At 34.9% G+C, this 288,358-nt stretch overlaps 2 pseudogenes; both read right to left on the reverse strand.

Annotated features, from left to right (window-relative positions):
• Window positions 1-21,448: 21,448 nt before the first annotated feature.
• LOC118606362 lies at window positions 21,449-21,567 on the reverse strand (annotated as a pseudogene).
• A 181,847-nt stretch (window positions 21,568-203,414) lies between these two features.
• Window positions 203,415-203,533, reverse strand: LOC118605773 (annotated as a pseudogene).
• Window positions 203,534-288,358: the final 84,825 nt, after the last annotated feature.

A 288,358-nucleotide genomic window follows, 5' to 3' on the forward strand; every position in this document is an offset into this window, starting at 1 on the left:
CCTGGAGAATAAAGTAAATATCCTAAGACGTAAGGCTCATCAACCAGTCTTAGTATGGGCTGTTCCTGTGTCTTATTGACTTCTGAATTTCTATAGGATTACTATGTTCCCAGATTTTCTTGTTTGCGACATTCAGCTTTATGGGTTCTCTTGAATTATGGTTATTGTGCCTTCTCTAATGCGCTATTACTTCTTTGGGGGCAAGACCTGTTTTATCTTACACTTTCTTATAATGCCCTTCATCATGCCTAGCACCAAGTGCTAGGTGCTCCATCAACATAAGGTAATTATTTACTTAGAGGCTTTATTCGTTACCACAGATTAAACATTCATTATACAAAAGCTTAGTAGAGATGATTCCAATCACAAATCTAAATTCTCATGATAATACAATTATGAGATTCTTCTTTATAATACTACAACATTAGAAAACAACTGAAAGAGGACTTCCTAGTGGCAACACGTTTTTACTGTGTTTGAGTTCATGTCCATCACGTTTTTCCCCTTAATTTGAAAGTCTAAGCTCCCATAACTTTTTATGAACAAGTTGATTTTCATGTTTCTGAGTCACTTTTGGAATGCATTTTATCTTAATAAGAATAACCCATCAAGCAAGAAAGCCAGCAGGCTCCTCATTAACATGCTCTGTATATAGGAGTTTATCTTTTGGCTGCCAAACTTGAATTTCACTTTAGAAAGTAGATTGTTTTTAATGGGTAAGTTTGAGTGACAAAGGCAGAGAGCAAGCCAGTGGCTTGTCCTCTCAGTTGATAGGATTAGATCTGAATGAATAAAGACATGCGACAGGCCGCAGGCTTTAGGGGAATGTCTGCAGTGCACATCGGCACTTCTGAGAAGCATTAACATTCTCTGTCTGCTGTACTAACTCTTTAAAATGCCATTTGCATTGACGAGGGTGTAATTGACATTGCTCCCAGAGGAGCTCACAGGATTGTGGGGAGATGAAACCAAAGAAAATTCATCTCTTCTAAGGTTCTCCTGTAGCTACAAAATGCAGAGGGACAAGGACTCTTGTTACTACTGGATGATGTCATACTACTAATAATTTTTTTTTTAAAAGCACAAAAACAAATTAATCATCACAATTTTCCCAGTAACCTTTTAATCTCTCTGTATGTTATCTTTCTAATTGGCATTCATAAGCATTTGTCTGGATTCTTGAGGTTATTGGGTTTTTTTTGGTAATAAATATCTGTTAAGAATCTTTATGATTTATTTTTTCCCATTGATCTCTCTTTTTGAAAAAGTTAATTGTTCTAGTTTTAGCAATAGCTTAATGCCCTCACTCATGAACCTGTAGCAGGAAGAAGGCTTGTGCAAGGGACTTAGTATTCAGTCTCTGCTGTAACTGAACAAGTTTGAAATCACTATGAATGAGCATGACCTTTAAAGGTCAAAGAAGAACTATAGTATGTTGAAACCCTAATATTAGAAAGAAACAATCACAGGTATGAATAAGGATTTAAATGAAAGTCAGGTTTTCAGCAAGGTCAGTTATGATGTATTTAATCCCTTCATTTGTGCTGGATCAGTATATGTTAGCAAAATTTTGATAAGTGTTTGTGAACAATGGGTTAAGTAGAGGAAATAAGTGATTTCTAATTAGCATTTTATAATCCTGATATCAGAAATAACTTATAGCATATTCTCCATTAAATTAGGCAGAAGGCCACAGATAATCAAAGTGCAACACAGTCTATGTTGCTAATAACCCATTCTTAGTCAGCGAAGGATTTTTTTTTAAATGTCAGTAAAATCTGTTTTTCTCCTTCTAATATTTATGTCAAATGGAACATATCTTATAGCGATATTTGGTGTGAGAAAGCATCGGATTATTCTGAAGGGCCTTCTAAGCCTTCCAGGAATGATCAAAGTATGTTTGGTGATATTTTGAGATTGTTCACTTAGTTATATTATAATTTTTAAACTTTTAGGCTGTTGTATTATATGGGTCTTAGAATATGTTTGGTTGCAGAGAAAGAGAAACTATTCAGTTTGCTTCAGGTATTTACTGTTGACAATAGAGGGTAATCACAGAGAAGTTAGTTTTATGCAGTACAGCAAGTCCTCAAGGTATGTAAAAGCACAGAAACTCAACTCAGGCCGGCTAAAGGACAAGAAAGATTGTTTCACAATTCCGAAAAGCCTGGATGAATCAGTGGGTTTGTGTCCAGGTGCACAGTGTCAGGAGTTTGTCTTTGTTCCTAAGCTGAGTTTTCCTCTGAGGTGGCTTCATTCTTAGGTAGGCTCCTTCCTCCTGGTAGTATAGTTGCAACTTCACTGTACATCCTCAGATCTTAGCAACCCTAGTGAAAGAGTCATTCTTTTCCTTAATACTTTTTGCAAAAAAAATTGAGTCTGGCTCTCACCGTTTCATATTGGGTCATGAGCTGATACCTAAACCATAATTCCAATCCTATATCTCATGTCAGTTAATCACTGGAGTGGGAGTGAAGGGAGTAAAGTTTACCCCACCAGAAGTTGAAGTAGGAGAGGAGTGGTTCCCTAAAGGAATACTAGGTTCTGTTAACAGAAGAAGGTTCAGTAGCTGCTGCTGGTGCCTCTCCCAGATCCCTTTACCAGGCCGGGGCATTCATCCTGGGCTGCTATGAGTGTTGGCCGCTACCAGCTCAGCACTTCTTTCTCTAGATAATTGCCTTCAGCTAAAGGAAGTAGCTCATCCAGAAAGTTAACCACTCCTTTCTTCAACAGCAGGAACCTAGGAATTGTTTGATTCAAGGAGACAAAGGAATGCCCCTTTTCAAAGCTCCAGGAGAGAGCACACAACCATGATTAACTTTTTTCCTTGCCTCATCTGGCTTCCCTCACTTCCTTTTTTTCCTGAGAGTACGACCTCAATAAATAATCCTTTCTCAGGCTGTGCTTCTAGAGAGCCTAAACTAAGATATTAGGAATGGACGTTGGTCAGGAAAAATAATGTCTATCCCAGGCAAGAACTGAGATCTTTTTTTGCCGTCTCTCAAGTGTTCCTTCAGTTCTTTTCTTTCTCTGAGTGTCTGTTCCATTCTCTCAGAAGAGAGCTCCCTTAACTTGTGCAGCTTCTGGTTCTCATTTTTCTTACCAATTCTCCTGTCTTTCCCTGACCTCTAATGCTGTTCCCAGTCCTCAGTTACATGGTTTCAAATAGCTCTCACCGATAAAGTCCAAAGTTACGTTTCCAACTCCCTCTCAGAGTCCCAGATTCGTGTGTCCAACTGCATCCTTGGCATTTCCACTTAGATGTCTCACAAGTATCTCACACTTAATAGAAATCTTGATCCCACTTTCCAGACCCAATTCTCCCTAAATCTTTCTCATGATGAGTGGAGAAGTTTCTGGCTCAGCAAATATTCAGACTGTTAGAGTGATCCTATCACAGCAGATATTATGGCCAATATGCCTGCCTATCTTCTGTGAGACTCAGATTGCCCATTACAAAATCATGTTGGTACCACACGTACAAACAGGGCTCCTGGTTTTCATGCAGATAAAATTTACCAACCCAGGTGAAGGTGGAAAATTTAAGTAGATCCTAATCGATTTTCTTATTTCATGAGATAAGAAGTGGAAATAAGCAAGAGGAAGGAAGAACATGATACAGGACCATGAAGAAGCAGAGATTTCCATCTAATGTAGCAAGGCACACTATCGATAGTTTTAGCTTGATAATTCTTTGTCATGGGAGGCTGTCTCTGTGGTATAGGGCACATAGCAGCATCCCTAGTCTCTAATAACTAGTTGCAAGTGGTATACTTAACCACTGCCCAAAGTCATGGGAATTAAAACTATCTCCAGACATTGCCAAGCCTCCCCTGGCAGTAAAAATTACCCCTAGTTGAGAACTTCCATACAGGAAAACTAATATATAGATGTCAGATTGCCACCAAACTCCCAAACCATCTGTTGTCCCTTTTCTTGAGGAAAGAGAAGTGTGGAAGCTTTTTTGTCCAGCTCTTTCTAGAGGAAAGTTGAAGTTTTGACCAAAGTTTCCATTTTACAAACAAGATAATACAAGGGAGAAAGAAAGTAAGATGTTTCTATGAGTAGGTTGAGGTTTAGCTTATCCCTATCTGCTCAAATCTGTGTTCAGTTAGGTTCATCTTTCTAAATTGACTTGTTAAAAGATTTAGATTTCAAATGCTATACTATTCATTTAAAGTAAAGTATCAGATAAACATCTATTTATATGACAGTTTATAATGGTTTAGGAAACAAAGACTTTTTTTGCTCACTTAATTCTGCTTTATTTGTGGAAAACATCTCTTTTTGTTAAGAGATGCATGGTAACTGTGGGATTTAGGAGCAGTAACCAGCAATCCTTAGTACTCCATCCTTGTTTTGCTTGATTTACCTTTTAACCTGGTAGGTAGTTACCTTTGGATTGATGGAAAACCCAGCCAAGTCAAACCAAAACCAACATAGCTCCATGCCCAATTTTCACACAGCTGCCAATTCTGTTCTTTAATACTTTGTTGCATTGCATTCTTTTATTCTTTTAATTTAATTTCACTAATTTATTTCAGTCACTTATATTTTCACATCATTATGCTATTGTTTTTCTTCTCAGTCTACTTCACATTTGATTTTCTGCTCTTTAATGAAAGTTACATATTTTGACATTTTATTGAAAAGTGCTATAAAATTAATGTTTTCCCCCTTTGTTTCTATTAGTAAATCACCTTCAGAGTTATGATCTTCTAATTTTTCAGTGTAATATTCTCTTAATGTTCTGCAGATACCATCATTCCTTGAAGATAGTCTGTCTGTCTGTCTACCTACCTACCTACCTACCTACATACCTATCTATCTATCTCCAAAATTAGGAGACATTTATCCAGATTCAGTGTTTACTAGCAGAGGTTTGTGTGCACTTTTCTATGATTCTCTGCTTGTTTAATTCTTGTGTCAAACCAACCATAAGAAGGTAGCTCATCTTCCAATGCTTTACAAATTCAAATACAGAGATTCTTAAACCCTACTGCCTGGAACCTTAACATTTTGAACTGATTCCATGTACATACTGCAGTACATACTTCTTTCAAGCTCTTCCTTTTGTTAATTCTAAGACCACCTTCTTTTCTTGAAGGGACTCTACTTTCTAGGGGAGATATATCTCTGCCATCCCTCTTTCTGTTTCTCTTATTTATATTTTTGAGAATTGTCCTTCCCAAACAACGAACACAATTCTGGCTATTTTAAGTTAAAAGGGATTTAATATTTTGAAAGAAATTAGAAAATCATGTAAGTATTGGGATGCCAGACAGCATCATTGCTGCATTTGGGACTTAAATTTAAATATTTGTCATGCTTTGTGTCACTTGGTCAAACTGTAATATATGGAGTGGAATATACAGTTGGCTGGGATCAGGTCATGTGCTTGGGCAGAAAGTGGGACAATTTGACTCCTTCTCCTGCAGTGCAAGGCAGCAGGGCACTGTCTCACAGAGGAACACACATGTTGGAAGTTGGAGCGTGTCCCCTCCAAAGCTCTGTTGAAGTCCTAACCCCTAGTATCTGTGAAGATAAGCTTGTTTGGAAATAGGGTCTGATATAATCCAGTTAAGCTGAGAAACTTGATTAGAGTGGGCTTTACTCTGATGACTAGTGTTCTTATAAGAGGGAAACATGGATACAGATACACAGGGAGGTGATGATGGAGGAAAAGATTGGAGTGATGTAGCTGCAAGACAAGTAACAGGTCTTGCAGGCAACCACCAGAAGCTAGGAAGAGGCAAGGAAGGATCAACCAACTAGAGCCTTCAGAGAGAACGTGGGCTTGTCCACACCTTGATTTCAGACGTGTAGACTTCAAAACTGTTGCCTAAGGCATCTGATTTGTTTTGATTTGTTATTGCAGTCCTAGGAAACTAATACAATACACAGTGGTGGAATTCTTCTAACATTGTCAAGGAGGCAGATGGAAACCAGACAACCGTAGAAATCCGCAGATGCAGGAAAGAGAGGGTGGAGGAGACAATATTCTTTCTGGTTCCCAGGTACTTGGGCTGTAAGCATCCTTGCTGTAGACATCTTTGCCACAAACATTTTGTCATAAAAATTTTAACCACACAACTAATTGGCCGTAAAAAAACATAAAATTACAAAAATTAAAAGTGGGGTAGTAGAAAGGATTTAACAAAATTAAAAATACTATTGTGAAATACAAAATAGTCGAATAAATTTAAAATATGTGTAGATTCGTGGCAATACTTTATAAATAACTGATTTTATTTTGTAGATTGTGGCTAAGGACTTTGTTGTATGGGAAATGTGAGTCCAACACTGTACCCCTCAAAGTTGGCCCTTGGCCTCACTTTCTCCTCTCAATGTAGTGTGTTTCAAAATAAAAATAAACTCTTAGGGCAAATCATCATCATATGAAGGAAGTGCTAACTACTTTAAGACCATAACCACATCTGCTTGTCACTATGTAGACCATAATGAGGGATAAGATATACATATAATGTAAAAATGAGAGTAACGTTGAGAACTTTGTCAATGGAGAAATGAAACCAAACTGACAACTAGCTTAAATATAGTCTGCTGAAGGGGGTCGATTCGTCAATGGAGAAATTAAACCAAAAACCAAATACACGCACCTCCATTGTCAACCAGTTATTTTATCTTTTTTTTTTTTTACAGCAGTTGATTGACTCATAATGGAGAAATGAAATCAGCCAACAAAACCAAAAACTGCAACTGTCAACTCGTTATTTCATCTGTTTTATGGCAAAATTACTTTACGACCAATTAGTTGTTTAGCAAAACGTTTGTGGTAAAAAGACTCGTGGCAAAGATGCCTGTGGCAAAGACGCTTACAGTGAAAATGATGGACTTTAGTCCATCCACATCCGAGTAGCCCGCTCTCAGTAGATGAGTGCCCACCCAGTTTTCTTATTGGTACAGATCCTGCATTTCTCAGGCCTCTGACTAGAGAGGAAGAGAAGAGAAATGTCTTCCTGTCTGTTCTCGGGGTTGTGCTGTGTGATGAACCAAAGCGTGGGTAAAGGATTTATTTTTCTTTATCCAGTTTCATAAACTGTCGTGTTGTGAGAAATTCCTACTGGATTTTGGCAATAACATATCTGTTTGTCTTTATTCTAAGTTCTATTTTAGTTGTTATTATGTGTGAATGTTCAGGAGAATTTTTCTTTTTCTTTTGAGAAGTTTGGAGGATCTATATCACAGACACCTGTTTAAACTCCCCCATTACTTTTTCTCTTTTAAATTGTAACCCTAAGTGAAGAAGATTAGGGAATAGGGCAAAATTTACACCCAGCAAATATCATGTCATATTATGATATCTAAAATTTTGTCATCTTTTTGTTTCCCTTTTCCTATAATGTGAGGCAATTTGCCTATTTCTAGAGACTTCCAGATTATCTAGAGACATCCTATATAGGTACTTTAGTCTTAATTAACAAATTATAGAACTGAAAATGTTCCCTTCTCGAATATGTTGATTAATCTTTGGATTACATAATATGTAAATAGTATTCAGCCAATTTAAAGAATTTTTAAAACGAATTTAGTAGTAAAAGTGTGCATTTAAATTCTGAGCCAACAGGACCATTTAGGAGTCAAAAAGATGTAGTTACTTTTGAGCAATAATTTGAATAATTTAATGGAGATAAATTCTTAAACAAGTGTAAGATAAAGACAGTATTTTTAAGAGCATTTTGACCAACAATTTGTTAGCTTGAAGTTTATTTAAAACGTCTATTCCATGAATGTAATTGAAGAAAAACCATCCAGTCTACTTTACAACTTTGTCCTCTATTTTAACCTTTGAACAAATTAACAAAAATAGGCATTTTACAGCTTATTTTTGAAAGTTTTTCAAAAATCAGAAATATTCCTCCATTTTACTTATTTTGAAGATAAGTTTTTTGATTAAAAAACAGAGAAAGCAACTCTTCTTAGGAAATTTCAAGGTATCTGTTCTCATACATAGGTATTTACAGATTAAGACTACCCAAGATAATTTAAAAAGTGTGAGACTTGATAAGGGGAAATGGGTATTTTATTTTTGTGCTGTTACCACTGACAATCAATTCTGCAGAGAAAAACAGAGGAGAAACAACAAAAGGGCAAAGTCATGCTCTTCAAATGATCAGAAGGTGCAGGTAGCATCTGTACATTGGTTTGCAAATGAAAGGAATTTTCTTCTTCCTATTCATTTTTTAGACCTCCCTGAACAAGGGAGAGAAAAAAAGTAATTTAGATAGACTATTCAGAGTCAATGAAAATTGGCGTGTGTGGGAGCTTGTAAAATTAATTTTAGTTGCTAGGCCTTTTAATATCAGGGTGTGTCCTATGTCCTGTGCCCTCTTAAATAATCCTTTTATGTTGCTCAGAGCAGATGCATTTTGAAAGTGGCACCTCTATTAACCTTAGCTATGTACTTCTCAAAAAAAAAAAATCTTTGAAGTTACATACCAGTGCTGAACAATTGCCACAGAACATTAATTTGAAATCTAAATGGAGTCTTGACTCTTCTTTGTAAGTAGGAGAGAAACAAGACATGAAGAAAAGCAAAGATGTTTCTCCCCTGAATTTGTATTATGATATAAGAGGATCTAGAGAAAACAATAAATTTTTAAAGGAAGGAATTATCTATTGAAGTCACAACTAGATGACAATAACTAATGTTTATTGAGTGCTTATAGGATGCCAGATTAGCACTAAATGCATCAAATGCTTTAGCTCATATTTCTTTCCAACAACTCTAACGGTAGCATCCTAATATGACCCCCATCTGTTACTGAGACACCAAGAAGTCAAGAAACTTGGCTAAATTCTCACCACTGGTAAATGGTGGTACCGAGATTTGGTCCTGCAGTTTGCCTCCATTGAGATCTTGGTCTTCACTTCTCTGCTTTCCTGCCTCCCTGTCTTGTAATACCTCTTTCGACTCATCCCATTTAGATGTGTACGGGGTGTAAAATTCAGTGAATAAGTACAGGATTATTTATAATTTTTAGATGTGTGATACTGTTTGCAGAAAAATAATAATGGACTATGGTGAGCCTTTATTGATTTTGTCTGCATAGCATCTCCTCTCTCAAGTTGGTATCAGCATCCTGCTTTGCTTAGGGAAAGTATCTTTCCGTCATCATACTTGTTATGGTGCCCTGCTTTCCTTTGGCTAAAAGATAGTAAGAAATGCAATCTAGGGATCCAGGTCCTTTGTCACTAGATTTTGAGTCTTAGGGGGAATGAGAAAATGAGAAAGATCTAAAATAGCTGCAGTTTTTGTTTGTTTGTTTGTTTGTTTGTTTGTTTGTTTTCTGCAGAGGGCTCCTGGAGGAGACTGATCTGAGTTCCGTGAATCATGGTTTCTGAAACCATTCCACCTGGGCCCTCTCAGGAGTGTGGGCCTTAGCTTTTTCTTCATTTCTACGATTTGACCCACGTCCCTCCAATACATTCCTTTCTGCCTTATTATAATGGTTCTGTTTATTTTACTTGCAATCAAAGAATCTTAATGGATCCACTGGCAACTGTTCTTTTTTGATCAGACTGATCCGTGGTACTGTGGGAGGGCCTCCATCAATTCAGATCGGAACACTGCGACTGTGGTTTGCAGCTCGATGGAAAGGTTTAGGGGAGCTGTGGGCTGGCCTGTTGCGTAATTTCTGTCTCAGTTGATGGGAACTTTGTTGTTCCTTGCAAACAGCCATTCGCAATTTTGTGTTAGAAAAGTTAAAACATTCTTGGTAGATAAGAATTTTTGGTAGAAGTGAATTCTAGTTTTACTCAGAAGCTCGTGTTGTCCAGTAGGAAGAATTGTAACCAAAAGACAAGTGAGTTCTGGTATTAACATGCTGTTCTAAAAACTCTATGAAGTCTTATCACATTTAATTTATCTTTTAAATGAGGATAAAATAGTCTTGGTTGACAGATGTGAAATAGCTTAAAAAAAATTAAAATTATGATTGCGTTCTGGGGTAGGGTAGGTAGATCTGTATCAACCCCTGCTTCCTTCTCTCTTCTTGCCTCTTCATAACCAGCACCACTCATTGCCTCACAGTTCCTTGAACTGACCAGATTGTTTCAAGTATCTCCTGTGGTTTCCAGTGCTTGGAATGCCCTTCTCCACTATGTCCATCCAGCAAACACCTAATGATCCTTCAAGACCTAAGTTGAGCATCTTCTCTGTGAAATAGCCTCCCTCTGCTTTCTAAGCTTGGCTAATCACTTTGTCCCATGATGCTAACCTATGTGATTTCACCTTATTAGGGCATACATTACACACTCTTTCAGTTATTTAACCACTTTTGTTTTTAACCATTTAACTATGAATTTTCGTAGGGCAGCCCTTGAATTTTTACATCTCTAGTACATTTTGTGATATTGAAAATGCTTAATAAATATTGAGCATGCCTTGACAAAATTCCCAAGAAAATTTGGAACTTAAAGGAACTCTGTTATTGATGCTTTATACATTTGAAACTTCTTGGAAAGTGCTACTGTCATTCTACAAAAGTTATGATTTATAAATATTTTTTCTTGTTAATGTATTTTTGGATCATGTTACTAAGTGACTTAGTTCAGGCTGTGGTAATAAGAGTACCATAGATTGGGTGGCTTGTAAAAAAACAGAAATTTATTTCTCACAGTTCTAGAGGCTAGAACTCCAAGAAGAGGGTGCCAGCATGGTTGAGTTCTGATGGGGACCCACCCTGGGTGGCAGGCTACCATCTTCTCATCGTATCCTCACCTGCTGGAAAGCAGAGAGAGGAAGCAAGCTCCCTCATGACTGTTATGAAGGCACTCATCCCATTCATGAGGGCTCTTCTCATGATCTGATCTGATTCTGATCACCCTCTGAAGGATTCACACCCTAATATTACAATGAGGGTTCAGCATAAGAGTTTTGTGGGATACAGATATTCAGTCCATAACATCAAGTTTTTAAAAATGTCAACGCAATCATGGGAAAGTAAGAACTCGATGACTATCACTTTTTGTGTAGGTCTTTCTGTATCTACTACCTCTAAATCCCCAGAAATGTCATTAGCCGTGTGTTTGAAATAGACAGTGTCATACCAAGTTAGAGCAGCAAGGGAGAAAAAGAAATTCTGAGCACATTTTGTGCAAAACATGTGAAAAACGGACTAGGAGGTTGCTGGGGGCTATGTATCTATTAAAAGATGAGATTGACAATGGAAACTGTATTATTAAAGCTGTTGGAATTTCTAACTTTATAGCAAACTAACTTTATTTCATTTTGCAGAGGACAGTCATCTATAGTCCTCCTTAAGGTCTAACTTATCTTGATTTTAGGAGACACAGAAATATCTCAAGTTGCAGAATCGAAGGCAGTAATGAGAGTGCTCTATCAGGAAAGCTTTACACTTACATTTGATTAGAGACCTACTAGTATGTATCCGCTCTTGGGAAAGATTTTTTTCCCCTTTATCCACTCCCTGTCTCCTGCTCTGTACAGAAGTGTTTTCCAAAGGGTGTTTGGGGGAATGTTACTTCTCTAAGTATTAACTGGGTTTAAAGTGAGGAGAATAATAAGTTTGGAAGGCACTGGGTTCAACAGGTGGAACCAGTTCCTTCACTGTCACATATGTTGATTGCAGTTGAAAATGCATTCAGCCCAAACCTACTTGACTGTGGAACCATCACAGAGAATGTTCCATGGAGCACACACTGACAAATACTGCTGAGATAAAATGGCCTGATTTTTTTCTGTTAAAAGAATAAATTCAGGGTTATGGTTGTCAAATATTCTGTAGCATTGCCAGTATTTACTCAGTTGTTTTCCACCCCCAGAGAGACCTAGAATTAATTTTTTGTTTTCTATTCTATTGTTATACGTAGGTTTTATTCAATTTCTTGCTTGATTACCTTTTTCTAGGTACTTAGGGTATTCCTCCTTTATGTCTTCTCTGTTTATTTGTTTTTTTTAATGGCTGATACTAATACTAAGGCATTTTTCTCTTCAGAACCAACAAAATAAAACAAAGAAAGAAAATGTAAATACTAATAATTGTTCTTGAATGTCTGCTGGACATTCAAGGAATTAGCCAAATTCCATGGGATAAATTCCATAGTTATAACTCAGACTTGGTGACTTCTGAATCTAGTACTGTTCTAAATGTTCTGACTGAATAGATCTCATTGTCTATAAAATAAACATGAGGCTAATATACCTCATGAACAAGCTCGTTTTTATGAATTCAACAGTTATTCACTGAACATCTTCTATTGATCTTAGGGGCATACTAAATGATGAATGAATATATATATATATATATTTTCATGCATAAGTATTTCTGTTGGTCAGAGTCCAGGAAGTAGACACTGCTGAAAACTTAAGAAATCTGTACTAATTTACACCAACAGTAGTATATGTAACAAAAGGTCCAATTCTGCATACCATCATCCAGGATATTTTCAGTATTTCTAATTTTTGCTGATGTCATAAGTATATAATTATAAACTGTTTAATTTGCAGCTTGATTATACATACATTTATTTCAGTAGTACTTAATTACCTTTCTCATATTCTAGTTCCAAGGGCAAAAAGATCAGCTCTAGTGTATACTACAGAGATGAAGTCACTATGAACTGTTAAAGGATGTCCAAGTCACGATTCTATAAGCAACCACTGTCAAGTCCAAGGGCATCCTCTAAATTAGTGGTGTTTCCAGAAGTTAAGTTATCTATATATTGATGATAGTTCCAAGAGTATTTGAGAACAAATTAGTTGGCAGGTTATGCAAGAAACAAAAACATAGTTTCCTTTTACCGATTCACAACTTGAATACAGAACTAAAACTACACCTAGGTTTCTCAGTTAACTTAATGGAGGAAACTTTCATTGTGATTTAATGTCTTACAGTGAGAAGCACTTTCTATGTGAAGAGACACCAAAATACACATCATGGATTTCTAAGCATAAGCCATATCACTGATAACATGGAAGATCTTCAGTCTTTCTCTCCATCTTTTCTTATTTCAACCCAATGACCTTTACTTACCTGTTGAGTGTCAGGATTTTCAGGTTCTTGCCAGCAACCACTGGCTGCAAAATAAAGGAACATTAAGCAAGAATTTCATAATTCGATAATTTTATTTTCACAAAAATAGGTCATCTGCAAGCCACAAAGTAAAACTTAAGTACACAAACTCACAGAACTTCCAAGAAAGAGTCCTGGATTATATAGACCAGAATGCTCAGAATAATATTTTTTCTTTAAATATAATAGTGGTGGTAATCACCACCACCACCGCCACCACCACCACAACTAACACATGTGTCGCTTCTCTGCCAGGCACTTGAAATGTATTACATTTCATTTTATTCTTATAACCCTCTGAGGTGGGAACTCTTATTATTTATCTCATTTTACACATGAGAAATTGAGGAAACTGAGGCTCAGAGAGTTAAATAACTTGCCCAAAGTCACACAGATAGTAAGCATTAAGCCAAGACTCAAACTCTGACTCCAGAGACCCTGCTCTTATCTACAACACTGTGCAATTTCTGTTTTCAAGGGGCACAGTAAATGAAATAGATGTGACCCTCTCATGGAGGTTCGTATCTGATGGGGTAAAGAGAAAGAAACTACAAGTGGCTAGGCGACAGTGATGAGTTAAGTATTGAGGAAATACACAGAAAGGCCATCTCTTTATCTAGAACATAAGTTAGTCACTAAAAAAGAAACTTGGAGGGGAAGGTTATGCCAGGCATTTGATTTGTGGCCCACTATTCTAGGCACTAGAGAAAACACAGTTCCAGTTTACATGGGGGCATATATAAATAATGGGTGTGTACAGTCAATATTGTAAAATGTTTAAAGAGGTTTAGGAACATTTTCTATGAGAGCACAGAGGGAAAGATTTTGTGGCTAGATATTACGAGGTTGACTGACACATGGTGCCTGAGAATCATTTAGTTGTCAGTCAGATACTAAAAGTGTCCCTAAAATAGGTTGAGATTCATTTACAAGGCAAGAATTCTCCAGGACACAGTTGCTTTCTCAAAATTGCTGTGACATTCACCACCTACAGCTCAGTTCTGTGCAAGAAACCTGTTACTAATGTGTTGTCTCAAAAATGCTGTGCTCCTTTGTTGATTGGCTCATTGAACAATTCAAAGACTTGGGAATGGTTTCTTGTTACACTCCTTCTATGGTTCAAATGTGACTCATTTGCTATTTATTGACCTTCTTTCCCCTGAGCATCTACTTCGGACCCAGTGTCTGTCCCTCGGTCCTCAAATATGTTGAATCTTCCCCACTTGCTGGCCTCTCACCTATTATTTCCTCGTCTTCAGATGTTCTCTGCTCTCTTTGCTGGGATAACTCATCCTGCTCATAGTTTAGGTCTCAACTTGAAGGAGCTTTTCTTAGGATTTTCTCTGACCTACCCCTACCCTAGAATAGGTTAGATCCTTCTGTTCTCTTTCTTCATGCACTTATTACCGCAACATTAACAGCACATATAATTAATTATTCATTTGATATTTTTTTTGACTTGACTGAATGATTGATCGATGAGGGCAGACATCCTGTTTGTATCACCCTGTTGTGCCTTGCTGCGTTTCCAGTGCCTACTACAGAGGCTGCTATCTTAATAGGCATCCAGTAAAATAATTTTTGAATAAATGAATTAATAAGAGTAAGACAGATTTCTTTTTTTTTTTTTTTTTTTTGCTTAGTTCACAGAAGATCAAAATTGACAGACAATATAGTATAGAATGGAATAAAATGTCAAGCTTGAAATTCAGAAAATAATAACTACAACTTTGGAGCAAAAGTGAGGTGCCGATGAGTCAGGTTTTACAAATGTTTGTAAATCTGGATAATAACTCTACAAGAATAAAACTGAAACTCAGCGAGGTGAAACGGCTTGCTAAGAGTCACACAGTCATCTATGGAAATGTCCAGAGACCAGAAAAGTCTGCAGAGGCAGAGCAACATATTGTGTCCCAAATCTACAGAAATGAAATGTGGAGTGTAGGGTGGTTGGGTGAATAAGAAGCAGTGGATTTGGGATCCAAATAGAGGTTTTGTTTAGAGAGCTGCCGAGGCTGGGAATCTCTGGGTCATGATCTCATTCGTTGAGGGGCCAGAAGACAGAGGCATCCACAGAATGTGTGTCCAAGGCTTGTCTGCCTTGCAGACCATCCCCACCCCTGGCTCAGAGTTAGGCCTAAGCTCAGGAGCAAAGCTGTGATTCTACACATCAGTACACATCTGTGTGCTTTGGGTCTGTTTTTCATCTCCCTTCTTTTTTTCCTCTCTTTTTTCAGTGAGCTTGTTGGAAATTCCTAGACTCCTAAGTTGCTTCATTTCTCTTTTACTTTCCGTTTGATATATATGTGTAGTGCTCATTTTTCTTTTCAATATTAAATTGGTTAAATTTCTTCTGCCACAGAAATGTCAAGCTCAGTTTTAAATGTCTCACATTGTTTTAATAAGATATATGAGTACCATGCTTAGTTTTGCTTCTGTTGTACAGAGGCTCTTGAATACTTGCATATAAACACATGTATATGTGAGTATCTTAGAATTCTTTTTAGAATATACATATGTGCAACATGCTAACACCCTGTGCAAAAACGACATATATAAAATTTATCACGTAAATTATATGTTATATAAACAATTTATATTCTGTATATAAATTTGTATATAATATATACAAATTGTATACTTGTACATATTATATTATGTATGAATATTTGATAATATAAGTAAATACATAATGTATATTGTTTTTTACATAGAATGTTAGTTGTTTTAAATTGATCCCATAGAGTTCTTCCAGATGTATAAATTTGACTTAACCATCCATTTATTTTTACATATTCTTATGCTATTTAAAAAAATTGCTTTCCAATAAGATTGTCATTTATCTGAAAATGAAAATCAGTGCTATCTGATTTGCTTGCTTGTTTGTTTTTCTCTCGTGCTCAGATTGATTGCCCTTGGGCTGTCGCCTTCAGATTTGTTTCCTTCCACGGAGTGTTCATAGCACTGCGCCTGCTTTCCCAGACTTTCCTACCCTGTATTGTTCCTAGACTCCTGCCGATCTGCGTTCAGTGAGGGCTTCCTAAATCACTGGCTACACCTCCCAGTTTTCTACATGACTCTCAAAGTGATAATCTAAAATGGGATCTTATTTCAATTTTCTCCCAAAGCAGAGGCATTCTAGGATGATGCTTTATAGTGAAAATCAACCACAAAGTAAGACAAAACAACAATAACAGCAAGCGCTATCCCAAACTAGAAATCATAAAAGTTTAGATATTTTTGCATCTGCAGTGTTCTTGCTGTGCAAGGACAGTTATGTCCTGGTTAAAATTCTTTTCAATTAAAAATGGAAATTGGATGATATTTTAATTTCCCTATCAGTCTTTAGCAGTTTTTTTTAGAGATAAAAAAGCTGCAAGATATAATTTTTTATGTTTGAACAATATTTTATATTTTGGAAGGCCTGTTTATTAATCTTGCAGGTCAGTTCTCCTTCATTAGCTTTTTATTTTTTCTGTACAGAGTGTTTATATGTAGGTATTTTGACCTTAATATTGTCACCATGTTCATTACCATCAGCATCATCTTTATTACCTTTTGTATTTTTAACCAAAGCCAGCCTTAGTTTGTCAAAGATTAACCAGTGCTGGATGTGACAGACCTTTATTTACGAGCATCTTAGGGGAAGCAAGCAGGTTACAGGAGAGAAGGGAGTTAAGGATTTGTCTTAAAACTGTGTTTGCATAGCAAGCACACTAATTTTATTTAGATTTTGTATTTGAATTGGTTTAGGTGAAGAGTGAGAGAAGAAGATGGAGAATATTGGGAAAATTGAAGATTTCCCCAAGCCAACTCTTGGTGTTGCATTGATGATAGGATTGTGGTGTTCTACTATTTTGATAGTTGAATGCCTTACAAGCTAAGAGAGCCACCTTGCAAACTTAAGGAAAAGCAGTTTCTATAGCAACACTCAAACCATTTGAAGGAACACTAGATAATCCTTCTAGAGATGGAAATTTATTAAAGGTGTATTTCATATACTCTAAATAATATATATTCAGGGTAGGTCTTTTCCTACCCTGAACAAGCAAACAAATCAGATAGCACTGATTTTTATCAAATGTCATATCATGGATCTGAATGTCTTAATTAGTTGTTCAAGACATATTTAGACTGTTAGGAGCATTAACATAATGATTAAGGACGTAGTGTGAAGCCCGAATGCCTAGATCTATATTCTGGCTCAGACACTAATTATACTCTCAGTTTTAATTTATTGACCTATCTGCTCCTCAGTTTCTTATCTTTAAAATGGAAGCAAACATGATAACTATTCTCAGGGTTTTTGTAAGCCTTAAAGAAACGGATGTGTGTAGGTACTTAGAACAGTGCCTGATAAATAATAACAGCTTAGTAAATATTAACTATTATAACTAGCACATTTTTTTTTGACGCTAAGCAGCTTTCTCCTTTCACAGATATATTTGGAATTCATAGTACATTTAAATAAATGCAAGTAAATTTAATGAACATTTTTTGGCTACCCACTTTATAGAAGGCATCATACTTGACACTGTGGGTAATGGGAAATGAATATTACACAATTTCTTCCCTTAAGTTTATTGTCTAGTAAGAAAAGAGGAAGGAGACATATAGACCACCATTTATAACCCAGATTCAAGCATCAGAAGGGCTTAATAGAGGGTCAGGGTCTTAGCCTTCCTCCTCCTCTCCAGAAACTCTAGTCTGCTTTTTTGGGTTCTGGAACAGACTAAACTTTTTCATGCCCCAGAACCTTTGCATCTGTTTTCCTTTTCTGGATCATTCTGTCTTAGCTCTTAGCAGGGCTGGTTCCTTTTGGTAAGTCAGATTTCACCTCAGAGAGGCCTTTCCTGAACACCCTTTTAAATGTTGGTTCCTCTTGGCCATTTTCTATCCGTGTCCTGTTTTTTATTTTTTATTTTTTTATCTTTAATTCTCAGCATTTTATCAGTTTACAATCATTGATTTCAATTAACTTATTTAATTGACTGTCTCATTGACTAGCCTGAAGTTTCATGAAAGAACGGATTATTTTTGTTTTACTCTCAGGTTTATCTCCAGTGCCTTTCACAGTGTCTGGTGCCTGGTGAGTATGGAATGAATGAATGAATGAATGAATGAATGAATGAAGAGGTTGGGAACATAGAAGAGGAAATACTAGTTTTGACTGGGAACTCCAGAGAAATTTAAAGAAAAAGGTGGGAAATGTATGATAGGCATTGTAGAGCTCAAGAGCACCATGAGCAAAGAAAGACATGCAAAATGTGATGCTCTTCTCTGCTTTTTATGAAGAATTCATCTTCTGACCTTTAGCTACAAGGTCAGGTTTAAAGTATCTTCAGAAGCTGCTTCTCCCTACCTGGTCCCTGTTAATGTGTAACTTTTCCTTTCTCAGTCTTCTCTTTCCAACCTTGTTACCCATCCACTTAAAGAAAGATACCAGAATAGAGTGCCATCTTGTTGCTCTGAAGCAGGTTTTGCGAAAACATTCACACCCACGCTCAAATTATGCATTCACCAAGGACTGCATAGATAGTGCAATCATGTTTATGCAGCTGAGAGCAAGAAAAGATCAGGTGACTGGTGGAGATCACTTAACTAAGAGCTATGGGCTTCCATTAACTGTGATAACTACAGACTAATTTCACTGCCGAACGAGGGCTGTAAGATAATTAGGAAAAGTGCGTGCCAGAATGTCAGTGCATATTTCTTCTAAATTAATACAGCCTCATCAAATAGGTTATATTAAAAACAGACACTATGTGATACAAGATTATTGATTGGCTTAATTAATAAGAATCAACAGGCAGAGTCAGGGCCTGCATTAACCTTGGCAGCAGTTGGGGATTTGGGAAAGGTAACTGAGCAAGAACTATCTGCCAGAGAATAAATCTGTGCTTACAAAATAGCTTCTAAACTAGAGTCTGGCTGTTCACTGATGCAGCTGCTCTGATCTCCACATGGGTCTTTCTCCCAAAGAATCTCGCCTAGGAGGGCCCACTAGGGTGGCAAGGTAGGGGACCTGTCCACGGAGAGACAGATGTATGTTTCAAAACCACAAGATTCACTAGTGGAGATAATTAACAAAATAAAAAACTTCAAGATTTTCTGGTTCCGCTAGCAGAAAGAACTCCAGACATAAAAACCTAGGAACATAGTGATAATGTACAAAAATGTAGACTTAGAAGTGAGTGACCTTGTCCAAACTGTTAAATGATACAGGGATCTCTTCTATAGCATTCCTGATAATGTGGCTTATCTAGCTCCAGTTTAAATTTCTCTGGTTAGCTGAAAAGTCCTGCATTCCATTGCTGGAGATTTTGGGGACTCTTACTTCCTAGATCAAGAAACATTTGCTCTGGTTGAATGATATTTCAGGAAATGTCCAGTTATTTCAATTGCATTCATTTCTGGGTTGCTAGGTATAGCAAATAAAAATAGGAGATGTCTAGTTAAGTTTGAATTTCAGATCAATATGCAGTCTTTAGGACATACTTATTACTAAAAAAATTGTTTTTTGAAATTCAAATTTAAATGAGTGTCCATTTTTCTAACAACCACTGGTTGTTTTAATTCACTTTATTTTTAAGTAGAATAGTGAGGAAGGAGGCAGAATAAATTTTTTAAAAAATCAAACTACCTGTACCTAGCATCTTTTGAATTACCTATTGAGAATATAAAAATAAATATGATTCATTACCTGCTCTCAAAGGGTTCAATGCATACTCGAAGAGGCGGACCTCAAAGAGTATCGTCCTATAATTATTTAATATGTGCTATATTAGTAGTATATCTGAGATTAAATGAGGTCATAAAGGAAAGAGTGGCATCAAAATAGTTTTACTAAGTATTACTGTCCCAACTAAGATATAATAACATCTCACATAATAATATGTTTCATGCTCTTCTCCTGTCACCGATGTATCCTCACAAAGGTTAGTTCTTAAAAGAATATGGGAAAATGGGTTAGCTTGCTGGAAACCAACAAGGTCATACTAATGACATATTTCCAATGACTTTTTATAGGGCATTCAGAAAGCAACCTTAAGGTTTGTAAAATTGTGTTGTTTGGCAAAACGATTACATAATTGCAGCCGATTAGATAATCGTAGTGCTGATCCAACCGTTGAGGCTGTCTTAATGGGTATGGACCACCAGAGTCCTGACTCAGACAAAATAGGTAGCTCTGACATGAACCAATTTAGACACTAATAAAAGACACTGCACATTATTTAAGAGAAAAAATATGCAAGAAGGTGAATCACCATATTTCCTGTATTCGTTATATTTAAGAATTTGACTCTCCACTCTTAAGGACTTTTTGGAGACTTGACCTTGCCCTGTCAGTGCCGAATTGAGACCAGCTTTTACTGTCCCACTGAAGTCAAAGATATGTATATTTTCAAACTTTGTTATTCAAGATTGACTATTGTTAATAAAATAATAATGTCATAAGGATTAAGCAATAAGGATATATGCAGAATTTTTACAATAGTTAAAAGGACTTGAAAGCATATCCAAAAAAATATTTGCATGCCAATGTTCATAGCAGCATTATTCATGGTGGCCAGGACATGGAAGCAACTGAAATGTCCTTTGATAGGTGATTGGCTAAAGAAGCTGTGGTACATATATACAATGGAATATTACTCAGCTATAAGAAGGGTTGAAATACTGCCATTTATGAACAACAACATGAATGGAGCTTGAGATTATCATGCTAAGTGAAATAAGCCAGGCTGAAAAAGTTGAAAATCACGTGATATCACTTATATGTGGGATATAAACCTAATAGCAGCAAATGAACAGGACGAACAAACAGAAACTCATGGAGATGGACAATGGACTAGGGGGGAGAAGGAAAAATAAATAAAATGTTAAAAAAAAAAAGAGGGAAAAACAATAAACAGTAGTAGGTTACTGAGTAACAAAATTATGGCTACATTATTTAATGAACTATTAACTAGCCATTAAAATTGTTATGCAGATAGGATTTATTAAAATCTACAAACATTCAAAATATATTATTAAAGAAAAAAACGTTTTTTCAGCAGCAGTTTCTCTAGTACCGCATGTAGTATATGTGTGCATTTGTGTGTGTGTGTGTGTGTGTGTGTGTGTGTTTATGTATATGGAAAAAAGCCTAGAAGTCCCTACATTAAATATTAAAATTGATTAATCTCTGGATGACTGGATTCTTGATATTTTTCTTCAGTAATTTTTTTTTCTTTCTGAGTCTCCTATAACACATTCAGGCTTTTGATATTATCCCACAGGTTGGAGGCTGTGTTTGTAATTTTAGGTGAGGCAACCCCTGGTTGACCTTACAAATTGCAAGGATCTCGTCAGTTTACAATCCCTTATTTTTTTAATTTTTTTATTTTTTACGTCTACAGCACCTGGACTTCCTAGGCGGTTTCCCATCCAAGTACTAACCAGGCCTGACCCTGCTTAGCTTCTGAGATCAGACAGTATCTGGCTTGTTCAGGGCGGCATGGCTATAGTGTGTTTGTTTGTTTTTTCAATCTTTTTCTTTCTGTTCTTCAGATGTATGCTGTTAATTGCTCTGTCTTTGGTTTCCTTGGTCTTTCCTTGTTTCATCTCCATTCTGCTATTGAGCCCACCCAGTTAATTTTTTTCTATTTTAAGTTATTATGTTTTTCAGTTCTAAAATTTTTATTTGGTTCTTTTGGTTGGTTTAAAGTTTGCTTCTGTGAACTTTTGTCTGTCCATTAATTTCAATAATGTTCATCTTTTCTTCATGGAGGATTGTTATAATTGCTACTTTAACGTTTTTGTCTGATATTTCAACACCTGAGTCATCTCAGGCTTCTTATCTGTAGATTGTCTATTCTCTTGAACAACAGTTTCCAATCTCTTTGTACCAGGGACCAGTGCTCCTGAGAGAATCTAATGCCTGATGGTCTGAGGTGGAGCTGAGGCAGAGATACTAGCGCTGGGGAACGGCTGCAAATACAGATGAAGCTTCACTTACTCTCCCACGCTAACCTCGTGCTGTGTGGCGCGTTCCTAACAGGCCGCCTGCCGGTACTGGACGATGGCCTGGGGATTAGGGACCTCTGCTCTTGAGTATTGGTCAATTAATTTTGGTTATCTGTATTTTGAATAATTTTGGATTATGTCCTGGGTGATTTTAATACTATGTTGACAGACCATGGGTCTCATTAAATCCTCTGCAAAATGTTATTATATTTTTAAGCAAGTAATTCTAGTTGGGTTCAGACCACAAGTTCTAATTCTCCTGAAGGTGGTGTTTCAATGTCAGTTTGGTTTTCAAACCTTCTCTGTACTTCTTTAGATCCGCCTGGCACATGCATCTCCTGAGGTTAGTCTTTGACATGGGTAGTGGTTTATATGGTAGTTCACTTCTTGAAGACCTTACAGTGTCTTTGGGTCTATAATGTATGTGCCCAGCTTAGAACTAAGCCCAGGATTCATGTCACTTCATAAACAGAATCAGAGGAATTTTCTTCTCCAGCTCTCTCCTCTCTGGGATTTCTTCCGTGTATTTTGGCTCCCAGGGGTCTCTTTCCCAGTACCTCTGAAAGATTTATTTCCTCAGACCTTTAGCTTTTTCTGCTGTTATGAAGTTCTGCATGACTAGAGTCTCCTGCTTTGCAAGCCATCATTTAAAGTTTGATTTTAGTCCTCAATATGCCTGTGATTTTTTTTTCTACTTTGTACAATTCTCACGTAATGCATTCTGCACAGATTTTTTTTTTTAGTTATAATCAGTGGGAGAAGGAACCTATATTGGCTTCTCCATCTTAGTTGGCATCAGGAGTCCTGATATTTTATTTTCCCACAAGTGTGTATTTATTTTCTAAATCTTCTAGCATGAACGAATGCTTTTAGTAAGGGTAAAAGTGTTTTATTTTTAAATTGAAAGGAATAATTATTGTGAGGGATACCATACTTCTTGGTTAAACGTTGTAATGATATAATTGTTTTTCAGTGATCAGATAATTATACATAAAAGTGATGAGTGATAACCTGTTTGGGTGCAGGTATGAAAAAATGGGTGGTCTTCTACTATAACAGTGGCATGCAAACTGGAAGCCTTTTTCATAGTCAATATGGCTATCCTGATAAATTTAAAATGTGTATTTCCTTTAATCTAGAAGTTCAAATTTCAAGAATTCTATGGAAACATAGAAACCCATCACAATGCAGTTCTTTATGGCATTATTGTAGATATAAAAATTGGAAAGAACTTAAACCCTCATCAAGATGACAATAGTTTATTATATTGTAACTCCAAGCAAAAAAATCCTAAGCAGCCTCTAAAAAGAACATGACATTTATATTTATTTACAAAAAAAAAAAAAAAATCTATAATTAATGTTTGAGGAAATAAATGTGTTACAGAAGGTTATACATATAGAAAATCTCATTTATGTTTATATATGTGATAAGAAACAAGGCATTAAATCACTTTACAAGAATACACATGAAACTTGTGAGAATAATTTTTTCTGGAGATTGGCGCAGTGTGGATGGTATTTCATAGTCTCTTTCACTTGAGGTTTTTGGACATTAATAAATATTAATATAGTTTTTTGAAATTGAAAAAATATTTTAGAAATATGCCTGGAAAGGAATTTTAGACTATTTGAAAAGTTTAGATTTTAGTTTTCTCTACAATTGATAATTAAATAATCTCTGCTAAACTTGGCAGGAATATAACTTAGCTTCAGGTTGCTATCCTGGGAATTTGATAGGGCTACACTAGAGAACCAACTAGAAAGAGATTTTATTTGCCAGTAAGAAAAGCTTCATGTGATGTGAAGAAGGTCAGAGGTACACTAACTTTGAGACAATGAACAAATGGATTTGTTCTCAAATGCTTGCCTTATAGTATATTTGAAGATTCAATTACAGAGCAACAAAGGCCAGATGACTTGTGCTGGGTATCTGATAGAAATCAGGAGGTGAGTTTATATGCAACTGATTCCCACTTGGTGGGTTGACAGTATCAGTAGAGTCTTACTAAATACCAGGTCTTTGACTCAAGATCTTTTCAGAGTCATGAAGTGATGGGGATAGTAGATCAAAGTTCAAGGCTAAGGGAAGCCTTTGGGAGAGTACTACTGAATCATAGTATACTGAGTGTCCACACACCTCACAGTGGCACTTAGTGACCTATTTCTCAAATGATTTACAAAATTATTTCATGCATATAAGACTCATTTCTAAACTGTATGTTTCTTGAAGGAGTAACTACTATATTTTATTTTTCTTGAACATTGACACTACTTGATATTATTTCAATGACACTTAAATTTTATTTGGTTTATTATCCCTTTCCTCCACTACAATATCGGCTCTATGATAGACATTGCTTCTCTTGTTCTTTGCTATAGGCCCAGTATTGAAATGGTGCTGCACCCAGACTGGAGACTAAATAAATATTATTGATTAAAGAATGATACATGAGGGCTAGACAAGGGATTTCCATTTTTTCTCTCTCTTTCCTCATATGCTCTTCCCACCTCAATTTCCTCTATTTCAGTGTCTAGCACAGTGTTAGGACTTTGATATCAATCAAATGGAGGATTTGAAAAGTAAGAGAGGAATTTAAAGTTCTCTTTCCATCTATCTTAGAAGCATTCTTTACTGGGCTAAGATTCTCCATTGTTGACAACATGTGTAGAGTGGATTTTGAAACAGGGGTACCACAATGTTCATTTTCCTACTTGAAACTTCACTCATTTGTTCCCCAAACATGGACCACAATTAATACATTTTAACTTGTCCCATTCTAAATTCAATTAATTCCTCATATTACTATTTTCATTGCTTCTCAAGTGAATAGTTTATTTCGTATTTTAACATTCCTGAAATATGAATGTCTCTTACTATCACTGACATCTTAGCAGTCAGTGTGTTATAGTTTAATTTGTAGTGTATAACATCTTATACAAACAATGGGTCTGAGATTTTGTGAAATATGGTATTTGGGTTTCTCACACTTTGAGTTTGCCATTTGAGGGAATTAAATGTAAATTAATGTTGTAGAAAGAGGACTTGAGTAGTAAACAAAAGAACTGAATTTAGTTCTGCTAATTATGTGCGTGACAATGGGCAGGAACTTTGCCCCTCTGGGGAGATCTCTCTGCGTTCTGTAAAATGGCATTGAAAGAGAGTATTAGTCTAATATTTTAGTGAGGGATTCTTGCTTTGTCAGAAACAAACAAACAAAAAACATAACTCAAGGGTGAAAGTGATCATTAAGAATTCTGAGTACTGTGGAAACCAAGGGCAGGAGGTGGAGTTTTATCTCATGAATTTCTAATACCTGGAATAGAAAATGATCAGAACTGAGGAAGCTAGTTTATTTTTTTCTCTTTTCCTATCCCTCTCTTATTCCACATGCATTCTCTTCTTAAATTTTCTTCTTCTTTTTTTTTTTTTCTCCAATACTATAGACTCCGTTCCCTCCTTGGTATGCATAGATCAAAGATGAATTCTTTAGCTTCTAGTTTAAGTCTGGAGGCTAATTAGCATGTTTTCATGCAAGTCTAGTCCGATTCTCCCATCGTGGTTTAGGAATCCAATCCTGTGACCAGGTAGGGAAGAGTCATTTATAACAAACATGGCTGAGCAGTCCACTCCGGTGCTTTGTGGGGGTTAATTCTCAGACAAGAGGGAATAAAAGCTAGGCAGTTTCTATAGCAGCTAGATTCCATAGCCGCTACATAATCTCTATGGTCTCTTTCTAGAAAGAAAGGGAAGGGGAAGAATTGTGTTTTTAAATTAATTTACGAGTTTTCTGCTAAAGAATGGTCTTGGTGAGGGATTTCAAGAGGTAAATAGCTTTTCCTTAATATTGTCTTAGTAACGAAAATCTAGCGCGATTTTTGAAAAGCATGATATAACTCTTTTTTCAGTTGAGTAGTAATTATTTGTCGTTGTGAGATACTGTTCTACCTTCAGAAAGACAGTGGCACTTGAAGTAATCTTTCTGTAGAGTTTGTGTTTATTCTCTGTTTCCATTGATGGTTGTGTTTGCAGGTGTGTGTGTGTGTGTGTGTGTGTGTGTGTGTGTGTGTGTGTGTGTCTGTGTGTGTGTGTGTGCGCGCGCGCGCGCGCACGCGCGTCTGTGTGTTTGACAGGCGGAAGAGAAAAGGCTAGAGCAAAAGAGCTTGCGTATATGTTGCTACTTTTCTACCTACAACGATATTTTCATTAGATACTTGAGGAAAACCACGCTCCAGGCTTATTCTTTTAAAATGGTAAATTTCTCATATTTAGGGAAAGCAGACAAACCAAGGTCGCTCAAAGTTGAGACAGCCTGGGACAACTGTTCACTGCGGGGGGAGCGGGGGCGGGGGGGGGGTGGGGGTGGGGGTGGGGAGGCCTAAGAGAGCCTAGTTTCCTGGGAAAGAAAACCGCTACTTGCCATGTACTTTGTACTAGATTATTTTTATGTAGTAGCTCTAAAACTCATAACAGTTTAACAGACAATTATTATTCCCAATTCTTTGACGAGAAAGCTGAGGTACAGAAAGATGGATAACCTGGCCGAGGTTGCGCAGCTAGCCTGCGACGGAGCCGGGTTTGAACGTGGGCGCGTCTGGGGTCCAGAGCCCGTGCTTTCACCGTGTTTTCCCGCTTACTTTTTCAGCAGGGGCTCTAGTTCTAGCATTTGTAGAAGTGCTCTGAGATCTTAGGCAAGGCCCTCTGCATGTCCGTGCTTCATTTCCATCAGGCTCAATGTCTATCGAATAGAAATTACTAAAAAATTATTCATCTATTTGAATTGGATGTTCATCTATATACAGGGTTGTGAAGGTTGCTATGGATACCATAGAGTAAAGGTATTAAGAGTTGGGGCTGGCTGGTCTACCTGGATGACTCTGGACTTATTTGATTTTGATTTCCTTAACCTTGGTTTTCTCAATGATATAACAAAAGATAATAAGGAAGTTAAATTATCGGATTATTATGAGGATTAGAAAACAATAATTTTTATTTTACTTTATTTTTTTAAGTAAGAATTTCACTTTCTTCTTTCTTTTTTTAAATTAATTTATTTTTATTATGGTGACATTGGTTAATGAAATCCAGTAAGTTTCAGGTATACAATTCAACAGTAAGGCATGTATATATTGCATTGCGTGTTGACCATCCACAGTAGAAAACATTTAAAAATATTAATCAGGAAGCCTGGCACACAGCAATTACTCCAAACATTTCAACTATTCACTATTACAAAGAAAATTTTAGATGGGCAAAGACTTGAAAACTTTGAGTATTGAAAAAATGGAACTTTGGACTTGTTTTCAGTCCTTATTCTGGTGTGCAGTAATCCCATTTCAGGGTCTTTGGGACACACAAAACTCACATTTCTCTGTGGCAACTTCTGATTCCAGGCTTGTAAATAGCCTAAAAGTGAAAAGATAAGAATTTAGGACATCATTCAAAAGCATGTAGAAACTTTCTTGGATATAACACATAAATTTAATTTTCTGGTTTTCCTTACCTATACGCAGTTCTATAACACTGAATGTTGATAACTTCCTTTAACCGAGAATTAAACATCTGAGAATTTGGTTAAGCCAAGAAGAAAACAATAGGGAGAAAATTAGCAACAACTTTATTCTAATGATCAGATTTTGAAAGGTTCGGTGTCTGTCTATGTATGTATTTACTTAGAATCCACATCTACTGATATCTTTTAATGTAGAAGAATGACTGGTTTTCCTCCAGCATGCCACAATTTGTAAAGACGTTGGCACTTTGTCACCTTTAATAGATTTTTCGTAAAACATGTAATAGAAGAGATTAGTCTACTGTGTTATGTAATTATATTCACTGCTTTAGAATTTATCTTAGATTTGGGAGTTTCATTCTGTAGAATTATGGGATGTCTTTTGGTAGTTTTTAATTTTTAATTTTTGTTTTCGTAAACTACTACCCATTGGTCGATACCCAGCGAATGCCACTTCATAGAGTTGAAGTTTACTTCTCTTTGTCCAGATGAAATTTCCCTTTAAAAACTGGCACATTTTTAGTGGGATATTCAAGAACTGCTGATAATTTGTGAAGAGTCCTGCTGGGCAAGAATTAACCTTTTCTTTTATTACAAGTCCAAAAGAATGAAACCATAGGACGATTAGAATGGAAGAGCTTATCAGACTCTGCTGCAGCTATAAAGAAAAAAATGTCTACACATACAGATGTAATACATTTTTGAATCTTGTCTATTTAATATCAGTATAGCACATCGTAAGACTCTTACCTTTCATTTCACCTGTGGACAGTGGACAAATATTCTGGACTGAAATATTTCAAAGTGAAAGGCTGTGTGGTTTTAATATTATGAATAAATCATATTTCCGATCTGCTTTTTGAAGACTCAGGCGAAAGCATTTTTGAAACATTTCTTTTCAGTTTGAGAGCTGAAGGTGGAGCCCTTGTGCCATGTCCCAGAGGCGTCCTCAGTATCAACTCTTCCTAACTTGTTTATGCAGTTTTAGAAAGGGCACAGTCAAGCAACAATATTTTGACTGTTTTTAACTCCTAGATTGCCACCTTGGCTAGTTTGTGGAGAAGGCTGAATTAATGAGATTTCATAGGACATGGAAAAATCAGCCAAAAGCCTTGTGGAGGTTTGGAGTTTGAGGTTTGAGCAGTGACTGTGATTTTGACAATTTCTGGAGATAGAAGGAAACTGTCCTTGTTCATCCACATCTTCACAGGGTGTTCCTCTGGAAGTATTCCTGAAGGGCCTTGGTTTTACCATTTGCAAAATGAATGGCTTCTTTTGCCTGTTTTCTGTGCTCCTTTTCTCTTACAACATTCTGCAGGTTCAAGGTGTTTTTAAAGTATTTCTCATCCAGATCAGTTTACCTTTTAAAGAAATATAACTGCCCTAGTATGAGGGCAAGGAAAGGAGAGAGGTAAAACGATAATAAATACCTGTCAAAGCCCGATGCTGTGCTCAGAACTTCATAAATATTGTCTCATTTTCTTTCTAACAAGAACCCTGTGAAATAGCACTTTTTTACAGATGGAGGTGCACAGTTTCTGTAATAATAAGTCATTTATGAAAGACATACTTAAGTGACAGAACGGATTTTTGGACCTAGCTCTATTCTTCTCCAAATTGGGGCTCATTTTTACTTTAATTGAAACTTTGTAAATACGTGCAACAGAAAATATGGAAAGTAGTCTTTCTTTTTGAAGTGAATACAGAGAGTTTAAATTAAAAATGCATAGCATGAACTTAAATTATGTGGAAATAATATTTTTCACCTACTAGGATGGTAAAAATAATTAGCACATTATTTTGAAAAGATGTTACAGAAGAGACACTCTCATGCGATGGCTAGACTCTTTCTATAATTCACATGTTTGAGAGATATTCAGTCATTATTTATAATATTAGTTGTAAGTATCTTTGCCTGGTTTGTCTTTTATCAAGTTTTCTTTTTAGATATTGTGTCACAGTTAGTCATATCTTCCCTAGTTTGAGGTTCTAAAAGGATTTGCAAATGGTCTCTGTAACACTTTTATGTTTCATAAAATCTTTCATCTATTTTGGATTTTATTTAGGTGTAAGATGGATCTAATTTTCCAAATGGCTATCCATTTGTCTTTATTACACAAAGCCATCTTTTCCTTATGGATTTAAGATGCTTTTTTAACATATACTCATTTTCTGTGTGTGCATTTGAGTCCCTTTTTGCACTTTCTGTTCTAATCTTTTAATTATCTCTTCATGTGCTGCTCCCACTCTACTTTAGTTGGGTTTTATACCATTTTTAAATGCCTCTTTGGGCTAGTCCCTTTTAGAACTCTGATTTTTTTTTTCTTAGATTTTTTTTTTCCTAGCTACTCTTGCTTGTTGATTGTTCCTCCTAAGTTTTAGAGTTAAGATTGCCCTACATTTATAAGTTGATTCAAAGAGAAATGTAACATTTCTATGATGTCTAACCTTTCTTTCTTAAAATATTGTTTGCTTTTATTTGTTTATATTTTTAGATCTTCCAAGAACATTTAAAACTTTTCTTTATTTGGATTTTGTGAATTTCTCATAATATTTATTCTTAGATATTTAATATTTTTATTGCTATGAATTTTACAGTTGTTTACCCCATTATTTTCCCCAAGTGGTTATTTGCAATTATGAAAGCTATTGATTCTTTATATAAATGTTATTCTAGCCTACATCTTTGTATTTTTTGGTAATAGTTTTTTAGTTGAAATGTTGAATTCTTCTGGTATACAATTATATCATCTTTGAATATTAAACAACTTTACATATTATTTACACATTTAGAATAGTGTTCAGTAATTGAATTGAGAGAGAACATCTATTTTTTTTAATATAAATAATTTTTTGAGATTCTACCACCTCTGCATTTCTGAATCCAACCCAATTGGTTATTATTTTAAATTATTTTGCTGTATTGCTGGATTCATTTTGTTAATGATTTTTTATTCTCACAACGAAAGTGATTTATAATTTCCTTTTTTATTATACTCTTATTGGGTTTTATATCAAAATAATTATTGTTTCATAAAGTGAATTGTGAAGTTTTTCATCTTTTTCTGTGGTCTGAAACTTTATAACAAGGGAATTATCTGTTTATCGAAGATTTGGGAAAATCTGTCCCTAACACATGAGGGTTTCATTAATTATTGTTTCCATTTTTTTTTGCCTGATAATTAGTCTATTAAAGTTTCTTCTTGATTCAAGACTCAATTTGCATAATATATGTTCTATTAGAACAGTCTATTTTATTTAGAGCTGTGGATTTACTGGTATGAGGCTATACTGAATATTCTCTAATAACTTTTTTGATAATAGAATATTACCGTTTTTCACTCTTAATGAGTTAACCGATCTAGGCAATGATTATCAATAGCTGGTATATCACAAAAGAGAATCAGATCTTAATGAAAGTACACACTATGACCTAGGAAGTAAATTGTCATCAAATAATGGAACTTGAATGCTGTGAAGCTTCCAGATCTGACTGCCAGCAGATGAAGAGTACAAAGGTACATATTAAATGACACTGCAGGATGTAATCAACAAAGTTTGTGGGCAAACGACAGAACAAAAGACAGTTTCTTCAACAAAAAAATTGCAGGGAAAGAGGTAAAAAGAGAAGAAAAATGTGCATTAAAAGAAACGGAAAAGACATCAGCTAATACCAATGAATGGACCTTATTTGGATTCAGGTTCAAAACAAACTAAAAAAATATATAAGATGACTGGGAAATATAAAAATTGTAATACAAATACTAAAAGTACGATGATGATATAGTAGTTCTCTTTAAAAAGAAATATTACGTTATAGTGATACATAGTAAATATTTATAGATGAAATCATTTGATGTTTGAGATTTGCTTCAAAATCATCTAGTCTGAGGGAAGTGAGTAAGGGATAGAGATGAAACAAAATTAGCTATGAGTTGGTAATTCTGAAGCTGGCTAATGGGTACACTGAGATTCATTATTCTATTTTTTCTTTTTTTTATATATATTGAAATAGAAATTTTCCTAAAACCTCCAAAAATTTGTATTTTTAGTTATATTCCCCTTTTCATAAGTAATATTGGTTATTACTTCAAATAATTTTCATACTTTTTCTTGATAAAACTTTCCAAAAGGTTGTCTATTCTATTAGTCTTTCTGAAGAACAAGCCTTGTGTTTTATTAGTCTATGTCTTTACATTTTATTTTCTAATTATTATTTTTTGATTCATCTTATTCTCCTCCTTTCTTCAGCTTATTCCAGCCGTACCCCAGATGCTGCCTGGGAGGGGAGTGAGGTTCGGATCTTTTTTCTGAAGCACTTCAGTTCATAGCAGTAGACTTACCACTCTCCCCTAAAAGGCTGTGGGGATTAATCTCATCATGCCACACATCTCTGTTTACCTCAGTCCCCTCCAGAAGATAAAATTTTCCTGAACATTCATTATCACCCCCATTTTTGTGCCGCCCTATATGTTGCCACCTCTGTGTTCCAGGACTCCAAAGCCTCCACTGTGTCCTCTGAGACCTACAGTGTTGATCAGTAAACTGCCCTGTCCTCCCCTGTCTGCATCATGTTCTCTTCTTATTGTAAATGCAACGTGGGTGTCTCCTGTGGGTTCAACACTCTTAAAACTGGTGTTTTTCTCTTCTTTCATGCTACGTGTACCTTAAAATCAGATGCTACAGTAGGTATCCTCCTTGTTAGTTGGCCAATTGTTTATCTTCTTTTGTGAAGTTTCTGTTCAGAACTTTCACTCAGTTTCTGATTGGGTTATTTGTATTTTTATTATTAAATTGGAGGTTTTTTTTTAATATAATCTGGATAACACTCTTTTGTCATATGTGTTTTGCAGATAATTCTGCCTTGCCTACTCACTTTCTAAATAGTATCTTTTGATGAACAAAAGTTTAAAATTTGATGAAATTCAATATATCAAACTTTAATGCTTATTAATTTCTGTGACTTTTCCAAGAAATATTTTTCTACCCAAAGTTATGAAGATCTTCTGTGTGTCTCTTAAAAGCTTTATGATTTTAGCTTTTATTTTAGCTATGTGATCCATCTTGAATTAATTCCTGTGTATGGAGTCATGGTTTATTTTTTCTCGTGTGGATAGTCAGTTGTTCCATCACCATTTGTTGAAAAGATTTTCAGTTCTACATCATATTCTCTTAGTGTCTTTGTTAAGTATTAAATAATCATGGAAGTTTTTCTATCACCACCCTAGCTTGGTTATTTCACCTTATAATAAGTAAGTTCTGAAATTAGGTGGCCAAAATCCTCTAGCTTTGCTCTTTTTATTTTAAAATTGATATAGTTATTCTAGGTCCTTGCACTTCCATATAAATTATTTAACTTATCAATTTCTACAAAAAAAATGAAATTTTAACAGGGGTTGCATTAAACCTGTAAATCATGAGCAATCTATCTGTCTGTCTATCTATCCATCCATCCATCAATTATCTATTTATCTAGCTCTCTGTCTCCAATTATTTTCATTTTTAAAAAATTTCTTCAGCAATTCTTTATTATTTTTAGCCTGTAATGTTTTTCTGTTAAATATCAATGTTCTTCCATTAAAATTATTTCTAATTATTTTATAATCTCTAATTCCTAATTTATTTTTGATGTTATTACAAATGGAATTTTGTAAGTGATAGTGAGATTTGGCATTTTTGTCTTATTTAGTGAGAAAGTGCTCAATAATTCACAATTACATATGATGCCAGTTGTTGTTTTTTTGTAGATTCCCCATAATCAGGTAAAGGAAGTTCTCTTCCTGTTTGACAAGGGTTTTAATTGTGAATAGGTATTATTGTGTCAAATGATTTTTCTTCATCTATTGAGATTATGATATGGATTTTCAGTTTTAGTCTGAACATGGTAAATTATATATGTTGATCTTTAAATGTCAAACCAACCTTGCATACCTTGGTAATTCTGTTTGTAAATGATGTGTTATTTCTTTTATGTATTGCTGAAAGCAATTTGACATTTAAAAAATTATTTATATATGTATGTATTTTTCGAGAGATGTCGATTTGGACTTTTTTGTCATATTTTATCAGGTTTTGCTATTAAGATTATGTTGGTCTCATAAAACAAGTTGAAAAATGTTTCCATCTTATTTTATTTTATGATAAAGTTGGTGTGAGATTTCTTTTTCCTTTTTTTCCCCCTTAAATGTGTTCCAGGACCCTTCCCCTGCAGATACTAAAATTCAAGGACGGACTGCATTAGTGAAATTGTGAGCCTAGAGTTTGGGATGATGTTTAATAATTCAGTTATTTAATAGGACTGTTCATATTTTCTGTTTCATCTTACTTTTGTCATAAGTTGTCATTTTTAGGAACTTTATTCTTTTTATGTCAGTTGTTAAATTTGTTGGCATATACTTGTTCATATCATTCTTTTATTATCTTTCAAATTTTAGTTTTAAAAGTTCATTTGTACCCAGAATTTAAAAATAATTCTAAGACAGATTTTTTCTGTGCTTTTTAATTAATTTTTGTTTGAATAAACTTTTAATTTTAATGTACTTTTAGATTTACAGAAAAATTATGAAGATATTACAAAGAGTTTCCATGTACCTTCACCTAGTTTTTCCTATTACAGTTGTCCCTTGGTATGTGTCAGAGATTGGTTCCAGGACCCTTCCTCTGCAGATACTAAAATTCAAGGATGCTCAAGTCTCTTTTATAAAAGGGCATAATATTTTCACATAACCTATGCATATACTCCTGTGTACTTTAAGTCATTTCTAGGTTACTTACAATACCTAATACAGTATAAATGCTATACATATAGTTGTACTGTATTGTTTAGGGAATGACAGGAAGAAAAAGTTTGTATATGCTCAGTATATATGCAACTCTTGTAGGCCTAACTACATAGTACACTTCAGTGACAATGCAATTTTTTTTTCAAATATTTTCAATCTGCAGTTGGTTGAATCTGTGGATGTGGAACTTGTGGATATGGAGGACTGACTATATTTGCATCATACATTATAATGGTACATTTATCACAACTAAAGAAAAAACCTCAGTACATTACTATTAACTAACCTCCATATTTTATTCAAATTTTACTCATTTTTCCATACTATCTTTTTTCAGTTTCATGATCATCCAGGGTACCACATTAGATCTCTCCTCTGGTCTTAATCTCCTCTGATCTTTGACTGGTTTTCAGACTTTCCCTTTTTTAATTAAAAAAAAAATTTTTTTTATGACTTTAACAGTTTGAGATCAACTTTTTTAAATAGAATGTTTCTCAGTTTGGGTTTTTTTTTTTTTTTTCCTCATGATAAGGGTATGATTGTGGAAAGATCACAGAGGCCAAGAGATATTCTCATCACATCAAGATAATATACTATCAACATAACTTACCACTGATGGTGTTGACTTTGATCACCTGGCCAAGGAAATGCTTGTTAGAATCTCTATTGTAAAGTTACTTTTTTCCTTCCTTTCATATTCTTGCTCAGGAAGCAAGTGACTAAGCTCAGCTCACACTCAGTAGTGAGAAGTTAATAAGCCCTACCTACTTGAGGGATCAGTAGCTACACAAATTATTTTGAATTCTTTTGGATGGAATTGCTGTTTCTTTTATGGGAGGTTTTTTTTTTTTTTTTTTCTATACTGTAAAAAATTTTAATTTCTAATTGTGTTATATTTTCATCAAGTAATGTGGTCAAATGGTCTCACTTCCTGCCTCTCTGTCTCTCTTTCTCCAGTGCAATCTAGAAGTTCAGTTATACTGGTGAGCAGATTTTCTCTAATCAGTTTTGTGGGTTGATTTGTGAGAACTTGTTGCCATTTTGTTTCAAGGGTAATTTTTTAGCATGTGTCTATGGAGGGACATCCATACTTCTGAATTCCAATATGAAAGTTATAAGTATTCATAGAAAATAATATCACAATGCTTCTTAATTATAAAATATTCTGAAATAGATATATCGAGTATTCATGATGTTTAAAACATTTATTAAGTTTGCAGATTTTCGTGATCATACAGTTTTTGGTGTGGGTGGAAGCGAGTAATTCTACTTTTGAATCATAGTATAACAATGAAGACTTTTAAAGAGATGGAATAAGAATAGTATGTGCTATTTTGGCTTTGAACAAAAATATCCAGTGAACTCTGTCTGCTGCCTTCACAAAGGCACCTGGTGAAAAACACCTGCTACTCACTTTTTTGTCATTAAAGAACTTCATGTCAGGAAATAAAAACCTTCCAATGACATATTCTGAAAAGAAAGGGTAAGAAATCTCTTATAGTTAGAAAGCTTGTATAGATTTTGAGATGATGGCTTATATCAACCGTGCTTCTCAGGATAATAATGGTGTAGATATTTTTAATGAAATTGGATTTAAAGTATTCTTTCATATGAACTTTTTACCACTCTTCAGAAAGAATAATATTAATATTTTGGTACTCTTTCAAAACATTTTTGATGCCTAAATGCAAGAATATATATACTTTTATAATGTTATAATCATACCAAGCATATTATTTTAGAACATTTAAATATGAACATTTCCTCATGTTATTAAATATTCTTCTGCATATTCATTTTGATTATGTAATATTTTGTGATTTCATATTCTGCAATCACATTTACACATTTTAGACCCCTAATGTTTTCCTTTCCTAGGTAGTACATTGGACTGATTAAGTGTTTAGGTTTTGGAATAGGTTAAGCTAGATCCACATACTATTTCTTACCAGTTTCTAACTAGCTGATCTGGGGCCACTTTAACCCTCAGTTTCTATAACTGTAAAATAATATCTACTGTACCAAGATATTGGGGAAATTAAATGTGTTTTAAGGTTCTTATCAATGTCTGGTACATGAAGGTACTCATTAAATGTTATTTGCCCGCCCCCTCCCCCAACTGAAGAAGAATTTGTTTACTCAGTTCAATTCTGTACCTCTAGGCCATCTATGGAGGCATTTTCGTAGCAAGAATTGTCTTGAAACTTTTTCATTGATATAATAACTCAAGTTGTGATGTTTTAAGGATGTAAATATTATAATGGTGTATTAGACACCATGATAGTTGCTATTTGAGTTATTTAGAATAATATCTCACTGGGTGAATATAGGAAGAAGCTTGATTTTCTATATATTTTACATTTCATTAATTTTAATTTGAGTTTTATACTTGCTAGTTTTTATAATACATTAGTACAATGCTGTGTTGCATGTGATTTGTAAATAAATAAAAATGTGTTGAGAATGCTTCATCAGAACTTCCTTATTGATGGGGTGTGAGGTCAACATCTATTTTGGAGCCTATTCATCTGGAAGGTAGCTTTTTATTGTTTCTGTGATTTAGGATGGGCAAAGGAGGCGTAAATCTCACTGCCTTTCAGAATCCTCACAATTCACTTAGGGTTATTTCAACATCATTGTGCATGAAGTTTCATCATTCTCGTGGTTTTCAGTAATGACAGAGGTATATTTTAATTTTTCCCACCCCAGTCTTTATTTCAAGATTGACTGAAATAGGGAACAAGATGAAGCACTTCCTTATGTCACTGATAGTGATTTGGAAGATTTTATCTCCCTCCATTTTGAAAATGGAAAATAAAATTCAAGTTTCTACTCTCTTTTGAAAAATCTAAACTAGGGATAAGGGGCCAGCAGTATCTAAATTAATGCTTCTCCTTATCTTTTCCTTCAGTTCTCCCTTGAAATAATGGTATCTAGAAGATTAAATAGAAATGTACCATAAGATTGATTTAGATATAAGGGTTCAAAAGTTGTTTAAAGAGAGTGAGGTGTGTGCACGTGTGTGTGTGTGTGTGTGTGTGTGTGTGTGTACATGCACTCATGTTTAAATAAGAGAACCAACATTCACTGAGTTCCTGGCGTCTGATGAGCTCTTTACATTGGACATTTATACCATCCATTTTTACTCCCATAGAGCGAGATAGAGGAGAAAATAATTTCTTGCCTCTTTCATGGTAAAAATTTTTAACAAGAAAAGATAAAGGCAAAAGTTTAGGTCCTATTGTATTCCACATTGTCCCCTCTACCTCTCTATATAACTTAGGTATTTTGTGAGTACTTCCAGAAATTTCTGTGTATACAAGAGAGAAAAGATATATCTACTCTTTTCACAAACGAGAATGATAATGTGCAAATGAGAATTATTGATATTATTATCTAAACGATTTTTCTCACTTTGTAATTTAATTGGGATATTTTCCATATCAGTATAGATTTACCTCATTCTTTCTAGGCATTCCATTGCATGGATTTACTATAATAAGTTGAGCTACTTCCTTATTCAGCATTATAATATCTCTGTATATATCTTTGACCATTTTTCTGGGATGCATTTATAGAAATGGAATTACTGCTTCAGAATGCATGCATGTTTAAAATTTAGGTCCACAAGAGTACATTGATTTATCCTCCCACAAGTGAGAAGTTTTTCTTTAAATTAAAAAAATTCATATTGTTTAAATTTTATGGGCAAAAAAAACCCATTTAGTTCTCCTCTTACATTTTTCTTTTAAATAATGAATGATATTGAGCATCTTAAAGAGGTCATTTTGTAAAGGTTACTGAAGTTACAACTTTTTTCACTCTGTTGCATTCTAAACTGTTTCTATATTTAGGGTCACCAAAGGAGCCGCAGTGGAGACAGCAAGGAGTATGGGTTTGAATGAACTTTGGCTCCTCCATCACATAGGCCGGGTACTGAGGAAACATCAAAAGCTTCACCCAGGTGACTCATCATCCAAATCCAGCAGAGGTAATAGAATAACTCACATTGCACAGCCTTTTGGCTATTCAGTCGGCTGTATGAGATCAATGGTGCCCACTTCTCTGCAGGATTTTGCTTTGGGAAAGAGATTTATTGGCTAGACCTCACATTGCAATGCAGTCAGGGGCTTTGGGACCTGATTCCCTACACTCAGAAGCATAGAGAAAAATTATTTAACATCTTGGCCTCAGGTAACAATATCTACTTCATGGAGTTGGATAAGCCATCCAATTCTGTGGGGATACACTACTGTCCACTGCATTAACTATCTTTCATGTCATTTCATTATTTTCTGAGGCTTTCCTTTGTATTGGATTGTGAAAAGCTTGCGGCAAGAGAGTAACTAAGGTGGAAATTTTAAGAGGCATGTGAAATAAAAACATGACTGCTCGTGCATGTGGATTATTAGATGTCAAATGTATAATATAGCTTTATATATCTAGTATTACTTGGATTGTCTTATGTGGTATAATTACGATTTTAATATGTATTACTTGTTTTTATGAAGTTAAGATAGTCTGACTAGTTTTAGTCTCTAAACAATTCTTGTTTTACTCTTTCATCAGGTTCCACTCTTAAAATTCATAGCATGGTCTCTATAGACAAGGAACAGAGGCTCTGCACTGCTACAGCCTTTTGGTTATATGGGAATCCACATTTCCCCCCATTTTACTCTTAGACTGCCAGTATATTTCATAGTTTCTCACACACTTTTTTTCTCTCAAAGATATTTTCAAGTTTAATAACATACTTTTAAAAAGTCAAGTAATTTTCAGGTAATAAAATTCTGAAATCCAGCAAACTTTAAAAGAAATGCAAAGAATTAAAAAAAAAAAAACCCTCAATACAGAGCCATTTATCATGTCTCTCTGAAAACTACAGCTAGCCATTTGCTAGTTGCATTATTATAGAATTGCTAATATTATCTACTTTTCAAAAGCATAAAATAAACTTGGTTTAAAGTAATTTTATTTACTTAATAAGTAGGGAAGAATAAGGCATATATTGCTCTACGTTGGTTTAAAACTGAAAAATATTTTATGGAAAATGGGACATTTTAAAGATCAATTTTAACAAGGAAGTCTTTTCCTTTATAAGTAACTTCTAACTTCACTCTGTATAATATCAGAGTTTTTCCTGGAAATTTGTGTTTTTGAGAACTATAGATGTTACTTGAAGATCTATTTAAAGAGCTTTCATTATGAGGTTACACAGACCAAAAAAATTATGTGTCTCATATTTCTTTGTAGTATATATAAGTCTGGTCAGATGGAATCATCTACTACAAAAGTTGCTGTGAAAGAAAAATGAAAAAGAACAAATCACATGCAATTGTGGTAAAGAATAAGCTTTCACTGATCAGTTGGAAAATACCTATGACATATTCAGTCTCTGTGCCTATGTAATCAATGGTGGATTAGACATTTTATTTTATATAAGAAAGGATATTTTAAAAATGTATTGAATTGATCTTTACCAGAGGGCATAAGGGCATTGCATAATCTCTAATTCCTGCTGGAGAGAGACTTTATCATGGGCTAGAACCATTTTTATAGTCTATTCATGTATTCAGCCAGCATTTATTAAAGCTATGTTCTTATGTACTCTGCTAAGTTAACAGAGATTGGGGAGGGCCATGATAGTGGTAAAAAAGATTGGCAAAGCACATTGCCTTAAGAATTTACAAGCTTGAGGATGGGAGAATGTAGAGAGGCAATCATGTAAACAAGAAATGATAATACAAAGAAGAATAAGAAGTAGCTATCAAAGGTAAAAACGATATAATGGCGATACTATTAGCATAGTGTTTACTAATTGCTCATCATTAGCTAAGGACTTGACTTCCCATAATTGAGTGTTAGCTTATCTCTCCAACATCCATTCCCCTCTCCTTTCCCATCTCATGTTTAATGTACAGTTTATGTGCCAAGGATATTTTCCAGGGTTTGTAACCCCTTCTCTTATGTTATAGTAATTGGTCCATTTGAGCAGGTCCTAGCCAATTAGGAATTTTTCTGCTCTAGGCAATGGTGTGGGAATAGGCTGGTTAATTATATCTGGACAATGAGACATGAAAGATTTTCCGAGAATGTCTGGGATCATTCTCCTCCACTATTACAGGAGAGCTTTTTTAAAGTGATCGTTTTGTTCACTTCTTTGTTTTGGATGAGGAAGCCTATAACCCAGTGATAGCCTCTCGTAACTATAAGGGAGAACCAATCTTAAAATGAATCTGACACCTTAGAAGGCAGAGCAGAAGGAGAGAGAAAGAAATAGGTCCTTGAACCTGTGACCAAACCACTGAAGCCTGCATTTCCTCTGGACTTGTAGATAAGTGAGCCAATAAAAATACTTTTTTTTCTTTTTTTAATGCGAGTCTGAATTGTTTTTTTTTTCTTACTTTCAACCACTCTGAGTTATACTGAGGAAATTTTCTTTTCCAATCTTCATAACAACCTTATGAGATAGATGATATTATTGTCATCATTTTAACGATGAAGAAAGTAACGCCTAGAAAGGTTGGACCTCTTGCCCTGACACCATAGAGGTAGTAAGTGGTAAAGACAGGATTTTACCTTTGAAGTTTAATCCAGACACCAAATCCCCAAGTGCTACATCCTACTACCTTATGTGCTTTGGGGTTGGAGAGAATGTCCTTTGGGTTCTAGGAAACTTATCACAATGCCAGAAGCATTCTGTCTGGGTCTGCAGGTAAAACCAGTCAATGCGAGATGAGACTGAAGCACCAGCTTTGAAGTATAGGATATAAAGCAGTTGAGGCTGGGGTCTAGTGCGTGTATAGTGTCTCAGAGGGATGAGAAGGGACGGGGCCAGTAGGAAAGCATGAGGATCCCCAAGAGGCTACGAGACAAAGAGCAAGATCGAAAGAGGATGGCATTACTGAAGAGCGGGGAGGTTCCAAGGAGGGAAGAGTCTTTGAAAAGAAATGATGAAACAGTGGAGGAAACAGAAATAATATTGAAATTGAGACTGATCTACCTTGAGTTCCTAAAATGTTGGGACAATGGGACTAGGGATAGGTTAGGGAAAAAAAGGATGACATCACCAGGATCTTTGTACACTTGAGAGTTCAGTATTATCACTATCAGAGAAAAGCCAGGATTCAGTTTAGGAGAGAGGGCAGAGGAAGTGATGCCAGAGGGCTGAGTGAGGATGTGTGTCCAGGAGTTCAAGGGAGCACAGTGAGAGGTATTAGGGGAATTGAGTGGAGATGGAGAAGATGATTGAGCTGGGGAGAACACACATGCGAAAGGGCTAGCAGGCTGGAAGCAGGTGCATTTTGGTCAGTGGAACAAAATGAACAAAGCAGGCAATAGTGGGAAGGGAAGATGCTATTTCCAGATCAAACTCCTTCCCGGGTAGCATTTACATGTATGGGCTTCTTCACAATTCTGACTCCTGGTGCGTCATTTCCTTTTGGAAGAGGGAACTGAGGTGGCTATGGCAACCTGACAAGCCTCACACAATATTAATATTCACCGACATATGGAGGCTTCAATCCTTTAACAGCAATAACATCAACAGTGGTAACAGCAACAACCATAGTAATTTGTAACTGTCCCCTCTGGAGAAGCACGAAGCTGCATTTATTATTTTTTAATAATCAGTCACAAATTAACTAATTGCTACAATCCTTAAACCTGTTTTCCCCTCTAGCTTGTCATTATCTGCAAATGTCAAAACAAGTAAAATAAATGGACTTCAGATGTTTGTTGATAATAATCGTTCCCCTAAAAAATTAAGAATTGTGCGAACCTGACAGCATAAGCTCCTTCTTGGTTGTTAGTTTAATTTTTTTTTTCCTGAATATCTGGTAGAGATTTTTAGACTCTGCCTTTTCTGAATCACCAAATTCAGTGGTCCACTTGAAGAGCTGGTTGAAATTCACTGTGGGGTGCAATTAAAATAGCAAATTTCTTATCCCTACCAAAGGACCAGACTGGGTCCAAGAATCCGCATTTTAAATACTCTCCCTAAATGATTCTGATGCAAGGATACTAGATGAGGCTATAAAGAAGAGCTCAAGTCTTGGTGGCCTGGGGACTAGAGCTCAGGATACGGAAGTGTCCATCTCTGCTCTGAAAGTAGTTTAAATCTTTTTTCTAACTCTCATTTCTTTCCTCTTCATTGCAAACCTTTGTTCCTTTCACTTTGGCTCCCTATTAAGACCAATTAATGAGGAGCTAATCTTAGTCATAAGGTCAAGAAAGGGGAGTACCACTAGACTGACAGCAGAGCAAAGACCAGGAAAAGGGTGAGAGTCTCAGAAACCTCTGATTTTATGCAGGGCGCTAATAGGAAAAGCACACGGGGAGATAAAAGAATGGCGTCTGTCTACATTTGTGTGGCTTGTTGGGAGCACTGAGCTGGAAAAGTGGACACTGTTACCTGTTTCATATCTATTTTTCTTTCTTGAAAGTTGACAGGGTGGGGTTGGGTGGAGACAAAGGTTAGAAAAAGATTTTTTTATTTGTTTGTTAACATTGTCTCTTCCGTATTCTGTGTCCGCCTGTGGACTGTAGACCCAGAGACTTGGTGAAATGATGGAGAGCTAAAGCGTGCTGCAAGGGCTGTGTGTGCTGCCGTGCATTCCATGGAAGCTGTTACGCATTTAGTGTTTTGTCATGATAGGAGTTTCCTGTTTCAGAATTATCATTGAACAGGGATGCATGGGTAGGAGTAAATATTTTAACTCTTTGTTTTGTGTTGGAGGAAGTCATCGAGCGGATGTGGCTGCCAGTTGACCCTCAAGCTGACCGAGGCAGTCAGAGGCTTCTCACCCCTCACCTGTCCTTGGAATGTGCATCTCCCCCAGCATCCCTGTAGCTGGAGCTGTTTCAGGATACTCCTTTCAGAGGACAATGTGTTGTCGAGACCGTCTGGACTGTATATATGACTCAATCAGTTAAGGCCTCTATGTTAACTTTTAAGATTCTGATGAGCAGATACGGAAAATCTATTCATCTTATGGCTTCCAGGACAAGCCTTTTTATAAATTCCCTTCCTTATTCAAATAGCCTGCCAATCTAGAGTAATCTGTTTCTTCCGTTGGTCTCTCTTTGACCATAATGTGCAGTGACCAGTTTTTGAATAAATAGCTTAAATCTGAGATCCTCAAAAGATAATTTTTTGGAAATTCTTAATGTATTTCTTAATGTAACAGTGCCAAAAGGCCTTAATCATTTTGCCATATATTTCAAACTGGCAGTTATGGGTCAAATTTATTCCTTTAAAATTTTTACTTGTCAGTAGCACTATATTAAAAACAAAAAAAGTTGTCATCAATATAAACAAATAATCAAAAACAAACAAAGCATTTCACTTAAAAATCCATATTTCTAGCTTTTCTTGCAAAATCTAAACACATGACAATACTGGCCAAGAAGCAGAGAACAATTGCACCAATTTGTCACAGCCCCTACCCATTTAAAAATTGTACTTTCTGGCTGTAAAAGCAAACTCAGAAATCTCAAAACATGAACTTCTGTTTCCTTTTTCCCTTATCTTTTTTTAAAAATTATAAACTCTATAGTTAAAACTGAATCCTTGAAGCAAATTAGATATTTAAGGTTTAATATTTAAAATCTGGTCTCCTGGTTTCTCTAAACTATTTAGTGTAAAATTCACCCTACTTTTATTATATTCTAGACTGGGATGAACCAAAAGTCAGGAAAAACTTTTTGCTAATTGGTATGGGATGATTTAATAAGCCAGGCCACACCCTTATGGGATAATGTTGAAAACTGTTAAATCTTTTGGGGATATTTACAGGCAAGCTTTAAACTAAAAGAATGGTCATATAACAATAAGAATAATCCCTTTCTATTTTAGGATGATTCAAATTTTCTAGAGTCAGTGGGTTATAATAATCTGTAGATAAAATGGATATTAGATATCATAATAATTGAACATATAACAATTATTAGGTGCTTTCCTATGTATCAGGAAGTATACTTTGCATGACTTAAAAATTCCATTCTCTTAGCCACCCTTACCCTATGTACAATTAGTTCCCCCATTTTGATAAGGAATCTAGAAACTCGAGAGGTTAAGGAAGTTGTTCAAGTTCATATTAAATTGTTTAACATTGTCATCATGGAAGTATGGGTTGATTAGGTTATCTTGCAAGGTCAAGTGTAAGTAGCAATTTATTAGAAATTATTTTTGGCCATTGGATTACAAAGCTAAAAATTCTCTGTTGCATAACCTTGCTGAATAAATTATTAGTTTTCAGACTTTCCACGATTGAATCTGCCTACTGAGAAATCTTTTTTCCTATTGCAAAGGTTTGTAATATGTGCAGATTTCAGAGCCTGGTTTGACTCCCTTGTTAGATGCTTATTTACTGAGCCATAGAAAATTCAGTGTTATTAAAGAAAAAAATAAGTGATGTTTTATGTGAATAATCCTTGTGTGAGTTGCTGAGGTCGGGGCTAATGGTCGTTAGTATTTTTCAGCTTTGTGTATAAGTTATGTCTGTGTCTGATGTAGCAGCAGACAAGTAAAGATATAAAGAGAGAATGTACAGACAGAACAAATAATTTTTCAGACAACTTATTCTAAGCATAAAAAAGGTAATTCATTAAAGTAAATTATATCAAGTGTCCTGCACTTCATAAGAAAACTTCATTAAAGATTATAAGGCTTTGATTAGCTTCCCCTCTAAAGAGAATGTTCTGTAGGCAAAATGCAGGATGCCTCCTGGCTTTAGTTCATATTGCTTTTGGGGCTTGTTGATGGGTACTAATCCATTCTTTTTAATGTAAAAATCCCATAGGCTGTGAGGATTGTGAGGAACAGTATCCACGAATATGCTCAAGTTTCAAAATTTCTGAAACAGCAATAACACAAAAGGGTTTTTGGTAAGAGTAATAATAATAATTAATAGAAGTAATAATAGTTTTCTCTGTTTTGCTTTAGGCTGTTACTGTAACCCTGTAATAACTGCATTGGTTATAAGTCAAGTGGTGATTCTTATTTGACGGGTGAGAAACATAAACATTCGAGAAGTAGCTTGGACAAGTAACTCTGCTGCCGTGTGCAGAGATGGGATTAAACCTCAAGTCCACCTAAATCTCCAGTCCCATTCTCTAAATGATCGTGCTATATCGTGCCTTCTTCTCTACAGTGGCTTAAATAAAGCATAAATGAAATATTTACTTAAATATTTAGCCTTTTAAAACAAATGTTTGTTCTAATTTTCTAAGTCATAATTAAGCTGTCATGTATGTAGGAGATTACAAGTTGGAGAGAAAGTGTAGGCACAAACAAATGCGAATTAAAAATATATATTTTGCATTAATAAGGATCTCAGCAGGAAAGAGGTGGAATATTTATTTGTATAATTTGAAAAGGGTTTAATAAATGAATTGTTATAACAGTGTAGCTTAGTGTCTTTGCCCAGGCTTCCATGACAAATACCATAGACTGACTGGATGGCTTAAACAATAGAATTTAGTTTCTCGCAGTTCTCACGGGCCGGAAGTCTGGAGTTAGGTTGCCAGCATGGTCTGGTTGTGATGAGGGCTCTCTTCCTGGCTTGCAGAGGGCTCTCTTCTTGCTGCGCCCTCGTGTATGACTTTTAAGGGGCCACAATTCACTCTCGAGCAGTTGGGGAAACCACAATGGATAGTGAAGGACCCTGGGGCTAGAAGCGTTGGGGAGTTACCACTCTTAGGCCTGGAAGAACTGGGGTATGGGGAGGGTTTGGCCTGCTCTGGGGAGAGAGCAAACACATGTGGCGTGTTGCAACCATGGCTGGGGAACACAGCCAGCCAGCGGCACCCCATTCCAAAAGGAGTGAGGACTCCACTCTCCTTCTGATTTCGTCCTGTGCTTCTCAGTGGTGGAACCTAACTGGAAGCCAGAGGGAAGGAGTTCTATTGATGGAGTCCATACATGTGCAGGGGAGGAAAAACTTTTTCTTTACTCAGAAGTTTTTAGTAGAGACCTCAGTAATAAAAGACAGATTAACAAGAGGAAAACAAATAAGTTAATTAACACGGATACCTCATGTATACATGGGAGATACCCTGGTTAAAATGAAGAACTTCCCAACGTGGCTTAGAATTCAGACTTAAATATCATCTTAATAGGGAAAGGGGAGGTGGGGTCAAGGCCTCTGAGGGGAGAGTGAATGATTTTTAGACAAATGGGCCCTTAAAAGAATAGTCGGGAAGTATGATAGTTTGTGACAGAGTTTGGCTGGGTGTACTATTGACTTCTGGTCTCTTCTGTGTTAAAAGTCAGTCTTCCCTGGCTGATGAAACTACAGGGAGGGGGTTTATGGAAGTTGAGTTCCCTTTAGAAGATTTGTCTTTAGGCCGATGAGGGAAGTTCAGAGAAAGCTTGTCCTTGTATTTGCTGTTTTTCAAGTACTTATAGCTCAAAATAATCAATATTTTGATATTGATTATCAATAACCAAAGGGGAATATTTTGAGGTAATGTGTTCTGAACTCCAGTAGTCATATTTTGAGGTGATGTATTTTGCTGCTCTTCCCTTATCAACTTTTCAAGGCATAGGGCAGGGCGGAAAAGGAAGGATGATAGATGTAGAAGGGCGAGGGGAAGATATCAAAATGTGTCTGCTGTGTACTTCGTCTTATGACTAACTACCTTACCTGAAATGGACTTTCTTATTCATCTCTCTTTCCTCACAGTAGTCAACCACGTCATTGGTTGTTTCTTCCATATCACTTACTACAGTGGGAACTTACCTCCTTTATATTTGTATATTTTGTATCTGTGTGACTTCTTGTACTAATAAGTTTCTAAGGGCAAGGACTTTCGTTGTTGCTATGATCACTGCTTTAGTGGTCATCTTTTCATTGCCCCTTATGGTTGGGTGGGGCTACGTGGCTTGTTTTAACCAATGAGTTGTGAGAGGAGTGAGAGAGTCTCTTTTAGGCAGAAATAGTTAATTTCTGCTGTAACACATCCTAGAGCTATTTTTACCCATTGTCAGAGTGACCAGCAACATTTGAGATGGTTGCTGCTCTGTCACATGGTACCAGGAATAAGAAGGCCCGTGATGGTAGCCATGTGGTCTGAGGGAGAAATAGACCTTTATTTTTATAAGTCAGCGAGATTTTGGCATTGTTTGTTAGCAGAAAATAGCATAGCCCTATTCTAACAGATCCTTAATTGTGGAAAGAATGAATAATTGTGTCCGTTTTAATTTGAGAAGATTTGTGGAGACGTGATTACCCAAGTAGCTAATTTACATAGTTTTGAAACTTTAGCTTGTCAATATGTCCTTGTCATGACCTTAAAATTCATAATTTTAATATAATCTATCCCACAGTAGAAGGATTTCTAAATATACCTCTCATTAATGCCAGTGTTCTTTTGCATATTGGAATGACATTCTAGCCCTTGAAATCATAAGTTTGAGGGAGAACGACACATGAAAGACAGATTGGAATCAGGCAGGCAGTCTCTCTTGGGAGGACAGGAACTAATTTGAGTTTTGAATTTATCCTTTTGATGTCCTATTATTCCTAACAATAGTAAGTAATTTTAAGATGGAGAATTGAAGCTGCCTGAGCCTGTTCTATTCTCTCATGTCTAGTCCACTCTTGTTATTCAAATGTGACTCTCATTCACTACTTTTTTTTTTTTTGACAAATAGGTCTATAGACATGTGCATTTCTCCATCCTGAATGTTAAGCAGTAAAAGAAAGATTCTTAGCACAGCAAATTTACAGAAAGTGTGAAATTTTTGAAGCCGAATGCATCAAAAGTCAATACCATACTTTAATTGCCTGCTTTACTTCATCTTGCTTTGGGGAAGGATTCACACACACACACACACACACACACACACACACACACATTTATTTTATAGGTTTAAAAATAAACCAAACTAGTAGAAATATTAGCCAACTATAACTGTTAATCATTTATTTTATTTTTATTTTATTTAGGGAGAGGTTATTTTGGAGACTTAATAAAAATATATTTATCTGTCAGTTTCAGTGAAAAACTTATAAGCCCACTGCCTATTCCAGAATAGGGAAAAGTGGGGTCAAACATGCATATGACTGATAATTTCTCTTTTTTTCCCAGTGTGTCCAAAGATCACTACTTAAGTATCCAGCCCAAGAATCATATATGCAGTTAGCGAGAGATTTTCAGAATAAGCTCTGTGATATGTGAAATATAAAAATACTTTTCTAAGTGAAATTATTACTGAAGACTAGTGGATGTATAACTCCAAACAGGATTAAAAATATTCAGAATCATACTGATTCCAGAAATAAGATGATTAAATGAAATTTGGGTAGAAGAGTTGCCAATCATATAGGGAGAAATCTGGGTGCTGCATACAAGATGGACTCAAGTTCTAGTAAAGAGAAAGACTTCATATTTGTTTTGTTTGGTGAAGCTGGGGGAAAGGTGTTTGGAAGAAGGTGGTAGTGTTGGGGGTATCATATATGGGAACTCTAAACAAGTAGAGTCCCGTGAATTAACTCCCGTTATATCTAAACCTGATTAATTGGGCTCCATATATTCTTATTCCTGTACACTTTTCTGCCTCAGTCCCACCCATCCTTGCGGAGTGCTTTGTTAGGGAGATAGAGCCAGGTGTTAGATTAACACAGAAGCCTGCCCCAAGGGGCTAGGAACTGTAACTGAGATGATATGAAGATTATCTGTCGCTTTGCAGATAATTCTGGATTAGAAGTGAGTAGATAGGTAAGGGGTTTAATATAAACTTTTTATATTGAATGGCATCAGTCAAATCTCACTTTTGGAAAATATAAATGCTGAAAAAAGAAAGATAATTTAGGGTTTTTTTAAGGTCAAATTTATTGTATCTTTCAAGACCAAACAACTATTTACAATTACTACCAAAGTCACTTGAATATTCTGTAGCTGGGAGGACCACAGTCAGCATGACTATGCTAATATAAATTATTTCACCTACTTTATGATATAGTAGATATTTATGATGAGTTTTTGTTATTCTAGGGAATAGATAAGTGTTTCTATTGGTGACTCTGTAACCTAATTAGTTGGACTTGTAAATGTTCTTTATTACTATGTAGTACATCCATTTAATGGAGGACTCGAAATGATTTTCCATCTTCTTTTTAGGAGATAAAAAGAACACAGACTTACTCTCTGATATGCACAAAACAGACTAATGTTTACCATCTCATATGCACAGAACAATTATTGACCATCTGTATTTACAGTATAATATTATTATTGCTGATCAAATTCTTCTTAAAGCCTAGTAAGACCCTGAGGCACCAAGAAAGATTAATTTAAATATATGTATTCAACTATATAGCCATAGATACATAGGTAAAGATATAATGTGTCTATTCAGAAATTGTTCAATTAAAAGATCTCTGCTTTACTATTTAGCTAACCAGACAATTCAATCAAGCATAGTTTCTCAATGCTTGGGTTTCCTGTATAATGTAAAATGTGTAGATTAGCTGATAAAATATCCAATTAAAATGCAAAATGACATTCAAGAGCATAGCACAAAAAGTGTTTATCTAAGCAGTTACTTATCATTAAGACTGTGTTTAAAAATAATTGTTAAAATATACTTCTGTGACCAATTTTAAATCCTGTGTAATAAGGCAGTTAATGTAGGCAATTATTTAATATACTAAAAACAGCTTTGAAATATTGACCAAAAAAAGTATATAATTTTGAGTCACTAAGTGTGTTAGTGTTATATAGATTGGATATTTGTGCCTGCCCCGCGCCCCCCCTCTCCCGCTCCAATTCATATGTTGAAGTGCCTCCCAGTGTGATGGTGTTTGGAGGTGGGTCTTTTGATAATTAGATTTAGATGAGGTCATGAGGTGGTGCCCTCAGGAGGGGATTCGTGTCCATAGAAGAAGAGAGGAGACCCAAGCTTTTCCTCTGCCATGTAAAGACAGTACAGGAAGGTGGCTGTCTGCAAACCAAGAAGAGTGTTCTCACCAGATAGACAGACACCTTGACCTTGGATTTCTCAGCCTCCAGAACTGCTAGAAATAAATTTTTGTTGTTTAAACCACCCAGTCTGTGATATTTTGTTTGGCTTTCTTAGCAGACTAATGCAGTTAGTTATCCCATCATTCTGGTCTTAGTCACCCAAACATCAGAGTTCTGAGATGATTCTTTGGAATATAAAGGCAAGTGTTTTTTTTTTTTTTTTTTTTTTTTAATCTATTTTGAAACTCCTTGAAAATAGAGGTCCTATGACATGGGTTTCATAGCATATACTTTGTCAAAGTTTACTTTGGCGATGTAGTTGGAACCTGTGATGGTTGGGTGTGGATGACTTCTTGTGACTTTGTTAGGTACCATGCAGAGAATGTGTGGGATAAGTTCTTAGTGAGTTGTATTTAAAATAGAATTTAGTGTAAAATTAGTTTTAGTCAGGGAAATGATACTGATTATATTTGGTTTTTGAGTAGTTCTTTGCTTTTAGATAAGTCTGTCTCATATAACTGTAGAAGAAAAGAGCTTCCTTATGAGATGACTTGGGTTCAGTGGAAGCAGAAAACAAGTTATGATTCCAAAATATTTATTCCATATGATATTTTGAAAAAATTTCAGATAGGCACTTTTTTTGTCTACACATCAAAAAAATTTTTTCCAATGAATTAAAATTGGACTGAGTAAACCAATTTGATGATATGGGTCCAATGAGTATGAGATGGTGTTGAGCTCATGTTGATAATTTGGAGAAATTAGCACTTGGGAAATAGTTTTGTTTGATGTGAAAACAAATATCAGCCAGATTTTTTGTTTTCTTGGCCTTTTCCCTTCCATTCCTGATAAACTGATGTGTCCACCTAACAACCCAAAGTAAAATAACTGGATTTATAATAATGTCTGTAACTATTTTACACCTGCAAGTAAAGCAAATCTATTCTTTCAGTGTCTTTGGAAAATATACCCAAAATTCCTACTGAAGCATTTGTTCATTATTACCTCTACATTTCCCCAAGAAAGTGAGGCAACAGTGGTACTTTTTAAAATTTAGTTTATGGAACTTGAAGAGTAGAAACAAAATTATTATTCTTTCTCCTTTTCACTTCTTATTTCCTTTTGTGCTGCCTAAATTCTTCACCTGCTTTCCCCTTACTTCTCAGGACTCTCTACCTTTAGCATCAAGACACCCATTCATTCAGCTGTTATTTTGGAAATTGAATTAAGGTTTATAGTACACATGTTTAATTTTTCGCAGTCTGCCTTATGGACAGCTCACAGATGAATGCCTATCAAGGCATTACCTTCAGCAAAGGAGAGTCTTCTTGACGAAGATTATGCCCCATCCTCAGGAACAGTCCACATCTAAAGGATGGCCAATATGGGGCATTGGGCTTGGTCCTCTTGCTTCTACTTAGGAAATTCTAGCTTCAGAGCTCCCCATGGGATCAGCTAAGGCTGATGGCCATTGTGCAGGGAACAGAGCCAGATGATCCAATGGGTATCTTTTAGTACATCCATAATCCCTGATTTTGACCATAAATGTGCAAGTGCGACAACCACAGTCTGATAGATGCATGATGAACAGGGGCATAAACCCTGGAACTTAGACTGGCCTAGGTGCTAGTCAAGGGGGAGGGAAATCTAGAATTGGTAGCAGAGGGAGGAGATGTTGAATATGAGTTGAGGCCCTGAGAACAGCTGCAGTGGTTGAGGGGTTATAGTTTATTCCACTAGCTTTCTACTTGCAAGTTTCTCCAGGAAAATAGACCAACCAGAGTCCTGGAAGAAATGAACTTATTTACCACCAAAGGACCTGGGTAGCACAAGAGATAAACCCATGTATTGTGTTGTCTAGATCACTTGTATCAGTGTCAAGACACTCATTTACCCAGTGTCTGGTAGTGTTCTCTGCTGAGAGAGCACTGCTGAATATCTCCCAGGAACTGCCCTTAGAGGAAGGTCATTGTCTCACCCAAGATTAGATATTGTCTCCTCCCAGGAGCAACCTACATTCAATTACTGGATAATGTGGAGTACAGAGGCCTGGTTCTTTTGCCTCAGTTTGGGATGACTCTGAAGACCATACTAGCTTCAGAGCTCCTTGTGAGATTGACTGAGACCAACTTTTTCAGAGTTTAACTTTCTCCATCCACTGCTTCCTTTACCTGCTTATAGATGTTGAATGTGTGTCCCAGTGAACTTCATGCATGCTCTCTTCATTTCATAGTCAGCTTCCCAGGGAACCTGCTCTGTATCATCTTTCCTTACTCTTACGTACATAGCTTTTTGCCACAAAACAACTCTCAGCCTCTGGTTGACGTAAAATTAAGCTTGGGGTTTAATATAAGACATCAATAGAACTATCATGAATGACTATTGTTTCTGCCATTTAGAATCCATTAAGCTTTCTTCTGGCAACTATATCCTGATTTCCTTGTAGGGATCCACTCTGTTTCACTCTCCATTTTCCTTCTTATTCTGTATGCTTTGTGGGACATTGACTTACCTCCAGTTTAAGGGATTCAGTTGAGGTTTATACCCAACCATTCAAAGTATCACTCTCCCCTGGCCAAAGTTCAGTAATAAGTATGTCACTCACTAAGAGCCAATGAAGCAAAACAAAACTTATGTGAGCTGCTACGGAAAAAGTGTGCGTACTTTTCTCACTGGATCTGAACCTAGAAACCTGTGGTCTGGAATTACTGGTAATTATTTTGACCCCTGAGATTGAAGCCAACTTTAAAGGGAGCAGAACCAGTAGAAGGGTCTGGGCCCTTCTGTCATTATTTGAGCCCCTAGATCAAGACATACCTAAAGCAAACATATCCTTGAAATTTAAATTAATTATGTGATTCGAATACCTTTTCTTTTTAAAATAAACTATTTTGTGTTGAATTTCCTAAAAGTCTCACACTCGACCTAGTATATTATTGAACTAAGTTGTGGACATGTAAAATTAAATCACTAGAAGTGCTTGGGGCGAAGGGAACAGCTGCCTGGAGGGAAAGGTATGAAAAAAGTAAGATGCCATTTTAAGCATTTCTAGAAGTTCCAAGGAAAGTTTAGGTTGATATTTTTCCCTTTTCTTACAATATATTCTGTTCTTGTTACCATGATAATTACTGTAATCATATCAGCATGGTCTAAAAGAGTCTTGCTGTTAATTATGGAGAAAACAGGGACACTTTGTTATATTTTCTCTAATTATTAAATATCATATTTGCAAATCTAGAATCTTCTTCCAGATGAAGAAAAATGCCTCACTTTTTGCAGAATGTTGTCTGGTTAGGGCCAGTCTTTATTATCTCTCTAAACCTCCATTCTCTAATCTGCGTGATGGGAAAAATTCATCTAACACAAAAGTTGTACGGATGAAATGAAATGATGGACCTATAAGTGGTTCATAAATTATAACTGACTGAATAATTGCCTATGGTTATTGTTGGGAATACAGTAATAAATAAATAAACGATGTAACCCTGAATCCCTGAATCTTTTAATCTGTTTATAGTAAGCTAAAATGTAACACTGTGTTGACACGGGTATTTACTTTCCTACTCCTTAAGTAAAATAATGTAATGAAGAGTTATTAAGGTCTCCCTGGATGACTCAGTGCTCCCCCACCCCCTGCCCTTCTCTTTAATCGATCTTGTTTGCAATCAGATGGATAAGAATCTCACATCTCGAAGATCAATTTTTTGGACTCTAGGAGCAGACATTACCCAGAGTTTCTGTCTCGGACTCCTCCTCAGTGTTCTTATAGCCTCTAGATGCTTTGAACACTGAATTTATCTCAGATCGTTGAAATGATCTGCCTATAAATCAAATGCTTCCTCTAAACTGAGAACTCCTTAAGGCCAGGGCCAATACATGTTTAATAATCTCTCAATGCTAAGCAACTCATAGTGACTGACACATTGCTAGTACTAAATGAATGTTAAATTTGAGTCAAGACTTTTTATTTATTTATTTTTGGTTCTTACCTTTCTCCTAACATATTTATTGTTCTTTATTTTTGAAAGTTAGCACTGATTTTTCTGTCCGACTAATTTATATTGATAAGAAGTCTTGATTATTAGATCAAGCTTTTTGATCTGTAGCTGGACTAAATTAGAAAGATACATATCAAATCTGTTAGTAATGATTCAAAATGCTTTTAATCACAGAAGTGATTAATGTATGCTTGGTGGAAATTTTAAATAATTTTAAATTATTTAAAATCATTAGTAAATAGAGTGTAAAAGTTATTAACTTCCCTCTTATTCATCATTTCCTACTCCTATCTCTTTTCCCAGAGAGAACCCCTATCATCTATATGGTATACATCTTTCACGTTTTTTTTTTTTTTTTTTGCATTTGTTAGGTGTGTGTACATCTGTGCACAAATGCACCTATCTGCATGAAGATGTTTTACATAAAGTCATATTATGAAGATTGTTCTGGAATTTTCTCCCCCCTTTTCCTTTAACAGTATATCTAAGACTGCTTTCCAAATCAGCATATAGAATTGTTTCATGATTGAAAACGGCTGTATCGCATCCCCATATAGCATAGTGTAATCATAATTAATGTATGCATTTCCTTGTTGATGAAGTTTTTATGTTTTTAATTGCAAGAAAGAAGGGAGTAATATATTTGAACATGTATCTTTGAACATGTCAGAATTCTATAGCATAGATTTATAGAAAGGGAATTAGTGAGTAAAAAAAATATGCACATAAAATAGATGCCAAATTACTCTCCTGAAAAGGCTGCGTCAATTTCTACTTCTATCAATGTGAGAGTATTTATTGCCACGCTATTGACAACAATGAATATTTATTTTAACTTTTTTTTTTTTTACTAATGAATGTATAAAAAATGATATCTCATTGTTATTTTATCTGCATTTCCCTAATTACCAGTGACATTTTGTTGAAGGATAAAAAACTTCTAACTTTCTCAACAAGCCAAATTCTCTGGCCATTCTATTAAGAACTGAGTCACTATTTTTTAAAAGCTTTGGCTTTATCAAACTGCATTATTTTCTGGTAGAGGATGGTAACTTTATTTGCAGAATAGTTATACTTTGGCCATTTAAATCTTTGAATTATTTGACTCTGTAACTTACTGAAAATCTAAAAGACATTCCCAAACACGTTCTCCATTTTCAAGCCCATTTCTATTTTGTAGACATTGTAGCTACTGGTAGTATTTGCCCATATTGTATGGTACATGTCAAGCAAGGGTTTTTTTTTTTTTTTTGCTAGATGATTTTGTGAATTGAATGTAATAGTAGGAAAAATTATAGCCATTAGCATTTATTGAGCCCCTATTAAATTGTAAGCAATTAGCAAGTGTTATTGCTTTATTTCCCAAAGTCTCACAATTAGTAGATATGTGACTCCAGAAGTATGGGGATTCTGCGGTTTCTTTATAATCTAACATCCTAGTCCTCTTGTCTCTAATTCACACACCATAGGCATTTCTTAATGATCAAGGCTCAGGACAGGGAGTAAGGCATTTATAGGTCTTGTGAAGAAAATGTGACTAAATTATAGTCCCTTGATCTTATGTCTACCAGCTTTCGTCTACTGGGGTTCTATGAGAAAATAAAGGTGTACAGAATATGACTGAGCTACTGTTTCCTCAATTCTCCCAAGGATCATACGGTAGTATCATCCTAGATGCATAGGGGATAAGTTAATTCATTATATATGATGGATGTCTTGGGCCATTAGGGCTTAATGCTCTCATGGAATCCTGGTTGTGAAAGGCTGATAAACTGTCATCTTCCATGAGTCTCTGTCACTTGAGCAATGTTAATTGTTTGAACTTTAAAAACAGACACACATGAAAAATGACTCTCAGTGCCCATGAGATAACATTTCTGTGACTTTGTGGTACCTAGCTGTCACTCAAGTAGCAAGTCTATTTAGGAATAAACTTGTCTTTCTATAAATTACCTGATATTGATAATTTCATTTGGCAAATGTGTTAAGAAAGGTTTCTTTTACTTTTAACTCCCTCATGCCCCCTCTAGTGAGAATGTAGAATTTCTGAGAAAATCTGCTGGACCATAACCAAAAATTCTTCTGGAATTTTTGTCAGAGACTGGGTAGGTAACAGCCAGTTTATCTAGTTTTTTTTCTTTTCCTTCTTTTTTCTGCACATGATTTATTTTCTTAGTCGATTCAATTTGAATAATTAAGCTTGAAGTTATTTACAAACTATATAGATTCTGATATTGGCTTTGCTGCATGTGCCTGTGTAGTGTGACCTAGTATAAGGAGGAATAGGTAAACTTTTTCTGTAAAGGTCTGTATAGTAAATATCTTTGGCTTTTCAGGCCATGCAGCTACTGTCACTCTGCCTTTACAACACAAAAGCACTCATAGGCAATATGTAAATGACTGGGTATGCATGTTATGTTCTAATATGACTTTATTTGCAGAAACAAAGGGTGGATTGGTTATCCTTTGCTGATTCTTGCCCCAGTAGAAGAGACATTAAAAACTGGAAAATTCTCAATGTAATTCAGTTTCTACAGCTTTAATTTTTCCATAACACATAAACAAAACTGCAGGAGACAGACAATCCCTAAGATGAAACACTCAGATTTGATTTTGAAAATGTCCCCTTATTTGTCTTATCGAATATGCCTTTTCAATTGGGCTCTATTATAAATACTTTATATGTGCTGTTTCTTTAAAACATCTCAACCATCCTCTAGATAGGCATTATCATCACTATACTTTAGCAGCTCAGAAATTAAGGAAATTGCTCCAGTGTTCATAGCTGGTTAGTGACAAAGTCTAGACTTCTACTTAAGTGTATTACCTCAAAACTCTTTGCACTTTTTCCTAGGTAGCCAAAAACAGATTAAAGTAAATGTATATTCCCTAGTCTCCTTAACGATGGCTAAGTTGATGACTTGAGAAAACACATACTCTCTAAAGCAATGATAACATCAACATCAATATCTAAAAAATAAATAAATGAAAACCTCAAGCTATAATATGTTATAGTGAAAAAATGAGTAAACCGTTTCTGACTGTTTATAAAAATACAGACTGGATATATCTAGGAGAGAAGAGCACTCAGTGAACGGAGAGGTTTGCACCTCTGGTCGTCAGAGGAGACACTCTCATTGAGAGATATGAGGTCTGTGTGAGAGATGCACCACAGACACACCCGAGCTTCTGGCTGCTTGCAGCATTGATGGTGCAGCTTTGAGCTCTACAGCTCCTTATGCAGAGCTACTTTAAAAGTTAAGTGTGTGCTAACAACCCCATTTCTGTCTTAAACTGAGTGTGACTAAGGATTTCTCTTTTAAAACTTCTCACTGCTTTCTAGTTCATTTAAAAAACAACAACAAAAACACAAAAATAGGAATCAGATTCTAGTGTTAAATATCATTGTAATCCATCAAACTTGTTAATAAGGTCAATTTGTTTTTAATACCATGATACTCTTCCCCCACACCTTATAACTCAGTCTCCATAAGAATCCTGGGTAAACAAAGGCAAAAATGGAGATGAGATTGGCTCCTAGAATATTGGTGGACTTATTTTATACTTGATAGCAACAGGAGATCAGCCCGGTTTTAGGCATAACTCAAAGAAGAACAGTTTTGTAGAGTTTGTAGATGAGCTCGTGTTCATAATGACAATATTTCCTAGTCTCCTTATTTTCCTCATCCTTACTCCAGTTTCCATAACAACCTAACATCCTACATCCCATGAGAACTGGAGTTGCTAATAAGAGAGGCCATTTCCACTCATTCTGATGTTTGCCTTTCAGGGAACTTTTGCTTTTGTTGACACTCTGTTGTCTACAACACTGTCAGTTAAACTTTAGTCATCAGCCATTCCCAGCTCCCCAGTTTCTGGTATAATAATATTTTAAGTTTTTGCAGTTTTAACTCCAGTATCATTAAATATTAATAAATAGAAATATTCTTATTATCTTTGAATTTATGTAGAGTATAGGAGAAACATGCTTTCTTCAGCTTATCCAATGCTTAAAAAGAAGAAAAATTCTTATTTGCTTTCTTGAAGTAAGAAATTATTGCATATATGAGAAAAGGATTTCTGTAATACTTTATCTGAGAAAACAATGATTTCCAAACCCTCACAGTTTACCAGTTTCTCGGTTAGGATGGAGAGAAAAATGTGAAGTGTGAATGTTTGTTTTCTGACTTTTAGAAACCCTTCACTCAGATTCTTTTTGATGTTAACATTAGGACTTGAATTTATGAACATTCATGGTTTCATCCATTTATCATCTTTACATGCTGTTTATATGGAGTGACATGAAATTTAGTACTCAGTGAACTACATGTGATTTCGATCTTTGTATTATATCATGTATTGTGACTAAGTTTTTCAGTTACTCTTTAAAACCTCTTGCCTCACTTGTCTTCTTTATTCAGTTCTGTTCTCAAATCTCCAAATCATGATTTGAATTGACAGAGGACTGTTGAACCATCCCCTACTGTAAAATAGGAGTCCCTAACCCCCAGGCCCTGGACCAGTACCAGTCCATGGCCTATTAGGAACCGGGCCACGTAGCAGGAGGTGGGAGGTGGGCAAGCAAACGAAGCTTCATCTGTATATGTAGCCGCTCCCCAGCGCTAGCATCACTGCCTCAGCTCCACCTCAGATCATCAGGCACTAGATTCTCATAGCAGCACTTGTCCCTGGTACTAAAATGTTGGGGACTGCTGTTTTAGATAGTCTGCTAGTTTTTGCTGGACTCAACCAGAATCATCACCTCATGCCAGCTGTGACGTTGGTTTTCCCCATTCTTTTAACATCAAGATGGCTACTCTTTATGACAGTGTCCAGGAGCTGGCTTTTTCTGACCTTTCTTCCAAATCAAGACAGCCCTCTCAGTAAAAGTACTGTTTTTTGCAGCTTGCCCCACCCTTCCAGGGCTGTGAAGCTGATGGTACTGGCTGAGGGGTTGGAAGCAACTCCAGGTAAAAATGCGGCAACTGTTATTACCCAAGATTTAGGACCTATTTTCATGATTTTATAAATGTTTAAATGCTTATAAATAAACATTGTTTATAAATGTTTATAAACATTTCTCAATTTGTGGTGTGCCTTGTCCACTTCCAACGAAATTGTACCTTTGGCTGATTCCAAAATTCTGAACTTTTGGTTTTTGACAGTTTTCTTCAGTTTTATCATTGCTTTTTGAGGAAAGGATCTGTTGAGCAACCTACTCTAACACTCCAAAAATCCTGCTCAAGTCACTTTTTAGCAGTTGTTTTCAGGGTCATAAAGATGAGTTTACAGAAGCTGTTTATGTAAGTAGTTTTTTTTTTCTTTAAAGTTGTCATTTAACACAATTCGTTTGTTGACTTTCTAGGCATTTGGCATATATGGCCTATTAATAATCATTTTCTCTTTGTTTAGAATTTATTTGTAGTTACTCAAAACAGTTGTATGATGTGATGACATGTTATTTAACATTTTCCTTAACAGCTGATTTTTATAATCTTACATTGGTCACTAAAGTGAACATTTTCATTGAATTCTAGTTTGCCCTCTGCCATACATCTACCAACTTCTTACTTTGTAGATTGTCATGTGATATCTTCATGGCACTTAGAGATTATCAAGTAAAAATTCTCTGAGGCCCTCATTCCCCCTCTTCTATTGTATCTGTCCCTGTGGTTAATGGCTTTCCCCTGTCTCCCATCTCAAGGACACCTTTCAACTATTTTCAGACTTCAGTCTGGGCCATGTGTGTTTAGTCCTTTCTCTTACATCTTTCTTTATTGCTATTTATACTCTTCTCCTCTTTGTAGTTTGGAGAACTGATACTGCTTTACAAATAACTTTTTTTTTTTTTTTTTTACAGATAACTTTTAAACCTTTAAGGGTCTCTTGCTTAAGCAGAATGGTGGAGTAGAATTTCAGACCTAGAAAGTATAGACTTGTTTCTTATTATTCTCATCTATAAAATTAGGAGGTTAGACAAGTTCCATTATAGGATTACCTCTCTGGCTTTATAGCTTTGTGATTCTATAGACTTGAATTCCTATGTTAACTATGAAATATGCTTATTTAATAGATTTGCTCTTACATGTTAAAAGCAAGTTAACATATACATGCAACTAATAAGAAGAATATGTATATATTAATTAATTGCTCCTTTAATAAAATGGTCCTGGGAGATGAGGTGAAATGTAAGGCTTAAAATAAACCTTCTTCCTTTTTCATGCCATGTTCTCAAACACCAGCTATCTTTTGGGAGGAATTAGGGTCCAGCAGCTTCCTCATTCACAGTCGAAGAGAGCATTGAGAAGTTAATGGACTGGCAGGTAAGATCGCAGAGGAGGCTAGTGTGAGAGCCGGAAATGGGATTTCGAACTCTAAATAGCGTTCTCATCCACAAGCTTTTGCCGCTTCCTTCTCTTGCTTCTGTTTATGGAAACACATTTGGCCCATTTTGAATTGTGCTAATTATTCAGTGTGTATTAAATATCAATGTGAATATTAAGACTGGAAAAATTTGTCACATATTTATTGCAACTACACACTCTGAGCACATGCTTGGTGTGTAAATGAGTCACTCTAATGCTTCACCCTATAAGAATACATTGATCCTTGTATTAAATATAATTGCTATTTTGTAAGTTTATGCTAATTTTTACTTGAAATATTTCAAAGCCAATATGGTCATTTATTTCATCCCCGTTAAACTAAACTTTATATTTTTTTCTTTTCAACGCTGCTTCTCTTTGGTTGAGATTTGGAATTAATCTCAGCTTCTTTGCCTCATCCAAACAATAAGAACTACCATTACAGAACGTGCACTATCTGGCAGGCCCCATGTTAGGTGCTTTACAAAGAGGATATCTGATCCGCGAAGTCATCTTGCAAGCTAGGACTTGCTTTGTCGGTGGGGAAAGAGGCTGAGGAAGATGAGTGATTTAGGCACTCGCTATTCGGAAGCGTTTTCAAAGGCAGAACCCCGGTTCCAAAGCTTGCATCCTTTTCATTGCCTCATATATATCCTCCCTGCCTACCACTCCTGTTGGCTCTTTTAAAGGGCATTTGTGGACATTGGCTATTTTATTTATTTTTTGCATCTGTTCTTTTTGGGAATTTTTTTTTTTAACCTTATTCTGCAATCCTGAAAGGATTCTCAATTATTTGGCCCTGAGTTCTCTGCCAAAATCATGGGCATGCAACCCAAATAGAGATGGCACAATCATGAGTCTGGCACAGAAACTCAGGGGTGCTCTCTTTGCTGAATTTGTAGGCTCTGAGTTGCGCATTACCTCTGCCTTTTTATAACGAGGGCTAGCGAGAGATATGACATCGCAACGTCGTTTGAACCCCTCCACCATCTGTCCCTGAGGCCGGTCCACTCCCTTGTAACGTCCAGGTTAAGAATAACAATATATTCCTGTTTTTGCTTAAACTAACTTCTGTTGGGTTTCTGATACTTGCAACCAAAAAATCCTGAGAATTCCTAACACATACTTACTCTTATAGGACTTGAATAGTATTAGGCAGCGTGTCAGTGATAACCCGATCCCATGCAATATTGTTTGGTGGTTACATGGCTGTTGAAGGTGGCGGGCCCAAGTTCCTCACCCTGGAGACTCAGTGAAAGCAACCATTCGCCTTTTCACTCAGATATGTAAAATTTATGCTGACTGGGTAGAGATGCCCAGTCATCTTCCACAGTTGGGAAGAGAAGTCTCTGGGGAAAAGATGCAAATGACTTAAAAATGATAAGCCCTTCTTAAGGTTACCTTTAATTTGATGTGCTGAAGCTTCTGTTCTTGGTGCTGAATATTCATGTTTGGTGAGGAGTCCCAGAGGCTTCACTACAGTGTCACTTTCTACAATTTCAGAGTAAAGAGAAATGTGCTTTTTGCTGATAATGTACCTGAGGGGTGATGAAGGGAAACTGCAGAAAATTTTTTAACCATGTATATTCTGACAAATTATTTTTATAAAAAGTTCACAGTTCAAAGACTATTAAGAGGGCTTTTGTTTAATTCCTGGTAAACTTGTTTCTAAATGAGGATGCATGAAGGGCAAGAAGGCATAAGTAACCCATCTTTTTAATAAACCCTGATTAAACTCAGTGTGAAGTGCATGCATTATTTCAAAGTTATTAACTTCTTGACTCAGTTTAAATCGCCATAAATTATATCTGCATCAATGACTTAGGCACCCTCTCCCCCAGGTAGTGCGAAATGTCGCGGGATGATAACAGGGCTAGAAGTAAAGGAAGCCAGAATGAAATCTTAATTCATGAAGGTTGATAGGATTCCTTATCACTACTCACTGTTAGAATGAAAAGACTTGCTGTCTTTTTACTTGGCAGCCTTTTTAAGTCACACTATAGGGAGATTTCTTAAATACTGTTTCTGGAGAAAGCAGAGTGAGTAACGAGAAAGTGAAATGTGGTTAGAATTAGAAAAATAGAAGCAGACCTTTTACCTAAGATAGTTCAGAACAATGGGTGGTGGGTAAATCGAAAAAGTCATTTATGGAGGGAATCATAAATAAAAAATCACACATACGTCACTTAATTTTATTTTAATGTAAAACATTTCAGTACATATGTGTTTGCCAGTCTCACTAACAAATCTGAGGCCTTTCTACTGATTGGAGTTCTGTATCTTTTTTCTTGGCTAAACTGTCGTGAAGCTGTGTCTCTCATATCCTGTTTCCAGGTTCTATTTCTTTAAAAAGAGTCAGAATTTAAAAACATTTGTGAAGCTATGTACTTCCAGACTCCATCTAGATTTTTATGATTCCCTCATCTTATTCATACCTAGCTCAATAGCAATTTTTTTGAGAGTGATCTTGTTGAGGATGTCTTTTGAAAACATTCATATTGATTTCATAGAAAAACACTTCATTTTTTAAAACCCATTTCAAGTGGTTTACACAATAGTTCATTAAATGCTTTAATTACCATACAAGTTCAGCTGGAATAAGCAGAGTAGGAATAGACAAACACAACTGACTCTTGGTAAAAGTACAGCCCAGCTGGTGGGCCCATAATTGGACAGAGTGCTAAAAAGACTTCTGTAAGTTCATCCCACCATGGATAGTAGTTGGTTTGGTGAGTTTATCAGAGAGAATAGAGCAGGCCTGCTAATCTAGTGACTAGTTTAAATGAAGGGTGATTAGAGACTTTCTACGGTAAAAATGTTCTCAGAGAAGGAACTGGACTGGACCTGGTCTCACAGATTTCCGTCGACTAAACAGAAAGACAATAACGAAAAGAAGCAACAGCGAAGAAGGAATTACTTAAGTACGATAGGAAGGAATGCTCGGCATGCATGACTGAAGGAGGCCTGATTTCCTTCTTTCCTTCTTTCCTTCTTTACTTCTTTAATTCTCTCTCTCTCTCACTCTCTCTCTCGCTCTCTCTGTCTCGCTAAAGTTTGCCCTAATGAGCAAGGAAACAAAACAAAACAAAACTTGTACCATTGAATGCAGACTCTCTCTCTTTCTGTGCATTCCCCCACTACCTGGAGTGAATAAGCCAATTAGATAGATGTGTACTCTGGTTTCCAGTGTAGCCACTGTGAGTAGGATATCAAGGTTACAGGTGGATCCCTGCTTTTGCTGAAACAAATGCAGGTGTAAAAGACTAAAGACTGGGCTGCTGGGGTACACGCTTGTTTAAATTTGGCTTTGAGACCTGACTTGGTCCCAAAGGCAATCTCTAGTGAACTTGTTATCTCACAGATGTCATTCCCTTATTCCCTGTGGCCTTATGGGGAGGAGTATGTTAGTGACAGACTGGAAAGTGCACGCTGCTCTTGACCGTGTGCTGTAAACACGTATCTTGCATTTTTTTCAATGAAAATCCCATGGCACTTGTTTATAATCAGGTTCTGTTCCCATATTCCAGCAAGGGAACCTGAAAAATAACAGGATTGCAATCGTAATTATTTGGTGGATGGGAGTAGGCTATTGCTCTCAATCAGAAGTGCCATTCTTTTCCTACTAAATATGTTGCTATTAACATTTAATTAAAAAATAGCGGATTTTAATGCACTGCTGATTAATGAGGAGACAATACAGTCATGCTTTTTTTTACGAAAAATACGGCCTGGGTATACTTGGGTCTACAGAATTATTGAATATGTCAACAGTTGACTATCTATAGACTGTAACCTTACTGTGTCACAGAGTAGAAAGCAAGAGAAGGAATTATGTTCACATTTTGGTAGATGCTAAGCAGTGTCTTGCTCCTCCCTGTTATGCCATGTGTGGACAATCCGGGTCACTACCATGGACATTACAAGCTGCTGTCAGTATTCATACCACAAATGGAAACTTAAAAGCATTTGCACTTATTCTGTTTTCTGCATATTGCCTTTATAGGAACACAACTCACAAATAATGAAATCCAAGCCATGCAGCCCTCAGAAGCTGTGGAACTGAGCTCTTCCTGGTGGGCGAGTCAGATTCCAGATAACCAGGCCTTGTTCTGATATATGATCAATGCTGAAAATCTTGCACCCTCCACGTACTCATCAAACACAAACAGGACATGAGGGGTGAAGAAAGGAGGTCTGAACCAAGAAGAAATGCTTCTAGAATTAGTCAAAGTCTTTCGACTTATGCTATTAGCTTTGCATTCACAGTATTAAATAACATTATTGAGACAGAGCTGTTTTCTATTAATACGGATAAGAAAATTGGTACTTTTTAAAATAGCTTGTTTCAAAGACTTCCTGACTCATTTCTATCCTTTCTTTTGAATTTTAGCTCTGACTCACCCATGAAATTTCTACTTAGGCAAAAGTGAGAAAAGCTAGATTTGGTCCCATAGGTAGAAAACTATGATTGGAAACATTTACATATGCATATTACTATATTTTACACGCAGAATTATATATTAGCTAATTATATTAGGCATAACTATATTTCTACTTATTTCTGCTGCTTTTCCTTATGACACAAGTATTTAAAAATGCGAAGATATTTTTTCTTTCTTACATCTATGGAGATTAATACAAATAAATTGATTAATGTTAAAAAACCTGCATTGTACATTTGTTTTTTAGCATTGGAATGTGGTTATGGGCACATACATAAAACAAGAGATATTCTTTAGATAAACAGAAGTAGTAGTGTAACCATTAAGAAGGCTATTGTAAATCTTCTCACGATGCTTTCAGTGAAAAATAAATATTGTGTTCTAAATAATTGAATAAATATTAATGATTCATGCAGATTAGATGACTTGAAAAGATCAACTTGTCCTTTAGACAGTCTCTCTCCTGATTGTCAAGTGCTTGCATTTCAGATATTTCCTGTGCTTTTCCAACGACATGTACTTTGTGCAGATTTGCGTGTTTTTTAATGACTCAGCAAGTAATACACGAGAAGGTGACAATAATGCATATTGCATAATGGTATTTCTTTTTAGAGCTACTTATTTTATGTTCTTATGTATCCCTGGTGAAGGTTAGGTAACTATGTGATGGATAAAATTTAGGTTCAGTTTGTAAGAGCTTTTGATATTTGGAAGTTTAACAATTTGATTTTGTAGTGCCAAAAAGAATCAGTCTGCTTTTAGGATGACTCTGGGTCTGCTAATTTGGAAAAAGACAGAAGCAATGTAACACATCAGAAGCAGAAGAATGACTGATTCCCAGCAACTAATGGAAATAAAGTAATTATAGGTTTTGGCTTAGCCATAATTTTTGGATCAAATGTGAAAAGTTCTCTAGGTAAATATCAGATATTCTCAAATAGAGTAAAGATGTTTTTGCATTTAGAGATATTATTCTTAAACTATTGAAATATGGAGAATATACTGCTGTGGTCTATGGACATATCAGCTTGAGGTTTAAGACTGTGTAGTTTCACTGTTTTTTAGTTTTTGTTGGCTCATCAGAATGAGAAATATAAACCTCGGTTGTTCTCTTGGGCTTAATGGCCAGTCTTGTTCAACCTTTCCTATATCATTGGTTTATTTTGGACGTTGATCAAATCTGACCCTGATCCAAGAATTGATGCTTCAGTGTTCCAGGGACTTTGGCCTGAAATGGAGTGGCAGGCAATGCTTTTGGGTTCCATCCAGATGTGCACCATTTCAGTGCATTACATATTTCTACAGGCTTTTAAAATATCATTTCAATATCAAATTTACCATAATCTGGGACTCCTAAGTGAAATTGTAAGGGAAAGTTGAAAGAGGTATGACATCATTGACTAAAGCCACAATCAATTGTCTTATCCTGTAGCTAGAATCAACGGTAGTCAGAAGGAAATGATATTGTTGAGTTATATTATTATTAGTCATACAGCTAACATTAAAAATAATAAGAGTAGTATACTCAAGTGGAAAAAAGCTTTCAAACTTTGCTTCCTCCTTTGTTCATTATTAGGGAGCATTTGAAGGCAAGGTAGTTTTGATTGACTATGTAATTGAATATTTTTTGTACTTTTCCTTTCTAGCTAATTGAGTTAGAACACCTGTGTAAAATTATGTTCATTCAGAGTTTGGTTCCAATTAAAATCCTCTAATAAAGGCGATTGGTGGAAAAACAATAGGCATCTTTGGCAAATGGAAAGTGGATTTTTTTTTTCTTCTTAATAAATGGCAAGTGGATTTTTAGGATTTTCGAGGTCTAGTGTGGGATACCAGACACATTTGTCTCCATTTGTCTTGCTTTTCCTTCTGTTACTATGGAAAACCTGTCTGTTCGACTTCAGACCAACATTTTCTCTGGTCCACTGGATCTCATTTCCCTGTGCTTTTTCAAGAACATCATTCTAGTAATTCTCCTCTCTCCTGTAACCAAGTTTCCCACTATAATTTTTCATCCACATAATAGCTTGATGGAATATTATCCATTAAAATAATCTCTTGTACTTCCTCCTCGAGGTCTGACTGCATTCCTTAGTTCCTCCATGATAAAACTTCTAGAAAAACTGCCACCTGCTACCAATTTCTCTCCCCTCATTCTCTCTTGGTATTTTCTCTCTCATTCCATCATAACTGTGCTTGTCGAAGTCACCACTAACTTTTCTTTTGCTCCTCTAATGACCAGTCCCTACTTCTGATCTTATTTGACCTTTCAGATCATTTGACACAGTGTTCATTCTCTAATTTTCAACTTAGCCGTGGAGATACCATTCTTTTTGATCATTTTTCTATCTCACTGGACACTTTTACTCAGTCAGTCCTTGCTAGTTTCTTCTCATCCCAACTTCTTTGAGATTCTTCAGGGTTACAACATCAGATCATGCGTTTTCTTTACAGTTTCTCACATTGTGGTTTCATCAGTTCTCATAGCTTTTATAACTTCTAACTGTTAACAACTCCAAAATGTCTTTGTCCAACCTTAACTCTACCCCGAGTTCCAAACTCATAGATTCAAATATCTCCTTGATATTCCACTTTGTTGTATTGTAAACTTATCAAACTTAATACTAGATGTCCAAAACTGTACTTTGATTTCTAGCCTCTGCTCCACAACAGCGTTCTTCCAAGAGTCTTTCCTAAATAGAAATTCTTTCCTTCCAGTTATCCAGACCAAACAAACAGAAACAAAGCAAAACAATCAAAAGAATAAAAAATAAAATTCACAACAACCAGAATTGTAGAGTTATTCTTCATTCTTTTATTTTCCCCACTTCTAATATTTTGGGAAATCCTGCTGGCTCTACTGTCAAAATACAGAATTGGTCCATTTCTTAACCACTATCATCATTATCACCTTCATTCCACCGGCCAGAATTTTTGCTTACATGATGACCTTGGTCATCTAATTGGTCTCCGTGCTTTCCACACTTGTTTTTTGTCTACATTCAGCACAGCAGATGCAGTAATTTATTTATTTATTTTATACGAGCAGTAAGATCATACCCTTCTCTTCAAAATCATAAACTGGCCTTCCATTTCACTCAAAAATAAATACCAAAGACATTTTAATGGCCTTTCAAGATCAGCCCCTCCACTGCTTCTCTAACCTCAGTTCTCCGTCTCTCTCTATGGGTCAGCGTCTCAATCTGGTCTCCTTGCTGTTCTTTAAACCTCTCATTTCAGCTTCTGCTCCAGGGCCTTCCCTTATCCCTCTTCCTGTGACACTCTTTCCCAGATCGCTCATGACTCACTCCCTTCTGTTTTCTCTTGATCTTGTTCAAATGCCACCTTATTAGTGGGATTTTCTGGATATAAATAACACTACCTGCCCTAAATTGGTACTACCATGATTTCTCTGTATAGACTTATCATTATTTGTCATATTATGTATTTATTTGTCAATTTGACTTCTTATGGAACATGGAAAATACATATTTCATGAGGGTAGTTTTAATGAAAGTGTGACTAAGTATCCATATAACATAGACTAGTGCTTCTAAAACCTAGAACAAGCTGAACAGGCTATTCATGGTCATCAGAATAGCCTGTTAAAAATTAAAATTTCCAAATGTTTTTTAATTAGTCACTACAGCATCCAAACGGCTGGTAGAACACTGTTTGCTTCATAGAAAATGCTCAATAAATATTTGTTGAATGACAAAGGATCGTATTCGTGAATGTCCATAGCAATTTACTCCCCACTCTTCAAGGGGTAAAATGTGGGATTCTATTTCACTTTTTACAAATATATTTTTTACTATGTGCAACACTTAGTATGAGTCAGCAAGGCCAGTAGAAAAGTAGATTGTCTTTCATTTTTTTTCCAGTTAGTTAAAGCAATCTTCCTCATTTTTCAACCATTCGAGTTCCACCTCTACCTTTTTTGCATATTATCTGTGTCTGAATTAACACTATGTATAATAAACTGAAAGTAAATATAAAAATAAGTTCTGAGGAATTCTTGGTGTCCAAAGGAGCAAAGTGATTCCCATAGAGCTCTTTTCTTCTATTCCATTTTCTATAGATGCTATCTTTCTCTTACAGAGCTGCTTCGATGTGAGATTTTGGGCTATCGCCTTAAGATAAGTATACCACATTCACCTATTTCATATGATGTTCCACCTAAAATAATCTCTACATCTGCCATGGACTTGGACTGTGCTTTGAGTAATTTCACTTCAGAAGAAGACAGAAAATATACCAGAAAACTAACACATATCACATAAGGCTAGTAGAGGAATGTACATTTTTTAGTTTAAATTTGTAAATACAGCTCTCTCTCCCTTTCACCTTTCTTGCCCAGACAAAGTCTTTCTCTGACTCTCAGGAATAAGGTGGAACATTTTTGTAAGTAAAATCGTGAGGACAAGAATTTGATTTTGAGAAATAATTGCTTCGGCATCACTATCTATGTGAATTTTACTGGTCTTTTTTTTTTTCTGTACCTACTTGGGAGTGTTGTAGAGGGAGGGTTTTTAATAATTTATGTAGGATTTTGTTTATGAGTTGTCACTGAAAATATGTGATTATTTTTTTAAAACGAACTTGTAGCTCTTTCACTTGTAATATGCAACGGTTGTACTGGATTGTTGTATTTGGTATGGTGGTAAGGTGTAGAGAGGAGAGGCATTCTATAATTTTCTCATTAAATTTCAGTCTTTGCATGTACCTGTGTCTTGGGACCATGGCCCTCACAATTGTTTTTCTAGGAGTATACCTTTTAGTCTCCCTGTCTCCTACCTTTTTTTTTTTTTTTTTTTGGTTGCAGCATTCCCGATTTATGTCCTTGAAGCCCTGAGCCCTGTTGACTATAATTTTTCACCTTAGGTGAAACAGGAAGGCTTGAAGGCCCTGGAGTGAGAAAAATGACCTCCTCTCAGCTAGGAGAAGGCTCTGGAAAAGTCCTTTTCTTTGAAGAGAAGGTCTCTGTCATAGAGAAGACTCTGGGTGTACTTCACCTTGATTATTATTTCTTTTGTCTGCCAGAGTCAGGAGAGGAGCTTTAGATCTTCTTCCCTGAGAGCACCTGGAGTTCCTGGAGGCAAAGCCCGTGAAAGCGTCTTGTTGCCTTGACTGCAGTTTCAGGAGTTTCTTACTCTCACACTAGACCACACTCAGTCTCTAGCAATTTGTCAGAATCACCATTGACTTCTTCCCCCTCTGCCCCACAAAAAGAGGTGTGTTTAATTCCTTGAGGAGTCCAGATCCTGATGAAAAAACAAAACAAAAACAAACAAACAAAGCTATCTGTGGTTTTTCAGGCCTAAACATAGGCAGTTACAAAGGCTTTACCTGCCAAGTGTCATGGAATGGCTGACTTCCCCACCCCAGACTTGGTGCACAGTCTCTGAAGGAAGCTGCAGTCAAGGACTCAGGCCCTTCTGGCCAACCATCCCTTACGCATATCTGCACCCCTAGCCTAAGCCTTCACCTGCATTCGGAAGCCTTTTTATTACGACTTGTCTCACACATCTGCCCAAACCTCCTCACTTAGGGAAGGTTCGGGCAGATGTGTGAGACACTTTTATCCCACTCTGACTCAGTACTTAGTATTTTTCCATTCCTAGCACTTTCCTACGCCCTCCCTCTAGCCCCCAGGTCCAAAAATCTGCAGGAACTGTTTGCATGTGTGTGTGTGGGGCGGGGCGCCCTCCTCAGTGAGAAAACCCCCTGTGTTCATGCCGATCCATCTGACCCTCTGCAAACACCATTCCCTGGGGAATAATAGAACGGAGTAGGATCAGTGCTTTCTCTGGTTTAGCCTCTTGCTTCTACTATTGCAATAAGTGACTAAAAAATTGAGTGTTATTTTCATCTGGTTTATGAATAAAATAGAAGCCACAACTGTCTGGAGATTGCAGGAGTGGGAAGGAGGGAGCAGTTGGGTGGAGGTTGACCTTCGTCTAGAGTCCAGGCTCATGCCTGGCCCCCACTTCCCCTGCTAGGGTGTCTCTTTTAAATCCCACGTTTTGAGGGTGGAGTCACAATCAATCTTGCATTTTGCTGAACCAGTCTACAGTTGGCACTCTAAAACTTAGCAGCTCAGCTCTCTCTTGCTCACCGCAGGTCTGGCCAGTCCAAACCCCTGTAGTTGTGAATGAAACTGTATTTGGAAATAGGGCCTTTGCAGATGTTAGGATGAGGTTATACTGGATAAGGAGGCACCCAAAATCCAATGACTGGTGTCTTTATAAGAGAAAGAAGAGGGATATTTATGATTATAGTAGCATGTGAGAAGAAAGAGGTAAAATGAGGGGAGAAAATGTTAAGCAAAAGGGAACCAGAACCCCACGATTTTGAAAAGACTCTACCTGTTTATATTGCAGAGGGAGCAGCACCCACAGGGAAGACACCGACACACACAGAGAATTCAGCCATGTGAAAACAGAGGACTCGAAGCCACCCAGTTAGTGGTAGTGTGTTACAGCAGCCCTATCAAGTAATACGCCACTTAAATTTATGGCAGCTTCTGTCCACAAGACAAAGCAGATCTTGGCTTTGTCTCTCCAGATGAACCTCTCTCTTGAAATTTTGAGCCAGCCATTTACCCTGCAAACTCAATTCTCTGTGAAGTCCTAGAAAAGTCATTGATCTTCAGTTTGTACATATGTCCAGCTTCTTATTTTTTTCTTTTTGGTAAGGAAGAGAATGATGATTTCCAGACTCTTTTCATGTCAGAGCTGAACCCAAAATTCTATTAAGTTACTTTTGATCTATGTTCTTCTTTTTCCCTGTTTGGCATTTCTTTCCTTTGACAAATGTTCTATGAAAGACATGAGTTTGTTTACTATAAGGCCTCTATCAGAATACTCTCTTGCCCTTTCACCTTCTGAAAATTTTATACTTCTTCTTCAAGTCCTAGATCAGAATGTTAGGTACTCTATGTAATCTTTGCTTCCCTTCTCTATCTAGTTAGAAGAAAAAACTTTCTCTATACCACCTGTGTTCATGAAGCACTTTGACTATTCCTTGATATAGTGCTCATCAAATTATATTATAGAAATTTTTTATTCCTAAATAAATGTCCTTAGCATCTTTTATGTATTTGATGCTATCTCAATTATAATTGAACAATTGTTTTTAAATTTGTTTAATATTTATTTTCTATTTTAGAATGTCATTCTCTTAAGTGAATGAGATGTTTCTTATTGTTCAATGCTTTATCTCCATTCACTTATTGAACAAATATTTTTGAGCATTTACTAAGTGCTAGGCATTAGACAAAGAACTGGGGATATTAATAACAAAAACATTGTGTTCCCAGCCCTCTTACAGTCTAGCAATGGAAAGAAATACACACACACACACACACACACACACAAACGCACATTCTAAAGGATTATATACATAGTCATAAGTACCAGGAAGAAACTAAATGGGGTATCGAGAATTAAGATTAACTGTATGTGTTAGAAGCTAGTCAGGGTAGCCTCCTCTTTGGAAGTGACATTTAGGCTTAGATCTGAAGGATGAGAAGGAAGGAGACACCAGAGGGTTGTAAAATTGTATCAAGCTTTCTAGACTGAGAAGTCATGTGTGTGACGCTAAGGTAGGAGGGAATTTGAAATTTTTTCACACTGTGAACTCCTGAGTCAATAACTGTTAACTCACATTTTTGTGTTCATAGCATATGGCAACACATAGTAGGATAGGTCAGCTCCAGGGAAAGAAGAGGGGTTTGTTTATGCGTAGGTTGATATTTGTTAATTACCTAGTATGTCTCAAACGATGTATTGGATTCACTTGTTATTTAATTTAATTCCACGGTGGCCTTGAAAAACATTATCTTTTTTTTTTTTTTTTTTTAAATGTACACAAGAAAGTAGAGCCTTTGGCAGAGCTATATTTTTAATCCGAAGCTGTAGAACTAGTAAGTGGGGAAGGAAAATATGAGGCCAGGAGTTTATGATACCACATTTCTTGCCTTATTCATCATACCATGTTGTTTTCTAACAGCAAATGACTATTAATTAAATGAATAAATTAAGGCTGGAACACCTGGTGAATACGGACATTTATATCACCCTTATACTATAGTGCATTTGGAATTTTATCTTAAATATCTTTGATTGGATATTTTAAGTTATCTAAATTTTATATGGATGTATTATTTTGTTTTGGTTTTGCAATACTCTGCTTATTCCTGTGATACCATTTGTAATGAACAAATGTTTATTAAATGTAGAGTGGTCAAAAACTCAAGTTTGCAATCTAGACATTTATGTCTTAGAAGCAGGAGTGAAAATATCAGCCCAAGTACCACCATTAAACAGTGGGGTTTATAACTTAACCCAATATAGGAATGTATAGTTTGCAAATGAACAAAACGAAATACATTTTGGGAAAAGTTTGGAGATATTTTATATTCAGTGGATTCTAAAATGTAAGACCCTTTTCACCTATAGCCTCTGCATTTGATAGCCTTCTGTTCACCAGTATGGATAAATGCGTTTCATTTTAGGTGATGGCAGAAGCATCTGTTTCTGTCATTTCTACTGTACATCAACTTCATTTCACGTATGCAAATGATGTAAGCTCTTTAAAAAAAAAGAGCCCTGTGGTATAATTGATTTTGCATTAAAGGTTGTAAAATTTGTTACTCTCCTTGGCCTTAATTTAACCTGTGGGTAAGCTCTGAGTGCAATTCATGGCCAGTGACCTGTAATGCCTGATCACTTTGGGGAAGGCCAAAGCCGGGTTACAGGTGTGCAGAGAGATGGTTGGTATATTTTTGATGTCAGCAAGGGGAGATGGTTAATTAAGTAGACAGAGCTCTGGACTAGGGTCAGAAAATCTATTTCTATGGTTTAGTCTAACAGTTGAACAGTTCTGTGAACCTGGGCAAACTGCTTTTATTTCTCATAGTCCTAGAATCCAAGACATGCAAAGGGCTTTAACCGTCTCGTGTAGGGCATCCCGTATGTGTGAAAAGTCACTGTCAACATTTGTCATTTTAAATAGTATAATGGCATGGCGTTCAACAATTTCGAATCTCGTAAGTAAAAAACTTTTTTCTTTTTAGTTTTCTCTCAGTTACTTTGATTTCTCAGGAGAAGAAAGTGATTTTGATACTGTTGTGTCCTTATGACCTCTTCAGTATATTACATTCTTTTTTTTTTTTTTTTTAACAGAGGGAGGTCTAAATTCAGAGTCTGACTAGAATAATAGCAAACTGAAATGCAATAATACTTTTATATTTTCAATATATCTGTTTTTTAGATTTATTTTATTTGTGACAAATGTGACTTAATTATTTTCAATTTTTTTTTTCATTTAAAATATAGCTTTTTAAGTAACAAAGATATTCAATTTAAATAAAACAATGTCATTAAAAGCAAAGGTGGTCTATAAGCATGGCAAGTATCAGTAATTCACTCAACAAATATTGATTACTAATGCCAGTCTCTAGATATTGGAGGATATAGTTATGAATAAGATAGATAGGAGATAGATGTGAACCCCTTTAACAACTATACAATGTAGAGGGAAGAGAAATAATAAAACATGAATGAGTATTAAATATATCATGTTGTGATAAATCTTATGAAAACAAATACAGAGGGGTAAGGAGACTGAGAAAGTGTGTCTCTGCATATCCTCTTTCGGATATAGAATACTCAAGGAAGGAATTTTTTTAAAAATAGGATTGGAATACATTAAAGTAGTAACCTATGTAGAGATCTTGGAGAAGGTGATTGTATGTAGGAAGAACAGCAACTATGAAGTCCTGAGGCAGAATAGGCCTGATGTGCTAGAGAAATAGCAAGAAAACCATGTGGCTAGAGGAGAGTGAATATGGTAGATAATGTAGAAAGATGAAATAAAGGAAGAGGAAGGATGATGGACCTTGTTGGCTAGGTAATAAGTCTGCATTGTATTCAGAGTGTGATGGGAAGTCACTGGAGATCTTTAAGTCAGAGTGCGCCAAAATCTTTTTTTGTTAAAGAAAAAATGTGATGTCAAAGAAGACCTCCTTCAAGAGGAGACTGCTGTAATGGGGGTTTTGCAGGAGGTCAGAGGACCGGGCTTGACTCCCCATACAACAAGGACAAGGAGGGACTTAGAGCCAAGGAGTAGGGTAGGGGTTAGTGAAAATTACTAAGAGGAAACATAAGGGGTAAGTGGAATTTTGGCTAAAATGACTTGACAGGGTTATTGCTGAAGGCAGGCCAGAGTAAGATACCAAGGGTGATCAGATATCAGAGGTGCAGATGAAGAATTTGATCAGATCTCATGGGTGAGGGATTCTCACTAAACAGACTCATCAGGATTTTTGCTAGAATCAGAGTTAGCAGGCCAAGGAAAGAGCCCATGGTTGGGGCCTCCTGGATAACAGGCCCCAAAAGGGCTTGACTAGAGTTTGGTCAAAGAGAGAGTCTTTGTCAGCCTTACAATTTAGAAACACTGCTTTGAAAGTTTAATGGAGAACCGAATGTAGTGGAACACCATTTGAAGGGAGGAGGCAGATAGGAAGTGATTGCAGTGCCCTAGGTGAGAGAAAATGGTAGCCTGGACTCAAGGTTACTAAGTACAGTCATGTAGGTTGAAGATCAAGTAGGGGTTGAGATATAGCAAGAATATTGCTTTTCCAGCTTTGCGTCCAGCACAGGGTTGTTTTCACCTAGAGAACAGAGAGCATTTAAAAATCTTTGCATGTGCATACAGGAGCATATTTTTCTAAATCCCACAAATGCCCCATTTCCTCATCCATCTATATGCTTGCCCAAAGTGGATACCTTTAAAAACTTTGCACAATGGCAGTTTCGGTCAGTAAGATCTCTGCTTCTCCTAGTGTTCTGGTGATGGAGGTGGTAAGAAGAGAACGAATTCGGCGTAAGTGTCAAAAGTTTAATCAATAGGATTTGCTAATAGATTAGATGTGTGGGTGCACGAGAAAACAGAAGTCTAGAATGATTCTAGTTATCTTACAGAACAGTGAAGTGTGCAGATTGATTAGAACCAGGACAATGGGTGGGTAGCAACTGAAAAATTAGATAGATAAGATTATCCCAGACTATTATTAAAGGACAATAAGTGCTTCGGAGAAGTTTCAGTCAACTGTGGTAGAATTTCCAAGGGGAGGAGTTGGATAAATTTGTACTAGTTTTATTTGTGGAGGCGATGGGGGAATCCATAAAAACCGAAGTCGGAATAGGCTGTTGAGGTTATACCAACAGGAATTAGTGAAAGAGAAAAAGATTGTAGATGTTCACTTCAGTTTGAATTATAGTCAAATATACAAGAAATGTTCAAGAGATATTCGGAATCACAACTCGGAGCTCACATAAATGGGAGGAATTAAAGACAGAATTTTATTATGAGACCATCACAGAAAATTGAATGTTGAATCTCTGATGACATAATACAAGAGTTCTCTTTGGTAATGGATGAATAGGAGATCAAGACAGATTTATCGAGAATATTCACACCCTAATTTCTTTGAGCTTCCATTTCTCCAACTCTGAACTATGGTTAATATTACCTACACCACATATCATATTCACAGTGGTTGTGAGGCTTTCTTTCATGAAGTGAACATTCTTTGGAAAAATGTGGTGTTATTTCAGATGTGATGTGAGTTTCCAGTGATAAACGACATAAGCATGATCAAATAGGATAGCATTTTAAGTTATCTAAAAAATAATAAGATCGAGAAAACATAAAATTATGTATCAGTGAGAGTGGTTTTAATATATTTAATCACGAATGGCCGTTGAATCCTCCTATACATATAGATTTCCAACTTTCAATTCCCAACTGAAGTTAGAAAATATAAAACAACTGTTAAAGAAGAATATTTTTCTAAATTCAAATTGGGAGAAAGCAAGTTGTGTAGCTGTTGCTTTAAAGAAGCAGCTGGTAACATATGTCAGGACAATTTGCAGCTATTATCACCTCTTTAAGATACTGAGAAAATTGAATTGCTGACTAACATAGTTGGGGGTGAAGGTCACCTCTCAGGAACCCGTGACTGCAGTATGATCCTACTTTAAAAACCCATCTTGCAAACTTGCATTTGGAAAAGAGCTTTCCTCTTACAACAAATTACATTTTATTTTAAGATACATCGAGTTTGACTATGTAAATATATGTGAAGATGTTTTATGTACATATATCTACATAGTACATATTTGTATAACTGGAAGAAAAGCCCATTCTTCTTACCCCTTCTACTTTCCCTTCTGCCTATAAAAACCGGTTGTGGAGACATGGAGGTGGGAGGAATTTGAAAATGGCTAAAAGGAAAAACAAAACAAAAATAAATTAAAATTAAAAAAAAAATTCAAACCCTTTTGTACCCAGGAGTGGTGATATGAAACAGATGTTTATGTTATTTGTACATGTACCTTTATCTGCTGTTTCCATAGGCAAAGATAGAGCCTGGTTTGGTGTGAACAAGAGCATGCAATGGAGGAAATAAAACTTCTTTGCATTAAAATGTAAAATTCTATCTGTACTATGGACAGGAGAGTTTTCAGATAAATTTACATTGGGAAAATATTGTTTTTTTTTTTTTTTTCCATGAGGGTGTGTTTGCAGGTGTGTGTGTGTGTGTGTGTGTGTGTGTGTGTGTGTGTGTGTATGTGTGTATTGTGTTCTGATAGTTGAAACTATGAAGAGGCGTATCATCACCTGCAGTGGTGGTGATCCCTCAAAATGCATAGTGCCTGGCATGTAGTGGGGACACAATAAATATTGTGTGTTTGATGTCTTAGTCAGTTCAGGCTGCTATAACAAATGCCATATACTGGTGGCTTATCAACAGTAATTTATTTTTCACTGTTCTGAAGGCTAACAGTCTGAGTTCAGGTTTCTACCATGGCACATGGCATCCTCACATGGCAGAGACTAGAGAGAGAAAAGGAAGCTCTTTTGTGAATTTTTATAAGGGTACTAATCCTATTCATGAAGCCTCAACCCTCATGATCCAGATACCTTGCAAAGACCACACCTCCTAATGCCATCACATTGGGAGTTAGGCTTTTGACATGTGAATTTTGAAAGAACAGAAACATTTAGTCCATAGCATTTGGAAAAATTAAAAGCCATTGAGATCAATTAGATTTGGAGTGCCAAAACTCTCTCCCACTGTGCAGTATCTTGCTGGAGCCCTCTGTTGCCTTTTTCGAGAATGAATAATCCTCAGAAAATGTGCCGGAGTGTGTAATTGTGTTTCACTGTGAGCCTTGAACAGGGGAAGGCAATGAATCCTTTGACAAGATTGAGCATTTCTTCCAAATGAGGGTGAGGATTTTGACTTTGAAGGTCAGTTGGAAGGACTCATCTTTAAGGATGGAGAGAAGAGAAAGGATATACAGAGAAAACAAAGCTAGAGACTGTGGATCATCATTTAATAGAATCCTTGTAAACAGCTAACTTTTTGTTTCAAATTATTTCCCTCAGACTCTGAGAAGAAAATTATACTGAGTACATTTTTTTTTCTTTACTGTAATTTGTCATGTCTTGAGAAAACTCTGATAAAAACATAAGACTTGCGTTAGAGACGTTGGGCGTGTATATAAGGCAGTGGTAAGGATATAGAGGGAGCCCACAGACCATCTAACATGATTATTAGTTCTACTACCATTTTCTTGGCGTTTACATTTTTGAAATAAAATGTAGTTTGGCAGTTAGGAACAGAAAATCATATACAGAGTCATCCAGTAACACGTCAGACAAATTGACTTTGCCAAAACCTTTTGCATGGTAGAATTTTGGCTTTGTCCTTGATATTTTAGAGATGTAAAGAAATTTAATGTCCAATAAAAATCCAAATCCATGGCACCATTTGACTGATGTGATGGTTAATTTTGTGTGTGAACTCAACTGGGCCGTAGGGTGCCCAGATATTTGGTCAAAGAGTGTTTCTGTGATGGTGTTTTTAGATGAGTAATAGAGAATTCTTCCTGCCTGATGGCCTCTGAATGAGGGATTGACTTCCTTATTCTTAGACCTTTGGGCTTAGACTGTAACTAAACCATCCACCCTCCTGGGTTTCCCGCTTATTGGATCACCTTGCAAATCTTGGGACTTGCCAGCCTCCGTAATCACATGAGCCGGTTTCTTATAGTGAATCAATCTCAATTTCTGTCCCCTTCCCACCTCCCCTCTCTCCTATTAGTACTGTTTCTCTGGAGATCCCTGACTAATCCAGCTGCCATCTTTAGTTGATCTTTTAATATAGTTTCTTTTTTATTAGTGAGTTATCCAAAAACACTACAGTTATTGTTCTCGGATTATTTTCCTATGCCAGGCACCTTGCTAGCTGCTGAACAGTAGGTCGACAACTCTATAGACGTTGTCCCTGCCTGTGTTGAAGCTCACAGACTAGTTAGAGAGAGGTGGATAGTACACAAAACATATACAAAGACACTTATAGGATAGAAAAAGGGGAAGGAAACTAACAGATAAACTTAATCTGGTCCAGGACATGGGATCTTGAGATAGGTAGAAGTTACGCTGTGAAGGTGTTTGAGGATTAGGGTGGAAAAGAATATTTGCAAAGGCCCTGCACTCAGATGAGCTTTTGCGTGTCTGAGGCACTAGTTTGTATGAGGTATATGCAGGGAGAGGAAAGGCGGTAACTGAAAGGATGCAGATTATGCTGGGCTTTTCTTTTCCCTGCCTCAGTACTGCAAACTCATTCTGTCTTCCTCTTTTCTGACCCTCGGTCAGAATAAACATTTCTTCCTTACTCCCGAGGCAGGAGGGGGTAGGTTATCTGACTCTAGTCAACCTCTCTCTACTCTGTAACTGATCACCCACCTTCAATGTTTGCAGAATTTTATCTAGGCCAGGTAAGTCCCTGAGGCACCATCAGAAATAAGTGGGAGGTCCTCAAGGCTTCTAACTAGAAGTAGGTTTGGTTTGCTGATTAATGGTCAGGGAGAGAAATGCACCCCTTTTGGGAACTGCAAATATATGCAGTCTATGAAATATCTATGAACATAACTTTAAAAGTAACTGGGTGCATTCTCCCACCCTAGAAAAGTACATTTTCAAGAGGAAAAGAATTAAGGCTGTTTCTTATCACAATCAGAGTCCTATTTTCAAGATGAAGCCAATTTTAAAATATAAGGATTTTTAGATATAGTAACCCCTAGAAAATTTTTTATTCTAAACTATTCTATTTCTTATCCTTCTGGTTTTGAAGATAACCTTCAGAATGTAAATTGATGCAGCACGTGTTGGAGCTGAGAACCAAAAATTCTGATGCAATATCTCAAAAAAAATGTTGCAGTCTCTTTCTTGTACCTATTGCTAAGAACACTGTCAGTACTTAAAATGAAATAACATTAACTCAGTCCTTGCCTTGGGAGTTTAAGCTCTTCTACCAGTTAAAAAAAAAAAAAGAGAAAGAAAGCAAAACAAAACACTGCATAGCCTGCTTTACCATGAACAGCTGCTTTATTCTGGCATTTGACTGAAGAGCTCAGAGAGCAATATGTCTTCCACACTTCAACTACATGAAACAGAACCAAGAGCTACATAGTTCTGCATCCTAGAATAAATAATAGACTCGTAGGAATTTCTAGGTTCAGTTCTATTTACAAGCAACTGTTTAAGGTCTAAAAGGTATCAAGATCTGAATGAAGTATGAAAATATAAGACAAAATCACTATCCTCATGGGACTCATTGTCCGATGAGGGTGGGTAGGACAGATATGGAAAAAATAAGTACCGCATAATATATAATGTTATAAGCTTAGAAGTAAGAATGACCCTGTAGTTATTTATTTATTAAATAATGATTTTTTTTCTCAACAATGGCTATATATATTTTTTGTGTTGGTACTGACCTAAGCGTTTTAATACACACAACATCTGGTGAGGTAGGTACCCACTATATAGATGAGAAACCTGGCTGAGAGGAGTCAAGTAGTTTGTTCCTGATCTTACAGCCAGTAAGTGGAGGAATTCAACTTCTACTCTGATTAAACTCCTTGTTTTAACTACTTTGCAAGACTGCTTCTCCAGAAAGATGAATGTCAGGGATCTGATAGGTGTAAATTCCTGAAATACAATTCCCAAAATCTCAGGGAACTGGAGATGATGCATTTTCTGGGGAATTCTTAGGAATTCTCTTTTTTTACTTTATGTACTGAGATTTCATAGCAACGGGTTTATTAGGACCCTAAACTCACAAAGTTAATGAAATATTTAAGATTTAATTGAGGTATTATTTCATTGTAGTCTGTTGATGGCTACTACCCCACGTAGGAAAATAAACCTCTATATACATAGTCATAAAATCAAGTAGAAAACATTTGGTACATTTTCTACTGCTGGATGGTTTAAATGTTTTCATATAATGAATTAAATCACTTTTGTTTTCCCTCTCTGAAAGTTACAATTGTAAGCAGCATTTGGCTTTTCTTGGTGGTTGGTTAATTTTATAAATGGAATATTGAAAAGGAACATATACTAGAATCACACTTCTGTGCGCTTGATTCAATTTACTCAGATCTAATGGAAAAATGTGTTCATTTTTATTTTTTAATATTAACAGATTCAGAACAAAAGAAAAACATAGCTAAAGCAATAAAAGAACTATTTTACTGTTAGTGAATCTTTAGAAGCAGAGGCTGTATTATAGTACTGCAGTGCTGTTTTAAAAATAACATTTATTTAAATACATATCTATAATTTTAGTATTAACTCCGACATTAATTTTAGAGATATATAAATATGAATACATTTTAATATCAGAGGTTCTTACATTTGATTGGAGTTAAAATTTCATTATTATCCCTTAAAACTTCAAATTGTACTAATTATAATCATTATTTACCTAATTCATAGGAGAAAACATGTTTAATAACCTTGCTTTAAATGGATAATTGAAATTTCTATTTCATGCATAGACCATCTCATTCTTTACCATTTTCTTTAAGTGGATATTAGGTTTTAGCCCAGTAAATAGAAGAGAGCTCTCATTATTAGAGTCTTATTATCTTATTTATACTTGTGTTACTCTCTTGTAGTTGGAGTAAAATGCAGAATTAAATTTTGTGTCAAATTGCATTAAAGATGTCAATAATTTTTTCTTTGCCTCCACAACCACCTTCAGAGGACCTGCCATGTCCCTAGCTCCAGAATGAGAAGCCCTTTGAGCTATGTAACCTTCATCCTCAATCCCTCCAGCCTTATTCCTATTTCGGACAACTCATCTTGGGGGCCAGGAGTGGCCTGACCTTGGTTTGCCCTTTAGATCTGCACTAGATAACGAAAATTTTTGTAGGCAGCTGAGCTACAATTCCTTGTGCATTCTGTTGTTAACTTTTCTATTTCTGGATGTCCTAGATGAGGCCATATGTAAATCTTGGAATAAATGACTTAAGTGATCTAGAATGAAGGAGACACACAAATGTACAAAGACACATAGAATGTAAAAGACATACCTTCCCTTCTATCCACTCCAGTACTATCACACACATACCTATAGCTGCCTGACAACATCTGGATATTTCAGAGGCCCTGCTATAATTATTACAGTGAGATTGGTTGAGAATGAAATAAAACCAATTTTTGCTTGACTATATTCAGTGGATGTTTATGCCTTGAAGTCACAAGGGCCTCGTCTAGGACAGACACAAAAAGATTTTTTATCTTCAGTCTTGAATGAGAGAGGATGCCATATCAACCAAGGAGAGTTTGCTATGCACTTGAAACTAACAAACCCAGTATAGTGGATCTATGTTGCTTTCTACTGTCCAGTCCCTAGTTTTCTTCTGATAATTGCAGTTCTTTTAATAACCACACTTTGATTTTTCTTTGAGCAAGTACTTCTTCTCAGTTCTTAATTCATATAATTCAAATAGAGATGATCCCTTTGTCCAGACTCATTCAGAGATGAATTATTACTCAAGTTACATGCATGGTGCTTAAATCCAGGCATGTGAAATAATGTATAATTGGGAGAAAGAAGTCAAGAGTATTGTAAGCCTGAAGGTGCTGAGAGCTACCACATGGAAAGACCCCATCAAATGATGAAGCTGTGCAAACTGTGAAAGGATTGACCTTGACATCATTGTCCTGGACCCCTGAATCAAGCTGTGTCAGAGGAAGAAGTATTATTGAACGCTCCAGTTTTTGAAGATAACACTCCCTTTCCTGTTTTTCCTAAGGCATTATGAGTAGTTTCTGTTACAGAAAGCTCATAACATTTACCAAAATACCTTGTGAAAATTAGTTGAGACACAAGAGACCTGCAACCTGTCTGTGAATAATTAGCTATATACAAGGTAAAGAAGACTAGCAGGCATATAATCAATTAGAATACAATATAAAATACATTATTAAATATTAGACTATGAAGTAGTATAAGAAATTGTCTCATGAGATGCAGGTTGTAAAGATAGTTTAGAATCTCTGTTTACTATGTAGAAGAATCCATACTCTATTGAATCTTGAATCACCTGTTTGATATTTAAATGTACTTCTCCATCTTTAACAGATATGAAGACAAGGTGCCTGGAATATGGCAAGTGAGCACTTTGCATCAAACAAAGATTATGAAGAAATGTGATGAAAAATCATAAAAAGAGCATGTACATTTTATGTTAGACAAAGTTAATATGCTAAGAAATCATAAAAAAAGAAAGAAACAAACAAAAAAACCAAAGAGGCAAACACTTCCACCAACAGCAACAAATAAAGCAAAAAGTAAACCAAAGAAACAAAAACTGGAGAAAAAGATGTTACAATTAGTTATGCTAAGGTGTTCCCTTGTTTTTTAGTTGCCACTTCGAATTCTCTCATCTATTTTAGTGTCTACCATTTCTGACCTGGAAACTAAGTAAATGTCATTTCTCACAAACGCCAGCTTATTTTACCCATTTTTATGTATGTGGGCAGGCTGCCGAAGTGGACGTGGAGAACAGCAGAAACAATCTCACTGAACCTGGGGGTTTCTGAGAGGTCCATGGGTGGGCTTCAGAGGCATCTCTCTGATTCTCCAGATTGTCAAATTTGTGTAAATATGAATATTTTCCCCCAAGAAAATTTATAACTTTCATCAGTTTCTCAAAGGGATGTATCACCCAGAGAATATCATAATTTCTTGTCAATTTATAGCCATTTATAAGAAACTTTTGACTTTAGCTACATATTAATATAGGCTATCATATTAAGGTATTATTGGCATTTTGAAGTAAATAAACTACGGACAATACTAAAGTCCTAAATAAGTTTTAGAACTAACCATGTAGACCTCAGCCTGTCAATCAAGTCAATATTTAGCTTACCAATGTATAGTGGTTATCTGTATCAAAATTATATTTCATTCAGTTAATATTTATTAACTATATCCGTTCCTCTGTCAGTGTTAACTTTATTCTGTTTTACTGACTTCCTCCATTTTCAAAGAACAAGTCTTCACATAACTCCTGACCTTTACATTTCTCAGCTTTTCCCTAGTACAAGACCTTTCTCTTTTTAACATTTCCAGTTTGAAAAAATATGAGGGAAAATATTTGTTCTCACATACTCACTCCAGTTTCCCTGTGGCTGAGGGTGTACGACTATGGTTAGCAGGTACTATTAGAACCTATTTGGAAGGAGGAGTGAGGATAAAAGATCAACTTTACTCCCCAAGAGCCTCAGGAGATATGTGTGGTGATGGGAAAATAAAATAGTAAACATTGGCTAGAGACATGCGTTCCAGGAAGTGATGTGAAATGTGGCACGCGTATTTGAAATAGCATGGGACTGCGTGGGCTCAGCTAGAGCAGTAGCATTCACTCTGGAATGTAAGAAGTGTCAATTATAGAAGTCAGCAAGGGCTAGATTAGAAAAACTGTGTGTATTGCAATAGGGATTGAAATTTTATCTCACAGGCCAGTGTGTTGTAAATATGCCCTGGGCATCATACGCTGAAGGAGGATTTGATAAAATGCAGATTCACAAACTATTCTAGACACAAAAAGCCTACATCACTAAGAACCTGAGAAGCCATATTTTAAAAAAGTACCCCAGGTCATGCTTACGCCTGCTAAATACCGAGAGTTCTCGTGTCAAGGACACAACATTAATATTGGTGTGTAGTTAATATTTTTGAATAAATATTTAATACTTTAATTATGACCTAATGTTGTAAAAAACAATGTCTCCCGAGGAAGAGGAGACGAGATTTATCCCGTCCTCCTCCCCAGAAGGACCCAGTGATTTGCACTGACTGCATTCACTTCTCTTTCTTCCTGGTTGAATGACTGAGCATTGCCATTTCATTTAGACATTTTAGTAATTATGTACAGGTCGAGGTTCAAAGAATTCGCAGAAAAACATTTGATCCATCCATCCTTTCGGATTCTTGAATCTCATGCTTATAATGTTTAGATACTTATATATTTTCCCTTGGAAATATATTAATACTCTCACTATCTAAACAATGCATTAAGTATAATATTCCTCTAAGAGTGTCTCCAAGGTAGTCTTTTTTTTCTTTTTTTGAAATATTTGCTTAATTTTGGAGAATAAAGAACAAAGAATGCCATATTGAGGTACTCTTCTATTGGATTTAACTAGCCAGATTACTTATAGAATTTTTGATCAATTCAGTTTATAGATATTTTAACCATGTTTTGAAAAGCTCTTTATTTGGTGGCATTTTAGGAGCTAAATTACTAGGAATAAGATCTTCAGTGTAGTGCCTTTTTGGAAAAGGATAAATCATTGTTTGGGTTACAAGGTTATAATCTCAAATGCCAACATTAGGTATGAGGAATTGGTGCTAATCTGTTTATATTGTGGCCATGCATGACACCTGCTTAATTATGTGACACTCTTAGTCCACTTGGGCTGCTATGACAGAATACCGTAAACTTGGTTGCTTAAACAACAAACATTTATTTTTCATAGTTGTGGAATCTTAAAGTCCAAGATTAGGATGCCAGTATGGTCATGTTTTTGGTGAGGGCCCTGTTTTTTGTTGCTCATCAGATGGCCTTCCTTGGTGTGTGCCTTAAGAGAGAGATCCCTTGTCTCACTCTCTTTTTACAAGGGGATTAATCTTATTATCACAACATAAACATGACCCTAATTACTCCCAAAATACCTCATATCCAAATACAATTACATTGGGGGTTAGGGTCTCAACGTATGAATGTTGGGGACACACAAAAATTTGGTCCATGGCAATGACCTTTGCTTTATTTTATATTTAAGCTGTTCAATAGGCCATTAGAAATTAATTATGTATTAATTGGAAATTATCATGGTGGCCAGGACATGGAAGCAACTAAAGTGTCCTATGATAGATGATTGGCTAAAGAAGCTGTGGTACATATATACATTGGAATATTACTTAGCCATAAGGAGAGATGAAATATTACCATTGCGACAACATGCATGTACCTTGAAATAATCACACTAAGCGGAATAAGCCAGAGAGAAAAAGTAGAAAATCACATGACATCACTTATATGTGGAATATAAATCTAAAAGCAACAAATGAGCAGGACAAATAAACAGAGACTCATGGACATAGACAATAGACTAGTGGTTACCAGAGGGGAGGGGGTAGGTAGACGGGATAAAGGGGGTCAAATATGTGGTAACAGAAAGAAATCTCACTATGAGAGGTGAACACACAATATAAATTATATATATATGCCTTACTGTTAAAATGTACTGATGAAACTTGGATTTCGTTAACCAATGTCACCATAAAAAGTAAATAAATAAATTAAAAAATAAATCAGCATATCCCCAATCAAAATGAGTTTATTCTTCAAATAAAATTTCTGCCAATTGCATGAAAATCATTGCAGTTTTTTTCCTTTTTTCAAAATAAATGAATCTAAAAATTGGATTTATTTATTTCTAAATCAGAAAATTCAGGTTCTTACATAAATCTTCCTGCAGAATAGTTATGTGTTCTTGAGAAACTATGTATTCTTTTTAAGCTTTAACTGTAAACTTGGAATAATGCTATTCTGCTCATCTGCATAAGACAATGAGAGTCAAATAGAATGATATAATGGAAAAACTCTACTGAAATATGTAATCTGCTTTATAAAGGCAACAAATTGTTATTTAAAAGAAAGTGCAGCTGATTATATAAAATTAAGTGTAAAATATATCATTGCCTCCAGGAGTTTAAAATTGAAGGTAGTATTTAGGCAGGAAGATGAGCCCTACTGTAATAACTGTTGTAACTGAAAAATTGTGGAATCTGGACATAGAATATCAAGATCCTGGAAATGTGCCCATTTACAGCACAATTGTTGACATCAAGCAGAATAATGATTTCATTTAAAATTCTGATAACAACTATTACCTGTCTTTTTTTTTTTTTTGGAGGGTATTGTTTTTTGCTCTTTCTGCTCTTTCATACTAGGCAGATAGCAAAATTTGAAATTTGGCGTGTACCTGTGTGAATCCATAAATGAAATGAAGCCTTCAGAAAGACATCCATTCTTTCAAAGCCTTTCGTTTGGTTTTTCTGATGTGACATGATCTTAATGTTTAGAACGTAGTCCCAACAAGCTGTCTTTAGTTTACTGGCCTCTTCAGCGTAGCCCTCATTCTGCTCTTCATTCTTCAGTCAGTTATCATGTTGCTTCGTGCTGCCATTACAGCCATCTTGTTCAGCAGTTTCTTATTCTTGTCCTTGAGTTATTGGCTCCTTTGCATACAAGACTGTCTGGATAGAATTATTGCTACTTTGGTGGAGTTATTTGTCCAACTTTTCCTCAAACCTCAAACACATTTAGTGAAATATTAAAGAGACAAGTAAAGAGGGTCTTGGGTTTAAGAATTTCTTTTCAGAAGATTATCAGTGCCCTCTCATGGATAGCTCAGTTCAGAGAGCTGGCAAAAATGGATAGCTTCCGAGTGTATTTATTGTTGTCTCTTAGAGCAGAATCTTGTACATTTATCTTTGTCAATCGAAAGGACATGTTTAGGTGCCTAATATTTGATATCCTCTAAAATGGCCTAAATATTTGGTGGGGAGGAATGGCCCATGCTCTCATAACTCCCTAGACATATAGGACTGCAATCGGCTTGGTGGTGTGTGCGCGCGCGTGGGTGTGGGTTTATGTAACATTAAAACAGCGCTTTTGAACAGAACTAATAGGAGAGACCCGTGAAATTCTCCTTCCCAATATGCACGCCGATCTTCAGATCCTCCCATATAGCTATGATTGGCAGTTGTCTTTCGGTGGGATTGGTCAGTGCTGGGAAAGTCCCTGTTATTTTGAGTCTTTACTTTCCCTCCGGAGCATAGCTTTGTAATCACACAAGTCTTGGGTTCAGAATCGAGTGCCATTTGTGGCTGGTCATCTTGCATATGCTACTTAACCTCTCTGGGAATTGAGCTTGTTGTAAGGCTTAAATGGATAATATATAAAAAGCCCAAAATAATACCTAACATTTTAAGGCGCTTGGTAAATATTACAGATCTATCCCTTCTTCAATATTTTTTTTTCTGGTTTGTGTCCGTTTATTGTGATGGCTGTTCCTATTTCTCATTGGCTAATATTTTACTTTAGAGGATTTTACAACTTCAATTTCTCATGATGCTTTACATGTTTATGCATCTTAGTGGATCATGAAACAGCTCTAATTAGTAAACTTAATCTTAAAAAAGCTAAATTAAATCAACCAAACGCTTAGTTCTTTTAATAATAATCTCTTTCAATGAGACTTTCTGGGTTATAGTAAGAATTACTTGAAGATAAAAAATGTTTTTAATTCAGTGTACTGCAATGACATACGATGATATTATTAAACTCAACTTTTTCTTTATTTGAGGCACCATCAAGTAATGAGACCACATGCCACAGCAACACACGTTCTGAAGGGATTTGCAAATTTAGTATAAACTTTTATTCAACCTATTGGAGCAATGCTAGGTATTTAATGTACGTTAAAACATGATAAATGAGTGATATTAAGTCCAATGTTTGCTTTAATTTGAATTATTTAAAGACACTCAGCACAATAAAATAATTTCTCTCTGGCTTTCTAGGGATGGGCTCTATGATTTTAAAATTCTCTTACAGAAGTAGAGAAAAAGTGGGATTTGGTAGCAAGAGAGGTGGATTTCAGAGTCCATTTTAATTAAAATTGAAAGTTGTGTAGACAATAGTGAGAGACTTTTAAACTTTTAAAATACTGGCTGGCATTAGTAAAATTTGTTTGGTATCCCTTCTTTCTTTGCTCACAGTATTGAATATGTAACCTATTTTATCTTACCACTATCCTGTTAAAATACTTTTCTTATCTTTTCTTTACTAAGAAGTAAAATACTCACATGCCAGGGTCTGGCAGGAAACAAGAGAATTGGGCTGAGCAGGTGTTCAACTGGATCCCATATGCCTTTATGAAGGTCACTGGACCTCATCTGCACCATTATTGCCACATCTGAGTTTTCAAGAAAAAACAAAATATAGCTTTTTATGTAAAAATCTTCCTGTCATGTCTTCAACTGGAAATTAAAACAAGTCCTTCTAGGGAGAAAATTTGAGATGCATGGGCCTGTGGTTAGTCTGACCCTTTAATCAGGCACTCAAGGCTGAATTCAATCCAGATTTAACTTTTTTTTTTTTTTAAATCTTATCTCTCTCCTTATCCCTACCCCTTACATTCCCTGCTCTTTTATCAGCATGCATGCTCTTTCTCTACCTTCCCCCTTCCACACACCAGCTTGACAAAATTCTCTGTATCCTCCCTCAAGTATCAGCAAGGGACACGTCTTCTCATTTTTCTGTGAGCATCCTATCCCAGGATGGAGGTGAATCACTCACTTAGGAATCTGCATTTCCATAACGTGTTGCATTATAATGGCTCATTTGCATGTCTGTCTCACTATTACTCCTGCATCCCTACACTCAGCTATTGCAGGGAAGAGAAACACAACGGTGTAGACAGAGTGCACATGGTTAGGGGCGGCAACCAGGGAGCCATCCTGACTTATTTATTTTCAGGGCACCATTGCTGCTGTCCTCCTTGGGATGAGGCTGCCTCATGAGGACACGAGCCAGGTTTGCGGGCTGCCCACCTGGACTGCGTGGCAGAGTGGCCGTTTGTAACTTCTGAGTCAGGGTCCACGGACAGAAGACCCATAGCTTTTTGTGTTCTCAGGCTTGTTTCATAATCTTAGTTCAGTTCAAGCCCTAATAATCGTGTCTGCCTTGCTTCGGTCTCCAGCGTTGGTACTCATAGAGAGGCTTCATCAGGGAGGGAGGGAAAGAGGAGACCTTTCCTGATATAACTTTGATAAGGAACCTGAGCAGCAGACCATTTATTTTCTATGATCTCTACAAACAACTCATTCTCAAACCCCATTGCTGCCCAGCATGGTTGCTCCAGAAACCAATTTTTAAAAGTTTCTCATTCCAACCAGCCTGGGAGCTCTTCATGGGGGCAGAAGCTATATCTTATTAACCTTTGTGTCCTCAGTGTCTGAAAAACAGAAGTTCAAATACTTCTTAAATGAATAGTCTGGAGGGAAGAATGACTATAAAGAGGGCATAAGATTTTGTTTTTCATTTATAGCTAACATTTTGTGACTCAGACTGCCAAACTGCAGGCTCCTTGGCCAATCTCATATTTACTAAACAAATAAAGTGTAGGCTAACAAGGCACCCACATTTGCACTTTCTTCACATTTTAGGCAGATAGAGCAAACAGAACTTGCTGTGGTTTTATTTTATTTTCCCTCAGCCCTCGTGGAACTTGGACCTTCCCAGCGCTTGTTCAGCCCAGTCAGGGAGCGCGCCAGGATCAACGGCTGCTCTCACCAGTTTCCTTACCTCATAATTAGAGATTATGAATTTTTAAAAAAAGATTTAATTTTGAGGCCAGAAAGTCATTTTGAGCAAGTATAAAACTGGCTGAATATATTGCACTATTTCTTCTTTTAACTTTGTCTAGAGACACTTTAACAAATAATATATCAAAGTAATAATAAAGTTAATAAAATAGCAATCATTTATTGAACATCAGATGTATGCCTTGGTCTGTACCAAGCACTTAGCAAAAGTGACATAGTCAGTCTGTAACTTCTTTGTGAGTTGTGGATGAGGCTCTGAGAACCAAACGTGGGAAGTAAATCACCCCAGGAGTGTAAGCTATTAAACGTCCATCTGGCTTTAAAGCCTGATCTCTTTCTGTGATACCAAAATCTGAGACTGCAGTTTTACCTCCGTTGTCTTCACTATTCAAAATCCATAGTACATAATTCTTGTAGCTCTGAAGTTCTCTAAATTAGGAGCAGTTTTAGGATTATAGAGCCCTCCGTGATAGAAGAATGAATGGAAGGTCTGCTCCCAGGAAATATGCTCTCTGGAAGTCCTGCATTTTATATTTTAGTGTCAGTCTTGATCTCTGTTCCTTTATGTCTCTATCTTATGGCCAAATGCAAAGTAAACCTTTAGGCAATTGGATCAGTTAATTCTCTTTTGCATTATGCTAAAATCAGCAATCAGGTGATTTTAGTTTACAACCAGCGCCTTACCTGCAGTTGGAATGTAGGATAAGATTGATGTCGGGATGTGTTGGAGAGATTAGTGATGCAGTGTTTAGTTCAACATTGAAGACAGAAAAAGAGGCAGTACAGAGCTTGCTTGAGAATATGATATTTGATAACAAACATATAAAACACCTTCCCAGACATAAGGACTTGGGGTAAATGTGTGAAAAGTAGATGGATAAATATAAAGTGTACCTTCTGGATTGGGTATTTTGCATGGAATTTTCATTTATTTAATTATTTACATTTTTAACCTATACTTTTAATAGTGTAGGAGTATTTACTTAAGGTTTTTTTTTTTTTTTTTTTCCAATTATGGCACATAGCTTTTATTGGTTTCCAGGTGAGTATAACACTCTGCATATTTTGTACATATTTTTGAACGAATGGGTGGAATAAAGTTAGATTGCTTTAGCTTTAATGCTTGAAGTTACTTGTATGTCTAAGTACAGATGAATTTCAGTTTGCTGAATGCTAAACAAAGGAAAAAAGATTAAAACCTTCCTGAGACAGTTAAAATTTAGAGATTATACATTTTTAATTGAATGTGTGGGTTTACTTTGACCTTTATATTATTTCAAATGATTTAAAGAAAATAATCTGCTAACTGGCCAAAAAAAAAAAAAAAAAAAAAAAGGAAAAAGAACATGGGATTTGAAATTTCTGTCAGGAATGTTTACAGGTTGAAGTAGTGAAATACTTGCCTAACAGTGACTTTAGGAAATAGGGATTCTATTTTTTTTTATTTTTTTAAATTTTTTGTGACTATAAATGTGGAGGGAGGTGGATCCTGGAATTAGTGTAGTGGTTCGGTAATGTCAGGGTTGGTATCTCTACAGTTCTCTTAGCCTTTTTGCATGTGGTGACAAGATGATTACCTCAGCTTTGGGCACCAAATCTGCATTCAAGGTAAGAAGAAAGAAGGAGGAATCATGTCAGCTATGAGCATCTCTTTTAATCATAAAAATAAAAGCTTTCCTATAAATCTTCTAAACCAACTTCTGCTCGTATATTATTGGCCAGAATGTTGTCTCATGACCATCTCTTGCTACAAGGAAAGCTAGAAACTGAATATTTCATTTTTCTAGCCACTACAGTGGAAAGTGATATTGGAGAAGGGGATGAGAATTGTCTCTTGGATTTGGCAACTAATAGTATTTGCCATTGAATCCTATGGTTGTTGTAGCATTGACTAGAATATCTGGGAAACACTTAGCAGAGAATAATTTATAGCAAGTAGACATAGTAGTTATTATCATTATCTGTAACAAGAACATATGAAATAGCCATTAACTTGACAGTCCCACATCTCTTCGTTTATATCTTATATGCTTACTGCCCGCTATAAGCTCATTAGAAATAAGTGATCCTACGTTTATTTTAAAATTTTAGAACTTATCATTTTCTTACATTAAATTTGCATATATGCCTTTATTTAGATTGATGAACTTCAGATTAAAAAAAAATCATTTTTGGCATTCATTCATTGTATTTTCTACTCGCACAGAAGTATGGAGGGAAAAAATAGTTTTTTTGAGTTATTGAGGACAGGATATCATATTGCTCAAATCTTTCTCTTGACCAACAATATTATTTGATTTGTGATAAAAAGGAAAAACAAGATTCTAAGAGATCGAACTAAAAGCAAATGACCTTATGTCTTTAATGCCCCAAATTTCTTTTCTATATATATAAAAAAATTGATTTCCAATCCCTCAATGTGAACACATATGATGTGCATATTATAGTAATGTCAATATTGATTGTCCTCAAAAAATAATTGGAAAACCTGACAGAAACTGAAGGGCCCCTTTAAAATGACCTGTGACTAGTGACAACAAAAAATAGACTGATCTCATCATCATACCAATAAAGCTGTGCTTTATTGATATCTTGGAATAGTTTTGATTTTTTAAAATTTGTTTTCCCAAATCTCTTAAAAATATTTTATTTCTCAGATTAAGTTTCATCTCTTTTAGAAGTGTTTCTTCAAGTCTTAATACTACTTTTAGGTAGAAGTCGTCGTGCATAACGTAAAAAATTTGACCTGGAAGTGGTAATTTTAGTATGGTAATTTTAGTTATGTATCTCTATATTATTACTATTATTTTCATTTCAGATCTGCTATGTTTCTGTGTTATTACTATTTTTTTTTCATTTCAGGTCTGATATATCACATCTGAAATGAAAATAATAATAATAACATAAAGATATTTCCATATGTAATGAAGCATTTTATTTTAATTTATTGAAGAGATAAGAGACAAATGGAGAAAATTATCGTGCTAAGCAACTTGACATATTTGGGCAAAATGAATTTATGTTTTCAGAACAATTTTTCAAAAGATAAAAAGGTATATCAATTATCCATTGCCAGTGATAATACTATATAACAAATCATCCCCAAACAAAGAGGTGTAAAACACACACATTTGTTATTTTACATGAGTCTGTGGGTTGTCTGGGTGATTATGTCAATATAGGCCAGGTTGATCTGAGCTAGACTAGCTAATGCATCTGCAGTCAGCCGGCAGGTTAGCAGAGGGCTCTCTTGACTGGGATGGCTTTAGCTTGGACACTTGGCTTTAGTTCATAAGTCTCTCATATACCTTTATTGGACTAGCCCAGGGATGTTCATTTGGCGGTGGAGAGAGTCCAAGAGGGAATCAGTTCAGACACACAGGTGAACAGGCAGAAGCATACATGTCCTTCTCAAGCCTCTGCTTGATGCATGTTGACTGGTATTGCATTAGCTAAAATAAATCAGATGGCCACCTCTGGAGTTACAGTGGAAGAGGACCACAGTTAAGGGAAAAGACAATGATGTAGAACGTGTTCTTTGGGACAATTAATGTCATCTACCACATGAGGCTTGCTTCTGTTTTTGTTAGGAGAGTGTAATAAGCACAAGCTCTATTCTTTGAGTACTAAAGGTGACTGTGGTTGTCTTGTTATTAATTGGCTGCAGAATTATCAAACTAGTTTGTATATAAATTAGTTTTCTTGTCTTTTTTCCCCCCAGATGGTAATTATGATATTCTCAGAACTGCTACCAATTTTCTTTAATTTTTGAGAAGTTTTATGAATTTTGTAATTAATTGACCACATCTTCACAATACAAATTTTTATGTTCCTTCCCAATAGATCAAGGATTCTGTTTTACATATCAGTTACTATCTTTGATTTAAGCAAAACCCTACCTATGAGAGAAGAAACTATTTCAAGTGTTTTAAGAAGTAAATTAGGCTAGACAAAAGGAGAAAATTACCTACCGATTGGGATAAATTCCATATAGGTATAATGTCCCACATCAATTTATGACAGTTGCCAAAGATTTCTAGATTTTGGGTGGTATATATATATATATTTTTTGAATAGAGCCATTGGAAAACATTTCCCTATCAGCACTTCAGAGTTGTGACTTTTTCATAATTGCTTAAATATCTGTTTGCAGATATGAAAAAAATCTCTGTCACTATTGGAAACATTCATGTTATTGCCTTCAATTTTTTCTAAGTTTTTGAAAGAATGTCTTATATAAGCAGATGCTTACCCTGGCAAACACAGAATCTTACATTTTGCAGTTGAAGACATACATGGAGTGCTTTCCTAAGTCACCATGAGTTTTCAAGACATGTGTTGAAAATTACATATATTTCTGACCCACACTTAATTGTTACTAACTTATTCTAATCTTGCCACTATAAAGTGGAAAAGTCCAGAATAAAATTTCCACATAAAATTTTCAACTTAAACACATAAGAGAATAAAAGTGGAGAACCTCAGCAATTATTTTCTAAGATGTAAAGAAAATGCAAATGAGTGCTGTTTGTCAGCTTATGAAATATATATGAAATAGGATAAAGCAGCCATCTGTTAAAATAATTCCAAAGCAAAAATTTGGTTAGTTATTGACTGGTCTTAATAAGCTTGAATGTTGTTAGTTCACATGCAAAGAATTTCAATCTAAAGTCAACTATTCATTATTTTTCAATCAGCATTTTATGATCAGTTTCAGATCACTGTAGCTCATGTGTAGCAGAAGGTGGACCAGATGCTGAACATTAAATTAGCAAAATAACAAGACAGAATTCTCCTTGAAAGCTCTGATTCCCTCCTTGCCTTCCTCCCACACATAAAAATTGAAGACAAGAGAGGGAGGGAAGGAGGCAGAGAGGGGGAGAGAGAGAGAGAGAGAGAGAGAGAGAGACAGACAGACAGACAGACAGACAGAGACAGAGACAGAGACAGAGACAGGCAGACATTGGGACCAATTGCAGTCGTTTGGCTCTGGGTTCTTGCTGATGTATTTAACTTTGTTATGTTTATGTTATAGCATTGTATGTGGCAAATAGCTGGTAATAGATGTCTCTACTATTTCTCTAATGGTTATTTATACTTTCACGAGACTAGATCACTTGACAAATGAGCTCGATTTATAACTTAGAGGCTACTGCTTCTCTTTAAAAGATAATTTTCTGGGTTCTCTCTTTTCTAGTCTATTCTTTTCACAATTTATACGTACATGTCTCTTTTCAAAATGGCTTTTGGCCTAATTGCAGATACAGTCAGGAAAGAAAGTTGTTAGCTTTTATAAATGGCAAGTAGATTATGTGTACAGATATTAGAAGTTAAGTCTTTCACTCCAGTTCAGCCATCCTAACTTTAGAAACTAATCAATCTGATCCTTATGCTAAATGGCAAAGTTCAGATACTTTCTTATTGTAAATAAATATACTCTCTGTCGAATATAGCAAAAAAAGGGGCAGAAATATGCAAGTCACATATCCTAGAGTAGCCATTTAATTGTTTGGCAAAGCAGACCAAGACTCTATTCAGAGCTGACTTGTTGGATTTCTAAATGTCTTTTGGAAGCATTGTCAGATATGTAATGCCTATGAGTTGTCTTCTCTGAATTTACTTTTTAATTGAAATGTGTCCAGAATCTTCTCATCTCTGAACTGCCAAATTATACTGCGGTCTGTTGATCAAGATCGATTCTGAGCATGTGGGCTACATTTTAAAGAAGAAAGAATCTTGTTCGTTGTTCGTAATGTGATGGCTAATGCACGGGACACAGATGGCATAGACATTAAACTTCTGTCCACACATCTATGTTCAACAATCCAAACAGTAAATATTTGCCTTGATGATTGCTTTTGCTGAAGAAGCACAAACTGCCGTGGTTCCATGTTTTGGCATTCTTGTTCTTTTTTTTATCATTATTATTTAAAACAAACAAAAAAACCTTTGACTTGAATATAAGCACTAGCAAATGATATCCCTTTAATACACATTTTGGGAGACTGGTTTGGAGGTATGCTTCTGGAAGAAAAGCTAGAGTATAATCAATCTGCTAATAGAGACAGAAAGTCATTTCTTAAAATGGTCCTGCAGCCACCTTGTTAATGTCGAGGATGATTTGAGCTGACTGATTTGGTTGCTGCTTTTTTCCTACAAGAAGACTCAATGCATGAAATGGCCCACATGTGTGATTTAGGGTTCCATGATTTCCAGCAGCCTAATGATGCACAGAAAGCTGAAATAAAATTACTCCTTTTTTTTCCCCAGGTAGAATGCACACATTCTCACTCTTTAAACATCTGTCTTTTAGAAACAGAAGGGTATTGTGGTTGATGGAAAAATGATAGCTTAATGCTTGTTTGGTGGTTTTGTTTCCTAATAAATTATTTCAGAATTGTTCTGCTAGGGCTCTGAGGACCCATCAATATCATTGTATATAGCTTCAGGGTAGAAATGGAGTAGGGGAGGCAGCTTAGCCTAATATTACGGATAATATTTTATACTATACATTACTATATTATATTATACTATACTATACTTATTATACTATACTATACTTTAAACTTATACTTCCAGACAATCATTTGAGTGATTTATACTTGAATCACAGCTCTGTAATTCAGCAACACTTTATAAAATCCCCTCGTCTCTCAGTATTTCACATACCACAGTGGTGCTCCATCCTCACATTCTCTCCCTTTACTTCCTGTCTCACAAAGCCACAAGCCACGTGTTCATTATTTTATGAAGCATCTTCTCTCCTCCAATTAGATATTACTGTACTTACTCTCCAAATTCAGAATGGTACAATCCTGGGGACTAGCTTTACCTAGAAAATTCTCCCCTGAACGAGAGGAGAGAAGAGGAAGGGGAAAGAAGATGAACAAAAAAGAACAAATTCCTTATAACTGGAGGTGATGTAAAAAGGCTAGGATCATTCAAATGTTGAATTTCTTTTGTCTCCATGAGAATAGTTTTTACCCATGATCAGGTCTATTAATATGTGTGGCTCCATATTGGTCAATCCAGATAAAAACTTCATTTCTGTAACCCATAGGGTGTTCATGAGTGATTCAAAGATATGAAAATAGATACTTGGGAAGGTATAATTTTGACTTCCATGCACAACAACCAGTATATTACAACAGTAATTGATTCTTCAGTAATTATGAAGATAAAATTTATAGTTTACCTTTGGTTTGGACTTTATACTGAAATTATAACTGAGATGATGAAAGTTTCTCTTTCTTCCTTTTGGGAACTCTCTACCCCCCTTTCTAGCATTATCTCCAAGCTTCTGAAGATTTTGAACAAGAAGTTCTCTTTTCCAACTCGATAAGCCGAACTGGATGACTTAGAAGAAACTTCGAAGTTTATTTTTAATTTTCTTTCTAGAGTCTTGACCTAGTTATAGAGAGTTAATGTCCCATTTTTTTTTTTTTTTTTTTTTGCCTCTAACTCCTGCTAAATCATCTTGGTTCTCACTCTATATTTACAGATCCATACTGAGCTCCTAATATGTTTCAAACACGATGCTAGGTTAAGGTTACATTCATGATATACCTCTGCAAGGATTTCGCTTTTAGACTCAGAACTAGTGTGTATTAGTTGCTTTAACTCATACCTACCCTTATAAAACATACTGTCCAAATCTTTATCTTTAAAATTCTCCGAAAAGCAGAGAAAACGGTCATTAAAAGTCTAATTCTCTTTCCTCCACTCTATAGTATCTTCACTTCTGAAAACTTTTCTGTCATGTTCTTTGCTCCCAGGGTAGGTGTTAAATTTCTCCTCTATATTTAGTTTTCTTTTACAAGTGGGCATTACTTTCTTGATTGCATATACAAAATTCCTGTCAAGTCTGTCCTTAATTTGGGGCAAAGAGTGTAAATGGGTGGTAAAAGACAAAATTATAACTTATTTGAAGATTTATGTGAACAGTGAGATCAATTCTCTTTCTGGGAGTCTTAGTTTTTGTCCTCCCAGATGCACTTCCTGAGACAAGACAAGGACTTGAGTGCAAGAAGTTTGCTGACGGCTGTAGGAAACATGAGTAGGGAAATGGTGAAGAGACACAGAGAACGTGAGGTAGCTAGTGTGGAAAGGACTATCAAGGCAGCCACTGCTATTGGTGACTAGATCTGGGAAATTCTGAGAAATGATGTAAAGGACACACCTTGCTTGCGGGGTGAGCTAACTGGGCATTTAGATAGCAGCCACATTCAGTCATTGGTTTAGGTTGCTCCCTGGGGTGGAGGTGTTAGTTCCTTGACAACTTATGCCTGCTGGGTGTAGTCATGGCAGTTTCCAAGTCTTTAGAGATTTTTGGGCAAAGAGATGCAGATACTGGCAGTTGATATTTGTGCAGGAGCAAACTGAAGTAATACGACCTGAGGGCTATGGGCAGGGAACCAGCAGCATCTGCTATAGACTGATAGTCCACAATTTGTTTTCATGATTTCTACTTATTTGGCACATGTAAAACACATATTTCCTGGCCTAATTTAGGTACCCCAAAATTTGCTTTCTTTTTATTCTTTTCAGTCAATAAAATTTCCGCATTACAAAATAGCTTTTAACATGATTAATCTTCATACCTGAAAACATATCATCAGTGACGGGGTTATTTCATAACTGATTTTATTAAGTAATAACTTCAGGGTGTTATGTATTTGATCAAAATCATTTTAGTAAGGTCTATTATAGCCCTGCTATTTGTGATTGAAATTATTTTAATGTTTAGAGTAGACATCTGTTAACCATTCTATAGAATTATAAAATGCTGGAGCTAAAAATAATCATACAGATTATTTGGGCCCCTTGCCGTCTGGCAGCTAGCAGTTGAAGAAACTAAGGTCAGTGAGAAACACTTGTCTTAAAGTTGTGAAAATAGTCTTGTCTTTCTATAATCCTACATAACACTATAGAGATAACTCTGGACCCATGGTTAAATGTTTCTTTTCTCTGGGACTGAAGAATAGATCATAAACTTCTATTCCTAGTATGAAGGCCTCTATACCTAGAGTTATTGTTGGCCATGTCTTGGAAGTTAAACCACTTGTTCCCGGGGTTTCTTTTCTCCTTGAGGGTTTTCTTGTCCTGATGTCTCATACATACTCTTCAGATGATCTGCTTTACTTTCCAACATAGTCTTGACTTTTATCCTTCTCGTACTCAGTCTGCTGGTGCCATTTTACATTCAACACTCTGCTTCAATGCTTGAGTTCTTATTAATCTTACGTCCAGAAACTACCCTGGACTGGCTTGTATTATAAACTTATTAAAACTGAGCAGCATAAAGTATATAAGTAAGTGGGAATAATTTAAAATTCTCCTCAACCTGATTCCTACTAGATATTTAAAATTTAAAATAAAATAACATAAACTAAATACCCTGACATTCAAATTTGAACTTTCTTTTGATTTTACTCATTGTTTCATGCTTCTCAGCATTGAGGCTGCAGAGCCCATGAAAATTTTCTTGGAAATTCTTAAAGACTTATCAGAATTATTAATTTTAAAAAGTTTCCTTAGGTGAGAATGAACTTTTAACTAGCTGTTGACACATAAATATTTTTTTTTGTAAGGATGACTCTAAATTAAAAGGTATAAATTCTCAAACAAGTACAGTAATCCAAAAATCAGAAAATGACCAGAAAGAATCTCAACTACATGGAAATTAAAACTCACTCCTAAATTATTCTCGAATCCAAGAGAAGATACCAGACTGACTCTTTAGAAAGAATGATGTGAGACACATCATACCCAAGCCTATATATTATAGTATAATCTGTCATAGAGTTCTGTCATCAGTAGAGAAGGCAAAAATAAAGGAATTAAGAAGTTAGGAAAAAAAGAAAGTGAGAAGAGAAAAATAGAAAAGATGTTATTTATAAAATAAGAAAGCAAAATTTTAAAAGACACTAGGGAAGATAAATACTAATCTGGTTTTTTGAAAAATTACAGTAAAAGTGGTAAACTCCTTAAAGTCTTTTAAGGAAAATGATAGTAAAAATATTGAAAATAACCAAAATGTAGCATGTATATGATTATCAAATCATGAATTTATAGAAGGGAAGCTGTGTGCTGGGCATTGCACTAAGCACGTTATTTCATTTAATCTTCACAAATACCCTTTTAGATGGACATTACTTTCATCCTCATTTTACATTTGAAGAATCCGAGACTTAGCGAGATTAGAGAGAGTAAGTAATGTGTGCATGATTATGCAGCTGGAGATCAAACTCAGGCATTTCATTCCTAACTTTATCAGTTGGAGATGGTAGTTTATATTTTCTTTGTCAGTTCTGATGGGAAACTCCAGTGTGGGTTCTACAAATCTCCCTTCTAAGAATTCTAGTGTGAAGTTTGAAGTACTTTTTAAAGAAAATCCACCCCCCCCCCAAAAAAAGAAAATTTCCAAGGAAATGACTGAATGGCATCAAACATTTAAAAAGTTTGTTGTTGCAAATGCATGGAACTGTCTTTTGGATAATCACCTACTGCAAATGAGGAAAATTTAGTATCTGATGGGGATGGTGAACTTGAACTATTTTGGTCCCACTGTTCTGTGGTTTCTCTGGTGAACAGGAGGAACTTTGTAGGAGGGAGTACATTCTTTCACCTATAAAGTCTGTCCCTCACTCTGGAGGGACGTTTACACCTGATGGGAATTGCATTAGCATGAATCCTTCAAAACTGAATATCTTTCTTGCTCTCCTGCGCAGTCTTTTTAGTACTGAACAACAGACTAAAATTCAGCGAGAAAAAAAAAAAAATCCCATGGCCATGGATGAAAGTTTAAGCTAGAAAGACTTTTTTTCCTAAAACTACATTATTTTTCTCTTCACACTTAATATGCTCATTGCCTTGAACATGCACAGTTTCTGAATCTGTTCAACCGTCTGCTTTTCTTCTTGTTAATGCAGACATGAATATGATATCTAAATCTAATTTACCACTTTGAACTTCCATTAACACCACAAAAAAAAAAAAAAACTGATAAACTCAGCAGAACATGTAAATCCTTTCAGCTCAAGATACTGTGCTTTAAATTATGTAGGCACGAATTCCTAATATATAAATAAATATTTTTTTTTGGTTCCAACATTTTAGATTGCTCTATGATAAAAGAAAGGGTGTTATATTATAAAAACAAAGTTAAATAATTTTGGAAGGAACATAGAATCTGTTCCTTGGTTGGATGCCAGTGAACATCTGGCCTCAATGAAGGGAAATATCCAAAGGAACAGTGTGGAGGGTGGTAAAACATTTTGAGCGAAATAGTAAAATGCATTTATCAGTTATCAATAGGGTAGTAAATAGCATGGGTGTTAAGTCAAAGATCTGATTAAGTAATTATTGAGTTAACAAAAAATATTTTAGGAATCATTTTAGAGAGGGACCTTCACGGTAATGTAAGTCACTAATCTTTATCTTGATTTTCCTTATGCACTTTAAATGCTTGGCAAGAACTGGGACATCATTGATTCTCAAATACATGCTTAAAGGAAGAAAAGATTATTTACTTATACTAGTGAAATATGTTAATACAGAGAAAACATTTTAGAGCTAAGCAGAGGATTTTCTCCATTCGCTGGTATCTGCTGAGAACTAAATCAAGCATGTAATAAAATCAGTTTTTTGTCCCTTAGAACTCTGAGTGGCTCTCTGGAAAGATACAGATGGAATCTTGGGTTAGATATTTTTGCAACAGTAATGAAGCCAATAAGCTTGAAATATTAAAAGAGATTAACTTTTAAAGAATTACAGTGATCCTTGTTAATTAAATTATATGTTTAATGTATTTAAGTCTAGTGGCAAAAATCTTTTTTTATGAAATTGAATTGTGAAATTCTCATTTAGAACACCATGACATATTAGGTTATGGAAGTATTTCTTGCAGGCTTGGGGGGATTTTAAATCTAGGTTCCTTTCAGTGGAATATATATATATTAAGGGCAAATAAATATTTCTTTTAATTTTCTAGCAGTATGCAAAAATCAAATCACCCATTAATCATTAGAGATTCGTTTCAGTTGTAACCCTAAAGTTATCCCATGGTGAAGGGGGAAACTAAAGTTTTAGAATCGCAAATGTCACATTGCAGATTATTATTAATTCAAAATATTTTTAGCTGAGTTCTCCATAATCAGAGCTCATCAGACTATTGACTGTATTCTAGAGATAAGTAATTACAAAGGAAGTCAACATCACAAGGTAAATTTGCCTAATCTCCGTGGATTATTCTTGCCCATGTTGTTAGCTTTTATGACTTCCTGGGATATAACTTTTAGATCTCAACGGTTATGTACTTGTTGGCTTGCTAGACCTTTTCAAATAAATGTATTGTCTAATAAATCTCAGATATTGTTAAAATCAATTCTGGTGATAGTGTTTGAGTAGTTTGTCCTTGAAAGAAAATCTTAGCCAAAAATGTAACAATTCAACATATAACTTATTTCGACTTAAAAAAAAAAAGCTATTTCAATTAATGATTCAGGTTTTAAACAACAGAAAAACATTATTTCCACACATTTAAAATTTAAAATACAATGGAAAGAAAGATTGGAATAAAGTGCCAGTGGGCAAACTTTTCATTTTCAGTAAACAATACATAAGGTTGCATTATAGATGTTGAGATCTGCAATTTGCTTACAGAGACTAATTTCTTCAGTGGGTCCCATGGAAGTGTCTTAACTTTAACTACAAAGATTGTATGGAAAAAATAACAGAGGAATTGTGGCATTTGGCCCTTTCATGCAAAACCTAAGAATCTTTGCTCTGGCCCATCTACCTATTTAAATAGTTTGCTTTAAAAAAATAGTTTGCTTAAGAAAGGGTTATGCCAGGGATGTTAAGCCCAGTTCAAGCTTGGTGAAAGGAAAATCTTAATGATTGATGTTTAATTAGCTTGAGATCTGTTTCATCTAGTTCAGTTGAAAATCTAGACTCATTTGCTATTTTTTCTTTAATTTATTATTTAAATGTACTTTTTTTAAAACCTAAGAAAGTAGTACATGTTCACTGTTTCCAGTGAAAGGTAAAGCAAAGATGCATGAAGAGACAGGTTATTCTCCCCACCCTATTTCTTCCCCACCTTAATTGACGTTAATGGCATCAAGTGTATCATTTCATGACTTCGTTTTCTCCTACAAAAATATGAGTGAATATCAAAAAAGTGTCTGCTTTGTTGATGTTTGTTTTTATAAAAATGCACCACATTAAACCTATTTCTCTGAAATTTAATTTACTCCTTTAAGAATATGAATAGTCTTCTTAAGACAATGGATATAGTATACTGTGTATCAGGAATATCTGGATGACTTGTTAAGACATAAATTACAGGGCCCCATCTTCAGAGATTCTGATTCCGTAGGCCTGGAGGAGGGGCCGGAGACTATGCATTTGTAGCAAGTTCCTGGGTGATGCTGGGACTTCTGGTCCAAGGGCCACACTTAGAGAACCACTGGTTTAACCCATTCTTTTTTATAGCTATGGACTATTGCATGGAGTAGATGTGCTGTGATTTATCCAACCATTTCCCCTATTGGTTGCCCTTTACTTTTCTCCTTTATCTTGCGACTACGAAACTGAAACTGTTGCAATAGATATCTTTGTTCATATAACACAAGGATTTTCATTTCTATAGTATAGATTCTCACCCAAATTGAGACTAACAGAAGAAAGATGGTAGGCATTTATAATGTTAATAGCCATTGCATATTTACTTCAAAGAAGGAGTCATTGCAATTCACAATTTATATGTTAGAGATTACATATCCCTGTTTTCTCATCAGTGCTGTATTTTCACTGTATTATCTTTTCTATATGAGACAAAGATATCTTACTATTATTTTAACTTGCATTGCCCTAAGGCCTAGACAGGTTAAGAGAATTCTTATGTATTTACTGGCCACTAGGATTTTCTCTTCTCTCTCCTTTTTTGTCCATTTTCACTTTGGTTACTTTTCTTTTTCTTAACTATTTCCGGAGATCTTTTTATGTAAGGAATAATAATAATACTTTATCTGGCATAGTCATTAAAAATTTTTCTGCAATCTCTTATTTATCTTTTAACTGCTTATGATATATTTGTCATGAAAAACTTTTTTTTATGTAATGAAATATTATGTAGAGCCTTATCTTGGCCTTCTATTTTACTTAGGATAATCTTGTATAATGTAAGGTTACACAAATATTCTTCTAGAGTTTTATATAATGGTTTAACTATTTTCTATTTTACATTTATATTATTATTTCATGTGAAATTAATCTTGAAATAGCATGCGAAGTTGAGAGCCCTTTCTCCACTTCAGGGACCGGGGGTCTTTTTCTCCCCTGTGTGATTCCTTCCACACCTTTTGCATCAGTAGGATCACATACAGCCAGTGGACAGGTGCAGTCTTTCTGAAGGAGGAGCCCAGGCATCTATCTGCTTACCAGTGTCTCAGGGAATCAAGAAGAACTCAAACATTAATAAGCCCTCTGCCCTGGGTCTGGCCCCTTGGCTTGGGACAGACACCAAAGAGAATCATTTCTAGCTGATTCTTGATCTCTAAAGACACCTTAGAAGTATCCTGTATCCTGCCCACCATACCATCCAAATATGGTATTACTTAGAAAGGGTATTTGGAATGAATCAGTAGGACTTGATGTGCGAAGGCAGTTCCACTTTCACTTCTTGTTTTTGCCCAATGGAATCTAATAATGATGGTGACGATAATAATAATAGTAATAATAATAATAATAATAAAAGATACTTTGTCTTGTTCATCGCTCTATTGCATAACTAATATAGTGCCTAGACTGAAGAACGTATTTAATATATATATACTTATATTTATACCAATATCTGCATGCAGTTAGAAAACAAACATTAAATAATTAATACATGTTTAGACTCATTGGGGAAAATTAGTAAAGAGAGAGTAGTAAAAAGAAGGCAGAAAGAATTACCCATATTTCAACCACCCAGAGACATCCAATCCTAGACTCTTGGTGTATATGTTTTTAGAGTATAAAAATAAGTAGCAGACAAATAAATCCATGCATTTAAAAATAGTACTTACCATTCTGCTTTTAATCTCTCCTATTTTTAGACATTGCATTTATTGCCAGTTCTTTGCTATCATATATACATCAAGATAAATATCACTTTAATTACATTTTTGTAAATATTATTTCTTTAGTATAAATTTCTAGAATAGCAGTTGCCTGATCAAGGTGTATATTCATATTAAAAATGTTTTTAAGTTGCTATCTAGGAAAATTGTAAATTTTGTGCTCCTACCACGTATGAGAATGTTCGTCAATCCATAACTCTGCAGAAAAAAGTTCATGTGACAGAATGTAAACCCAGTTTCTCTTTAAGAAACACTTATTCCTTCAATGGTAGATATTTATTTTTATTATTTGGCTGCTCTGTATCGATTTTTCCTTTTACGGGTAAAAAGGCATTGTGATTTCCCAGTCTTGCGAGCATGTTTCACACTGAACTACTTCCCGCTGCTGCAGGACTGAACTCATGTGCACACATCAGTATATGTTATATTCTCACTCTCTAAGACTAAGCAAGTAGCCCAAGCCACATTTGTGTCAACTTGGGGATTTTCCTATAATGAGAAAAATTCTCTCAGTCTCTCCCTCTTCCCCACCCTTTCTGCATCTCTGTCTCTGTTGCTGTCTCTAGCTTTCCCTAGGATTTTGAAAGCAACAAAATTGGAGCAGAGGAATGGAGGATGAAAAGGAACGTGGGGGAGACAGAAAGAAGGAAACAGGAGGGGCAAGAGAGACCTAGCTGTGCCTGAAGCAAGAGCGACTGCTGACTTGTTACCGACATGAGCCAGTTGCTTCTGTTGGTGAGTGTACCTTCACTTCGCTGCTTTTAAAGGCGCTCATCCAGCTCTTTGTTTTCTATTTCATAATTATTGTCAGCCATTTGGAACCTACTCTTAAGCTTTACACTAAAATATTTTTTTTGCTAGTCATCACAAATAATTTGTAACAAAGTAAACACTCGTTTGTTATTTTCATAACATTTAGTATTACAAAATGTTTACTATTACAAAGAAGTTCATAGAAGGTAGGTCTTTTGTTTCCTTGATAAAGTAGAGAACAGAGATAAGACTTTTGTTGTCATTCTTTCCCCACCTTTGAGCTTTGGCTATTGTATTAGCCATCTAACCGTGACAAGTGATTTGGGTTCTCTGGTCCCCTCATTAATCACATAAATGATGTCAGACACCGAAAAGAAGGTAGAGAAATATCTTGCCTATTATCTAATGTCTTTCCATTAGGGACCTAGTAAAGGGGTTTTAAAGACATTGACGTTGACAGCTAATAGGCACTTGATATTAATTCCACTGAAAGCAATACTGAAGTAGGCCAGACTCCAAACAAGCTAGCAGTAACCTGGTGGGACCTCAAATGAGAAAGTGCCGGGATTTTAAAAAATTCAACTTACTTTTTGCTCAGATGAAATTACTTTAATGCAGAGATAGTGAGAGTGGGCAGAGGTTGGAGAGGAGATAGACTGGGTTTCAATTATTTATCAATGTTTAATTATTTTCCAGGGAACCTCTCTAGCAGGTTGGATTATTGTTTGAAAAGATAACCATTAACTCAAAGATGATATTTATTTGCACTCGTGACTCCTAGGCTTGATGGGGCTTCCAAATTTATTGGACGTACTATGAGAAAGGGTCAGTCACATCTGTTGTGAATGGCCAGTGATCACATCCTAGGATAGAACTACAGCTTAATGTTGAAAAAAGTTGAAAAGCACGCTGTAACAGAGGCCATTTTCTCTGACGGATTCCAACAGGGAATTTAAACTTTGGGTCAGAGCAGCATTTGGCTAAGTTATAGACTTGGTTTACTTTGATTAGAGATAGATGACTGCAAAAATGCTAAAACATATGCCAGTATAGCATGAAACTAAGTGCTGGGAGCCAGTTGTGAACAAAAGTGTATAACCCCTACTGAAAAATGTAAAAATATACTATCTGTGCCTTTCATTTTATTCGCATGCCACATAGATAGCAGTAACACATTAAGGGCACTGAAGGTATTTTAACCTTTTTTTTCTTTTTTTCATCATAGTAATTAGTATTTGAGTACATTGTGTTTTGTATCCTATTCTAAGAAAGTGTTCCTGATATGTGCCACATGACCATACTGGGTGCATAACAGCACTGAAGAGGCAAAACCTTTCTTTTATTTTCCTTCCTATAGTCTTAATTAATTCATTCCTGAACAAATCTCTTAACAATCTCACAGAAAATAGGAATCTAATAATAAACTTGACATACGAGATTCCTGTGCCTGTGGAGTTTACATCCTTGTAGGGACAAAAAGGCAAATCAGCGAACTAGACTATTTCAAAAAGGAATAAGAACCTTGAAAAACATAAAGAGTTGCTTAGGGTGGAAGATTACTTTAGCTTGGTCAGTTGAGGGCATTTCTCTGGAAAGGTAACTAGTAAGGCATTAACTCTATGAAGACTGGAGGAAGAGCAGTTCGTGTAGAGGAAAGTGTTTGCACTCAGAAGAGATTGAGGTTTTGAGTCAGGCTGTAAGAGCAGAGCCTTAATAGATAAGCAAGTCCAGTTCATGCAGTCTCCTAGAAGACAGTAAGGAGATTATAGCTGAATCTTAGCATAATTTATCTACTTCGTCACAGTCCTCTCCTTTCTTTACACTAGAGATAATGATATTGCTAAATCAAGAGCCTAATATTGTTTCTATGAGGGTTGTGTCGGGTTATATTTTCAGCTGGGAAAATGAGGAGCACCTACACATTCGGTACGTCACTGGTCCAAGTTTTGTGAACGAATCTAATTATATCCTATATCACAGGAGCAATATGTCATTATGATATTGATAACACAACTTAATCACCAATCAAAAGCTATCAGTTGTTTACATTGGTTGACATTGTTTAATTCTTTCGGACTTTTAACCATCTATCCAGAGTCATTTAAGACTTGCAGATGGAGGTTAATTCAAAGGACTTTGGGAGAACTTTTTGCTCCATTAGAAATGTAGGAAAGAAATTTGGGTTCTGGAAATTTCTGGAAAATTCTTCAAAGTAATTTTCATTTTCATACTTCACCTCAGGGTTCTTTCCTAACTTTTCAAGATCGATTGAGAAATAAGAGAGGGAATTGGAGATTCTTTTCCGAGTTTGCAGCAAAGCCACCACAGGCACCCCTTCTGATGCCATATTTCCCACCATCTTGTCCTAGCATAGATCTTGTGCATGTTTAGTATGAGTAATTCACAAAATCTAATATCTTGAACATCTCTTTAAAAGGATAGGTCGACCTGAAAAAAAATTAACCAATCAACATACTTTGTTAATTCATCCTTAGGTTCTTAGTTTTGGGAAGTCAGGATCTCGTTGTGAACATGTTCTTTTAAAGTGAGGACTTCAGTGGTGTGCTGTCAGAGTTTGAATGAGTTTTGTTTCTTTTTGTTCTCTTTCTTTGAAATAATGCAAAAACTAGTTGGCTGATTGCACAGCTTGAACTGCCCACCCCCTAGGAAGAATTCAAATGTTTCTAGTGTTGGATTGGTTGGTAGTGTTTTTAAAATAGGCATTTTTGGTTCTGCCTCTATCTTAGGGATTCACAGCTGGCTTTGAATGAAAAATCTGTTGCTTTTTTGGCTCCTACTGTAATACCACATGGAAACCCTCATTAGTCCCTTTGACAGCGTCTTTCATGCCATTCCGTGTGGTTTGCTGCCCTATTTCCAAGGCCAGAAAGATGACCTGTCCTGCATCTGGGAGCCTAAGATTGCCACACAAGGGTTCCCAAATGCTTCTCAAGTGCTAGGCAGGTAACAGGAGATTAGGGCAGAGCTATGTGAGGAGGACTTAGAGGGAATAGTTGCTGAATATAGACAGTGTCTGTACTTTAATATCCATTAATCCCCACGAGTCATGCTTGAATAGTGCTGACATATAGAAGAACCTAAGGGATTAATGTTGGGAGTTGCACCTTGATAATTCCTTTTGTAGGGAGGCCTAATATGTGGGACTCCTTGCTGCAGCTTTTGTCTAAGAAGTAATGACAGGTTTATAACAAAACTAATTTTCTGGAAGCAGGTAGGTTCCCAGTACTCCAATCTAGTAGCTTGGGCCAACTGTGTTAAGCCCTTGACATTCTTAGGCTCTTTAAGTAGTATCTGTAATTATTCTTATGGTTGGATGTGGAAAAACAGAAAAGGTAACATTCCACTTCTTCCCGATTCTCCTATTTGAACACACTCCCTCGAGGAATGTGGCTAGTGATGTAAAGGATAATTCCTCTATCTGAGATCTCATTCCAGGAAAAATCAAAAAGTAGAGTTGTGTCTAGATGAGTAATGGAAACATGTGGGAAATTAGTAATAGAAGATTCTCTTAATTTGTCTCTCTCTCCTCTCTCTCTCTCTCTCTCTCTCACTCTCACTTTCTCTCTTTCTCTTCAATTTTGTAAGACGACTATGAATTATACTTCAAATAAAAATATTATATTTAAAGTTATGTTCATCATTTTCTAGCAGTAAATTTCAGCTCCTGTCTCTTACTCTACTCCCTTTCTCTAAGGACTGATCCCAGGCAGAATGCAAGGATTTCATTACTGTGTCTACTCATTGAAAAATATCCTTGAGATTCATTCCAAGTAGTAACCATTATAAGGACTTTCTACCCCTTAAACACTCAGTCACCTGTGACACATTCTATTTATCCTCCTTTCGTGGAGACTACAGCTTTAGCTGCCCCGTGTAGTGAGGCTTGCAGATTTTATTTTATTGCTCTGGATTGTTGCTTTCAGATTGCTCAGAAGATGAACTTATTCTATAATGTTCAGGTTGTTGTCTTCCTTCTTTCTCAACTTACTGTTCTAAAGTATTCTTCCGGTGTCTAACATAAATCTTTGTCTACTCAATATAGTTCTTTTTTTTTTTTTTTCTTTGTACCTGCCGACCATTTTATATTGGTACTTTGTACAAGTTTATGCTAAGAGCTTCTTTGAAGAGCAAGCAAATTATAACTGCTTTGAACTCCTTCTGATCAAAACCTGTTGTTTGAAAGTCTGCCTGTGATTTCACGTCTGCTAAACTGTGGACAGCTTTGCCAAAGTTATCTTTATTCTTTCCAGCTAATGAAAATTTGGGATTAAAGGAGTGATCATTTTATTTTCCATTTCTAAAGATGCATTTGTTTAACTGGTCAAAATTATCAAAGTTTTGGAATATCAGATTTGGAAGGGACCTCAGAGACCATCTAGTACAACTTTCTTATTTGTTAGAATGAGAAAAATGAGACTCAGACCTCAAAGACATGGTGAGCAAACTAAAACTAGAATCCAGATCTCTGGTCTCCAGACTTTTGAGTCAATCAAAAGTTTATGATTTGGAAGAATATTTAATGATTCAAAGGTCATTAAATGCTTTAGTGGAAAAAAGTAGGTTTCTAAAAGGATATGTGTGTGTGGGGGAGGGGAATAGGGAGAAATGCAATATGTTAGAAGTTGTCATTTGTAGATGTCAGAATTGCTGTAGATTTTCTTATATTGTTCTTCATACTTTTGGATCTTTTCTAGAATTTATACAATATCTATGAAATACATTTTGTGAAAAGTATTCCTTCAGTTTTGCCTAAGATAGAATTGGAGCTCAGTGTTGATTTCAGATGCAGAATCTGTGGTCAGCCATTCAAGCTTGTTTAACATTCATTCAGTGTAGAATTTAAGTACATGTAATAACAGCTCATTTATAGCTCACAGTTTTTAGATGAGGAAACTGAAGCCACATGGGCTAAGTAACTTGTTCACAATGCTGAGAAGGGGTATGATCACTTCTCCCTTGGAAGACTATTCCTAAGCTGGACCACCCTGTTCTTTCTGCCCCATCTACTGTTAGTTCACTATCCAGTAGTTGGATTAAACTTTTAAAAATCTAAGTCAGATGATGACATACACATGTGCTCAAACCTTCGAGAAGCTTCCCATCACACCCACTAACACCCGTTCCCCTTACCATGAACATATCTCTTGCTTCCTTGTCTACCTCATCTTCTGCATGGCTAATTTAGTATAGTCACAATGACTTTATGATGCTCCTTAGACGTGCCAAGCTTGTCCATCTTTAGGTTACTTGTGCTTGCTGTTTCTTCTTCTGGGGCCACTCTTCTGTTGGATTTCAGATGGGTTACTTCCTTACCGTTATTTTTGTTTAAATGCTTTCTTCTTGAAGAGGCTTTCCCTGACCACCGTATAACATAGTTCTACTTCTCTCCATCACCCTTCACTGTTAGTATTTATAAAACAGCTGTGCATCTTGAAAGAAGAAAGTAAAGATTCATATGCATTAAAATTTTGATAAGTTTATTTTTTGAGTTTATTTCAAAAGGAGGAAACATTTATACTCACCAGAAAGTCAATTTTATATGTCTATAAAGATTTATCACAATTTATTTTTGCCTACTGTTTAAGCCCTGCTATGAATTAAAATAGGTAATTAGGTAATAAACTCTTTATAATGTATTATAGCTATTAGTAAGCTCTAAGTATTCAAAGCATCATTAGCATCAAAGTGCATAGAGATGGAAAAGTTTAGTGTGCCATTTACACAGTAAATTATGCAACCCTTTAAAGCAAAACAGATATTTCAGTAATGCGTTGATGGTTCCTGGGTATAATAATGGTAGGTGGGCAATGAAAAATTAGTTTGAAGCTCATGAGTTATTAATGACATCTTTTCATCTTTTGTTCTTTTATTGCTCTTAATATTCAAAATTCAATTCGAGTTACCTTCCCAGATAATGGATACAATTTATCTCATTTCTCAGTGATATATATTCCATTTTCATAATTCTTAAGTTTTAATTCCTAGTCAATAATAAAAAATATCAACCATTTAGAGAGTATTTATAATGTGCTGGATATTGTGCTAAGTTCTTTGTACCATTATCACATGTAATCCTCTCAACAAGTTTTTCTTTCCTTCTATTTTTCTTTACACTTTATATTTTCATAGTTTAAAACTTAGAAGTTGTAAAATAGTATAGAGAGTTCCTGTGTACCTATTGCTCGGTTTCCCCCAATATAATACCTTATGTTACCATAGTACATTATCAACACTAGGAAACCGACATTAGTAAAAAATTAACTTGAATTCAGACCATATTCATACCACACCAGTTTTATGTGCATTTTTATAAATCAGTGTATGAAATTTTACCATGTGTCTATTCATCTAACCATGATCACAATCAAGATACAGAAGTATTCTATCATCACAAAGAGAATTCTTCATATTATCCCTTAGTAGTCACACATCCCAGCCTTACCATCTGACAACTGCTGATCTCTTTTCAATTGCTATAATTTTATTACTTTGAGCATATTATATAAATGGAATCATCAGCAACCTGTTGAAATAGCTACTGTTATTTCCTCCATTTTAACCTAAGATCCCAAATCAACAAGACTGTGTGAGGACGCCTTGCTAAAAATCAGTCAGCCAGAAAGAGATGGATTGAGATTGTAATGTAGGCTTATTCGACTCCCAATCCCATGCTCTTACCTGTGCTGCTATTTTTTTCTTCTATTTTTTAAGCAATAAGTGCCTTGGTCCTAATGATATTAAATTTTCCAGGAGCTATACAGGTTTCCCCTTGAAAAATTTCGGTATTTTTCTAAGTAAAATAGTCTTTAATGAGTTTGTTTAGCTATTTGTATTTGAGTAGGATAGGACATTATAGAATGTGTGACAGTACATGAATCTCTTCAGCTGAATAAAGCTCATCTTGGAGGGCATTCGCTATTCTAGTACCGTTATCTGGTCCTTTCTTAATGTTATATGCAAAGGGAATTTTGACTATTTCGATATTATTTACATTTTCTAGTTAATCCATTTGACAAATTAGAGGATTCACAGGGGGTCACACAAAAAAGTAAACCAAAGATAGAAACAAATGCAACAATATTAGGGTGAAACACTACGAAATTTTGAAAAACAGAATAGATCTATCTAGAATAGAAAAAGATCTATCTAGGTAATTTAAATCAGATTGCAAACTGGTGGATTATGTAATGAATCCAGCCTACACGTGTTTTTATTGGTCTGTGCAGTGTTTGAAAAACCTCATTTTGAAATAGTTACAGATATCTAAAAATGGGAACCTTTAATACAAACTCTGAGTTTCTGGCTTCTTTTGGAAAATCAAATAATCAGGTTCTGTATTAGAGCTGAAGCTCTCATTACTTTCTACTCTATGTTGATATATGCTTTCCAGTGTACCACAGTCCTCACTTACCCAATTGAAACATTTATGTTATCTGCCAGACATCGTGTGCATTTATGACATCTGTGTCGTGTGTGTTTGTGACATCTGGTAAAGAGGCTGAGTGAGATGATCTCTTGAGATTCCTTCTGGTTCTACAGTTTAAAAATTCTTGAAATAGAATTCAGTCACTCTCTCTAGAAAAGCATTCCTTAAGCTCTTCTCAGCAGAACAATGCTTCTTTAAGATGGTAAAAGATAACAAAGACTTCAGGATTGAATAAAATTGGAAATGCTGAGTAATTTATTTCAGTTTGGAAATTTATAATCTTGTTCACATATTAAAAAGGTTCTAGGAAGATCAGCAGTTATAAGGTCTATTTAACCTTGTTTGCATCAATATTTTCTGTATTTATTTGACTATATAAATACCTGTGTGTCTTTTTGTATTACACATTACCATTTCTTAGAATAATTGTTTTTCTTAGAAAAAAATTTGGGTAATGCTGATTTAAATATTAGAAGTGTTTAAGCCTTCAGTTTCTCATAATATTCAGATAATCAACATTCTAGAAAAACACACTCTTAAATTTTTATTTCATTGATCTATATAAACATGGCATACCCATTAATGCTTACTGAAATGAGCACTTATTTTAAACTAGGAAAAAAGGTTAAAAGTAAAATCTAAGATCTAGGAAGAGCTGCGAAATTGGAGACATCAGTGGAACACTCCATACTTAGAATTTTCAAATGAGAGAGAAAAATCTTTTTGCCCAAAAACTGTCAGATTGTGGTTTTTGTTTTTGTTTTTTTACTCATAGTGGGTTTTGAATTCAGTAGATTGACAGTTTTGATTTGCAAACTGGCCCCACAGGCAGAGGGCAAGGAGAGGCTGAAGAGAATGACAGATCACTCTAGATTGGTAGGTGGCAGGCTTAATAAGCAAGAGAGGTTACATATAAGGCTTATCTTGGGTGGCTACAAGATGAGATGATCCTCCCACCTGCCTGCCAGAGTCTTAAAAGTTTATATAGAGGTCTCAACTGGGTTCATTCACGAATACTGTCTAGATGACCTCAGCTACACATTGTTCTCTCAAGACTGTCCTTGCAAATAGCTCTGGCTGTGGGAACAGTGGGCAGAATATACATTACAAAGATAGGGGAGGGAGTGAAGAGCCTCATTTGTCTGGGTTCAACTCCGTAGGTCAGTTGGTGGTTGTGTTCTCTCCATGGCCCCCAACAATTAGCCATGCTGACTTTTGAAGATGAATGCTATAATTCTCTAAGGAAGAGCTGTTATTACTTCACCGCATCATTCATTCAACAAATATATATCTATTGATAAATGCTGGGTATAAATCATTGGCTAAAACAAAGCCCAGCCCTAACACAACTCACAATCTTGTGGGGAAACAAGAAATAAGCAATTAAGAAGGCAATCAACATATTACCTGTTGCCATAACTGCTATTAGTGAAGCAGAGACCAGGCTGCTAGGTGGAGAATAAAGATGTAGGGAGGGGGTGTTTCTCTTCAAATTGGGTGACTCTGAAGGACTCTTTGAGAAGCTGACATTTATGCTGAGTCCAGAAAGATTAAAAGCAATAATCAAGGATAAACAGAAAGAAGAAAATCCCAGGCAAAAGGGAAATGCCAAAGTGGGAAGGACCTCAGTGCATTTGATCAGCTTCTGACTGGCCCTGTGTCTGGGGCACAGTGAGTATAGTGGTGAGTGGTGATGTGGAATGGGGAGGAGAGGTAGGCAGAGCTCGGTCCTGCAGACCTTCACCTTTGACCATGAAAATGGGTTTTAAAGTTCATCTGGATACTACTGAAGGATTTTAAGCAGGGAAATTACATGATCAGGTTTATATTTTTCAAATAATGCTCTGGCTACTATTAATTTGGGGGGTGAGTTAAAAGCAAGCAGATTAGGCAGAGGGCTAATGCAGTTAAGCAGAAGAGGACCGATGATGGTTTTGACAATGCTAGTGGTAGAGTGTGAGACTACAGTATGGATTCCATTTATATTACGGATATGGTAACAGTAGGCTTTGATGATACATTATGTTGTGGGGTCTGAAGGAGTAGGATGACTCTCATGTTTCTGACTTAAGCAACTGGACGGATTGAACACAATTTAATGTCACAGGGGAAGCTAAGGGATAGGAAGATTTGGAGAAAGACCATAATGAATTTTAGAAGTTTCTGTGGAATAACCTAGTGGAGAAGTCAATATGGAGTGGATATGAATTTAGAAGTCAGAAGAGAGGTAGAGGCTAGAGCTTTTTGGTTGGGAGAACCTCTAGATTTGATTAAATATTTGAGAAAATGTAATAAACAATCTAATCACATATAGAAAGTACTTTCTATTAAAGTTTTGATTTCTTGGAGGCAGATCCATTTTACTTTTATGTTAGACTTTAAAAGCTGTATTTTCCTCTTCACATCCAATAGTATTTCCAAAATCTAAAGTTAAGCATGTCTGATTCTTGACATTTCATGTATTTTAGTCTCAGAAGCAGGCTGAAGAGCCAGTTAACGGTACTCACAGCTGGGCAGCTCGTCACCTAGTGTTGGTTGAAGTCAAATCACCCTGAATAACTGAATAGCTGATATCACTTAATGAACAGATTTGCCCTTGGATATAACTCTGTGAGCCCACTTTTTCTTAGTTTTCTTTTTCAATTCACTGATAAACAGGTGGTGATGATTCAATAAAATTCAAAAAGCATCGTATTTAATTTCTCTTGCTTATTTAGAATAATGACCCTTGGGTTTATCTACATAATAGAACAGAGATTCATTTCAATAGCAGAACTCAGAAGGAGGTAAAAATGAAACGTGTGGTTCAGTGAAGAGAGCCCTGGCCTAGAACACACCCGGATCCAAAATCCTGGGTCTGCTCTTTATTACCTCATTGTGATTTGAGGAACATCACTTACCATCGCTTGTATTTATTTTCTCCCCTGTAGTGTGTGGGGCTTAAACAAACACTCAAGGAAAATGTAAACTGAAGGAAGTATTAACATAAGTAGAATTTCCTGGAGTTCCAGTTTATTTGTTTTTGTTTCTAATGCTATAAATGTCATATAACCACTGTTTTTCTGGTTGGCATATGGTTACAAGATCCTGGATACTAGATGCTCTTCTGTATATTTATGATATTGTTAGATACAAGATTAAACTGTTCATTTGATATGTATGTTCTGCCTCTGTTAAAAACAAAACAAAACAGAAACCTTTAGAAAGAGAGTTTTTTTCTTTGTTTATCGACCTACAAGTAAGCAGTTGTTTTGTTTCTGGGATTCCTTTTATTGACAACTCTGTGCCTTTTTTCCATTTAATTTTATTTGCCATTATGGCCCACTAAGTAATTAACTCTACATTTTGGAAAATTTAGAGGCTAAAGGGAGCTATTTGAGAACACTGTTGAATAGTTTTCTTATTTATATAGTTCAAGCTGTGTTAAGCTTTATTATAGACTTTTAAAATGTGAGACCCACTTATGTGTTTGTGTCTGGATAGAAATTATGTCTGAGAGAAAAACAAAATTATCTCTAAGGGGTTGAGAAATCAAGACAATGTAAAAAACAAAATGAAACAGGAAAGCAACACCAAAATCTACTGTCTTTCCAATTTATTTATCTCAAAATAGCATGCATATTTACATAAACTTTCAAAGGAGAAATTGATTTACAGTTATAATTTGCAGTTTTAATTTTTAGACAGCTCAATTCCTCAAGGATCTCTTCTTACACTAAATTCTCTTCCCTGGCAATCTCAAGTATGACCAGGGTCTCGGTAATCAGTATATATGTGACTACCCAGGTTTACATTTGGACCAGACTCTCTTGTGAGCTACAGACTCACTATTCTAAATGCTTTCTCAGCATTTCCACTTGGATGTCTCAAAGGCATGAATAAAGTGAAATTCTCTTTACTTTTTAAAATCTCCTTCCATAATATTTATCCAAAATTTATCCAAATATAACTAACTATGCAGATATTGGTATAAATATAAGTACATATATTAAATATGTTCTTTAGTCTAGGCACTGTATTAGTTATGCAGTAGAGAGATGAACAAGACAAAGTATCTTTTTTTTTTTTTTTTAATGGGACTCCATTGGGCAAAAACAAGACGTGAAAGTGGGACCATCTTCGTACATCAAGTCCTACTGATTTTATATCAGTTCATCCACTTTTTAACTCTAGGGCTTCTAGTCCAAGCTCCTATTTTTGCTCCACAGTGCTATGAGCTTCTCACACCTACTCTGCACTTTTCTAAGTTAGTCTCTACCAGATAAGCACAGTAGTCTTATCAAAGGACAGGTATTTTTTGTTGTTTGTTGTGTTTTGTTTTGTTTTGTTTTGACATACACATACCCCTCCCCTCTTCTTAAAACCTTTCAGTGGCTTTTCATCACTCTTATTCTAAGGGCTACAGTTTTTAACATGACCTTCAAGGCCCTGAATAACCTGGCCCCTGCTTGTGTTTTTAGCTTTACCTCCTGCTATTTTTCTCCTCATATCTGTGTATTCCATCTATATTTCCAGTTTTTAATTTATCGAAAGTATGCCTTAGTACATTTTATTTATCTTTTATTCCTCACCAAACCTGACTTTCTCTTGAAGCTTTTCTTAATCTCCCAGAGAAGATCAAATTATTGTTATATACATTCATGATTTCCTGAACTTCATAAAACATGCCCCATTTATTTATATGTTTTAGTTAATATCTATCCTTTCTTCAGTCTACAAGTTTCATAATGGCAGAGATTTTAATATATTTCCAACTTCATAATGTTTACATGTAGAACATAGTAGGTGCCCAATAAATAGATAAACATGGACCTATAGCAGCATGCCATGGACACATATCAGGATGTGTAGTAGATGCTGTCAATCATAGTTCCTCAACCTGCCTTAGGACAACTACACACAGTTCCCTTATCTGCCTGCAGCCTTCTGTGTTCTTTGCCCAAGGACGTTCTCTGGCTGGAGGAGTATGGCAGCCAAGTGGAAGGCCAGAAGTGCTGGAGAGTTAATGTTCCTGGAGGGACTTTCAACCAGTGAGGGATGGCATTCGTAGTGCGTGGTCCACAGGGACTTTCAGAAGGTCCTCAGAAGGATTTACATCCACTTGTCTAAACGGTAATTTGATTAAATTTTCCTCCTTTGCCTTTCTCACTTTTTTACTTCATCACAGTCACAGCGCTCCCTGGTATCACCTCCCAAATAAAATACTTGTGCTTATATCAGTTTATAGAGAAACCTAAACTAGGAGAGGGCCAGGACATTACAACACTCCAGGGGTACTATTCAATGGCACTATTCACATTATATTCTGTCTTTCAAAGGGTGACATTTATATTAGAATATCTAAATGATAACTATGGAAGAAGCATTTAAAGAAAAATCCTTGTAAGTAACTAGGTCTTAGTTCAAAACTTTTAACTACTGTTAATTGGATGCTTTATGTGTTCTAGGAGTAGAGGAAAGAATGGAAGAAAATTAAATGGCGTGACCTTGACCTCATTGAATTTATTATTTACAGAACATAAAACAGTTTGAAATACATTATGAGACTTTCTATATCTCTGTGTTAGTTTTGCCTACAAGATTCTGATCTGTTTCTAATCACAACATTTCTTACACTAAGTGTGTTGGGTTTTATTGCCCACACCAACCAGTTCTCCAACACTCCAGACACCAACAGCATGTCTTACAATTCAGTTCAATTATGACACAAACTAACTTGAGCTCCTACAGATCCCACAGCTTAAGCATTCAGTCCCACAAGACTGCCCCCTACTTTAGATGCCAATTCCAAGTTCCTGGCATCCCATACTTAATGACCAACTGGCTATAAATGAAGGTTACCATAATCCCCTTCTTAAACTGAATAATTTACTAGAATGCATCACAGGACTCAGGAAGACACTGTATTTACTATCACTGGTTTATTATAAAAGATAAAAAAAAAAAAAGAACATTACATTAAGAAGCACATGGGGCAAGGCCCAAAGGGTCCCGAGCTTTTGTCCCTATTGATTCGGGGGGCATTAGACTTATGACATGTGGGTGTGTTCTCCAATCTGAAAGTTCCCTGAACTTTCATTTAGGAGTATTTATAGAATTATCTTTGCATAGGCATGAATATTTAAATCCTTGGCGATTGGCGACTGACCATGGTAATGGGACTACTAGTACACATGTAGGTCTTGTTCTGGCTCATGGTCATTTTTATCATAAATTTAGGACTGAATGGGTTAGCATCTATTGAAAATAAATAGATTTAATTGTGTCAGAATCGAGTATTCCTAAGCACTACTTAAAAAGTCATACTTTTCCTTTATAATTCAACTTAAGTTGAACTTACTTTCTGATTGGCGCTGATTTTTCCTTCGAGCATATCTTCACATGTCCAAGGCAGTGTAAGCTGAAATCAATTTAACACTACAGAGCTGTGCTTAGTGTAATGAAATTGCTGCTAACGGCAGCAACATGTTAGCTAAGGACGATTCACAAAGTGAAACAAGTTGTAGGGAAGATTTCTACCCCAAACTAACAGGTGCTGAGCATTCATTCTACTAAACACCCTGAAAAGAGCCGTACATATATATACACATGTGTTTTGTCAGTTCACCTACCCAACAATTCTATGAGATTATTGTTCTTCTCATTTTACTAATGAGAAACTGAGGCACATGGAAATTAAATTCCCTATAGTCAAATAGCAAGTAATTACTGAAACCTGGCATTCAGCTCTAGTGTTGGGTCCAGTCTGCCTGGACCCAAAGCTCATGCTCTGATTACATGTCGGCTAGTTAGGTGGTTGAAGCTGCCTATATTTACATTTATTTGGTGTTTTGTACTTTCCAAAATGTCTCCATGGTCTCTCTTAGTCTCTCTCTCTTTCTCTTTTTTCTGTCTTTCTGTGTCTCTGTCTTTCTCTGTGTCTCTGTCTCTCTCTCTCTTTCTTCTGTCTCTGTAGCTCTCTTTCTTTTTTTTTTCTGTTGCTAGAAACTGCTTGCTTGTTTGTTTTTGATGATTGAAAAGACTATTGCATAATTGCTCTCTGAAATAGAGTTGGAATGGATAGATGAATGCTTTCCAGATCTGTCTTTTTTGTCCTGACAGTAAATTGGTTAAAATGAGACCACATTACTTTATTAATAAAAATTTGTTGGTAATTGGGACAGGAGCTAGGCTATGTTAAAATGAAAAAAAAGAGAAAACCCTTTGATATGCAAATGCTTTCTTTCTCAGGAAAATTAATCACATACATTTGATTTCTGGGGAATATTTAAATGACTGTAGGCAATAGTCTTCAAGGACCGTAAAGCCCTCCATATACTTAGGTCTCAAAGCACAGCATTAAATAGCCGAATAGGCCCTCAGTGAGCATTTGGTTTAACTACTTCATTTTGCAGATTTGAAAATATGCACAGAAAGCTGACTTGTGCAAGAGCACAGTTAAAAAGTGGCTGAGATTTGGACTTTGATTTGCTGGTTTCTTACCTAGAGATCATTCCTGCAAACCGTATGGACATAAAATACAATACTCACAAACCCATTTGTAGTTCTACAAAATAGCATGATAACTGAATTGAATTTTTGCATCTACTTCTAAAAACTAAATTAGCATTTCCCTTATGATTCCCATAATCCAGAACTTCTCTTAATTTGTGTGGTGCTCTGCTCTTGGTTTGTTTAAAAACATGGGGATTTAGTTTACTGCCTCCATACTCCTGCTATGGTTATAACTAGTGTATTGTTACGAGTTACCTTTATTGTGTGTCTACTCTGTGGTATGCACTGTGATGCACACTTTATATGTATATCACTTGGGTCAGTTGGAAAAGCAGATACCATTCTAAGTATTTTGAGAAGAAAGGAATTTAATACAGGGAATTAGGTGCTTACAAAATAATTGGATGGGCTTGGAAAGTGAAGGCCAGAAAAGTTGTCACTGACTTTCTATTTCCTGTAGAGGATCAGGAAACACCCCAGGGACTCTGTGTGTGTGTGTGTGTGTGTGTGTGTGTGTAGTAAAATTTAAAAATTTTTACTTAGTTACACATATATTAATTATGTATAAATATAAATGGTGAGGATGTGAGAGGAGCATTGCACCTAAGCTGCCACAGAACTTGTCAGTGGGAGAAGCAAGGTTTGAAGTCTAGAAATCTGACTGCAGTGCCCGCCTCTTAACCACTAACAAACGATGATGAGTCATCATGGGGAGTTCCACTTAAAACGATTATACTTTAATGGGCATTCATTCTCATAGTTTGTCTTTTATTTATCCTGGATCCGAAAAATATATTTCCACCCTATTGTTGGAGGAAAAGAATAAAGGTTTATTATGTTTTAGACCTATTGCTTTAAGCTAGAAAGCAAATAGTCAAGTCTTGTGCTTTATGAGGAGATAAAGATCCAAAAGTAAATAGTCTTGACTTTTAGTGTGAAGTGGAACCCAGAAAACAGATTGAGAGTAAGGGAGTACAGGTTGCATGTTACATAAATGATGGCAGCTACCTAACACTAAAGAGAAGAAACCGGAAGATGTGACGCGTTACAGAATGGGGTGGGGAGCATTGGGCAAGCAGGCAGCACCTTTGGGATCTAATCCCAACTACCCTTGTCGCTTCTGGAAGATACTTCAGACTCTGCGGGTATGTTGCAGAAGTGTGAAATACGGAATTTGGATTAGGTGGTTGTGGAGATTTCTTTCTGCTCTGAAATTCAGATTTTGCGGTTTGCGAAGCATTACCATAATATAAAGTTTAGTCTTGCTTGCCATCAACTGCTGACATTTTTCTTCCGCCTTTTAGGTTTTGAAGGTTTAATACATTTGAAATTCATGGTCAAATGATGCAATTTTGAGGTGACTTATTTAAGCACAGATTTTTCACATTTCTAAGTATATTTTAGTCAGGCAAATTTTTCATTTTTAAACATTTCTCTATCTGTTGCTTATATTTTTAGTCCCAGAAGACAACTCTCAAGTTATTTAAAGGAAAAGAATTTTACAGATAATTGCTAAATTTGCAAGTTTATCAGCTGCATATCTGCCTCATGCTGAAGAAAACTCATTAGAATCTGTGGTGGAAAAATAGCTGTGTATGCTAAATATCTGATTATTTTGAAGTTCAAAGCTGTGCTTTTATTTAGATGAAACTGCTTTTGTGCTTTTCTCCATTTTAATTTAAATTTGATAGGCTAGGAAAACCTAACCATCTTAACCAAATCCCATTGATATGATTAATTTGAGGTATAGCTTATTCTCATCTAATTAAATTAATATAGCAGAAGAAATGGATCACTTTTTTTTTTTTCTGTTGGTTACTCTTAAATGGTTTCATTTTAGTAAGCAAACAGTACTTTAATGAAGTTTCTCAGTCTGTTATGGTACGAGGTCGTTCAGTCCAGTTGCAGCATTAGCTTGTCACCCTAGGCCAGAGCTGCTCTGTATCAGTGCAGCTCCCTGTCTTTCACGGGTAGAATAGATGTTTACTCTTAGGTGTCGGTTCTTATTCTTGGTAGGGATGGGCTACTGTGAGGACTATTTTAACCTCTGTATCTGCTCGGTGAGAAAGTGCATTGTGATAGAAAACCATTTGCCTATCCTGAGAGAGGGAGAAAATGAGAATGTGTGTTGAGGAAGGAGCGGCTGCAGGAAGCCACAGGGAGCAGTCATTCACCGTCACTGGTGCTGCACATTGGGAAAAGCATGACCCTGGCATCAGAGGAAACTTGGCTCTAGAGTCAAATGAGTCACCAGCCACATGTATTTTAAAGGACAAGGCACATCATTTCTCTGGATCTCATCTTCCTCCCGTAAGAAATGAGCAGTTGACCCTGGTGATTTTGTCAGCTCTGAGACTCCATGATCTTATTTTGTTCAGTTGCTGTGAAAATTGACCACAGTCCATTTAGTCCATGTGAGTTCATTTCAGGCCCATCTTTTTTAATGCTTTCCCGTAAGAAGAATAAGAAAGAGCCTTCTTAGGAATTGAGAGAGACATTCAGGGAGTCGTTCAGGGAGACAGTCATGATCTTTAATAATACCAATTCTATCCACTTGAGAAGTGTCAGATTAGTTTCTCCCGCGATCCTTTTCTTGAGTCGTTTATTTTTTCAGAAGTTCTACCTCTCAGTATTTGCTAAACAGTTGCTCTGTCTTTGTATTATTCATATATACTGAGAATAAGTATCCATATTTCCCATTTATAAGTTTTTAAGGTATTTAACGTCTTAATGTTCGGAGGCACAATAAAAGGAGGCTATTTTTTTCTTTTAAAAAGGCTCATAAATGAAAACATATTCAGTTTTTTCCTACATTCTTTAAATTCTTTTTTATTTCTTATGATAGATATTTATTTTTAATACACTTTTAAAATCTAGAATAGTTTCAGATTTACACAAAAGTCATGAAGAGAGTACAGAGTAATTCCTTCACACTCCATACCTGGTTTCCTCTATTATTAGTATCTTACATTATAGTATGATATATTTAATCCAGTTGATGAACCCACATGGATATATGCTTATCAACGAAAGTCCAGATTTTACTCAGATTTGCTTAGTTTTTGTCTAGTGGCCTTTTTCTGTTCCAGGATCCCATCCTGGATACCACATTACATTTATTCATCATGTTTTCTTTTGAGGCTCCTCTTGACCGTGACAGATTCTCAGACTTTCCTGATTTGTGATGACCTTTACAGTTTTGGGGAGTACTTTTCATAGATTGTGTAGAATGTTCTTCAGGCCAGAGTTATTTTGTGATTTCCTCATGATTAGCCTGGTGTTGTGCACATCTGGGAGGAAGACCACCGAGCTACAGTGCCATTGTCATCATGTCATATCAAGGGGACGTGCCATCAATGTGAGCTATCACTATTGATGTGAACCTGAGTGCCTGTCTGACGCTGTGTTTGTCAGGTTTTTCCTCTGTAAAGTTATTCTTCTCGCCAGCCCCTTTATAAAACTTGACTATTTAGAAGGAAGCCACAGTAGGGGAGAAAACTTTTCCCTTCTTCTCCTCTAGGTTCTTTGGTTGGCCTAATAATTAAATTGACATAAGATAGGTTAACAGGAGAAAAAATTTGTATGTAAGGGAGCCCCAAAGACAGGTAATTGAGACTTATGTGACATTCTGAGATAAGAAGAAGAGAGTAGGGGTCTGGATCTTCAAAGCTGGGGGTGTGGGGAGACAATTCACAGAGATATAAGAGCAAATGTTTATGTTTGTCATGCCATGCAGATAAGTTTTTCTTATAAAAAGTTATCTTTGCTGTTTTCTTCTTGTATAGGACTTCTATCCAAATTCTTTTAAGCCGTTAAAAAGAAGGTAAACAGCTCTCTCTGAGTCTGTTGGGCCTTGATTCTCTCCAGCTCCAAGTAATCCATATTTCAAAGGGGCATATTTTGGGGTCGTGTATTCTGCTCCCTTTCACCTTTATGCATAATCTATACTTTAGGTTCAGGGAGTTATGTTTCACCTCCTTGAGGGTGGAGTATCTTCGTAAAATATTTGGAATTTTCCTACATGAGATATTTCTGTATTCGTCCTCATGTGTTTATCTAATCTGTTATTTAAATTAGTATGGATTTATGGATCTTTATTTTCTATTTTGGGCTGTAATCCACTATGGCTTTATTAGTTGTTCTCAGATTTTTACAGCTTTGGCCTTTCAGGAGCTCTTGTGGTCGGTCTCCTGTTGCATTTTGACATACACTAACCAATTTTTTTTTACATATATTTGCATAGAATATTTTTCATATTCATTTTGTATACTTAGGGACCTAGCCCAAGAATCAGATAATTCTTCAAGGAGCCTTGGTTCTTTTTATTGAGAATGGTATTAGAAACCAAGATGTGGGCTTTATCTGTACTCGTTGCTACAGGTAGGTTGTTTCTTTTAGGCCTTCATATCTGGCAGAACAAGGAACTATATGTGTGTTTGCTAATCTGTGCATATGCTCATATCCATAAATATTTCTGTACATTTCCATCTGTATCTATATTAAGCTAAACATGAGTTTATACTGATGGCTGCAATTCTAATCCATTATGGCATATTTGTCTTGTTCTCTTGCTTGTCTTTTAGCTGCTTTTCCAAGAATGAGAAACCTGCACAGGTTTATTTCTGGGCTCTCAGATCTGTTTATCGGTCTGTGTGTCTGTCTTTATGCCCGCGTTATACTCTTTTGATTATTATAGCTTTGTAATATAGTTTGAAATCTGGAAGTGTGACGCCTCCAACTCTGCACTTTCTCAGGATTGCTTTGGCTTTTTGGGGTCTTTAGGATTTATATTTATCATCAGTGTTATATCCTCTTATGAACGGATCTCTTTATTATTATATAATGACCGTCTTTGTCTCTTGTCACCATCTCTGTCTTAGTCTATTTATTTTGTCTGAGATTTTCTTTCGGTTTTCATTTGTGTGGGATATTTTTCCCCATGCCTTCGCTTTAGGCCTCTGTGTGCCCTTGAAGCTGAAGTGAGTCTCTTGTGGGCAGCGTATCACTGGGTATTGTTTTTCTTTTGCATTCAGTTACTCTGTGTCTTTTGATTGGAGCATTTACTCTATTTACATTTAAAGTAATTATTCATAGGGAAGGACTTGCTATCGCCATATTGTTACTTGTTTCCTTGCTGTTTTGTAGTTCCTTTGTTCCTTTCTTCCTCTTTTGCTGTCCTCCTTTATGAACTGATGATTTTCTATAGTGATATACTTTGATTTATTTTTCTTTATCTCGTGTGTATCTACTAGAGATTTCATTTTGTGGTTTCCCCGAGGCTTACTTGAAATATCTTGCAAATATAACAGTCTGTTTTAACCTGATAACGACAACTTCAACTGCACATAAAAACTCTATATTTCATTCTCTCCTCCACGTTCTATGTTTTTGATGTCACAATTTACATATTTTTATATCGTGTATCCATTGACAAATTTTATGGTTTAGCTATTTTTATTACCTTTGCTCTTTAACCTTTATACTATAGTTAAGTGGATAATACATAACCACATTATAGTATTAGGGTATTCTGAATTTGACTATATACTTGACTTTACCAGTCTGTTGTTTATTTTCATATGTTTTGATGTTACTAGTTAGCATACCTTCGTTTCGGCTTGAATAATTTTTTTTAATATTTCTTATAAGGCAAATCTTATGGTAATGAATTCCTTCAGCTTTTGTTCGTTTGGGAAAGTCTTTATATTGCCTTCATTTCTGAAGGACAACTTTACTGGGCAAAAATATTCTTGATTGGCATTTTTTTCTTCTACCTCTTTGAATATATCATTCCATTCTCTCTCAGTCTGTGACATCTTTGCTGAGAAATCCACTAGAAACCTTATGGGGGTTCTTTTGTATGAGAGAAACTTGTTTTACCTGCTGATTTTAAAATTCTCTTTATCTTTGATTTTAGACTGTCTTAGAGAAGATCATTTTGAATTGAAAATTTAGGGTGACTTACTAGCTTTGTGAATGTGGATATCCAAATCTCTCTTCAGGTTTTAAAAGTTTTCAGCCGTTATTTCTTATCCCATCTTCCTTCCCATCTTCCCACCCTTCCTGAGATGAGAATTCTAAGGTAAGTTTGCAGTTTTTTGTACTTTCAGTGTATGTCCTAGGATGTCATTTCCTGCATTGAGTTATGATTATTTATTTATATGCCTGTCTTATTCTCTGCTAGGTTATGCATTCTTCCTAAGCTGGAATTAAAATGTCATGTTTCCAGTGCCTAGTATGATGTTTGTGATATAATAAGTGCTAATTAAATATTTGAATCAATGAGTCTTTGAGTCTCAAGTGAACAAAGTAACACTGTCATAGTGTACCAGGCTTACATAGTTGGATTGTCTTTCTCAGAAACTTAAGCTGTGTTTTGGGTGCTTAAATGTGACATTTAATTTGATGCATAGCGTCATGTCCAAGAGTAGGTTCTCTGGAATTAGAATGGCTAGTCATGAATCTTGGCTCTTCCACTTAGAAGTTGTGTGACTTTGGGAAGATTATTTAAGTTTTTTTGTCCCTCAGTTTCCTCTTCTGTCAAATGTAATAATAAAATCAAGCCCAAAGCATTGCTGTGGGTTGAATGAGAATATATTTGTTAAAGGACATGGCACAAAGCCTGCCACATACTGCTTTAAAAAGGTGGGGACTGTTGCTTTTGAATTACTTTAATAGAATTTCATTCTTACTTGGCATATCTGAAATATTCTTTTCACTTTTCCTTTCCCTCTGCCAGAATATTTTTACCCTTAGTGCTCTTCATTTCTATAGATTTGATTATTTCTCTCCTAATATTTGTGCATATATGTTTTTTTCCTGAGCAGTGAGCAGAATGATTATTTCTCAGAGAACACATCTCTAGCTTGGCTCCTGGCTCAAGAAGTAATTATTTTGGCATTACTTTCCATTGCTCTGCATTTTCCATCTGTTAGCAACATCACTGAAATGATCCAACTCTTCTGTAAATCTGGCAGTGTTTTATCTTTTTACTGGCTTTACCTCCGACTTAAGTTCTATCTACCAAATGGGGAATTTGGCTAATTTCTGAAGTAGGCACGAATATTTTGGGGTTTTGGAGGACTTCTGTAGTTTGCGATTTGGAAAGTCATCTATTTTACTTTTTAAAATCCTACTAAATATGCAAGAAAAGAATAACTTTAAAAGAAAAACATGACAGAATATTGTGTTAATTTTGGTTTATGCTACTACTTTTGTTAACTTAGAACTATACAAAGAGTAGCCTGTCTTGGTAATTTCTACATTGAGAATGGCAATGAACTCTGAACACTGAGAAATTTTAAAAATAATTTGTATCTTGTAATTCTTCAGCATACAGACTGTCTAGTTTTGTATTCTAAGCCAGTTTCTCCATAGGTCTTTCAACTGCTTGACGTTCTTTTAAAATGTCATTCTCAAGGACTGTTCAACAGGCTGAGTTTGCATTCCCAGAATCACTGCTCCTTGGGGTCTTCCATGTCACATGAAGGATGTCTCCATCCCTGTCACATCCATCCTTCCCTTGCACACTTGTATTTATCTTTCATGTGGATCTATGCCAGAGCCTTCTGCAAATCTTAGCTGAGTACCTCGTAGCCTCTCAGTTCTCTTTATCTGTCGTGGAAGCATATTCTTAAAAGGACTCCAGGAGGGCAGTTATAATGAGTGATCCTTTCATTTTCCTCAATCTTTCCTTCAGAACTGCCAGAGAAACGGCTTCTTTCACAGAAGGATGGTGCTGGATGAAAGATGCTTTCTTGAAATGGAGAGATTACTGCCATAGACAGGTTCCTTTGAAGATGAATATTATTTGCATTTTAGTAACTAGAACTAAAAAGTTTGAGTATGAGCTATTGAGAATATTCTGAAACTTTACCTGCATTGCTTCTGTTTGTATTCTGTATACTGTGTTAGAAAGGAATGTATCAACAGAAATAAATATTTTTGTTTATAAATTAGAATTTGATTATTTATTTGATAAAAGTACATGTATCCTTTTGATGATAACTAAGTAACTAACTAACCAACTAAATAGATGGATAATTTCTAGTGTTGGTGAAAATCTGGAGAAGCAGTTCCAGTCATTTTTACATATTGCCGAGTAGTGATGATTGCTGTAACATTTGGGGAAGGTAATCAGAATGGCAGCATCTAGAAAAAAAAATTGAGAATCTATTTTTTTTTCTTAATTTATTTAATGAAATTCTATTGAGCACATACTTTGGAGCAGACACTTTCTAGTTATTGGGGGTATGGCAATGACAAATAAAATCCTCATCCTCATGGATTATACTTTCATTTTGAGTGAGAATGGAGACGAAATAAATAACTACATACAAAATATGTCTTACAACCATTAATGGTCTGGGTAAAAACAAAGCAGGGTAAGAGGAATAAGAAGATTTCTTTCTTTTGGGGACTGTGTTATATATTTTATGTAGAGTGGTCAGGCAAGGCCCCACTGAGGATGTGACGTTTGAGACCTGAAGGAAGCGTGTGTGTAGGGGGCGGAGGGAGCTTGTAGAGACCCGAGGAGAAGGAAACAGCACGTGCAGAGAATTCTAAGGTGGAGCCTGGCTCCTTGAGTTCAGGGGCTCGTGCTGAGGCCAATGTATCTTTTATAAACATCATCGCTAACAGAATTTTGTTACTCAAACTTCTAAAATTTTATGATTTCAAATTTATCAGCTTCTTTCTTTATAATTTTAGACTTTAAAAACATGTTTAGAATGACCTTCCATGGGCTCATAAATATGGACAAAATTGTTTCTTCTTTTAAATCCTACCGATACGTGTGTTCACATTTAAACCTTTTTGAAACTAGATGCAGATTGTGAAAATTATCATGTAGTGACTGGACATCACCTCAGTGTATATCTTAAAATCATCGGTGTTTTCAGTGACAGAGTTTTCGCTTGACAAATCTTTGGTCAGGCTCCTGAACGTTCTCCAGGGTCCACCTGTGTACTTCCTTATAAAGTCTAGTTTTAGCAAGAATCCTATCAAGGAAGTGTAGCAGGAGTCCCCTGTCTTTGATATCTGATCACCTTCTATATCTAATCTGTTCCTTATCTTCCATCATCCCCCACCTGATGTCTGATCACCCTGACCTGTCTCCAGCAAAGCATTCTTTTAGGTAGGTTTAGCCAGAATCGTTCTTACCCCTGCTGTTTCCTCTTAGTATTTTTTCATCTACAGCCCTCCACCCTGCTTCTTGGCTACAGGTTTCCACTTGCCCATGCTGTGTTCAGAATCAAGCCCAGTTTGATACTGAATGTCTTTTCCCCTATTGCAATAGTCCTGAATAAAACAGTTTGTATCTCTTTAACTACTTTCCAGCTCTGGTTTTTATTTAAGATCAGATAAGTTGAACATCTTAATCTCTCTAGATTTTTGTAGGTATATTCATATTAAGAGTATCAGCTATTATAAATTTATAAATTTTTATAAGAGTATGGTTAGATCGAGTTTTGTGTTAGTATGAATTTCACTATAATTCTAATAGTTACATTTAATTTTTTAAGAAAATACCAATCATGAATTGTTATGATAGATCAGTCTAAGATGATATTATTTTCTCTGGTTACTTTAAATATACATTGTTAAATATGACTGTTATTTATAGTACAAAAGGTGAAATTTGACTCCACTGTATCCGGTGATGAATAGGAACTATGTTAAAAAGTTAGGTTAAATCAGAATTATTTACTTTCTTCAAGATCCCAGTTACTAAAAGTTGCAGACATAACACTAGATTACATGTTTTTCCTGGCTTGATCTAGATACATGTAGAGTTGTTTTGGAAGGTAAGTCTTATATACAAACTGCTTTGAGGAAGAAATGCTCATTAATATTAGAATTTGTATATGAACAATTAAATGTCAGACTATTGATAAATTATATATGTTTTATTGTTACTAGTTATATTGCCCAGAGAAACTTTGAAAGATCTATCAATAACTTTCATTTTTTAAAAAAATTGAGTCATGTTCTTCACAGGGCTTCAACCAAAGTGCCTATAGCATTTATATATGGAGGCATGTTCAATCTTGGAAGTGTATAAACTCTGACTGTTAATCATAGAAAATGCACTACTTGCTCATATAATGCCTTAAACTGAACTCTGGAGTCCTTCTGTGTTCATCGGTCTAATTTTTTCAATGACATTACAAGCTCTTTGAGGGGATGGCGCATGGGAAAATAGGGTAACGTGGTTTGTAAGTGTGGCAGGGAGGTGCACATTACAACGTGACCCATAATTTCAGAGTAAAGTATGATCATTATCATCAACAAGCTAACCATTATGTTTTTCCCTTTCTGCTTATTTCAGGTCTCTAATGTTTGTCTAAACTTTGCAGAAAGGTGGTCCAACAGTCTGAACATGAATTATTCCCTTGTTGAATATAAATAAACTTTCAATAGAAAATGCTAATTAAAACAAGTCTCACTATTCAAACAATACATTATTCAAGAAAGTTCTCTAATATTTAATGCTAATTTCTTCCTTGGATGTCAACAATCTCCATGACCTTTTGTTATTAAAATTAATAAGTGATTAATCAAAAGTACAAATAAGCCTAGGAGTCTTAAGATCTAATGTGGTTCATTAAAATGTTAGTAGTGGATTCTATAATACGTATCAAATATTTATTGTTTTACAAAATCCGATGATAACATTCTCTGTTACCCAAGGGCAACAATTCCTCAGTGGAATCTTTTTATTATGACAATATTGTTTGTTTCCTATTGTGGTGAACATTAAGGTTAAAATAACTTGTGTTCTTAAAGCAATTTTTTTAAAAAGGAAATACAATAAGCTAGTAGTTCATCTTCATACTCTATGGCCAAAGGCAGCTCTCTTAACTTTTCAAAGTGATTTTAATGAGGTATCAATTTCACTTTGATTCATTGCAATGTCTATAAATACCTTCATATTTTGGGGTAATGCATGCGTGAGACTATTCAAGCATTACCCTTTGTTAGAATGCAGAGCAATGATGTCTGTTTTAAAAAGAACTATTTCCAAGTTTATTTGGAGATAGCCAAGTTTTAATTAAATAAAAGTGTTAGAAATAATGAATAAAGATGGAAAAATGGGATAAAAATGTATCAACCTGGCAGACCTTGCTGACTTGGCATTAAAGGAGTTGTAATTAAGATCTAATTTTAACAACTTTCTTTATAGTGTGACCCAGTAAAGGAATATTGTGCACTGACTAGTTTCCTTCTAATTTGCTAAATAATGCATTTCTAATTTGCTAAAATAACAGCCAGTGAAATGTAGGAATAATGCTACTGTTTAATTTTAGAATAACTCAGAGCATTTTAATTAGCATTTCTATTCCATGATATGCTTTTATTTTTGAGCTGCTACCGTAATGTAGAATATTTAAAATATTTTGAGCGAGATTCTCACTAGTATTAAGATCATTAAATCATTAAATCAAGTTGCCAAAAAAATGATGTTGTTTAATAAAAATACTGATCTACTAGAAAGAAAAAATTAAATGATGCCTATTAGTGGGCATTTGTTTTCTGGCTACCCAGAGTACACTTATTACTTAGGTAACCATGCTTCTTATCCCTCTCACATATCGTTACTTTTCCACTTGCAGTTCACATGTTTCTAATGTGTTTACACTGTCTTGGACTCCAGGAGTGGACATGTGCATCAGGTCTGTCCAGACATAGCATTCCCTTGGCCACAGTGTTTGGATCAGGGATGTCACATGACCCTGTTAAAGCCAATAAGAAACAAAGTAAGGAAACTGTACAAGGCAAACTATATACTTCCTTTCCTCCTCCTCCTCCTCCTCCTTCTTCTTTACGAAAATACTCTTGACTAGGTCTGAGACTGACTTATTCCAATAATATTAAAAATAGCAGGCCATCAAATTGTTAAATTGTATTACTGAAGTACAACATATTTTTTAAAATATAGCTTTTTAACTGAATACTTAAGAATCTTTAGCTCAGAGTCGTTGTGGTGGTTTAAGAATAGGTCCCTCGAATGTTTGACATTCCTCCCTGCGAAAGGTGGAGGCTGATTTCCCTCCTCTCAACCATACACCGAACTTAGTGACTTTTCTCTAATGGATACAGTGTGGTAGAAGCGATAGTGTGCCACTTCCACACGTGATCACAGAAGACATTACAGCTTCTGCCTTTTTGCGAATCGTTCGCTCTGGCGGAAGTTGGCTGCCGTGTTGTGAGGACACTGAAGCAGCCTGTGTAGAGGTCCCCGTGGTGAGGAGCCGCGGCCTTCTGCCAAGGGACAGCAGCTTGCCAGCTACTTGACCTGCCGGCTCTGTTGAATGAACCATCTTAGAAGCAAATCCTCTATCTCTGTTCAAACCTTCAGAAAATGATAGCCCTGGCCAGCATCGTGGCTGCGACCTCATGTGAGGCTTCGAGCCGGAATCACTGGGCACAGTAGCTCCCATATTCCAATGCACAGAAGCTGCGATGTAATATGTACGTATTACTGTTTTAAGCCACTCAGTGTTAAAGTAATTTGTTATGTTTAACCCTTTAATACTTTGAAATAAGCATTTCTGAGAAAGATTTGGGGTTAACTAGAGTGTTCATAAAGCTGTTATTTCTGGATGCTTTTCTTCCAATGGTTGTAGATTATATTCCTGACATTTATTCTGAGTAGTGACTTTAAAAAATGCCTTTTAATTGTGTGTACGACAGGTAATTCAGGGCAAGCAAAAGAAGATACTATAAGATTAAAAAAACAAAACTCTTTGTAGTAGTATTTATCCTTGAGACTTTGTTTTAAAAAGTCTTAGATGTGAACCTACATGTAAATAAATGTTAATCTGTATTTTATCGACCTATAAAATGTTGATAAAATTGCTTGAAACTTCATTTCATATTCCAATGGCAATATGACCACCTCTCTGGGATTTTTATGGCTCCAAGGGGGCTTACTATCTCAAAATCACTGCTCCCTTTGAGGTCTTTCCTTTCCTCTCCTCTCCTCTCCTCTCTTCTCCTCTCCTCTCCTCTCCTCTCCTCTCCTCTCCTCTCCTCTCCTCTCCTCTCCTCTCCTCCCCTCCCCTCCCCTCCCCTCCCCTCCCCTCCCCTCCCCTCCCCTCCCCTCCCCTCCCCTTCCCTTCCTTCCACCAACAAATATTTATTGAGCACTGTGTATGTGTCAGATACTATCTTAGGCCCCTGAGCTGAGTGAGGCTACCTCTCTAATAAATAAGTTCAGTTTGGGGACTCTCTGTCCTTTTTGCCTCTGTCTCCGTTTCGCACCACATGGACCCAGAAGCAGAATTTAGCCTTTCCCCCTTACTTTTCACCAAATCACTTATTCAAGGGATTTGAGTGTCTAGATTTTCCTGAATTTTGGAATATGGGGAGAGTTTCACACTAAAGAAACATATATAACTTAAAATTTACTGTGAAAACATTTTCCTGTTTCCAGAAGCCCCGTGTTATTTCGGTAAGGGGAGCTCCAGGCTCCCTGGATGGTTTCATAGCCCTCTTTGCCCCGCATTTTCTCTTCTTTGTTCTCTCACTTTCCCTACTTTTGATTCTCCATACAACAAGTAACTGAGGAAAGCAAAAGAGAATACTTTATTGTTTTTAGTGCTTTATTTTCAGTGCAGGGAATTTTAGCTATTTTTTTTTTGTCATCTTTGCTTTTGCCAACCTATAACCACTTGTAGTTTCCCCTAATTCATGTTCTTATCAATGCATTTTGCTCCACAAAAGTGGTCCCCCCCCACCCAGCAAAAAAAAAAAAAATCTGGTACTGTCTGTTAAATAAATAATTTTTCCGGTGCTTCAAGTATTTTTCCCCTAAGAGACGGGTACTGTGATACAGTGATGTATAACATTCAACAAACTGGATGAACTAGTGGTAAAAGTAGTTAAGATTATATATACTGTGCAGCCACATATATACTTATATATTCTTCAAATCTTTGTTTTTTAGTGAACTAGGGACACACAATGACAGTGATGCAGCGCAAGAAGGCTACTAATCTAATCTTCAATTTTTAATTTAAACACAAATACTGACTACTTTCAACTTGTTTTTGTTGCTCGACATAGCAGTTGAATCCAGATCGTATATTAGAACCATTATTTTATTTAAAAAGGCCAAGGTATAAAGCATACCTTTTTGTATATGTGTGAGAAAAGTATCAGGGAGACTAGTGAGACTGTGAAATGTGTATTTTGGTAAAAGTCATGAAATCTTTGCTCATTTTTCTTTTCCTCTTGATTTGGATTTGCCCAGATTATTTAATTTTTAAATGTTGGAATCTCATTGAAAGTTATTAAAAGTTATTAAAATCTCATTAAAACACAGTGTTTTAACTTCCAAGTTAGGAGTACATGGCGTAAGTTTATTACATTACTATTGTTATCTCAAAACAAACAAAAAACTATAAAGATATAGAGTCTAATAAATTTCACTTTCCTATCAAGTGAAGCCTGTCTTCTTGTATTGCATAGCTTACATTTTTGTTGACAATATTCTGCTGTTAAAGTAGACAGGGATAGAATCAGAGGATATTAAAATATATATATTTTAATCTGGAAACTTCAAAAAAGACTTGGCTTTGACAAAATACAAGGTCTAGCAATTAAGGTACTTCTTTCCCCTCCATTCCCTTTTCTCCTTTTCCATACTTTTTCCGTTTCCTCTTCTTTATCTTCTCTCTATTCTAGTTTGAAGAATTTGAAAATATCAAACAAAATGAAGTAACTATGTAGGATTATAGCATGTGTTCAGGCAGATTTAGAGATTATTATCTACTTTTCCCCCAAACAGACATCCACCAATTTTCTTCTCTTTGAAGTACTTAGGGAATGTAGGTCTGATTTAAAAATTGCTCTGTTTTCTCAGTCCGAATTTTCTCTAAAAGGAAGTTTGAGATTTGTCTGGTACATTTGTTTGAGGAAAATAGAAACATGAATAGAGAAATATGGATTCCAGTTATATTAACTTTTAAGTTTGATGGTAAGCATATTATTTATGCTTTTTAAGAGCCGTTTTTAAAATCTATCAAATATATGTGTATCAGCTGCTTGTTAAGATTTCTTCCAGCTTTTTAAATTTTTTTCTTTTTTCTTTTATTTATTTTTCAATTACAGTTGATGTAGAATATGATATTAGTTTCAGGTGTACAACATAGTGATTAGACATTTATAAGATTTCTTCTGGTTTTTAAGTTTTAAGAGTTCATGATACTAACTAACCCTTTGCTTTTTATTAAAGAGTGGCATTATTTAATGAAAAATTATCACTTACCATGACCGATGCAGTCTATAGCTTTCTCAATACCACCTAGTAATAAAAGTTACTGCTTGTGTTACTCTTCAACTCTCCAGACAAACTATTTTAAACCAGGGTAGTGGACATTTGTTGATACCTTCTTTGATAACCCTCTTCTCAATCCCTTTTCTAAACCATTGCTAATTTCTATTTGGGCTTCCAGTGGTGGAGCCAAAAACCCAGGGTAAGACAATGAGAGCAATTCATTTCATTGGCCATACACTTTGGCTCAAGGCTTGCCGTTCTACTCCCATAAGAGTAAAATTCAGGGTTTTGTTGAGAATTCTGGAGTGAAAGTGATCTCTTTTCCTGCTAGATGTGAATGAGATATTGGCAACCATGTTGGTATAATGAAATAAGCCAGTTTAAAGAATATGTAATTATTTCAAAAGGCAGAGTGAGAAGTGGAAAAAACACACAAGCTTTTGCAGCACAATGGAGCCTAAACTTTTTAATGTGAACTAGTTACAGTCCCTTAATCTTTTAAGCCAGTTTGAGTCAAGATTTCTTTCATTGGTCACCGAAGCCAATGTTTAGCTTTCTGAGTATGCTAGCTAAGAGAAGTTCATGATATTATCACAATTATGGAGAAAAACTAGAAGAGATCCCTAAAACACTATTAAGAATCCTCAGCTTGTTAGAGAGAATGGTAATGTAATGGAAAAAGCATGAGCTTTCGAGTAAGGAAAACCCTGGTTTAAATCCTGACTCATTTATTTAGCATAAATCTTAGTCTGTTGATCATTTACTGTGCGCCAAGCGCTGGAAGTTTATTATCTCATGTAATCTTCTTAATGATCCTATTACAGATGCTATTTTTACCTCCATTTTACAAATGAGGAAACGAAGGGGTAGAGAAGCCAAATCCACAGTTATAGTGTGGCATTGCTAGGTTTCAAACCCAGGTGTGCACAATCCAGTCTCCATTTTTATTTACTACATCTTTGAAAAATAATGGTCCACAGATATATTTTATTTGGCCTATTATGCATTACATTTTAAAAATGTTTGGGCTAACATTTAAAAATTGGAGGGTTTCATGTAAAAATCCATACTTGCATCTTCCCTTGAAAATTGAGGTCTATCCACACTGTATCTGCATGCATTCACAGGAGAACTATGAACTGGAAAGTTACTATGGTTCCTCTGTTTAGTTTAGACATTCCCTTTACAGTTTGCTATACTTTCTAGCCTTCTCCATACTTGCCCTGACTCCAAAGCTGTGTTAATAACCAGTAATCATTTCTTTCACATTGTTGCTTTTTCTACAATGGAGAAATATTAATATGTACTTATCAAAAATGAAAGATTGGTCTAGAGGATGGGGATTTTCAAGAAAGAGAGTGTGCTCTTTTTATCCCCAGATTTATTGAGATATAATTGATATATAACACCATATAAGTTTAAGGGGTGCAACATGTTGATTTAAGGCAATTACATATTACGAAATGATTAGTACCATAGGTTAGCTAACACTGCCATCATGTCACATAATTATCATTTTTTTATGTGTGTAGTGAGAACATTTAAGATTGTGCTGTAGTTAATAATACTGTATTCTATGCTTGAAAATTGCTTGGAGAGAGTGTACTATTGATTGTAGAGGCAAAGAACATTTCTTGTGTCACATGCAAGTGATGCACCTCATTTATTTATTTATTTACTTTATTTGCTTGTCTTCTGTGAGTATTCCATGACCTTGTGAAACTTACACGATAGTTATTTTTTTTTCTGTGTAACTTTGGGATATGTCATTTTCCCAAGGTTCCTTTTTCTCATTTTAGAAATGGAGACTTTATTACAGGATTAAATGAGATACTTTATTTAAACAACTTAGCCTAACACCTGGTATCTCTGGTAGTTGCTAAGAAAGAAAAGCCTTAAATATCTTAAATTCTTTTTTGCGTCTGAATCTGGCTTACATTACTGGGGTACAGTTGTTAACAAACTATTTTATTCTTTTTGCATTAATAAATTAATTGTCTGTATCATTTGCAAACTTATCTACTTTGCTTCATGGGCCTGTGAATAGTTAGTGCCTTTCCAGTATAAGGACTGTTTAGGGAAGAGTAATTAGTACCACGCAGATGACATTTTAGTGGGCTGAAACTTCCCTTGGTATGAGAGAAATTGAGCAGCGATGTCTGTTTCTTCAAACGGACATCCAGGAGAGGAGATTTATGACAGAAAGAGGCCACATCGTACACCTAGGATAAAATGGGTAGTGACTGTCAGAAAGAAGAGGCACTTTAATTGGTGACGGTACCGTCAAAGTTTGCCAGAGGCTGTCACCCAGGGAACGACCACTCACAAAGAATGTTAGGTCAAATGAGGGAAGAAAACTGTTTCCTTTTGGAGGCATGGGGTATATCAGGTAAGGTAAGAGTTTCATAATATGGCAGTCAGCTTTGATATCTATTTTTCTTTAAATTTGGAGAAAATATAAATTCTAATTTATGGGGTCTTTACACAAGAGATTTATGTTTGGACCTACTCATTCACTGTAGAATAATTTAACTGCAGCATTAGATAAGGAATTTAGAAAACACACACACACACACACACACACACACACACACACACACACACACACACATTACGAAGCCAAGAGAGAGAGCAAAGAAGCCAAGGGAAAAATATTTTATTTATATCCATCAACATATTATGGAATTTATCCCATCATTGATAGGACTGGGTTATAACATTTTAAAGCAACAACAACAACAAAGAATAATACTATCTGCTTTAACCCTTTTGTTGTAGAGTGAATCCTCTGAATTTCCCCGGCTAGTTAACTAAAGTTAACTAAATACCAAAAACCAGGTCTTTCAACTTAAGAGCAGTGGGCTGTTTACTATACCGCCTTCCCGTGTGATTCTTTTTTGAGTTGATGCTTAAAGATCTGACAATATTAATATTTAAAGAAGAGTACAGGATGGATGTATATTCCTGGTCTTCTCAGTCCCTCTAACTTATTGAGGACTGCTTCCTGTTTGGGAGTAGGTAATTGCTCTCTCCACCTGCGTGGGTTAGAAGAAGCTGCTATGTTTGTTAAATATGACCCCCACTCTAACCACAGCTGACTGGTTGAGTGGTGGATATGTAAACCAAAGCAGTCAAATTAGTTGTTTCCAGCAGGATTTACAATTGGGATTGAAAAAAATAAACTCGGTGTCTTTCGGATTGGCTGAATATGTAATATAAACTCAGTAGCTATTGACTGCCATATAAACTAACTGAAAAAACAAGAAGTGGTTACAATGAGGGAGACACATCAAATTCATTGCAAAGAAAATGAGCAATGAGAGAGGGAGAGAGAAGATTCCTAGCTTCTTTGTTCCTAGTTTTCCATAAGATTCCACTGTAATATAATGGATTCTCTCTTTTGTTTAAACTAATTTCAGCATAAGTGTCCCTATGTCTAAACTTTACATGCAGGACCAAGCTTTCTGACTAGGGACATGTCCAATTGCAGAAAGTCTAAGAAAAATCAAATAATGATTAAATGAAATCTAGTACAGCAGTTACAGCTCAGGGGTGTGGAGGGGCTCTGTTTGGGAAGGACCATCCAGGGGTCTTCAAAATACCTGTAAGGCTGTCTTCCTTCACCTGGGTTCTGAGTGGTAGCTGCTTGTGTAATCATTATTTAAACCATGCATATCACAAGCTTTAAACATTACATACTGTTTTCTGAAATATCTTATAAAGGTAAAATAAATAAAACAAGAATCTCTTGCTTATACCCAAATGCAAACAGAAAACAACCATTGTTTTCCTACTCTATTATTTCTTACTTCTTCCTTTGAATGTTCTTAACATTCTTTTACAGAAAAGCAGTTTATTTCTCATTTATTACTTTATGTCCTGTTTTAAGACTTTTAAAACGTGGTAAGAGAAATACCAATTTTATGTTTGGATATGGGTAATCAAATGTGCAGCTAAGTAAGTAAAATATAAATTGTTATTGTCAAATACCATTATGGACTTCTTTATTTACCAATGAAAGCTATTCTTTTTTTTTTTTTTTAAAATAGATGCTTTAAAAGCCCTTTAGAACATTGATAAATGACAATGTGTAAAGAATGATTTGAGCTTTTAAATATTTTTTTTTCTATAGAGATGAACTAGAAAAAATTTTCTTATAAGGGCATGAAATTGAAAGTTGGGAAAAGAGGTGTGTAGTAAAGGAAAACAATAGAAATTTATGTGCATAGAATTCTATTCCCCCACCCCCCACCTAAATATTCTTCCCTGGTCTTCATATCTGGCTTCTTCTTATTTTTTGATAATGCTACCCCAATATATGATCCATAAGTAAGAAAGAATTGGCTCCATCTGTTCCAAGGGAATAAACTTCCACCAATGCCACTTTTAATTTCCCTATAATTATAATCCAGAATTGACAGAGGCAGAAGAGCAAAGATGAGGGCCATTTAGGCAAAAGGCTTACTTTTGCGTCTCTCTGCAAAATGCTATAAGTAATATACAAGTGATAAAGACTAAAGCTGCCTGAGTTCTAGGAACAAAGTTAATTCTACTAAGTACCTTTTCTCTCGCTTATTTCTCATGTGGTTTTAGATCAGGGTACTTAACCCTCACCCCCCACCACCACCTTTTTAAGATATAATTAACATATAACATTGTACTAGTTTCAGGTATGCAACAAAATGATTCAATATTTATATATATTGTCGCCATAATAAGTCTAGTTAACATCCATCACCACACAGCTACATTTTCTTTCTTGCGATGAGAGCTTGTAAATTCTACTCTTTCATCAACTTTCAAATATATAATACAGTATGATTAACTATCACCACCATACTATATATTACTCATAACTTATTTACTATATAACTGGAAGTTTGTACCTTTCGAGCCCCTTCACCCATTTTGCCCATCCCCTATCCCTTACTTCAGGCAACCACCCTTCTGTACTCTGTATCTATGAGTTAGGAGTTTCGTTCTGTTTGTTTGTAGATTCCACATGTAAGTGAGATCATACAATATTATCTTCCTCTGTCTGGTTTACTTCATTTAGCATAATGTCCTCAAGTTCCATCCACGTTGTCACAAATGGCAAGACTTCCTTATTTCAAAAGGACATTTAGGTTCCTCCCATACCTTGGTTATTGTAAATAATGCTGCAGTGAATATGGAGTACACATGTTTCATTGACTTAGCAATTTCTTTTCCTTCAGAAGAATACCCAAAAGCGGAATTACTGGATCATATGGTAGGTCAATTTTGAATTTTTGAGGAACCTCCACACTTTTCCATAGTGGCTGTAATTATTAACATTCCGACCAACTGTTGTTCCTTTTTCTCCGCATCCTTGCCAACACTTGTTCTCTCTTGTCTTTTTGATGACAGCCATTCTACCAGGTGTGAGGTGATATCTCATTGTGGTTTTGATTTGCATTTTCCTGATGACTAGTGATGTTGAGAACCTTTTCATTCATTACCTGTTGGTCATTTGTTATGTCTTCTTAATTCTTAAAATACTAAATTCTTTACTTAAAGATTTAAAAAATGTAGTTTAGAAGCAGTTGTAGAGTGGTTCAAATTTTTACATTTCTTTATGTGCATAAGACAACCTCTAGGATTAACTCATTAAAAATATCAGTGTAGAAACACGTGGATCTGAAGTGCAGAAGCCTGGAGTTGTAAGTCAAGCTTTTAGAGATATGTAGCAGTTTTTCTGTAGAGACAACCTATATTTTTCTTTTAAGAATTGGGGAGGATTAATTTCTAACCATTTACTTACGAAGGATAGCACTCAGGGATGTAAAGGGATTTTCGAGCCTTGTGCTGTTATCACATTTGGTCTTCACTTTTAGGTACAAGCAAATAAAACAGACTCTGATACACCTAAGCAAAGTAGCTGCTCATTGGAAGGATAAGGAGTAGTTCAGAGGGTTGGACAAAAATATGAAGATACAAACTTTAAAATTGACCACAGTCACTCTGAAAATTCAGGTAGTGGAACTGTTCTTTATAGCAGGGGTTCCTAACTCCTGGGCCATGGGCGGCTGACCCCCATGGAACCGGGCTGCACAGCAGGAGGTGAGCAGCCCGCAAGCCAGTGAAGCTTCGTCTGTATTCGCAGCCACTTCCCAGCGCTAGCATCACTCCCTCAGCTCCAACTCAGATCATCAGGCACTAGATTCTCATAGGAGCACCAATCCTGGATTCCAAAAAGTTTGGGACTGCTGCTTCATAGGGCCCTTCTGTTAGATGAGTGAACTTGAACTTCTTTTAATCTGAAGGTCCTTCTGCTTAAGATTTAAATACCAGGAAGAGAACATCTGGCCTCCTGCCTACCCTTGCACAGGAGTTAAGGGGGCCTTGATTCATTTTTGGCACTAAGTTGATATCCAAAGAAAATCAAGGTTCTGTGACTTAAAGAGACAAGAAGAATTAATGCTGGAATAGCAAGGAATAAACTACAAGCAAACTAAGCAAATTATAAATATATCATATTGTCACAGCCCTGATGGTAGGGACACATTGCCTTCTCTTCTGCTTTTAAAATGACATCATTTCTATGGACATTCCATTTATAATATTAAAAATGGATGATGCTGTTCCATTAAATGAGGTTGAAAAGGAGGCAAAAGTAGAAGAACCGTGACCACACTGGAAATCATTAGTGAATATACCAATCTTGATTTTGAGACTCTTAGCATTAAATGAATGAGTCTACTGTTTGTTCTTCATTAAATGGGTGTTTATGCCAAGGGAATGGTTGTTTCACTATGTTTCCTTATGCTATAGTATTCCCTCAAATTAATAAGAATTTCCTTTACTTCTGTTCCCCAGAAAACACACAAATAATTTGATGTGCTCAGGTAAAGAATGTGCCTTAGGAGCCAGTGAGGTGAAATTAATAGCAGGTTAGGGAACTGAGATATTCATGTTGTTGTAGAAATGAATGTTATACTCAAATTTCTCATCTGGTAGCAGAAAACTAGGTGGCTGGACTTCAATAACAAGACAGTCCTACCTCTGCCTGGGACTTGGGCTAATAAACTTTTACTCCTGCAGAATTTGGGAATGCATGTTGCTCATTTATAGTGTAATGACTCTATGGTATTAACATTTATTTTGTAATCAAAGCTGGATGGCACGAAAACTGAATTGATTTCCATTTTAATTTGTAGGAGGCTTCATCAAGATATTCCCCGGAAAGTTTCTTAAAGACAGAATGAATTGTTCTAGAATCTGAGTTTTAACTTTATAGCCTCAAGGACCCATTGATAAGATAAAACAAGTGGATCTCCACATTTGGATGTTTAATTTATGCAAATTCAACTGCAACAAGAGAGGGAGGAAGAAAGGAGGAAAAGAGGGGAGAAAAAGAGAAATTCTAATGTTGGAACAAAAATTGGCTTTATTGAACTTAAGGGAAGATATACTGATCCTCAACTTAACTAGAGATATAAAAGGTGTGCATCATGCACTGGCTTTGAATATCAATATTTTACAAGCAAAGATCAAATTCTATGTGTCTCATTAAGTTGAGAGAATTGGCAGACACTTTAGAAGTGTTTTCAAAATGTGATTCCCTTTTGTCAAAATCACTTCTGGCTTTGGTAAAAATGTAGAGTCATTAGCCTGCTGAAGACTGCTGAATTGAAATCTTCGAAGCTAAGACTGAAGAATCTGAATTTTTATTGGGTTCTCTAAGGCAGTGGTCCCTATCTCTCAGGTCAAGGACTGATACCAATCTGTGGCCTGTTAGGAACTGGCCCAGACAGTGGGTGGTGAGTGGCAGGTGCGTGAGCAAAGCTCTCCAGCACTAGCATCAGTGCCTCAGCTCCACCTCAGATCATCAGGCATTAGATTCTCCTAGGAGCACTGATTTCTTGGGCCAAAAAGGTTGGGGACTGCTGGTCTAGGGGATTGAAATGTGTTTAAATTTAAGAAGCATTGTTCTATCAGTAATATAGAATGCCACTCTAACACTATCTCTAAGGAACAGAATGGTGAAGTCACTTGCCCAGAGTAGGACAGCATGTTAGTTTCTATATTTACTGATGCCAAAACTTACTCTTCCTGTATATACACCATTTTAAACCTCCTCACATCATCTCCAAATGTTTTCTTTATATCTACTTTATCACTATAATTAATAATGAAAAATTGAGATAAAGTATGATTTTCAGTGGACATTAGAGAATACAACAAGTGGACAGACAATAAGGGAATGATGGAAGAAAGTCAACATATGGTAAACATATGGTGCCAGTTAACGGGTAAGAAAGACAGAGGATTCACTTATTCTTAGAATCTGTTACCCTGATTACTGCACCTTAAACTAGGTTTTTGTTCTTAGAAAACACAGAAAAAGCTTTTGCCACATTTCATAGAAACCCCAAATTCCAAAACGCTATCCAGAAATCCCCCAAAGTACTATAATCAATGTTCAACTAACATGCAGAAACAATCTCTTTTTCCCAAGCTGAGCATTCTACGGCAGTATTTTCTCAACAACTGTACCTTGGTGGCTGATTTTGCTCTGCCACTTTAGCTACTAAGCCTACAATATGGCTTGTTAGCACCAAAATTTGTCTTCATATCATAATCATTGCTGTAATAAATGGGATAACAGAGAATATCTATTGAGTAAGGCTTTGCTAGGCCCACGGGAGTTGTATATTATATAAACACAAACATGAATTCAAGACGGAAGGACATAAAACTTCCTTTCACAGCAGCAATATGCCAGTCTGTAAAACAGAACGAACGTAGGTGTTTTCTCTAATCAAATGTCTAACGCCATTCTCTAACATTGTCTCAGCTTCCCAAATAGAATTGTTTCTTTTGTTTAAGTTGGGTCAAAAGATACCTTTTGTCCTGGAGGCAAATGTTACAATACTATGTTTTGTGTGGAATAGTATGAAACACGTATCCTATTTTGTGCCCCTATTGAAGGGCATATACGATTTCTTTTCAGATGCTCGGAATTTTTAAGAATATACATTGTGCTAATTTAGTAGCATTCTAGGTAAACGGGCTAGTAAAATATTGGAAATCAGAAATTAAGAAATATAAGTTCATAAAAGTTAAGAAATCCAGTTATCAATTTACATGCTCACCAACAGTATGTAAGGGTTCTCTTTTTCTACAACCTCCCAGTATTAGTTATCTCTTATCTTTTTGATAATAGCCATTCTAACTGATATGAGGTAATATCTCATTTTGGTTTTGATTTGCATTTCCCTGATGATTAGTGATGTCGAGCACCCCTTCAAGTACCTGTTGGCCATTTGTATATTTTCTTTGGAAAATGTCTATTTAGTTTCTCTGCCTTTTTTTTTTTTTTTGGCTGTTGAATTATATGAATTTTTTATGTAGTTTGGATATTAGCTAATTAAAGATATTACTGTTCACACTGACATTTACCCAACTGTGAAGGTCTTTAGGTTTATCTAGCACTTCTTTATGGTATGTTGATCCTAGATGCTAAATTTCACAGTGGTATGGCCTGTAAGCAGAGGGGCCCCGGATGTGACCAAATGGAATAACGTCATTTTCCTTCTAGAGTTTTTCATTGCTGAGTGCATTAGAAGAGATGTGAATCTCAAACTTTAAGGGTGCTTCTTTTTCACCCTTGAAGCTCTTCAGCTCAACACATGTTAGAGATCTAATATCTGATGAGAGTCAACTGTCTTCAGGTTTTCTTCTCTGTACTATGTACTAAATTTTAATCTTGTTATAAGCGCATTGGGAAGAGACCTACATTCTTAAATCTCTGATGCCAAACTTTTCTTAACTCTATTTCTGAGGATGTTGTCTACTTCTCAGCATTTCAATTGTTGCTAATCTTATTTCAGCATCCCACATAATTAGAATTGCTGCAAATTCTAACTGTTCAATCATCTCTTCCTCCTTTATGACATGTGCTAACAGACTAGGAAATGGAGGTGGACTCCCTGTGTTCTTGCTTTGATTCTAAAGGAAGTTAAATATAAAAATTCAGGAAGTATCTGAATACACCTACATTTTAATGTGATCCTCAGTACATTTTTCTTGAGGTTGGCAGAGAAATCTGAACACAATTTATTTTAACTTATTCAATTTCAGCTTAAAATTTCAAGTCTTAAAATTTTCCTCTACCCATCTAACTGGGTGCCCTAGATTATAAAAGAATGGAGAGAGAAAGAAACAAAAAAATTGGTGGAATCATTTGCCATCTTGTGAATTTTCATATTGTATGCTGCCAGTCTCACCAGAAGTGGATTATATGTTCATTCAAACGTCCAGATAGAAGAAGGAGACATGGAATGGGACCAACTAAATTAGTCCAAAGACACATACTGATACCTGAGTTTTGGAATACCCATCCAAATGTGTCTGCTTTCTGAGGGTCTCTTGTAGGTGTGATGAAGAAAACTTTTGCTGTTTTTATTTACTAATTCAGCAAAGGTGTAGAATTCATTTCCCTAGCTTGTCTCAAACCTGGTGGTTCTAAAATGTAGCCCAGTTTTATGTTTGTGAACTTGACCTTTTCTAGAGTTTTTGGTAGTACAGCTAATAGTGAAGTTTGAGCTTACGAACTCGTGATTGTAAATGGCGTCGACTCTTTTTCCACATATTTAAGAATTTTCTATATTCAGTCAAGACCTTATCTCTGTCAACCTTATGTTAAAATGTAAATCATTTTCTATTGAGGCATTGAACATGAAAACACTTATCAGTTCTTGATACTGATAGCGGAGACTTGGTTTTAATAGAGTATTGGGAAAAATCTCAATGTTTGAGAATGGCCAGGAAAAAAAAAGGAAAACTGATCCTCGACAGGCAGAATGAGGGCATCAGGCTTAGAAAGAGGAGATAGAGAGTGGCCTCAGATATTGCTTATTTTCATTTTTCTTAGGTCGCCAGCACAAAGTTTTTAGTCAGTGACCATCAAATTTCACTCTCCTAAGTGTGGTACTATTTTTGTCTGTCTTAAGAAGTTCACCAAGCATTTTATTCCAGTGAATATATTTCTGGTTGGCAGAGGTTTTTAAGAATTTTTATGGCATGTAGCGAAAACTATAGTAAACCCCTTTTTATGAAAAATGTTTAAAGTATAACACAAAATACCTAAGTTTAAAGGAAACCTGTTGTGTTTAAATACAGTTCTCAGAATATAATAAAAACAAGTGTGTGGCGTATACACACACACACACACAAACACACTTCAACACTTTTAATAATAGGATCTATTATTACATAAGTATTACTATGATTTTATAGTAGTAAACATTAAAGATCTTTTGAACTATTTGCAACAAATATAATATGATAATATTTGAAAATATTTGTGATTTCTCTTGTTGATATAGCCACAGATTCTGTTAATAGTCCTGGAATTTGTTACCTACATTTATAATTGAAGGAAAGGCTAAATCATTTATAGGTTAGTGGGAAAACAAGAATGTAATTTTAGTCACTCATATTCACTGATCTTCTAAATTCTATCCATGATCTCTTTGGTGGCCCATGTTCCCCAGGTTAAAAATTCTTGCTTATAGATTAAGACAAAGAAGATAAATCAGATTTTTCTTATATGCCAAAGAATGGTTTTGATATATTTCTCATGACATAAGTTTTAGCAGCTGAATAATTATCTTTGACATGCTATTTTTGTAGGGAAATTGGGACCATATTTAATTCTTTTTGCTTTTTTTTTTTTCATTAGAAACAAAGTGTTCCCTTGGCAAATTCACCTCAGTTAAATGCATTTAATAAAATCCCTCTGACATTGCTGGGAAAGGGTGTCCGTTTATGAAAATAATGTTGTTAGACTAAAAAAAAAAACTAAATAAAAGAGTATGATGAATCAGAAATAACCAATTTCTGTAAGCATAGGACTTTTTTTGTGTATGTAGATTAATCAATAGCATTTTGCCTAAAGATGTTATTAATCTCTCTCGGGACCAAAACAGCAAGGCATTTCAAATTGATCACAGGACAAAAACTGGCACTCAGTTCCCTTGGCTTCTACTTGAACATGCTATACGGCTCATTTCACGAGTAATGAAAATAATGATGATAATGACAACTGTGAGGCTACTGTCCAAAGCAGAGAAAGAAACCAAAGGGGGGAAAGACATAATTACGTCTACTACTCTGTTTAAAATACTTGGAATTTGAGTTTTCATGGTGAAATAAAGTCATCTTTAATAGCAAACTAGGCATAACAACCATAATATTCAACTCTTATTTCATTTTTGTTTTCTGAAAATTTATATTCTAAGGAACACAAGGAAAATAAACAAGTGGAAGTTAAAATTCCAGGTTATGATTTCAACTCACACATTGACGAAGGTCAGGCAATGAACGTACAGGCCTATAGTAGGCCAGGTGTAAAACAGAAGAAGGGCTCATAGGGTGACCACAGGTCACAACAAGTGGGGTTAGGTAAAGGAAACTGTGTAACCAATATGATTTCCACAAAGTCTGTCTAACTGTAAGAAAGACTGGCATGACTGGATTCCTAAATTTCCGGGTTGTACATTGGTGCAAACCAATGCTCTTGGTTCTTTGCTTTCTCAGCCTATAGATTCTTGGAAAGATGTTTCTAGAGCCAAGCACGCTGGCCATGGTTTGATAGACTGGATGGAGATAGGAAATCTACCTCCTCAAAAAAGCAATTCAGTTTTTCCATCCCTATGCTACTGGTCTGCTCTGCTGTGCTGTGGCAATATTGATGTAATTGATCTTTCCTTTTGGTATATTCTAACCACACTTTTATCTTGATTTATTATGCAACAGTCGACTTTCACATAATAATTTACTCTGATTACCCCTCATAGATTGTATGTCAGTTATCCATCTTTCCCCAATAATACTGCAAAGTAAACAAAAAATACCTATTTATTTATCCTCAAGTCGATGGGTTTGAACTGGGCTTAGCTGATTTGGCTATGCTTGATTGATCTCAGCTGGGTTTACTTATGCCTCTCCAGTCAGAGCAAGTCAGCTAGATAGCTCTGCTCATCTTGGCTGGACTATACATAATCTAGGATGGTTTATTACCTGAAGCTGCCTGTTACCTAAACCAGGATGGTCTCACCTGGGTTGACTTGAGCAGCTCGGCCTTGTTCCTCGTGCCCGCTCCTCTAACATGCTGACCTACGCACACTCTTCCCGTGTTACTGGAAGCGGGGAAGAATCAAACTTGTTGTAAATTGAACTTGTTCCTGAATTGCTATGCTGACATTTCATTGACCAAAGTCAGTCACAAAACCAGTCAGATTTGAGAGTAAGGACATAAATTCAAATCAAAACCACAGTCAGATACCAGTTTATATCCATAGTTTGGCTATAATAAGGAAGGCAGAAAAGAACAAGTATTGGCAAGGACAGACATGGCTGGCAGAAATGTAAAAATAAGGCACCCGCTGTGGAAAATGCTATGGTGGTTCCTCAAAAAATTAAATATAAAATGATCACATGGCCCAGAAATTCCACTTCTAGGTATATATGTCCAAAAGAATTAACAGCCAGCGCTCAAAGAGGTATTTGCACATTCATATTCATAACAGCATTGTTCACAATGGCTCAAAAGTGGAGGTAATCCGAAGCATTCGTCGATGGATAAGTAGATAAACACGTACACACATATATACAGGAATATTATTCAGTCTTAAAAGCAAGGACATTTTGACACATGCTATAATATGCTTGAACCTTGAAGATATTACACTAAGTGAAATATGCCAGTCATAAAAGGACAAACATTCTAAGGTTTCACAGTCAGGAAGTAGAATGGTGGTTGCCAGGGACTGAGGATAGAGAGGACTGGGGAGTTAGTGTTTCCGGTGTACAGAGTTTCATTTGAGGAAGATAAGACGACCCTGGGAATGGATGGGGATGGACGATAGTGATGGTTGTACAACAATGTGAATGTACTTAATGTCACCGAACTACCCACGTAAAGTGGCTGTAATGGTAAATTTTATGTTATGTATGTTTACCACAATAAAAAAAAATGTACATAAAAAAGTAAGGGAATAGATTTTTCCACATTAGTAATTATTACTTCCAAGTTATACAGAAAAATGGACATGGATGCACAGAGAAGCAAATAATTGGGGATATGCAAGCAATCAGTCTACCACAGAGGGTATTTCGAAAGGCAGTAAAAGTTTTTTTCAAAGCACAATAAATTTTGCAAAATTTAATTTTCTTCAAAATGACTTTTACATTTAAAACAGATTTTAAAAATTGCAGTGAGGTGTTATATCCATCTTAGCGCAGCTCTCTGTATGTAACAGGAACTCGAATTTTGAAACCGAATTGAATAACAATGATAGAACACCCAGCCCCCATGCCACACAATATACTAGTTACAGTGACAAACTCGAGTTACAGAAAATAAATTAAACTCCATTTGTTATATTTTGCCTATGCTGCATGTAATCGATTAAAGATTTACTTTTATGTATCAAATGGATAACATTAAGATATCTGAGCAAATCAGGTGCCAAACACTATTCAACTTCATTTACCTTTAGGCAAGTACCTAAAGGTAGGTGGAACTCTCGAATTACTGCCATAGCATTATTGTTTGTTCTGTCGTTGTGATTTGAACTTAGAGTAGATATCATATTAATTACAATTCTGTACTGTTATCCATAATTTTCTTCATAATCTGTGCTATTTACAATTTTCTGGTAATGAATGTGATTATGATACTCATATCCAAGGCATCTGTCCAATATTTATACCCAAGCATCACTAAATATTTCCAATTTATTAAAATTACTGTGCATTCACTTAGAGAAAATTGAACATCACATATTACATTTTAAAAAACCATCATAGTAGAAAAAGTAGCAGTAATAGTAGTCATATTAATCATAGTAACAGTAAACCTTTTGGTTCTTTATGTTTTTATTATTTATTTTGGGGGATACAAATCATGATAGTATAGTAAAATTGAAGTCATTCTTTATAATGGGAAATATGTATTAAATTATTACTAAATTTATTATTTTATTCTTATGACTTTTTGAGGCAGATACAATGGATATTGTGATCATGTCACAGACAAAACAAAACTTACAGATTAAGTAAATTTTTTAAGGCTGTCAAGTTATTTAGTGATGGAGACAGAACAGGCCAAAACCGCTACCTTCTGGAACTGTGGCTTATAATGTAGCAGCCACCTGCCACATGTGGCCATAGAGTGCTTGAACTATGGACACCGTAAATTGAGATGCTCTGTAAGAGTAAAATACTCACTGAATTTAAAACAGTACTGGAAAAGGGATGTAAAATCTCTCGATAATTTTATATTGATTGCATGTCGAAAAACTTTGATATATTCAGTTGAATAAAAAAATATATTATTAGAATAATTTCACTTAAAAATTTATTGATGTGGCCACTAGAAAACAAAAATTTAAATGTGGCTTTTACATTTCTCATTGACAGCGACGTCCTAGAACTTACTTAATTTTTTTCTGTGTCTGTGGTTAAGTGTCTGAGTGTGGAGTATGAATTATGTCTCTAAATTCACATAGAGAATCAACTTAAGATTCAGAGTTTGACATGATTATTTCTATGTCAGCATAATAATCATAAATGGATATTGCTAAATGAGTTCATAAATTGTCATCATGAAATAGTTAAATGTATATAGCCTATGAAGTTATGAGTTCTAATGATAGAATTCCTTGCTTTTTATCACAGATTCATTAAGTTCGTTGAGGTTATCTATTTTAACATCCTCATTTTTGTTTATCGTCTGTAATATGCAATACCTAGTAGTTTAGTATTTAGGGTTTTTATTTTTTTAAAAGCTTACTCGATAAGAAAAAAGAGCATTCTAATTCTCCATCAATAAGCATTTCTCAAATGCTTAGCTCAAAGATGTAGAAAAAAATAATGTTTTAGTATAGCATTATCCATGAAAAATAGGAGAGCTACATATAAAATTTAAAATTTTCTAGATGTCACATTAAGAGTAAAAATAAGTGAAATTAATTTAATAATATACTTTATTTAATTCAATATATCCAAAATAACCAAAGTAGCAATTTTTTAAGCAAACATATTCATGTCTTCTATTTCTTATAACTCACCTATGCCTTTCTTGTGTTGTTAGGGTAATCACAATTCTTACCATCGTAAAATCCTTACCGTGATTTATGTAGCACTTTGTATTCTCTCTCTCAGTCTCTGGCTCCAGTCGCTTCTACAACCAGGGTCATGCTGTCTTCTTTCACGTCCTCCAGCGCACCAGCAGGATCCTCTCACTCGGCCCAGGGCTGTTGCTTTCTGCCAATAGAACACAGTTTTCTTTTCGCCTTGTTAAACCCTGTTAATACTCTAGATCTCAGCATGAGATATTTTATTGTGGACTATTTCCTTGAGTCCTAAATGCAGGCCAGTCATTTTTCATTATTCATAACAGTAACACCTCATTTCTTTATTTTGTTTAAATTATTTGAATTTAGCAAGATTTACTCATTAACATGATTATTTATTTCTATCTCTGTGTCCCAGTGGACTCTAAGATTCACGACAGCAGACTCCATGTCTGTTTTTGTTTGGGGCTGTATCCCCAGTACATAGTGCTTGACACATAGTAGGTACTCAGTATTAGTTTAATGAAGGAATAAATACATATATCAGTAAATTAATAGACATCCTTTGGTGAATGCATAATGCTCCATTTAAAATAAGACTCTTGATATTTAGTTTAAAAGAGTCTCTTGACATTTTAATAGCTGTTTTATCTTTCCTGTTTGTTTTGCAAAGTATTTCAGTTTCTAACTAAACATCAGATTTCGTATTATAGCATATCTTTGAACACTTGAGCATTCCCCATAATACTGCTTAATACCAACTATCATTAGTTTCTTGGTTTACACAACATCCTTAAGAGGAAAATATTGGTATTTCTACTATAGGGAAGACGTTAAACTATAGGAAAGGTGGATGGCTGCTCAAACTTAAGGGGACAATAATAAACATGGAAATAGATTTGGAAATGGTATTTGTGTGTGTGTGTGTATGTAGAGAGAGAGAGAGATATAGATAGATATAGATACAGATACCAATATGAATGTAGATATAGATAGACATATAGGGAGAAGGAGAGATAGAGGGAGAGAGACCGACCAAGGCTAGATTTTAAAACACTACCATTTTTTGGTATCATTTTTCACATTTATGTGGGATTTTTTAATGCTTATTAAATGGCACTCTTGCCTTTAGAAATATGGACAGTATAATCTTACCTCTCAATTATAGTGGAATGTTTTTACCCTTAAGAATCGAAGAAAATCAGAGGAAAACAATTTGATGGTAATTTTAATTACAGATTACCAAGGAACCCTCTCAGAGATGTTATATCCTGGAGCCAAAATAACATATATGCTGATCATCTGTTCTGTCTAAAATTCTAAAAAATGAGAACTGATGTCCATATATGACTTAATGACCCAGAAAGATTCTTTATTAGAGAAACATTAAATTATTTCTGTTAAGAATTCTGAAGTGAGAATGTAGAACACTCCCTTTTGGAAAGATTTATATCAGAAATTTAAAATATTTAAAATTATTAGTAGTTGATAGATGGTCATGGGCATGGGGAGCACGGCATAGGGAATGCAGCCAGCATTAATGGCTCGGTGAAGTGGAGAGCCAGAGGAGAGAAAGATCAATCAGGGTGATCGTTTCATAAACTACATAGATTTCTAACCAATGCACTGTGTACTCAAAAGTAATCATAAAAAATTAAAATTACTTGTGATAAAGTTTCTAGTTCATAATAAAATCTACCTAATTAGACCAATGGCTTTCAAAGTGTACACCTGATAAGGAGCTTAGAGATTACCTGGGAATTTATTAGAAATGCAAATTCTCGAACCCCAACCCAAATCTGTAGAATTAGAAATTCTCAGAGGAAGGCCTAGGAATTTGTGTTTTAGTAAGTTCTCTATGTGAATCTGATGTACTTTAATATTTGAGAACTGAAACAGACTATTATATTTTAGGAAAATTCTCATTAATAGCCTTACAATTGCTTAGTGATTGGCAAAACATTATTGAGCCATGCCAAAACAAAGGAAAATTGTAATCTGTTCTTTAAAAAACAAATGTGTACACATTTTTTGTTTGTGTTAAAAGTCTTCTTTGTGATTTCTATTTCAGATCCTAGATTCCCAAACATTTTTTATAAGAATAAGGGTCCTTAACTATAGGAAATATTTGAAACACATAATTAGTGATAGCAAATTGATAACTTTGTTGGCAAATTGGTTCTCTGAAAAAAGAAGGCCAAATTTTCCTAGTGTATGTTCTTAGAATGGCCACCTTCTAGCTTCTAACATTATGTCACAGAAAGTAGAGTAGGGGGGAAATAAATCCTCATAATAGCTGTTCTTTTTGGGAGTGGGGTGAGGGTGGGAAGTTTCTTTAGAAAGATCTGTCTTGTCTAATCCTCTTATTTTTAGAAAAAAAATTATGCCTGATATTCTTTCCTGCCTTGTTAGAAAGAAGTCACACAGATTCTAGGATTTTTCACATTAAGAGTTATTATATAGGAATGATGCTTTGGTTTTTAAAATAGGCTACCAGGCACTTGATTATAATATCCTGTATCATAAGTGATGTGTTGAATCCTGAACAATTTATCCACACAGAAGAGGCCTTTATAATGGGAAGCATTTAGAATATATGTAATCCAGGTCAGATTTTTAAGTAGGCATCTCAATTATTCTATTTTACTTAGGGACTTTCTTTGGTTACCAGAGTTTATCCTCAATAATTTCATACTATAACAAAACCAAAAACTTTTGGGTAGTTAAGAACCAACATTTCGATTATTCAAAATTGAACTTAATTATAATTGAAAATGGTGTCAGTGAGTAAAAACAAACATTGGAAATAAGGGCGTTTTTTCATAGCTGGTAAGAAACAAATCTGGTGTGTTGTTATTGGTGATGAGGACTCCTTAAACAAATCTGGCCAGTTATTATTTCTAGTGTAGGCTGCTGTCCTGGATTTCAAAATATTTCAGTGCCTCCCTGAGTCTTTTGCTCTTTTTCACTTTTTAAATTTCATGCTCGTGCCAGATTAATGTTAGTGAAAGTCTGTTTCAAATCTGCTGTTCCTGGGCTCAGAAAGTTTCAGTATCTCCCACTGGCTGTAATGTAAAGGCCAACACTAGCTTGGCACTCGAACTCTGACTCTTCAGCTCCCTCATACAATCCATCTTAATTTCCAGTAATGCTCTTGTGAACTCATACACGTTGCCATCCCTGCAATATTATGCTGTGCCTAATATCTGTAAAATGCTCTCTCTGTCTGTGACATTCCTTTTCTTTCTTATGCTGCAAATAGTATGCATACTTTATGTCCTAGGGCACATCTCATATCCTCTCCAAAATTTTGTCATCCTTCCTCCTCTTGTGGGTGAGCAGTGGGGTGCACTAGTTGAATTCAATGCCTGAGTTTGAACGTTTAGTAGCTATGTTATCTTGTGCACATTACTCAGCTGTGCTCAGTATGTCCTCTCCTGTAAAGTGGGTTTAATAATAATTGTTTCACGGAATTGTGTTGTGATGATTAAACGTGAGAAGACCTGTACAACATTTAGCAAAATGTTTGGTAAAAAGTATTAATTATGACTTTTTTTTTTCTTTCTTTTGAATTCAAAAGCTCCATCTAACACTTTCTTTGGCCTCTATATGCTTTCCTGTATTACAGCTTTTGTACATATTGTTGTATTCTGAATATATTTTATGAGCCCTAGCTATGGAAACCAGGTTTTTATCCCATCTCTCCAGGACTTAACATGCCTTGTAAATAGTAGGCGCTGAAAAAAACAGTTGATAAATCAATGAAGTGGAAGTGGTCAAGGAACACTTGTTTGAGTACTAGGAAAACAGGGTCCTGGTCTCAGCTCTGCTAACATCTGGTTGTATCATATTAGCTAATTAACTTCTTTGAGCTTCAGTGCCCTCATTCCAAACAAAGATAGAATTACTAGGTAATCTCTGTGGTCTTTCTTCACACCAATTTGTAATTACCTGGACTAGGAATTAAGCCTACTATTATAAAAATAGATGACTTGTTATAATTAATTATTAATGCTTTTGTTGAAAACTTATTGCATTATTCTAGTTTTTTTAGTCCTCAGATATTCAGACTTAAGATCCTTACACTCCTCAATTCATGACACATAATTATTCTTGGTGAGAGAATTTTCTTTTTAAAAATTCTATTATACGATTTTCCCTTCATCTTATAAATTCTATGTGGATTAAAGATTTAAATGAAAAAATAAAGTTATAAAACCAACAAGAGAAAGCATAAAGGAGTGCATTTGTGACCTTGTGTGAAATATATGTTGACTTACAAGGGAAAAGCCATAAACAGTAAAAATTATGGCTTTAACTACATCACTGCTTTTATATCATCCCCTCCCCTCCCCCTGGCTATGCTTTAGAGTTATATGTTCCAAACTACCCTGAATTCTTCTATCTAATTGTTTATACAAACAAAACAAAACAACAACAAAAACAAAACCAAGTTTTTCTCCATATTTGTAGTTCTTACTTTTAACATCTGATAATTCAGAAAGTTCTCGTGTATCTGCCATCAAAAATATGCACTATGTCTCCCATCTATAACCATCTCTACTAACACACTAGTTGAAGCTACTGTCATCTCTCCTTTAGATTATTGTAATAATCTCTTAATTAATTTTCTTTCATCTATTTTTGAGTCTTGAGTTAGGGTCACTCCATTGAAGCTCATTTACTTTGCTTAAGCTACTGTGAAAAGTATTTTGCTGCTTGCAATCAGAATAGTCCTTATAATAAAGAAACCATACTATTAAAAAGTAGCATCTATATTTAAAGAGCTAAAATGAATTCTAGAATAGATCTACATGATCCAGTCCAGTCACATTATAGAAAATTTCTCTTTAGCTCAGATTTCTTTGCGAGTTACTAAAAAATAGTCACATAGAAAGTGGATTTCTTCACTAAGTGCTTTTGTTTTCCTCTCTGAACGAGAACCTGTAGGTTTTTTTTTTACCCCTTTTTCAGCAAGCACCGGTATTATCCATTGTGCAAATTTCTTTATTATCAGTCTGGTTTTTATAATTCTTTATACTCTTGGCGGACTTTGGGCTGCAAGTAGGAAAGTCCTCACCATATGTTCTATAGTAAATGACCAGTAATTCCAGTTCCTCAGCATGTCTATGAATCAGATCCTTAGGTGACGAGACCAATTAGATTATCAAATGAAACAATTTCTTCTGACCTATGTTTTAAAAGAATTATTCTATCAATTAAGGTTAGCATTAGGAAGAAAACTAAGGAGTGTCGACAAATAGGGGTTGCTTGCTTTCAAAATACAGAATAGCTATACATTTGGAAATGTTTAGGAAATTTAATTTCCAGTTTCATTTTGGTGTGTGTGGCCGCAAATATTAATTCACTTTTTACTACTACAAAGCACTGTCAAGAATAAAATTGCAAAACATGCAGAATTTCTATAGAATTGTGATCTCCATGGAAATACAAGGAATAGTATTTTAAATGTTTACAGCTATTGGAAAATGCCATTCTGCCTCATCTGGTGTATGTTATTTTTAGTTTGTTTGGTCATAGAGAAGATTCTTTGATTTTCCTTTATGAAAGCAGCTGGGAAACTGTCCCATTCCAAAATTCTGATGGAATTAAGTTTCATCTAAAATTATTGGGAAAAGTTTTCTTAAATTATTTAGAACTCTCTAATTATTTGTTCTTTTCTAAGAAAGCCATCTCAGGGTCTAACATTCCTTTCTCCATTCAGTTTATATTAGGCATTATTTTGTATAAATCACTAATTTAATGTAGATCATTCCTCTTGCCTCTTTAATATTACAACTTTTTACATCTATGTTTACATTTCATTTTCAATTAGTCACACATTTTTAGGTCAGAAATCATATTAGATAGCACTTATAGAAAAACACTGAATTTATAGTCAGAATCCACAGGTTCAAGTCTGGATTCTATCATTCTTTAGTTGAACTTGGCCAGGTAGCAAACACCCTTGGGTCTGTTTTCCAGGAAGCTACCTCACTGTATTATTATGTGTAGCAGAACATCCTTTGCAAGCCTTGAAGAACTGTAGAGATTAAGGCATGTTCGCTGTTCTTTTGTATACCCCTCAACAGAGTGCAGAAAATAGAAAAGTGGTCAATAATTAACTCTATTCCAAAGGATCCACTGAGTTTCTAAAGTATTCAAAGATATTATTTAAACTAATTCATTCCCCCTATCAAGAGATCACAGAGCATGGGCAGCAAAAGCAGAATGTGGTTAGGTTATAGGGCATTTGATTTTTTTTAGAGAATTTCAACATCCATTTTCAAATTCTGTTTATAGCTGTTGTGAAGACCTCTTTGAAACATCAGGTAACTTACTTTTTTCTCTTCATATGGGAATGTGATTTTAATATGATGTATTTGTGGTCTAAACTGAACTATAAAATTTGTTTAGCTCTCTCTTCTGGGAAAGGGAATTAATTAAAAGAAAAATTTTCCAGGATAGTTACTCTACAAGATGTATCCATTTAAATACTTATTTATCTTTCTAATTTAAGAAATGGAGCCAAAATAATTTCCATCCAGAGCTCAAAGACATTTTGTAATTGAATTTAGAGCTTAATAAGAAAGTAGTTGAATAATAACAACCAAAAAAAAATCAGCTAAAGTGTATTATTTTTTTCTGTTAAGTGAATAATAGTCATGTTAACCATTGAAAAAAATGGAAAGTATTCCAATTTAAGATACCAACTCACCTTGAATCTAGGTGGGGCACATAGAAGTAATAGATTTAGCAATTTTGGCCTCATATACTGTTCTCATTATGCAGTTACAATCTGTACATTCCCATTGTTAGCTATTGTTGTAACTATGATTTGATAATTTTATAGACTAAAACATATTATCCAAGGTAGAAATGAGAAATCATCACAATACTTATATGTAGAATCAAATTTATTTTTTAAAAAAATGCAATAGGAGTATAACATAGTTTCTTAAGACTAAAATGAAATATTTTCTTGCAATCTAAACAGATTTTTAAATTATGCAGAACAATTAAAATTACTTATTAATGTCCTATTATGGAAAATCTAGATACTACACGCAGACTATAACCTTCTTTAAAGTATGACTCAGTATTGTTTGACAGATTAGTCAGTCAAAACATGATTTGATTCTGTGCTGGTTTATGCTCAATGTGATTTCAGAACCTGAAATTAAGTAATTAGAATGTGCCTTATCTCACTATGCCAGTGAGAGAGGCTCATTACACATCAAGCAGCAAACTTATGGGCCTATGGTCATGCATCAAACAGAAGAGCTGAGGTTGTGTTTAGACCTCCAGAAGGTTGTCACCATGCTTTGAGTTTCAGACAGTGCACTTTCCTGCCTGTACTCGAGGAAGTGGCTAAAACATTCAATAGAGCTATAGTTATATTGAAAGGAATTCCTTTTCTATATTATCAAACAACTTTCATGTAGGGTGAGTTAAAATATAGGAAAATCTATCCAATTAGTTATTAGTTGATATTCAAACATGCTTTAGGATCTTGACAGTGAAGCAGACTTACTTTGTAGGCAACTTTTAAACTTAGTAGCCAAAGGATTTGAACTATACACATTATCCAACTCTTTTCCACTCTTCCAATTTCCAACAACTTCTATTTTTTTTTGTTGGAATGTTCTTATAATGTTGAGCAAAAGAAAGATAAAAATAGTCTACTTTACTGACAACCAGAGAGAGGGAAAATAGACTGTGGAAGTATAAGTTATTGATATAAATGAGTGTTCAGCCATGTATCTGTTTTCATCTCTTTGTGTTTATCATGTGTCCAGAGATAGCATTTCTATTGAAATCATCTTTCTAATGTCAGTGAATGTTAGTGGCAATTCTTATTCTTTTGGTCATTCATTCAACAAATATCTATTGGGCCTCAGTTCTGTACTAAGTCCTCTTATATGCACTGTGTTTAAGAGAGGTAATAAAACTGGTGTTATTCACTCACTCATGGCCAAGTCTAGTGGAGGAGCAGGCATTAAAAAAACTATAGCACAAAAAATATACATTTTTAGTTTTCGTAAGTATGATGAAGGAAAAATGCAGAATTATCAATAAAGTACATAGTATCTGGGGTTAAAGTCATTATAAGGTTTCATGTTGGTCAGGGAAGACTCGCATGAAGAGAAGCCTTGATTTCTTGCCTGAATGTCAATAATAACCTCTGAAATGGATTTTACACATGTACTGTTTCCCCTCCAAACTATGGTTCATACTATGGTCAGGGTGATATTTGGCATTTGTAAGTATATGACCATACTTGTCTCCTGATTGATCTCATCAGTAGCTTCATGGCTTCCCATTACTCTTAAGATAAAAACCCAAATCCTTGCTAGGAATGATCAGGAACTACAAAACCTGCATCTCTTTATCCTTGGGATCCCATTTCTTCTATATTGGCTGCCTTGCTCAGTCATACTCTCTCCATGTAGGGGTAAAGGTAGTCCCCATGAAGCTCTATATTTATGTCATCTTAATGGTTCTCAATCTCAGTTCCCAAAATTACATGGAGAAGGGGAGAGAAAGTTTCCAAAAGAAAGATGAACAATGGATAAAATAGCACATATCCTCTTTTGTCATATAATTAAAATAAAATTATCCTGCATATAGTGTAATTTTCTAACTGCCAACTAATGCTCCCTAATTTTAAACTATATTTGAACAAGCGTATAAAGTAATTTGTCATAGTAAATTCTCACATAGTGAGATAATGTAAAAGTCTCTTAGAGATATTTGGATAGAGATCAGAAGTTTATGAGGTAAATTATTTTATACTCTTCATTTTCCAATTCTAGAAAATGAATGAATTTCAATGTTGATATTTTGAGCTCATTTAGTAATAATTCACACAGTTAGCATTATTGCTTATTTACTATATTCCACACTATCACTAAAGCACTGTTTTTTAAAACATGTGCATTTTTGTTTATTGGCAATGGAATATTGCAGCAGAAAAGGTATATTGGGCAAAATACCACAGGGATACTTTTCTTTGTGTCTTGAATAGCTTCTATGCAGTTCTTTCCTTAGTGCCCAGGAAGAAAAACAAGAACAAATCACATCTTTAATACCAACATCATGACACATGTATACCGGCATGACTGTAGGTTTAGCTATGCACTTAGAACAATACATTGTGTATGTGTATTGGGGACCATTGGTGCATAACTAGCAACAAACTTCTTAGCCTGTGGTCATGCATTAAAAAGAAGAGCCAAGATTGTGATTAAACTTTCAGAGAGTTTAGTCATCTATCTGTGGAGTTTCAGTACCAAAGTTGCTGAAGTTGGTTTCAAGATAGTATTGAACCTACATATCTATGTTTATTTCTATGTATACATACCTATGGTTATGTTTAATTTGTAAATTAGGCACAGTAAGAGATTAACAACAGCAATCATAAAATAGAACAATTATAAAGTATACTGTAATAAAAGTTATGTGAATGTGGTCTCTTACTCTCCAAATGTCTTATTTTACTGTATTTGTTCTTCTTCTTCATGATGATGTGATATGATAACATGCCCACCTGCCTGACGAGGTGGATGAGACATTAAATAGAGTAAGGGTTGCTTGAACATAAGCACTGTAATATTGAAAAGGTCGATCTGATAACCAGGTAGGGGACTAAGTGACTACTGGTGGTAGTGGATACAGTGTGGATACCCTGGAAAAGGGCTGATTTACATCCTAGGTAAGGCAGGGAAGGACAGTGTGAGATTTCGTCATGCTACTCAAAACAGCATGTAATTTAAAACTTATGAATTGCTGAAATTTTCTTATTTCTGAAATTTTCCATTAAATGTTTTCAGACTGGGGTTGACTGTGAAACTAAAATCATGGAAAGTGAAACTGAATAAAGGAGGACTATTATAGTAATAAAATTATGGAAATCCGTGTAACCATGACTCCATTCTTTGCGACAGTTTTCCCTTTAACAAAATACTTTGATTTAGATCAGCATGAGGTAATATGTGAACTTTCCCCATTTTTTAATATGTTAATGGTTCAGATTGATGTCTTATTAAAAGTCAAAATTTCCAAGAGACATTTTAAATATTAAAAAACAATACAGAAACCTCTTTTCTGAATCATTTCATCTTGTGACACTTTTGTAGGTTAGCTTGAAGCAGTGTCACTATAATCTACATATACTGATTGTCAAACTGTTAATGTCTTAAATATGTTGATATGTACCATTTAACTTTCACAATAACCCCTTGACATAAATACAGCTATTTTTAAATAAGGTATATGAATTTGGATTTTACATTAGAGCAATTTATTAAAATGGAAGGGGGATTCAAAACTTGGTCTTTGTGACTGGACTTCACATTCTTAATACTAAACTGAAATTAGAGAACAATCTACTTTAGGATGCCCAAAGCTGTTTCTCGCAATTACATAATAGTACCGATTTTTTATTGAAATTTTATTTGATTTTTCAGTGCCTTGCTAGATAGCCAGGTACACAAAATTCCCAATAATGCACTATATAGTAACAATCTTTGTCAGTTTAAATACAGTCATGCACCACATAATGACATTTTTGTCAGTGATGGACCGCATATAAGACTATGGTCCCATAAGAAAAAATGGATTTGAAAAATTCCCATCGCCTAGTATTGCTGTGGCCATACTGGAACATCCTGATGCAATACATTATCCACATGTTTGTTGTGATGCTGGTGTATACAAACCTATATTTACCTTTGTGTTACAATTGCCTACAGTATTCAGTACAGTAATATTCTGTATAGGTTTGTAACCTAGGAGCAATAAATGATACAAGATAACCTACAAGTTTAAAAATCTATGCCATGTGTTTGAGTAAATATACTCTGCGATGTGTATACAAAGACAGAATTGACTAATGACACATTCCTCAGAATGGAATCCCATTGTTAAGTGGTGCATGTCCATATAAATAAAATTTCCAAGGTCTATCTCACATTTCTCCAGAAATTATGGATTTGGGATTATATTGGAAAGAACAACTTAACAGTTTCCCTACAGTAACCTTCGTGAATGTGTTTCTGGGATGAAGAAGTTTATCAGCTGTCCTAGAAGTAGAAAGTTTTCAAAGTTTTGGCCAGTTTTCAAACTTATTGGCTTTTTTTTTTTTAGTTTATAACGATGTGTGTTTATATCTTTCTATTTATGTCTTTCTGTGAATTTAAGATGATTCTTTTTGATCTTAAATTCAAACTTATTGGCTTTTTTTTTTTTTTAGTTTATAACGATGTGTGTTTATATCTTTCTATTTATGTCTTTCTGTGAATTTTAGATGATTCTTTTTGACAGTTTAGACAGGCGACTCTTGGTTATTGGAGGCTGTCCTCTTCCTTGCAGGAAACTTCACAGTGTCCCTGGCCTCTCCTTTGTAGACACCAACACAGCACCTGATCATGAACAAAAATAAAAAAATTAAAAACCAAAATCTCTAGGCATGGCCTAATGCCCTCTGGGAGAAGGCAAAATTGCCATTAATCAATTACCACCAATTTATATGTATACACTTACCAGAAATGCAAAATATCCTCATTTTATGCAATGTAAACAAATGGCTAGTCTTTCTTTTTTCTTTTTGTAATGTGTCCTGATTTCATTGTTGTTAAAGGGGAACTCCTAAGTGACCACTATTCTGTGCTTTTAATTACTGTTAGATACATTAATTGTGTTACTTCCTCAAGCCAATTATCGTCATTTAAAATGCTCATAAGGCCTTTGCTGTGTGGATGTTCAAAAGTTCCATCTGAAGTAAAATGGCATTTTTTTTTTCATCTGAAAATTCAATAAAGGAAGTACTTCAGTGGAAGTAGGCAAGCACATGCTATTTTTTTCTTCATTAAATCTACGCACTCCTCCAACACACACACAATCTCATAAACACTTGTGTTGAGGAAGGGTGCTAGCTTAGAAACCTCAGTTTTCAAAGTAATTTTAGTTCCTTCTCTTACCATTGGACCTTGGTTGAAGCTATTTTGGACCACTCCTCCAATTTTCTAAATTCAGGTCTCAAAGAGCACGATTTTAGGTATGACTCCTTTCTCTTCTAAAGACTCTGGCCTCCTAAGGCATAATAGTCCGTTTGTTCTGAGAAGCCATGTTAGACTATCAAGGCATGAAGCAGATTTGCTAAGGCGCTCAAAAACATAACTGGCACCCACTTCTGTATATTGGCATAACTGAGGCTTTCAAGTGAACTTTTTCAGAAATGAAATTATCCTCAAGGTGACTTTCCACCCATCTCTATGTTATAAAGAAGATGTCAGCTTCTCTCTCTAAAAGACAAGTGATCTCTTAAGCTAAATGGAAAGGAGTTTTAGATGAGTTTTTATATCACTGAGTGATGCAATGTCCTTGAAAAGCAATGTGCTTTTCCAATCAATTGCAAAAGTTTAGTGACCACAGATGGAGAAGAAGGCAGGGAAGAAAACCCCACAGGCATAGTTGTCTTTGTTTGAGGATGTCATTAAGAAGCCCATTCTGGTTCTTGGCCAGATGCTTCCTGGCAGCCTCTGTGGAAGGCCAAGCCACTTGTTTGGATTTGACGATATAAGAGCTATTTTTGTTGTTGAGTGCAATCACCTCCATTTAGAAGTACTTAAAACAGGCCCACACTCTTTCTGCAAAGCTATTCCATTTTCATTTTATTAAATGATTTATTGGATGGCTCCCAAAATGATTATCTAGAAATGTCAGGTAAAGGTTAATTCAATATCACGGAGCTGAGTGATATAAGACTTGGATGGCATAAAGTTGAAAATACCATTTGTTTTAGGAAAGGAAAGAGAATATTTTAGTGTAACACCATGTAGGTACCTGATATTAGTTTCAATTTACCTGTCGACATAGAAATACATTTTTAGTGTCTTTTCCATGACACAAAAAGTGGGAATGTTTTGGAAAAAATGATCTCACTTTGCTATCTGAAAATAAGTGTTGGACTCAGGACATTCAGATTATCACTCATATGTAATATGTAAAACAAAAAGCAACAACCAAATAAGAGAAACAAAATCTCAAAAACACAGGCAACAGTTTAGTGGTTACCAGAGGAAAAGAGGGGCGGGGCTTAAAGGGGATCAGATATATGGTGACAGAAGATTTGGCTTTGAGTGTTGAACACACAATGCAATACACAGATAGTGTACCATTGAATTATACACTTGAAACCTATATAATTTTATTGGCCAATTTCACCCTACCTGTAATATAAATAATGCAGCGTGCAGTTGTTTGCACATAAATATGCTCACTTTACCTATTCTCTTATTCAAGAAATACTTATGGAACACCAAGTATGTACTAGGAATGTTTTCTTCCCTGGCTTTATTGAGATATAACAATGTGTAATTTTAAGGTGATGATTTGATATATTTATATACTGCAAAAAATGTACCATAGTAGGATTAGTTAACATCTTCATAACCTCACGTAATTACCATTTTATTTTTGTGTTGAGAACATTTACGTCTATTCTTTTAGCATACTACAACTATATAATACGGTGTCATTAACTATAATCATCATACTGTATGGTAGAGCCCCAGAACCTTCTCATTTTAGAACTGGAAGTTTATGCACTTTGAACAGCATCTTCCATTTTTCCCATCACCCAGGTCCGGGTGACCACCATTCTACTCTTTGTGTGTGAGTTTGGCTTTTTTAGATTTCACATATAAATGAAATCATACAGTATCTCTCTCTCTCTCTCTGACTCATTTCACTTAGCATAATGCCCTCAAGGTCCATACAAGTTGTTACGAACAGCAGGGTTTTCTTTTTTCTCATGGAAAAATAGTATTCCATTTTGTGTGTGTGTGTGTGTATTATATAATTTAGTGTGTGTGTGTATAAATTTGTCTTGATATATGGATATATTATCTCCATATCATGGCTATTGTGACAATACTGCAATAAGTATGTGAGTGCAGATAGATATCTCTTCAAGCGAGTGATCTCATCTTGTTTGAATATATACCTAAATGTGAGATTGCTGGATCATATCGTAGTTCTATTTTTAATTTTTTGAGGAATCTCTATACTGTTTTCCTTAGTAGCTGTGCCAATTTATATTACAGCCAACAGTACACAAGGGTTCTCTTCCTCCACATCCTCACCAACACTTATTATTACTTGTCTTTTCTATAATAGTCATTCTTATAGGTGTAACCTCCTTGGTTAAATTTATTTCTAAGTATTTTATTGTTTCCATGTTGTAAGTGGGATTATTTTCTCTATTTCTTTTTCAGATATTTTATTGTTAATGTGTAGAAACACAACTCGTTTTTATAATGTTGATTTTCTATCCTGCATCTTTACTAAATTCATGTATTAGCTCTAGCAGGTTTTGGGTGGAGTCTCTATGATTTTAGATATCACATGTCATCTCATCAACAAACAAAGACATTTTAATTCTTCCTTTCTGATTTGGTTACTTTTTGTTCCTTTTTCTTGCTTGATTTCTCTGGTGAGGGCTTTAAGCACTGTGGTAAATAGAAGTGGTGAGAGTGGGCACCCTTGTTTTGTTCCTGATCTTAAAGGAAAAACTTTCAACCTTTTACCTCTGAGTGTGCTGTTAGCGGTGGGGCTTATCATATGTGGCCTTTATTATGTTGAGGTTCATTTCTTTTTCCCACTTCGTTAAGAGATTTTATTGTGAAAGGATGCTGAATTCTGTCAAATGTTTTTTCTGCATCCGTGGAGATTATCATGTGATTTTTGTTTTTATTGCTATTAATTGGTGCATCACATTTATTTATTGCATGTGTTGAGCCATCCTTGCATCCATGGTATCAATCCCTCTTACTCATGGTATATGATCATTTTAATGTGATGTTGAATTTAGTTTGCTATTTTCTATTGAGTTTTTCTTTTTTTTATCTGTATTAGTCAGAAATATTGGCCTGTAGTTTTTATTTTTCCTGTAGCATCCGTATTATTCATTATTCATATTCTCTGTTAATATTTTCTTTTTCTTCATAATGTAGTCATAGTAGGTTATATGTTCTAGGAATTTATCTAGTTCTTTTAGTTTGGCAAATTTGTGGATGTATAATTGTTCATAGTTTTGTTATACAATTGCTCATGATTTGTTATACTATTTGTAATGTCATTTATTTCTGATTTTATTTGAGAACTTTCACTATTTTTCTTGGAACACGTAGCTAAAGGTTTGTCAATTTGTTTATTTTTTCAAAGAACCAGCTTTCGGTTTCATTGATCTTTTCTAATACCTTTTTAGTCTCCGTAGTATTTATTTCTTCTCTAATTTTGTTTTCTCTCTTCTGCTAACTTTGGCCTTGATCTACTCTTTTTTTCTAGTTTTTTAAGATGTAAATTTAGATTGTTTATTCAAAATATATCTAGTTTCTAAAAGTAGGTGTTTGTCACTATAAACTTCCTTCTTAGCATTGCTTCTGTGGCATCCCATATATTTTAGTATGTTATGTTTCCATTTTCATTTTAAGATATTTTTTATTTTTCATTTGATTTATTAATTGTTAAGGATATATTGTTTACACACATTTGTGAATTTTCCAATTTTTTCTTGTTATTGATTTTTAGTTTCATACTGTTATAGCTGGAAAGATACTTGGTACAATTTTAATCTTAAATCTACTAAGACTTGTTTTTTTGACCTATCATATGCTCTCTTCTAAAGAATGTTCCATTTGTGCTGGAGAAGAATGTGTGTTCTACTGCCATTGGATTTAGTGTTCTCTATATGTCTGTTAGGCCTATTAGTGTAAAGTGTATATCAAGTCTAAAATCTTATTGATTTTCTATCTGTACGATCTATCCATTGTGCTAGGCCTTCAGTGTGAAAATGCTCTGGCTTATCATATATTTAGAACTATTATTTTGAGTTCTGTGGAAACTGAGCTACTAATCACTTGTTGAATTCTTTTTGCGACCATTTCTTTTGTAGCATCGCTCAGCAAACTCATTATTCTTTCAATAGTCTTCCTCTTTCATGTGAAACAACCAATGATACTACAAACATCAGAAAATGAAATCATGTTATTAAAAACACCATTTGAAGATGAAATATGTAGAGAACTGCAGTGGATAGTCAGACTGGATTCTATGACAGCTCACGTGTTAACAGCTGCTAATGGAAAATTATTAGTATGGAACAAGAAAGAGTATGAGGAAATAGAACAATTAAATATAGTCTAAATTCATTTCAGATGGCATTAAAGCTGAAATACTTGGCTTGTTAATAAAACCGATGTGCAGCATGTGAGGCTTTTCTATAATGAGTGACTAAGCTGAGTCGTCAGGTTATGTTATTGGCTTATTGCAATATATAGTAGAGTTTACAAAGGACAGAAAGTGTGGTTTATCCAGGAAGTATTTCCTGAAGGTTTGCTGTGTACAGACACTGAACAGGAGGATTCAGAGGAAACCGTAGTCCTTGGTTTCCAAAAGGTCACAATTTGATAAAGCCTTTGATTTTAAATCTTTCTAACCTGCTTTTTTCATTTAAAAAAAAAAAGAACTCAGTTTTCATAAAATGTACCCACTCTATCATACTTAATATTATCGTCTTCAGATTGCAAACTTCAGAAAAAGGGAGGCTTTGTGAATTTTACTAGTCTTTTCTTTACTCAGGCCCATCCCCATAAATATCTTTTATAGTTAATGAAAAATTATTAGCCTTGGTTTCTTTATCCTGAGAGTAAATCTTTCCCTAGGTTGTTTTAATATTTTGATCCCTGTGAAATGAATTTTACCTGCTTCTTTCTTTTCTTTTGTCCAAAGTAACCCACTACCAAAGTAGATCTTGATTCTGTGATTGGTCAGCAAAGCACTTCCTTAAATAAGAAGAATTTTGTCTGTGACAGTAAGTGTCATTTCAAAATAACAAAATATATTTTTTACACAATATCAGTTCTGTTGTGCACGTGGTTTCTCTTTTAGAAACTGCAATCCTGATTGCTTTGAAATCATTTTTCACTTGACTTTTTTTAGACTGCCATGAAATTTGCATTTGCAAATTGCTTTTATGAGAGCAGATTCCTGAAATCCACATGTCACTAATAATATTAATGAAAATGATGATAAATAATAATGATAATAAATTCGATATTTATTACTATTCAGTAAAGGACTTTATATACTTTATATAATCTTCATGATAATCTATAACATAAGCATGACATAAGGTTTGTAAAATCTATATTTTATAAAGCTGGCATTGTTTATTCACTCTCATTTTTAAAAATCCCCACGAGAATGTAAACTCTGGAAATTCAAGAATTGTATCTGCCTGTTTCTCTAATATAATGCAGTAGCTGGTGTGATACCTGATCCAGAGCTAATGCTCACTAATAAATATTTAACTGCCTGTCTAAATAAATGGCACTCAGAGATGGCTTGACCAAGGTCACGCAGCTAATGTAGCCCTATCTTACTCCAAAGACTGTTTCTTGGTGAGCTTGCTATAGTTTCAAGGAGTTCATAGTCCTGCTGGGGTTAATTATTGGGAACTTATGTTATTTATATTTATCTAGTAATGATACCCATTGGATTAGTTCATCTGAGAGAATTTTATTAGATAAATAGCATTGGCTCTTATTAAACACTAATGACACACTTTGAAGCTTTCCCTTTTTACCATAATAACTTTTCCCATCACGTTCCAATTTCATCCTAAAGGAAGTACCTGAACAATGAATGTGAAGTTCCTCTTACTCAGATTACCCACGTAAAGTTATTAAGTTTTTCTCATACTGTCTGATTAACGACCTCCTATCCCACTCTCAGTGAGTTTAGAAATAGTAAATTCTTCTTTATTAATCTTGACATCATTGTTCTAATAGCAGACTTTGGGTGATTTCACATTTCCTGCTGTAGTGAGTTCTGACTTTTCTTCTAGGCATTTAAAGTACTTCCTTTTCTCACATGCTTTTCCAAACCTTGAAATCTAATTATATTTTCTGGTCTCACTCCCAGAAATTCTACGCTGATACCCTGTGCCGCAGGGAGACTGGAGGGCTGGCTGGAGCTGTGAGAGTGCTGGCATCACCACACCCTTGTCTTTCTTCCTGCATCCCGCTTATGTGAGGCCTCCTCCTCTCTGTGGCTGAACACAAGCAACTGCATCCTTTGCAACTCGTGTCTCCCTTATGGTCCTTTCTGGTGGACTAGAGCTACGGTGGATAAAACCGTAACTCAGTCTCTTGGAGGGCCCACTTTATAGTGAGAACAAAAGGGTATGTGGCAGAGGATTCTCTTCCTTCCTTCACTTCTTTCCTCCCTTTGCTCTCTCTCTGTGACCACACTTTATCCTGAAGGGTCAGGATCCTGAGCATAACTTGAGAAGGATTTCTGGTTTCTTTTTTTGTTTCTTTGTTTGAATTGAAGCTTCTATGTAAAAAATAAGATCTCCTTTACGAGAATCGAATACCCCTTTACTTCGACCTAGTAAAGACCTTCATCCGTGCAAGGGTCATGTAGAAAGAAAAAAATGAGCTCTCCAAATTTAAACCTCACAGTTATTTTTATAATGTGTGTGAGGGTGTTAATATAGTTTATTACCCAAAAGAAAATTGTATGTATTAATTCTTTATTTTTCCATTAAATAATTTATCAGTCCATCTTGGGTAGGCATCACAGATTTCCCTTCTTTGTCTAATAGTTCCACCATTTTTTGTAATTTTTTTTTTTAATTCTTTGGCCAGTTTGTCTACTTCTACCTCCCTTGGGGTCCCAGTTTTATACTGAAGAGGTACTTCCAGACCTTCTCCCAATGTGTGGGAGGAAGGCAATTTAGATTCTTGATATTTCTTAGGGTAAAACATAACCATAAACAAACCTTTCTTTGGATAATAGTTTTTCACAAAATAATTCTGACGAAAGATCTATAATGTGAGATTCATAAAAATGTGCCATGGACTTTATTAACTAACTCATTATGGAATTCCCAGCACTTCAGAAGTAGTTAGGAAATATTTGTTAAAAGTATAAATAAATGTGTGTTACTATTCTAAGAAAGTCTCTGCCCCACTACTCTGTTTGACCAATACTTAATGAAGGCAAAAGTGTGTGTGTGTGTGTGTGTGGGGGGGTGGATGCAAAACAAAGAAATCTGAGGTAGAGAAAGAAATTCCCAACCTTTAGTGGATAAAAATGAGAGGAACTGAATTTTTGATGTTTCTTCAGTGTTACCAAACTGTTATACCTCCATCAGGTACCTCTCTTATTGTTTCTTCAAATAGAGCATGATGAATTTAATCTGTCACAATGTCACTTTAAAAGGCTTTGGTTTTTGAGTACAAGGAACTCAAGCTTTGTCTCCTGTCTGCTTTGTTTAGGGTGAATTTAACAGCACAATATAAGCAGCACCACAGAGACTTACCTGTGGGCTATTTGAACCTGCCGATCACCACCTTTGATTACTTTTTCATTCAGAGAACTCTGAAAAAGCTTTTCCCCCTCTTGAGATTCTTTAGGCTTCTTCAATTCATAGTTAAAAGCTTTGGAAATGTAAAACATTTCCATCACTTTTGGCATTTCATGGTTTGTGTTTTTGATAGTTTCAATTTTTTGTGCTTGACTTTACTAAAAAGCAATGACTCAAGCTAATTTAATGACAAAGTGTATTGTTCTTATGTTGTCCTATGATAGAAAGGGGGACTTTCAAACTGTCTTTAGTGTAGATAGACGGAAATAGGAGCTTGATTTGCTCCAGTGAGCTAAAATTAACCAGTCTATCTAACTTTCCATCTACATCTTTGAAGAGCTTTGCCGATTTCCCTAATAGAGTGGTCTACTTTATCCAGGGGGGAGACGTTCAGGACCTCCAGTGGATACCTGAAACTGTGGATAGTACTGAACCCTATATATGCTATGCTTTTTTTCCCTATACATACATACATACCTATGACAAAGTTTAATTTATAAATGAGGCATAAGAGATTAACAACAATAAAAATAGAACAATTATAACAAAATACTGTAATAAATGTTATCTGAATGTGGTCTCTCATTCTCAAAATGTCTTTTTGTACTGTACTCATCCTTCTTGTGATGATGTGAGATGGTATGGTGCCCATGTGATGAAATGGAGGGAGGTGAATGACGTAGGCACTGTGACGTAGCGTCAGGCACCGTGAGGGTTACTTGAACACAAGCACTGCAATATGGAGACAGTCGATTTGATAACAGGTGAGGAGTGTATACGGTGTGCATATGCTGGACAAAGGGATACTTCACATTTCAGGTGGGATGGAGCAAGACACACAAGATTTCATCATGCTGCTTAGAATAGTGTATAATTTAAAAACTTAGGAATTATTTATTTCTGGAATTTTTAATTTAATATTTTCAGACCACAGTTGACCTCGCATAACTGATACCATAGAAAGTGAACCTACAAATATGGGTGGAGGGGAGCTACTATACATTTACCTACTTCTTACTATCGGCAGTTGGATTGCAATCAAAATATTTTTTCAAAGAAGTAATATCTAATTTCATTCCATTCTTATCTCCTCTGAATCTTATTTTCTTCCCAGTCCTGTGACTTATGTTGTATTCTGGGCTTGAACTTGAGATAATTTCTGTCTGTGTCTTATCTTCCTTGCTATATTCCAAGCTCCTTAAGAACAAGGGCTTCGGGCCTCAGCTGATAGGTTATGCTAATAATGTGCCTTATTGTGGGATCTTGAGCTATACTGTATCAGTCTTACCTCTAAGGAGTCAGAGACTGAATGGTTAAACCAGTGTCAGTCACATGAGTGTCTCATGCCTGTGTGATTGACCCCCAGTAGAAACCCTAGCCAACGGGTTGATCAAGCTTTTCCCAAGGAGCGAGACAGTACTGCACTACTTCAAATATCTTTCTGTGATAATAAGCCTGTGAGAAGTTGCCAAATAAATGATGGCATGTGGTAATTTAAATATTGAACAGCAGCAGCATAGTGTGTTATTTGATAGTTAAAATATTATAACTGCACACATTCTCCATGGTTACTTTGCTTGACCAAAGATAAATCTCTCCTTCTTTTTAGAGGTGCTAAGAGTAAGTGCAAGGATGTGTGATGGAGGTGGGGATAATGGTCATGTGTGTTTGCGTGTGTCCCGGAGATACCTAGGAATTTTCTTATGAGACCTCTTTTTGTGAGTTTTTTTTTTTTAAATTAAATTTATTAGGGTGACATTTGTTAATAAAATTATATAGATTTCAAGTGTACAATTCAATAATATGTCAAATGTATATTGCACTGTGTGTTCACCACCCAAAGTTAAATTTCCTTCCGTCACTGTATGTTCGACCTCCTTTACCCTTACCTATGTCTATTCTCCCCTCCTTCCTTCTGGTAACCACTGGCTTCTTTGTTTTGTTCGTTTGTTACTTTCAGTTTTATATCCCATGTGTAAGTGAAATCATATGGTTCTCAACTTTTCTTGTCTGACTTATTTTACTTAGCATGATAATCTCTCAAAATCCATCCATGTTATCACAAATAGCAGTATTTCATCTTTGCTTATGGCTGATTAATATTCCATTATATATATGTACCACTTCTTCTTTATCCAACCGTCTATCAAAGATATTTTGGTTGTTTTCACATCTCAGCCACTGTGAACAGTGCTGCTATGAACATCAGGGTGTATATATTTTTACAGATTAATGTTTTCAAATTTTGGGGGTACTCAGAAGAGGGATTCTCGGGTCATATGGTAATTCCATTCTTAATTTTTCAAGGAAGTATGATCATGGGCAGATATACTGGGAGTAAAAACTATTATTTTTTAAGAAAATCATTTATTTGTTATTCATGTTCTTCTTAAAATGGAAATATTAATTACTTTATATATACTTCACATTTGAAGGTAGATAAATGATTGAATATAGCATAATTGGAAGAATATGAGCCTTGGATTTAGACAGCTAAGTGTTTTAAATCCCAGCTTTAACACTTTGTAATTACATGAATTTAGGAAAACAACTTAATGTCTTTGGTTCCAGTTTCCTAATCTGTAAAAGAGCACAGGGTGATCTGACAGCAGAAAATAAAGAGACCTGATTTAGAGATCTGCTTTTATGTTTGTAAAGCACTAATGACTTTCACAACACTTTTACACTTTTTCATAGGTTACTTTAATCGTTTTCTGTTCACCTTGTTTGTGACAAAGAGATTCTGCCCTAGAGGTATGGGCATGACTGAACACCCAACATCTGGCAATGATGATGAAATTGACAGTAGTTTATTAGTCACATATATTCACAGCCTGAGGGAGGAGAACACTATGCCACACAAGGACACACAGGAGTTAGATTTGGGAACAGAATGAACAACCAGAGGCTGTGGACAGCAGGATTTGTAGTATCAAGAGGGTCGAGTGACCTCTAGTTCCTACAGGAGGATGTGATTGGCTTGTCGAATGATTTTTTGAGTTGGTAGGAAACTGAAATCTGCCACTCAGGGATAATCAGGTGCTGTGCCCGGTCCCCTTAACAGGGAAAGTTGTTTGACTAGGGGATCTTATCCATAGAAGCAGAGTGGAGAGGGAAACTGGCAGTTAGGCCAGATGAAGCTCTCCTGGTTTCCCCAGATATCAAGGTGCACATAATATTGGCCTTTAATTTTAGACATTAGACTGTATATACCTTCTTAGATTTGTTCATCATAAGACTGTGAAGTAGATTAAGTTGGTGCAAAATTTTAAAAATCATAGACTTGATTACATATTGTCATATTGAAAAGATGAATTAGGAGATGAGAATTATGATTATGTGTGTGTGAAATACCATGTGCGAATACTTGTAAGTTTATATATCTGTGTGCATGTAAGTGTTATGTTATTTAAGAAGGATTTTCTTTACCCCACTTAGTAAAATAGGAAAATCTTTTCTTTACAATTATGTTGTATTAAGAATCATGATAAAGTTAAGTCTTGGTAAAATGAAGAAAAACTGACCAAAAAAACATCTTACAACTCCTACCAAAACTGAGGTCTTCTCACACCAAACCCACTCTTAATTGAAAACTTTTCATCATTTCCTCTGGTCTTAGGATAAAGTTGAAAACCTTAAAAATTGTCTCCAGAACCTCATATGGTGAAGGCTTTCTCTCACTTTCTTCACTCCATTCATACTGACTTTTTTAAAGCCATGTCTGCTCTCCATGTTTACTCCAACCACAGAGCTTTGTCCATTTTTTTCCCACATTCCTAGAATTCTTTCTTTCCTTCTACTAATCTCCAGTTCTCCTAGTTAACTTTATCTCATCATTTTGGTCTGCTCAAATAAAATTTCTTCTGGGAATATTTTCCTAATGTCTAGATTCAACTAGGTCTCCCTATTTTAAGCCCATACAGCATTCTATGTCTTTCCTTAGACTTATTGCAATGTTATATTCATTGACTTATGTGATATTTTAATTAATTACTGATTTCTTTATAAGCTAACCTTTGAATGAAGGAAAATCTCCTCTTTTTTTTTTTTTTTTTTTTTTGTTAACGTACTACATCCCTAATGCCTAAAATAGGCATCAAATACTAGGTATTTAATAAATATTTATTAATTGAATTAATGAATTTTAGCATATTCACAATAATGTTCAAAGATAAAAGACTTGTAATTTGAATCATAAAGCTGTGGCTTCAAATATAGACTCCTCTTCATTAAGGTATGCACCTTCTCTGAACCTTAATTTATAAAATGAGGATTGTAAAAATATTGAAATATATGAAATAAAAATTAAAAATTTTTCAGCAGTTCCTAGCATATTGTAGGAGGTCAGAATACAACATTTATTTTTCATTATTATGAAAAAATGAAAAAGGACTTTAAAAAATGAGAATAAATAAGATGATAATGAGAATGCTATTATTACTCTGGAACTTAAGTTGTAGATACAAATAATACATATGTATTTTTAAGACATAAACTATTTTTAAAAAATTTCTTCACAAATAAGCATGTTTTAAAATTATTTTCTTAGAATGAGAAGAGACCAATATAATTCAAAAATATCATGTAGCTGATGATTAGTAGAACCTGGAGTAGAATAAAGTCTCTCGGGTCGACCAGATCACTGCACATTCTACTTTATATTTTTTTTCATCTGAGTGACACCACTAGAGTTTAAACCTGTATAAAAGATAGATAGCTATATTAATCTTTGAGAACAAATTATAATGGTATAGAGGCTGCATTAGTTGCTGCTTTAAGTGATACTACTTTCTTATGAGTGTCAAACAGAAGTTATTCCCTGATGGGACAGGAGGTTTACTAAGAATAGGTATATAAAACCTTACTCTGACATCTATGGGTATGAGCAGATGGGTAAAAAAAACCCTCTAAAATATTTAGAAAAAGATTCAGGATGCTTTATTCTAATACTTAATTTCACAGCCAGAAAATTGATGGATATATTTTTATTTCCTCTAATTATTTTTTAACTTTCATTATTTTGAGTTTTTTTCCCCTCAGACTGTTAGATAAAGAAAAATAGTTTGGTGACTAAGAGAAAGAGTTATCTCTATTGCCAAGTCACACTGCCGTAGAAATGCTGTTTAACTTTTTACTTGTCAGGATTTTGCAGAAAGATCAGTCTCTTAGATGTTTCTCTCATCCCAGAGAGTCTTTAGGTAATGATCTGTCATAGATGGACTTCTTTGAGCTCCAAATTTAATGTGATATTAAATATTTTAATTGTAAGTAAAAAGAATTTAAACTAAAATAAAAGCATTAGGGGCTAAGTTGAGCTATTAGATCATTAGTTGTTTTTAGGGGATCACATTAGCCAGTCAATTCAGGAAAAGAAAAAATCCATCCACAATTTATAGAAATGGCCAGGTGGCTTTTGAAATTGACTAGTTTCTTCTAGTAGATATTTAGAAGGCCTTACCAGTAGTGTTCTTTCAACTCAGCAGGGTTAGGAATGGTGAATATAATAGTTTTGAGATGATCATAAAATGAGTGGACTTAGCCTGGATTTCCACACAGAAGTCAAGAAGGGTTAAGTTCCCCTATAATTTCTGATTGTGTTTCTGGTAGTGAGGGACACATTCCTGCAGGCATCCCAGCCTAAGCATCAGAGAAGCCTGGGCAGTAAGTGAGAGGGTCCCAGCCCAGTCTGCAGGCAAGGAGCTTTGGCTGCATCCATAGCTGGAGTGAGCAGTGAGGCAGAGAGGATTTGAAGTGATGCACAACATGTCTAGTTCTGATCCTACAACGATTTTATAGAAAAGAACAAGTAGTTTTCCTTCTTCTGTGGCTTAATGACAGTTTAATAGAGTGTCGGCCAACCTTTGACACCAAAATAGAAATGTTAGCTTTGTGTTCCAAATTGAAATTACCTCTTTGTTTCTAGAATTTATTTGCTAAGCTTTTGAATACTATGAAAAAGATATTATGTGTTGCTTGGAAGAGATAAAAATTAAATGGTTGAGAACATACTTTTATGTATTTTAACCAGTAAACATATAGAATGCTATAGTGTAAAATTTATTGTAGGTACTGGGGAGAGCTTTAAAATAGAAAAAAAAAATGATAATATAGCACAAATAAATAAGACAGTTCCTGGTCTTTATACATCAGAATTATTTTGATTACAGGACCCAGAAATACACCAAAGACTAGTTTAAATAGGAAAGGGAGATATAATGTGTTATATATCTCGAAGTTGAGGATGGGGAATTGCTTTAATCCTGTTTTAGTCCAGGGGCTTAACTAATATCATTAGCCTGTTCCTTTTTTATCCTCCATCTCTCAATTTTTATACTTTCTATACGTTAGCCACATTATCTTTTTTTTTTTTTTTAAATGATCTTTATGCAGGCAGGGACAGTGGTGGTCAACAGCTCTAGCTTCACTTTGGCTTTAATGCTTTTGTTTCACATAGCATTTACTTTATTTCTTAATTAAGCAAAATATTTATTATCGGAGCTATACAAATAAGTCTAGCTACAATGTAGTTATTACAAATATAAATAATTTTTTTTTCACTCAATGTTCACAAACCATCCATAAAAACTCTTCTTTCACACTACTTTGGACTTACACCTATGACTTGAAACAAAATAATTGACAAACCTGGGTCACATGAACACTCTGAGTTCACAGTATCATGAAAATGACATGAAATAAAGAAAGGATGTTGAGATAAAACAATATATGTGCACTGCAAGCGCTGTGCTTTAAGAAGTTGAGGATGTGCAAGGAGAGTAAACATATTTCTAGTGAGTGTGCCTTTTTTTGATTAATGGAAAATAAAGTTCACCTATATGGGAATGAAGTTATATGTTGAACTAACCAAGACAGTGAGGGCTATATTAGGAATATTTTTTAGAATGTAGAAGTACAAAGAGAGGCTGCTCTAATGCCTTTGTTTGACTCAGAGAAGTAAAACTGAGATTCATAGAAAAGAGATAGCTTTCCCAAGGGTGTATCTGAGATATCACTGGGAGGCATGTTCAGGAGCAGTATGAAAGTATGAAGGTGGGAGCCGGTAAGTAAGTTTATGAAAATGAGCAATACTAACTTCATGTTTCATGAGGTTCATAAAATGGTGAGGGATTAATTGATAAAGTATATACTTGATGCTTACAAGCTACAAAACCTCAGCATGAAGTTTTTTGGGTTTTTAAAAGATTTGATTCAAATGTTTTTCTCATTGTGAAAACAGTAAGGACATGCTGCAGAAAGTTACATAATTCTGAGCATTCAGACAAGCAAACACGAAAGAAATCTACCACTAGTGATCCTAGATTGTTATTTGCATCTTGGTATATATCATTAGACCCAGTTGCAATATAGTGTGCATTAAAATAATATACATATAGAGACTCAGATATACACACCATATATGAGTGTATTTTCCCATTGAGAAATTTGTTCCCAGTTATTTTGCTATTATAAACATTGTGTCAAGCATACTTCTGTAAGTAACTCTTTGTGTAAGTTCTTAGTTATTGCTTAAGAACAATTTATGGAAGTGGAATTTCTTAGACAAGGAAGATCTAATGATTTCAGTCTTGTTTTTATTTTAAAGTATATTGGTAGTAGGTAAAGTATCTTCATAGCCTTTTTTAAATAAAAGCAAAGAAAAAGAAAAGCTCATTGATCCCATTTCTTATAATTTCAAAAGCAAGACATCTCTTTAGCACAACTGTCTTTTAAGATTTCTGTCTTGCTTAAGGGGAATCAAATGAAATGTATGTCTCTGAAATTAATTAATGTCCCATTGAGAACACATTTCATAGCAGATCTTAAGAATTTTGGTGCAGCTAATGACCTTTTACATTGTCAAAACTTATTTATGATTTTGAAAAGTAAAAACATTTCATAGTATATGCAACTGATAAGACAGTAAAACTAATAGTTAATAGATATTGAATAAGATACTGAAATCTTTTATAAACATGGATTCTTCAGGGAATTATGCAGTTATCAAATTAATTGTTATACTTACTTCAGTTGATATTTTAAATAATTGGATTCAAAGCAATTCCCAAACATTGGAAATGTTCATACCTGGTGCATGTATTATGCTTTATACATAATAGGTTTTTAATGCTTATTTTAATAAATTATTGAGTTAATGAATGAATAAATGAATGGTGTCCCTCAATTTTACATTAACAGATTATATATTATATATTTCTTATCCAAAATTCATAAGTCTGGAAACTAAATTCAAATATAATAGATAAAATTTCTAAATATTATTTTCATAGATAATGAAAGAGGCATTTGACCTGTGGTATATCTGAATTTGCTGCTTCTTAGCAGCAAATGTCTGTGTCTGTGTATACATAGTTATGTACACACACACACACACACACACACACACACATTTTTGATACATAAAACAACCAAATGAGAGGCATGGGATCATGCCTACTGAAAAAGTCATTGCTAACTGATTTTATGTTTTCTTTCTGAATGCCTGTTTCAGATAATAAACTAGATGCAATCTCAGCAGAGGCTCTAGCTTGGGAATCTTAGAAGTTTTAAATAATTTCTAGGAACGTGAAACTATAAACCAAATACATTCCAGCAGAGGAGCCTGCATAGACCATATGGGAAGTGACCTAACCTGTGAAAATACTCTTAATATTAATTCTTACTGTTTGGAAAACAGTCACAATTGCTTCAAATAGGAATTGGGAAGTGTATGAATTTATCTCTTTCATTTAAGTATGTTTTCAGGACCAATACCTTATATTCAGGTCTTAAATACCGGTTAGCTATATTCAATTGACAAATGGCTTCTGGAAGTCTGAGATGAGAAACAGCTAAAAGTGCCAATGATCTTATCCTAGAGCTCTCTTGTTTCAGGACCATGGACAACGCATTCCCCTGCCCAGAAAGCTCATGTTTTCTATTAACAAAAGAGGGCACACCTAACTCTGGGGGACGAACACACAATGCAGTATATACATAAATATATACTGCACTATAAATATAAATACACTTTAAACTTATTTTTTTTTTACTAATTAATGTCACTCAATACTTTTTAATAAAAAAAGAGGACACATAAGGTGGTATGGTAAAAGTAGTATCAGTGCTCTAGATGAAGAGAAATGCTTCATCGTTTGTGCTTTGTACACATTGAATTGACACATTATCTGCAAATATCTTGGGCAGAACACAGAATATTATGATATATTTTCATATGTTTAAATTACGTAATGAAAGACTATTCGACAAATGTTTGTTAAGCACCCACCGAATGAAAGGCATGGAGATAAGCAGAGGCGAATGAAGTAGATGGGGCCCCTTCCATTATGACTTGGTTACTGAGTATGATATTTTCTTCAAAGGTCTGTCTCGTCTCGTCTCGTCTCGTCTCGTCTCGTCTCGTCTCGTCTCGTCTCTTCTCTTCTCTTCTCTTCTCTTCTCTTCTCTTCTCTTCTCTTCTCTTCTCTTCTCTTCTCTTCTCTTCTCTCTCTCTCTCTCTCTCTCTCTCTCTCTCTCTCTCAAAATATAATGGTTCTTAAATGCAGGGTCTGCTCTATAATATTTAGTCTTTTGTAATATTTGCAGTGTCGGAATGCTCTGTAAATGTATTCACATAGGCTATGGACATATAAATGTGATATGTTATAGCCAGGAGCACAAAGCTTTAGAGCCAGGATTGGGTTCAACTGGCTTCTGCTGCTTGGTAACTGTGACTTTGGGAATAATACTTATCCTCTCTGAACCTGAATTTCCTCACCTGTAAAATGAAGATAATGATGTTTGTCTTTCAGTATTGTTATAAGAATTAGAGATCATACCTATGTCTCTTCAGTATATGACAATCCCTTGAGTACATTAATATGAAAGAATAATGTTATATAGATATCTTTACTCTCAGAGGAGGTCTTTTCCTGGGATTTTCTGAATTTTTAAGTGCCCTTGAGAAATAATTTATTTTTTCAGATTTTGAAAAATTAAAAAAATAAAATGTATAGTTTTTAATATTAATTAAAATAATCTATGCCTTTGCAATTCAATCAGTCTAAGGTAACAGATATTTACACTTTGGTAAGCACTTTTTAATATTTTTTTCTATTTTTAAAAAAATGCTTGTGCACATATAGAGTGAATTTTGTTCATTTTTAAATTTCCTTTTTAATTTAACAATGTAACTTAGAAAAATTTCATGTTTATGTACATAACTTTTTTTTCATAGCCACATTGTGTCCTACAGTGGTGAACTTATTAATATGTTCCTCATTTGGAGAACGCAGAGTTTTCCCCTGCTTATTCAAGTGTTGCTGCTGTACATCATTATCAGATCATATTAAGTACTTTTCTATTTTGACAGAATAAAATCAAGTCACTAAAGTCTAGGGGTGGGTGGGAAATTTTCTTTAATGTGCTGATGCTCATGGCCATGATATTAACAACATCCTCATTTTCATCAGTGGCCATTAGAGTTAACGATATTGCTGAATTACAATGAGTTTTTGGTAGACAAATGGATACACAATTAGATAGCCTAATCACTACTTAGAGTGTACTGATCAAATTCATATACACTGCTTTAGAAATAAACAACGAACTTTGGATTTTTAATTTTTAAAGACAGTATTAAAAATTCTTGTTTGGAATGAGTGTTGAATGCTCTTCGTTAATTGAATTTATTTAAAGGTACATATGCACCAGTACATTATAATCACTGTCATATTAAGTGACATAAATTCAATCAACGTCAAGGGTATACAATCCAGTTGTTTATGTTTTTATGTATTATGTATGCTCTAATATTTTTTTATTTATCTTATTTTGTCATAAACTAAATGTGCCACTAAAATTTTTAAGATTTAGCCATAAGATATTGTTTGTCAGCTGTGACAACCCTTTGTTTGACAGTTCCATTGATGTGGAAATGAGGCTGGGATGACAGAGGCCGGATTCACATGGACAGCCTTACTGAGGATACAAAACTCCCAGTCTCTCCAAGCTCTTCATTTTTTATAACTTTACAGACAAGGAAGGGACTTCAGGAATTTTTAAACCTTTGTTGAGGTATAATTGGCATTCAATAAATTGCACATATTTAAAAAGTACAGTTTGATAACTATTTCACATATCTATGAAGACATCACTGCAACAATGAACATGAACATATACATTACCCCAGTAGTTTATTTGTGCATCTTGATACTCCTTCCCTTCCCTTCCCTACTCCCTGATCCTCTTGTCTCAGGTAACCACTGGCCACCTTTTCTTAACTGTAGATTATTGTGAATTTTCTTTCATTTTATATAAATGAAATAGTGCAGTATGTGATCATTTTGTCTGGATTCTTTTAATTTGCATATCATTTTGAATTTCATTCATGCTTTTGTATGTATCAGCGATTAATTTTTTTATTTTACTATATAGTATTCCACTATATGCCTATATCACAATTTGTTTATCCTTTTATCTGGTGATAGACAGTAGTTTGTTTCCAGCTTTTGGCTATTATAGATAAAGGTGCTGTGATCATTTGTGTACTTATTTTTGCATGTTTTCAGTTCTCTTGGATTGGAATATTTGAAATACGTGGTAGATATATGCTTTGCTTCTCCAGAAACTATTAAACTATTTTGACTAGGTGACACATTTTACATTCCACCAGTGGTATATGAGAGTTCCAATTGTTTCACATCCTTGCCTACATTTGATGTTATCAGTCTTTTTAATTTCAGTGAATTTATAGGTGTATAGTGATATTCACTATTGATCAATAATTAGAAACTGATGGATTTGGTTTAAAGATCAAAATATTCTAATGGCATTTAAAGTAGTCCAGGGAATAGAAAAAGATGCATTGTTTTCCAACATATTTTATGAAACAAATTGTTTAATAACTATAACTATACCTTATATATAGTATAATAATGAAATTGCAGACCACTTTTACTTCTAAATTCTTGACAAAATGTTAAATAGTTCAGAAATGTGTCAAAGAATAATACAACTATTATACAGTAAAATTTAAGGAATGCAAATTTATTTTAATATCCAGAGATAAATGTTATACATTGTAGTAACACAAAAAAATAGACAATTCATGTCAATATATAGGAAAATGTATCTGGAAAATTCAGTAGCCATATTTATTTAAATGCTCCTCTGTAAAAGTAAAATATCTAAAAACATACTACTAAAATATGATATAGATTTTTCCAAAAAATATAACCCTAAGCATATAGATCTTTACAATGAGATTATGGGAGTCGTACAGTACATTTTATAGTGGATTTGAGGCATTTTAATGAACTGAATAATTTTTTACATTTAAGTATCTGAAATTCTGAAAAAGTAAAATTTGTAGGGTTTTAATGTAAAATGAAATAAATACTTTTGTTCAAAATAAAACTATTTAGATTTAATTAGAAACTAGACAGGCATATCTGTTATCAATATTATTATTTATTGCCTTAAAAGTTCTTAAAATTCAATGTCCTGGAAAAACTAGGATAAAATGCTTGCTTTTTTGCTTAAAGATTGTATTTATATAAAGTACAAGAAATCAAGAAAATATAATAATTATAAAGACTTCTATAATCCAGCCAAAAAATGGGTAATGTGAATGAAGAGAAGAAATGTAAACATAAATCAACCCATTTTCTACTGTAGCAATACTGAGAAAAATATAGATAAGTCTATAGGGGAAATTAACTAAATTAACTAAAACGAATACATTAGTAAGTACTTAGTAATAAATTCAGTAAAAATGACATAAGATTATATGAGAACATTTTTTTTTTGAAAGTCATAAAACAAAAGCTGAGTAAATGGATAAGAAAAATCATATTCTTAGCTGGGAATCCTTCTTATAAAAAGATTAATTGTCCCCAGATTTACATAAGTTTAATACAATTCCAATTAAAATACCACGTGAATCTTTATTTGTATAAGATGATCCTAAAATTTATATGGAACCATAAATGTTGCCAAATACCTGAACGACGTGAGAAGATAATATAAAGTCACTGCAACGAATTCAATATGGTGGTAGTGTGTGGAATAGGCAAATAAATCAATGGACAAGTGTACATCCCAGAGTATTTGAGAAAGGAGACATATGATATACATATGATAAACTGCCATGTGATGGAGTGGTAGTTTAATTTAATATGTAAATAGGATAGTGGTGACATCTTCAAAACGGCTCCAGAAGAAAAAGATGGTGGGTATTCCATCGCCTGTTGCATTCGAAAATATATTCTATATGGATCAAAACTTTAAATTTAAACATCAGGATAATAAAAATCTTGTAAGAAAATGTGAGACGATATTCTACAGTCTCAGGATGTGAAGATCTTAATCAAGGGTAAAAACAAACTAAAGGAAAGCAACAAGAAAATAGGTAAAAATATTTGATTGTTTAAAAGAGAACTTTTTTTTTGGTAGTGTTAAAAAGTATAAATAAACATTATATATAAATGCTATAATGAAACTCAAAATTTAAAAATTAAAAAAACATACAAAAATAGCTTCTTAAATTCTTAGTGATGCAATGAATGTGGAAAAGGAATACTCTCATATTTTGCTGTTGAAATGTAAAGAGGTACAGCTTTTATTCTTGGTAATATTAGCTTGAAAAAGTATATAATTTTGACCCAGCTATTTTATTTTGCGTAGTCAGTCTCATAGATATATAGATGTATCTTTATATGAGGACATATGGACTGAGATGTAGTAGCATTATTTAAAGTGGCAAAAAGTGGAAAAAAATAAGGTCCATTAGTAGGGATATAGATCAAAAAATTTTATTTCTTTAATGTATTATTATACACCATTAAAAAGAAGAAACTAAAGCTTTACCAACTGAATAGAAAGGACCCCTTAAATTATGGTTTTATGAGGAAAAAAGATGCAGAAATATGTGTTATATGATCTTATTTTAGTACCACAATGACTAATACTACCCTCTGCCTCATTTTGCGTGCATGTGTTTGTGTTGATATTTGGGAAACCTGAGTCATTTTTTAAAAGAAATATGTACTCAGAGTCTGCTGTACACTACACATTTTTTTTAGGGACTGGGCTAGAGGCCCATGAGACAGAAAAGTCTCTGCTGTCTTGGAGTTTATGTTCAAGGGAGACAACAACAAAAAAAAATCAATATAGAGGATTCAAAGACAAGGAAGGGATTAGATGATAAAGAGCCTTGAAAGTAAAGAATTTAGACTTTATTCTCAATGCAATGTGAAGTCAAAATAGGGTTTTGTTCAACGGAGTGGCATGGGTTGATTTACGGTTTCAGAAGATTACTCTGGCTGCTATTTGGAAAATACATTGGAGAAGGGACAGTGGTAAAACAAGATCTATTTCAGAGACAACTGCAGTTTGCTGAGCAGGAGAAGATGGTGGTTTGGGCTAGGTGCTAGCAGTGGAGGTGGAGAGAAGTGGGTGCTTTAGAGTCATATTTTGCAGGTGGAACGAACAGGACTTGCTGAAGCATTGCAAGGAATGAGAGTAAGCAAGGAATTTAGGACAACTTGTAGATCTTTACATCTGTACCATAGTGCAGATGGTGACCTTTTTCTTAACCCAATGGCAAAAAAAAAAAAAAATGGATAGAAGAGTGAATTTGATAAGTTGGGATAGTCGACTTTTGGAAGTATTAAGTTTAAAATGATCAATAAGTGTCTATCCAAGTATAAAGATCAACCCAGTGGTTTAGTGGATGAATATGGAGTACAATAGAGAGGACCATATTAGAGAAATAAACTTTAGAGGCAACAGCAGCACATAATTGATATTCAGTGATGTAGGACTAGATGAGAAAACCTGGAAAAAGATCCAAGCCTGAGCTCTCACTTTTGATGTAACATTTAAGATTGTTAAAATTTTAAACCTTTATAGTGTTGAATATGGATGATTCACTTTATAAATGGGGAGTTCAGTCAATGTGCATTAAGGTAAGCATATTAATTATTGATAAATTCCATGTAGATGATTACTTAATCCTCTGAATAATTAAGGACATACTTCTGGGCATGTAATTCCTTCTTATGCTAAGGCCTATCTCATCGTCCTATGGAATCTTTCTTGGTGTTTCTCCATAATCAATGTATTAATTACTTTTGGGTGATAAAAAACCTTCATTAACTTAATATAAGGATACATCATAGCACAGGGAAGTTTTAGTGGTTACATTTTTTCAAAGTCATACGATAGTTTAGAGAAACTTAGAGATATGGAATAATTTTTGGAATTTTAATGAGAAGATTCTCAAAAGTAGAAGATGCATTGTTTTCAATAGGGAATTACTCAGAATAAGAAATGAAACATGCTTCGATCCTCCCCCCCTCTCACACCCCTATATGAACCGTACTGATTTTTTTTAGCAGACATAAAAAATAAATGGACTTTCTTTACCTCTGAGTTGACAGGTCTCTTAGCCTAATGGTTGTGTAAGAGGTAAAGTTGTGTAACCCACACAGTTCTTCCCATGGTATCCAGAGAGGGCTTTTATTTAGAGATTGAGGGATTTCCAAGCATAGCATAATTGGAATTGGAAAAGTCGTGGCTCTGGTTCTTGGGGGGAAAAGAGACATGTTTCTAACATCAGGTAGAAATTTAAGTGAGATTTGAAATGTCCATCTGAGCAAGCTTTATGTGAAAAGTTTGTTAAGTACCCAAATCTTCAAAGTATGGCTCTTCTTTTCCCAAAGGGTTTTGCTTTTCTTTTAAAAATATTTATTAATAAGTATGAACTTGAGCGATAAAATGAGTACATGATAATTTATTTTTTGCTAATTCAAGAATTCAAAGCTGGTGGTAATTTGAATTTACCTCTATGTAGGTAACTCTTTCTTTATAAAAATTACTTAGAGAATGAATTTTTTTCCAGGAACCTTAAAGCCCTAAAATAGTGCACCTTTATCTATTGAAAATTGATAGAATAAACTTCAGATTATTTTTATCTCTTCACCAAGGAAAAGATAGAACTCTCTTAGACAGTTCTTTTCTATCACAGTTTATAGTAGGTACTACAAATAAAATTATATTAAAAGTTGTACATATGGTGTTTTAAAATCACAACCTTTAAAAACTATTTGAGAAACAGTAACATCTCATTATACAATAAATAATTTTTTTGGAAGACAAACTTTGCAACTTCCTTTTAAAAAGTATTCCTAGAGGTTAGAGAGTGTGAAATTTGGAGGAGTTGACATTTTTCTTTCTCCTTTCCTCTCTCCTTCCTTCTTTCCTCTCTCCTTCCTTCTTTCCTTCCTTCCTTCCTTCCTTCCTTCCTTCCTTCCTTCCTTCCTTCCTTCCTTCCTTCCTTCCTTCCTTCCTCCCTCCCTCCCTCCCTCCCTCCCTCCCTTCCTTCCTTCCTTTTTTTTTTTTTTTTTTGAGTACTATTTAGCTCTAAGTTCCTGCTGAAACTCCTGGGCAAAAGGACTCTCCACCCTCAGAAATGTCAAGATTTTATTTTCATTTAAAATTTTGACACGTCTAGCAACATACAATCCTTTTGCAGTGATATTGAACATAGAATCCTGAATCTCATATACCTGTGTATAAGTCCTTATAAGAATCTTATATCTGGCTACATTTTGACACTTCTAGGATACTTCATACCACCTGTCTTCCCCATATTTAACCAAGTCATGGACAATAAGATAAACAACTCCTGATTTGTTAGAAAATACCTGAGAATGCAGCTAATATGCAGTTAACTTTGCTTAATTTCGATTCAACATGTAGGTTGTATATTTTGCCTATGAATTTCCAGTTCTTTGAAATAAAACTTAAAATAATGACATTTTTGATAATGTCTCTTTTAATGTTAGAAAAAAAGTACCTACCCTCTGCCCTCCTCACTTCTTCCCTCACCCCACACACACAATAAATAAAAGGGAGGTTGATATTTTTGGGGCTAAAAATGTTTTTATTTCTTAAGTCCCTTAAAAAGTATAGAGAAAAAAATAGCCATGAATCTTGGATGTTTAAAGCAAGTTTCAGTTTATATTGAATTTTAGGATTCAAAATCAATTCTTCTAAACCTGCTCTGTATTATAAACTATAAATCATTCTCCCTCACCCATGCAAATGTTGCCAATCAGTCACGACACTGCACCACCTCTAGAACGCTTACAGTCCTTTTGAATAGTCCTCTAGGAAGCTCCTGCAGTGTTAGACCTGACACATGAGATAAAGTCTGTTTTGCCAATTCCTAAGGCATAGGCATAGGAAGAGGTGGTTTTTTTTTTTTTTTTGAGTGTGTGGAAGTATAAAAATAAAGGTAATTGTTAAAAATGCAAATTATATAAGTAAAAGAGTTATATAAGGAGCTGTAAAGATAAATTATAGGTTTGATACAATATGACTAACAACTTCCTTGGGTGTCACTGAGAAGCTGTGAAATACTTTGCCTACTTCTATTCTAGATTGTTAAGAATAGAAGATATTTTAGACAATATTAGTCTAATGCTCATCAATTCAAAAGAGGAAAAAAAACTGGAACACCTAAATGACTTGCACAGTGTCATAAAACCAGTGGATAGCAAATTTGACTCCAACACCCAAGTATACAGAATTAATTGCAATATTTCTATTCTGTCCATTTTCCTGTAGCCTGGTCTACATGACCTTCTTCACTCCTTGACCTCTTTCCCCCTTGAGTACACAAACTAGAAAAACTCAAGAATGAAATGGACATCAAGATAGATCTCTAATGGGAATATTGCCCAGACTATACTAATTCACATACAGCTGTATGATTTTTGTCTTATCTGTTCTCTGCACTTCCTGACCACTAGACAAACATAGACCAAGCTCATGACCTAAACAATTCACAGAAGGATTTAGTTTGTGTTGATGTGATATTTTCAAAACGTTTTCAAAAAACTTTTTAAAAATTGGGGGTGACTCTGTACCCGCATTCTCAGAAGCAGTTACAAGGTGGGATTGAGGAATGGCTAACACCTTTGGCGAGACCTGAGTTTTCACTTTGGTAGGGTACAGACCCTGTCTTCTTGACTCTGACACCAATATTGAACGTCCTTTGCCATTATGATATTTATTCAGTATATAAATTTATATCTTCCTTGTATCTCTATTAGAAGCTGGATAACCAAGCCATAGATCAAGATGGCCATGTGATTCTTCTCCAACTGGACCCACTTTCCTTCATGACTTTACCTTTCTAGACCCTGAAAACTTCTGAGTTTTCGATGCTTGGCCAGACTGCATCATACCAGCATGGTATCAGTGTACATTAGAAATTACATTTAAAAGAATAACACTACACAATCTTTCTTAAAATATCCATATACAAGTAAATAAGAAACAACAAGATAGATTAGCCATTTTCTTTACTCCTATTATTGATGTCAGGTACATAATTATTTTATGTATACCATTTGGTCATAAGAAATGTCTAAAAATACCTTTCCTTTTAAAATTCAATATTTAGTATAAATTTGTCAATCTTCCTAACACTGCAAAATGTCAAGAGATTTAGAGACAAATGGCAAAATGGTTTCTCAGCATTAGATGAATCCTACAGCCCCAAAATTACAACTGCAGTTAAGCCTGTGATAATTGGTGAAGCAATTTTTTTTTCAGCGATAGAGAAGATTCTTTACTAAGTTATTTTGTCATTCATCAGAGAGACCCAGCAGGCTGTGCTATGGACATCAGATACTTTCTCAACTGAGCCTGTTCACTATGAACATTTTCATGTGAATTCTAGACAACTTTAACAAGTCATAATTTGATATCCTGGCTATGGTTTAATAAAAACAAAAAGAACAACTCTTCTCTTCCTAGTTTCTGACTTTGGTATTTAAGTGGCCTTTATTTCCAAGGAAATAATCTTATTAGGTGACTTTTTTTTGATATTGTTAAGATCCAAAGATTATACCTTTACTTTCAACTATGAAGAAAGCTATAAGAAATGTTCAGCACCTCTCTTTACCCCTTTTAATAAATAATAGTGGAGCTTATTTCCTTATTCAGTCATCCAGTCTTTACTGTGACACATTTGACCTTAAAAAAAATTTTTTTTTGTTATTGTGACATTGGTTAATGAAATCCAGTAAGTTTCAGGTGTACAATTTAGCAGCAAGGCATATATATATTGCATTGTGTACATTTGACCTTTAGTGTAAATCTTTCTCTGCTAAAGATTTCTGATATGAATTTTATTAAAAAAAATAACAATACTGTAATTGTCAAGAAAGAGGCCACCAGAAGTGTTTTTTTTTTTTTAATTTAGCCAGTGAAGTATGAGGATACTACCAATAGATACAGGATATAGCCTCTCAACCCATTTGGAGCAAAGATAAAAAGATGGCACACATTTTCCTATTTTCTTATTGCTGTTTCTTTTTTTTCTACTCAGCGAGTGGGGAAAAACCAGGAATGATCATGCATTTTTCAGTATCTCTTTGGATCCTGTCATCAGCTGTCCTTGGCAGGTTACAGACGGTTCTTGTTAAGAGGCACAGTCCAGAAGTTCTTTGGTTTCCCTGTACGGTATGGAATGCAAAGGAGAACGCTGTAAGGCAGACTGCTGGGTGAGGGATTTTTTTGTTATTGCCACTGCCACCCTTTCTGTGCGCTGGTTTTACTTTTTTCACCGTTTTATTTGTCCTTTACTCCACAATCTTTTATTGTTTGCAACTTAGCCATCTTCTTTGTTCCATACGGAATTATCAATTCATTATGGGTTTGAATCTTAGCCCCTCTATTTATAACTATGTGACTTAATAGTAAATAGTTTATTTTCTCTGAGTTTCTGATTTCTCATTTGAAAATAAGAAGGATAATGCCTATATCAATTCTAATAGGTTATATAATTTTAAAAAGAGTCTTTTAATGGATTTCCTGAAATTAAGAGGTTTGAGGATTGCTAAGTACTGAGGAAATATTCTCACTCCTGTGAAAGAATTGTACCTGTAAGGAAGGTGTACTTTCTTCAATTTCATTTTTGAAAGTATTTGGGTCAGTTGAGATATAGTTCTATAACTTTCTGCTCAGCCCAAAACCACCTTTAATAAGAAATCTGGTCAGTATGATGTTTTCAGAACTAGAATAAAAATGGGATGACCCAAGGACATGAAATAAATGCCCTGGGAATTTCAGCACTGTTTTCCGACTTCATTTATTTCTCAATCTCTTGTACCTTAGAGAATACTCCCCTCCCCCAAAAGGCACAAATTTTATAAGAAACATTGGAAGAGATGAGTAGTTAGAACAGATGAGAAACTCTATATCAATTAACTAAATTGTCATGGTGATCAAGTATGAACTGTACTTACTCTTATCTATTTTGTTTGTATGGTCTTAATTTTTGAGCCAACATTTAAAAATTTTACATAAATATTTGTATTTTTGGCTAGTCTTAAAAATCAGATTTTGATTTACCTTCTGAGACTGGCATGTGTTGATTTCCACTTTTAACATAAAAGCTGTCGCAGTCAGAGGTGCTCAATAGATATTTGGTAAATACATTGGTTAAATATATTGAATGATTGTGCTAAGCAAAGATATGTATTGTGATTAAGTGAGAGATGCTGATGAGCCTTTAGAATGCCAACAGGGGATACAAGAAAAAGAAAGTAGCTTTGCAAAATGATTCATATGAACCAATCTCTATTTCGGTTGAGATGTGCCTACTTTGCGGAGATCGCCATACTGATTGGGTGGTGAACACAATGCATTATACATGTACACTTGAAACCTATATAATTTTAATAGTGAGTGTCACCCCAATACATTTAATAAAAAAAGAAAATACTTTAAAAAATGCCTACTGGACAGCCTCGAAGATTTTTCTTCCCAAAGCATTATGTGGGAACAACATAAGCTCCTATAGTCCATCATCTTTGTCTTCCCACTCTCTTCTCAAATTGCCTTCTTATAATTTCAAGTGGCAAACGGTTAATCACATCCAATGATATCTTCTGAACTCTTATGCCCTTTCACTTTTTGTAAAATTTTATCCTTTTTATCTTCCTATTTGGATTTTCTTCCCCCTGGGATTTTGATAATTTTATTGAAGATTTACTTTGTCCAGGCAGTATTCTTTCTAGACATTGATAACTTAATTACTTTTTATGAAAACCTCATGAAAGAAATATTTACTATTCCTATTTTAAAGAAGGGAAATTTGCCCACAGACACTCAAATAGCACATGGGGGAGAAAGAGAATCTGACTGCAGGAGCCCAGTCCAGAGCCCACGTTCTCACTGCTGTCGCAAACACGATGGCCAGGATCTTCTCTGACTACCTTTCTGTGGCCTTCTGTCAGCGTGGCGGGCTGTTTCTACTCTCACTATCTGTCTCTCCCCTTAAAGATGATGGTAGCAGCTACACAAAAATTAGCGATTGCCTTCATTCCATTTACTCCTTCCGAATTAGTGCTACTTGATCACATCCCATGAATTTTGAAATAAGGAGTTATTCTTACTTTCTTACTGTTTTTTTTTTTTTTTTTTTACCTTTTGCTTCAGAATAAGTTTAGGAAACTACTTTTTATATATTTGAGGGGCTGTATATAGTTTTTATTTTTGATTTCTATTGCTTTTCTTTGATTTCTCTTTTTCTTTTGATTTGTGTTAGATATGGTTACTGAATGGAATTTACAGTTTTTCCATTTTAAAGAATTTAAGTATTTCCCGTGACCAAATATATGATCAAAATTTGAGTAATTTTTTATACTTAAAAAGAAAATACAAATTTTTTAAGAATGCTATATTTAATTCAGTTCTTACTAATTTTCTTTTATTCAGCTCTCTTAAATCATTTTTGATTATTTTATTCACATAAAAAATAAGAGTTATGTTAAAACACCTAGGTACTTAAATGCTTATCTGTCCCTACATACCCAGATATTTTAACCCTACATATTTTGTTTCTATGATAGTAAGCCAAAGATAAATCAGTTATATATTCACTGTATGTAGTTATATACTTCAGCATTACAAAATAGCTCTACTTTACACAATATTAATTTTAACTGTTATTTCAACTTAAACATAATATAGTAATCCATGAATATTTAATTGTGGGTATTACATATTATTTAATCCTGACAGGAAGCCTCAAATGTCTGACATATTGTTGGTACTGTAATATTTGTTGCATATATAAATGAATAAAAATTAGCTTGCTGGGTTAGTCACATGATTCCTCCAGTCTATTGTTTCACCCAAGGACAGGCACAAGGACAAACATAGAAATATGTCTCTCCAAAGTACACTTTGAAAACATCCCTGAGAAAACCCATGGTTTTTTATGAGATTATCTTAACTTTTCAAAAGTCAATATGTTGGGTCAATATTTGTTCTATTTTTGCAAACAATTTTTCTTTGAAGTATAAATTATTTTCTTAATTTAGTTAGCTTAAGGTGTTAGAATATTAAGTCTTGGTTTATAATTAGTGTTCAAAAATGTCCAGTATAACAGTATTGTCCCAAGTGGGCAGCAAGGTCATATATGTATTGAACTTTATTTCTTCACATTCACAATATGTTTTACTAAGTATTTTTTATTTCTTTAATCAGTGATTCCCTCATGTGTAATGTTCTTTGTTTAAAAACTTATTTAGTATCATTCTAACAATCAGATATACCTTATTGCATAAACTTGGGAATATTCCTTATTGCTCACCTTGATCAAGATATAATTGGTATCCCTGGATATCACTGTCAACTGATGAGGTAGATCTTTAAAGACACTTTTTACCTCATTTTCAAAAGAAAATGAAAAATATTTTACGATATTGTCCCTTTGAGGTTTTTTATATTATGTGTGTGCTTTTTTCCTAATGCATTTTATTTGAAATCAAATATTAATATTGTTGTATATAAATGGCTTTGACTTAAAATATAAGATTACAGTTTTCTAGCAAATTTAAATACATGTTAAAATAAAAGTCCCCCTCACACATACTTATAATGGAACCATTGACTACCACACCTGTAATTACTTTTATACCCGTAGACACTTGAAGTTCATTCCATTTAATCCAGGGGTTGACATATCTATTTTACCAGTCAAGACTAGATCAGAATTATCACCTCAGACTGATGAGGTTATGGATACACTCGAGTAGTGAGAGTTTTAGTGGATGTGAGATTTGCGTGGGCTTTCAAGATCCTTCTCCTTTAGTTCAATTGCCTGCCACAGCTTATCTTTATTTCCTATTTCAGTGCTTTTCTAAATCGCACAAGGCTCAACATTTAAATGAGTTCCAATTTATTTCTAGTACTTTCCTTTCTAAAACTGATATTTGTTCATATTACTTTGTTTGCTTTTAATAGTAGGAATATGGAGTAGAATTTTCAGTTCTTTTAAATAATCGTGGGTATTGTTCTTTTACACTATATCAAACTCAACAAGTGATAATTTCTTAAAGATTAGCTGCAATATTGAATTTGAAGTCATACAAGTTAACTTTTTATACTCTTTTACATTGGTCTGCCTATTACTCTTTTCCTCATTGTTATTGAAGTAATTCACATATAACGTATTAGTTTAAGGTATACAATATAATGATTCAATATATGTGTATATTGCAAAATGATTATCATACCATGATAAGTTGACTCAAAATTCATCAGCTTACATACTTACAATTTTTTTTTCTCAAAAAGAGAATGCTTTGGCAATTTTCAAACATATAATACAGTATTATTAACTTTAGTCACCATGCTGTACATTATATTCCCTATCCTTTGCCTCTGGCAACTGCCCATCTGTTCTCTGTTTCTGTGAGTTTGTTTGTATTTTTTTTAGATTCCACATATAAGCGAGATCATACAGTATTTGTTTTTCTCTGTCTTTTTTCACTTCCAATTGTTTTTAAGTGTCATTACATAACTTTACTTATGGAGTTTCAGGATAGCTCGGCCCTTGCTTGGTTTGCTTAAACAAGAAACTTCTGGTCAGTCTGGTTCCCTGCGGCTCCATTTTTTTGTGTACATTCATTAATGATTATGAACTACAGCGTTGGATGTTATAGGGGTCTCCACACTCCTCTCCGTACTGCCCATCTGTTGGCACAGAATCTAAATTTTATTTTATATCTGCGGAAGCATATCTTTAAAATTCCTGCAGACATAGTTATCACTTTTTTCTTGATAAAGTGTATTCAGGGTGGACTCAAAGTTGTGATCCAATGCTAACAATCCACATATTTTTCACAAGGACCAAATTAATTTGAGAAAGGAATATAATCATATTTAGGCCAAATATAATAGTTCAAATGCAATTTTAATGAAAAGGAACTGTGGCCTAACTTTTCTCTTGACTCGGGGAATTGAACTATGGAGTGAGTTTGAAGAGTGATAAAATCTTTTCTGTCTGTCTGTCTCTCTCTCTCTATATATATATATACACACACATATATATATACACACACATATATATGTATGTATACATGTATATGTATATATATGTATATGATATACTTTTATTTATTTGATGGATAGCTATATGTACTTATCTATCTACATGTATATCTAGATATATACACTTAGTTAACATTAAAACATATATATATGTGTGTATACATATATATGTAAAAATTTTAATAACTTTCATGGAATGAGTTTGGTTAAGTAATCCATCCAGCAAGTAGAGTCTGTGTTTTGGAGTATTGTGGCGTTGAACAACAACTTTTTCCATTTGCAATCTTTATTATTAAATTCTGATATCTCTTGCATTTACTCTTTTCCTTAGCTATAAAAGGGACATTTTAATGTCTGCCTTGCTTTAGTTTCAATTATGGCCCATGAAAGGTAGAATTATGTTTATAGCAAATGCTCAATAGATGTTGTTCTTATTATTCATATTATTTTGACATTTTGGAATGCCCCTAGAACATAGAATATAATTAAATTTCTCTTCTTCCTCTCAGCTTTCTTGGTCTTTAAGCCAGTTTCATCTCAAAATACTCTGACCTCTGTCACTTTGAGTGACAGTTTAATCAAAGATTTGCTCTTTGTAAAATGGAGGTAAATTATCACATTTTCTTTTTTCCACTCTTAATTTCACCCCAAATTTGTAGCTGAGAGTGGAATAATGTTCCCAGGGTGATGTTCTCAGTTTTTACTCAGCGAAACTGAATATTCAAACATTCGCATTTGTTATGGTCAGTTCTTGTCTTAGATTTGTCGATCATTTCTGTCTACAGAATCATCTCACTCAGCATTGTTTGATCTCTTACTATGGCTCATTGGAAATTATCTACCAGTGTCCTGTTTCATCTATATTTAAGGAATAAAACTGTCCTGGAAGAACTCTCCTCACAAGCCCTTGTGTTCCTATCATTTGTCTAAAAACTGTTCAGCCATTCCCCTAGGGGGAAAGGATTCTAGTTCTGTTTTTAGTGTCTTAAAGTGACACTAATAGAATGAGAGCCCCGCAGCGCAGACACCCACTGTTTCCGTTTTCCCCTCAATGTTATGTTTAGACATGTAATGTCTGTAAAATTGCCGGATCAGAGAAAGACATCACAAAAAGTATTTAAGCTGATATTCATAAATAGGCTGAAATTTCAGATAATCCTTTAAAATTTATAATATATGACAAAAAATTGAGTTCCAATTTTTAACAGTTCGTTATGGCTAAACTATGCATGCTAGATGATATGTTAAACTTGAAACCATGGATACCTCGTTAATGCGCCTTTGTAATAGAACAAATAGAAATATGCTGCACTGTTCTCTAAATCTGAGCCATTAAAGACTGTGAAAGATTGACAGGAAATGTGCAGGTCACCATGTTTGTGTGTTGTCATATAAGCCAGGACTGTCATGCTACAGCCATCTTTAGATCTGTATTATGTAAAACCTAGAAAAAACCAAGGTATAATACTCAAAAAATAAGTATAAAAACCCTATCTTTTAAGTGCTATAAATAAAGTCAACTTTATAATATCCATATCTAGTAAAGCCCTTGCTACTCAGATTATGAGATCTTAGAAGCAATATGGAAACTCAGTTTCTAGATATTTCTATTTAAATAGGCCACTTAGGCTTTTTCCATATACTGGACATAGAAAGGCCTATCTCTACAATAAAGTGCTCTTATAAATTCATATAACAAGAACTTAATAGCACCTAAATGACTGTTAAGAGAATTATTATTCACATTTTAATAGCTAAAGGCATCATTGATTTCAGATGGGAACATTTTTAAAGCTGTTATCCAATGCTTTATGCTCATATCATCTCATACTGTCCTTTTGTTTGGGGAGGTGGGGTTAAGGTAACATTTTTATTCTGTGTAGGAGGAAATTTGCTGTGGTTCACTTATAATGGACCAAGAAACATCTGCAATATGGTGTAGCTAGATTAGTAAACCTGTAATTTAGGACCGAAAATATCTATTGCATTTTTCTCCTCTTGCACTTTTTACTTTCCTTTCTCAATAGTTTCTTACTCATTATATTTAATTTAGGCAAGGTTACAGCCACTGCAGGGTGGAATAAACTGCTATCTTCAGAGATAGCATTCCAGGATGAACTTGTTTCCTCTCTTCTGAGTTATTTACGTTTAAATAATATTTTGTCCTCCAGAAAGATTTCAAATGCATGCAAAGATAATTAGGAGTTATATATATTCTTTTTTCTCTTCAAACTTTATCATTCAGAGGTTTAAACTAAACCATTTTTAAGTGCTTTGGGCTAAAACACAGCTTTTAAATGTAGTCAAACAACACAGAGACAATAAAGATCTTTTAGCTTAAGCTAGCAAAACATAAGTGAGAGATATTGCTATGTATGATTAGGAGTATGTCCTATTAAAAGAACAACAGTGTAAGAGAGAGAGAGAGAGAGAGAGAGAGAGAGAGAGAGAGAGAGAGAGAGAGAGATAAACATACTAAAAAAAGAAGAATTAAATGATTGAGTAAAGTCATATGAAAAAGTAAAACATAATCAGACTGGAAATCAGGAGACTTAAAATTTCAGCCTTACACTGGTCAGTTTTTCTCTTTTGGCCTCAGTTTCCTCATGTGCGAAAGCCCGGATTAGACAATTTTGTTGGCTGTCTAGCTTCATTTCTGTGATAGCGAAAGGTAGCCAGTGGTGAAAAGAATGGATACCCTGAACCATTTATGTTCTTAGAGAAAAAAAAAAAATGTCATTGAGAAAAAACAATTTTCGAGAAAAGAAGTATTGACCATTAACCATTCCATTTTTGTATGTAATCTTAATATAGCATACAGAATAAGAACTTTCATATGTGCTAAATTTTAGGACAGTGGTTGTCAAAGCGGGATCCACAGACCCTGGGGAACCCTGGGATTCTTTCAGGTATCCACGAGGTCAACATTACTTTATAATAATACCTGGACATTATTTTCTATTTTGGTGTTTGAAATTTGCCATAATGATACAAAAACAATAGCCAGTAAAATTACTGGTACCTCAGTACAAATCAATGCAGTAGCAGCGAATTGTACTAGTAGTTGTATGCTTAACTACTGTGCACTGACTATCCACCTTAGAAAACTATAAAAAGAAGAGCAAATTAAATCCAAAGTAAGCAGAAGAAAAGAAATATTTGAATAAAAATGAATAAAATTGAAAACAGAAAATCAATAGAGAAAAATCAATGGAACTAAAGGCTGGGACTTTGAAAAGACCAAGCAAATCGATAAGCCTCCAGCCAGGGTAACTGTTAGAGATAGATCAAACCCTCACAAACAAAGGCTACAAGGGGTCTTCAGTACTTTTAAAGGGTGGAAAGGGATTGTGAGACCAAAAAACTTGAAATCAGCTCTTCTCTGTGGCTTCCTAAAAATTATTAGCAGCACATCCAATTTTTTTTTCCTGGATGTGCCTTTTTTGTAATAAAAGTTTATTGCTGTGTTTTTTCTCACAACAGTATTTGAGAGAAAAACCATCTTTTTGAATAACTCTCTGTCAGAGTCCTGGAGCTGCACAGAGGCCATTGTTTTAGGTTTGAGGAAGATGGGCCATGCTACTGTGCCTCTGATCTTAGAAAAGATTTTTGGGGCACCTAGCATCTCTGATTCTTCTTTCAGTTTATTTGTATTTTTTTCAGCTTCCTTTAAAATCATAAAAGTACCCTGAAGGTTTTTAATAGAGTTATATACAGTGAAAATGGTTAATGCAAGGTAGTATTTTGGGAGGTAGAAATTATTTCCTTTTGTCTTTAGCAATTCAAAGAAAGTTCAAGGAAGCCCTACACAGAAAGTATATGAGTCACTGGATGAGTTTGCTCAGCCATCAGCTTATCTTAGCTCCTGAATAACATTGAAACAATAATAAAAGGTAAATTCAACCAGTGGAAATAGCTGTAACATATTGTGTAAATGAAGCATAACATATGCATTATTATAGCTAACTACATGTGAAATGCACTTAGGCCAGACCTTATTGCTGATTTGCCAAATTATACTGCAAAACTAAGTGAAAGCCAGTAGACAGACTGCTCTGAGCGGGGCAGGATGCAAGGAAGGGATGGTAATTTGTGATATGTATGTCATTCCTTACCTCCTGAGAGTAAATTCTGGTTGGGGGTACATCACAAATTATAAACTTGTCCTATTGGCAGCGGAAGCCTCATTTGTTAGTTTCTCTCTGCCTCTTTTGTCTTTGCAGAATACTTATGAGATGCTAAATTAAACAGCACTGGCTGTTTCCTTGATGGAGCTAGAACAATCCCTCATGAATATTTTCAGTGTAACTGGGCAAGTAGATAAAAAGCCAATGTACAGTATTCACGGAGCACTTCCGAATGGCAGGCTCCAAAGCAGGCTCTGTGGGGAAGATTGTAAGAACCCAGAAGGAACTAGTGCCTCCCCTGCAGGGGCTTGCAGTGAAGTGAGGCGTCCGTGGCACAGCAAAGCGTTAGAAAGTGCGGAATTCATAAATTCTTTTAGAGTACACGCAATCAGAGGGGAGCCACAGAGCAGTCATTGGTTAGCCCAGATATAACAAAGACCGGAATGACATGCTTTTTAAAAAGCCTTTTTAAAAATTATGGAAAACTTTAAATATACAAAAAAATTCAGATAATAATATGATAGCCTCTTCCGTTATCATTGTGCATATTTAAAAATGTTAATATGGGGCTTTATTTTCTTCAAAATCTTGTCCCTTCCTGAGCACGTGTTCTTGGTTCTTCTGTAAAAATAAGCTCATAGAGTATGTGATAATACCATATAAATCTCGGCCCCAAACCTGCTTCTCTTCAACTCTTTCCCATCTCTGAGTGTGACACCTTCATCCAATAGATTCTAGTTATCCAAGCAAAACATAGATTCCTTTTTAACATCTCTTTCTCTCTCTCCTCATATCCAGTCCTGTCCAAGTCCTGGCGATTTTATTGCTAAAATATCTCCCAGGTTCAGCGACTTATTTTCAGCTATACTAAAACTATGGCCTACAATAGTTAAATTGCCATTGTGTTTCATTGGACTGCTACATTAACCTGCAGACTGGTTTAATGCTGTACATACTTCTCCCTCCAAACTATTCTTTACAGTGTAGCCAGAGTTATCTTTGTGAATGACACATTTGATCCTAAAATCATTCACTGGCTTTCCATTACACTTCAGATGAACATAAACTCTTTATTGTTGATTTTAAGACCCTTCAACATCTTACTTTTTTAGGATCACCTTGCGTCACACTGGATCTCAAGGTTGTTCAGTGTAGTTGTTATGTTATGCCCTGCACAACGCCAGGAAACGCTTGACAAATTTTAGTGCATGTAAAGAAGCCCCATAGCTTCTGCGGTATAATTAACACATCCACATGAACCATGTGCGGCAACACTGCTCCTACCTCTTTTTGCTATTCAGCTCCTGGCCTTGTTTTATGTTCACAAATGTATAGTTCTCTTTCTATCTTAGGATGTTTTACTCTTTTATTTTTCCTTCCTGGAATGTTCTGTCATCAATTCTATCAATGAACTAAAAACCGTCTTTCAAATATCCGATCAGTCTGTAGACCTTCAATTGGGTCAAGTATCCTTATTATATGTAGTTATAGGTCCATATAGCTCTCCTATATATCATGTAACTATTTGACTAATTGTCACTCTCACAGAATGTGAAAGGTGAGGTATATGTACAATTAGCTCATCCTTATGTTAGAAGCAGGTAGGACATAGAGGGAGACTATTAAATATTGTCAGTGGATAAATTTATAATGTTTGGAACTTTTTTTACTTGAGTCTACATTATGTATACTCTTCCACAGTATGCTTTTGCTAGTTGCATATAATTTACAGTATACATATCCCGCGGCTAGCTAATTTCATGTTAGACACATTCATTGTTTCCAATTTGCCAGTATTGTTCATATTGTCTCATGTTATCTTATTAGTTACAAACTAGAGTGGGAGAGAGGAATAGATATCCTGGATTTATGTAAAAATGAGATTGCAACAAAAGGAATAAAATACCTAGGAATAATTCTAACAAAACATGTGAAGGACCTATATAATGAAAACTATAAGACTCTATTAAAAGAAATCGAAGAAGATACAAAGAAATGGAGAGATATTCCATGTTTGAATCGGAAGATTCAATATAGTTAAAATGACCGTATTACCTAAAGCATTGTACAGACATAATACAATGCCCATCAAAATCCCATCAGTTTTCGTTTTTAGGCAAGGCAACATTTGGTCGACTTCACAGATTACAAGGACCTTGTCAGTTTACAATCCCTTGTTTTTTATTTTTTATTTTATTTATTTATTTATTTATTTATTTATTTATTTATTTACTTTTTTATTTATTTATTTACACCTACAATGCCTGGTCTTTCTAGGTGGCCTCCCATCCAAGTACTAACCAGGCCCGACCCTGCTTAGCTTCTGAAATAAGACAGTATCAGGCTTGTTCAGGGTAGGATAGCCATAGATCCATCAGCATTTTTTAAAGAAATAGAACAAAAACCAATCAGATTTGTATGGAAGCACAAAAGACTTTGTATTGCCAAAACCATCCTAAGAAAAAAAGAACAAGGCTGGAGGCATTACTTCGCCTGACTTCAAATTATACTACAAAGCAACAGTAATCAAAATGGTATGGCATTGAGAGAAAGTTTTTTTAGATGAAGAAATGTGTGTTAAAAGGCATAATTAGGAGAGAACAAGAGGTTAGCAGGGACCTGAGCTTGACAGAGTCAGAAACAGCTTTAACATGTAATCCAAATAAGTTTCTTATTAAGAAGAAGTAAGGAAAAAAATTACTGTTAGTGAAAAGCCTCTAAGTTACTATGAAGTGTTTGGCTTCTACTGTGTTGCTAAGTTAAACTAAACTACTTGATATGAGATGAATATAATGTGTTTAGAAATCCCTACTTTAATTAAACAATGGTATTTTTTAAATCTTTTTTCTTTTTGTTTTACTTTATTATGTAATGTCATCTTGATTTTTCACCTCTAATTTTGTATTATGTTCAATATAAGTTTATAAAGGCATAATGAGAAGATCAAAGGAGCAACTGTAGCAGATATTGACAATATAGAAATGAAGTGTGCTATTCTATCAGACCTTGATCAAAATTTGGCTGTGATCAGACTTTCGCTGTAATGGGCATATGACTGTGAAGAACTTGTGACATTATCAGCATGCTGTGGCACAAGGATTGAGAACCACTACCTATGTGACCTTGAGCCAATTGGTTAACCTCCTCATATGGTCCAGTTCTTCATTGTAAGGTAGGATAATAATACTACCTACTTTAAGGTATTTCTCTGAAGATTAAATGATATTATATATGTAAAGAGTTTAGGGCAGTACCTGGCCCATGTAAGTAGCATGTAAGTGTGTATAAAATACACAAAATAAAATTTAATAAATGCATCCCGTTAACCAGGAAGTGAAATGTGCCTCTGCCTTAGTTCCTCTCCATTCTCTCCATTGTCTGTGAGGATTAGAAACAGACTTGAGGATGTGTTTAGTTTAACACTCTCACATTAAATGGAAGGAAACGGAGCGGAGGAAGCGGGCAGTGTTTCAGCCAGAATTAGACCTGGGGTTTTTCTCATGCTTGTCCATCGCTCTTTCTTGTATTTCATTCTGCCATGATTTCTGTTCACTCATGTTTTACGTACATACATCCTCAGGAAAACAGAAGCTACCTCTGTGCGCAGGTTACTTTGTAAAGAGCTGTAAACTCTCTTTCCTAGTAGTATAGTTACTGTGTCACATCACTCGTGCACCAGGGTCTGCACTTGGGATTTGTTTGGTAAGAAGTGCGTGTTTTCAGAGCCAAAGCACTGTGTTTACCTTAGCAAGCAGTTCTCATAGTGGTGTTTTTGGTTAAAGTCTTAATTAGCCTTCTATAGCTAATGAGCTTGTGGGTTATAAATCTACTCATTATTATGAATAATGGGGCCAGGGCTTAAAATTTGCCAGTTTTGCACTGACATAATTATTTATGAAAAGGCCTTGCCCCAGAAATGGAAATCATAATAATTAGTTATAATCTTTCTGTGGCTTATGCATTTTTTTTTCCTAGGGAAACAGATGTCTAGAGGGTAGTAATTACTAGTAGTGGAAAGTTTCCTGCCTAGACAGATCAGAAAGTCAGGAAGCTATACCCTGGAACTTTTAGCCACCACTTAGCCACATGCCTTTAGAAAAAGGGCATTCACCAGAAGCTTTCTGTCTGTTAATGGTAGGTTTACACTACATCATGTCACCAGCTGAGGCCCCTCAGAGCTTGTTTCCTTAGAAAATAATGGATACTTTTCAGTGCTTTTCAAAATAGTTAAATAGATATAACAAACTCATTTCCAAAACTTCGTTGGCTTGGTCAAAACTGGACCGTGAGTAATGTTATATCAGGAAAAGAATGTGGAAATAACCCCTTTTAGTCAAGACACAGATCGTCACAGTAAAGCATGGGCTGGCCCAAGACTCCTGCAGCTAGTGGCATGTCTGGGCACAAACCGAAACACAAGTACTCAGTTCCTTAGTCTGAATCAAAATGACTTCTATTCAGTTTTCTTGAATTAAACAGTATAAAAGGCATTCATTCAACTCGATGAAAATTTTAATTTTAAAAATCCCAGTACTAAGATGAAAAGATATCGCTGGTGTTCTTTATGGCTGAAGATGGCTTTTCTGGATTTTAATACATTGATGCAATTAATTAAAATTGGGGAAATCTTTAGAGACTGTTCGTCTCAATTAATTTGGTCTACATGCTAGGCCAGACTCCTCAGTTTAGATGAGGACACCACGGTGGGGTGACAGGCTGTGTGAGGTGCAGTGTGAGACCCCTTCTTAGTGGCAGAGCCGGAACTGGGGCACAGAGCTCCTGGCCTGTAGTTCGGTGTGCTTCCAGCCACACCTCAAAGCCATCAGGCTCTTTATGGCCAGTCAGAACGTTCGTCCTGCCTGCTAATCCACCTCACTTCTTTCATCCCTCCCTAGCACCTGCATTTCTCCCCCTACGGCCCAGCTGAGGAAGGATGAACTTGCAGTTTTACAGGAACATTTTCAAATATTAACATTGCCCATAAAAAAAAAGAGATGCGTAAATACATAGGTATGCCTGCTTCTTAATAACGTTCTAAACGTTCATCTTGTTGTAGCTTAATGGTTATGAGTATGGATCCTGACAGCTGACTGCTTAGGTTCAAATCCTGCTGACCTCACTTATAATCTATGTTAGCTTGAGCAAGCAACTCTCTGCTTTAGTGTTCTCGTCTGAAAAAGAAGCTGAGGTTATTAATCATAAATACTTCATAGGTTTTGGTGAACATTTAAACTGATACTTATAAAGCCGTGAGGAAGGTGCCTGTTATACAGTAAGCCCTTAGTAAGTGGTGGCTGTTATTTATTTTTTTATAGTATTAAGCAGAAACGTCAATGTATATAACAACGTGGATTATAAATGTACTAAGCTTCTAGGTGCCATACATAAATAAGTCCTTATATTAATTAGAGTCATCACAACAACCCAAAATTGGACATTCTAACAATTTTATAGACAAGAGCACCAGGATGGTTATGTACCTTGCTGAAAGCCATACAGCTAGTCACTGATGGTAGCTTTCTAACATAACTCAGATTCTTGAATCTCATTTTTCACCCATCAATTCAGATAGATTCCAGAGGCCAGCAGTCATCCTCTAAGTTTTCTAACTGCAAACCTTTGAAAGGATTTTTTTTTCCTCTTAAAAGAAAAAAAAAAAAGGAAATCATAATTGATTGACAATAACGCTTCATCTGGAGTTTTTTAGGGGCTTAGGTTGTGCTACCACACAATGGAGAATGTTATGATCATGCTTTCGTGGATTCTAAAATTCAGGAGGGAGCACTTTATTTAGCTGTGGAACACATCCGGCCTAAGTAATAGCAGGGGATGGGTACGAATTAAAAGGTCAATCACCTCCACCTCCTGCCTCAGGCAGCCCGTTAAGGACTGAACCGACAGGGTTGCTTTCTAATAAAGATCACCCACAGAACGACACCATCTGGCAAATGTCAGAGGAGAGGGGACAGGAGTAACAGCTGCAGCCATCTGCCTGTGTTGCCAGTGACTCAAAAATGAATGGGCAGGGAGGGTCCGTGCCTCCAGCTGAGTGAATGTGCTCTCATTCCCCAGCTCTGTTTTTCAGATTTTCTGTAGAGATACTCATTCCTTTCAAAGATTTCTGGCATCCTTATGTTTATCATTGTGTGGGGAATTTACATAGATACCTCTAACTCCAGATGTGGTGAAATCGAACCCATGGTTTCTTCATCCTCCCTTCGCTCACCGAAACCAGGCCTTCATTCACTGCTCTGTTTCAGCAAATAATACTCTAGTCAATCACTGTGGAGAAACTAGAAATGTATGTTTTGCTTGCCACTTTCTTCTTCTTCTACTCCTTATGACTCTTCAGACTAAGTTGGGTCCCCTGTTTTGTTCTTTGATAATGCTGTGTGATTTTTTTTTTACATAAAACTTATTAAAGTTTGTGATCATAGATTTATATTTGTGACTCTTTCACATGTATGTATGTATATGTAATATATATATATATATATATATATATATATATATATCACTTCATTAGCCTGCAAGCTCCTTGAAAACAGGGATTATGTCGATGCTCTTCGGTACTTATGTATATATGGTTTTGCTATAACTACGGTATTCATCACATAGTAAGGGCTCACAAATTAATTGTTGAATCTTCACTTTTCTCACTGCATTATTTATAATGCCATGTCTTTAGAGAAGGAATTGCTACTCATTTCCATTATCAGCAATCCTGCTTCCCCATCTTAAAATCGTGTACATTAGTAAGGTAAGATTAGGTTATCCAGAAGTAATAAATCATCCTATGAACTCAGAAGTTTAACCCAACAAATTCAACTTTTCACTTATTTTGCATCTCTCATGTGGGTGGGCAGAGGACTCTGTTCCACCGAGTAACTCAGGGACCGGTAGATGGAGGCTTCCCTCTCTAGGAGTTGAGCCACTGTGAACGTGAGTCTTCCCCCATTTTCCATCTTGTCTCGTTCATGGAAGAGCGAGATTGGAGAACTGTGTTAACACTTTCATTGCCTTATCCTAGAAGTGACGTATATCAATTCCATTCACATTTTGTTGATAAGAAACAGTAAGAGAAACTATGAACTGAAAAATATAAGGGAGCAAACGGAATAGTTGGTGAGAATGATTGTATCTTCCATGTGAGAGAATTTTGATTTTTTGTGCGTTTGTGTTTTTGACCAGTGGAAACATTTCTTGTAATGAAATACTATGTAAGTACTTAAACCAAATAAGAGTGAAACTGTACTAATAGAAGCACAGCTGGAGAGGCCTGGGCTTCTGCCTGTTTGTTCCATGCTTCATAGCAATCCTGCTATATAATTATACCCAAGACACCTCCAATGGACCATCGAGGGCTCTGCTGTGCACAGTGTGAAAACTGCCTGCCTGGATGATATCTAAGGTCATGTCCAACTTTTGAAATTCTATTTGTAAATAAAGAGGTCTTCAAATGCATTAAGTAACTATATATCAATATAACTTACCAATTCTTATGGATTTTTAACCACTTGCTGTTTTAACTGAGAACATGATCTGCTCTTAAAAAGTGAATATAATCTACTTATAATTCCTGACAAAACTTTTTATTTGCCTTTCAATCTTGTCCATATTTGTATATAATTTACATAGTTGCATTTATGTGCAATTTTGTATTTTTCATTTGACATTTTATTGTAATTTTTTTTCAATTCTGTTTGAGCTTGGTAATGATTTTTTTATAAATATATTATTAACTAAAGTAATCACAAATGTATTAGTATAAATCATTAACAGTATATGGAACTATGTTCTCAAAAAATGGCAATAATAATAATAATAGCAGGTTGAATTTTAAGAGGAAATTAGAAATTAGAAAATAAATTAATAAATTAGAAGAGATTTGCCTGAGGGAAAATTAGTAAGCAGAGTAGTAGATTCTGCTTGAACCAAACATTATCTGTGCCCAAACCAGAATTATGTTAATATATTGCCGAGAGTATAGTAAGCATCATGCGTTGTCTAAGCACTTTCCATGATTATCTCACTCAATCCTCACAACCTATGAGCAATAGGCAATATTATTTTTACAAATCATGTTAGAGAGAAGACCGAAGCTCAGTTTATTTAGCAGTTTATCCAGAGTTAGCTGACTATGTAGTCTGTCTTCCAAGCCTACACTCTTGCTTTCCATTAAATGAGATGTTTCAAGGCAACTGTCTATGGTAAGGTGAACAAATGTTTAAAAGGCAACTGTCTATGGTAAGGTTTCAGTTCTCTTGACAGCCTTCCTCAATACCACTGTTTATTTTCCTTTGTAGTCAGCCTTTAAAAATTTTGCTGAAATTTAGTTTGAAGATACAAAATGTGAGTAAAATGTTAAGGAAGACTTTTAATGCCAATATACTTTAATATGATTCCATGATTCATTTTACCATAGAATTAATGAGAATATACAAATGACAAATTACTCTCTGGCTTAGTATTAATTCTGTCTCTTGACCCAGTAAAAAATACCTAATGGATTATATAAATCAAGCCCAGCAAGAAAACAACTTATTTAAACTGCCTCCAAACCAGTATACATAATAATAATGGTTCTAATAGTGTTGCAAAAAAGAAAAGGTATGAATGAATATTGATTATTAATTATTTAAATATTCATAAAATCCATACTAAAGGACCTTGACCTACATGTAGTATTAAGAAATGCATGAAGAAACAAAGGCCGTAAAACCAAATGTCCATTTCTTTTTAATAATATATTTATCTTCATGGCAGTTAAGAGCATTCTATTTTAAAAGCTGTAGCACAATATTGGTTTTGTTGATAACATTCAACTCCTAAAATATAGGTCACAAATTTTGTCCCTGAGTTAAGATGTGCCCCGCACACGTTTTGTCTGTCTCAAGTATTGCTAATAATTTTTTGTTGACATTATAAATTTAGAATTATTGTAGACAGAATAACAGCTCCCAAAGGTGGCCATGCTCTAATCCTTAGAATCCAAGAATATGTTTCATTACATAGCACAAGGAACTTTGCAGATATAATTAAAGTTATGGCCAAACCTTTAAATAAGGAGATTATCCTGTATTATCCACGTGGTTGCATTCTAATCACATAAACCTTTAAAAACAAAGAACTTTCTCCATCTCAAAGGCAGATAGATATGGCAGCAGAGAAAATCTAAGATAGTCAAAGCTGTAAAGAGACTTAATTCATCCTCGCAGGAGAAAGGCCACATGGAAAGTATGAGAAGGAATGTGGGCAGTAAGGAAACTGGGATTTCAGTTCCACAACCCCAAGAAATGGAATTTGGCCAAACTTGGATGAGTTTGAAAGATGATTAATTCCCAGAACCTCTAGAGAGGAGTGTAACTTGTCAATACATTAATTTCAGCATTAAGAGACTAAGCGGAGGTCCCAGCTGGCTCATACTGTAACTGGATTTCTCATCTATAGAACTGCGAGATAGTAAAATGAGTGTTGTTTTGAGCCCCTAAGATTTTGGTAAATTTTTATGGCAATAGCAGGAAACTAATAGAGGTATTTCACATAGGAATTCATGTTTTGAGCACATTTTTTTCTTTGGCCACACTGGATTGGAGTTGAATAGTAGGGGCCCCTATTTAGTTGAAGCCTGTGACTCTTGTTTATACTAGTTACCATCTGGCCCACTTTATGTATTTGCATAATGTACCTGCCCTGTTGGCATTTGTGTTTTCAACCACTGATTTAAAAGTTAAAAAAGAGAACTACATAGGAACACCCATGGTCTACTTGGGATTCATCCCTTGACTGTGATATTACTAATTTTTGCTTAATATGTCTTCATATTAGATCCCAATCTGTCCTTCACTTCTCTCTCTGTTTCTTTATTTTTAAATAGAGCTTAGTGGACCCAACAAAACTGGTTGCTATAGAAACATAACTCTTTGTCTTCACAAATGTTTTTTCAGAAATAAATGTTATCATTGCAATTCTTTTATCAAGTTTCTCTCATAGCCTCAGTTGCTATGACGTTTCCCTCTTCCATTTATTGAACGATGTTGGACAAATGTTTTGCTGCAGAGTTCAAGTAAAGGCGCTGCTTCGATATTTTCAATTTAATTGCACTTGTTACATAGGAAGACAAAGCAGTAGATTATTTGGGAAGACTAAATAACTAGATGTTGCTCTTGGGATGGAATTATTTTGCACTAGAAAGAAACAAGTCTAAATAAATAGTGAAACAAACATCTGCCTGGGCAATAAAAGAAATCTTCCAGCCCTCAGTATTTGAATGCTTTTTTTCCCAGTGATTGGGGATATCAATAAAGCTTAATTAAAACATATCTTGGGACAAATAGTCTGAGGTGGGAGGTACTTGGCAAGGGTGGGAGAGGATCGATTTCTAAAAGGGAGTTTGAAGGTGAGAAAGTCAAGGATGTTTGTTCAGGAGTGTTCCTTAAGTGACTTCTCCACTTTCAAGGGCCACCACCTTTGCTTGGGATACATTTTCAAAACGAAGGAAAGTTTTTTTTAGTAATCTAGTACTACTGGGTGTTCTTTGCATTTCTCTTTATGATAGAGCAGGAATATGATGCAGATTTCAAAGAATTACTGGTTCTAATTCTCATTCATCGTTGCCTTCATCAATTTCTTGTCTTTCCTTTCTAGGAAATGAAAGGACATGGCATCATCTATTTCTTTATTCATTATGGAAGAGGGAGAATAAACCAGATAATTTCAATATTTGATTTCCTTGGATTATAGAACTTTATAAATACAAGTTGTTATTATCCTACAAATCTCCTTCCCTCCAAATAGCAAGAATCCGGACATATAAATATATTAAAAAATCTTAATCATCACTATATATTCTCATTATACTCTATGTATCTCTCTTTATCATTTTGCACAGCTGAAATGTAATATTTATTAGTTTAATTTTTAGATTAGTCTCTCTCTCTTTCCCACTACACCTTTGATATTAGTCTCTATATCTCGATCCCTACTTTTTAATAAAAATTTAGCACAGTGCTTGTATTATGAGAAGCTTTCAGTAATTCTTTATTGAATGAAAAATATATACATTAGTTATCATTTCTGTAGATGGAATTGTGTGGAGAGTTTCTAATTCCGAATCAACATGACAAGGCATTAGAGACAGAGAATTTAAGTGTAAGCATTTAAGCACAATGCAGAAATCATTTGTTCAAGATGTTGAAAGAATTTAACTTCCCCCATATATCCACATTAGGGTAATAACTCTGCTGGAGAACTAGGTCTATTCCATATTCTATTAAATAGCAGCATGATAGTGTTATGCATAGGATGCCAGAAAAGTAAAGGAGTAAAAGTAATTAGTGATGGATTACCATCTGTCTCGTTGTGGGCACCAAGCAACTGATAGTGTCTAAGCATTGCTTCTTAGAATCTTCAGGTAGCCAGTTTGCCTGGCAATTTGGACTCATCTTATCTGAAGATCTTTTAACTGCTTTTTGCAAAGCCTTTCAGCCTCATTGTGTCTTTGCCATCTAAATTTCTATGTGTCTTAAATCTCTGTTGATTACACACTTATCCATTCCATGAATTGCAGTTTCTTTTCTGGTCTTACACACTGGTTGTTGCTCATGACACTATGTGTCATGTCATTTTCACCTCAGAGTAGAGATATACCTATAACTTAAGACAGATGCATTTCCTCTAAGAAGAGCTCTTGAAGTTGATCCTAGAAAAAGAAGTCAATTTTAGGGACTACAGAACAGCTAATGTCTCTCCTAAGATGAAAAACATAATTGAAAAATTTTACATAAGAGCTTTTGCCTTAAAATTATTTTTCAAAAATCGACATATTTATTTTTTATTTTAAAAAATGCATATTTATTATAAAATTTAAATAATGGAGATTATAGAAAATAAAAATTGCTCCTTTTTCTCTACTCCTTAATTTTACTTCTTAGGTAGAACCACCGTTGGCATCTGACAAGTCTTAAGCCTCTCTTTTTTATGAAGTCTGAATTTGATCTGACTCAGAGTAAAGTTCAAGCTCTACCATTGCCTTTATGAGTGAAGTTAAGCAAGTCACTTTATCTTTCTGAGCTTAGGTTTATTCATTTATAAAATAGAATTTCTAATATTGCCTACTTAATAGGCTTAACAGAGGATTTCTGTGAGTAATACATAAAAATGCTCAGCAGTATTTGGTACTCAACACATACTAACAAGTATTAGTAGGGTACTGCTATTCCCTTTATTTATAATATTTTACTAAAAATATGCTAATGGATATATTTCCCAGTCAGTGCAAAACAGCAAAGTCACCATTTTAAGTGACTTCAGAATATTCTAATAGATGATTGCCCCATGATTTCCCTGCTGATAAAAATTTAATTTTAAATCTATCTTTCTATTCAAGTTGTTTGACTATTTCTTATAAATATAAGATTAAGATAATTTAGAAATCTGTCTAGCCTAACCCTCAGTAGTTATGAATCGCCTATCATTGCCTGGGATGTTCACTACCTATGTGGTTGAATGTGATTGAATGTGATTCCAATTTAAATGATACCTACTTGAACACAGGTGCTATCTTGGGGATACAAATGCCTATCAGTCTGCCCATTCATATACTAACAATCTGAACTCTTCAAGAGAAAATAATTAACAACTAGCTGAATTAAATATTAAATCTCTTGCATATTATATGAAAACATCATTTTGTATTATTGACTAAGAAAAGGGCAAGCAATTTACACCATCTGCATTCTCTATATATTAGAGTTACCATAAAAATTCATGATAAATTCATATCCAGTTTCTGAAGTAATCCCTGGTCTAGGTATCCATCAAATTGAATAGTTTATGATTAATACACATCATTTGATACATATTTGAGCCATAAATTTTCTTTCTTATAAAAATCAGTTAAAAGAGCACATTTCTAGTTGGTTAGATTTAGCTCTAGGTAGTAACAGAGTCACAAATCTAAAGACTAGAACATTTCTGGAATCTCTATAGGGTGAAACTCCCCTGACATACCTTTTTGTTTAAATAAATAAATAAGTTTATTGGCAAGAAATTGTGCAAATTTGTTTTTTACAAATAAAGTTATAGGCGAGCAATGATGAGAGAAGGAATTTTGAATGAAGGAAGCTGTGTCAAAATGGCAGAATAGCTACATTTTTGTCACCAATGATAGAATCTTGCCTGTCCATTATTTTCTTTCTTATGTCACCCACCTACTATATTCATGAGATTTCAAGGAACCTTATTTTATTTTTATTACAGAGATTTAAAAAGGCAATTGAAACTTAACTGATAAAGATTAGAGAATGAGGAATTTTCATCTTGAGAGCATATTATAGATCTCAGCCTCTATGTCTATCCTAATTTTAAAGTTTAAAGCCAATTGTTAGATAGAGCAGCAGTTCTAATTAGGGAAATAAAAAAGATAGAGAATATCTTAAAGCATCACACAAAATCCCAATTCTGGGTAAAATGCCAATTTGGAAAAAAGAAAATTGTTTTAAATGGTCATTGAAATCCCAAGAGTCAGGGTATGAGAGAAATACCACAGATTCATAATGGTCCATTGACTCTATCTAGGGCCTCTTGCCACCGATGCTTAGATTGCTGATTTGTGGCCAAATGGACATAGCCTCATTTTCCTATTTTTCTCTAAAAAGCCATCTGCAATACTTTCACAGAAAAGACTTCCTGGTGTCAAAAATATTACTGTAGACTTTCAGATAACAAAAAGAGAATGCAGGTAAGAAATTTTAAAAATTATAGAAAGAAAAAAGCCCAGCTTTGGCTAATTTAGAGTCTTTAAATTTCTGCATTCTAGAATTTCTTTGTCTTGCCTCTCCAAGCCCACTTGTTTCTAGTCTCGGTTCTCCTAGGGTTCTATAGTCTATCTAGTTTTTCTAGTCTTGATTCAGGCTATGTACTTCTCCCACAGACTTGCTTTTCTAATGGAGAAAAAATCATGTGCTTAATATTTCATTTATTCAGTACATATGTCCTGAATTCCTACGAAATACCAGGCATCTTTCTAAGTGTATGGGAATAAAACAGATAAAGATACTTATCATTATGAAACATATTCTAATAAGGAAAGAGAAGATAAACAATACACATAATGAAGAAGTAAATTATGTTTCATGTTGTGGGAGGTAAATGCCATGGAGAGAAAAAAGTAGAACAAGGCATGGGGATGGAGAGTACAGGGGGCAGATTGCAATTTTAAATGTGGTGGTTAGGATGGTTGCCCTTGGGAAGATAACGTATGAGCACAGATGTGAAGGGGGGTGGGATTAGCTTTGTGAATGTGGGGAGAAAGTTCTTCCAGGCAGAGGACAAACTGATGTGAAGACTCTCAGGTGGGAGTATGCTTGCGACATTCAAGGACCAGCAAGGGCACCGCCAAGGTTGGCGGGGAGTGAGAGAGGACGAGGTGACATCAGAAGCAAGGTGGGCCTGCTGTGGCTTGGGAGTGGTCACGGGGGGCAGATCACAAGAAGGTCTTGAAGTGTCCTTTAAAGACTTTGGTTTTGATTCTGAGTGAGGAGCCACAGCAAGATTTTGAGTAGAGGCGTGCCAGGATCTGACTCATGTTTTCAAGGGATCACCCTGGCTGCTGTGTTAAGAATACTCCCTAGCTGTATTGTATTTAGTCTTATGCTACATTCTAGAATTCAATTTTTTTGCAAATATCTATGATCAGGTTCACCTCTAGACTCTTCACAATAAATGGTTAAAAAATGTGTTGACTTCTTTCTATTTTAAAAATAGTAAAGTTGCGTAGAATAAAGATAAATATAATGCCTTTTTCCTCCAATCCAAATATAAATTAACTAATTTAAGAAAACTTTCTCTGACTACTTATTATCACTCTTATATTTGAGATGCCTCAGGCAGGTTTTACAGATTCTGCCCTATTTTTACAGTTCATAATCAGCTCCTACTTAGACCACAGGAGTTAATTAATTCTTAACGGTTTTCTACAACTTGCTCTGAGTGCTAGTTTTAATTGGTAGCTTTTTTGAAATGTTAGGTTTTTTTTTTTTTTTGTAATAGAATTCATGCAATAGAATTTTCTGTGATCTCAGCTATTCTTAATTCAGGTGAAAATGTTTTAAAAAGCTGATCACCTGGTTCGAAACCCTGCCATAAAAGAAATATGTATTGATTAGGCAAAGGTAAATAGTCTATTTACATGTACCTTGCTTTGACCAGTGGGTTATTTTTTTCACTCTTTTTTTCCCCTGACTTGTTTTTAATTTGCAGAAGGAATCACACAAATGCTGACCCATTAAGAATATGATCGTCTAAAATTGAATTATAATTTATGAACACAGATGCAACTTTATTCAAATAATTATTTAATAAAATTTTACTTTTTATTGCCGGAAACATTATTCTGTTGAGTTACATCAAATCACTTAGGTTTCAATTTAAAGCAAGTTTAATTTGACTGCACAGTCTCCTTAGAAAACTGATTTCTATCCTAAAGAAGTAAATTACATAGTTTCTTAGAAGATAAATGGTGTGGATGTTAATGGTATATGGTCCTATATATACATGTTAATACTGTTTCTATTTTTGTTAACATATCGAATAATATTCTCAGAGCTTTTAGAATACTATATGTTATCTTTATTAGCAACTCTGAACTCTAGTAAACTTTATAAGAAAGAAAAGGAAAACATCAAGTAATATTGAAGAAACTAATGTTGGATTAGTCAAAAGTTTTAAGTGTAAAAGCTTTAAGTACAAAAGTTTTAAACATAAAATATGGTCTCATGTCTAGATGGAATAGTTTTAGAAAACTGCGATGCATGTGAAATAAAATTATAAATACAAATCAGCAACATGGTAAGAAAACACATGAACAGCAGTTTCACAGTCATCTCATTCCAGGGTTCCCCTGCTTTGTGGACAAAATGTGGCAAAAATGGAACCAGTCCCATGAAGGGGAGTGGGTTAAGGGATGAGAGAAGGGGGAAAAGCATGTCGGGAAGAGGGAGTGGAGACAGCCCGTGCCACCCTCCCACTCCCTCTCCCCACCCTAGTGAGGGGAAAATGAGGTGGTTCTATTCTAGGTTCTGGGGCTTCTAGGGGAAGTGGTCAAGGAGCAGCACCAGCCAGCAATGAAAAAAAAGAGAGAGGCCCATCCTAAATCACAAAGGGTTTGGCCAAGTGTGGTATATAATGTGCACTGGGAATTCACTAAAGGGTTTAGTAATAATGACAATCTTATTTATATTTTTAAAGTTTATTCTGATTTGGGGGGACAGAACGGATTGTGGTTAGTGATCAAAATTACTTTGAATGAAAATAGCCAATTTAAATATTACCAAAGCTGAAATGTAAAGAAGGAATGAAAGCTGTCTTTTGGAATAGTCTAGACAAGAATGACTTTGACTAGGGAAGATATCCCCAACCTTTTTGGCACCAGGGACCGGTGCTCCTATGAGAATCTAATGCCTGATGATCTGAGGTGGAGCCGAGGCGGTGATGCTAGCACTGGTGAGTGGGTGCAAATACAGATGAAGCTTCGCTCACTCCCCTGCCACTCACCTCCTGCTGTGCAGCCTGGTCCTAATAGGCCATGGATCGGTACCAGTCCACAGCCCATGGTTGGGGACCCCTGGACTAGGGGATAGCAGTGATGATGGGGGAAAGCAAATGCATTCACGACATTCTTAGAGGTGGACTATTCTGGATTGGGTGTTGGGAAGTAGTGGGTAGAAGAAAAGGAGGAATCAACAATTTCTCGTTTGGGTGAATTATGACACTAGAATAACAAGTTTGAGAAGACAAATTAAATCACCCTGATTTTGGACATGTTGAGAGTGAAATGTCTCTGAGACATTTAAGTGAAAAGAGGCATGTAAATCCATACTTCAGAAGACTCTGGGCTAGATTTGAAAGTATTAGACAAAACCATTTGCCACCTCAGTGGGGGACTTTCTTAATCAGCTCTAGCTGCCTTAACCAAGTCTCGTAGGCTATGGCTTACACCAGAAAAATTCATTTCCCAGAGTCTGGCAGCTGGGAAGACCAAGATCAAGGCAATGGCTGATTTGGTTCCTGGTAAGAGCCCTCTTGCAGACAGCTGCCTTATTGCTGTATCTTTACATGGTAGGGAGAAAGATAATTTCCCTCCTGTCTCTTCTTATAAAGGCACAAATCCCATCATGAGGGCTCCACCTTCATGCCTTTATTATCTCCCAAAGGCCCCACCTCCAAACACCTAATGCCCCTCACATTGGATATTAGGGCTACAGTATGTGAATTTGAAATTACTTAGAGGTTTCCCTTTTGGGGGTGCTTTCCAGCTAATTTCCATGGCCTCACCCTTCTTGCCTGTCTAGCATCACCCTCTAGTCTCTCTTCTTTAGGGGTCATAGGACATTCCCCCTCCTCCATCTCCAAGTCCCCTTTGGACCTGTGACCAATTCAGATTCATATACTTTCCTTTCACTATATTTAATCCCCAGCTTTCTTTAGCCTTCTTTCTTTAGACAGTGGTGGTGTCGAAATGCCATAACATTTTCCCATAATATAATAAAGCATGTGGAAATGTCTTCAGAGAATATTTATTGTAATAACACCTTGAACCACCACCTGTGCATGTTTATATAAAAAAAAAAAAACAAGCAAAGAGAGATAGGAAAGTAGTTTCCACAAGTTCTAATGACTTGTAAGGGTCAAGCAGAGTATTAAATTCAAGTCAACTGATCCTAGCTTCTGTGTTTTTTAAACCATCATATTTTTCCTTATTTACTTTTTATGTCTGAAATAGCTTTTCACAAATTAACCTAAAATAGGGTTATGTTATATTGAAGCTGAGATAATCTAAAACATTTGATTTTATAAGCTGTGCTAGAAATTAAATTCCTTTTAACCTCTGGATAAATAAAGATGTTTTTTAAAACTTAAATAAAATCATAATATTTTAGAGCTAGAAGTACTTCAGAGATCAATCCTAATTGAAGCCCAAAGAAATTATAGATCTTCCCCAAGGTCATGTCTCTTGCCGGAGGAATAGCCGAGGCTGGAAATGAGTTTCTCTAATGTTTACTCCAGAGTTTTCCCCACTAACCTTCTAACGTAATAAGCACTGTGCAATGCAGGGTAGCTTTTGTAGAGCTACTCCGTGCATAAATTACTGATGATTCATTGTCAGATGCTTAGTCCTAGTTTATCGACCCTTTTAGAATATTAATTTTCTTTTTTGTCATTGTCTTGATAGAAGATTTTTAGAGTTTATATAGAAAAAATGCTCTTTCTGCTAGAACACAAAACTTCCATGCCTTAGTTTTGTCAAAATAATTTTGGACTTATTTTCTGTGGCCAGGGTAGACAAGAAAATAATTAAACACAAGCCTCTTCCCAAATGACTTTTCATAATGATGAGAGAACATATAGAGAAAAATAATATGTAAGCATTTTATCTAGTTGTAAACCTATTTGATACAGATTATAAGTAGTAGGGTAGATCAGAGAAGAGTTAGGGTAATATGAACTAATTAGGGTGTAAGAGAAAATCTGAACTGAAATGAGTTAAGAATGATACTTTTGGATAAAGGAATGATTCTTATTATTTTAGGTTTTCAGGTGTAATTTTCATGAAATTTATTAATTTTTAAATAATTGGTTCCCCGTCTGTCACAATCCAGTGATTCCCTGTGGTTTAAATATTGTCAGAATACATAGCTAGTTAATACAGCTCAGCTTCCTCATCAGAAATTACTTTGAATGAAAATAGCCAATTTCAATATTACCAAATCTAAAATGGAAACTTGAGAATTTTTAATATATGTAATTCACAGCTCTCTCATTACTCTTAATGTTATCGATCCCCATTTAAACCTTGTCAGATTTTGAAACTAAACTCATTTGGGCTTTCTCTTCCTTTTCAGAAGTCTGTCTGTACACATATCCTTTCTTTCCTCTTGTGAAGGGGACAGTTCGTATCACAGGAAGCATGTGCTTAGAAACACATGCCTTTTAATCTGGGCTAAATCACTAGCTTGCTGTGTGATGGTGGGCATATCTCTTAGTATTTTATGTCATTTGATAAAATGAGGGTTATACTCGATATTTTTAAAGAGCATCTCCACGTCTGAAGATACATGATATGATATCTCATTCCATATGCACAACTCTACAGCTTCAGTTGCTTAATTAAAAAACAAAATGTATTTGTGAGCTTTTATCGTTTCTCTCTGGTAGGAATTTGATTAGTAGTTTTAAGAAATGGTTCCCTAGCAACAGTTTAGCACATCTAGGAATTTTAAACAACTTTAGAAAATGGGACATATACATTTCCACAAAAAATAACATCCAAAACAACATAGTATTTTATGACTATCAGTTTCCTGTTTTTAATAAGGAGCTATGATCAGATGAGATGTTAACTTTAGGAAAAGCTGAAGGAAGGTTATATGGGAACTCTCTGTATTACAGTTGCAACTTGTTCCAAGTCTAAAATTATTCCCAAAGAGAAAGTTATTTTTTTTAAAGAAACTCAAATGCTAAATAGAGGAATTAAAATTTAAAATTACCTTCAATAAACTTGACTAGACTTAATCCCACCACCTTCTACATCCTTTGAGTTATTTTACACTCCTTACTTTTTTACAATAAGGAAACATTAAAGATGAGTTACTAGGACACATATATGAGATTGGCTTGCCATCTTCTGCTCCGAAGTGCTTGTTGGACATCTGTTGCATGGTGACATCATGCAATGATGAGATCAGGAAAGGTTTTGGCCTCACATAATTTAAGGTTAACCACCTGTCTGACCAGGACTCAGTTTTGCCATTTGGAAAAATAGGTATGATAACTATACCCATCTCACAAGGCTATTGTGGAAATTAAATGAGGCCCTACATGTAAGATCCACTAGGAAAGTGTTTGGCATTTAGTAAGCTTATTTAACAAAAAGCCAGGAAATGGCATGTATTTCAAGGAACGAAAGCATGAAACTTTCACTCCCAGGGCTGGGGAAGCAGAATAAAACCACTTCATGCAGTTAGTTAAGTGCTAATTCCTGTTCTGTTCTCTGATGATGAGTGTAATAGGGACAAAGAAAGATGAAGCTAATACAGTTAGAGTGACCAGGGGAGGCATTGTGGAGAAGTCTAGATTTAGCATATATTATATATTCTTGACAACCAAATGGATCCCACTAGGTTACTTCAACTTGCTGTTATATTAATCTATAGAGGTAAAATCATTTGTAAAGTATCTAAAGTGATTTAATTATTAAAGTCCCTCCATATAGAAAACATCATTACTGGATCCCAAACTGAAGCTAAATGCCCCAAATTTAAATGAATATTTCTGCTAGACACTCCAGGGTTAGCTACAGGAAATTAAAATGAATGATAATTAAATCTATAATAAACCTGGATGAGAGAGATCCATATTTTGAGTAGTGTGGTATTTTTCGAACAGCACAATATTTATTTATGAAATTACTTTTGGCAAAGGAAAGTTGATTTGTTCTGCTTATGTTGTTCATGGTATGTCATTATTTGGACTTATAGCTTATAAAATATTTACTTTCAATTGGCTCCTTTGCTTTTGATAAATTTTAGTTGGCTATAGATATGTAAAGGATAAATGAATTTTTTCTTTCAATAGATTTGGTTAAGCTTTGCTTACAGGAATCCCTTTGAGACTTTATCTTCATTATGTGGCTCTTATAAGACATAAATTTTATTTAAATTGATCATTACTTTTATAAGGAAAGTTTCAATTTCATGGAAATAAACAGGTAGTAATTGTACTACAACTGCTCGGGATGGAACCAAGTATCCCCATTTCTTTGTTTTTCCTATGTAAACTCATCAAAGCAAAGGCTAAACTAAACTTGGACACATAAAGAGAGATGAAGTAATTCTCTCTATACAGATGTGAGTTTAATAACAATACACACTCACGGATAAGACTATCAGTTTCATCTGCTCACTGTTAGAATAATAATCTCCAGATCTATGAAAAATGTGAATAATAATCTATGAGTAATAATCTCCAGATCTATGAGTAATAATCTCCAGATCTATGAAAAATAATCTCCAGATTTATGAAAAATTGAAGCAAGATTTTATTATCACAAGACACAAATGAATATTTTACAATGATAATAAAATAACTTAGGGGAAATGAATTGGCTTTCATTGTGGTATGGTCCTTCTTCTGAAATCCTTTCATTTTCAGATTTCTATACTGAACATTTCTTTAGATGCATTTTAACAGCTATATTTTAAAGTCTTTTTTATTTCCTAGACACTAATAGATACTTCATATGTTTGCTAGTGGTCAAACCACTGGAAAATTTGTGTTAACACTTAAATTGTAAGCCCATGCTGATTATTATTCTGATTCTTCAAAGACAAATAGTTGAAAAGTTATATTTTCTATAAGAACAAAACTAAATATTTTCAGAGGTAAAATTTTTAAGTATTTATATTTTAAGGGATCTTAAAAGTAAATTATAGAAAGTGTATAATTTTGATCACATTTTTTAAAGATAAGATTGAGAGTGAAAGAATAAATCAGTGAATATAATTCCACATTACTTTTTAATTTTAAGTATATTATTTTAAAACAAATAATATGTATTTAATAGAATGTGCACTATAAAAAAAGATGGGAACTAGAGAAAAAAATAAGGACAATGTAATTCTCTTAAAATTTTGCCATATTTCTTTCCTTCTTCATCTTTTTCCCCTTTCTTTCCTTCTAGTTCTAAAAAACGCACTGAGTTTCCGTTGTGTGCTAGTTCCTACACTAAGAGTTTTAGGTTACAGAAGTAAACAAAGCGGAAGTAACCCTTTTACTCATGGATACAATAGACATATGAATATATGGCTTTGTTTTTAATAATTTTCCACTTAATTTTTCTAAGACATGTTTGGCTTATTTTTTATTTCATTTTTATGTCATTACATTAAGCAGTTCGTGTCTTCGATTATTAATTTTATGCATCAGCTTGGCTGGGCCACAGTGCCCAGATGTTTGGTCAAACATTATTCTAGATGTTTCTGTGAAAATGTTTTTGGGTGAGATTAGTATTTAAATTGGTGGACTTTGAGTAAAGCAGATTACCCTCCATGTGTGTGGGGCTCACTTAATCAGTTGAAGAGTGGTCAGTCTCCCTCATCTAATCCGTCTTCTCAGCAAAAGAGACTTTGTCAGCAGATGGCTTTCAGACCTGAACAGAAACATCAGATTTGCCCTGGGTCTTCAGCCTGCTGGCTTACTCCGCAGATTTTGGATTCACTATCCCTCAATTCATGTTAGCTGTATTAGTATGTTGTTGTTAAGGTTTATATTTATATACATATATACTTATTTATTTATGTTAATATGTATGTTAATGTTAGTAACAATAATTTCCATAGTTTTTAAAACTTGATTCTTTAAATTAACTTATTACTTCTTATTCTTTTTCATGGTCTTGTTTCTAAGTTATTTATTTTAACTTATGTCTTGGCTGGATTTTATACTCATGTGAGTTTTTTTTGGTTGTTTTTTACTTTCCAAGCTAGCCTCTGTTTCCCAGTTTCTTGCATACTTGTTCATATTGGTCTGCACATAATGTTCTTGGATCATATTTTCTCTCAACATATCTTATACATTATATTAGCTTCCTGTGGCCACCATAGCAAATTACCACAAATTCAGTGACTTAAAATAACAGTATTTATTCTCTCATAGATCTAAAGCTAGACGCCTGAAATCAGGGCTACACTCCCTCCAGGGGTCCTAGGGTAGAATCTCATTCTTGCCTTCATTTACCTCTGTCACTCAAAAATATGTCATGAATAGCCTCATTTTTTACATTTGTATCTATTTTTACTATGTCATTTTTTTTCTGAACCTATTCAACCACAATTACATATAGTCTTGAAAACAATCACTTCTATTATTTGTGTTGCATTTATTAAGGAGGGTATATCTGAAAGAATCTAATTCTGAAAATTTAGACACTGAAATTAAAAATTAATTTGATTCTTATGCAGAAGGGAGCCTCTCTAAAATCAAGGAGGGAGATTTTATTCCACATTGCCCCTTACCAGAAATCAACAAGTGAGGACATTGGGAAGCTGATTTTAGTTGAAACTTTCACATCACTCATTTAGACACTTTTTTATTCACTGGTTCAACAAATTTATTATCTACCATGTAGCAGACATTATTCTAAGCACTAGAATGTCAGAAGTGACTATAACTGACATACATATGGAGAGTATATTCTTGTTGGGGAAGAGATATACTTTTAAAAATAGATAATTAAGTATTTACCACATGATGATGCTTACTGTAAAGATAAAGAGGGATAAAGATTTTGAGAGAGTATGGCTGCAGCAGTTTTAGATACTCTAAGGATACTCCAATCAAGTGACAGTTGAACAAAGACCTGAATTAAATGAGACAACAAGACATGAGGTATTTGGAAGAGGAACAGCAAGTACCAGGTCTGGAGGCCTGATCATGCTTATTGTATTTAAGAAGGAATAGAAATGTGTATGGAATAGAGCAAGGGGAGACAAGTTAGATTATAGGTCAGAGGGTAGTGAAATACAAGATTACAGTGGGCCTTACAGGCTATGGTAAGAAATTGCAGCTTTATTTTAAATAAGAAGGGAAATCATTTGGAAGGTTCGAGCCGATCATGTTACTCTGCTAATTCAGATGTCGTCAGTAACTTTCGTTTCTGTCACTTTAGAACACTTCTACAGCTTGAAAATGATGTGTTATTTCTAGAACCTGATTTTGTGCTTTTCTTAAATGTATTGATATGCTTTTGTGCTTTTATTTTAGGTTTGGACATGTTGTTATCTTTCCCCTCCAGAATCTCTAATATCCTAAGGGCTCATTCTGCTTGCCTTTTCTCTTTCATATTGATTACTTTCCATTGAGATTGTTGTAATTTTCCTTTGTATGCCATTTGCTGGGTACCTTCAGCGTTGGCAACTCATGAGTGGTATAAGTTGTAGGACTCTGTACATGTTGGTAGATGTTGTAATGGTCGATAAGTTGTCAGTCATCTCAAAATGCTTCCCTGTTCCCTGTTCTTTTCTCAGTCTTTTAGTCTAATGGATGGGGTGGTCTCAGTTTACCTTTTCAGCAATTACCGAATGGTCTCCAAGGAGAATAAGTCTGCTCCAGTGATCTAATTCCTGTTTCAAGTCTCTCTGATGCTATGCTCCAGACTCATATATATATATATATATATATATATATATATATATATACACACACATATTTTTTTTTTTTTTGTCCAGAGAAGCATCTGTCTCCCTCGGGGGAAAGGCAGAGTCAGAACCTCATATTCCCTCCCAGGCTCTCTCTACCTGTCCTTTCTAATAGCTACTTTCTTGGCAAATTTTGACCTGTGAGAACTGAGAGGCAAACCAGGCAGGAAGTCATCTGAGCCACCATCTTCCAAAAGTCCCTGGGTTGCAGAAATATATTGCATTTCTATGGAACTTTCTTAACTGCTGGATGAAATACTTCTTCAACCATTGTACCATACCGAAAATACCTTTATAAAAGCCATTTTCATTTTATATGTTTATTTTATAACCATGTAGAACTCAAGGAATACAGTAATTAGTAAACGAATGTCTGTTAGGATAAGACTATTTGCCACTAGTTTGATTATTACTGAAAATGTTCTGTTTAATTCCTTTAAAAATAATCAGTTCTATGACAGTTTTGCCAAAGCCCAGGCAGTATGCTTCTAGTTAACCATAGGTATGGCTTCCAAGTGACAGTGGAGAGATGTGTCACATGACTTACTCAAAATGAGTACAGAAGATTGAGAAAATATTTAGCATTTATAATGCATCAGGGGCAAGATGGTAAGAGGTAAACCTGCCATAACTGTAAGGTTTTGAACCATAGTCACTGAATTCAGTTCAATTACGAAGGTAGAATCAGTGTGAAGATACTGGGAATCATGATTCTTCTTGATCTTTTGAAACATCTAAGTGAAAAAATAGGTGAACTTTGAGGAGAGGAAGATGTGTAGCTCACTGTGTGACTAATGGAAAAGCATAACTTTTTTCCGTAATTTTTATTTTACTGTCAAAATTAGAAAAAAATCAATTATGAAGAAGATGATAAAACATGTCAATTATAAACTGGTTTAAGAAATGTAACTATGGACAATTGAGAGAGTTTCCTTCTCATTTTATATATAAATACGTATACTATGTGTGTATATGTAATATACGTAATTTTTTACTCATTTAACATACTATGCACTGTTTTGTATAAGAGTTTTATTTCAAATTATATCCTGACTACTTTTTTATAAATACAAATAGTTTATAGTAAAATATTAAAATACAAATGGACACAAAATCCCCAGTATAGAGAAATATGGAGTATGTTGGTCTTATACTCAGAACTGTCTACTATAAGACGGGACTAGAAAACCCCATCTGTGCAGTCATGTGTTCAGTCATATAATAGTGTGGCATGGTTTGTTCGTTTCTTGTTGATATGGTCATTATACATACGGCTTTTTCTATGTATCTAGACAGAGACTGTATCTACATGAATCACTAACTAGGTAAAGCGAACATTTAATGAGTAATTAGAATAATGTGTTCTCTGAATCATGAAAATGTTTATTTTTTAGGTAAAATGGGATTCATATAATAAGTCATTTCTGTGGCACAGGTGAATTAAGATCAGTGAATTCCTTAAAAGGATCATGGTTCACATTTTCTTAATTTACACATGCTGTTTCAAATAGCACATTTCATGTGCATTTTATTTTATAGATAAAATTAAAAGATTGAATAATTTCTTCTATTATTAAGATATTAAGAATGTAATGTGAATATTTACCCTAAAACTCGAAGCTAGACTGTACAGTTGTTCTGAAATTTCCAACTGCATGTTTTTCATTTAAATGTGTTTTTCTCTTAATCCCCAAAGGAACTTGTTAGAGAAAGTTTAGGTTTTATTGTAAAAATAGCTTCACAGTGACTAAGAGTATACTCTTCAATATCCTGGCTAATACTCATTCTTTATAACATTTCTTTCTCTATAAAAGTTCTATTACTATCCAATTATGTATAATTCTAATATGATATACATTTTACTTTATTTTTGGTTGAAAAAATAAATATATTCAAGTGGTTAATCCACATAAATGCAAGATCAATTTTAAATTTATGTTATTAATGTGTAGGGTAATATAATGAGGTGGTTTTGGAAGATCTGGAGAACAAGCTTTTAGACAGGTATTTCTTAAACATAGTTATTCAGTTCACTTAATTTGTGCTAAAGCTCAATTTTTTAGAAAGGTAAACTCATGATTCAAATAAACACATATCAACTATTTTATGTAACTTACTAATTAGTGAGGGAACTAGTAAGATATTAAAGCAGTTCAGAGAAGAAATTGAAGAAGCGATGTATGTGTTTGTGTGTCTGGGTATGCATGCATACGCAGGAACATAGAACTGACTTTGCTAATAGATATAAAATAAGTTAGTATCATACAGGACATTCAAATGTTATGTTTATCTGTTTTACGAGGCATAAATCAATTGATTTTGCACCTGACAAAAGTCATTTGCATTGTTATGGCTAAATACAATTTACATTCCTACCGGATTTTTTCAAGTTATCTTCTGCCACTAGAGAGACAGAAAAAAGCCTACTCAGTGGAAAATCAGATGAATCTGATTTATAGAGTTAGATAATCCTCAGAGTATCCACTAAAAAAACATGAAGCAGGTCCCTTAACAACATGCAGTTATCTCTCTTTCCCATTTCCAAGTTTCGGAATTTTTTTCCTGACATTTATGGTTTAACTTTGCCTTGAACAAATCAAGTTTGAAAGAACTAGTTCTCCAGATTTGCCTCTTAAGGTAAAACAAAACAAAACAAAATGAATAGGAGAACACTATTTTTTAAAAGGCAATTAAGACCATATACAAATCTCTAGCCAACAGTGTTACCACTCTTGGTTATGCTAGTAATTCTCGGTTAAATATTCCCATTATTTTAAGTGTCATTTGATTTAATACAAAAACAATGCAGTGCTTGATGGTCTTTTGATATCCTCAACCAACTTGTATTTTTTATGTCTTTGTGTTCTGGATTCCTAATGTAGACACCTTGATTTTGTTGAGCAACTGCATAGAAACAGGTTAAATGCATATGTGTGCATGTGTGTATGGCACAACTGTGTGTGTGTGTGTGTGTGTGTGTGGTGTATAGAAAATAACCTACAGGTGATGACATTAACCCTCAGCTTTTGTCACTTTGAGTGATTTTGAACTTAATAGATTCCATAACCAAAATTCCAAAACCAATTTGTCTCCATCCTTCCCCATCACCAAATTAACAAATTAATTATTGCTATGATATGATTTGTAGATTCTTCCCCTTCTAATATTACAGCTCTCAAAATGAGCAACTTAAGGACAAAAGAGAATAGAAGCAATTAATTTACAAAATGTATTATTTTCCTTCTTTCTGTTTCTGAACATACCTTAACATCCATATATCATGGTATCTTTTTTAGCTGAGAGTAAACCGTGCACCTTCCCTCTTCTAAGACGAAGCTTCTCATCTATCTTTAGGACTTTGTACATTAGTTTTTGCCTCTCTTTGCAGGCACTTTTCATAAATGCTTCTTGTTTTAAAAGGACACTCTTTGCTCCCCACTGTCTGGGGGGGCGGGTGACAGCAGCAACAAAATTGTACTCATTTATTATTGCCTTTAGCTAGCTTCTAGTTAATCACCCTCTTCCATCCTTCTGGAATTTCTGGAAAAATAGTATGTTTATTGTTTTCACATCATCACCATATTCCTACTATTCAGCCCACTGACACCTGGCTCATATTTCACAGAAACTTTTCTTGGAAAGTCCAGTGGCTTATTTTCTAATTGCTAAATCCAGTGATCTATTTCAATTTCTTCAATGACCTTTCTTCAGTTTTTCATGGCCTTGACAAAGTTCTCCCGCCTTTCGTCGTTGATGTAATCTTTTCTAGGCTTAGAGAAGATCCTTCCACTTCATCACCTGCCCCCTGCCCCACCTCCTTGCCCTTAGATTTCCTCCAAAATTCAACCCCTCCTCACATATTTTTGTTCTTTATGATTTAGAATTCTCTGAGATTTTTATCCTCGATTCTTTTTCTTCCCCTCTTCTTATCTCTGGGTGATAACATTTGCTCCCAAGATTTGGTATTATTGAGGGATTATGGAATAACTTACTTTAAACTTCATCTCACTCATACCTTTAAGAATGGGTTTTGGAGATCTTTTCAAATGAGTATGTGCATATTTTATGTACAGAAACATAAAACTAGTCAAAATTGACTCATATCTAAGGGTTTGTTCTTTAGACATGACAGAATTTTCTATAGGATCTTGGGCTTCTGTAAACATGAATCATTTTAATTCCTTTGGCTACATCTCCATTGTGGCTGTGCATAAAATTTTTCTTTGTGAGCTAACACGTGTACTCTGCTTCATGTTTGCTACATACTTAGAATTTTGAAAAAAAAAAAAACATCAACACTAGAGACACAGTGGTTCTAAGTTTTAATTTTGATTCAGCATATACTTTCATTAGTAATTTTGTTGGCAAATACGACACACCTGGAAGAAAATAATCTTAATTTACCATAATTTTTGACAGAATGTTTAGAGAAAAATGACTTGCTTCTTTGTGAAATTCTCATATATACTGTAACAGCTGTGGTTTAAAATGTTTTTCTTATGGCCAGTATGACTACATGGTCAATAGGATATGGTAGGCTATTTGGCAAAACTGACTTCTCAAGAGGAGACAAGGATATTTTCATAAAAAAAAAAAATTAGAACCTCAGGTCAATGAGCAATTGATGAGCTATGTACAGTCTCTATCTCTTTTTATCTTGTAGCTACACATCAGCACCACATTTTTTTGTGTGAATTATAATTCTCCATGCAGAAAAATGTTCCGTATGGCAACTTCAAAGACAACCTTCTGTGAAACCAAGAGAATATTAATAATGCTCATGAGCAGTGAGGCATGAATGATCAAATGGAGGTCTTTCCAGTTAGCTATTGATTATTCTATCATGGCAGGTAGCTTCACAACCACACACAATCTTTTGAACATTACCTTTATCTCCTAATATCTCCTTATTGCCAGAAGAAAATTACTTTTCTTGACCTTCCGTAACAGGCAAATGTGTTTTTTATTACCTATTGATCTGATGGTATAACATTATTAGGAATGTAAATGAGACTCATCAAGTTCAAATGAGTTAAATTTCAGGAGCCTTAAAGATAACTGTTAAATCTTCCTATACTTCATGCAGAAAAATAAAGAAAAATTCTGGTTCTCATAGAAAAACCTTAAAGAACACTTTAGTAATTAAACGTTTAAATTGAAAATGAGTTTTTATTTTAGATTCTTTAATATCATATAGAGAAACATGCTGTTTGGCAGAATATCCCTTAATATTTAGAAAACTAGTGAATTGTAACTGGGTTACTTAACATGGTTACTTCCTTTTTCTGTATGACAGAAGAATTCTAAAAATTAACTTTTGCACAAAAGAGGAAAATATACCATTTTCAATAAACACCATTTAGATACAGTAACAAGCTTCAAAAAAGGCAGTACACATGCAAACAACAAATAAGCCGTTTAGTTTTAAATCAGAAGCATCAACAGCAGCACAATCTACTGCTTTACTAATTATTGCGGGAAATCATTCCACCAATTAATGGTAATTATTATATATATTCTGAATAAAATCGATTTAAAATTATATAATTTGAAAAGGAAAGCTATATATGCCAAAATAATGAAAATGTAATTTAAAATATACCATAGAAAAGTGAGAGCTATGGTCTTCATTTTCTATCTAAGAAATCTGATTATATCCTGTGACTTTTTTTCATTGTGCCAAAGGCTGGTCAATAAACATTTCATGCGATACTTTTGAAACTGTGTTTAATAACTTGTCTCTCACTACGGTTACTTTAGTGAGGTATTAGATGTGTACTTGTTTCTTCTTACGTTAGAGCCAGCAGAAACAAAAACTGCTTTTTTTAAAAAAGGAAGTTGGTTTTGTTTTTATAGATGCCAATTATTCTATTTTGTTTACTTATCTATTTATCTATTTATTTATTGTGTATTGGGCTTTTCAAAAGAGCTGGGTGCTATAGTTGAAAATAAAGAGAAAATACCTGTGAAGCTGACTGAGATTGGGCAAGAAAACATATACACATTAATAAAAGAAATGCTGTTATATCAGTTCAGAGGCCTTATAGTTTTCGATATCTTCACATTTACAAAACAATAAATCAACATATAGAAGTCTTCTTGTATTTGCTTTGATTTATTGCAACACTATATATATTTTTTTCACAGCATGTACAAAATGTAGCCTTGATAAGAACTACAGTAATGAACTTTCTTATTTTTCTATAGGATATTCCTCACCCTGAGATTTACCAATATATTTTTTTAACATTAAGAAAAATAGCCGTTCCTAACATTTTTGCAGCACTCTTACTTCTAAAAGCTTCATGATTCACCGTTGTGCTAATTTCCATGGCAACCGTGTAAGTAAGCTTCCTTGAAACAAAGGAAAATAGAAAATCCAGATGAAGCTTTGAATTCTTGTTTACCTGGGGAGATCAATTATATCTGACATGTGCTCCAAAAGTAAATTCTTTGATGAGACTTTCAGACCAGAGACTGTAGATGTTATGTTCTCAGCTTTCTCAAGGATAATGATATCTATCTTTCAAAAAACTAAGGTTTGAGAAAAACAACAGTTCCTTGACTATTTCCCAGCCCCTCCCCTGACATCAACTCCTCTTCTATCCATGGGGAAACTTCATAAATGTGTGTGGATTGAACACACTCTCAATATTTCTTAGTTTAAACAGATAAATAAAATTGGATACTAATGGGAGATTAGTGAATGTTCATTCATTCTATATATATTTGTTGAGTGCCCACCATGTATCAAATGGTGTTCTAGGCATTGAAAATGCAGCAATGAACGAGGAAGATAGGAATTCTTTTTTCATGTTACTTATATGTTAGCAACAGAAGAAAACAATATTTTTAAATATCAGTGGTAAGACCTATAAAGAAAATTATACCATGTGGTATAGTCTGAAGAGAAAACATGAACCTTTGATATTATTAAGAAAACATAGCACTTCAGAAATATTAAATAAAAATGACAAGTAAATTTATTCCTACTTCTTCATGAATCTCTTACTGCTGTAAGCAATGCCTGTAAGACACAATAAACTGGGGAGTCAGTAGCTGTAGAGGACATGGTGTTAGATGATATGGTACTGCAGAAGTTGGTGGTACCCATGTATAATCAAGTCCTACTCTCCACTTCTGCCAATCAGCTAGATAGCCTGGTCTCTAACTGCATCTCTACCCTCAAGTCTTTCTCCTCTTCCTAAATTTTGCTTTCTAGGTACAATGCATAATTGTTATTCAAGGGCAGGGCATACAGTTTCTCTTGCCTGTGATCTTGTACATGCCCTGATATACAGCTGGAATGCTTTGCCTACTACCCTGTGCTTCTTTAGAAATCAATTCAGATGTCACTTCTGATTTCGGAAGTCTTTTTAAGGTATTTCTTCTTATAAGATCCACTTACATACTATATGTATATATTCTCACCCTTATTCATATTATAATTATTATAATTGTCTGTCTGAATGTACCCCATCATGCTGAACAGAGTATCTCAAGGACCAATATCATTTATTCTTTGTTTTATTATCCACTACTAATAATTTAAATGGTGACAGAAAAGAAATGCACTTGTTGATTAAATGCAAATACATTAGAGAAAGAAAAAGTGAGACTAATTTTTTTTGTAACTACTTTATTGGAAATATAATTCATATGCCATGCAATTCTCCATTTCAATGGTAGGATATTCACAGAGCTGTTCAACAGTCACTGCAATCAGTTTTTCAACATTTACATAATGGTCCCCGCCTCCCCCACTAAAGAACCCACACTATTTAGCTATCAGTCCCTCACCTCAATCTCTCCAGCTTCTCACCTCCAGGCAACCTCTAATCTACTTTCTCTCTCTACAGATTGCCTATTTTGAATATTTCTTACAAATAGAAGCATTTAACGTGGTGTTTTGTGAGAATCTTCTAGCGTTTAGTATAATATTTTAAGGGTTTATCTGTGTTATAACATGTATCAATATGTAATTTGTTTTATTGCTGAAAAATATTCTAATGTATGATTACATTTCTATATGTGATAGACCCAGTGATACAATTACATACATATTTCTTTATACAATTTCTTTTTAAATTTAGATAAGAAAATAAAGAAATATGCTTTTGTATTATCTTTTATAATTACATATTACTTTTATCAGCACTCTGATTTTTTTTTTTATGTGGATTTGAATTAACAGTTATTTGCTTTCAATCTGGAGAATTTCCTTTATTATTTGTAATATATGTCTGCAATAATCAAGTTCTCTCAGTTTTGTTTACTTGGGAATGTCTTTATTTCACCTTCATTTAAAAAAAAATGGTTCTTGTGGATATTAGATTCTTGGGTGGCAGTTTTTTTTTCCCTCTGAAAACTCTGTTTTCCCCCCATTCAGGTTTCCATTATTTCTGAAGAGAGAAGCCTGCTGTTTCCTTGTAGGCGAAGAATCTTTTATCTTGTCTTTGTCTATCAGAATTTTTCCTATAGTGTATCTGTGGTTAGATCTTTTTGTATTTATTCTATTTGGAGTTGGGTAAGCTTTTTGGATGTGTAGGCTACTGTTTTTCAATAAATCTGGGAAGTTCTCAGGCATAATTTGTCTGCACCTTTTTTTCCCTCTCCTTTTTACCTCTCTTTTTCTGGCACTCTTGTTATGTGTATGTTGGCATGCTTAATGGTGCTTCATTTTCTCTGACGTTCTGTTCATTTTTCTTTCTTTCTTTTTTGCTCTGCTTTTCAGATGGCATAACTCTATCTTTAAGTTTACTAATTCCTCTTCTGTCAGTTCAAATCTACCCTTGAGCCCCTTCGGTAAATTTTTCATTTGAGTAGTTGTATTTTTTAACTCCAGAATTTCCATATGGTTCTTTTTATAAGCTCTGTTTCTTTATCGTTATTGTCTATTCGATAATACATTGTCATATTCATTATGGTTTTCTTTAGCTCTTTTAATCCATGGTATATTTGAAGTCTTTGTTAAACTTGATTTCCGATCCCTCACAGGCAGTCTCAGTCCGCTGCTGTCATTCCTGTGTATGGGCCACACTTTCCTGCTCTATTAGATACTCTATTGTAGTGACTTCTGGGTACTCTTACTGTTATTCATTTGTTTCATAACTAGCTGGACTATTCTAGTGAAGTCTGTTTCTCATGCATTGTGAAGCCTCTGATACTGCTTGTGAGAGCACCCAGCCTTGGGGATGTGCACAGTAACTCTGGGATGACAGCAGTCTTTGCAGGCCTCCCTTGGGCTATTTTTTTTTACCTTTTTTTACAGACCATTTCTAGCTGTTAAGCTCCACTGGATCCCAGCTGATTGCTCTGTTATTTTCAGCAATGCCATAGTGCATAAATCGCTGCATAGACTGCTCTAATTAAACCAGGCTCCTTACCAGGGGAAGTGTTCGAGGTCAGTACTTACGGTTTGCTCTGACATCAACAGGGCTCTTAGTTGTTTCTTGTTCTGTGTCTTTCTGGTAAACTAGTTTGCCAATGCAATGGTTTAGCTTATATCACTAATGAAGTTACCAATTTTTATGTTAATAGCTTTTCAACATAATCTCCATTGTCTTTGAGTCTTCCTTAGATATTCTTTTGAGAACTTCAGAGCTCTCTGCTTTATGATCTGCCCTTCCCCCTGGGTAAATCTCAACTAGGGTTCCTGAGCTGGGGCAAGGACAGCGGTTTGCTACCCTCTGCATGACACTCCTGCTTTAGAAGCAGAGTTTGGGGCATGGCGGATGTGGTTTACTTTCGTCTTCTTGGCTTGTTTACCCTGGCATGGAACCTTTGCCCTACAAAGGAACCAAGTGAAGGCAACTGGAGCCTCAGTGTTCTCTGTATTCTCTAACCCACAAGAGGTAGCTAACTGTAGGAAAGGAGCCCTAGACCTCTCAGCTGCACCCCCTGGAAGTGAGCTTCTCCAACATAGCTGGGGCGATGGGATGAGAAATGCTGACATCCTGCTCCTTCTGGGTACATATCCAAAATACCATAACTCTTGATGATTGCTGAGGGAAAAGGAGCTCTATGTTCTGTGCTACACCATACCAGAATAGAGATCATTATCACGCCAGGCTGGGTGGGAGAAGGGAAGGAGCATTTTGTAGTTCAAATGTACAGTACTCATTATTCTTATTGAGTTTAGTAGATATTCTTGATTAAATATTTCTTTATTTGCAGTATGCCCTTATGACCATTTCCAGAGATTTTGAAATGATTTTTAAAAAAGATCATTTTCACTAGTTTTCCTCAGGAGCAAGGAAACTGCTTTTCTGGTGGAGCACCTCCCTTTTACATTCTGGACTACTTTTTAGAATAATCATGTGACCTAGCCTGGCTTACATATGCATTAATGTCCCGTGAAACTTTTGTACTTGATTTTTCAGAGTTTAATTTTGAGGTTCTGTTGATTAGAATGAGCAGAAAGTGATGAGAAGGCTTTCTTAGTGGGAGCCTTTATTCAACTCTTTGTCTAGTAATTTGAGTATCTGTTTTTCAATCATCTTTACTCACTTGATGCTCTACTTTGCATAACAATAGACCAAATTTTCTATTAATGTAGGCTTCCTAATAAGAAAATCCCGGAATACCTGTGGATAACAAATCTTGACATATACCCATTCTCTAGGTATTGTCAGTTCTGATATTAGAGCGCAATGATAAAAATATTTGTATGGACCGAGGTGCTCATCAATAGCACTCAAGCATATGGCATCCTGGAGGTTGAGTGTTGTTCAAAGATATTAAAGAAAATTTTTTCTGTATTTGAGCTCTCTGCTACTTCTTGTACCTAATGTGAAATTTCAAACATACAGAATAATTGGAAGAATATTAAAACAAGCATATATTACCCGAGATTCAAAATCTAGAATCGCAATTATTATTTGTCATTGTGATAATTAAGCAAATATTCTGATGTATTTGCTTTATTGTCTGTCTTGCTGAATCTTTAGAAAGTAAGTTATATACCTCAAAATTCTTTCTTCCTAAATACTTGGTATGCATCTTTTAAATACTACTAGATCGTAATAGCCTGTACTGCAAACTTTAGTATTTCTATCAGAAAGAAAGCTTACATATTTATATGTATTTTGTTTTCTGGAAAGTGAAATTCTTAGAGATTTTTGTAGCAAAAACAGTACTTCGGATTTTTAAAAGTAAGTTGAGGGCTTTGGTTTATTTATATAGTGCACCAGTTGAAAATATAAAATATATATGTAGGACTCGTGTGTGTGTGTGTGTGTGTGTGTGTGTGTGTGTGTGTGTGTGTGTTGAAACTATATATATGTATATGTATACAGAAATCAGGCCATTTGCAAAGAAAAGGACATATTCACAAGCTGACAGACATGATTTAATTTTTTTTAGTATTTGATTAATAATAGTAAAATCACAAAATAAGATAAACTATTATTTTAACAGTAAACACATTATAAATGTTAAATAATCATAAATTTAAATAATGAAGTTAATAAAGCTAATTTAGATCAAGAAATAGTGAGACTTTTATTATCTTAGTTTGAAAATTACATTTCCCCCATGAGTAAATTTAAATGAGATTCATTGGCTATTATGCCATTAATCAAGGTTTTATTTGTATTTGGAGAGTGTTTGGCATCATTCAGGTAACCTTTCTGTAAATTACCTGGTTTCGGCATCAGTACTTTTTCTGTGTTAGCTAATGACTGCCAACATTAATGAATAGCGAATCTAAAGGTGATCTATTCTTTTTTCCTAATGAGTTAATATTTGATTTCTCAATGCTAATTTTCTTTAAACCTCAGGTAATTATGATTAATGGAAAAAATCTTTTTTTTTTCTATTGTTGCCTATAAAAACAAACCCTTGTTACTCTCAGTGATGTGACTGTTGCCTGCTAAACTCTTAACTTTGAAGAGTCTTCACTTTTATCCATGGGTGAGATTTGTGAAGCTGTAGATAACAAGAGGTGGAGTTGATACTGAATGAAGATGCAGACCCAGGAAGGCTTAACAGTTTTCTGATTTGTCCTCTTTTGATTGGGTAGTTGTTATTGCCCTCGAGCTGACCATTTTGATTTTACTCTTTCAGCAAGGAAAAGGTTCTTAACGGCCTCAGCAGATAAAAAGGCGAATAGGGAAACACAATCTCAGTATTTATGTTATGAAATAGCCCAAGGAATTTGTTATACTGGTTTTACTTATTCTTATTGAGCTGAGAATTACGTTATTATTACTTTATTTTACATTCAAGGAGTGGCTTTGGTGGGAATTATTCTTGGTCAATTGCCAATGTTAGTCATTCTCTTGTCTTCTCCCTCGAGTGTTCAGAATAGGAGATGCCTGCAACAGAAAAACATTTGACTCTAGAGGGTTAATTTAAATATGACTCATGATTCCAAATGTCTTTACCCGTAATTCTGTAGATGGCAGTCTTTTCATTAAACCCAGAACCTACAATACACACAGACCTAGAGAGAGGAACCAAGGCTGATCTTAGTCATAGAGAAAGTACCCATGGTGGTATAATTCAGGGATATTCACAGATTTTTTGTTTGAAAATAGTTTTCTGAATAGGAACCTACATCGTTTGAAGTCACTAGTTGTTGCTCTTAAAGAAACTTTTTAAGATGGTTGGATTCCTTATTGCCAATGGAATTGCTTTGTATCAGAAAAGAATATGTCGAGTGTATCTGTGCATAAGAAGGGAGCACTTGTGGTTATGGAAGAGAATGCAGTGTTTAGAATTCAGGGCCCTGTCTTCCCCTTAGGGAAGGATACCAGGTGAGGATAAGAGGAGGAAATGGGAAAAGGAAGGGATCCATATTTCCAGACTTCCTTCTATTTATATTGTCTAAACCTATACTAAAGAAGACATGCTCATGTCTCATGTGTTGGGAAGAATGAATGTTTTTTAAAAATATGTTCGACATATACTACTCTTTTAAGCAGGAGCTCTCATATCTTCTAATCCTTAGTATATGCTTATAAAGCAACATTTGCTCTGTAACTCTAAAATTTATAAATGGTATTAAACTGAAACATTTTCCTCCATAACATTTCTGAATTTGTATATTAATAAAGTGTGTGTGTGTGTGTAGTATTTTCTGTTGCTTAACTTTTGGACACAAACACATATGCACATAGAACAACAAAATATAACTGAAGCCTTGGCATACACTACATTGAAATCATATTTTTGAGCCTGAAAATGATTCTACAAGTAATCTATTAATATTAGAACATCAAATAAAGTAATTGAACCTAAAACATTTTTCAGTGCTTATGTTAGGGCTTACAGATTATACATTTTATATCCATACTTTTAACAACAACAAAAAATAACACAAACTTTTTGATGAGTGTTAAAATCAAAGATTAACCTCTTTACCATGCAACGAGAGAACTTCCCTAAGTCAAGGTTTTTGAAGTTTGGTTATTTAGCCAGGCGGAAATACATATAGCCCATTTGAACATAAGAATTATGACCTAAAGCCTGGCTGCAATCCACATAAATTACCCATCCATCCATCCATTATTTATCAAACGTTTATTGAAAGCACAATAAGTATACAGACTGATGAACATGGCGTATGGGGCCATTGTTCTCCTACAGCTGACATCCTACTGAGAAAAAAAAATTACAAGTAAATAAATATTGTAGATAAATGCCATGATTTACAAGTGACATGTAGATATAGATATAGGTATATAGATATAAATATATAGATAGGTATAGATGATATAGAAAGATATAGAAAGATATAGATATCTGGGTATTTGGCTAGCATCCGTGTTGGTATTTTTGGAAAGGCAGTCATGGAAGTCTTCTTGTGGAGAAAATAACCAGGCTGAGATCCAAATGCTGAAAAAGAGCTCCCTTTTAAAAAAATATGTGGAAATATTTTAGGCAAAAGAGAGAACAACATGTGTAAAGATTTGAGGCAGAAATAATCTAGAAGGCTATTTTTTATTCACTCAGTAAATATCTGTTGTATGCTAAGTATGTGCCAGGTACTATGCCAGTGTAATTCTGGGGTGTTCCGCACTTTGCCATTAGAATTCCAATTGTGTGTTTTTCTAACGAAAGTGGGACAAAAGCACAGACTTTAGAGTTATGCTGCTTGAATTCAAATCTGGACTCTTGTTATTTGTATGACTTTGGAGAAATTATTGAACCTATCTACATCTCAGTTTCCCATCTGTAAAATGAGGATACTAATAGAACCTATGGCATAGGATATGGTTTAAATGAGTCAGTTTGTATGCGGGTATTAGAATAGTGCCTGGCACATGATTAATCCTCAATAAATGTCAGCTATTCAGGTTATAAGTTTAGCGAACTTATTGATCTAATTTGTTTTAAAATATTCATAAATTTCTATATAATAACTTGCTTCACATGTTTTTTTAATTGGTTCTGTTTTGAATTTGTCTGTTTTCCTTTTGAGAGAAAAGTCTGTTCATTCTTCATTCTCCATGATTCTCAAAACTGCACCAGAAGCCTGCTTCATAATCATGTTTGGACGTTAGTTTTCCTATCGGAAAATAATCTAGTTAAAAACAGGTTTCTCTTCACTTTTTCTGACTTCTAGTTAATTTTTATATTAACTATGTACTTTCTAATTTGATAGCCTTTCACACTGACATAGCACTGAACATTTCTACTTTCTTCGACACATAGGAATCATATCATACCTACTTTACTGTTCTGGGAAGTGAAGAGTTAATGAAATGATAATGAAATTTTATTGACACATAAATATAGAAAATATATTAGCTATTTACAGAAAATATGTTAGAAAATATTTAGCTATTAGTATTTCATATCAACATAGAAACTTTATTTTCTCTTGCTTTTATTTAGACTTCAAGTATTCCTGTTGATTTTGCTAAAACAGTTTCTTTTGGATTTTATAGCATTTAGATGTTTTTTTCTCAGTGACTCGCATAAGTGTGTTCTTGTTTTTCTTTACCATTGTTGTCCTTGTCCTCATACCTACAACCACATTCTGGGACATAATAGAGAATAAGTTTATTTTGAATGAATGATAAATGAATAAATGAATGAATGAATGAAACTTTTTGCATCATATTTTAAAAATCCAGGTTTATTAGTGAGACTTCTAAATAATCTCATTGATTGGCTGCTTCTTTCTCTTTGGAATCATTTCTTCTGTATGTAGAATCGAGTTGATGCTTAACAATGTTGGCAATGCAATGAAATATGTCATGGCATGCTCAGAATTTAGTTTTGAATTTATAAGAGAAAAATAAACTGTTTCAACCTCAAAATTTATATTTATTTAAAAACTGGTGACTTTTGTATGTGACAAAAAGAATGAGTATGTTACAGATATGACTTACATTGTATATATAAATGTAAATATACATATGGCTTATATTCTACTAGATGCTGATATATATATACTTTTTTTTTTTTTTAAGAAAATAGAGCCATATTATATCTTGGGAGATTTGAAAAAGCAATCCAGTGAGAGAACTAGTCTTTTCATCCTAACCAAGTACCAATTAAGTAAATTTATTAAATTTTAGTAAGCAAATATTTATATGACCCTGGAATTGAACACTTTATCTTTAAATTCCAGCTTTGACATTTATTAGCTATATGACCTCAAGTAAGTGGCTTAATCTTTCTGCATATAGGTTCCCTTATTTGTAAAATGGGAATTATATTAGCACAGTTCTGTTGCTTTGCTGTGTCGATTGAATGAATTAATGAATGTCCTGTACCAAGAGCAATGCCTGCTGTATAGTAAACAATATTTAAGAGTTTGTTGGGATGACTAATATTTCTGTTAATATCATACACCGAATATTGTTTTAGGTTATGCATTCAGGAGGTACTTGACACATATGCAAGATAAAATTGTATGCAAGAAGCAGAAAGAAATCTGTGCTTTGATTAGCAAATGTTCCCTTTCAGCTGACAAGGAGGCACAGTTCTTTTGTGTCTCTGCTTTGTTTCTCTTGGGTGTAAATATCAAAAAAAATGACAGTCCCGCTGAACCTAATGAGGTGTTTCTGATACCTGAGGTCATGTGTTAGCTTCTATATATGATGAAAAGAATGTTAATGTGTATTTAAAGTTCAGATCCTTTTTTTAACTTGAATTTTAAAATATTTTTAAACAATCGCAAATTTACAGGAAAGTACAAATATGTTTTGTCTGTATAACATTTGAAAGAGACTGACCTCACCTGATGCCTGTGACCACTTTATAGGTTAGTATGTGTTTACTGGATTTTTAATTTAATTTTTTTAATTTAATTTTTAATTTAATTTTTAAGATGAGAGTCCTTTCAAATGTCCTTCAATTTGTGTTTGTCTTTCAGATACTCAGGATTATGTTAAGTTCTGTATTTTTAGGAGGAATATTGCAGAAGTGATGGTATGTCCTTCCTGCATCTTATCAGGAGGGACACAGTTTTGATCTGAGGTACAAATGTTATTCACCGTGATCACTTAATTAAGCTAGTGTCTACCAGTCACTATTTTCTCTTTTGAAATTAACAACTATTCTGTGAGACCTTACTCTTAACTGTTACTCATCAAATCTTGTACTCACGGTTTCCTATTTTTGTCAGTGATTCATAATGTATTACTTTGATTATCTATTTTGATATTCAAATTGCCTCAGATTTGGTCAGTAAGAGTCCCTTTGAGCTGCCTCCTACATTTTTTCGACATGGCCTAATCATTCCTTGCTTGCTTTTAGGTACAAAACAATATGTCACTGGCTTATCTTGTAGTTTTCCTGCCTCAGCTCTGGAAGTAGTCATTTCTTGTCCTAGTCTCTTTTGGTGGAGAATGGTATTTAGAAGCGAAGGGCTAGGCATTAGGGATGTTTATTGTTATGTATACTGTTGGTTCTAGGCCATCTCTGCGAACACACTCTATATATGCACACATATAGGTATGGATATTGACCTCTACATTTATTTCTATATCTATCTCTATACGTTGAAAACCATGAATTCACATTATACTCAATTTCAATCTCCCACCACATGGCTCATAATAGAATCTCCCTTTTGCATATTCATAACTCCGTTCTCTGACAGAAGGCTGGTTTGCATTATCCTTATGCATTTGCCTGTTTGACCAGTTCCCCCTGTACAACCAGCCTCTGTTGACAGTACCACACCCTCTGTGTGCTGGTGCTCTCTTCGCTCTGCTCTTCCTCTCTGTCCCGGATGTCTGCTCACACTACAGACACCCTCTTCGTCCTGCGTGGGCATGGATTTATGACTAGGAAAATATTTTGATCAGAAAACAATACAAACTGGATAAAAAATGCCATTTGTAACATACCACGATTTAATTTTTTCTATATGCAAACACATAAAATGAAAATATTTCTATTGGTGTCCCCCCAATGTTGATCAATTGATAGCCTTTCTTTTTGGTGTTGTGAGATTATGTGTAATTTTTAAAATATATGGTTTTAAGTATTTTCCAAGTGATATCACTTACGCTTAGAGAGATAAATGTGTTGTGAAAAAAATGAGATTCTGATAGTTAGATGTGGATAATACTAAAAACAAAATATTAACCAAAATGTTTCATTTATCAAGAAGTATTAAGTCATCTTGCCATTCCTCTTTAGCAGATATTTAGCATTTTGGGCCTTACTGTTACATACATGTTGGTAGTATAGTCACTAATGATTGTGATGATCAAAAATCTCTCTCCCCCCATCCCACCTCCCCAACATTTTTGAGTACCCTGTGAGTGGAGTTGCACTGTTTTTATTTGAGAATAACTGGTTAGGTGTATATACATATGCATGGATATTTTTACTCTCAATTTCTTTCTTGTATTACAGATGTTCTTTATCGGTTATTTTCCTTCTTTTTGAAGTATGTGTATGTATGCACACACACATTTCTGTATCGAAGTACTTATTGGTAGTAAAATTGATCACATTTTCTTGATTATCTACACACATTTTTATTTAACCCTTGTCCTTGAAAACTAGTTTTGCTAGGAATACAATTTTAGGATGAATTTCAACCCACGCCCCCACCCCCCAGGTCTTTGAATATATGTCATTGTATTATTGTTTTCACTATTGCAGTTAAAAGGTCCGATATTATTGTTTTGTTTCTTATTCAGTTAAATCTTTTTTCTGCTTGAATTTAATATATATATTTTTTATTTATTGTGATCTTCAGTGTTGCTACAGTAGATTTAATTTTGGATCTCATTTGATTCTGTTTAGTATATATTTTACTTTTACATCCTTCCTCAGTTCTGAAAATTTTCTAACCACTATTTTTTTTTTAAATATGTATCCCTTTCCAGCCTGTCCATTCTATCTTAATGGAACTCTGATTTATATTTTGGGTGTTATCCTGCCCTATATATTCTCTTAATATCTGTTTCGTATTTCCCATCTTTCTCATTGCTCAGCTTAGGGCAGTTTATTTAGATACATATTTTGTGCAATTATTTTCTACCTAATTGATCCCAATCTGCTCTTTAATGTGTCTATTGATTTTTTTATTTCAATAATTATATTCTTAAGTGATAGAAATTCCCTTTGACTTTTTTTAAAAAAATATGTCTAGTTATTGATTATTAATATTGTCTTGTTGTTTCATCTTTGTCATTCCATCCTTTAAAAAATATTTCAGTAATAGCTATTATATATTTAGATTGACAATTCTAAAGTCTTAACACTTAGGAGCATATACCAGTTGTTTATATTTGTTTTTGGTGTCAATCTCATGCATAGACTTTTGTTTTCTTGTACATTATTTTTTGTATGCTGAGCTCAATATGTGAGAATTCCAAGCTTCTGAATTATTCAGCTGATCTTTTCAGAGAGGATTTGCAGTTGTTTTGCTGGGAGTCAGGAACTGGAAATATCCTAGGACCACTTCACCTGTCTTAAAGGGAGCCTCTTGCTCTGCCTCCCGCTCTTCTGGAAACTAAAGCGTGGTCTTCCTGTCTTTGTTCTGGAATTGGTATTTACTCCCAGTTGGCTCTGCGTGATTTGCTGCTCATAGGTTTCAACTCTCTTCCTTTCTTCTCCTGCGTCCTTTGGAAATTTCCTTTAATTTCTTCAAGGGCCTAGTTGTATGCTCCTCACAGACCTCTTCAGGCAATCTAGTCCATCTATGTATTGGAAGCAGGAAACTCTTGAAGCCTTTAAGACTAGAGAAGTGTTTATTTATCCTCTGTGTTGCTAATTTAAAATTCTGCATCTCAATTTTTTTCTCTTTGCTTAGAATTAAATTGTAAATCTGCTATAGTATAGTTAGTTTTTCTAATGAGTCCTTTTCTCATCTATCTCTCTTTTTACATATTTGACTACAGAATAAGTTTCTTTTAAATGAATTTACTGCTGCTTAAAATTATTTATTTAAAATTCCATAAGTCAAATGTTATAAGTATGATTATGAGAGAGTCATGAATTCCTTTCTCTAACCATTTCCAATTAGTTTGTTAGATATGTCTTTGTTCTGCTGTGATAAAAAAAAAATCTTTTATTTTCCAGTTTGCTTTTGAGGAAAATCAGTATTAAGGAATGTGATTCTAACACATGAAACATGGAGAAAAAATGTGAGAAAGTAGTTATTAGGTAGGGCACAATAATGCTTGACTTAGATTTATTTAGGTGAGTGTGGTACTATTGATCTGATTTAGTGTCCTTAAATGTTATTTATGATAAGAAAGCAAGTGTTGGAAAAGCCAAAGTTAAATGATTAATTTGATAATAATATCATCAATATATGGAGGATTCCACTTTATCTTGAAACGGAGTTGGTCTGTAATATTTAAAGTGAAATAACTGCTGAAACTAATTTGCTCCCATCACATCTTTCTCCTAGCTAAGAGAATAAATGTTAATCTTTGAGCATTTTGCTTCTCAGCTGAAGCCTTTATTAAAGGAAATGAAACAAACGCTTAGGTTACAGCCTTGTCTTGACCCGTGACCTCTCAAGACTATGACTAAATGTCATAGGAAGCCTCAACTCTCCTTGGAGAGAGAAGAAGATCGGCATACATTGGATAGAAGGTAAAAAATAAGGTTTCACATGGAAAATACAAAGATGGATAGGATTTAGAAAAGAGACACTAACAATCATAACTATTAGGACTTGATTATAAAATCCTAGAAATATCCTCTGAAGTGTTCAGGAGGTAGGTTTAAGAGAAACAAATGGAAATCTTCTTTCAGTCATCAGAGAGCAGAATCTCTGATTTTATTTCTATCAATTTTGCTCTTTTAAATTGGGAGACCTCATGAGCAGGGGGTCTCTTCCTATATAACTTGTCATACAGCAGCATCTGCTAAAATGTAAGAAGTTTTTAATATATGCTTGTAGAACCAAGTGAAATTGGAATTGGCCTTCGAAAGAGGTTAACTGAGTAAGATGAATAACTTAGAGATTTTTTTGTTTTTGTTTTTGGTTTTGTTTGTTTGTTTGTTTGTTTAAATTTAGTATGTGGTTATCTCTCATAAAGGGATAATGAAAGCTAGGGGATGCTTTTTCAGAGTTCTACTGTGGACAACGTTTGGGTGATCTCTTGACTATTAAAGTAGCATGCTAGCTCGTCTCTTTGCTTCTAGATCCGACTTATCAGAATTTATTCTTCCCAGAGCAGCCAGAATTGTAGTATTAAAACATAAATCGAATCATCCCCAGTTTCAATCCCCTTTAACGTTTTCTCTTACCATGACCTGCAAGGCCTTGCAATGTCTTCCCAGTTTCCACTGCAGTCACATCTCATACCATCTGGCTTCCCTCTCTAGCTATGCTCTGTGTCACACTAGCTCCTCTCTATTCACTGAACAGCTGTTTTGTACCTGCTTTTCCTCCTTTCTGTCAAGCTCCCCACTAAACGTTTCACATGTTCATAATAGAATAGATGTTAAATCTTTTAAATTTTTCAATCTCAGACACAAATATAATCTGAGGGAGACCTTTCTTATTCTAAAGTAGTGCTAACTCAGAGCCCTTCTGTACATCATCCTGATTTACTTGCTTTTTAACATTTGTCACAATTTTAATATTGTCGATATTGTTACATTTTATTTGTTTTAACTTTTTGTTTCTTGACAGTAATTTCCCATATGATAGAGGCTGCTTTTTTTGTTCTTTTTTATATCTCTAGTATTTACTACAGTTCCCAGAATATAGAAGGCACCGATAAAAGTCTGTAGGACTGAGTAGATGATTAATGCATCTAACTCTTAAGTTCTTAGGTTTAATATTATAGGGGATTTTCCCCCTTGGATTTAGTCATGTTTGCTGCCTTTTACTGCCCCACTGCAGCTTCTAGCTATAAAAGACATGGATCCTCTTTATATAGTCTCGAAGTCATGGGCAGTTTGTAAAACTTACGTGTGACTAGTGTGGGGGAAGAAAATGTTTTCTACACTTCTAGGTTCTTACAGCAGGTCTAATAATCTTATCGACATGAAACAGATTAACAGGAGGAAAAAATTTAATTGCATACGTACATATGGGAACCCCTTATTAAAGATGATGAAAGGTTCCTTGGGGTTTTAGAAGAGAGGAAGTTCATTTGTGGGACAATAAGAAGAGCAGATGTTCAGTAATTCACTGCTTGCCCTGTCCTATAGATAGGTTATAAAAAGTTATCTCTGGTAATAACTCTTATATGGGCGAGGCCCCCAATTTAAATTCTTTAAGGAGAAAGTAAAAGTTTCTTTTGAGCCCCCAGGGTCTTGATTGCCTATTACATATCCAACACTATATTGCTATACCAAATAAAATAATCCATATGCCAAAGCAGCACACTTAGGAAGATCCCTTTGTCGGATGGGATGCAGTGAGGTAATAAGTGCCAAGTAATAGGGCCTGAAGGACCTTTAACTGTGGGGTGTCATTGTATGTATATCTAAATTAAGTTCCATATGCATTCATGCTGGTTTCTCTGAATTTTATCCTATACTCTCCCAGCCTTCCTTGCTTGCTTATATGTAACTTTTTACTCAAACAGTAAGAAACCCAGCTCCTACCATCTGTCATCCATTTACTTATTTGTTCAGTCCCAGTATGCATGTGCTGTGGTTTTAGACATTTTAACCTCCCCATACCTCTATGGGAAATGATTTTACACACTATATTACAGTGCTTATGTACAATTCCTTTTGTCTTTGGTCTTATAGTCTCCATTGTTTCCAAAGTTACTTAGGGCACCATTTTTCCTCCTAGCCCTTTCAGTGGGATTATGTTATACATTTCTAATAGATACTTTTGTCAGTGTTGACATTCCATCTTGGGCTCTTTGTTTTCCTAATTGTTTGTTGTTGTTGTTGTTATTGTTTGTTTGTTTGCATATATTAAGGTTCATCCTTTGTACTCTGAGACTCTATGAGTATTGACAAATGCATAGTATCATGTCTTCAACATTACATTGCTATACAGAATAATTTTACTGTCTCACTGATCTCTTTGCCATCTCTATAGTTTTCCTTTTATCAGAATGCCATGCAAATGGAAATATATAGAATGTAGCCATTTTAGAGTGATGTCTTTCACTTAGCAATATGTAAGTAAGATTCATCCATGTTTCTGCATGGTTTAATAGTTCATTCTGTATTGTTGCCAAATAGCATTCCATTGTATGGAAGTATCGCAGCTGGTTCATCTTTTTACCTACTGAAGGACATCATGGTTGCTTCTTGTTTTTGATGAATGCGAATAAAGCTACTGTAAGCACTCATGTGAAGGTTTTGTATGGACATCAATTTTAACTCATTTGGGTAAATACCTAAAAATTCAATTGTCGGGTTGTAAAATAGGGTACTATTTAGCTATATAAGAAATTGCCAAACTTCCAGTGTTTTCCCAAGTGGCCGTAAAATTTTCATTCTCACCATCAATAAATAAGAGTTTCTGATGCTCTAAGCAAATTCGTATTGTTAGTGTTTTGGGTTTTAGTCAATAAAATGAGCATGTAGTAGTATCTCATTGTTGTCTTACTTTGCGTTTCCTTAATGGCAAATAATGTTAAACATTTTTTTCATATACTTATTTACCATGCGTATGTCTCTGGTTGAGTTGTCTATTCAGAACTCGTGCCTATATTTTGAATAGAGTTGTTTTATTATTGTTGAGTTTTAAGAGTCCTTTTAACACCTATGTTACACACAAGTGCTTTATAACAGAATATTTTGAAATATTTCCTCCCAGTCTGTGGCTTGTCTTAACTCTCTCAATAGTGCCTTTCACAGAATAGCCTTTAATTTTAGTGGATCTAACTTTAATTTTTTTTTTCAGAGATTATGTCTTTGGTTACCTATCTGAGAAGTCATCACTGAAGCCAAAGTCAGACAGATTTTCTCCTCATGTTTATTTTTCAAAGAACAAATGAGTACAGGAAGCACCTATGATAACTAGAATAAATAATTTAAAAATCGACACACAAATATATTTTTATTTATAATAAAAATGATGATTTTTAGTTTTGTTCTAGAGACTATCATGAAAAAGGGCTTTTGTGTACAGAATTAAAGTCGAAGTCATTTCAAGGCACTTGTAAAATACTTTCAACTACAATGCTAGCCAATTGAAGATTAATTTTCTTTCATTATTATTAGAACTTCACAGATAATAGGTCAGTTCCTGCCCCATTGTGTGTAGATAATTTCCATTATCATTAATTGGAGTTTTATGTGTGAAGAGAAAGGGAAACATTTAAACTTTGTAAGAGGAAAAAAATTACCAGCTGTCCACAAGGCCAGATTCTCTCAGCCAGTAGATGTCATTCTCTCTCTATTTTAATGTGAATTTCTAATCTCTGCCTTTAGTTATCTGGACTGATGATAAGTTATGAAAACCAGTCTCACTTCAGTCATGTTTCTCTCGATCATTGTTCTAAGTTGGTATCTTTTCCCATCCATAATAAGAATAGTGCCAGAGTATGAAATTGGGACAGTTTGACAGAAGTGACAGTCGATAAGCTTCTGTCTTTCGGTCACTTAGCCCTTGGTGTGGGACATTTATCTACTTATTTGTTCAATTTACAGTAAAATATTGATTAACTTGAAAGGGAGAGACATGCTGTTCTCATCTGTCTTTCAAAGTAGGGCATTCCATGATGTTTTATTAGGAGAATAAAGATGAACAGGAAAAAGACTGAACCTGAGTGTTATACAGCCCTATAGATACAGTTTCCCAAGGGATGCAGATGTCATCTCTTGAGATGACTATGACTCACTAAAGCTCAGTTGATGTCCCCTCCTTCCTGCTCACATACCTACTATCATGATACATTTGTAATCCTACAGTACCCTTGTCTGTTTATTTGACTCATTAAAGGATAAGTGTTTGGAAGGTAGGGACACCCTAGCATTAATCCTTATTAATTCAATAAGTAAATATTTATGGAGATCAGATTGTTTTAAACACATTTTAAGCAGTGGGAACACCATGGTGAATGACACAGTGATTCTTTGTAGGACATCGGAGGACAGAGAGAATCCAGAAACATTTTTAGCCAGCAAATTCAGGATAAAAAATGATACAGAAGAACTAAATAGAGAACATTATGGAAGTATATGAAAAAGACATTTTTCAGTCTTGGGGATTAGGATATTTCCAGAAAATATAATATTTAAACAGAGTTACTAAGTATTAGTAAAAAATATCTAGGAGAAAGGGGGCAAGGGTAAGATAGCAAAAGATAAAAAGAAATTTTAAAAAAGTGTTTTTACTTTCTTTATTATTTTATTACCAAGACTTAGAATGGTAAATAATAGATGCATTTTTAGTAAATGATTGAGTTAGTAAATTTAAAGGTTCCAAGGCCAAATTGGAGAGACTAAGCTCTCCTAAATATAGAATAATTAGAATGTTTACTATTTTTAAATAGCTATTTAGTTATATTGGCATGAGAAGAGAAGAAAACTACTGTTTTCCTCAGCTAGTGATTCCTTAAAAGACCTAGTCACTTTTGTGGATATATTTTCAAAATATGCTATTATCAATGACTGACCATAATGACACATATATTTCTAGTGTGCATTTTAATATTCTAAAAAATATGGAGGCTAAATACATGGACTTCGAAATAAGATTATGTACTTTAAACATAAATCATTCATTTATTAAGCTTTTAAGCCCCTAATAACTATTCACCTGATTTTCTCTATCTGGCTTATGAAAATCAGGAAAAAAATGATTATTTTGCCTAAGTAGGCATGTTCATAATTCCATTTTTCATAAATATCATGACTTGTCAATCAGTTTGCATAGGTTTCAGCACAGTTCACCCCATTTTTTGTTATGTCTCTCCAAACAATTCGCTAGAATGAATACAAAAATCCTTAGTGCTAATAATATATATTTTAATAAATAACAAAAGTTTACAGTCATCAGACTTAAATTTAGAAGACTTGGGTGGCGGTTGAAAAGTTAGGAAGAAAGTAGTAGAGAGCAGAATTCATCACCTCAAAATATGCCTCTTTAGCATAAGGATTATTTTGACTGGTTATTTTGAAGAAACAGCAGACATAGAGGAAGCTCTGAAAACCGAGTCAAAGTTATCCTTTTCTAAGAGACATTTACATTTATCAGGAAAGTCTCCATTTTGAAGGGAGTCTCCCTCTCTGTACTAAGAAGAGAATGACTCAATCTCCAGAGACTCAGAAGTGGACGAAGGCAGATACTTAAATCTGCAGAACAGCCATACCCTTATTTTAAGGTGCTTTTCCTGGTAACCTCCCTTAGCTGCCTACAGTCCCCAAATGCCTTTCTTTAATCTTTATTTAAAGGTATTTAAAGTGATCGCGTGGGCCTTTTCTGGGAGTTACTCGGTTTTACTGGGTACCTCCCTTGTGGACAGCAGGTACAGTACTCTTCCTTCACCTGTGGTTTCACTTTCCATGATGTCAGTTACCTGCAGTCAACCACAGTCCAAAGCTATTAAATGGAAAATTCCAGAAAAAAACAATTCTTACGTTTTAAATTGCATGCCATTCTGAGTAGTGTGATGAAATCTTGTGCTTCCTCAACCCATCCAGCCCAGGACAATGAATTATCCTTTTGTCCAGGTTATCTATATGCTACCTGCCCTTTAGTCACTTAGTAGCCTTCTCAGTTATTAGATCGATGGCTGCAATATTGTACTTCTTATTCAATTATTTTACTTAGTGCCACATTCACATAACTTTTATTACATTATACTATTATAATTATTGTATTTTATCAGTTATTGTTAATCTCTTATTGTGCTTAATTTATAAATTTATATAAAGCATGTATATATAGAAAAAACACATAATATATATAGAGTTTGGTACTATTCATGTTTTCAGGTATCCACTGGGGATATTGGAACATACCCCTGTGGATAAAGGGGGACTATTGTATACATGTTTTTCTATTGTTAATCTTTTATTATAGAAAAGTCTCAGCCAAGAACCTAGAAGGGTAGATGGAAAATTATTTTTCCTCCCCTACAGTAGGAATTATTTCCCTAAGAAATAGAATAAAGAGTTTGAGCATAAATATGTTTTTGAAGTGGTTTATGTAGTAGAAAGTTTTAAACAATCAAACTTATTGTTTAAAAAGAGTAAGATAAAATGCCATAGTATACAATAGAAAACTTGGAATAATCAGTGACTTTAAAATATGTCTCTTTATAGGTTTTCCACAAGTGATCTAATTGCAGAGGCAGTTTTGACCACCACCAAATTTTTTATGTGCGTGCGTGTGTGTGTGTGTGTGTGTGTGCGCATGTGTGTGTATGTATATGTGTGTGTATATATATGTAAATATATGTGTATATGTGTGTTTGTGTGTGTATATATATGAGAGAGAGAAAGCAAAGAGAGAAAGAGAGAGCACTTGTGCATGTATACATGTTTTTAAAATTTTTATTGTATTTAATAAATACTTGTCTATATATTATAAATTTTCAAGAATATGTATAAGCAATGAAAAATAAGCACAAGGAGTTATAAATTAAGACAAGTAGTCCTGAAATCTGAAACTCTATTTTGTGAAATGGACTGATAAGATCCTACACAATTATCAAGTAACAAAAAATATACAGCCTGTCCCTGAGTAACGAATCAGGCAAATTTCTCAAAAAAGATTGTTAACTATATAGACTCAATTTCTTATCTTTTAGGAAATGAACCTCTATATGGCCCTGCTAATTATAATATTATGTTAATAAGGGGCGCATCAACTTTTAAATAATTCTAGGAGACAAAGTTAATATGACAAACTAATAGAACAATGGATATGTAATGTTAAGTAAGTGGGACTTTAAAAGTTCCTCTCCCCTTACCAAAGTGTTTCACAATAACTTTCTTTAACTTCTTTTCTTTTAGTTTCAAGTATACAGTACATTGGTTAGACATTTATATAGTTTATAAAAGGATCCCCCTAATTATTCCTTCTCTCTTCTGTTTTTTCACCTAGCCAATATATTGATACTAACTGCATACCCTATGCCGTGCTCCCCATCCCTGTGACCATCTATCTACTACTAATTTGTATTTCTTTAACCCTTCACCCCATTCTCCCAGTACCCCCAATGCCCCTCTCCTCTGTCTGTCACCAAGTTGTCCACTATAATTATGAGTATGTTTTTGATTTGTTTGCTCTTTTTGTTCCTTAGATTCTACATATAAATTAAATCATATGGTATTTATCTTTCTCTGTCTGACTTATTTCACTCAGCATAATAACCTCTAGGTCCATTCATGTGTTACAAATGGTAGAATTTCATTTTCTTTAATGACTGAGTAATATTCCATTGTATATATGAACCATAACTTCTTTATCCAGTTGTCTGTTGATGGGCCTATCACAATAGTTTTCTTAATACTCTATGGATATCTCAAACTAAGCCGATCTATTATTTTAGGATCACATAAAACCAATTTAAAATAAATAATGATTTCTTAAACTTTTGGTGTTATTTTTAGAATAGATTTGTCTAAATGTATGGCTAAATTTTGTAATGCTTGCATTTGTGTGGTTTTGTTATTTTATATGGCATTTGAACCGTGTAAAAAAGAATCATGTACACAATGGCAGATTTTGTTACTTCCTAATCCTCAGAATCTGTGAATATGTTACCTTGATTGGCAAAAGGGACTTTGCAGTTGCCATTTGGGTAAGGAAGGACTTTGAGATAGAAAGATTGTCTTGGTTTATGTGGATGGACTCAAACTCGTCAAGAGCCTTTAAAATAGAATGTTTTGCCGATACGGTCAGAGAGAGAGATGATTATATAAGAAAAGCCAGAGAGATACAGGGTTGCTTGTTCTAAAGATGTCCTTGAGCCAAGTAATGTGGGTGGCCTCTAAAAGTTGGAAATGGCAAGAAAACAGATATCCCCTGATAGCTTCCAGAAAGGAACATAGCACTGCTGACACCTTGATTTTAGCTCAGTGAAACTTCTGTTAGAGTTTTTATAGTCAAATGTGAGAGAAAATGCATTTGTGTTGTTTTAAGCCATTTCCTTATGGCAATTTGCTGCAGCAAAAATATATACATAATATAGTTGAAATTGTTTAATAGAATTTAATTATTATGTCCAGTGATAAAGTACATAAGTAAAATTTCTAAAGCTTTTATTTATCAGATGCTTAATATTTATTCAATATTTATTTATTTATTTGTAATTAGACATATAATGTGCCTAATAACCTGGAGTTCTAGGTGAAAATGTTAGAAAGCAGAATGTTATTGGGGTATTTGCTTATTATTGTTTGCCTTTAACAAGAAACTTTACGAGATAACTTAAAATTCAATTGGTCAGTATGCAAGCACTAATAAAAGGAATGAAAGTCTAGAATTTTATAAAATTTCAGATTTGGAAGATAGTATTGATTCTTATTTCCAATGCATAAAGGATAATACTGAGACAGGTTCTGCATTAAAAATAAAAATCAGAACTCACGTGATTTCTTTTGGCCAACGACGTGAGAAGGGAGAGGGCTTGTATATTTAGCCAGATTCTTTCTTTCCCAACTCTGTGATCATGGGAGCCTTGTGTCAAGATGGCGCTTCCATCACCCTGCGTCCTGGAGACACTGCATGGGCAGAGACCCCTTGCCTTCACAGACCATAAATGAGTTTCTCCTTACGGACAAAGTCTGCTTCATTAATGATTTAGAGAGAACTTCTAGAAATGAGTTTTTATGGTTATGATTGTTATAACATGGGCCTATTTTTGAACAAATAACTCTCTGTTGTCAAAATAATAAAGTATGTTGAGTAGTTTAGGCACAGGCCATAGGACTTTCGGGGGAGAGGAGGGGTGAATTATATTATCAGATCAACAGGTATGGGGTGAGGGAAGGGACTTGATTTTCACAAATTTAATGGATGTTCTGGTTATTGAAGTGGTTAAATAGATGACATACAGTAAAATCAATACCTATCTGATCAACCAATAATTTCATATCATCTATATCATCTACATCTAGCTCCTTGATATCTACTTTTCTTTGGATTCATGGGATATCCATATATCCTTCAAAGATTCTCTTTTTGCATGAGAAAAATTGAGTTGCCTTTTAGCCCCTGCCAATGTGACTAACTCAAGGCAAACCTCTGAATTCTCAAATTAAAACTCATAAAATTAGATTAATATGCTATAATGATAAATATTGATGGCTTCCACTATTTTTTAAGCTCTACAACCTAGAAGAATCTCAGAGGATGACTGTGCCACATGACTCGCCACAAATCACCTTCAAATACAGAATTTATATCGGGCTTCTTATAGTATTTCTAAACATTTTAACTACTCCAAAAAAGCCAATTCCTCTCACCTTCCAGTTCATATGAACTCTGAAAACTCCAGTTAGTTTGCATATAGTAACTGTGAAGAATACTTTCCTTGGAGTTACTTTTCTTATCCACTGTATTGGCGATTATGGGTTGTGTACTCAAACTTCACATTTCTAGGGAAAAAATTACATTAAAAAAAGATAAATGGATAAATTCACTTTTCTAATCTATTATAGTCCTATTCTATGATCCGGATCTGGAAATTACCTCTGAGTTGTTATAAGAGCTTCAGTATAACTCCCACAAACAAAAGCTCATCCAAACAAGTTGATTTTATTGCTTGGTTTGAGCAATGAACTGTGTAATTTGTTTCCCTGACAACAATATTTTGTTTGGTTAGGCTTGTCCAAGGAAGAACTAAGTAGAATCCTTTTTCAAGTAGAGAAATATTTAAGGGATGGAGAGCCTTCTTTGACAGCTACCTTAGATATGGCTTTCATCTGTAACCTGCACAGTCGACTGTACAATTACCTTGCTTTTATAATCTGGAGGCCAAAGGACTTTGACAGCTTTGCGGTAATGGCTGGGCTAATAGAGAACAGATCTGAATGCTCCTGAATTATAGTTACTACCCAAACTGTATTTTAAAATCCATCTGGGAGGTTTAAATTTTGCACTAGACTTTTTACTTTTTTTTACTAGCAATTCGGTCTTCAATTCTCCCCTTCTTAGCTTCATTTTCTAAACTGGAGCTAAAAACCACAATGTCATTATCACACCTCTACATAAAACACTTCGGTGGTTCTTCATAATCGCCTGTGGAATGGAGTTTTAGATCTTTTAGCCTTCCATGACCTTGTCTCTATCAACCGCTCCAGCCACTTTTTGCCTTATACTGCCTGCTGACATAATACCACATCATTTTGAATTTTTTGCGGACTCTGCGTAGTTGCATTATGCATGTATTTGCCCAAGTTACTCCTTCTGCCTGGAATGCCCTCCTTTTTTCAGTCTCTTCCTTCAAGATTCAGGTCAGATGCCCTAACCTCCAGGTAACTTTCTCTGAGACCCTGCATCTTATACTTTTACAGCAAAAGATGTGTACTTAACCCATCGTAGTGAGATTATCTATGTGTTTCTTTCACTCTCTGAAAAAACTACTTGAAGAGCCTGACTGCTATGTGATGCATTCTCCATCACCCAGCCCTGTTCCCCAGGAATTCCTCCTGCCTGTGCTTGCTCTACCCCTGCCCACACACATCTACTCACCACCAAGCACACAGCCTGTACATAAAACTTGCTTCAGAAATATCTCTTGAACTAAATAAAATAGATTTACCGTAAGATATCCTAAAACAGTAACCAATGCATTGGAATTAAAAGACTAATTTATTTAAAGAGAAGTGCAAGAGCCACACTGATGAAGTTAGGTTCATGGATTTGATTCTTCTCAAAACCCATTTTCTGACTATATCTAACTCTGGCTCTTTGTGTCTTTGAAAACATGTTCTTGATCCAGAATATTCCTTCTATAATGGGCAAGTTTCTATTCTTTCTCAGTGTAAGTCTCATTCTTTCTGGGGAACCTTCTTATATTCTCTATGTATCTTTTCACACCATTCTTTTGCTTGTGTAGTTTAGTGTATAAGTAATTCTAATATATGTTTATCACATTGTGATAATCACATCGTATTGTAATTACTTACTCACGCCTCTCTCTGTGCTTTCTTTAATGCACTGCCCCTAGAGGGCTGAGTTTTTCTTTTTTCATCATCCTCTCCCACCCATTGTTTAATACAGTGCTCAAAGTTGAATGATGAATATGCAATTTAGCTTAACTCTGTTGGTCTTAGGCACTGCCTCAGAACTGTGTTATATAGGTGACAAGGAGGATTGAGATTTAGAGTACAACTGACAAATTATCACCAACTAGAGAAGGAAAAACTCTATATGATGTATTTAAGGGCAGCAAACAGACTTTCATGCCAACTTGTGCATATGCCGTGGAGTCTGGAAACCTAGTTTTAAACCTTGGTTTCACCACATTTTTAGGTGACCTTGAGTAATTTACTTGACATCTCAGAATCTCAGTTTTATTATCTGTAAAATGGAATTCATTTACAAAGTTTGCAAGGGCCTCTTTTGGCTGCAAATGACAGAAATTCAAATCTAACTACATTGACCAGAAGGAAGAATTGATTGGCCGTGTAACTGAAATCCAACACTAGTCTGGCTGTAGGGCACCTTTCAGAGCAGCAGTTCAAAAGATGTTGCTGGAACGGTGAATTTTTTTTTCATCTCTAAGCTTAGTCATTCTCTGCTCAACTTCACTTTTATATTCTCCCTGCATCAGGCAAGAAGACCTCAGCCATTTCCAGACTTATTTCCCCACAATAGAAAACCCAGAGGAATTGAGCCCTGGGCAATGATCTGATTGATTCCACTTAAGTTATGACTATGATCAGGCAGATGATGGTACTGTCAATGGTCAGTCTAGGATTCATGCTCCCCCCTTTGGTTGGAGAAGGTAGGGTGCTGAAAACACCCAGAGGACCACCTAGAGTATAGGGAGAATACTTCAAAAGAGCTGCAAAAAAGGAAGGGGCATGCTAGAAGACAAAAGCAATACCTATCAGAAACTATTACATCATTTATTCTAACAAATATTTATTATGCTCATCCCTCAAATTGCTTTAGGGATTAGAGATTTGATGTAAAATGTTTAGCTCACAATTTAGCATGCAGCAAACACTCAAAAAAAGGTAACCATTTGTACTATTAATTAATTGAACCAACACAATACATTGCTTCCTAATAATCCCATACAAAGCTATTCATTTACTTTGAAAAGTTTCTGAAGAGAAGATTGATTGGAAGATTGATTTCTAAATCAATGATGTGTATAGGTAATGCAACTGTTTTAAACATCATTTGCCATTCTGATTTATTTCTCTGAAAATATTAATCAACTTTATTTCATTAAGAATTTTGAAACAGCAACAATGATTAACAAGAAAATTTCAAAGCCTATCTTCTCTTTGCACCTAGTAACTTCCGGGCATTATTTTTCACCCTTATAGTATTAAAGGATTAAATAAAGCCTCTGAGTATTTTGGTGTAAAAATGATTATCATGATAAAACCCTACTGTCTTTAAAGCAACCTCTCCCTGTCGTATCCTCACATGAATTTAATTTTCCGTGTCTCTATAGAAAGGTCATATGGCTGAAGATCAAGATGTCACTCAATTATGCCCAAGCATAATGTAAAGACACTCCTCTAAAGGGGCTTTTGTATTTGTCCCATTGCTAGGCTTTAATCTAATGGAGAATCAATGACCTAACATAAACGAGAATCTGAAAGATTTGCTAGGCTCAGTGAAATGTAAATTATAGAAGGAAAGTAGAGATCTAGAAGCAGGTTCAGAAAGTTAGGCCATCTGCCCGTCAAAGAAATGATCTACCAATCAGGAACTCGTTCCCACTTCCATTTGTAATTTTGAACTAGATATTTAACATGTCTGGTCTTTAACTCTCCATGTTTCTAAAATGAGACAAACTAATTGTTAAGAAAAATATAGACAATACTCTTAAACATGCACTCTGATCTTCTTTTGAGACTTTCAGAAAAATGTGGGCAAAACCTCTCAAGCAAACTCATTAAAGAAGAATTTTGCAATAATACTGCATTTTTTAAATAAAGTTAGACAACCGAATGCTAATAAAACTCATAAATCAGAAATCCTAACACTGAGCTAATAATACCCAATTATGAAGAACTTCCTACAGAACATTAAAACCTTTATCAAATTCAATTCACTTTTAATCCTGTGAGTTTTGTTAATGTCACTGAGCAGACATTTGAACCCTGATCTTCTTAAATTGACTTAAATCTTTTTCCTATGTGCTATGCTACTTACTCTATCCTTGAATAAGAAAATGAATCAAAAGAGAGAAAAAGTAAGAGAAGACGAGGTTATAGTTAGAAATTAAGGCATATTATAAATGAATCAAGAAGAACATAAGCCCTTTGGGAGACCGTGAAGATATTGGATATTTTCTCACTGTGCATGGAATGGATCCAGCTTTTCTGGATATTGCAAATGGGACCCCCAAATGCCAGAGGACTTATGCTTAGAATATTGTATGAGTTAAGAATGAAATTCTGCCCTACTCACTTTTGATGCCTTCCTTGATTTCCAAGCAATTGTTCTTTGCATCAATAAAGGATGTGGGACTATTGCTACAATTTCCTAGAACCCAGGCTCCTGATGGTTGAGCGCTGTGATTCGGCACCATGGGAGTTTGCCTTACAAAACCTGTCTGGCAGAATCTGTCCATTCCAGAGTCCTACACCAGGTAAACACGTTTCCATAACACTTGTCTCTTAGTTTAGCATTACAAAAGATCACAGCTGGAAGGAGAAAAGTCAGCCCAAGCAACCCTCCCTGCCTTTTGCTTTTTCTCAGACATGTTTTCTTACACCTTTTTTTTTTTTTTTTTTTTTTTTCCAGTTCTGGTTTCTACTACATGGTTTGATATTCTGAAAGCACAGACTCAAGAGGGAACAGAACTGCAGGGCTTCTTTCTTTGATGCATATTAAAGTCACCTCTGTGAAAAGGAATTAGAAAGTGCTGAGGTATCAAAAATAGGAAAGTGTAATATACAGCTTACTGAGTCAATCAGCACTATAGTGTATTTTTATAATAAGCTATTGATCACTGGGTTTAAGAGGAGCCGTGCTGAATCTGTGGCTCAGTTTGTGGCATGGACTGGAAACAGAGCTTCACAAGATACTGAACAGTGGTTGTTCCAATTGCCATTTTCCCCTTCTATTTTAAAATACAAAAACATGACCAGACCTTGTTTGCATTTGCGCCTTGCAACCACTCTTTGTAATTTGAGTGACTCAGTACAAGTCATTGGAGCTGAACATCATGTCATGCAGTAAAAATTAAAGTATACCTTGTTGTTTAATGGGCACATGCAGTTCCAAAGAAAAGAATTGGAGCAAAACAGAACAATTTGTGTTTTAAGCAATGAATGCTTATTAAGTAACTGCTGCATGTGAATAGGACACATTAGTTCAGGGATCAATAAAAAAAAAAAAGAAAGAAAAGAAACTAAGCAGATAGCACTGTCAGGCCTTCACCACATTTTGATGATCTCAGTGCATATATAAAGAGGATTTTCTTAATATTGTCCTACTTTTAGTATAACGGCAATATATAATGAGGAATTTGAAGATATATATAAAGTCCACTTTGCAACGAAAACCTGGTCAAGGGGATCTGAGACCGTTGGCTATTCATCTGGAGACAAATTCTTACCAACTTCAACAAGTAACAAACTGGAGATACTAGAGATTCACCTTTTTCCTGACTTTCACCATGTAGATTCAAATTTAACATTTTTCTCTCTACCTTTTCTGGAGGTATTTTCCTTAGGACATTTAGAGTTTTTCGTATCTCAGAAATAAATATGCCATGTGATAACACTAAATTCTGCACCTAAGGATTTTGTTTTTTTTTAAAGGTTACTGACTAGCTGAAAGATAGTTTTTAGCTTGAGGATTTTGTTATTTGTTCATTACTTCTGTGATCTTTCTTAATAAAATTTTATTATCTGTGTCACATAAGTATTTACTACTACCTGGAGTTCTGTATGATTTCTCCAGGTATTTTTTTTTACAATATCCTATTATTGACAATAATAAAAATCTATGCCTATTGACTGCCTGTCATGAGTCAGGTACTGTTTTAGGCACTAGGAATATAATGAGTGACTGAATGATCAAGGTTAGGTATTTGATTTCAAGGAACTTAAAATCTAGCTTATGTAAACTTCATAGTATTTTAAGAGCATAACGTTATATCCCCATTTTACAGATAAGGAAAATAAGTCTCAAAATTAGTACACAAGTTAGCACAGGGAACGATTCATAGAATCAAGTCAAAGGTAGATCATTCTGGCTCTAAAGCCCATTCTATTTTCTCTCTGTTATACCTAGTAAAAATCTTTCCGCACTTTATAGGTAAAATGGAAATCAAATGGCTCAAGTTGAATGCTGCAAACAGCATGAACTTGAAAAAAATAATCTTTATCTTTCAGCTATCATTTTAGATGTCATACTGCATTATTTATTTAAATGCGGCCCAACTGAAAAAAAAAAGTCAACATGCCTTAGAAATACAGGGAACACAGAGCCAAATTGGGTGATGATAATAACTTACGTGACAAGTGACTAGCTTGGATGAACAATCAGAAAAATATAATAATAGAAGCATGTGTCAGATCTGCTAAAGAAGTCAGATGTTTCAGTGATGAAAGCAATGTTACACAGGTATTTGAAAATAAGATTTGTGATGTTTGAAATGTCAGGAGATGCCTTTATGCTAGGTAGTATCAGTGATCTTTTTACCTGTGTTTATAAACAAAGATGTAAAACTACTTTATATATTTGCTTATAAGTGACAAACACTTTAAAATATAAGACCAATTAATGCCTTGTGCTTTGGAACTTCTGTTGTTTTTTGTTGAAATCTGAGACCATAGTTTAATTCAAGCCTTGATTTAAAATCCATACATCTGGAAAAGTCATAGGATTCAAAATTTTTGATTGAGCTAGTCTGGGCTAGACAAAGTTAGAACATAATTTTTTTTTTCTCTTCCTGTTTTTGAAGTTGACCTGCCACTGGTGGAGAAAAAGCTTGTAGAAAGAAAGTCTAAGGTGATATTGTGGTAGTCTATAGAACACAGAATAAAAATGTGAATTTGTAATGTTGAGTAGGCGCAAGGATTTGGATAAAGATAAGAGGAAATCAAAACTGGCTACCAAGTTTTGAGCCCAGGTGCAATTGTTTTTTTAATAACAGAAGCATTTCTCCTTCAAAGGACTTGAAATGAGTTTTCAGAGAAGATAATGAAATTCGTTTTGTGTATGTTATGGTGACTTCTAAATTAAATCTTTTATGACAAAGAATTATAATGGTAATGGCTACCTTATTTAACATCCATTTGTACCAAAACTCTGACAAGTTGTTTTTTATATGTTAATTAATTAACAAAAGTCATGTGGATAGATGATATTAATTCAATTTTAGAGAACAGAGAACTGAGAATCAGAGTACTTAACTGACTCTCTCAAGCTTGCATACCTAGAAATACACATAGCCTTAATTTAAATGAGTTCTGTCTACCTTTCCTTTTATATACTGTCTCCTCTGTGAAACGAAACTGTATAAAATGGCATAATTATTAACCATTGATCCTAGATTGAATGTTTAGTTCTGTGTGATGCCATGTCAACATTTTGATTCTTTCTATTTTAAAATTGTGTTTGTGATTTTCCTAATATATATTTACAGTGATTTTGAATGATTGCCCTTGGAACCTAAACTATTAATATTCTGCCTTTGAAATCCTATTGTCAGTCAAGTTGAACTTGTTTGTATTCTTCTTGATTTGTGATGAAAATGACTAAGTGGCCATCAAAACCATTGCACCTTTTCTATGTCAATAGAAACATAGTTGTATGGTAGCATTCCAGAGAGGGACTACAGTTTCCATCCCCTTTGTCACCTATATAGGGCCATACACCTAGTTTCTATTATTAAAATGTGAGTGGACCTGCTGTGCCTCTTCTGGGTTATGGCTTTTAAAAAACGTGTGTACTTTTTATTCCCTTCTTCTGATGGGGTATAGGCACCAACAAGGTTCTATAGATGGCAGAATGGAAGAAGTATGGGCAGAGTGCAGAAAGAATTTTGATCAAACTCTTATACTCCTTGGTATAATGAATGAATGTTTACAGATGACTTGGCATAAGCCTAATAACTGAGTCAGAGATAGATTTTGTAGTGGATCCAGCTGAAGGAAAATACACTTCTTTTTACAAATGCCCCCTAGTATTTGACTTTTTTACACAATCAGATCATTGTTTGTTTGTTTTTTTTTTTTAATTCCTATTGGTCTTTGGAAATTTGATGTTTCATATGTGTAGAAGTTACCACTAAGGGTATCTCTGAGAGAGAAGCTTATGGTCAGGCAAATACTGAGAGGAATTCTATGTAAAGGCTTGTGTTAGGAGTGCCGTCACTTAAAGAGGTCTTTAGATAATATTTAATCTTCCCTACTTTGTGTATATCAGAAGGATGACCTCTCATTCAGGCATTTTGAACACATGGTGAAAGAAGTTATTTCAGGTAAGATTTCTGGAGGTCAGGAAGAATAAAGGGCAACTTTCAATTTGCCGTTTTTTAAATTTAATCATTTAATCTATTTTTCTGTTGTTTGGCCACAAATACTCCCCAATGTGGTCTCTGTGTCTGAGATCTTGAGTTATTGTTGTCCTCACTTAGTGCCAGATAGTAGCATTTTCAGAATGAGCTGTGAAGGCTTAAAAAATTAATCTACCTAAAGGCTGGACCAAAAGCCTTTTGCTAGAGAAGAACCTCTTACTTTAAATACCAATTACCAAATTATAGGAGCAGAGCAGAAGCAAAAAGCAGAACAGTCAAAAAGGGCAGTTATATAAGTAAATCCACCTCCTTTTTCTTGAGCCTCTGAAGGTTTTCTCATACATTCCTGTGTCATTTTTTGACAATATTGTCTCACCATTGGACCAACACCTGGAAAGGTCCAACCTCTATTTGCATCAATATGTTTTATTATTTATATCATTTTATTTTATAAGAACTAGTTTTTGTTTTTGTTTTTTTAATGGTCACTAGGTTGGGTTCAAATCTTAGCCTTGATGTTTTCTATCTCTGTGATTTTGAGTCTCAGTTGACTTAACTGTAAGTTATAGGTATCATATTTATTACTGCGAGAAACAAATGAGTTACTGCAAGTAAAGGGCTCCACTCAATTTTTTGCCTCTAGTAAATGCTCAATAAATATCAGCCCTTCTGTTGGTGGTGGTTGTTTATAGCAAAAGTATACCTTTGTGAATTCCCTCTTCCCTTCAATGCTTTCTTTACCTTTAGAAGTTGTAATGCATTTAATCCAGTTTTGTAGCATTGAGAGAATTCTATATATTTAGCATGGCTTTCCCCTTCTCTTTCATGATGCATTCTGTTTCATAGTTAGCTGGGTGATCCCTTTCCCTCCATGTCCAAGCACCTTGAAGGGGACATTATTTTAATAAACATTTGATTGGAAACATTAAATGTTTCTTAGATGGTAGCCATTGATACCTTTTTTTCCCCCCAATATTTACCACTGTGAAAGTGGTAATAAAAATTCAGTTAAGTGAAAATACTAATGTATATTTTGTGAGGTAGCTAAAAGTCTTATATTATGGAGAGAGAGAATAGTGTGATTGTTTAGATGGTGAACCTGAAACCAGACTATCTAGATTTTAATCCTGCCTCTGACCTTTCATCTTGTGTGACCATTTTAGATCACTTCTGACTTTCTTTGACTCCGTATTTTCATCTATAAAATGAACATAAAAATAATATTTACCTCTTAGGACTCTTGCAAGCATAAAATTGGTTAATGTACATATATACATATGGTTCAAAATAAGGTTTTTATGTCTTGGGCATTGTTTTGCAGATGACATGATATTATACATGGAAAACCCGAAATACTACCAAAAACTATTAAGTTAATAAATGAATTCAATAAAATTATAGGATACAAAATTAATACACAGAGGTTGATTATGTTCCTATACACTAATAATGCACTATTATAAAGAGAAATTAAGAAAATAATTTCATTTATGATTCATAAAAAAGAATAACATACTTAGGAATAAATTTAACCAAGGAGGTCAAAGACTATACTCTGAAAAAATAAATTATTGATAAAATAAGTAGAAGATAATACAAATTTAAAAATATACTGTGCTCATATTGTTAAAATGTCCATACTACCCAAAGCAATTTGCAATTTCATTAAAATGCCAATTCCAATTTCACAGAACCAGATAAAAGAATATTAAAATTTTCATGGGACCACAAAAGACTCCAAATAGACAAAACGATCTTGAGACAGAAAAACAAAGCTGGTGTTATCACACTCTCTGATTTCAAACTATACTGCAAATCTATACGAATCAAAACATTATGGCACTGGCACAAAAACAGACATATAGAACAGTGAAATAGAATAGAGAGCCCAGGAAGAAACTTGTATGTAATTGGACAATTAATCTATTACAAAGTAGGCAAGTATATACAATGGGGAAAGGACAGTCTCTTTAATAAATGTTGTTGAGAAAACTGGACAGCTACATGCAAAACAATAAAACAGGACCAGTATCTTACACCATATTCAAAAATAAATTCAAAACAGATTAAAGACTTTAATGTAAGACCTGAAACCATAAAACTCCTAGAAGAAAAAAATAGTCAGTAAGCTCTCTGGCGTCAGTCTTAGCAGTCTCCTCAGGCAAAGGGAATAGAAGTAAAAATAAACAAATAACATTACAACAAACTAAAAGGCTTTGCACAGTAAAGGAAACTATCAAAAAAAATTTAAAAAGCAACCTACTGAATTGAAGAAGATATTTGCAGGTCATACATTTGATAAGGGATTAATATCCAAAATATAAAAAGAGCTTATACAACTTCATATCAAAAAAAGAAAGAAAAGAAAAGAAAAGAAAAAAAGAAAAGAAAAAAGGAAAGAAGAAAAGAAAAGAAAGGAAAGGAAAGGAAAGGAAAGAAAAGAAAAGAAAAGAAAAGAAAAGAAAAAAAAGGAAAGAAAAAGGGAGGGAGGGAGGGAAAGAAGGAAGGAAGGAAATACAACCTGATTGAAACTGGGCCTCTATTGCAAACTGCCTTTTCAATCTTGTATTGATCACAGCCAAAATACGAGGACAATGTAGTATGTATTTGTTTTTTCCCCTCCCTCCCACTTTTTAACAGGACCCCTTTTCCTTTTCAGGCATTACCTTTCCTCTATACAGTTTTATTGAGCTTGCCAATCAAAGTATCATGACTTCTCTTACCAGTGTCCTAAATTAGGTCAATCAGATACCTTTCTTTGGAAACTCATGTATGTATTTAGTTTCTCTGAGTCTTGTCCTTTTGTGAATCTGGCTTATTAGTATTATCTTAGAACCTGTGTACTACATGACAGCTTTCTAGTACATTTCTTTTCTTCTGTGGTTATTTAATATTGATTTCTGTTTATTACAACCAACAAAATCCTGACAAAGGCAGCACTAATACTGGAGGCTAGTTAAACAGTAGGCCTTAGGACCTGGGAATAACTGAATAACTATAACTGTTTAGCAGTACAGGTCAGCGGAAAAGAGTTGTGTCATTCATATATTTTAGATGAGAATGTCTAAGTATGTCTTTAAAAAATTTCAGTGAGTTCTTCTATTTTCATTATGATAGAACATCTCATTCACTTCCTCACAAATCTTTCCCATTTTTCTAAGAGTCTTTTGCTTGGATCAGAGCATTATTCAATCAAACAAGACACATTTTTGTTGAATGAGCACATTTATTCTAAATGCTTTGAGTCTGCAATTGCCAAAAAGGAAATCAAACCAACTCATTCATACAAATAGATTGGGCTGTATGCTCTCATCTTTCATCATTGAGTTCAAGGTAGAGCTATGCCTCTATTTCAAAAATGAAGAACAAATTTCTAGAAGAGAAAAATTGTTGTTGAAGAATTCCTTAGATGCAAATAATAATTGTAATTTGAACCCAGAGAAGCCTTAGATGCAAATGATAATTGTAATTTGGACCCAGAGATTGAAGCACTTCAGTGATGATACTCATTAGATTTTTTTGTTTGTTTATTTCTCTTTTCTGGCCTATTTAAGAGCAACAATTGTTTAACACCCCAATGGATATAACCAACATAAACATGGTGATTATTCCTGGTATGATGTTATTCTTGTGGCTTACCAGATAAAGGTTCCAATTGCTTGACAGCTCTCATCTAAACAAAAATGAGTCTTTCCCAAGATGCAATGACACATTATAGCTATGCAAAAAAAAAAAAAAAAAAGCGAGATTGTAGTCTATCTGCATAAAACTTGCTAGTAAACAGACACTTATTATTCTTTGGTTTGTCCTAACAAAGTTTCTTTTATTAATAGCAGACTGAAAATTCATACCAAGAACTACACAGGTAGATTATAAGATGGTTTATTTTTCTCCTCAAGGAAATATCTATGCAAATACAGCAGAAGTAGATATGAATAAAGAATCTGGTAGGCTCAATTTCCATTATTAGTTAAATTTGCCTCCCAGAATAGAATATTTTGGTGCTTTGTAACTTACAAATTAGTATAACTTTCCTACCAAAGCTTAGAGAGTTATCTGCTAAATATGATTATAATATTTTTTCACTATGTTTTACACTACATAGTAGTCTTTTGTAAATAGGGAAAAGCAAAAAGAACAGGTAATTAGGATTACAAATGATACTGATGTACAATTAAACACAATTTTTATACATATGAAAATATTTTAAAGAAAAGAAATAAAGTCTTTGGATATTGGAAGTAGAGTCAATTGTGTAATGTAAAAGCCATACAACTCAAAGACAGAACTCTTGAAATATAGATCTAGCTTTGCCACAACTTACTACAATGACTTCGAATAAGACATTTACTTAACCCAACATCTACTTTCATTTTCTTTCTATAAAATAAAAAGGATGAACCTTAAATTCAGAGTTTTTCCTAGTTAGCTCTAGTACAACTCTAAGACAGACAATGTAATTTTTATAAATTGAATCTGATGTATTTTGTCAAAGGATAGTCTATAATTCTCTACAAGCTCTATCACTTTCCTATTTCTTATCTTTCTATTACCTGCCTGGTCCCTGAAGAGAATTGGTAATGTGATTCTGTTTAGGAGATATTCCCTGAGGACAACTTTGGTCTCAAAATCTTATGATTCTGACTTCATGGGTTTGTAATAGGCCAACTAACCCTGTTTGAGCTTTCTCAATGTACTTAAAATTTAAAAAGAATAGGAAGCCAAATTACATATTTAATTGTATCATATAGTCAGTCATGATTTTGGAATGAATTTCTTTTTTCCACAGACCTGTCTACAAAATCTAATAGAGTTTTTTTGTTGTTTAAAAGTGTACTTGTTTGTATGTAACTTCAGATAAATATATGTGTACAGTGTAAGCCAAGAGGTTTTCAAATTACATATCTCATAAGGAAGTTCCATATTCTGAAAATATACCTAATTTATGCTAGTACTTTTAATCTGAAATGAGATAGAGAGTTTTAAATTTAAAAAAATAAAAAAACAAGTTATTTTCTCTTGGGCCAAAACTTATTCCATGAAGCAGCTGACGTTTTTAAACGTATCTCGATATTGTTTTTCTACTACTAACTTTGAAGAAAATCAGTTTTCTCTTTTCAAGTTATTTCTAAGGAGAAAACATTTTAAAGTTATTTTTAAAACAGAAGCAATTCATGCCTCCATTAATAGAAATGAAAGACAAACCTCATATTCACATTGAAAAATGTGTTTTAAATCAGGCATGTGACAGTAGCATCTATGTCATAGCATTTAGTGTGAAAATGGTGAACAGGGACTAATTGTTCTTTTTTTTTTTTTTTTACCATTCAGAACTATCATCTCCAGGGTAATGGCATTATCAGCACATTACTCGATGATTTTTTTTTTCTATTGGAGAAATCTGTTTCCGCAAGGTGATGATGTCTGTCCATTGTATAATATCGCTATATTAAAAATTACTATTACATTCACAATTTTTAAATGATTTAGTTAGAAGAGACTTTGGAGCATATCTAGTAATATCTTCTTTATAGCATGCTGACAGTTGATTGATTATCTAGCCTAGGCTTGATCCCTTCCAATGACAGGAAGTTTATTATGTTGCAGTAATGTCATTTCACATATGGGCAGATCTAATTACTAGGCATATTTCAATTCAGATTTCTTTTTCTAATGTAATGTTCTAATGACAACACTTCTGAAATGGTACTTGTCCTGAGTAACTGTCCCTGATTGTTTCAAAATTTCTTTCCGTGGCATAGTTTCCAAACACTTCACTGATCCCTTTTAGGAAGCTCTCAAAGTCCTGAGCAGTATTTACTTAATATGACCAGTGAGTATGGTACCCTGTTCTGTCCCTTGAGCTAGACAACAGTTCTGTTTTAGGAGTCTTGGGTTTCATTAGCTTTTTAAGAGTCATTTAATTGAAATGTATATTCGTAGGTGGTTATAATCATGTATTTTCCAGTATAATTTCAAGCACATTTTCTCCTATCCTGTACTTGGGCAGTTGACTTATTTTGAACAATTGAACCTTTGAACTTTAAAGTGAAGAACTTTACATTTACTTATTCACTTTATCTTTACCATGATCTTGGGAGAAATAGAGGAAAGATATTTTAGTTCCATTTTGTTGATAAAAATAGTGTCTTACAAAGGAATTTGCCTAAACTCAAATAGCAAGTTAGTGGTAAAGTTACATACTAGAACTTAGGCCTTTTGATTTGGTAGGCAAATGTAAAACATTGAATTACGACTCAGAAATACATTTATGTAGTAACCTCTATAAACCTTCTTAATTATCAGGAGCATTCTTCTTTATCTAGATACACAAATCAATCACGTCACAAAATGATCTGCATATGCTCTTGCTTTATCCCATGGAGACAGGCATTGCATTTTAGATCCACATGGTTCTTTCCAAATCTACAGCTATAACATGTACTTGTCTTACTAAACTGAACATTTGCTCAGTTTGAATCTCAATTTCGGCTGTTTATATCCAGCGTTTAAATGACAATTCTCTGGTGACTAAGCTGGGAATTACTGCATATTTTAGCTTTTACTTAAGAGGCACAATTAGAATATGAGAAAATAGAGTTTTGGGAAGCATTTGCTTTTTATCCAGAAGATTCTCTAAATATTTTACTTAGTTGTCTCTTCTCCAGATATTTCTGTTTTAAATGATACCCTCCACTGTAGTGGAAGAGCATCTGTTTATCAGTCTCAAAGCATCAGTGCAGTATCTCTTTTAAGGACATAAAATGGCTGAGAAATATTTACCTGAAAATATTTTTTTTCTTTATATTATCATGCATAACCCTGATGTGATGGCTTATTATCCATCCTCATATAGAGATTGGCATGGGCAGGTGCTGCTGACAAATTTGTCAGTTCCAGCCCAGAGCTACAAAATTCCTTGTCCAAGGACACAGAATCGACTAACTCAGTATTAACGTTCAAAAAAATGCCACAGACATTTCTGTTCTCTCATGCATTCCACTTGGTCTAATTGAGCTTCACTAACCTTTTCTCTTTGACAGAACAACTTTGAATGCATGTCAGGAGGGAGCTCTATAAATATTTATTGAATAAAACAGCTTGTTTGGATATGAAATGAGTTTAGAGACAGGAATTAAGGCCAGTAAAACTCTAACTTTCTGGTGTGGAAAATATGTGCTGGGAGAATGCCCAACATCACATCTTAAATAACAGCCACTTTTGTTTTTAGTATTCAACGTAATGTGGTGTTATATTAGAACTATAGGACTTACAAAAAAATTACAGGGATAGAAATCTTCAATTTATGATTCATTTATTCCTCAGATTTTTCTAAGGATAATTTAAGGTTATCGATAAAAATACACATAATATGTATTTTAATTATATTAAAGACATCCAGACAAAGCAAGAAAAATATGATAAATCTAGGGGTGGTATCTATAACAAAATTACACTCTACCTTCAATAAATTCTGAATATTTGCCTTAGGAGGATTAAATTAGTCCTGAGCTTTCTAACATTCATTTGTTTTCATAGAATAAGAACAAAATAATTTATTAGAAGAAACACAACAGTTTTCTGGATGTGAGACCTCAGGAAATATTTTACTCTAGATATTGTAAGACATAAGGAAAAATTTTTTTGATAACATCTGTATGATAAACATAACTTATTTTGATTAAAATTATTAGAGTGACTGATTAATAAAATCAAACAAGTTTTAAGTGTACAATTCAACCCTATGGCATACACACACACACACACATACATACACACATATACATACACATACATACATATATATGTATATATATATATGGCATTGTGTGATAAACAACTTTTAACTATGTTTTATACTTTAATTTTTTATGTGTCAAGATCAAAAGTGAGGCAATTTTGTGTTTATTCAGATGAAGTCTACTTTGGCATTGCCGGTGACAATATGTCTTCAATGGCACCTCATTATCTGCTGTATGTTTTCGAATGCATGACTTTGTCTGTTATAGCTGCTTTCCCCACTCCTTCTTGCACATGGCTTTATTTCCTTACTATTCCTCTGTAACCCTCTTAATAAAAGCCACATTGTTCAGTCAATGAATCAATGAATGGTGATTTATAAGAACAATTTCTTCCTTTTCCCAGAACCATCTTTCATCAGTTAGTCCTCAAAATAGCTGAATTTTTGGCCAACTTCCTCTTGCTAATGCCCATATAACACAGGTTAGATAGTCTTTCAAAGCCTTCTTCTGCCAGACATTCTCTCCTAAAGGATCATGCAAATGATACTTTCATTGACTTTCTTCCTCACCTAAAATAGTGGTGACTGGCACTTAGTAAATGTTTAAATATCTCTGGATTAAACAAAGGCCTTTGAAGAATCATCTAAAATGATTAAATTTTTTAAAGAAATAATAAAAAACATCTTTTTAGAATTATTTTTAAATGATTCTAAATCTATAATGATTTAGATACTCTAAATCACAGACCATCTGAATGCCTTGATATGTCCATTTTCCATGAAGTCAACCCCAGTAACTAAGAAGAGTTGTTCTTTGATATTCCCATGTGTCAAGATTATTTTCCTTTGCCAGTAATTTATTTCTTTTTTAACCCATAGATTATTCTTTTGGCCTATAAAGTTGAACAGCTTAATCAAAATATTTCCTCTATGTGAGTAGAGTTGACAAATAGCCAAAGAACTGGCCAGTCAACTTGAAATGTCTTGTAGGATATAATCATATCTTTTTTTCAATAAGTCTTATAGGAGCACGACTCTGAAAATTTGAAGGGTTTATATATTTTATTGTTCTGTTTAACATAGATCAGAAAAAAAATTGAGTCACCACAAATCAGTCTTTCATGCTCTAGCAACCTGTTAAGACATAGACTTCCCAGAACTATATAGAGGTTAAAACACCGAGTCAGAGCGTGCTCGTTATATTCACGTGAGTATTGATAGGTGTGGGGTCGAGGAGAGAGAAATGATGGTCTGGGAATTTGGAATTATGGATTTCTGTACTTGCTCCCTTCCATGCATGTGATTTGTTCGTTTCCTAGACAGGAATTGTGATGGCTTTGGAGGAGGAAGTTTTCAGAATTGAGTAGAATGTGATCTCTTTTTTCAAGGAACAGAAAACATTGCAGCAAATTCTAAATTTATTAAACATACAATTCTGTAGGCACATGATTTTGTGAGGTTGGGTGCCAACACCCTCATCATAGGCTCTGAGGATTAAAGATGGACAATTCATAGTTCACAAAACAGAGAGAAGGGGAAAAAAATAATATAATAGAGAAAACGAATGTCAAAGGCACAGAGACGTTGAAGAGCAGACTACACTGAAATCTAGTGGTGGAAGGAATGAATAAGTATTTAAAAGTTAAAAAAGAAAAAGAAAAAGCACAACACAACTTACTTAACAATTATATGGTACTTTCCTGACTTTCCTGGCCTATATGTTCCATATGACCCAGGTTGAGGATATCTGGTAAACCAGAAGACTTTGTGCTTTTATTAATGTTATAGGTTTAAGTTAAAACAGTGAAGAAAAATATATATTTCTTGTAAGGTTAAATGAGTTTTCTTCCAGAATTATCATTGCTTTGGTTGATATTTGATTATTTTCATCCTTTCTCCTAAGCCAGTTGGACTGAGGTGGCCCTCCCTGAGTGAAGCCCTGGGCAAGAGCAATATGACTCCAGAGAAAAATTTTCAGTGAAAGCAGAAAAGCACAGAATGATCAAGTGGGCTCTCCACTGTTCTAAGGCCGCAGGCCAAAAAGGAGTAGTGTGGTTCTATGGGTGATACAGGGATGAGTGACACAGGAATATGCCCTGTGCTACCTGGGTAGTATCTCAGCAAAGCAGTTTTTGTGACTGAATTCACATAGTTATAATCTTGGGATCCAAGGATAAGGATGATGTGAAATATCCTTAGCTTCCGTAACAATAAGGGAAAGATTGTCCTTTCCTCACCTTGAAGAAACCCTGTGCCTAGATGGTAATAACATCATCTACAAAGGCTCTTGCCCGAGTATTAACATTGGAACTGTGCAAGATGGTGGGATACTCCAGCATCCCCAGTAGCAACTCTGCCTTTTGCCAGGTTTGGATTTAACCCCAGGCATATGTGTTGGAAACTGTTCGTACCAGACTAATTAGCACTGGTAGCTATTCTGAAACCTTTCATTTCAGGGAGCACATACAAATTTCTGGCTAATGAAAGAAAATGAGAGCAGGACTTGTCACTTGGATGAGAGAATTGTGGGTGAAGTGTGTACATGTGTGTCCGTGTGTCCGTGTGTGTGTGTGTGTGTGTGTGTGTGTGTGTGTGTGAAGAACATGGCTTAAATATTGTGCTTTGTAACCAAACTAAAGATAAAGAGTATGGTTACAATAGACAATTGATGCCTTGTAAAACCAAACAAATTATACATGAGGAAGAAAAATGGAAGGAAATGCACCAACATGGTAATGTTGATTGTTTTATGATGGTGGTTCTTGGGGTATTAAAAATGTTCTCTATGTTCAAGCTTTTCTTTAAGGAATAAACATTGCTTTTCTAATGAAAAATAAAGGTAACATTTATCATTTTATCTATAAGTATTGTTGAGGAAAGACATGTTTTCTTATGTTCTCTTCAAACTATTTCTTAAATATGTTTCAATCTATCATTTAAATATATTTACTAATTAGTTCACTGGACCTCTTGAAGAAGAATCATTTTTTACAGAAAAAAATTTTATTGACTGTCTGTGCAGGGTGAACATGACCAGCATTTCATTTGTAGAATGTCCTGCTTTCTAAACAGACAACATAAGACCTTGGGGAAACACTAGGGATGTGTATTTATGATCTATGTACACGGCGAAATATCAAGGAAATTAGCCCTTTACACTCTTCATCTCAAAATGCCCAACTCAACCGTGCATTAAAATTTAGTGGTTCAGGGAAATGCTCACCAATGTCATCTTCATAACCTCTTCCAGGGAGCATAGATAATTCTATAAAGTTTCTCCCTGTGTTCCTCTTTAGTCTGCATTTTTGACCTGTGAAAATTAAATTAAGAGAAACAAATTAAATTGCCAAATTCTATCATATGTTGATTTTTTTTGCATTCCTCTAAAACTAAAATGATTTAAGTGTCACTTTGAAGGTTGCTCGGGGTTGTTTCGCTGTAGAGAATTACTGAGACAAGTTCGTTCATCCAGACAGCAGTCCGTGACCTACCAGTATGCCAGTCCCTTTTCAGAGAGGTAACTTGCAGGTGTCAGTAAGTGTCTTGCTTTTTCTTATGCTGATTTCATGGTCCTGAGAAAGGATAATAGAACGCATGATACATGGTAAATCTCAGTACAGAAATTTGGGAGGTTCAAATACATAATAGTAGATCTCTTCTGCTAAAAGAACGTAATTCCTTGCCTGACTTTGCTAGTGTTGAGCCATTATCTTGATAAAAATATTAAAGAATGAAAGCACAATCTGGTCATCCAGGTGATGACCTTGTATCAGTAATGACTGTTCTACTTTAGGGCATATTTTTACATCTTTTTAAAAATTGTATCAATAAGGAGGAGCTTAAAATAACAGCAACTTGCATTTAAAAAATAATAGCTCTAGATATCATCCTCACAATATACAATTCACCTGTTTAAAGTGTAGAACTCAGTAGTTTTCAATATATTGACAGAATTGTGCAACCATTAACACAATTTTGGAATATTTTTATCGCCCAAAAAGAAACATCATACCTGTTGACAGTCAGTCCTTATTTCCCTCCAACCTCTCCTATCCCACATCCCAGCCCTGGGGAACTACTAATCCACATTTTGTTTCTATATATTTGCTTTTTCTGGACATTCCATGTAGGTGGTATCATCCATCAGGTAGTCTTCTGTGACTGACTTCTTTTATTTAGCATGATATGTTCAAGGCATGTCCATGCTGTAGCATGTATTAATATTTCACTCCTTTTTATTGTGAATAATATTTCATTGCAGATATGTGCCACATTTTGCTGATCAAATCATCTGATGATAGGAATTTGGATTGTTCCCACTCAGGCTATTATGAATAATATTACTGTGATCATTTGTGTTTATGTTTTTTGTGCGAACATATGTGTTTATTTCTTTTTTATATATACTAAAAAGGAGTGGAATTGTTGGGCCAAAGGGAAACTCTGTGTTTAACATTTTGAGACACTGTTAGATTGTTTTCCAGTGTGGCTGCATCATTTTAAATTCCTGCCAGCAGTGTCCGCTGGTTCCAATTTCTCCACATCCTCAGGAACACTTACAATCTGTCTTTTTTGATTTTGGCTATCCTAGAGTGTATAAAGTGGTATCTCATTGTGTTTTGATTTGAATTTCCTTGATGACTGATGATGTACTTATTGGGCATTTGTATATCTTCTTTGGAGAAAAGACGGCATCAGTGTCGGTATCCTAGTTAGAGTATTGTGCTGTGCAATACTCTAGTTAGAGTATTGTGTTTTATAAGATGTTTTACAAAATGTTACCATTGGGTGAAACTGGATAAGGGAACACAGGATATCCCTAAATTATTTCTAAAAACTGTATGAGAATCTAAAATTATCTCCAAATGAAAGTTTTAATTAAAAACAAAAAATCCAATATATTCTTTCATATTTGTATATATTCTGATATTTAAATATACTGTGTAAGTCATAATATAGTCATGCATCTTCCTCAGTGATATGTAGGAACTGACTCAGTAAATATCTAACAATAATGTTTAAAGCTCAGACACTCATAAATAATGCTCGAAAATTAAATCTGTTCCACAGCCGTAAGCTATACGTGACTACTCCAATCATGGAGAGAGAAGTATAATGCTTAGGAAATCTAGATAGCATAAAAACAGCTAAAAGTGAAGCCACAATTTGACTTGACACTTAAACTTGACACTTAAAGTAGCCCTGAAGACATATTATGGCCAATATGCATGCCTAATATTGACTTAATATAATTAAAAATTCTACAGAAACAAAGAGAATTATATATTTTCCCCTTAAGTAAATGATATCTATATTGTCAAAGTTTGCTTTTATTTTTATTTTATAGATTATTTACCTTTTGTGACTCCAAGGAAGTTGAGGCCAGCAAGATAAATTATGCTACAGGCTTTGCTATTAACTTTTAAATTCATGTGGTAGGATCTCCCTGTCTTTATAATCCTGTTAATTTATTATTCAGACTGGCAGAATGATTTCTATGTAATGATGTTCTATGAACACAGTTTTATAGATATTTTAGAGTTCTCCTGAGTCAGTGTTCACTAGTATAATCTACTATACTATACAGTTAAATTCTCAAGAGAAATATCACTTCTATTCTCGAAGCTGTGTGCCCAGTGGTGAAGCTAACTATTCTACGTGGTGTGTGACTTCAATAATGACTTTTTGGCTTCTGTTGACCCTGCATCAGCAGAAATCAGATACTTTTAAAAACAGCTTCCCAAACTAGGTTGCAGATTTGCTAATGCCCTTGGTTTCTTGCCCAATATCTTACCTTTCCCAAGGTTGAGATCTTTGCTTCAATTAAATCTCAGATTCTGTGTGCTGCTCAAAGCCTTCCTGGGCACTGACCATTTGGGGCTCCAACTGGCAAGTGACTTCTGTTTGCCACGCTTTGCTGGTGCTGCCTACACTAGAGTCCACTTGTTAAGCACATGCCATAACCATCCTAGGCTTCTATCAGTCTCTGGGTGTTGCTGCTTTGGAAGTAATGAGAATAATCAGACACCTTGAGAGGCCAGGCCCTGATGAACCAAATTATGCAAATAAGCCATTGCATATTTTGAGATCAACCAAAATTTTAAAGGAGGATTAAAGTATAAAAAAATATAAAATGTTACATTTATTTTGGAATGAATAAGGGTTCAATAATTATTTACTGGTTCGAATAATTTTTATATCTTCATATTGACCCAGGAGCTCAATTTTATATATTTTTGTCAAATTGTACAAATTAAATATCACAAATGGATTCAGAAGCATAGCATAAAGGCTGGACAGGGAAAAAATCTGGCATCTGATCAAACAAAGCTATAACTTTTAATGAATTACCTGCTTAACCTGTTTCTCTGCCAATTACTGTCACAGAATCGTATTAACATAAAGCAATCTCTGTTTCTGATTTATTTGTTGCTTTAAGGCAATGCATCTTTTGTCTTCTTTGCTTTGGCTTAACTCCGTGACTTCTAACATGATTTATACATTACTGTAATCAATAAAATATTGAAATGATGGGGGTTATGGTCTGAGTGTTTCTATAGTAATCATTTTTATCTTCCAAGTAAAAAAAAAAATACAGGTCTGAGAATAATGGAATGCAGAAAAGAAGTTTCTTTATTTCTATGAAGACATTTTATTTGAAATTGAAAGTTTCAAAAATATAATTTTACAATATTTTGAGTACAAAAGTGCTTTAAGTTAGATTTTTTTTCCCTTTTAATCATATTCTGTCTGATCTAGGTATGTCAGCTAAACACAAAAATCCCAATGGGATCTTGTTGTCACCATAGAAACCAGTTTGCAGTTTTCAATATCTATGTAATGAAGTGCTGACATGTTTTCAGCACAAGATGCTAAGTGGAGGTTTGTTTCACTAATTAGGTGGCAAAAATAATCAATTCCTTCATGATTAATGATGTTACAATTTGTGCAGTAGACAAACCTGAAAATTATTTTTAACTAGTACTTTGTATCTTAGAGGGAGCGATAAAAATGATTAAAGTCATTTTTAAATTTTTTTAGTTAACTTAAAAGACAGGCTTAAGTTTTGGGGACCAGCTTATTCCATAATAACAGATCTGCTCTGTGTTTTGTACAGTTTTAAAGCTGTTAGTTTTGTTAGCATTTTACGTGATTTAGGATCCAAAAGATGACTTTTAGAGTTCGATATTTACTTTGATGGCAGAGGACAGAGATAGATTGTAAATGTTTCTCAATCTTATTGATGGACTTTCAGTGGCCTATGCGGTCTCTTATCTAAATAAACTTCCATCTATTAAGCATGTTTTCGATGAGTGAGACATCTTGGTTAATTGAGTAGAATGATTAATAAAATAATTACTGTCCCATTAGAATAAATGGAATACCATTCTAGTTCTTTAGAGGTTTATAATCGAGGTGAACTCCCAAGATATATAGACATGGAAATAGTTTTTATGAAACCCTTTCAAATATCATATGGACCAAAAATCTCTTAATTCAGAAAGAGTAGGAAGAACTACATCACAATTCTCAAACTCAGACATCCTCACTTCGGGGACTTATAAGTCACCAGGACTGTCGAAATAATGGGTTGTCTCTTCTCCAGAACCGTTGTTGGAGTTGCCTTTCTACTCTACTCCCTGATCCTCCTACGGAAACTTGTTTTTTCTTTGTTCAGAACTCTGCACTCTTTTCTCCTGTCTCCTTCTGCCATTCTGTAAACCTCGTCTTCATAAAAGCACAGAGTTCCCTACTTAGAGGGGAAATAAAAGGAAAGCATAGGGATAAATGCTTCGTCTAGTATTCAAGGGGTGTCACGGTCACTTTTTCACTTTTAAGTCTCCGTTTCTACTTTGGCATAGCCTAACAGGAGAAAACGGTTCTTAATGTATATCTGAGATATAATTCTGTAACACACTTATGAAGCACCTAACATACCACTTAGCTTTTCACAAAATAAAAGCTATCTATTGTTAAAAATAAAAGGGATTATGATAAAAAAAATTATCTAGGACAAGCTATATATGCTGAAATTATATAGGATTGGCTCTACATAGTGAAATGATATAGGATAGACCATGTATAGCCTAGTGATATGAGACAGCTTATTCATGCCTAAGAATCCATAGAAGGAAGAGGTTACTTCAAAAGAGATTGATTTTGTGTTCTAAAACAGAAGAGTATTTTAGTGGGCAGAGGAGAGATTAGAAGAATATTCTAGATGCTATCATGACCTAGGAAATTAGTAGCAGGAATGAGCAAGATTTATATGAACAGTGTCAAATAAAGCAACGGTATAGTTGACCTGAGAGGTTGATCTGTGAGGTCGTTTAGGTCATTTCCTTCCCTCTGGACAGAGGAGGGCAACATACAAAGGTGATTTGCACCATATCTCACATTCTAGGGCCTTGTAAGCTATCCTGGCTGTCTACATGGATGATATCTTCTTTTATTACTTTCTAGGGTTTTTGCCTGAAGCTGTGGACTTGGATGAAAAGAATGACATTCCCAAATGCAGGAGAACCATTTTTGGTCAAAATATATTCTCCAGAGCAAGTACCACCAATACCAGTGACCCTCAACCTAGGATTCTCTGGACATGCAAGGGACTACTCAGGTATTATGGGATCTGTGAGTTATTTTCAATGTCCTGGATCCCTAATGGAGACCGCATATTACCCACTCTTAGTTTATAAATGCATAACATCTATAAAACTAACTTCCAGCAGATCTTCACTCTAGCTCATGATGGCTCTAAGTTATGCAGAGTCTTATATGTTCTTACGGTTCAAAAATTCATAACGCATAGAGGGCAAGGGGATTAGGAGCTGGGAGAATGGGGTGAAGGGTTAAAGAAGTACAAATTAATTAGTTTAATGAAACTAATTTAAATAAATATTTTTTTTTTTAAAAAAAACATAATATATAGAGTTTGAGAGATAATTTACAAAAGCACAGTGTCCATAATCCAAAAAAGGACATAAGATGGATACATGCTAAAATTTGGAGAATTACTGATTTATTCATTTCCTCCTTCACTCGAACATTTATTCCAGAATTTTTTTTTTGAAAATTTATTTATTTTAATTAGTTTCAAGTATACAGTACATTGGTTAGACATCTATATAGTTCATAAAATGATCCCAGTTGTTCCCTCCCTCCCCTGGCCCTCCACCTAGCCAACATATTAATGCTAATGACATTCCCTACACTGTGCTATTTCACAAAAATTTATGGAGTCAATAGATTACTCTGGGTCAGGCACTTTGCCCAACATTGGAAACTCAAATGTGAAAAAGGCGTATGCTATCGATGAGCTCAGTCAGTTTTTTCAAACTGACTTATTACTGTATCTTAAAATCGTTCAGCTTTATCCATGCTTACCAAGGTTGAGACTGCCTTAGGTTTGTCTCTGAAGGGAAGAAGAGTAAATTCATTAGAAAATATTGTCAATAGTATTCTTTTCAGACACAGTGGTAAGATGCATTAAGATCCATTATTTGAGTTCTCAGTAGGTGCTTATTTAACTAGCAGTTAGCACTTGTGTTTTTTAAAATAAAAGTACCCCCAAAAGAAATTTAGTTGGGTAGAAATCATTTTCATTTTATTCAATGAGCTAAAGAAAGAATTGTCATAATTGTGTGTATGTGTGTGTGTGCATGAGTATATGCATTCCTGGGTCTCAGCTGCTTTTACATGGTTTCTCTAGTAAAACAGAGAGATGTTAGCAAGGAGAGCAGGGTACAAAAGCCACATAGAAAATTGTGTAATTAGCCTCTAACTATATATTGTAACTTCTTTAAAACAGTGTCAGGAACCCACTGGAATCTACAGTAGAGATCAGCAAATCCTTTGGGTTTGAAAAACTCTCTTTTTTCCTGTGCTTTGTGTCTTCTCTTCTTTTATCAAAATTAGTATGATGAGTACTTAGACGTGGACATTTATAAATACCTTTTATCATTTCAATTAATCTGCCTAATTCAAGAGCACGTTTTCCAGTTTTCAAAAATGTAATTGCTTATTGTTACAGCTCTGACATGGGGAAATGCAGGGAGACATCGGCCCGCCACCACTTTATGTAGCCGAGAAAGGCCTACGGTAGCTTTCCAGTCTTCCCCATGTCGCTATGCCATCATGCTTCCCGAAGAGCTCAGGACCAGTTAGAATGCTGCCAAGAACAACTATTTCGAAACCCCACCAATAGTGACTTTTATATTAAAGACAGTTATTTGCTTCACATGGTGAGAAGTCTGGTGGTTGGTGGTTCCAGGGTTGATGGTTCAGTGGCAGTTGGTGCAGCATCTCTGAGATTATCTTGGCCGTTCCTTCATGATTGGGAGTTGGCAGCAGTTCTCTGCCCGAGGTTCTCACAGGACACGTTTTGCACAAGTAAGATGGATGGGTATGAAAGGGTTTTCTCTTGTGCACCTCCTTTTAATGAGGGAATCTTTCCCTGGAGCGCATAATAGAATCTCTTTACTCTTCAGTGGTTGAAGATAAATTAATGTTTATCCCAAGATCGATTGCAGGTCAGAGAATAATAATTTGCTCAGACCAACTCTAATTCATTCCCTAGAACTGGGCATGTGGCTGCCCACAAAGAATTAGAATTCTGTTAGCAAGGAGGAAGAAGAAATGGCTGTTGTGCAGACAACTAAGAGCATCTGCTATTTGATTATGATCTAAACAAATGTCTTCCCTTGGTTGTCATGTCTTCAGTTCTTTACTAATGTACCCCAGCGGAGCAAATTATATATGTATTGTTATACATCTTTGCCATGAGTTAGTTCATACTCAGTTCATCTCATTTATTCTTCATAACTACCTAGAAAGGAAAGTAGCACTGGATAATCCTTTTCAGTATCTTACTGATGAGAAAACTAAAGTTTATCTGGGCAAGGCAACTTGCCTAGGGCTACACAGCTTAAAAACAAAACAAACCAACCAACCAAACAAAAAAATGTGGTCAGGATTTTAATCTAAATTTTCTGCAATCTGATGTTTTTAAAGTGATTTTATTGGAATCTTCTTTAGTTGTAACAAAAGTTACTTTCTCTTCCCCAGTGACAATGCCTGTATGCGATAACAGAAAAAATGTGATTTTCTTCACCGCATAGTACTGGAGTGGTATGAAATTTTAAACAAGGATATTTTTGGTCCTATAAGACCATGTGCTCTTCATTCATTAATTAGAGAATAACTTATTAAGCACCAACTGTAACAAGCAGTTATGAGAATAACAGTAGACAAAACATTTATAGTCACAAAAATTTAGAATCTGAAAAAGATGTCAGAACATTAAATACTCTGTCACATTAAAGTAGCATCCACGCTCTGAAGGGGAAGTAGAGAGTGTGTTGAAAGCCCTTAGTGAAAGTGTCAAGTCAGGTCATTGGGAAAGGTAAAAAGAAATTTTCCAGAGGATTTGCTATATAATCTGATACTTTGAAAGTTAAAAAGAGGGGGAATACAATGCTCAAAATGCAGTAGGCAACTATTAATCTACTTATTGTCTCTATAGATTTCCTTATGTTGGATATTTTCTATAAATGGAATCATACGTGGTCCTCTGTAACTGAATTCTTATACTTAGCATGTTTTCAAAGTTTATGCATGTTGTAGTAAGTATTTTATTCAATATTATTGCCAAATAGTATTCCGTCATATGAATATCACGCATTTTATTTATCCATTCATCATGTGATGGGTATTGACTGGGTCATTTCCACTTTTTGGCCATTATGAATAATGTTGCCATGAACCTTCACAGGCACGTTTTTGTGTGGTGTTGGGTTGTAGGAACTTTTTGTAAATGATATCTACAAGTCTCTTATCATAAAAATGATCTGTAAAAATTTTCTCCTACTCCATGAATTATCTTTTCACTTTCTTATTTGTGTCCTTTGAAGCAAAGCTATTTTTAATTTTGATGGTGTCTGTTTATTTATTTATTTGTATTGTTGCTGTCGATGGTACTTTTGGTATCATACATAAGGCACCATTGCATAATTCAAGGTCATCAAAATTTATGCCTATTTCTTTTAAATCTTTATAGTTTTTTTTAAATAGCTTATAAGATCTTACACCTTTTTTTATAGCTCTGGTATTTAAGTATTTGATTAAACTTTTGATTACATTTTGAGCTAATTTTTGTAAAAGTTAAATGCCTTTCGAATGGTTGGCATTCTTCTTCAGATCAGTGAATGCTCTTTAAAATATGACTATGAACCAGTAACATCAGCATAACCTATAAGCTAGTTAGAAATGCAAATACTCAGGTTTCCAAGCCTATTGAATGAGAATCTCTGGGGATGTAGCCCAAGAATTTGCATTTTTCTCAAGTACACTCTAAAGTTTGAAAAGTGCGACCTTAGAGAGTTGCAAACATCACTACCCATTCCTACTAACCACCTCTCTAGCTCTACCTTGAGCAGGTACCACTTTAATGGAAATTGGAAGTCTTCTTCCTATTTTAAAATGACAAGATCGCAATTTTCTGCATTCGGCATTTCAGACTCTTTCAAACTTGAAGACTCAGAAATTGTCTTGCGCAAGTGCATTTTCCATAGAATGCTAACAACCAGAGTCCGTATGTTCATATGGTCAAAATTATATTCAAGTAAAGCCTGTCTGTGGGCTAACAAAGCCCTATGGACTCAATTTTGTGGCTTATGATTCATTACACACATACACACACACGTTAGGTTTTAAAGTTTTCTTTTTAAATATATTGGGACATAAAAAAAATCTTTGGTGAAATGTCTGTTGTGCAAAAACAATTATTTCATAAATTGTTTTTAACCTGAAAACTACTAACGCATGATATATATATATATATATATATATATATATATATATATATATATATATATAGTTTTAAGTTTATCACAGCTTAGTACTATTGTCTGTAATGTGGGTTGATTTTTATGTCAGGCTTTTTTTTTTTTTTTTTTTAATATACATTTCTATTCAGCAAGCATCAGAGCGGTAAACCGAACTTAAGAAAGACAACTTCAAAGCATGTAATTTTGGTTGCATACTTTTACAAGATAAAAATATTCAAAATATTAAAGAATATTCAACTAATGCATGGAATACATGGAGTTCTTCAAATAAGAAATTTAAAATATCCTGTGCTCTGAAGACATATATCATTTGGTAACTCATAATAATTCTGTAAGATTAGATGATTTTTAATACTCTCCTTTTTCTTTATGTCCACCACATACAAACACCCACACATATTCACATGCATATTAAATGTAAGCCATGCAAATCACCCTACTTTCTTGTATATCTAGGGTATATACTATGCTGGCCCATCACATAATCCTAAAAAAGGCATTTATCACCAAGTCACTACTTGCAATTAAGTTTGGTCTCATAGTTGGAGCTTTTGGAAATAAAGATTAATGTTAATTGTAGGTTAGGCAATAAGCTCTGTCTGGATTGGTATTCATGTCATGTTCTCTGGGGAAATTTCAACTCCTCTCTACTTATTTAGAGAGAAATACAAATCATTATTGTGCAGATGGAAAAATTCTGGCCTACATGAGAATGGCTTCCCCTCTCATTGCCCAAAGATAAACAGTTTCTCACAGTTGTTCCTACCAGACACAGATTTAATCTCAATATTGTAGTCTGTAGGAGTAACATTTATGATAGAAATATCTGTGGCTCCCAATGGAGAGAACTTGAACTTCAGAGCCGCATGGACCTGAGTTCAGGTATTGGCTCTATCAGCTATTAGCTGTGCAACTCTGAGCAGGTAACAATTCTTTCTAAGTCTCAGTCACTCCCTTTGTAAAACCGAAGTAATGAGGATATTTAACTCAAAAGGTTATTTTGAGATAAACTGACATGATGCAAATACAGTGTCCAGCATATGAGTTATGGTTAGGGTCTTCCTCCCTGCCCCATGTTTTTTAGGAAAAAGTGAAAAAGGAGCTCATTTGAGGAATTGGAAGTAAAGAGTTTCCAGAATTTTCTCTACTTAAACTATATTTTCTCCTAATATGTATAACTCCTTAGAGATATCAATTAAAATCATTAATAATACTGGAGATGAGTTAGGTATATTACCATATTTTATGTTGCTTTGCTATTAGTTTTATAAGAAAACTATTTAGTGCAGATGTTAGCTCCAAAGTTAACCAGTTTGTTACTAAATCTTACTACAAGGCTTAGTTTGTTTACTGAATGGAAAATAGCAACATAAAACATTCCCATCTAGAATTCCAAAACCTGTACCAATTATATAACTCTGTACCAGCAATTGGTGAGAGAGATGGCGGTCACTCACAAGTGACCGATTTGATGTGTTAAAGCTACAACACATTAAACATTTCTTTCCTGTGCTCCAGGAAAAAAAAATTCTCATCTAGAGAAATATAAGAAAAGTGTAAACACATGAAGGGTGACATGAATATTTGTCAATGTTTTTATAGAAAGTTATGGATTTATGCATCCAAATAAGTCAATTAAGCCCATAAACCTGTGTTGTCATTTTAACATTAATCATAGAAGATCCAAGAATTAAGACTGAAGAGAATACCAAGTTTTAAATGACAGTTTTGGAGAACATACTCATTCTCTCTCATGACTATATATCTCTCTCTTTTATGATACTAGGCGATATGAGATTAATAATTTCTATTTGAGCCAAATTGGAGATTTCTCTAAGCTTCATTTGTTTATGTAAATCTGGTCCCAAGTACCTACAGAATTTGTCATTCTAAGTGCAGTTGACATCATAGCGCTCAACTAATCTATATTTTTCAATGACTAACCTGTAAAGAGTGGCATTATCTTGACAGGGAAGACATATTTTTGTCTCTTCTTTTTTTCATGGATCCTACCAAAAACATGTCTAAAAACCCCATGAGAATAAAAGGATGAGAAGCTCTCGATTGCAGTTTGGCTGATGACTCCCATTTTTACGATATCAATTCCCATGGGCGAAACACAAAAAGGAAATTATACTTAAAAAAATAGTGGTCCATGTGATGTGTGGAAAAGTTTGGAAATCCACTTGGGTCTCATGGGAAATTAAAGAGCAGAAAAAATTGGACCAGAGAGATTAAGACAATTTTTAGATTACAAACACTTTCTGGGAAAGGATTCAAACCAATTCAAATAAGCTGCACAGAAGAGAACAAGGGAGGATTCAAGGACGACTGGGTAAAACTAAATTGCAGGGTTAGGTTAATTGGTATGGGCGGGAAGGCTTCCTATCAGGTTTAAGCAGTGAGCGTGTCTAAATAATGCTGAGAAAATTGAGTTAGAGAGTGTACACACAACACTTCGAAACCATGATGATTGCATTTCTGCTTAAACCAGAGATCTAGCTAACGGAAATCATTTTCCTATTTATTCACATGTGCAGGAGAGAAAGGACATCTAGAATTAAATCTGAAGGCAAGCTCATGAGCCTGAGTTGGTTGTTTGCAACTCTAATGCAATGATGCTGGTTACAGATCTTTTTAAAACTACTTTTACTTACTTAGCCTCTCACTTATGTCAAAAAAAATTTAAACAGTGAAAGTACATAAGATCAATTGTGGAAGGTTAGGGATGTGAACATAATCAGTTTTATAAAATTATGTATGTAATAGTAGTGGCAGTCAAAATTGATTTTAAAATATTTTAGGTTTTCATTTTTTTTCTTTTTAAAGGGTATAAATTTGTATAATCAAAGCTTTAAACCTAATATATATACACATATATATTAATAAATATATACTTATATATTTTACTTGGAAAAGAGGATACTGAGAAATTTTCATAGGATCATTTTAATGCTATTAAAAAAAAAGATGGAAAGGTGGGAGGTTTCAGATAATCAGTGTTTGTAAACCTAGCAGCAATATTCTTTTCCATGCCTTCACCCACACATGCAATTACTTTTCTTGAGTATCTGGCACCATTATGAATAGTCAATACCATTTTTTAAACCTGATAGTGTATCAGACAGGGCTATTGAATTTTTAGTTTCTTTATTACAAGCAACTGAAACTATCTCTACATATCTTGAGAAAAAAGAATAAATTTCATATAAAACTTTTTGGAATAAAAAGTAGAATAAAGTCTGAAAAAAAAAACAGATTTATAATGTGTGCATGCATGCAGAAGGGGTGGAAAGAAGGCTGAGTACGAAGCATAGACAATATTTAAGGAGGCAGATCCTCCTCCTCTTTACCTCACAAACGAGTGATAAGAATAGATTTGGGAACTTGTGATTGATGACGTAGTTCATGTACTTACTTTTGGCTGCCAGTAAAGTGGACAAAATAAGGATCATATGCTTCTAATTATATCTCACCAATTATATTTGAAATGGAGGCTTCCCCTCAAGAAGGAAGAGCATTCAGTACTGAACTCACATATCCACATGTGCACATGAGCACGTGCACACGGGCGTGCATACGCATGCGCGCACACACACACACATATCTTGATACTATATACTATAGTTAGTGCTCAGAAAATATTTATTTGTTGCTATAAAGATTGGTAAGAGAAAATGAATCTAATTTAGCATAAGAGTCATCTAGAATGCATAGTTTTCAAAGGTTTTTATATAGCTCATACAAGGAGTTGTAGAATCTGTCTTCCATGAATTTTAAATTGACACGAAATAAATAGTGTTTCTGATAAAAACTTATTTCGAAAAGTCTGGGGAAGAATCATAATTCACAAAGGTGTCATACTTTAAAGAATGTGTTAGTATCAACATAATCTTTAAAACTGTATTTGATAATAAACCAGGTATAAATCAAGAGAATCATATCCCATAGACCTATCATCCACATGCAAACCATGCTTTGTTTTCAGATAGTAAAGAAAGTGCAAAAGTGTATTCTGGGCACACTTTACATTTACTATCTAGCCAATAGCTAAAATAAAATGAAAGTAGTATCAATGAATCATAAATATTTGTGTGTGACTTTTGTTTCTTCTCTTTCGCATTTAATTTTCATTGGCATAAGAAATGTCTACTGCCAGTTTACTCCTTATTCATAATTTTGGAGAAGTAGCCAAAGTCAGATATTTGAGCTCTCTTTAGCTCCAAAGGAAGGAAGAGTGGGAAACTGAAGATTAAAAAATGCATAGTGCGGCCAATTGAATGATTTAGGCTAGGTACAATGCTTAAACTTTGACTTTTTATTGTTGTTTATGTCGCTCTTGTTTGAAACTATTTTCAAGGCTTCTGTAAGAACATACAGAGC

Source organism: Rousettus aegyptiacus, unplaced genomic scaffold (assembly GCF_014176215.1).
Source record: "Rousettus aegyptiacus isolate mRouAeg1 unplaced genomic scaffold, mRouAeg1.p scaffold_m13_p_7, whole genome shotgun sequence".
Taxonomy (NCBI): Eukaryota; Metazoa; Chordata; class Mammalia; order Chiroptera; family Pteropodidae; genus Rousettus; species Rousettus aegyptiacus.